Raw genomic sequence first — 287589 nt, 5'->3', positions numbered from 1 at the left:
GGGAGGTGTTTTGCTTTTTGGATTTTCAGTAAAATTCAGTCCCTGGGATTTGGAAATCATGGTTTATGTCTGAGTTTATGACAACTAATGCACTGATAGGCTTCCAGTAAAAATCAACACCAAGTCATGAGTCTTGTGCCACCACACAATAACAAGAATTATGTTGTCAGTGTAGAACATCTGCTGTTTGGACATAGCTAAGTCTGATCCCTGATTAAAAATGTTCAGAAATTGTTCCTTGTGTTGAACTGAAATCCTTATTTTGGCTATGTAAACCTGCTGTTTGACCACCTTCTTTTCTTTTGTATACCTCCATATCAAGCAGAGGCTAAATGTCAACCAAAGTAAGTGAATTCCCCCATCATGTCCAACATAGCATCCTTCCTGATATCTTGGTCTCCCATCATCCCTACCTAACATGCTGGATCAGTTTCTCTGAAGCTGGGAACAAGGGCAATGCAAACCAGTTGTGGAAGTGTTTATCCAATGAGCATTCTAGTTCTCTAGGAACCTCTCTGTATTCCATTCTTCACCTGGACAGATACTCTAACAGCCTATCTCCGTGGTGGCAAACCTATGGCACGGGTGCCACAGGTGGCACGCAGAGCCCTCTCTGTGGGCACGCGCGCCGTCGCCCCAGTCCTAGGCCTTCAGCTGGGTTTCATAAAACCTTTTTGCTTTAGGCCTCTGCCGCTGTGTGCAAAAAAAAAAAAGTTGAATCAATCAATTTCAACTTCTCGTGGGAAAAAAAGATCTCGCAAAGTTGGAATTGATTTATTGAACTTTTTAGTCCCACCCAGTCTGCCGTTACCACCGTAGCCACGCCCACCCAATTGACCACACCCACACAATGGGCCACACTCACTCAATGGGCCACACCCAGCCAGCACCCGACAATACATAAGTGGGTTTTGGGTTGCAGTTTGGGCACTCGGTCTCTAAAAGGTTCGCCATCGCTGGCCTATCTATTCCATCTCTTTAGGCACAGACAAGGGCAAAATGCAAATGGAAGAAAGCTGCTTTTTTCCTGACCCAGCTTCCTGGGCACATGGGCACTTTCATGCTTACCATGGCGCATTCAGTGGTGCTCACGTCCCTTCCAGATCAGCACAGCAGCTATAGATGTTGATGCTCCCACTGCTGTCTTCCTTCTAAGCAGCTTGGCAACAAGAAGCTAACTCCATACATGGTACCTCCAGGAAATGTCCTTGAGCATCATAGTGCAGGAGGAGGTCACAATCACCTCAGGCAACCTCCCCTGCTCTCCTGTCTTCCTGCCCATTGACATCAATGGACAGTCACCCAACCTTTGGAGATGGGTTTCGTAGGATCCTTCTGTACTGTATGCAGTGTAATTGTATCTTCTCCCTTTCTACTTGTTTTATGAAACCACCCAAGCACTGATACACCTAGACGAAAATGCAAAAGCAATTCCATCCTCTCTCCACATACCATGGATTCCCAATAAAAACATACTGAGAATCCCACGGTTAAAAAAAAGGCCATTTCTGGTGGGTTTGCTTATTTGAACAGAACATTAAGATTTTTCTCACTATCACTGAACATTGGTTTAATTTTCATCCACAGTGCATTCTAGGACAAAGACCCTGAGCTCTGGGATCCACCAGTGACTGTATCCAAGATGGGGTAGCTCTTGTTTGATAGGCACATCAATCAGAGAATCAGCCAAATAGGAAAATTAATGAGTTTGACCATTGCTTTGCTCAGGCAATTTGAATTAAGAAGTTACTGCGGAACATTCAGTCATAATTCCATCTGAACTAGCTTTATTATTCTCCGAGGTGAACTATTTGGTAAGGCATTCTCTGGTCTGTGACATAAAATGAGCTGGGATGTCATGTGGGAATGGGGACATCCCTGCTCACAACAAAATACATCTATATATATGCTGTACCACGATTTGTTTGATTTTAGCTCAGTGTGCTGTTAAATAAACCATGACTTATTATGATGAATAAACCCAGTTTTAGATCCCAAAGCAAATTAGAGCAGGATTTTGTTCTTGTTTATGTTAATAGTTGTTTCATCCTAGATGTTTAATCTGAAGAAGTGAGGGGAAAGCTTAGAACAGTGATGGCGAACCTTTTAGAGACCGAGTGCCCAAACTGCAACCCAAAACCCACATATGTATTGTCAGGTGCCAGGTGGGCGTGGCCCATTGGCTGGGTGTGGCCAATTGGGTAGGATGGCCCATTGGGTGGGTGTGGCTGTGGTGGTAATGGCAGACTGGCTGGGACTAAAAAGTTCAATCAATAAATTCCAACTTTGCAAGTTCTTTTTTTTTCGTGAGAAGTTGAAATTGAATGGTTGATTTAACTTGTTTTTTTGAATACAGACCACGTTGTTCAAATGTTATTGCCTGACTGTGTTGCTTTAAAGCAGAATGTATAAAAGAGTTATAGTGATGAAAACACCAAGCTAGCCACCAAGAAATTGGGTGTTGTAGTCCCACCTGAGGCACAAAGGCAGCTGGAGAACCTTGGGCCAGACACTCTCTCAGCCCTAGAAGAACAAAGTAATGGCAAACTACTTCTGAGAGATATTGCTCAATCAATTACTAAAGCTTGTAAAGCTTTAAGAATCACTGATCAGACAGCACTGAAGTAGTCTTCTTTTGAAGAACTTTGTCTGCTGTGACAGAATTCTAATGAAACAGAAGTCTCCATAGATGAGTTAAAGCACAATTGTAGGTGACCAGGTTGAGCCCGAGGGAGGGGACAAAAGCATCATCAGTCATGAGTCCCTTCGCACTCACAAGAGTTCTAAGTCCTGCCCACCTTGAATTCCTTTGACTCTTATCTACTGCCAATTTGCTTTGGCTGTTAGTAGTTCAGATTCTTGTAGAAAGCTTAAGCTCGCAATAAGTCTTTATACATTTGAGCTGTCTGGATCTTCTGATTTCCCTGGAGCTTGACAGCAATTTTCAAAATTGTGAGGTGTGCGGAGGAAGTGTGAAGAACCTTTTAGTTATAACTAGACAACCTGTGACCCATTTGGTCATTTCAGAGATATTTCCTTTCTAAACAGAGAAACAGAATGACCACAGGCAGGCAAAAAAGCAATGAAAGTGGGAGTAACTCCTGACTTCCTGCTGGCTTCCCCACTGACTTTCCTTATAGGAAGCTGGCAGGGAGCATTGGAAATGACATTCACATAACTGAGCATGGCTGCATGGTGGCGAGACAGTGCAGAAGCACTGAAATGGTCACAAGTCTGCCAAATTTCAATCCCACAGCAGTCTTGGGTCCTGGATTTTGGATGTGTTAGCCCATTTGAAATATGTTGATTCAAAAACTGTTGCTCTATGTTACACCATTTTGTCCAATTAAATTACAGACACAATTTTTGTAGTAGATAAATACATCTTCCCCAAAATCTCATTGTAGTGTTTTAATTGTTCATGTGTTCATTTTGATATTTGTTTTTTTTAAGGGAGGTGTGTATATTAAGAGTTGTGATGGCAAAAAAATTAGGACTAATTTCAAGCACACATAAACACAATTATTCATCGTTCTGTGTCAAGCTGTGTTAGCTAATCTCTTTTTAGTAGTGCATAACCTTTTGAATAAAATGTACACATAAGTATGAAAAATTATTTCCAAACATTTCAGCTAGCTAGAATATGTCTCTCTGGAATTCCACTGCCCACTGAAGACTTCAGACCTTTTCAATTTTGCAGGTTTTTCAGCTTTTATTTTTGTTCTGTTTTGTAAGTTCCACTTTAGCTAACATTGTTTGGTCAGCATTTCATCCTTGGAGTTCCGGATGGCCCCCGACCTCCGCACCTTCCGACGCGAATTAAAAACTTACCTGTTCCAGCAGTCCGGCCTGGCCTGATAGCTCTAATTGGGGTCCCAGTTTGTATTTTACTATTGTTTTTTTCACTATTGTTCATTCTGTATTGCCTACCTTATTCTGTACACCGCCCCGAGTCCCTCGGGAGAAGGGCGGTTTATAAAAACAAACAAATAAATAAATAAATAAATTTCTAAGGCTGTCCAACTGCCGCACTCATTCTGATTGGGCAGAATATTATTCAACATTCAAAACAGATAAAAACAGCTGAAGTGTAAAAGTATACATCAGCATTCTTTGTGAAGAGATGTTTTGTATCCAGAGTAAAATAAAAATGTAGGTTCCTAACGTATGGAAATACTTTTGCAATCAATACAGATACAATCCAGTTTGGTTTGGTGCAGGGGTAGGCAACCGCAGGAATTCTGGGAGTTGAAGTCCATGAGTCATAAAAGAGCCAAGGTTGCCTACCCCTGGTTTAGTGGTTAAGGCACTGGACTAAGAGCAGAGAATGTTGAGCTCTAATCCGGCCTTACACATGGAAGCCAGCTGGGTGACCTTCAGCCAGTCACACCCTTGCAGCCCTAGGAAGCAGAGAGACAAGGTCAAAGTCCTTCTGAAAATATTGCCTGGAAAACCCCTGGCATTTGTTCATGTAGCTGTCAAGAATCAAGACTGATTTGAAGGCAAAAACAAAACAAACAAAAAAACACCATTATAAGTGGGTATCTTGCCTTGGTAGCACTCCATTCTTCTTTGTCTAATTTTTCTTTGGCAGAGATGACAAAAGATGCCAAACAAATAAAACCAAAAAACTTGAAAATCTTAAAGAGACATTAAATGGGGATAACTGGTCTAAACATCATGTAATATCATTTGCAAATTTCTTCCACCCCTGAAAATAATTCATGTTTATCCAGCCAAACCCTTACAAAATAATGAGCAAAGTTGCTAAAAGCATTACAGCTCTTCCTTAAAGACCTGCACAGAAGATCACAAGAATCTGCTATCGCTCATTAGCAAGGACTTTTTTTAAAAAAATGCTAAAATTATATGCTACCCATCTCCCTGATAAGGCGATTCTGGGCTTCACTACCTAGTCAGGAAAAGCAGTGTCAAAACCGCCCCCCCACAAGAAGGCCTAGAGGCTCTGATGGGTAAAGGGATGAAAGGAAGGTTGGGATTAAGATGATTAATCATTTCATATCTTGCTTGCAGCACCTAAAAGTTAAAGAGAAAACCGCTTAACCTGATATGGCTTCTCTGCTTTCTCTGGAATCACTTCCTCTTCTTTGAGCAAAAACACTCGTGATTTTTAAATGGAGTCTGCACCAACCATTTGCTCTCCAGATATGACCTGTCCATCCCATCTGGAGGCAACCAGTGTGATGGAACATTGTGGACTGGATTGCCACGAAAGAGGGGTGTATTCCAGAGGAGTAAGAGGCAGCTCAATTCAGATAGTTTGTGTAAGAGAAAGAAAGCGAAGAAACCGCCTCCCTAATGCTAGAGTATATAGTAGACAGCTTTAGTCTGGCAAGATTCTGTCTACAGGTATGGAACAATAAAAAAATCTACTTGGAAGGATCACCATGTGTCTTTCTTGGTTTGCGGGCCTCACAGTCAAGTACAGAAAGTTGATTAATGGAGGAAGACGTTCTGTATGACAAATGTATACGAGGAGATGCAGGCACAGTCTGTCCCAGATAGAAAAATGTTTAATGTCTCCTTGGCAAAGCGAAGATTTAAAAAACACCTGAAATAGTCTGTCACACCTTTATCTCAATGTTTACTTGGAAGCAAATGTCACTCACTTAAACAGAACATGCTTCTAAACAGGAATGAGCACAACAGCACATTTCAATACAAGAGACACCACTTCACATGGACTCTTGTATTTCAACCAGCCACATGCACTTCAGAAGATATTCTTGGGTTTCTGAGGAAATTCCTGTAACTTTATGCTCAGCATTGTCCCCAAACCTGCAGTGCTGGCTTGGGAGCATTTCACTGTATCCAGAGATAACAACAAAGCTAGCTTAGTCTTCAACAGGAGGTCTTCTGCTTGAAGGAAATAAAGCCAAATGGGCTTGATGGAAAAGTTGGGTCAGCCTGTAGAGGAAGGGTAGAGAAGCAGGAGATGCTAGGAAGCAAAGAGAATAGAAAAACAAAAATAAAATTAATGCTATATGATAATTTCCATCTGGCTACAATACACCTCCAACCAAATTGGGATCCCTTTGTGATATTAATGTTTTGCAAAGCAGCCTTCAAGCTTGACTTGACTGCTGGCCAGTCACAGATAGGCATCGTTTCAGTTTTCAATCAATCAATTAATCAATGCTCACTCTGAGAGACATGGACTTTGTCGTCTCACCCTTTCCTACTATTTAGAAGAAACCTTCAGTCTTTTGAAACTGGCTGCATTTCTCTAGCAGAAAGCGGATAACTTGAGAACAACGTAAGAGATCAGAAAAAAGGAAAGATGCAACATTGCCTTCCAAAGCCTGTGATATAAGAAAAACATCAACAAAATAAGTAAGGGGGGGGGAAATGTAAGAAAACAAGGAGGAAACTTCAGCATCCGACATCAAATCATCCTAAGGAAGAGGTGACATATTTAACTAGAAATATAAAATGAATTATTTTAACTATGTGTGTCTACTTTTTTGTCTCTGACATTTATTATCTCTGTACAGAGATCTATAGGTATTGTTATGAAATTCTTAATCAGCAGGCACTTTCCAAAAAGCTAGTATTCTCATTAAAAGCTCTTTGGAAGATAGCAATGGATTTTTCACTGTAACCCATTTGCCAACTACTCTACTGTATTGGTAATTTGGGTCAGCTCAGTAATTGTGATAACAATCATGTTCAATTTGATTTATCTCTTGTGAGATAGATCTATCTCCGAAGAGCTATAACTGATACCCACATACCTAGAAAGACTGTTTCAGGAAGTAGTACTATAGGATTTTTCTTTTTATCAACTCATTTTTCTTTTACACACAGTGAGGTGCATGAGTTATATAGCATCTCTTATCTCATAAAGGATGCTAAGTATAGGTAGTCCTTGACTTATGGCCACAATTCAGCCCAAAATTTCTATTGCCTAGTACAGGGGCCGGCAACCTCGGCTTTTTTATGACTCGTGGACTTCAACTCCCATAGCTGGCTCAGGAATTCTGGGAGTTGAAGTCCACGAGTCATAAAAGAGCTGAGGTTGCCGGCCCCTGGCCTAGTAAAATGAACTTTTAAAGTGAATTTTGTCCCATTTTATGACCTTTCTTGCCACAGTTATTAAGTGAATCACTGCAGTTGTTAAGTTAGTAACGTGGCTGTTAAGTGAATCTGGCTTCCCCATTGAGTTTGCTCTTCAGAAATTGGCAAAAGGTGGTTGCATGACCCCAGGGCACTGTAACCATCATAAATATGAGTCAGTTGTCAAGCATCTGAATTTTAATCCAGTAACCATGGGATGCTGCTAGGATCAAAAAGTGATCATAAGTCACTTTTTCCAGTGACTTTGTAACTTTGGTAACCAATGGTCACTAAATGAACTGTTGTAAGTTTAGGACTATTTTTTATTTATTTTATTTTAATTCCATTTATATCCCGCCCTTCTCCGAAGACTCAGGGCGGCTTACAAGCTTAGCAGTAGCCTTCATTCTATGTATATGCCTGCTTATTAGGGCTTTCACACACACCCCCAAGCGGCATTATTACAAAGTCAGCTTAATTGCCCCCAACAATCTGGGTCCTCATTTTACCTACCTCGGAAGGATGGAAGGCTGAGTCAACCTTGAGCCTGGTGGGATGCGAACCTGCACTAATTGCAGGCAGCTGGTGTTACTTGAGGAGGCATTAGCCCACTGCTCCACCAAGGCTATACAGTCATCTGTACAGTCATCTGTCTAAAGACAGGTGGTGGGAGCAGTATCTTCCAAACAAGTACCCCAAGACCAGAAGGTAAAGCCATGATTTATTTTGTTTAAACTAGCTAGAGTCTACCTAATGACTCTAGACAACTTAGAACAGGGGTCCCCAACCCTGGGTCTGTGGACCAATACCAGGCCGGGGCATGCCAGCAACTGGGCTACACAAACAAGCAAAGCCCCATCCGCAAGATGCAGACAGCACACAAAACCACACACCTTCTGGTCCGCGGAAAAGCCTCTCCCCACGGAACCGATCCCTGGTGCCCAAAAGGTTGGGGAACTCTGGCTTAGAGTTTTAAAAAAGCAAGTAAAATACCATAAAAAAGAGAGGAATTCATAAGCAGCCTAGAGACAGATGTATATGCAAAGGAAGGAAGGAAGGAAGGAAGGAAGGAAGGAAGGAAGGAAGGAAGGAAGGAAGGAAGGAAGGAAGGAAGGAAGGAAGGAAGGAAGGAAGGAAGGAAGGAAGGAAGGAAGGAGAGAGAAAGAAAGAAAGAAAGAAAGAAAGAAAGAAAGAAAGAAAGAAGGAAGGAAGGAAGGAAGGAAGGAAGGAAGGAAGGAAGGAAGGAAGGAAGGAAGGAAGGAAGGAAGGAAGGAAGGAAGGAAGGAAGGAAGGAAGGAAGGAAGAAAGAAAGAAAGAAAGAAAGAAAGAAAGAAAGAAAGAAAGAAAGAAAGAAAGAAAGAAAGAAAGAAAGAAAGAAAGAAAGAAAGATCCAACTGGGGTTCCATCCTCAATCAACTCCAACATCTGGGAGATCAGATGGTTTTTTCAATAGTTTCCTGGGCATCATCAGAGTGGGAGCTTTCCAAATCAAAATTTCCTCTCCCAGACACCCTCTGGGTCCACACATCATGCCAAGCATTCTATGTCCCATATTATTCCCATTACCCATTTTCTCCACTTTCTGCCCCATGTTCCTAGTTGTCTTCAGATAAGAAACTATTTCTCCAGATGTTTCCCTCCCGCTCCCCACCCTGCCCCACCCCCATCCCCTACCTGGGTCAAGTCTCACTACAATGAGAAACAACAGGAAGGCCGCCAGAAGTGTCTTTTTGAAGGGGAGGGAACTGAACTGGCTTGCCAAAGACTCCAGCACTCTTCTCAGCTGGACCAAGATGTTCAGCATCCTTCGAGACGCTGCGCCTGCAGCACAAGGGAAAGAAACTTCACAAGGGAGAATGACCCGAACCAAGAACACCAAAAAGTGAGCTTTCTCATTTCATTTTTTTTAAAGATGTACGACTTTATATTTTTTGTAAATTTAATTCAGATATTTAAAAAATAATTAATTGTGATTTGGTGTCCCCAAAGCGCTTTTCAAAAGGCAACTGGACTTAAGAAAGTTTTTTTTTCCTTAAAAACATTTTGCTTCTCATCCAAGAAGCTTCTACGGTTTAATAGTTCTGAACAGCTCAGAACTGAAGAAGCTTCTTGGATGAGAAGCGAAATGTTTTCAAGAAACTAAGAAAGTCCAGTTGTCTTTTGAAAAGCAACTTGGGGACAACCAAGACCTGGATGATTGAGAATCTCCATAGACTGTTGTTTAGTGTGTTAATTATACAACCTACATTTGCTTTAATCAATTATTTCCAAAATAAATAAAAAATAAAATAAGATTGGATCTACATTTATCTTGCTGTTTTAAAACAACTGCACAATCCTGCTTTAACAGGCACACAAAGTTAATTTCTTCCAAGTGTCTCAAACATTTCTTGACGAGTTTGTCAGACACAAATAATCAGTTAATCAAATTAAGAAGCTGGTTTTCTTATTCTGAAATAAGGCGTAAGCTGTCTATTCCATTAATTAATCTGCTGTGATAGGACTTTATTGCTCCTTATTTATACTAACCCTGTAAAATATAAATTGCAGCAAATCTGTTTGGAGTTCGGATAACATGCGACACTTTAAAATGATCGGTCACTTTATGTCTCACTGTATTTTTCAAGATTATTAATAACTGTTAGATTACCTGTTCACCTAGCTTAGTACCAGCTCGTCTTAGTGACAGTGATACTCTATGATTCCACTCTTTTCCCTTTAACTAAAATTGTAAAGGATTCAGCATACAATTTTCCATGAGCCAACTATGTGCCTCTAAGCTAAGGTTCTCCCCTAAATGGAATCTAGACCTGTTTTTGCTTCTGACTGAAATTGTTGTAGTTTCCATCTGCCTCAAGGGGAATGTTGCAGGGAATGGAGTGGCATATAAATTAAATCTATTATGATTAGCACACCTAGATGTTGTGAAATACAAAGAGCCAATCTGTGTGATGCAAAGGGACAAAGAAAGCTGTGAATCTTTTCTCTCCTTGGACCTGTTCAACATGTCTATCAAGAGAACTCTGCTCGTGCAATCAATTATTCAGGTGTAGAAGTCTCCTGTCTTGAGCAAGGGGTCGGACTAGAAGACTGCTGGAGTCCCTTCCAGAAATATGATTCTGTGCTCTGTATAGGATTACCAGAACAGAGCAGCCAAATTTTAGCACTGAGTGGTGATGCTTTGACCAAGCTGGTACCATTGCTTTATCGGAAGTCCAATGTTCATTGCAGGCAGAGCTGCAAATGATTTCACAAGACACCCAGAGTTCCATCTACAAGAATCCTACCCAACTGCAGCTTCCATGACATCTCTGGGTGCTCCTCAGGAATTGGAGATGCTGCTTCTTTCTGTAGCCACTGATGCTTCTTCTCTTGAAGGGTTTTGTGCATGTCTTCCTGCTGCTCCTGGCTCAAAGCTTTGCAACCTTGGATCAGCCCCTCTGCCGCTGAAAAGTGTCCGAGTGGCAAGAGCACATGAGAGAGATAAAGCTGAGCCAACAGGCCATAACTTGACAAGTTCTGATTGGATGGGCAGTATAACCAGTCCCCACCAACCTCTAATATCACATGAGGTTCTTCCACTTTGCTATGGAGGAGGATGCTGAAAGAGAACATATGAATAACACTCTAAGTCATATTTAACACATTCATATTTCAGTTGGACCCGTCTTAAGACATTCAAAAGTGCCACATACAAAGTACCAGTAAGATGTAACATCCATGGGCCTAATGGATGCAACAGATAGCCGTAATTAGACCTCCTAGCTTTTTTAAAAAAATAATAATGGGAAAGTTAGCAAAGTGAAGGGTGTGCCTCCAGCCGAATCTATATTTCCAGCAATTCTTAGGGTTTTATGAGAATTCTCAGAAGATTGAAATTAATGAAAAGGCTTAGTTTGGCCATGCACCTATTAGAAAAAAAGACCTAGCGAGATGGTTGTATTCATCCAAAGAAGCAAGAGGAGAATAGGGTTCAGCAAAAAGAATTATTCTATATAGGTGTAGTATCTAATGGGAGATAACTTTGACAAAATTTTGGAAGACTCATTACCTAGGCAAAGAGGCCCAAAACATTCTTTAAAGTCTAGGGGAAACAAAATAATACGGTAGAAATGAAGAGTAATAGGTCTCTGTGACATATGCTTAATACTTCCATTAAAGAACTGAACCAGGTGCATTTTAGTATTATGTAGATTTTTTTTCTTTTTTCCAAAAGTCAATCAATTCACCACTGCCCAAAAGGCGCAGTGCCTCCAATGCCTCGCTATTCCTGCCACCTCCAGCATGCCAGGTGTTCCTTCACATGCTGCAATTTTTCATTTATCAGTGTGGCTTCTTCCCCTCTACAAGCTGCGCAAGCCTGCTTTTAGTTCATTATTATAATTATGATCTAGATCAGGTATGGGGAATGATGGCCCTTTTATGACTTGTGGACTTCAACACCCAGAATTCCTCAGCCAGTCACGCTGGCTCAGGAATTCTGGGAACTGAAGTCCACAAGTCATAAAGGGGCCATCATTCCCCACCTCTAGACAGACAGTTGGGATTATTATTGTTGTGTTACTTTCACCTGTTAAGCGATTTAAAAAAAAATTCTAAAAATTATTTTTGACTTATATATTGTGTGATGGCTTATTTTCTGAGTATCCAAAGCTCTTCTCAACATCCGAGATGTGATCATTGGGTCCCCCAAATCCTTCTTTTTCAATACATTTTTATTCAGAAGGTTAAAATACACACTCCAAAGAAGAAAACAAAATACAAAAACAAAGCAAAACTAAACAAGACCAAAAAAAGGAAAACAAACATGCATAAAAACATACACATAAATTGTTCCCCCTAGTTCAGGGGTCGGCAACCTCGGCTCTTTTATGACTCGTGGACTTCAACTCCCAGAATGCTATGCTGGCTCAGGAATTCTGGGAGTTGAAGTCCACGAGTCATAAAAGAGCCGAGGTTGCCGACCCCTGCCCTAGTTGAACACTGATCAATATATTTCAAGAATAATAAGTTTCCCCCTTCGTGAAACCCAGCTTACGAACTTCTACAACTCTGTTTACCCAACCCATTTGACCTGACATCTATCTACTTTATATTTTTAAAAAGGCATAGTTTACAAGTAAAACCAACAGTAGAGTTAAAGGATCCCACTCATCCTATGTAGCAACATAAAGATAGGAAAACTTTTCCTGCCATGAGCTGTGTTCTAGCCAAGATAATTTGGCACAATCTAACGAGTTAAGTTTTCTCTTTCTCCCCATCCCACAGGATGTTGGAGATCTGCTCTTAACTGAGATCTGAAGTTTCCCACCTCTTATTGCCAAAGCTCCATCTTATTGTCTTTTCTTCCTCAACCTGCCTGATTGGAGTGAGGGTGGTTGTTGTTAGCTGCGAAGTCGTGTCCGACCCATCGCGACCCCATGGACAACGTTCCTCCAGGCCTTCCTGTCCTCCACCATCTTCTGGAGTCCATTGAAGCTCACGCCTACTGCTTCAGTGATTCCATCCAGCCACCTCATTCTCTGTCGTCCCCTTCTTCTCTTGCCCTCAATCTTTCCCAGCATTTGGCTCTTCTCCAGTGAGTCCTTCCTTCTCATTAGGTGGCCAAAGTATCTGAGTTTTAGCTTCAGGATCTGGCCTTCTAAAGAGCAGTCAGGGTTGATCTCCTCTAGGACTGACCGGTTTGATCGCCTTGCAGTCCAAGGGATTCGCAGGAGTCTTCTCCAGCACCATGGTTCATAGGCCTCAATTCTTTGGCGCTCAGCCTTTCTTATGGTCCAACTTTCACTGCCATAGAGTGAGGGTACCCACTAATATAATAGACTTGAGTGCTCAAGAGAGAGGTTAGGTTTCAACAATTTGCCTGGATCATGGGCTGCAGTGGCTAGGCATGAGCAAATCCTATCTTTTCAGCTTCACCCACCTCACAGGCTCATTATGACCATGGAAATGAGCTAGCCTGGTATAAACTATCCTGAGCTGCTTCGAGAAAAGACAAAGATGACTAGAGATGGATGAGATGATAAAATAGACACACACTAATTATCTTAATGGGCCTAAGGATGGCAGAGAGTATTTAATTCAAACACTTATCACCATTTAAAGACTCATTTGACAAGGACGTTAAAGACTCATTTGACAAGGACGTTTTAAATTTTCAGCTGGACGTTTGCCGTCTTCTTCCTCTCCTGTCACCCAGATGTTGGATAAAAGACAATTTATCCAAACAGTCAAAATAACTGGTCACACAAACTATTTTTTCAAAGCCAGACACTTTTCTTTTGGTGAGAAACTATAGTTCATTAGTCCTGGGGGGGGGGGAATTCCAAGTTGATAGGGCCTAATCAATCAATAGCTCATTGGAAGAATACCTGCTTTACAGTAACTTCCATGTTTAACTGTTGACAGGAGACAATAAAATCCTCTGCCAGAAACTCTGGAAAACAACTGTTATTTGGATCAAAGAATAATGGATTAATATGATCCTGTCTAAGGGATCTTCCTGAATTTGTTAGTATAAACACTGCTATCATAATTGGATGGCTTCAGCCAAAGAAGGATCAAATATAAGATGTTTGATCTTTAATCTGTTGATCAGTTTTAGAAAACTATATATCACCTACTAGCTACTGAAATTCTTGCAAAAAGCATCTATTCTTTAAAAAATAATAATCAAAAGCCCCCCCACCTCCAGTGCATTTAGGAAAGAATGCAACTACAAGATAATTTAAGGCTGTACAATTTAACTTCACCTGCTAAAACAATTTTAGTACTTGCTTTCACTTTGGAGAGTTAACATCTAGTACCACAATGATTTGAGTTTTTTTAAAAAATGGAATTGCATCCCCACTGAAGAATAGAAATGTGTCAGTAGAGCACAAAAATATCTAGTTTAGACTGACACTGATTTAAGCAACATTCATCTAAAAACTTGACAGAATAGTTGCCTGGTATTAGAACATCAGGAGCAACATGCCTGGAAGTACCCATAATTCTAGAGCAGGGGTAGGCAACCTTGGTTCTTTTATGACTCATGGACTTCAACTCCCAGAATTCCTGAGCCAGCATAGCTGTCCATGAGTCCATGAGTCATAAAAGAGCCAAGGTTGCCTACCCCTGCTCTAGAGTAAGATTAAATTACAAATGTTCTTGATATTTAACTTATTTTAGGTGGGAGCTCTTTACACAATCTATTATTTCTCCTTGGGGTGGAGCAGTAGCCGGTTTGCCATTCAGACACAGGAAAAGGGAACTCACCAGAGCTCCAGAATTTTGGGGGGCAAACATTCAGGTTTGGAGTAATACTGAAGAATCCATGGGAGGATCTCTCTCCATCGATCCATCTCTGCCAATGCTTGGATGCCAACAATGCACAAGGAGCATTTCAGATCTTCAGAGCTGGATCTACAAGTCAAATAACATTGTGTATGTGTACATTAGTGTGCAACAAAAAAAGCAGAAAAACTGCAGTCCTATAAGCAATCCAATTGCAATCTCTGCTCCAATTCTAAGGATGGACCAGATTCACATCAGTTTGTGTACCTAAGTCCTAAGCATATTAGGGCTTATGGCATAAATCAATCATTAAGATCCATTTTCCAGTTTACAAATCTGCTAACAAAAAGCTTGACTTCTTTAGTGTGAGTGTGCTTGGTTTAGATTTGGTTATACAAGTAGTCCTTGACTTATGAACAGTTGCTTAGCAACCACTATTAAGAGTGACCTCCCAAAAGGGTACTTAGCACCTGGTTCTGAAATTCAAACAGCTTCATATCTTGCAATTATATGATTACTTGTCAGGGACTCAGCAGCCAGCCTGCATTTACAACTGTTTGCAACGATCCTGTAGTCACATGACTGTTTTGTGACTTTTTGCCAAAAACCAGCATATATTTCTGGTTTTGACAAAAATGCTCCATAACTAACTTCACTTTACGACTCCACATGACTGGCCCATTTTATGACTGTCATGACTTAGGACCATAATGGGCAGGCTCCATTACAGTCATAAGTCGAGGACTACCTGTATCATTGCTGTTTCACTGTTTTCCTTCAGTTACATTTTATACAGGTCAAAAGACTTGGAGACACACACACACACACCGCCCCAAAATTAAATAATGTGTCTACCATTCATTCTTTTAGTGTCCCCATATACCTCCCCTTCATTCCTTAGCTACTCATGCTAATAAATACCAGAGAAATAAAAATAAATAGCTATAAATCATTCCCTTTAAAGCAGTGATAAGAAAGTAGGTTTTGTGCAACTCCAATTTTGATCAGCCCAAATAACCACAGCTAACAAAACGGATGGGTAAAGTAGTCCAACCAACCACGTTTAAAGAACGCCTTCTCCAAGCCGGTTCTGAATTTTCTTCCAGTTGGCACCTACCCATCAGAATCGCCCTCCTGTTCCAAAAGGCTCTGGCAGCCTTTCTCACATCTGTCCACAGCTGCAGCAAAGTCCCTGTCCAAAACCAGGAATTCAGCCGCTTCTTCTAATAAGGAAGCTGCTTGGGGGGCCGCTGGAGAGAGAAGGCTGGGCTCGCTGCTTCTTAATAGGCCCCTTGCCCTAGCGATGGCAGACAACGTCACCGACGAATCCTTCCTCATTATGGCATGATCCTCAAACTCAGCTCTGGTGGAAGCCTGAGGAAAATTTAAGACAAAAGGGCGTGGATGAGTTTTGGAATTTGATCTGATGATTATTGGGTTCTCTCTAATACACTTCCACGCCTAACCACCACCACCCCTCCTCCAGTCCATGCAATTAGTTGCTAACAAAAAGAAGCAGAAGAGGATCGAGGGGTTTGCAACAGCTAGTACTGTATCCTACTAAGAGATTTCACCTTGCGTTCCTCAGTACCCAAGAGAAAAGTCCGAGTAGCGATAACGATCTGGGCAAAGCGAAAGACCAGCTCCAAGTGTAACTAAAAAAAAGGTTTGGAACAAGGATCTACGGAGCCAATAAACCATCCTAACCTTTTTTTTCCGTCTCTCTAATCCTTGCAAAAACAACCAAAACGCGCTTTCTTCACCACTGGCTGCAAAAGAGATCCCCCGCCCGTCTCTGTTTCCCTGGGACGCACGAAGTGCATTTGCTGCAACAAAGCCCAGATGCCTTTTGCTTTCACTGCAAAAATTATAGGACCCCGAAGGAGAAAAAGCTGGTTGAGGAATTCCGGACTACAACGACCAGAAGCCTCCTTTTACAGGAAGTAGTTTAAAACAGGAGGAGCAGGAGGCGGGGCGGGGCTTCTTACCGTAACGCCAAACCTTAGTTTGTGTTTGTTTTGCGCTCTCGTTGCGTTTTGCAAATACAACGGGACGGAGGATTCAGCAGCTCTGCCTTCTAAAGGTTTCTCAAATGACCTTCCTGGATTTTTAAGGGTTTTTCCTGCATGCTCCAATATTGATATATTTCAATTCCAGCCCCTCCCGCCCAAATTTCTAATTAGCAACTGTCTCAAAGTCAGTCTGGGCTAGGTTACCTTTTTTTTTTAAATGCGAGGTAAGCTGATTGGTATTCAGTGTGCTGCAGCTGCCAAACAAGCCAACAACAGTGCTAGGCTGCATTAACAGGGAAGAGAATAAAGATCACGTGAAGTATTAATACTACTTTACAATGCCTTGGTAAGGCCACACTTGGCATACTGCATCCAGTTTTGGTCACCACGATGTGAAAAACGATGTTGAGACTCTAGAAAGAGTACAGAGAAAAGCAACAAAGATGATTCGGGGACTGGAGGCTAAAACATAGGGAACGGTTGCTGGAATTGGGTATGTGTAGTTTAAGGAAGAGAAGAGTGAGGGGTGACATGATAGCAGTGTTCCACTATCTCAGGGGCTGCCACAAAGAAGAGAGAGTCAAGCTATTCTCCAAAACACCTGAAAGCAGGACAAGAAGCAACGGATGGAAACTAGTCATGGAGAGAAGCAACCTAGAACTAAGGAGAAACTTCCTGACAGTTAGAACAATTAGCCAGTGGAACAACCTGCCTCCAGAAGTGGTGAATCCTCCAACACTGGAAGTTTTTAAGAAGAGACTGGACAGCCATTTGTCTGTAATGGTATAGGGTTTCCTGCCTGAGCAGGGGGTTGGACTAGATGACCTCCAAGGTCCCTTCCAAATTGTTGTTGTTATTGTTGTTGTTATCTAATCAAGGAGAGAAGTAACCTAGAACTAAGGAGAAACTTCCTGACAGTTACAACAATTAATCAGTGGAACAACTGCCTCCTGGAAGTTGTGAATGCTCCAATACTGGAAATTTTAAAGAAGAGACTGGACAGCCATTTGTCTGTAATGGTATAGGGTTTCCTGCCTGAGCAGGGGGTTGGACTAGATGGCCTCCAAGGTCCCTTCCAACTTTATTATTATTTGGGTGGCTAATCTGACACCAGTACGTATGATTAATTTTGATGAGATACGTGCTTTTGAGCAGCTTTTATTCTTTTTCCTGGTTTTACATAGAAAACCTGGTTTGCATGAGATAGACTAAATGTCCTTGGTGCTCTCTGATCTTGCTTGCTTGTTGCTTGACTCCTTACTAGCACTAATGATGTCACCTTGTTAGGGTAATGAAATGTTTGCAGGAAAACAAGCTCAGAGAGCACAAAGAGCCCTCATTTCAACACTGAGCTACAAATATTCTCCTTCATAGGCTAAATGTGGTTACCTAATTTGGGGTCCTGTTTAGCATTGATCTGGGTTTCTCAACATTGGCAAGTTTAAGATGTGTGGACTTCAACTCCCAGAATTCCTCAGCCAGCATGATGGGGGTTTGGAAGTCCACCATCTTAAACTTGCTAAGGTTGAGAAAAACTGGTTTAAGAATCTTTGTACTAAACTACCTTTGAGAACAGGTGTCACCACCCACAGGGATTATTGGGGGGGGGGGAAATTACCACTGAGATTTTGGGGCCATGCTGAGTAGGCATTATGGAAGTCCAGTATATCTGAGGGCACCTGTTCTCTCTTTCCTTAAAGGCTGAAAAAATGCAATGGAATTTTTAGATGCCTAGCCATTCCACTACATGAAGTGAGCTGTATCTTGTGAAAATTTATGTCTTCCAATATGATTTGTTAGTCTGAAAAGATGCTTCCAGACTCCTGATTTTTGGCTATAGTAGGCTAATACTGCTGTTCTTACAATGAATAGATGTATTTCTTCTTTCGAGTCACAAGGTGTCACTCCAACCATGCACTGCGTTGAGTTTAAGACTAAATTTGAAAATAAGACTTGATAAAATAATGCGTGCTACACTCACTAATATTCCTGAATCATATGTGGTGGATTTCCATAACACACTAGCTTAAATCCTACATTGGGCACATTATGCCAAGACCCAGCTCCTGAAGAAGATACTAATGCAGGGAAAGGTAGGAAGAAAGAAAAGAGAAGGATGAAAATCAGCAAGATTAATGGATTCAGTTACTGTGATGACAACCTTTACATCTGAAAAAGGTGAAAGATAAAATCACCATGTAAAAAAGTCTGTGTAGTTGCTAGGAGTAAAAAAATGACTAGGTAGCACAGAATCAATCAAGTCTACATTGTTTGAGTGGACCTATAAATGCAGCATAGCCTGGTATAAGTACCAAAGGATAATGGTATTATTGTGAACACAATTCCACATTGTTAATTAACGTCAAGGAGAGGAAGGGCAAGACCATTTCCTTTCCTAAATGTCTGTATCTCAGTTTATTCAAAGATGCTGAGAATGACAGAGGTGATTTTGGAGAAACTGTAATTAAAACTTGATTTAAGTCCAGGATAGGAAGAAAACATTAGAAATAAACTCAAATTACTTCTCCCTTAACTCTATAGTAGAAGAGGGAAGGGGGAAATATATTGTGGGGCTTCAAGGTTTATGCCAGCCCTTCAAGCTGGGCCTGATCCGGGAAAAGATTCCACAAGGAATACTGAAACTCGGCTTTATTGATACAGGCTATCATAGCAGAATTTTGAAAGGTGGACAGCATTTTCCATCCTTCCTTACACGCAGGAGATTCAAGTTTCTTTCTAATCTTTTCTTCCTGTTTTGGACTTGTTACGTTTTGCTAACTGCTGTGGCCTAATTAGTCCAAGGTCATCTCTGTGGCTCTTGACAACAAGCCAGCTGTGTGCTTGTCAAGAAGATCCTGCAAAATACTATCAGGATTACACTTTGCTTGGAGAAGCAGAAATGATCAACATTTTCCTAATTGTTTACTAGGATCCAGCTAATCTGAAATGGGAGACCAACAAATCCTATTGTGTGGCTTATGTGAGGCAATTCCTTTTTTTACTGTACTTGGTTTTATTTCAAAATGCTAAAGACTGCATCTTTTTCCAAATAAGGAATTTAAGGGTTTATGATAAAATCAGAAATTTAGCTGACCTAAATCAGAAATGAATCTGACCTACAGGTGCATTCAGTATCAGCTTCACCCTGAATTTGAGCAAATAAAAAGAGACCAGAAGAGTCCTTAGCCGAGAACTACATTTTCCAGGATGTATTATGACAGATGCCTGACTTATACCAGCCTGTGCCTTGTTTGAATTCCCTAATATGGAAGAGGATTCAGTTTTGACAGTTGCTTAGTCTTCAACAATTCTTTTTCTATGTCTAACAAGGAGAAGGAAGAAAAGAATTCAAATAAGGGGTTGAGGTTAAGTAAGTTAACAGCCTGCATATATTCAAACTTGCATGTTTGTTTTTAGAACACAATCAAGATTTGGTTGACAGCAGTGCTTCCAAAATCTGGGTAAATTACCCCAAATGGGGTGAAAGTTGTTTTTACTTGGGTAATGACATATGAACATCCCAATCACAACAGAGACACTTACATTGACTGTGTTTTACCTATAAAGGGATTTTCTGGTAAGTGGTTTGGAGTGATAAAGTTTGGAAAGAATTGGTCTACACCAGGCACGTCAAACTGCCGGCCTGTGGGCTGGATGCATTAAGATGAAATCGTGCCCATCCCATTGCCGGCAATGGGGAAAAAGTCGTGATACATTATGCAACATCACGTGATGTCGTGAGTTTGACATGCCTGGTCTACAGGGCAGATAAAGGATTGCAAGACTTGTTTTTTTGGAGCTGGAAACCCTGAAATTAATCATATTCCTATTTCCAATTAAAACAGTAAGGAATAAGTAACTGTAAGTGTCCATATCTCAACTTCTGCTAACCAGCAAGGCCACAGTCAAGCATAAATTAATCCATAGTTTTTGAGATAATTAATTGTATCCTCTGGCATGAAAGCAAGCCCCATTTAATGATAGGGAACAATGCCTGACCTTATTTATTTGTTTGTTACTTTATGATCAAAGAATGCAAAGCCATTACCTCAGGTATAACCTGTGGCTTCATCAGCCCTAGACATGTTCATAGAAAATTATGTAATTACTGCATAATCCAAGTATAGATTCTTGTGAATGGCTGCACCAACAACAGCATCCATTTTGTGAGAGTGGACACGGTGTGCTCTCAAAATTCCAAATATGTCTTTAAGGGCATTTTGAGTATTGTTTCTTATCCAATCCAGCCAAAAGATAAAAGGCACCCTTGAAACACATCAATTGCAGAGAGAGAAAGCTACTACACGTGCTAGATTTTCCCATTGGGATCGATCATTGCCTGTGTAAAAGAAGAATTTTGTGTAACGGAGATTGGCATTCAATATTTTGAATGCAAGTTAATTTCACAAAAGGTGCTGACTCACCTTAACTGTAGTGCAATCAACCCAATTTTAAATTTTCTAAATTAGTGCTGTTGAAGAGATTAATGACATTTTCTGTCGTGGCAGATAAATGTTTTGCACTGATACAATAAATACTTTGGAGAATGCAGGTTTTCCCATTTCCTCTTTTGACCTATAGAGTGTAGTGTGGGACTGCACAAAATCAATCTCTTGATTTTCCAATCACCTAGGCTTGTAATTTAATATTAGAGGCTGAAATAGAAGCAGGTGAACATTATCATCAGCTCGACCACATGGTAAGCGACACCAGGCCAGCTGTTCCTTTTGGAAGGACAAAACACTTAGGGGACCCAAGGTCACGAAAGGAGTTTAGGAGACCCTGCTTAGAATAAAACAGGTTTAAAAATATGCTGCAATTTGATATTTTCTGCATAAGCACAACAATTATATTACTTTGAAAGAAAATCATTATCAGTTTTAAAACCTTACTCTGTACTCCCAAAGATGCTTTTTCCAAAAGGCAATTGGACTTTCTTGGTGTTTTTTTTTCCCCTTTTGCTTCTCATCCAAGAAGCTTCTTCACTTCTGCTTCTTGGATGAGAAGCAAAATATTTTTGGGAAAAACTCCCAAGAAAGTCCAGTTACCTTTTGGGGAAAAAACACCTTTGGGACAACCACAACCTGGATGATTTAAAATCTCCATAGACACTTACTGGTTACTGTACTGCATTGTACTTACCGTACCTCATTTTACCCACTTCTCCGGTAACCCCATAATTTTGAAGTTAAAAGGCAGAACTTTCTATGCATAATTTCCACCTTTACCTGTTCACTTGTTTCTAGCTGCTTTTACATTTTTCCTAGTTTTGGATGCCACCCATAATCTACTGGAACATTTTAATGTACATGTTTATCAAATTTAGATATCACCCATCTCACTCTCAGGGTGACTCATATGCTGATTTGAAGACTTGGACCATAAACTGAAAACTTATCTGAATCAGTTTCTCCCATCACCCAAAGCAGAATTTGCCAAAAACCCAGACAACACTTAAGGACAGGAAGAAGGGGGTGTTTCCATCACAGCCTAAACTGGCCCACAGGGCTGGGGTGATCCTGCCCCAAAAGTCACCTGACTGCACTACAGCCAGTGATGCTTAATGAAGTACCTCAGATTGCTCCATGGCAAAACCTGTATCATTTTAACCTTTATCTTTTAAGTCAGGAGTCTTCAAGCTTGGCCCTTTTATGACTTGTGGACTTCAACTCCCAGAATTCCTCAGCCAGCATGCCTGGCTGAAGAATTCTGGGAGTTGAAGTCCACAAGTCATAAAAGGGCCAAGTTTGAAGACCCGTTTTAAGTGGTTAAACATTAGCTTAAAGCAGGTCTTGGTTCATGTCTGAATTGTGAATGAAGACAATAACACAAGGACACAAGGAGGAAAGTATTTTCTGGGAACATTTGTGTTTCAGTTAGATCTAAATAAGAAATGTAGTAGAGAGGTACATATGATCAACCTGTTTTTCTTGAAGCCCATTCAAAATGTAATATTTAAAGTAAGAGTTGGGGAGGGAGATTAAGTACCCAGAGAATAATAGTGTTAATTGCATTACATTATATTCTATTTTAATCAAACATAAATTTTGTCTGAGCTCTGCTCATTTTTCAGGCCCAGGCCTACTGATTTTGGAATGGATCGCCACACTACACAAAGTTGGCAGGAACCCTAACTTTATTCTGGATTCAAACCTTCCTTATATATTCAGAGTTATAGGCCCATTTGCACTCTTATCTGTCTGACAGCACGTGTGAATTAGCCTTGTAATGTATTTTTTTATTATTCAGCCTGGAAGACCTTGAGGGAGATAACTCAGAGCAACTAGGAGAGGGTTAATGAAAGCTTGCTTTGTAAAAGCTTGCAGTTTTCTGCAGTTGCTAGGAGACGTTGCCCAAATCTCCAGGATGGATCGGCTAATTAAAGATCATCCTAGTGATGAAATGCTCCTGTCTTTGTATCCCATTGGCCAATGCAACTGTCATTCCAATTTCTACTTGAGTAATAGCTGAATTGATTTCAGGAACTGAATCTTAGGTTCAGATATATGTCTATGAAATTATATTTAAATTAAATATAGATAATATTGCACCCACCTGTTTGAAACTAGGAAAACCTCAAGCTTCTGTCTAGTGGAACAGATGGATTTTGAAATATGTGGCGACAGAAGGATACTAGAGTTCAATAGATGCAAAAAATAATCTTTTATATTTACTTAAGTAAAAGCTGTTGCAAACAAAAAAAAGAGGCTGCTAGATGATTTCTGAAGGTGATTTTTAATTTCAAAATCATTTGTTTATTTTGAAGCTACACATTAGATACAGTCTTTTTTAGGTTACCGTCGGCCTCTCTGGGATTAAATTAATAGAATTCAAGTAGAATTATTCTTGAATAGAAATACATAAGAATCTATTTTTCCTTAAAAATCTTCGGGAGTGGGGGTTGTATTGGCTAGATCACAGGTGTCAGACTCAATCGTCTCACGTGACGTATCGCGATGTTTTTTGCCTTTGCAGAGCTGAGGTGGGCGTGGCCTGTGCATGATGCTTCTGGCCTGCAGGCCACCAGTTTGACACCCCTGGGTTAGATCATGCTGGCTGGGGAATTCTGAGAGCTAAACTCCACACATCTTAAAATTGCCCTCTTTGTCAACTTTAAGATGTGTGGACTTCAGCTCTCAGAAACACTGAGATAGATCATTTTCATCTCAAGAACTCCTAGAGTAGAGTTGGACAAAGCAGGAATTTGATTTCTAATTGTCTCAGGGCAGTTGGTTAGCAGAAGGAAGTTGGGACAAAAATTTTTTAAAAAATGATCCTAACTTTCTTCCTCACCCACTCACCTGTAAATAATACCTGAATTCAGAGGCATAAGTTTCAACCTACCTATAGGCAACATTTGTATATTCTGTATGAGGATAACTTTCCTCAGATGGCACTTTTCAGATAAGTTGGACTAAAATAGTTTTTGGGTCCTTTTTTGCTTGCAAGAAAGATTTTACCGACCAGTGAGTTTTCCATACCAGTTGATTATGCCTGATATTTTGGTTCACCCTTTTTTATTGCCAAATGAATTGGGGTTAGGTCTAGGTTAAGGTTAGGATTATTGATCAGTGGTGGAGAATTACATCTGTAAATTTATACACCTACACCATAATCACATAATATTGCACCAATCCTTTTCATCTGTGGCAGGCACCAACTTTTCCAGTCTGAGAATTGAATCCTAGAGGTGAGCAAAAAAGGGAACAAACCCCTTAAAACGTTTAAAAAGCCATCTTTGCATGCTTAAGGACTAGAAACTTTTGAAAACTAAAAATGTAAAGGTGAGATTCTCCATTAAAAGTCTGAAATGCAGCCTGAACACTGCAGCTTGCTTGCTCTTTGTGACTTGGGTGAAATTGGAGAACGTTCAAGAGAAAAGTTGGCAGGTCATCTGGGGACCACCAACTCCTAGGAACATTGCTCTGAATGATCTAGAGGTGTTGATTCCTTTCTGGAACACTTCAAGGGCTCCTGCTCAATGGCTCTTCACTCTTGAAGACAGGAGACACTCAACATTCCTTTTTGTACATTGATTTGCTTTATCAACGAGCTCCAAATAGGTCCCCTTATAAGACAGCTGCATTGTGTTACAGCAGCCCTTTGCACATGTTGAAGTGTGGCTGCCATTAATAGCATTTGCGCAAGCTGTTCGCACAGATGCAGTCCATGCAGAGGCTCTGAACGACAATGAAAAGTCTGATGAATAATTAAAGCACACTGTTTATGCAAAGGTGTGGTGCTTGGACTACCACGGCCATCATCATGATACTGTACTTCGGCTGAAAAGTATGTAAGAGATCATGGCTTTGGCAATTGTGCATTTATAGAATTGTGAAGTTCAACCTTGGGCTACTCATATTTCTTCTGTTGGGAGTGTAGAATTAGTATTAGAATAAGTCTGGCAGTCCTGCAGGCCACTCCTGACTTTGGGCTTTCTCCATCTGGCAAACCATTCAGGAGTTTTATGGATGTAGAAGAGCAGAAAGAACTGGGGGCAGAGTTAAATGTGTCATCAGCTTAGAGTCGTTATGTTGCCATAAAGCAGGAGTGTCAAACTGCTGGCCCACAGGCCGGACACGTCATGAGGAAATCACGCCCACCCCATTGCCGGCAATGGGGAAAAAATTCTGATATGTCGTGTGACGTCATGTGACATCAAGAGTTTGACATGTCTGCCATAAAGAATCCAATTTCAACCCCTCCCCCTTGAATTCTGTTGACCCTTATCTAGGGCCAATTTAGTGCTGGCTGTTGGTTGACTAGAGTCCTGCGTATAGCCTTGAAAATAAATGTTCTGTGCTGCAACTTAATGAATGGTTCTCATCCTTTGCACCTGACAATTCCCCATTCACAATGGCAAGTCTTCTCTCCAAGAAATTATGGTTATGGCTCTTTTACTTCCCTTAAATGTGGGTTAGTGGCAGTAGGTCAGACATGAAGGCTTCATCACGTCTGACATTGCCATTTCAGTGCTTTTGATAGACTTCACTTAGGACTGTTTCATTCTGAGGTCATATAGTCACCATTTGCGACCGTCTCAGATGACTTCCAACAAGAAAAGTCAGTGGGAGAAATTGGATTCATTTAACAACCTCATGATTCACTTAACAACTGCAGTGATTTGCAGAACCATGCCAAAAAAGATTGTAAAATCAGACATGACTCACTTAATAACCACTTTGCTTAATAATGGAAATACTGGACACAGTTGTAGTTGTAAGTTGAGGACTACTTATATCATGCTCCTGGCTGAAGAAACATCCTTAGAAGGAGACGACCAATACAAGGTAACCAGGCAGCCAGAATCATGTAGCCTAGCCTCCCCACCCCCCTCCCAGTGGTGAGATAGAGTGGTGGGATGGCTGTAGCATTAGTAGATTACTTTGTGAACTTGTGATACTGTTCCAGAACTCATCCAGACAACCACAGGCTCAGTACTGGTTCCACATGAAGAGCCAGAAAGTGGTGGATGGAGGACTTCTTGAGAAAACCTGGTTTTAAAACCAGGGGAGGCTGAGAATTTCTTCCATTAAGGTCATCTGAGCTGGTCTTGGAAGCCTTCTGAATATAGCTTCAAATTATATTTCTGGTACTGATAGAGAAGAACATTGGTGCTCTCTGTGTCTGGCTATTTTGATGCAGACATTTCAGTTCCCAAACTAGAGTGTGGTGCACTGCAATGATGATGTTACCTAGTTTGGTTAATGAAATGTCTGCAAGAAAATAACCAAGGTCAGATAGCATCTAATTCCTGGTGCTATTATGCAGCCTTGCTTGGTTCCTTGCTATGAAATAAGAACTAGGAGTACTTCGTGACCTCATGAACGTTGCCTATTCCTTTTGATCCCAAACTTTATTTATAGCTTTGCCTTTACCAGCTGGATTTATAGCCCTGTACTTGATTCTAGCTTCAAGGAATCCAGGCTGCAAGGATTTTCCACAAGGTCAGAGGTTCTCAAGCTTTGTACTATTGTGATTTACTCTTAAGATGATCAATGAATTGATGCAACAACCCCCACACACACGCTCCTGAATAAAATGAATATTTTTAAGGTTGAACTACAAATATACCACTTACTTTTTATCATAAAACTTCAGTCTACAGGATATAGTTCAATATCTCAGTTTACATCTCAAAAACAATAAAATACAAGGGCACAATCTAATGCAGATTAAGATAGCCACAGAATAAAATCAAAGTGTTTTAAAAATCTAAGAAACACTATTTTGTTGTTGACTGTAGAATTTAAAAGCCTAAAAAATGAAGATTGTTTACTTGCATGAAAAAAAACACATAACTCACTATTTCACACATCATTATAAACTAGAAGCTTGCCCCAATATGCTGTTGGAGAAGCTTAATATAATATGTAACTTGGGCTTTAATCAGTACAAACAGAGAACAAAAGCAGACTTCATTTTAATGTTTGCTAATTGCTTTGTCCCATTGTTGTTTTCTGGGCAGACAAAGCCAGAATTCTACATTTATAAAATGGTCTGAGTTTATTTTTCTAAGTCTTGGACAACATGTGGGTCATCTCTGCTTAAAGATGAACTAAACCTTCTAATATTTAGAACTGTGTACAAATGAAGGTAGTATAATAACCCACATGAGTATCTGAGGGACAGGATTTCACAATAGGGGTTTCATGCCTGGAAAAGCTTTCTCTTGAACCCGTAGTGCTGGTGTGCATATTGATACAAGCTTTATTCTGACAATTGTCTCACAGAACAACTGTAGATGGACACAGTTTTCAAATCCAGCTTTGGGAAATACAACAAAATGGGCCTTGGTGGAGCAGTGGGCTAATACCTCCTTAAGTAACACCAGCTGCCTGCAATTAGTGCAGGTTCGAGTCCCACCAGGCTCAAGGTTGACTCAGCCTTCCACCCTTCCGAGGTAGGTAAAATGAGGACCCAGATTGTTGGGGGCAATTAAGCTGACTTTGTAATAATGCCGCTGGGGGGACCCGACAGCCCTAATAAGCAGGCATATACATAGAATGAAGGCTATTGCTAAGCACATTGATTTGTGCTTTAGATTGTAAGCCGCCCTGAGTCTTCGGAGAAGGGCGGGATATAAATGGGATTAAAAAAAAAGCACATTCAACAAATAATAGCAGGCAGAAAAGAAACTTCAGAATCAGGCAGAATGCCGTTTTCTTCTTTATTTTGTATTATAACAAGGCAAGGAAAAAACCTTGACAACAACACAGTAACAATAAGTAGAAACAGGAGTTGGGGGGGGCAGGAGTATGTGAGAAATTCTTTTCCAACTTCTTATTTTTCTATTCAAAATTCATTTTGCTTCCACTTCATAAGAAAATATGCATTTTTCCTTGCTGGAGCAGAGATAGGTAGCATCTTTTTGTACATTTGGTGGGGAAAGGGAGAAATGTAAACATCTACACCAATTGACAACACTGTAGTCCAGGGGTCTTCAAACTTGGCCCTTTTATGAATGAATGGATGGATGGATGAGCCTTTATTATCAAAGTACAACATGTGTACAGTGAGATTGGCTGAGCCTTCCTTCGTGCCCCCCCCGCCACAACTCCCGGTACTTATAACTTGTGGAGTTCAACTCCCAGAATTCCTCAGCCAGGCACACTAGCTGAGGAATTCTGGGAGTTGAAGTCCACAAGTCATAAAAAGGCCAAGTTTGAAGACCCCTGCTATAGTCTCTCCCATAGCTGTTTGTGCCCATGTGTCTGTCTTTCTTTAATTGGAGCCAGAGAATGCTAGCAGGTACAACATGTAATGCTTGGGTTTTGACTCATAGTGAGTCTGGTTGTGATAACAGGTACTGAAGAGCTGAATTGTTCTTTTTTTTCCTCTCTGAGTAAAATACAAAATAGCTTCAAAGAAGGCTTTCTCAGATTTTAGCAAACTCTAAGACTCCTGAAGCTGGGGCGTGATGTGTGTGTGTGTGTGTGTGTGTGTGTGTGTGTGTGTGTGGTGAGAGGAGACAATGCAACATTCTACAGGTAGTCCTTGACTTACAACCATTCATTTAGTGCCCGAAGATACAGTGGCACTGAAAAAAGTGACTTATGACCACTTTTCACTCTTATATGCAGAAACCCCTTGGTCACGTGATCAAAATTTGAGCCCTTGGTAACTGGCATGTATTTATGCCGGTTGCAGAGTTCCAGGATCATCACCATTTGTAACCTTGCCAGTGGGCTTCCCACAAGCAAAGCCAATGGGGAAAAGCTAGATTTGCTTAATGACCGCACAATTAAGAACTGCAGTGATTCGTTTAACAACTATGGCGAAAAAGGTCATAAACTGGGATGCAACTTACTTAGCAACTGTCTTGCATAGCAACGGAAATTTTGGACTCAACTGTGGTTATAAGTCCATGGACTACCTGCATAGAGGTGGCTATTGAATTTGCCCTCCAGGAATAAGACTTTTCAGAGGGACCCCATCAGTGCAGTTGGAGGTGCAAATAGTGCCAATATCTCTGAATTGCACAGCAATGTAACAAATATGATTGTTATTCTGCCTGCTTCCTCCTTACACCTCTCCTTAAGAATGAACAAGATCCTGTTGCTACCCTTTAGCAGAGAGGCATTATTGCAAAAAGAAAAGAAAAGAAAAGAAAAGAAAAGAAAAGAAAAGAAAAAGCATAGAAAACTTTAGGAATTCTTTTTCCCCCATAAATGCAGCCCAACTGGCTATGGGTCTCATCCAAACTGTCGTCGTTTTCTTTTTCTTTTCTTTTTTAGGTCGTTTGCCTGCTAGACTTAGCTGATACCCTTTGAATCTTCTGCCGTAATGACAAAATATTTGCACAGCTGTATGGCATGGGAAAGAGAAGGCAGCAAGGAAAGGAAAGCTTGTCTGATTTTATTTTAGAGCTGCAAATCATTAATTGTAAGCAGAGATGGCTTAATCTCTGCCTCCCTTCAGTCCAAAACATCTTTGCTTCAGCTGTTAAGCCATTCATTCATCCTCCCTGCACACCAGTCTTGTCACACACATCTTGATGTGATCAGAAAACCATTCATTCCATCATTGGGACTGTAGGAATGAGGTAACTCAGAAATAAAACTAGCTTTAGTAGAAAGGAAGACTTGAAAATAGTAGTGAGGAAGAGTCAGTATGAACTGACAGGATTTGAAGGAAACAGCACTCCCTCATCTGAGATGAGTTTTATTTCACACTGGCAGCTGTTCTATTCATTAACCAAAGATACATGAGAAAAAGCAAAGGAGAAAATGTTATCTTCACTAATATTGGGGTAGTAGAGCCTGCAAAGTGACTGCATTGCTACGAAATGAATGGTGCTCCCCATCAATGGTGTGAGGATTTTCTACAGTTTTTACTGTAATGATGTATGTTGTGGTTGTTTTGTATATTTTTTAAAAAATTTTATCTTTGCAAGCTGCCCAGAGGTCTAGAAATAAGATGGTACTTTAGGTAAGGTAGTCCTTGACTTACAACATAGGTGTCAAACTCACGATGTCACATAACGTGTTGTGACGTATCGCGACTTTTTTCCCATTGATGGCAATGGGGTGGGTGCGGTTTTGGCGTGACGCATCCAGCCCATGGGCCGGCAGTTTGACACCCCTGACGTACAACCACAATTGAGCCCAAAATTTATGTTGCTAAGTGAGACATTTGTCAAGTGAGCTTTGTCTCATTTTACAATTTCTCTTGCCACAGTTGTTAAGTGAATCATTGCAGATGTTAAGTCAGTAACCCAGTTAAATGAATCTGGATTCCCTTGTTGGAAGAAAAGTCTTCATCATATTTCCATCCAAGCCGGGGATAAACAACATGGCGACTGCTTTTGGAAGAGGGTTACAGTTTATTGCGGGGGGGGGGGGAAAGCCAGACAGGAAGATGGATCCAGAAAAAAAGGGCTGACCACATGTGGGTAGTGCGTTTTTATACCCCCTGGACTCTATTGTTTGGAGATATTTTCAGTTCCTGTTTGGGCTATTTCCTGTGTGCCCTTAGTCCAGGTGTGCCTTTCTAGGAATCTTGCTGGTTGTATGTCTTTGTCTTTCCTAAGCTCCTGGCTCCAACCTTCTTGATGGCTCACATTTGCATGTCTATAGAACTGGTTTTCTGCTTGTGGGGAAGGAGACCTGAGACCATTAAGAAACCTGGGCGTGCTTTCCTGGTTCTTCAATATTTTTTTAGGAAATATTTTTTCTACCCTTTTAATATTTCCTTCTCTGGGGAGCTGACTTCCCACACCCTATTGACTTTGCTTGTCAGAAGGTCACAAAAGGGGATTTACATGACCCCGGGACACGGCAACTATCATAAATATGAACCAGTTGCTAAGCATCTGAATTTTGATCAGATGATCATGGGGATGCTGCAACGGTCGTAAGTGTGAAAAATGGTCATAAGTCACTTTTTCAGTGGCATAACTTTGAACGGTCACTAAGTGAACTGATGTAAATTGAGGATTACCTATAGATAGATAGATAGATAGATAGATAGATAGATAGATAGATAGATAGATAGATAGATAGATAGATAGATAGATGATAGACAGACAGACAGACAGACCTTTATATGCATGAAAACACCATCTCTGTAGACCTTAGCCATTGATGGATTTACAGCAAAGACTGAGAAATTAAGCCAGTTGAAGAAATTGTACAGTGGCCATGTTATATAGCAGGAATGTCAAACTGCTGGCCCACGGACCAGATGCATCACACCGAAACTGCGCCCACCCCATTACCGGCAATAAGGAAAAAGTCCCAACACGTTGCACGACGTCACGTGACATCATGAGTTTGACATGCCTGTTATATAGTATATGATGGCAAAGAACAAATCAGAAGGAGGATAGCTACACCTTTTCTAACTAATAATGTTTTATTAAAAGGCATAAACTATTGTGCACTGTACAGCTAGTCCTCAAGTTATGACCGTAACTGATCCTGGTAATTGCAGCCATAAATCATGACCCAGTGCTAATTTACAACCTTTTCTTACAGCAGTTGTTAAGCTAACCACCCCACCCTTCCTTCCTTCCTTCCTTCCTTTCTTTCTTTCTTTCTTTCTTTCTTTCTTTCTTTCTTTCTTTCTTTCTTTCTTTCTTTCTTTCTTTCTTTCTTTCTTTCGTTCTTTCTTTCTTTCTTTCTTTCTTTCTTTCTTTCTTTTTTGTGCTATAGCCATTTTCTTGTCAGAATTTAGAATTCAGTGCAGGTTTCCTGCAACAATGTCACAAATCACAGTGATATGATTATTTGGCATTGCAAGCAGTTGTAAATGCAAGCTGCTTGTTGAGCATCCCAAAATGCAATCCTTTGCCTCCATGGCGGCAGGGAAGGGGGAAGGCAATGGCAAAATATCAAAATTGGGTCATAAGTAGCTTGGGGGGGGCGGTCTGTGGTATCTTTGAATGGTCTGTAAGCGAGGACTACCTGTAGCTCCCTTGATCACATGTATAGAGTGGCTAGCCCAGGGGCCTTCAAACTCGGCCCTTTTATGACTTGTGGACTTCAACTCCCAGAATTCCTCAGCCAGGCACTGCTGGGCTAGACAAATGTTGACAGCATACAGTTGAGAAGGATAGTGAACAGTTACAAACGGAGATCTAGCCATAAATGCAGAAGAAAAATAATATGCAATTGAGAAGGAGGGAATTCTTGGCTCTAAAATGGGTGTCATCTGCCTCATTCCTGTCAGCTTCTTAGGAATCCCGTTATCAAAACATGTTACCTGCTTTTGAGGGCAACCATAATCCCCAAAACTGGGCATAAAGTGCAATTTAAAACCATATCATTACAACTTTTAAAGCAGGGAAGCCAAAGACATAAAACAGTGTAGTTCAATCCAATCCTAGGTCAATTTCAGTGACCTAGGACGTTTCTCCTTTGGAACTAAGATTGATATTTCAAGGAAGGGGGGCGGGCGGGGAGAAAGTCTATGTTGATTTGTGATTGTTTCATTCACTTTTTAGGAGAATAAGCAGCTTTGGCAGGGACTTCCACCCTGAAAAGCCCCATCCAAGTATTATAAATAAAAGAAATAAACATGAATTACTTTCTCAGCATCAGCAGATAAGCATTTGAGGGACTTTGCCGCTCCATCAGATACGGCAACCTTTTGCACTGGGAGCTATGATGATGAGGTGGCTGATGAAAATGGTGCCTGCCATTAGCTGCTGTCACATTAATGTCCTCCTTGTGACAGATGGAGCACATGAGGCTTCTCGTCCCATTAACCGCTCCAGCAAGATGTGAAAGCCGCCAACTGCTGCCAAGGGAAATGGGCATGGCATCTTGCAGGCGGAAAGAATCCACAGGTGATCAACCCTGCAGAATGATTTCCAGAGCTTGGGGCAGGAACTTAGCAGAATAGGCTGTAGGCTTACTTTTTCAGAGGTTTTACCAGTGTATAAGGAGCAAAATGGAAAAGGCCAGCGTATAGCAGAATTTAATATGTGGCTAAAGGAGTGGTGTAAAGGAGAAGGCTTTGGTTATATTAGTCATGATGTCTGTAGCTGGTCCAATGAAAAAATGTATAAAAGAGATGGTCTGCATCCATCCAAGAAAGGGACTGAGTTACTTGGCAATAAAATCACAGCTTTTTTGGAGGAACATTTAAACTAAATAATGGGGATAGTGAGTTAATTGATACAGTACATCACTGTCCCCGGCAAGCTAAGAAAATAGGGGAAGCCAGGCACCACACAAGTTATGCAGCAAGTAAACACAGCGTCAGTCATAAAGGACTCAAATGTCTATACACTAATGCACAGAGTATGAACAGTAAGCAGGGTGAACTAGAAATTCAGGTAAATGAGGGCAGATATGATATTGTTGCCATTACGGAAACATGGTGGGACGAAACCTACAAATGGAACACACAGCTAGAGGGATTTAAACTATTTAAAAGAAACAGACTAAACAAAAGAGGAGGAGGAGTTGCTCTCTATATAAGAAATAACTTTATCTCTACAGAAATAGAGCACAACAATGACGAAAACTGTAAACTTAAAAGCATTTGGGTCAATATAAAAGGGGGAAAAAATGACATTGCCATAGGTGTATACTATAGGCCGCCCAACCAAGCAGAGGAAATAGATGAACTTTTTGCTAGTCAGCTAACTAAGGTATGTAAGAAGCACATCACAATAGTAATGGGGGACTTTAATTACCCTGATATCAACTGGGAGACAAAACTCTGCACCAAGTGGAAGATCAAACAGATTCCTGTCAAACCTAGCAGACAACTTTCTCTCCCAAAAAGTAGAGAAGGGAACTAGGGGATTAGCCATATTGGATTTAATTCTCACTAACAGAGATGAAATGATAGAAGGTGTCGAAGCCACAGGAACCTTGGGGGGAAGTGATCATGCAATATTGGAATTCAACATTCTGGAGGCACAAGCAATAGAAAACAGCCAAACTAGAGTCTTGGACTTTAAAAGAGCTAATTTCAATAAATTTAGAGAGACCATGGGAAGAATTTCATGGATGAGAATCCTAAAGGGGAAAACAACTCAAGAAGCTTGGGAAATTTTGAAAAGTGAGATAATAAAGGCCCAGTCTAGTACAATACCAACAAAAAAGAAAAATAACAGCTCTCAAAAGAAACCAGCATGGCTGCATAAAGAACTCTCTGATAAATTGAAAGATAAAAAGGACAAGTATAAGAATTGGAAAGAGGGGCACATAACTAAATCAGAATATCAGCAAATAGCCCATGCCTGCAAAGATGAAGTGAGGAAAGCTAAGGCTCAAAATGAACTAAGGCTTGCGACCAAAGTCAAAAATAACAAAAAAAGCTTCTTTCAACATATAAAAAACAAGAAAAAAGTTAAGGGAATGATTGGTCCATTAGTGGGGGAAAGTGGCAAGAAGGTGACAAGCAATAGGGAGAAAGCAGAACTATTTAATTTGTTTTTTGCATCTGTCTTTACACAAAGGGAAAAAACAGTCCAACCTACCCAAACCAGTGCCATAAAAAACAGAATAGAAACGCAAGTTAAGATAGGCAAGAAAATGGTAAGTGAGCACCTGTCCAGCCTAGATGAGTTCAAATCACCAGGACCAGATGGATTACACCCCAAGGTTCTCAAGGAACTGGCAGACGTGATCTCAGAACCACTGAACTATATTTTTCAAAGATCCTGGAGCACTGGGGAACTACCAGAGGACTGGAAGAGAGCTGATGTACTGTAGTTCCCATCTTCAAAAAAGGGAAAAAAATAGATCCAGGAAACTACAGACCTATCAGCCTGACCTCAATACCTGGGAAGATTCTGGAAAAGATAATCAAACAACAAATCAGTGAACACCTTGATGCAAACAAAGTCATCACTAAAAGTCAACATGGGTTTGTCAAAAACAGATCATGCCAGACAAATCTTATTACATTCTTTGACCAAGTGACAAAATTAGTGGACCAGAGGAACACTGTAGATATAATTTACTTGGACTTCAGTAAGGCATTTGATAAAGTAGATCACAACCTACTACTTGATAAGATAGAAAAATGTGGGTTAGATAGCATTACCACCAGGTGGATTCGTAGCTGGCTGACAGGCCGTACTCAGCGTGTGGTCCTCAATGGAACCGCATCTACATGGAAGGAAGTGTGTAGTGGGGTGCCCCAGGGCTCTGTTCTGGGCCCAGTGCTCTTCAATATCTTCATTAATGATTTGGATGAGGGGATAGATGGGGAACTCATCAAATTTGCAGACGACACCAAGCTGGCAGGAATAGCCAATACTCCAGAAGATAGGCTTAAGATACAGAAGGATCTGGACAGACTCGAACACTGGGCACTATCTAACAAAATGAAATTCAATGGTGAAAAAAGTAAGGTTCTACATTTAGGCAGGAAAAATCAAATGCATAGGTATAGTATAGGTGGTACCTTGCTCAATAGTAGTAACTGTGAGAGGGATCTCGGAGTCTTAGTAGACAATCATTTCAATATGAGCCAGCAGTGTGCTGCAGCTGCCAAAAAAGCCAACACAGTGCTAGGCTGCATTAACAGAGGGATAGAATCAAGATCAAGTGAAGTACTAATACCACTTTACAATGCTTTGGTAAGGCCACACCTGGAATACTGCATCCAGTTTTGGTCACCATGATGTAGAAAAGATGTCGAGACTCTAGAAAGGGTACAGAGAAGAGCAACAAAGATGATTAGGGGGCTGGAGGCTAAAACATATAGGGAACGGTTGCTGGAATTGGGTATGTGTAGTTTAATGAAGAGAAGGGTGAGGGGTGACATGATAGCAGTGTTCCAATATCTCAGGGGCTACCACAAAGAAGAGGGAGTCAAGCTATTCTCCAAAGCACCTGAAAGCAGGACAAGAAGCAACGGATGGAAACTAGTCAAGGAGAGAAGCAACCTTGAACTAAGGAGAAACTTCCTGACAGTTAGAACAATTAACCAGTGGAACAACCTGCCTCCAGAGGTGGTGAATGCTCCAACACTGGAGGTTTTTAAGAAGAGACTGGACAGCCATTTGCCTGAAATGGTATAGGGTTTCCTGCCTGAGCAGGGGGTTGGACTAGATGACCTCCAAGGTCCCTTCCAACTTTATATTATTATTATTATTATTATTATTATTATTATTATTATTATTATTATTATTATTATTATTATTATTATTATTATTATTATTATTATTAAAAACAGGTGAATTTTACAGGGCCAAACGGATCTGTAAAGGCCATTTCTACACTGAATTGTAAGTCCCAGATTTGTCTTGGAAAGTACACGGAGGAAATCAGGCTTGGTTTTTTTCAGTACAAGTATATAAAAGGTGCAAAGCCAGCCCCATTGCCAGAAAATTCAGAACTTTTTTCAGGACCCAACAAACAAGAGGCAAATGTGGCAAAGAATCCAGGCCATTATGGATGATAAGGTGGCTCCATCGAGATTGCAAGGATGACACAGACTTCCTAAACGAGCTGAATACATTTTTTGGAAGATTTGAGGCATCAAATAGCACTCCTGCTAGGAAAGCTGTGGCCCATCCTGACGAGCAAGTGCTTAGATTTGATGTCACCTCTGTCCAAAAACACTGCGGAAAGTTAACATTCGGAAAGCAGCAGGCCCAGATAATATCCCTGGACATGTTCTTAGGAAATGCGCAGATGAGCTGGCTTGTGTTCTCACATATATTTTCAATCTCTCATTGCAGCAGGCAGTGGTCTCATTGTGTTTTAAGATGGCCATCATTTTGCCAAAGTCAAAAAAGTCCACAATTACAGGCGTCAGTGATTACCCTCCGGTTGCACTGACATTCATCATTATGAAATGCTTTAAGAAGCTGATAAAGGACATAATTATATCTAGCCTCCCGCCAGCATTTGATCTGCTTCAGTCTGCTTATTGACCAAATTGCTCTACGGCTGATGTTATTTCTTCTGTTCTCCATCTGAGCTTGAAGCACTTAGAGGAAAGAAATACTCATGTGTGTTTGTTGTTTGTCGACTTCAGTTAGGCATTTAACACAATCATTCCCCAGCATCTAATAGACAAACTGGGCCTTTTAAGCTTAAACATTCCTTTGTACAACTGGATTCTTGATTTTCTTACTAACAGGCCCCAATATGTGCGAGCTGGAACAAATACCTCTAATACCATTTTCTTGAGCACAGGTTCTCCTCAGGGCTGCATCCTAAGTCTGCTGCTGTTCACCCTGTTGACCCATGACTGTTGTGCTAGGTTTGCCACCAACCATATTGTGAAGTTCGCAGATGATACAACAGTAGTGGGCCTTATTCATGATGACAATGAAGGTGCTTACCGCAAGGAGGTTGAGTGTTTGGTGAACTGGTGTAAGGAAAACAGCCTAGTTTTAAACACTGGAAAAACCAAAGAGATCATTGTCGATTTCACAAAAGGCAAGCACAGCCACACTCCTCTGTGCATTAGTGATTTACCTGTGGAGATGGTTACCAGCATCAAATTCCTGGGTGTGCAGTTAACAAGTAGTCTGGCTTGGTCACTCAACAGCGAGACACTGGTAAAGTGGGCACAGCAGCGCCTGCATTTTCTGCATCGCATGAGAAAAGCACATCTTCCTTCCTCTGTCCTGACCACTTTCTACAGGGGAACGATCAAAAGTATCCTGTCATACAGCATCACAGTCTGGTTTGGAGGCATCCCTGCTTCAGACAGGAAGGCAGTGCAGAGAGTGGTGAGGATGGCTGAAAAGATCATTGGTAATTCCCTCCCTCCCATAGCACAGAAGCTTACACGTCCTCTTCACAACCTGTTTTCTTTGTTACCTTCTGGGAGGAGGCTTCATGGTATCCGAAGCAGAACATCCAGAGTCAGTCACAGCTTTATTCCATACAGTATTAACCTTGTGAACTCTAAAGCTTCCTCCTTCCATTATATATTCAAGATGGACAGTATTTAATATTTATTTGTTATTTATATGTAGGGGTATAGGTCTATACATATGTTGTATATAGTATGTTTACTGAGAGCAAGCAACTGAATTTCATTTTTAACATGTGCCATTGTGCTCACAGTAAAAAATGACAATAAAGGTTATCTATCCTCGACTTACAACCATTTGTTTAGTGACCGTTTAAAGTCACAAAGGCCCTGAAAAAGTGAGTTATGACCATTTTTCACACTTATGACCATTGCAGCATCCTCACAGTTACATGATTAAAATAGGATGTGTGGCAACTGCTTCACATTTATGACATATTTACAACTGCAGTGATTGATGTAACAACTGTGGCAAGCAAAGTTGTAAAATAGGACAAACCTCACTTAACAAGTGTCTTGCTTAGCAACAGAAATTTTGGGTCAATTATGGTCGTAAGTCAAGGATGTATGGTGGTAAATGCTCTCTATCACCTATTTGTAACATTGATGTATAACTTTGGCTTACAACTGGTTAGTTAGTGACTATCAGACTAACAGTTAAAACAGACCCAGATTTGAAGTGTCAAAGCCCCCACACCTTGCAGTCACATGATCACATTTTTGGCACTTGTCAACTGGCCCACATTTACGGCCATTTGCCTCATCCTGCAGTCACATGATTGCAATTTACAATGTTTTGTGCTGGTATTTACTTCTGTTTTCAGCAAAAAAGGAAATGATTCCATCAAGCAAATCCTAAACATTATAGATTTTAATTGCTGTCATTTTGAATTAGACTTGGATGCTCTGTTGCCACCTAGCAGTTAAATTGCATATTGAATGACCAATTAATTTTAAAAAGTAAATTATTACCGAGACCCTACAACAGGATTGTTCAGGTTGAGGATACCAGGCAGATTGTCCGACAATAAAAATTCCAGGCAATCATGTGCGAATTATCTCTCAATCTGTCTTGAGAATAAAAAGTCTGTGGAAAGGCATGAAAGACTACAGATAGTCTTTGATTTATGACTGTTCATTTAATGACTGTTCACATGATCAAAATTCAGGCATTATATTTACAATGGTTGCAGCATTCTGGAGTCATATGATTGTCATTTACAACCTTCCCCAGAAGCTTCTGACAAACAAAGTCAATGGGAGAAAATAGGATTCACTTAACAAACATGAGGTTTGCTTAACAACCACAGCAAAAAAGCATATTGTGCAAAAAAAAATCGCACAAATCAATGACTGCATCACTTAGTAATGAAGATTCCTGGTCCCAATTGTAGTGGTAAGTTGTGGACTATTTATAATGAAACCAGACAGCATAAATTGCACTTAATTAATTAAAAGTTCTATTTAGGCAAATATTGGAGCTGTCCTTCTGGCTACTGAGATATATGAACTATATAAATGTATAGCAACTTGGAGCTGAAGAGATATTGATTCACTCCAGAAAACTTTGCTTTCTAATAACTCTCAAGTGTCCAAAATCATTCTCCATGCATTTTTCTTCTAATATAGTTGGCAAAGTAGCTCTGAACGTTTTCTGTTATTTCACCAAGAGGCTCCTCAAGGATTAGATTTGTTCAGAGGATTAATGAACATAAAACAACATTTTAAAATCCATATTCAGACAAGATTTCAGAAAACTGGTAAGCAGCTCTTAAGTTTTCCAGAAGTCTTAATCAAGCTGAGATTGTGATGGAAAGAAAAAAAGAAACTTGATGCTTTTAAAGGAAAGTTTATAAAATTTATATCTACTGCATGCAGCCTCATCAACTGCAGCAATAAATTCCATTAAATATTAATTCTCCTTAACAGAATTTCTTCTTGGCTACCAAACATTTATTTTAATGATAATTGCATCATTTATTTTGCCAAAAGCCAAGCAGTTTACTCATCCCAGTTTATCCTTACAATTAATCAGAAAGACCTGGTCTTGATAAGTAAAAATGCAGATCTGAAAACTGAGGATAGAGTTCACGCAACGCATTCATGTTCACTTGTAATGGATTATAGCTTTGTGATTTATATGAACTCTTCTATTGTTTATTCAATTAGTCATAGTTAAACAAATCATGGATTAGTATGATATCTGATTCTCTTTGAAACTAAGACTGCTTAGTAAAAATCAACTTAGATTAGGTGAGCACTTTTGAAACTGGTACTTAGTTATCTCCAAACTGACATCCTTAAATAATTTTCAATTTCTAAAATTCTCTGCTTGCAAAAACAGTTTTACTATCAGAGATTTTGCTACTAATAGTTAGTAAGCTCATTGCCTGATATATTGAATTGTAATAAGCTTCACCACATATTAATGTCTGATTATCACATTGCTGAACAAAGCCCAGTAAAAATAGTTGCCAACCTAAATGTCTATGGAGACTGTCAGTCATCTGGGTTATAGTTGTCCCAAAAACCAACTGGACTTTCCAAGAAGCTTTTTCAGTTCTGAGAAGCAAAACATTTTCAAAGGAAAAAACCCCCAAGAAAGTCCAGATGCCTTTTATAAAAAACCACCTATGAGACAGTTGGCAGCCTAAATTTAAAACATGTGTTTGTGTAAAACGTGAACACATTTATGGAATAAGCATTATTTGTCTGCATACAATTGCACTGGCCTGGTGAAAAACTGGCATCTCTCCTTGTCTTAATATCCCAAATCTGGATTAAAAAAAAAGACTTCTGGTAAGACCTACCAATCAGAAATCTATTGTACAAATTACTCAATCTTTCAGTCTTTAACATCTTCCTGGGATTAAATAGAAGGCACGTGATGAGAATAATGAGTAACCTCTTTTCAGATTAAAAGGTAAAGGTTCCCCCGCACATGCGTGCTAGTTGTTTCCAACTCTAGGGGCCGGTGCTCATCTCCGTTTCAAAGCCGAAGAGCCAGCGCTTGTCCGAGGACGTCTCCGTGGTCATGTGGCTGGCATGACTAGATGCCAAAGGCGCACGGAACGCTGTTACTTTCCCACTGTAGTGGTCCCTATTTTTCTACTTGCATTTTTACATACTTTCGAACTGCTAGGTTGGCAGAAGCTGGGATGAGTAACAGGCGCTCACTCTGTTACGCGGCACTAGGGATTCGACCCGCCAAACTGCCGACCTTCTGATCGACAAGCTCAGCATCCTAACCCAGTGAGCCACCGCGTCCCTATACTTTTCAGATTACTATACAGTAAAATAATTTTACTTTCTTAAACTGGCAGGAGCCTGTTAAAGAGGGAGGTAAAGCAAGGAAGAACTATTGGCAGGCTTCTTAATGAGGGGAGCACAATTCAGTGCTAAGCAGCTTATACAGCTAAGATGGAGTCAGCAATCCAATCCAGTCAAATTTATGAACCTGTAATTTTTGCCAATGGACAACGGATTCTTCATTAGCGTGGAAATGGCCTAATTTCAAACATACACAAGATATTAAGAGAGGTATGCATAGAACTGCATTATTGTAATCTACTGAGAAATCTCACTACTGTCTGACACATATACCCAAATAATTATGCATAAAATTATTCTCCTCTAATCTTTAGATTTTAGCCTTAGATACTTCCATTGTAAACATACAGATGGTTCATCATATATTTTTTTTAAAAAAATATCATAAGGAATTTTTGTGGACGTTCTAAAACTACACAAAATAGGGTAATGGCAGAAAAAAATGGTGTTCTGAAAATTGATACTTTTTTTAAAAAAAAAGGCATATATGAATGGAAATGTCTCTGGTAGCCTCTCCCCATAACATACGCTACACAAAATGTGTGTCCTGCCTTTGCATTTGCATCATTCTGCCATAGGGACCACATCTTGGTTGTCATGGCAACAGTGACAACCAGAAGCCTGCTGCATCATCACGCCATCTCCAGAAGACCCTAATAAGATGCTCACTGAAAGAGATGCGCATTGAAAATAGCAGATCGTTTTCACCTAAGTTTTCTGTTTCCTCCATTTCTCCAAACAGGGTTGAAGAAAGGAAATAGTATCTGTACGTTTTCCAAAACAAAACAATTTTTAAAAAAAACTCTGCAGAGCTGGAGGCGCCGGAGAACAAAAAAAGGAATTTATGATGCTGGAGATTTACCAAGTCAGAGGCTGTTAAAACTATGAGCATGCTAGTTAATGGCAAGGTTTTAACCATGGAAAAGAAGAAGAGGACAGCTTCATTTCTGTCCTGTAAGTATTAATCCTTCTTATATATATTCTAATAGATGTTATTTGCCTTGTTGGAACTGAAGTGTTGTTTTTAATGTAGGAAAGCAATGCAAATAAGTCTCTTTGTTAACTGGCTCAAGCAAGATATTCTAAGGGGTAGATTGAGGCATATTATCAGTGCTGTCAACTAACTGAATATGCCTTGGAGATTGTTACTTTAGAACTGGCTCTGATGTTTCTGTTGTTCTGGTGTAAATGTAAATGATGCTTTGAGGAACTTTGTTTTTCAAAAATGCCACTTTTGAAGGTTTGGTTTTGCTGTTGTTCACATTTTGGTGTTTAATGGGGGGAAAAACAAAAACAGAATGAGGAAATTGTCCAGGGATGTTCACTCATTCAAATAAGCATGTATTACCCTAAAAGGATCCCTTAAAAGAGCGATTTAAGCAAAAATACAGATTCCTAGAAGCTGGTTAATCTAAATTACAATAGAGGGATAAATAAGAGTGAAAATACTGGGAAGTACAGGGACAACAACAAATATGTAACATGGCAGATAAATACAAATCTTATCAATGCATTTCTTTACATGCTCGTTTTGATTTAAACCTTTTCATTTCTATTGGAATCAGACCCCTCATGTCTGCATTTTAGATAAGGGCTTCAAAATCGAAGATATGTATTACAAAATAATAGGGAGCAAACACAGCAGTGTTTGTATCCAGGTAAATGTGAATACAATTGTATTAAACATACTTTTACTACATGAGGGTATGAGGGTGAAATATTGCAGACCTCTGTTCAGGGAGAGATGATTCCAAAATCTGTATGAAAACAAAATTGTTCTGGTGCACATGTAATTGTTAGCTGGTACCAAACAGAACAAGTTCCTCAGCTATGGAAGCTCATGATTTGACTTTGAGCAAGTTGTTGTTTCTCACCCCACTTTATCTCACAGGGTTACAGTGGAGGAAAAGATTGCAGGAGAGATTGTTAGTTATATCTTGGATGACCCTTGTTACAGCTTCAACAACAGCTGAGAAACAAGAAACGGGTCCTGTTAGAATCCCTCTAAGTTAAGACTATCTACTTGTCAATGCCTCTCCAGTAGGGTGACAAAATACAGAATCCTTTACTGTACCTTGAATAGCTATATAGGAGAGGGAATTTCAGCAAGTGTAGATTGCATGCTTGCCCTTCTGTTGCATCCAGCAGGAGAAGTCAAAGGCAGGTTGTTAATTGGGAAGAATTAGTAGCTTCTTTTCCCAGCCAGAATTAGAAGGCCACATTGGCAATATAGCAAACATTCTTCTCTGAGGGTTGCAAGTTAGCTTGGGGAATGCAGAAGGGGTTGTGTTACCTTCTGCCCTTCTAATTCACAGTGTCCCCTGTCATCGCCTTCACCACCTTCTGTGGTGTTTCATTCAGCTAATGGTAGGCTGAGCCCTGACATTTGACTACTTTAGGCTCCAGTATCTCAGATAGATGTCCCCAGTGCTTTTTTTGTAGAAAAAAAGGTGCCGGAACTCACGCACATCATACAACCCGCCTTGCCTAGCTTACAAGGTTTACCTTTGTAGTTGAACAAAAAACCTTCAGTTTTTAGTATATCTAAAAGACTAGGATTTTGTTCAAGGTAAGTTAATGCTATTAATGTTACCGTGCACAAATCCATTAAAAAAACGTGCCGGAACCCCATTCCAGTGCATTCTGTGACAAAAAAAGCCCTGAATGTCCCTCATCACATACTTCCTGCTCCTTTTAAATTGAAGATGCTAGAGACTAGAACTTCTATATGAGAAAAAAAAAGTTCTCCATAAACTTTCTTTTTAGGACTGATCAATTGATCGATCGATCATATGATGCCACTGAAACTATAGATAGCTTTACTCCAGGAAGATCTGTCCCCCAAACTACCCCTTAAGGTCTTCCAAAGGTGCACCCATCACCACTGTAATCTAGTCTATCCTTGTTGCTGGTTGCACTCTTCTCATTCCTTCCACTTTTCCCTCTTTAAGGAAACTGTATTTTTACATTGTGTGTCCAAAATATAATTATATGATAATTATAATTATGATAATTTGAGCTTGATTGTTTGAGATCGTCCAGTGAGACTCTGGACGGATTTGTTGTAGTATCCATTGGGAAGGAGGGAAAGGTTAGCTATGTATACATTAACCAATGATATTGTTCATTTTTATACTTTAATAAAAGTTGAATGCTAATTAACTCCATCTAAATCCATAGAAGCCAGATTTTGGTTGTTGGCAGCCCTACTTTGTATTACCTATCTGTGTCTAGACAGTTGAAGAGTAGCCCCTGAGCTCCATTTTTGTTCCCTTCCTCAGATGCCTCTGAAAAATGTTAATAGGTCTCAAAACAAGATTAATACAGTTTTAAAAGTTCCAAAAACGAAAGCAACTCTGCCAAAGACAGGAGGTGGGGGTGTGTGGGGAGGAGAAAGTCTCAGCTCTGCTTACATATATGATCCTGCCTGCTTTTTTTCACCACAGTTCTACCCATTATGGTCTTCTCCACTCATAAAGTTAAAATATTCTCCATCTTAACGCAGCCCCAGTTTAATATAGCAGGAAAGAAGAAGAAGCACTTCTTGCTGAAACAGAATTTATAGTCTTCAATGAAGGGAATTGCAGATCCAGATTACTACCACTGAGAAGGCCCTGAATATTGCACATTACAGAGCCTCAAAAAAATTTAACTAAGCAGATTCACTTGGAATTAGGCACTCACTTGTTCAACATGCTGTGGAATCATGGAGCTTATATAACTTAACTTTTTGATCGGGGAATTTCATTATTTATTCAGTTTGGCTGACCCGCCTAAACCAATGTTACTTTCTCTGTTCATATTTAGTGCTTGTTCTTTCCTTTCGAACAAGCACTTGAGAATGATGCTCAATGAGGTGGCATTGGACGTGGTTATTATAAGGCTATTACGTTGTGGCTCTATCCTAACGAGAAGTTTAGATGGACTTGAGAGGACAGCAGAATCTCTCTCAACAGAGAGAGAGAACAGAGCTGATTTTGGATCCAGAAGGGGGGAAAAAAAGGCCCTGATTATCTTACCCTAATCAAGTAACAAACTATCTACAAGAAAAAACCAAGTTTAGAAAGCAAGGGATTGGCTGGCTCAGCTAGACAAAGGAAAAGGTATGCACACATCTCCTCACAGTGCTAATGGAAGTCACGAGATGAAATTCTCTAAGCCCCATGAGCCAAAGCCACCCCCTCAGTGTTCAAGCAGTATAAAGACGTGTCTGTGTATGTGCTGGCATGGCCACAAGCCTAGCATGAAAGAATAATAGACATCAGAAATGTACATGAATTATTTGTACATCTTGCCTATCCCCACAGAAACCACCCCGGGTTACACTCTGCTGTCTCCTCTGGAGAATACAGCCCCCAGTAAACAAACACACACAGAGAAGTGGAACTCTATTGAGATCATTCTGCAGCTCAACCACAGAGACCCTTGGAGGCTAGTTCTGGTTGAATTCTCCTCGCCTTCATTCATCAGCACTGTTTTGTATTAATCATATTTGTAGCCAGTTGTTTCTTTAGGGTGCTTAGTTGTCCTGTTTATCTTCAGAATCTCTATTTGATCCCTCAGACGAACTAATCTAAGGGATTTTCACAGCTGAGCAGAGCTCTGAAGCCACATTCTAAGTCCAAGACAGTTGAATGTGTCATACACTGACCTAATCACATGTCACGTTAAACTAAAACAGGGTTCATTTGGTTTCGGCTTAGGATATACTGTGAATCCATCCATTGTGTCTTGGAAAGCATCCTTCATCACTCAGCTTGTTCTGTGAATTCAGCCAATGTATAGTTTTTTCATTAAACCCAGGTTAAGAGAATCTTAGCTCATGTGAATTGAAAGGCAGATTCTGCAATATAAAATATAAATAAAAGGAGTGGGAACAGGAAAACAAACCATTCAACACAACCCATTCACTCATTAGTCATACAGAGAATGTTTGGATGAAGAGAGAGAACATCAGGATGGTTAAAAGATGGTGGAAGAAAAAGCTCATAGATCTCTCTAAAAAAGCATTCTAATGTACATAGATCTCTACAGAGAGACCATTCACAAGCAGCCACAAAATGGCACACTACATTCCTTGGCATTTGCAGTAGTTCTCCTCATTATTTCAGCTGTTAGGTCTGTAAAGGTAAAGCGGGCCTATCAGTTATCCTTGTCCTAGATCTCTATATCAGAGCCTTGAATCTGGCTCACTAGATAATTGACAGCCCAAGATCCATCAATTGTAATGGGCAAAATCCTCTGGGTCCAGGGAAGATTCTTTCAAGAGTGGGCAGGATGTAGCTTACTTTCAGTACAACACATAAAGGAGTATCCCTTCTCCCTAGTCAACCCCCCTCAGCTAGCATTAATAAGCCAAGATGGGTACAAGTTAAGGGAATTTAAGATAGTTCCTGGCCTGTCTTGGATGATGTCTGTTATATTATCTATTTACAGGTAATAACAAATATATTTTGCTCTCTAGTATTTCGGAAGGGTTGTTGATGTTCAGTCGCTAAGTTGTGTCTGACTCTTTGCAACCCCATGACCCGTAGCGTGCCAGGGTCCCCTGTCCTCCACTGCCTCCTGGAGTTTGCCCAAAACCACGTTCATTGCATCGATGACACTATCTAATTATCTCATCCTCTGCCATCCCCTTCTCCTTTTGCTTTCAATCTTTCCCAACATCAGGGTCTTTTCCAATGAGTCCTCTTTTCCAAAGAATTTGAACTTCAGCTTCAGTATCTTTGCTTCCAAAGAACAGTCAGGGTTTCCTTTAGGATTGACTGGTTTGATCTCCTTGCATCCCAGGGAACTTTCAAGGGACTTCTCTAGCACTGCAATTTGAAAACATCAGTTCTTCGGTGCTCAGCCTTCCTTATGATCTAACTCTCACAGCCATACCTTACTACTGGGATTTAGGAAGAGTAGAGCAGTGTAAATCTAATCAGATTTTTTTCCCCTCTAACAAGTCCATCTTTTGACAACCAGGAGCATTGGAACATCCCACGGTTAAAATGATTTTCCAGATAAAATATTCATATACTATATTTTAATTCATCACATGAGAATCACTGCCATACTTGTAGTGGAATATTGTATTACAATATTATTTTGTAAATGTGAAATAATAGTTCAATACAAAATAATCAGACATTAAAGCAGGAAAAGGTAGGACATGAAATATTTGAATTAGCACACAAGATTGGACTACAATGCATTACTTAGAGGCTAGCTAGGTTTGGAAAAGAGAGACTTCTGTAAAACAAAAGAAGACCATCACTTGGGGTAAGGGGGTGGTGGGATTCAAATATGGGAACAACCAGTTCTCTGTGTGGATGCCACTTCCGGAAGTCCATTCTGGTCTGGACAACAAAAAATTAGCTACTGGTTCTCCAGAACTGGTGTCAACTGGCTGAATCCCACTACTGGGGTAAGGCATCCCAAAAGAGACTTGAAACATTGCCAAATTCAGCAGACATTACATGCCAAAAAAGACACACCTTTCAGTATTCCTAAATGCTTCCCAGCTCTCTGTTTACAGCAGCGAGATACTCTGAAATGCAGTATAACAGTTGCCTCTAAAAACAAGATCACAGGTGTTGCCTACAATGCATTTAATGCATAGATGTATTTCATAACATCTGAGTTTATTTACAAATATTAACATACTTGGCATCAAGCCTCACAAGTAAATCTGGTCTTCTCAACGATTCCTAAGGAAAATATACTGGACTGAGACATATAAATGTGTATCAGCCCCCAGAGGTTAATATATCTTTAATAACTGCCCCTCAAGCTTTAATGCATCTGATTCTGCTTGTTGTTTACAAATAAGGAAAACCGGCCTGCTGAATTTGCCTGGTATGCAACTCTTAAAGGGACAGTCTCAGGCAGCGCTAAAGGGAATGATCTCATCATACATTGTTTGCCTCGAAAATGCTTCAATTCTGAGAGTCTTGAGGGCCCAGAACATATTGTAGATATATGTTTTGGACTAAAGCATAATGCAGCCAACTGTCATGGAAACAGCTTTGATCATTATTATATTACTGCACTCTGAGTTTCCCAGAAAGTAAAGCTATTAGTGTATATCCATCTAAACTATTGTGCAAATGCATGCAAACCAATGTGTGTGTTCATAGAAGCACTGATATGCTTCATTTTCATTGCTACCTATATTAACTACATATATATATATATATATATATATATATATATATATATATATATATATATATATATATATTAATTCCATTTATTTTGTCACCTAGACCAGGAGTAGGCAACCTTGGCTCTTTTATGACTCGTGGACGTTACCTCCCAGAATTCCTGAGCCAGCCATGCTGAGGGGAAAGGGAGAGGTTTCCATACTGAGCCATGCTGGCTCAGGAATTCTGGGAGTTGAAGTCCACGAGTCATCAAAGAGCCAAGGTTGCCTACCCCTGACCTAGACAATAAATTGAGTAAATCACAGATGTTTCTCTTTACTGACTGTGTTCCTTTGTTTTTCTCCCTAGTTAATATAATCATGAGAGCCAGCTGGGTGCAGTGGTTAAGGCATCAGGCTAGAAACTGGGGGACTGTGAGTTCTAGTCCCTGCTTAGGCATGCAGCCAACTGGGTGACTGGGCTAGTTACTTTTTCTCTGCCCTAGGAAGGAGGCAATGGCAAACCACTTTTGAAAAAAAATTGCCAAGAAAACTGCAGGGACTTGTCCAGGCGGTCTTAAATATTGGACATGAGTAAATGGAGGAAAAATATATACATAACCATGACTTTCTCAATCAATTTCTTCAGATTCACACAACACACTGAATCATAAACACACAACATGGGCAATGCCTCAAAATGTAGATGGTTAATTTCAGCATACTGTGTCAACAGAACCATAGCACTATTTTACAACTTGATGTCTTCTAAATGAACTTCACCTTCCATAATTCCCAACCAGTATTTGCAATATTCTCTGCAAAAAGTGGGAACTGAAGTTTTGACACATCTGGAAGATATTAGGTTGGAGGAGGTTAAGGCCAGAGACTATTAATTCCTCTCCTAAAAAGGATTAAAGTTTAGGTAAAGAACCAGGTGACTGTTTTTTTTAAAGTAGCTAATTGTATGGATCGTTTAAAAGAGCAGGGGAAAAAAGCTGTAACTTCCTTTTTAAGTAAAACAGAGCTAGAGATAGCTTAGGTGGCCAGGAGTGCCTTTCTATTATTATTATTATTAGTAGTAGTAGTAGTAGTAGTAATAGTAGTATTAATATTAGATTTTTAAAGCTTCTCCTATATATATACCGGTATGTAATATTTCTAAATTAAAAAAGAATTTGAAGCTCATTGAAAACTGAAAATTTAAGAATATTATTACCTCAGTGTATCTTTTCTCAGAAGATTTTTTAAACTACAATCATTTCCATTAAAAAGGTAACTGGGTTCTTTAAAACTCATAATAATGCTTGTTTAAATCTTGTTAAAATCTTCATTTTATTTTAATTTAATATCTTTGCTGAAGGGTTTCCTTTTATCACTTTTGCTACTGGTCAGCTGAAATACGGCTACTTTGTAGCTACGTCTATTGCAAAATCTCAACCAGTATGCTAATGTTGTATGAATCATTGCAGTCAGTTTGATTAAACCATGATCAGCTAACAACAGACAGGTCTAATTTTCTGCTCTATCAAAATATGCAGTAACTATGAACATTTTCAGATTAACAAGGAGTGGGAGGTGGATCAATGAATATAATAATAATAATAATAATAATAATAATAATAATAATAATAATAACAACAACAACAACAACAACAACAACAACCCCCAGTGTGGCACTACCTTGACATGGTTGTGGGGCTTGTGTACTCTGAGGAAGATGAGAGTTATGCGGTTCAACCCTACTGGACAGGTCTCATCAGAGGAGTCAGACAAAGAGTGTGTCTCCCATAAAAAATATGGTGAGACGTAAATTTCAGAATGCCATACCGGCTCAGATGTCGCCCGGGTTAACAAGGTCTGCACTAGATGTTGGAATTCCTGGATATCTGGTGAAAAATGGGTTACAGGACTCAGGACTGTTGGCTGAGCAACCAGGGCCAGCAGCTGCAGAACTACTGGAAGAAAAGGTGTTTACCCATTGCAAATACACAGTGATTGAAAACAAAGAAATAATGATCTGTTATTACAGATCAAGTCCAACAAGAAGAAGATATCTAAAACAAATGCACCAGTTCTGGAAAGAACATCCAGAATCAGAAATAACAGAACAGAGACTAGCAGATCAATGCCAATTTATAATACGAAATAAAGTATTCACAGAAACAGAATTGGACAAACTGCAAAGGTTTACCCAGGGCAAAGAAATCAAAGCCTTGCCAGAAGTAATTCAGAATGTAGAGGCAAGCCAGGGGGAGTTGGCAGTGAAGGAATCCAGCAGAGATTCTCATTTGGAAACCAGGCATCTCTTCCTCAGGAAGAACAAAGCCCTTTAGCTAAAGAAATAAAAGAATTGAAACAAAGAATAACTGAGCATCTAGAACAGCACAAAAACAACAGAATAAGGCTGCCTACATTGAAGCCTGTTCCAAAGGAACAGCTAGCACAAGCATTAAAAGATGCAAATACTGCAATATCAAGTATAAGCACCAATTCACGGCAAGAAACAAACCAACTAATGTACAACACAGCTGCAGTTATAACTGAATACCTGGGGTACAAAATCAACAAAGAGAAAAAAAACAGTGCACCACAAAAATGGAAGGTTAGACTAGAAAATAAGATCAGCAAATTAAGATCACATGCAAGCAAGCTAGAACAAATGAAAGAAAAAAAGCTGAGGAACAAGAAGACCAAAGAATACCTAATCAAGAAATACCACTTAGAAACATGGAAGATCAAGGAAGCACTAAAAATAATAAAGCAGCAAATAACAGCTATAGCCAGGAAAATCAGTAGATACAAAGCTTGAATTGCAAATTATAGGCAATTCAATTTCAATCCAATCAGAAACGTTTCTACCAATCCGTCAATGGAGAAACTGCAATGAATTAGTCAGTACCTGACAAGGAAGAAACAGTGCAGGTCTGGAAGCAGATATGGGATAACCCAAAGAAATACAATAAGGATGCGGCTTGGTTAAAAGAGGTGGATGCAAATAAAACAGAAGTTGAAATGAAAGAACTAGTAATAACAACAAAAATGGTAGAAAAAAGAGCAAGGAAGATCAAAAATTGGTCAGCATCAGGTGAAGATGAACTGCATGGGTTTTGGTTGAAAAATCTAACTGTTATATACCCACTCATTGCCAAGCAGTTCAACAATATACTACAAGGAGGAGAAATTGAAAAGCGGCTAACAACTGGGAAAACCTACCTAATAATGAAAAATCCAGCAAAAGAGGCAACAACAGGCAACAACAGGCCAATTACCTGCTTACCAACAACTTTCAAATTGCTAACTGGTGTGGTAGCTGATGCACTACAACAGCATCTAGTTGAAAACAATCTCTTTCCACCTGAGAAGAAAGGAAATCACCCCAATAGCAGAGGAACAAAAGATCAACTCCTAATAGACAAAATGATCTTGGAAAACTGCAAGAAAATGAAGACCAACCTGAATGTGGCATGGATTGACTACAAAAAGGCATTTGACTCTCTGCCACATGACTGGATAATCAAATGCCTAGAACAGACATGTCAAACACAAGGCCCGGGGCCCGGATCCGGCCCGCGAAGTGGTTTCATGCGGCCCGTGAAGCCATCCTGGAAACAGTGAGGGAACGGCCCCCACTGCCTTGGCCCTGGCCCAGAGACCCTCCTTCTGCCAGAGACCCTCAGATCTGTCCCACTCCTGCCCAGGCCCCCATAGGCACCCTTGATGCGAATGATGTAGAGCTGGCCACGCCCACCCAGCAGGCCATACGCACTCTAGCCACGCCCACCCAGTAGGCCACGCCCACCCTGGCCATACCCACCCGGCCCCTTGAGGGCAACCACAATGCTGATGCGGCCCTCAATGAAATTGAGTTTGACACCCCTGGCCTAGAAATAACAGGAGTCAGTAGAAACATCAGAAAATTTTGCAAAGATCGATGGCACAATGGAAGACACAGTTGCAGGTCAATGGTGAAAGACTGGGAGAGGTTAATATCAAGAGAGGAATATTTCAAGGAGATTCATTATCACCACTACTATTTGTTATTGCACTGTTTCCTTTGTCAACAATACTGAATAACTCAATACATGGCTATCAAACATCCAAAACATCTGTCAGCCTATCCCACCTCCTTTACATGGATGGTCTGAAGCTGTATGGAAAAACATAATCTGAAATAGAATCGCTGCTGAAGACTGTCCATATATATAGCCAAGATATTGCAATGGACTTTGGCTTGGATATATGTACCACACTTACTCTCAAACAAGGAAAAATAGTGAAAACTGAAGGAATAAAGATGCCCCATGAAAATAACATTAAGAGGCTGGATGAGGAAGATTACTACAAATACTTGGGTATCCTTCAAGCTGACAACATCAAGCACACTGAAGTCAAGAAAAAGATTAGAGGTGAATACATCAAGAGAGTGAAGAAGATCGTAAAGTCCAAACTCAGTGGAGGAAACACCATGAAGGCAATCAACACCTGGGCAATTCCAGTCATTAGATACACAGCTGGAATAGTGGACTGGACTCAAGCAGAACTAAAAGCAATGCATAGGAAGACCAGAAAAATAATGACAATGAATCATGCCTTTCATCCACTCAGTGACATTGACAGATTCTATCTATCAAGGCAAATAGGTGGATGTGGAATGCTGCAAGTACATCAGATGGTTGAAGAAGAAAAAATGGCTTTGGAAGAATATCTGAAGGACAATGATGAAGATGCACTGAAATTAGTATATCAGGAAGGCTTACAGACTACTGGAGAGACCAAACTGGCCTACAAGAAAGACCAAATGAAGAACAGAATAGAGGCATGGAAAAACAAAGCACTACAGGGCCAGTACATTAAAAAAATAGCTGGGAAAGCAGATAATAAGATCTGGCAATGGCTAAGAGCAGGAAAGTTGAAGAAAGAGACCGAGGGACTAATTCTGGCTGCACAAGACCAAGCCTTAAGGACAAATCCATACAAAGTCAAAATTGAGAAGACAGCAACAGACAGTAAGCGCCGCCTATGCAAAGAAGCTGAAGAAACAGTGGACCACCTGGCAATCTGCTGCAAGAAGATTGCACAGACTGACTACAAGCAGCGGCATGACAAAGTAGCAACAATGGTGCATTGGAAGATGTGCAAGAAATATCATTTGCCTGTAAGCAAGAACTGATGGGATCATAAAATAGAGAAAGTCACAGAAAATGATTAAGTTAAACTGTTCTGGGACTTCAGAATTCAAACAGACAAGCACCTGCAACATAACACCCCGGACTTAACAATTGTCGATAAGAAAGACAAAAAAGTCTGGATAGTGGACGTGGCAGTGCCTGGAGACAGTAGAATAGACAAGAAAGAACTGGAGAAGATAACAAAATACAAAGACCTACAAATAGAAATAGAAAGACTGTGGCAAAGGCAAGCAAGGGTAGTACCAATAGTAATAGGTGCCTTGGGTGCAATCCCAAAACAACTGGAGCACCACTTGAACACCATTGGCATTGACAAATTCACCATTAGTCAATTGCAAAAGGCGGCCTTACTAGGAGCTGCTTCCATCCTGTGACGATATCTATAATAGCATCAAACATCCATATCTGCCTATCCCAGGTCCTTTGTAAGGACTTGATAGGTAGACAAAAATCCCAAATCCAGTCTGAACATCTGGCTGACTGTGTGGTGAATAATAATAATAATAATAATAATAATAATAATAATAATAATAATAATAATAATAATAATAATAATAATAATAATAATAATAATAATAATAATAAAAAAGTTGGAAGGTACCTTGGAGGTCATCTAGTCCAACCCCCTGCTCAGGCAGGAAACCCTATACCATTTCAGACAAATGGCTGACTAGTTTCTTCTTAAGATCTTCCAGTGTTGGAGCATTCACTGTTTCTGGAGGCAGGTTGTTCCACTGGTTAATTGTTCTCATTGTCAGGAAGTTTCCCCTTAGTTCCATGTTGCTTCTCTCTTTGATTAGTTTCCATCCGTTGCTTCTTGTCCTGCCTTCAGGTGCTTTGGAGAATAGCTTGACTCCCTCTTCTTTGTGGCAGCTCCTGAGAAGACTGCTATCATGTCCCCCCTCGTCCTTCTCTTCATTAGACTAGACATTCCCAATTGCTCTTTGTAACATGGTTTAATTCAAGGTTAAGAGACACTGCTCTATACATAATATGAAGTTATCTTTCATTTGATTTTCCTTTTTAATTTGTTTTTATGTTAAAATGTCATTTTAGTCAATGGGATTTCTGTATTGTAGTCTGACATATGCATCCTACCAATGAATCATTCAATATCTTCCTGTTTTTGAATATGGCTTTATAGTATAATGACTCACTTCATAACCAAGAATATCATAGATATGTTCAGCTTGCTTTTCAGTACTAAAAAAATTTCTCAGAGGTTAAAAATATTTTACTTTGCTTTCCTGACTATAAAACTGGAATATTTGTTGTTACCTGCACACACACATACAATCTAAGTCTCTTAAAATAGATTTTTAATATATCCAGAAGAAACCTTGGCTATTATGATAGATTATGAAAATGAAAGCATACATAGGGTACTGTAAAGGGGAGCAGGCAAATGAGTACAGTATAACTAGGAGAAATATATACCTGTGCAATTTTTAAAAATGACCAGATTATAACAAATTTTCCAATCCTAAAATTACGTAAGCACACAAGTCATGCATCTTAAAGTTGTAAATATTTTAACAAGTTACTTAGAATAAATCCAAAGATTAAGCTGTGAAACCTAACAGAGTTGAATAAATATTGTTCTGAACAAAGAACTGAATCTGCTGAAAACAAGGGAGAGGTATTATGCAAATAAATCACATCTGGTTCTATTTATGTTTCAAAAATGAAAAAAAGATTAAAAAGTAAGTAGAGGTTTAGTTATTGTTTTCCTTAGCCTGCTTCTGCAAGGTGTGGGGGGGATGACTGACTCAAATACAGATTTGTAATATTTATATAGCAGAAGGAATTTCAGAAAGTGTGTCTATAGTATGTGTGTATGTGTAATTGTTATTCCCACAGCCCACAGATTTGCTCTTTGTAACATAGTTTAAGCCTCTATACCAAGATTTCTCAACCTTGGCAACTTTAAGATGTGTGGCCTTCATCTCCTAGAATTCCTAAATCAGCCATGTTGGCTGGGGAACTCTGGGAGCTGATGTCCACATATTTTAAAGTTGTCAAGGTTATGAAACACTGCTCTATACATAATATGAAGTTATCTTTCATATAATTTTCCTTTTTAATTTGTTTTTTTATGTTAAAATGTCATTTTAGTCAATAGGATTTCCTTATTGTAGTCTGACAAATGCATCCTACCAATGAATCATTCAATATCTTCCTGTTTTTGAATATGGCTTTATAGTATAATGACTCACTTCATAACAAAGAATATCATAGAAAGCTATTTTAAATGTTCAGCTTGCTTTTCAGTACTAAAAAAATTTCTCAGCGATTCTAATGAGTCTCATGGCAGCTCGACAAAACACATAAAGAACTTTTCCTAGATTGTTTAGTATTTTCTAATTCTGAGTATTATTGATGAATCTTGATGAGTTCTTAGCTTTAGTTGAAAGAAATTAAAACAGGTTACAGTATAGATTTTATCCTTTGGAATCAATACAATCTGGAAGAGAAGTATCAGTAATTGGGTAGGGGTTAGGATACAAATAACTGCCCAGAGTCACTGGGAGTCAGATGGTGTAGAAATTGAATAATAATCAAAATGGCAGCCTCAATTGCAGATTTGAAATGCTGCAGGTAAAATTGGGGCAGGGCTTCTATATCATGGCTGACGTATTGACTTTTTTTAACCTCTCCTTCTGTGGATACTTTTATTAAAGACTAGTCTAGCTCTCTGCGTTCAAAATGTCTGACACAGAGCAATGGGAGACAAGACCAATAAAAGTGAATACGGGCTAAAATTGGTTCTATATTAGAGGCATTGGAAGGCATCAGGGAAAAGTGGAAGGAAGAAGAATTTGGGATGCAATTTGGAAAGGAGGGTTTCCAAAAGAGGGCAAAAATGTTTTCTTGGACTTCAGGTGCAGATGAGATTTGTAAAATGGTAAGCAAAGAATTAAATGCCCTACTTTATAGACCTGGCAACTGGCCTTAGTGTCTTGGTAGATGTTGATGGATTATGGAAATTGTTTTCCATAAGGAGAGGCTACCCTATTCAGTCACAAATCTCACTGAATGACTTCTTAGCTAAGGACTCTGTTTCAGCCTAATTAATTATACGTGGTTGGAATGAGGATAAAATGAAGGGAAACTCTACTTGCTGAATTCCTAAAAGAAATGTTAAATTAATAATTACTAAAGAAATAAGCAGTCCAATATCTGCTGTGGGGAAAAGTTTCAGATCTTGCAGCTTGATATTAATCAGCAAGGTCATCAGATAATTGTTGGGCAATTTTGAAGTTAACACCAGCAAGAAACCATGAAAAAAGTAATCTGCAGGGCTATATATAGTGTAAATTTTAATCAAATTAAAACTAATTCTGGTATATCAGTATTCATGATACCAAAAATATATCTTTCTTTCACGACTTTGCTTGGATTGTTCCTATGGAAAAATTAATGTATATTTAAAAAACAAATCAAAACTTGTCAGAACATGGAAATATTAAGTACATTGGCAGAAGCTCAGTCTGAGATTAGGTTCAAATAATACATCAGAACATAATATCCTTTGTTTGGTGTTGACTGGTACTTTGTTTAAACCCACCCTTTTTTATTATTAAAATGTGCATTACGGCTTAGGGATGGCTCAGGAATTTTGGGAGTTGAAGTCCACAGGTCGTAAAGTTGCCATAGTTGCCTGCCCCTGGCTTAGCGTATTGATACCCAAGCTGTTGTGATTTACTCAGTAAAACACATTTTGCTGCACAATGGTTGTCTGAATACGTACTCAATCTTTGGCTTAAGATGCTGCATGAATTCAGAACAGGTTTTATCCCTGATATTGTCAAACCCACAGAAACATTTAAAAAAAAACTTTCAGTGTTCTCTTCTTGCTCCATAGAGAATTGCAATCTGATTAAATCTTATTTTAGCATTTTGATCCCTGTAGTTTATCAGTTAGAAAGTACCGCTTGTTTCTTAAGAGGCAGTGATATGTATCTTTCTCAATTAAAATAACGAAGGGCTCCTTCGGGAAAAGTAGTAGTATAAAAATAAACTAAATATTAATGCTAAAATAATGTGTATAGGTTGTAAAGATAGGGTTTATAACTGACAAGTGTTAACTTGCAATAAAATGTTGGAATTTTATTTTACTGTTCAGCCGCATTCCTTTCCATTCCAGCCCCCAGCACCACCACAGGTCAATCAAGTTTGTGGCCACTGATGATGATCTCTTCCAAGTTTGTTGTTGTTGGTGGGAATGTTCTAAAAATATTTTCTGCCTCTTCCTCCAGATCTGCTGATACCTCTGTCTTTTGGATGGGTGGTTTATTTTTGGCTACATGAACAAGGCATTGCCCATGTTGAGATCAGAAACACAAAGGGGATCATGAGAGTGGTATTCTTAGGCCAGAAATTGACAATTGAAGGTGTGGGAAGTCAGCCCCCCCAGAGAAGGGAAATATTAAAAGGGCAGAATATATATCCCTAAAGGATTTTAAAAGCAGAAACCAGCCCTGCCCCCAAGTCTCTCTGTTCCAAGCAAAAACCAAGTCTGGAGGAATGCAGATGTGATAATCTTGTCAGGAAACTGGGATTAGGAAGAAAGATCTCTAGAATCAACATCAGCCCCAGCCCCAGGGAAGGAGGATATAACCCTTGGGACATAATAGGATTAACCCACCACCATCAGAATACCAGAAAGGCACAGCCAGACTCAGGTCAGAATACGTGACACAGGAAATAGAAAGCCTCAAACAGGAATAGGAAACAACCTCAAGAGTCCCAGAAGGTATAAAAACTCACTCCCTACATGTGCTCAGTCCTTTTACTGCTAGAACCATCTTCCTGTCTGGCTCTCCTCTTCAATAAACTGTAACCTTCTTCCTAAAGCAGTCACCATGTTGTTCATCCCCAGCTTGAACTGAACTATGGTGAGCACTTTTCCTTCAACAAAGGGAACAAGGCTCTCTTTGGATGTACACTTAAAGCTGCCTAAACATAATGGCTGAATTGCTTTTAAGTGACCAAATGGTAAAATGATGTTTCCTTAGGGTCAGCTGGTAACTTCAGGGATGTGACGATGCAGTTTAATAGGCAGTATGGAAATGTCTTGTTTTCTCTTGGGATAATGTTTCCAACGTCCCTGCTGTAGGTGCCCTCACCAGCCTGGGTTCCCTCATTACACCCACTTAGTTTCCAAGCTCAGACAAACCCAAATGCATGAGAATACAATGCTAATTGCAATGTATTTTAATTTGATGTTAAATATAACAGGAACTTATATCATTTTTCTGTTTTGGCCCTGCTGGCTTTAGGAACCACAGCCTTGGTGGAGCAGTAGGCTAATGCCTCCTTAAGTAACACCAGCTGCCTGCAATTAGTGCAGGTTCCAGTCCCACCAGGCTCAAGGTTGACTCAGCCTTCCATCCTTCCGAGGTAGGTAAAATGAGGACCCAGATTGTTGGGGGCAATAAGCTGACTTTGTAATAATGCTGCTGCCCCCCCCCGAAAGCCCTAATAAGCAGGCATATACATAGAATGAAGGCTATTGCTAAGCACATTGATTTGTGCTTTAGATTGTAAGCCGCCCTGAGTCTTCGGAGAAGGGTGGGATATAAATGGGATTTTTTTAAAAAAAAAGACACAACGCCAAGTACAGGTAGTTCTTGACTTAAACAATATTTGTTTAGTGACTGAAGTTACAATGGCACTGAAAAAAGTGACTGGTGACCATTTTTCACACTTATGACTGCTACAGCATGCCCATGATCATGTGATTTACATTTAGCTGCTTGACAACTGACTCATATTTATGACAGTGTCCCGGGGTCATCTGATCACCTTTTGCAGCCTTCTAACAAGCAAAGTTAGTAGGCTGCAAATCCCTTCATGGATTACTGCCTTGTCGTGGCGAAGGGGCTTGCGTAATTCAATGAAGCTATGAGCTATGCCGTGCAGGGCCACCCAAGACGGAAAGGTCATAGCAGAGAGTTCTGACAAAACGTGATCCACTGGAGAAGGAAATGGCAAACCACTCCAGTATCTTTGCCATGAAAACCCTATGGACAGTACCAAAAGGCAAAACAATATGACGCTGAAAGATGAGCCCCTCAGGTCGGAAGGCGTCCAATATGCTACTGGGGAAGAGCAGAGGGCTAGTACTAGTAGCGCCAGAAAGAATGAAGCGACTGGGCCAAAGCCGAAAGGACGCTCAGCTGTGGATATGTCTGGTGGTGAAAGGAAAGTCCGATGCTGTAAAGATTTTTTCTCCATAGGAACCTGGAATGTAAGATCCATGAATCAAGGAAAGCTGGACGTGGTCAAACAAGAGATGACAAGACTAAACATCGACATCTTAGGTATCAGCGAACTAAAATGGACAGGAATGGGTGAATTTAATTCAGATGACCATCAGGTATACTACTGCGGACAAGAATCCCTCAGAAGAAATGGAGTAGCCTTCATAGTCAATAAAAAAGTAGGAAAAGCAATACTGGGATACAATCCTCAAAATGACAGAATGATCTCAGTTCGAATCCAAGGCAAACCATTCAATATCACAGTAGTCCAAGTCTATGCCCCAACCACCGGTGCTGAAGAGGATGAAATTGACCGGTTCTATGAAGCCCTACAGCACCTTATAGAACTAACACCCAAAAATGATGTCCTTATCGTCATGGGGGATTGGAATGCTAAAGTAGGAAGCCAAAAGATAACTGGAATAACAGGCAAGTTTGGCCTTGGAGTACAAAATGAAGCAGGGCACAGGCTGATAGAATTTTGTCAAGAGAATACGATGGTCATAGCAAACACTCTTTTCCAACAACCCAAGAGACGGCTTTACACATGGACATCACCAGACGGACAACACAGAAATCAGATTGACTATATGCTCTGCAGCCAAAGATGGAGAAGCTCTATACAGTCAGTAAAAACAAGACCAGGAGCTGACTGTGGCTCAGACCATGAGCTTCTTGTTGCAAAGTTTAGGCTTAAATTAAAGAAAGTAGGGAAAAGCGCTAGGCCAGTCAGGTATGAATTAAATCATATCCCTGCTCAATATACAGTAGAGGTGACAAATAGATTTAAGGAATTAGATCTGATAGACAGAGTGCCTGAAGAACTATGGACAGAGGTTCGCAACATTGTACAACAGGTAGCAACCAAAACCATCCCAAAGAAAAAGAAATGCAAGAAAGCAAAATGGCTGTCTGAGGAAGCTTTGCAAATAGCTGAGGAAAGGAGGGAAGCAAAAGGCAAGGGAGAAAAAGAAAGATATGCCCAATTAAATGCAGAATTCCAAAGAATAGCTAGAAGAGATAAGAATGCCTTCTTAAATGAACAGTGCAAAGAAATAGAAGAAAACAATAGAATAGGGAGGACCAGAGATCTTTTCAAGAAAATTGGAGAGATGAAAGGAATGTTTCATGCAAAAATGGGCATGATAAAGGACCAAAATGGCAGGGACCTAACAGAGGCAGAAGAGATTAAGAAGAGATGGCAAAATTACACAGAAGAACTATACAAGAATGAGCTTAACGTCCCTGACAATCGCAATGAGGTGGTCACTGACCTCGAGCCAGACATCCTAGAATGTGAAGTGAAGTGGGCCTTAGAAAAGCTGAGCAACAACAAAGCTAGTGGAGGTGACAGTATTCCAGCTGAGCTATTCAAAATCTTAAAAGACGATGCAGTAAAAGTGCTACACTCAATTTGCCAGCAAATTTGGAAAACTCAACAGTGGCCACAGGATTGGAAAAGATCAGTTTACATTCCAATTCCAAAGAAAGGCAGTGCCAAAGAATGTTCAAACTATCGCACCATAGCACTCATTTCACATGCTAGTAAAGTTATGCTTAAAATTCTACAAGCTAGACTCCAGCAGTATGTGGATCGAGAACTACCAGAAGTACAGGCAGGATTTCGAAGAGGCAGAGGAACTAGAGATCAAATTGCCAACATACGCTGGATCATGGAGAAAGCTAGGGAGTTCCAGAAAAACATCTACTTCTGCTTCATTGACTATGCTAAAGCCTTTGATTGTGTGGATCATAACAAACTGTGGCAAGTCCTTAAAGAGATGGGCATACCAGACCATCTTATTTGTCTCTTGAGAAACCTATATGCGGGCCAAGAAGCAACAGTGAGAACTGGACACGGAACCACTGATTGGTTCAAAATTGGGAAAGGAGTCCGGCAAGGCTGTATACTGTCGCCTTGCCTATTTAACTTATATGCAGAGCACATCATGAGAAAGGCAGGGCTAGATGAATCAAAAGTTGGAATTAAGATTGCCGGAAGAAACATCAACAACCTAAGATATGCAGATGATACCACTCTAATGGCAGAAAGTGAAGAGGAACTAAAGAGCCTCTTGTTGCGAGTGAAGAAGGAGAGTGCAAAACTTGGGTTGAAACTAAACATTAAGAAAACCAAGATCATGGCATCTGGCCCTCTCAATTCCTGGCAAATAGATGGGGAAGAAATGGAGGTAGTGACAGATTTTATTTTCCTGGGCTCCAAGATCACTGCAGATGGTGACTGTAGCCAAGAAATTAAAAGACGCTTGCTCCTTGGGAGGAAAGCCATGGCAAATCTAGACAGCACACTAAAAAGCAGAGACATCACCCTGTCAACAAAAGTGCGTATAGTCAAGACTATGGTCTTCCCAGTTGCAATGTATGGCAGTGAAAGCTGGACCATAAGAAAGGCTGAGCGCCAAAGAATTGAAGCCTTTGAACTCTGGTGCTGGAGAAGACTCCTGCGAGTCCCTTGGACTGCAAGGCGATCAAACCGGTCAGTCCTAGAGGAGATCAACCCTAACTGCTCTTTAGAAGGCCAGATCCTGAAGCTAAAACTCAAATACTTTGGCCACCTAATGAGAAGGAAGGACTCACTGGAGAAGAGCCTAATGCTGGGAAAGATTGAGGGCAATAGAAGAAGGGGACGACAGAGAATGAGGTGGCTGGATGGAGTCACTGAAGCAGTAGGCGTGAGCTTAAATGGACTCCAGGAGATGGTAGAGGGCAGGAAGGCCTGGAGGAACATTGTCCATAGGGTCGCGATGGGTCGGACACGACTTCGCAACTAACAACAACAACAAGCAAAGTCAATGGGGAAGTCAGGTTCACTTAACAAGTGTGGCAAAAGAAGTCGTAAAATGGGGCAAAACCCATTTAACAAATTTCCCACTTAGCAGCATAAATTTTGGGGTCAATTATGGCCGTAAGTCGAGGACTAGCTGTAGACTTTTAGACCCTCAAAAACTTAGTCACCTCTACCTGTTGTATGCCAACCGTTGTTAGCAATCTTCAGGACATGTGCCATGGTTTACACGGAATCTCTTAAAGTGGAGGATACTTGGGTCAGATTATAGACCTAGAAGCATTGTACGTAGCCTTGATGCTAAGTAATGCTAATATGAACATTTGAGTTGGAAGTCATAGAAGTTTATTCTTGTTTTGAAGGCCATTCTATTTTTCCTCCAGAAATGTTTCACAGCTTCACAGAAATTTTTATTGTTTTTGACTCTGCAGATTAATATACCCATTAGTTCTGAAACATATCACTACAGGAATGGGCATTAGTAAAATCATGAATCCCCAAAATGAATTGATTTCTCTTCCAATTCATTCTTAAAATTTAATATAATGGGTGTATCAGAATTTAGGAGACTTGCCTAGGCAAATGTAAACAAACTGTGACTTGGATGATGAAAATAGAGGGATTCCCAACAACTAAATGGATTACTATCTGCCATGAAAGAGCCCTTGTTAGTCTTAATACAATAATCCATTATGCTGGGTGTTTATAATTTGACAGCAGTTAAGTTTTTGTCTTTCTCCTTAGTTTTTGCTTGTTTTTTCCCCCTTCACTGAATAGACAAATGTAAGAGAGGCAGCGCTGTGGTGTTTATGGGCAAAAAAAGGCTGCACCAGGCAGGGAACCTGAGGATAATTGCGTTGTTTCATTAGAGAAAGAAAAATCTGCACTTGAGTAGCTGTTACTCAGACACACCACTGAGTAACCATTAAGCAGCATTTAAACAGACACGTGAATCAGTACAAGCAAAACCCCCAATACATTACACCCCTCTCCCCTAGAATGTACACACATTTACTAACTTAACCTTGAAGATATTTCGGTGATCTACGAGACCACTCAGAACGCCTGGGGGTTCCGGGAAGCTCCCAGTCTATCTGCTTGCCTGCCGGGCTGTGTAGACCAGGAAGGGAACTACCTTGTAAGGGGGTCTCTATTCCTTGTCCTGGTGTCGTTGAATCTTGTCGACTTCGTGGTCAGAGTTGATGTCTTCTCGTTGCTTGGCGTCCTCATGGTGGACAGCTTCTTCATGTGGTGTGCTTTTGGCAGGCCGCAACACCTTCACAGCCCCGCTGGCGGCTTCGTCCGCCACGACCTCTTTCAAAGCTTCTTGGAGTGAGAGAGTCTCCTTCGTGAAAAGGTTTTGTTGGAGCTCTCTACTCCTGAGTCCACAGACAAGACGATCTTGAAGTGTTTCTTCCAAGTCTGTGAATTGACAAAGATGCGACACTTGCCTCAATGCTGCGATGAACTCCGTGGCCGTCTCGCCGGGTTGTTGTTCTCGCTGTTCGAAGGCATGCCTCCATGGTACCACCGACAGCTTCAGTTGAAAATGGTCACCAAGCCGTTTCTTCAGGTCCACGTAAGTAATGGACTCCAGGGTGACCAAGTTCTCGGCAATGTCGAACGTTGCAGGCCTGCACACACAGAGGAGTGTTGTGGACTTCAGTCCATCTCTGGCGACTTGATTTGTCTGGAGGTAGTTCTCCACCCTCAAGATGTAGGATGAGTATCCGGGTGTGTGACATAGAATTCTTTGAGCTTTCCGACCTTCGGCATGGTGAGAAGTCTTCGCAGCTCATGTCTCGCGTTGCCTCGTGCTGCTGGCTTCTTCATAGGCCCTGGGACTGATCCTCAGGGCGGGGTGGTCTCCAGTGTGGCTTGCTAGGCAGACCAGGGGGGGGGGGAAAACACTGACCCTACCAGGCGCTGTGCTGGTCTCACCCCCTTAGTGACTTCAGGCTCTTACGAAGAAGCAGCATCCCACCTTCGTCGCCAGTGTTGTGTAGCCGGTTCTTTGCACGCAATAAGCGAGACGGAAAGTTCCAAACAGAAACATGCTTTATTGGAGTCAAGCAGAACAGAACTGAAACAGTGGCTGCTGCGCAGCTACTTATATGGTTGGCCACTAGGGGGTGGCCAATAGGTTTAAAGGAACTCGTTCCCATCCCAAATCTACCAATGATATTCCTGGAGACAAGAAGTCTGGCTTGATCCATAGCTGTTACACAGACACACCATTGAGTAACTGTTAAGCAGCATTTAAACAGACACGTGAATCAGTACAAGCAAAACCCTCAATACATTACATCTGGTTTAAAGTAAATCAATGAAAGAGTGAAGTTCTTTCTCAGTCCTGTTCTTATTCTTTAATCTAGTCTAGGCTCAGCATACATTCGGGATCAGAGTACCAAGTACTTGGGTAATTTATAATTTAGCCGGGTGGGTGAATCAGGCCATCCTGTTAAATCATCATATATATTTATTTATTTATTTATTTATTTATTTATTTATTTATTTATTTATTTAATTAATTAATTTGTATACCGCCCTTCTCCCGAAGGACTCAGGGCGATGAACAGGGCAATACATAATAAAAATAAGATACAAAAATTAAAAATTATTAAAAGTAATTAAACAACGATGCCCGTAATAAATTAGTACAGATTAAAAGTTAAGTTAATTTATAAAACCCAACCCCATCCCATCAGGTCAGGCTGGCTTGTTCAAAAAGGTGGGTTTTAAGATTGCGACGGAAGGAGCGGAGATCAGGCGCCATCCGGAGCTCGACCGGAAGATGGTTCCATAAATCCGGTGCGCCCACAGAGAACGCCCTCCCCCTGGGGGCCACCAGTCGGCATTCTTTGACCGGTGGCACCCTGAGGAGGCCCTCTCTGTGGGAGCGTACTGGGCGGAGGGAAGTTGACGCCGGCCGCAGGTGCTCTCCAAGGTATTCCGGACCCATGCCATGTAGGGCTTTGTAGGTCATTACTAACACCTTGAACCTCACCTGGAAGACAACTGGAAGCCAATGCAGCTCGAGGAGCAAAGGTGTGACATGGGAGTGTCGGGAAACTCCCAGCACAACTCTCGTGGCTGCATTCTGCACCAGTTGGAGCCTCCGGGTGGTCTTCAAGGATAGCCCCATGTAGAGAGCGTTGCAGTAGTCAAGACGAGAGGTCACGAGCGCATGAGTGACCGTACGCAAGGCATCCCGGTCTAGATAGGGCCGCAACTGGCGCACCAGGCGGACCTGGGCAAAGGCCCCCCTAGTCACAGCTACTATATGGTCTTCTAGGGAAAGCTGTGAGTCTAGGAGGACTCCCAAGTTGCGAGCCCTATCTACAGGAGGTAATAACTCACCCCCCATAGAGAGGGGTGGGATATCCTGAATGTCCCGAGATGCCAGTACGCACAGCCACTCAGTCTTGTCAGGGTTGAGTCGAAGCCTGTTCCTCCCCATCCAGACCCGGACCGCCTCCAGGCAACGGGACATCACGTCGAGGGCATCACTGGGGTGGTTTGGGGTCGAAATAAAAAGCTGGGTATCATCAGCATACTGATGATACCCAACTCCAAAGCCACGAATGATCTCACCCAGCGGTTTCATGTAGATGTTAAACAGGAGAGGCGAGAGGACCGACCCCTGAGGAACTCCACAAACGAGAGGCCTCAAGGTCGACCTCTGCCCCCCTGCCAACACCGACTGCGAGCGTCCCAGGAGATAGGAGGAGAACCACTGAAGGACCGTGCCTCCCACTCCCAATCCCCTGAGACGCTAGTTATTTGATGAAGGATACCATGTGAACATAGACAATTGTACACTTTTAAAATTGGGATTTATAAGTTCATATGTTGTACGAACCCAATCATTGCTAAAGACCTAATATGTTGAACAATGAACAATCACAGTGGCTGGATCCACAGAATACAATGAGCCAAAAACCTAATAAATCACATTATGACTTTATGTGAATCAGTTTTAGGCTTCTACTTGCTGTTGGAGCCATTGGAAATTTCTAGCATGGATACAAAACAATCTGAACTTCTCTGGCACATTGGCATAAAAGATGCTGGGATTGTTCTGAGAAACCAGAAAATAAAAACTATGCCTTGTAGTGATGGTTGAGCCCACCTTCCACTAATATAGAGTGTGAATGTATTCATAAAAAGCTATGAAAAATGATGCCGATAACCCTTTTGTAGGATTAAGCCAAAATTTGAGTTTAAGAGCAAGACTGATCTGAGTTTAATTGTGTAAATTTGAAGATGTATGGATTTGCATGGTGGCATGAAGAATTCTGGGAGTTGAAGTCTTCCCATCTTCAAACTACCATGATTGAGAAGCACTGCTCTGGAGAAAATTGCTTTGGTCTTTATTAGCATTTTATGGTGATAATAAATAGATGAGAAGGACAAAGAAATCCTAGTTCCATCACAGTAGCAGTACAAGGGACCCTGCATCAGTAAGGCTAATGTGTGTTTTCCTAGCTGTGAAAACATTATTTACTTGGTCCTTTTCTCCTCTTTTTCTCCTCCCTCTTCCAACACATAATTTCCATCTCTTTCTCCAGCATGTCTTTTACTGTAAATCTGACATTTCACAGCAAATGGTCAAGAATGTGGATGTTGACGCCCAAAATCCTGGGATTAATTACACAATTATGCAGCAGTCTGGTCACAAATCATTCAGAATGGAGCAATGGGAACTAAAGTAATTTACAACCATGACTGTATTGCAGAATTGATCTAGGTATCATAACTGTGATTAAATGCAACCCATTGGAATCTTCTGCTCTTTGTAATGGCCAGTATATATAGAAAAGCATGCTGTGATGGTATAGAGAATATGTGTATTACTTCAGCCAATTGCAACATCTGTTAATGCTGTGGGAACTCTTTCACAATCAGTGTAATTCACATATTAAGCTACTCTACAAGCCCCTATTGTAAGTAATATGATATATTTTCCCACTGGATTTGATGCTGCAATTGGAGAGACTAGCTATAAAATATGAGGAGAAAAAGAGGACACTGAAGTTTCATTCCAAAGCGTACATGTGTATGTGAGTGTGTTTGTGTGCGTGTGTGTCTGTGTTCAGCTATTCTTAACCTTTCTTTTTCAAGATGTTTGTTTTCAATAGAATAGAATAGAATAGAATAGAATAGAATAGAATAGAATAGAATAGAATAGAATAGAATAGAATAGAATAGAATAGAATAGAATAGAATAGAATAGAATATTCTTTATTGGCCAAGTGTGATTAGACACACAAAGAATTTGTCTCTGATGCATAAACAACAAAGTAATGATAATAACAAAGTATTAATAAATAATGATACCAATAAGAGAAGATAGTGCAACAGGTGAGAACGGTATATGGGTAAATAGACATAAGACAGACCTGTGGGTTTAGGTGTTCCAATAGACTGATGGCATGAGGAAAAAAACTGTCTAGTTGTTTTGGCATGCAATGTCCTGAAGGAGTTGAAACAGATTATGTCCAGGAATGTACATTTAAAAGGTTCCCCTGCACATGCGTGTTAGTCTACTACTTAATTACTGCATTGGGAGTGTGTACTGCAAAAATGAGAACTAGGACCCATTTCTGATGTTTCCCTGGAGTTTGTGGATAAGATGTAAAACATAACATTTAGTTGTGACCTTGGTAAATGAGCACATGTCTCTGAGTTTGGGTTTGTTTGGTTTTTTTTGACGGATGTTTACAGGATTACCCGTCTACGCATCACAGCAAAATAGTATGTAACGTGCATTTCAATTGAGGCACTTCGTCTGGGTTGCTTAACAACGCAAAACTACAATTCCCAGGTTTCTTTCGAGAAGCAACAGTCTCCGTTTTGTTTTTCCGGCAGTTAAGGCTTCCATAGAAACGGCTTTTTAAGGCATTAACGCTGCGATGTCCTGCGCTTCCTTGGAGAGTTACCTCCGTTACCCCCTCCCTCCCTCCCGTGTGGACGGAGAGGGCAGCGACAAACATTGATCTATTAATGGCGAGTGGGTTGGGTCTCTTTCAATTTCGGTTTACTTTGTCGCAGCTCAAGCAACTCTGTTGCGAAATCCTAACGATCACAATTCAAATATATTGTTAAGCGATTGTGCGTCAGGCGTTTAAGGGTACATAGAGCGTAATTCTCTGAAGTTTATGCTGGAACAGGGCTGCAAACCTACAGCTCTATTTACCTGATCCTAAGAAGCCCTTTTCTGGATTTCAAAGGCATAGGATCGCATTGGGGGAGGCTCAGCTAATCTCAATGTACACATGTTGTACTTTGACAATAAAGGTTTATTATTATTATTATTATTATTATTATTATTATTATTATTATTATTATTTTATTATTATTATTATTAATTATTATTATTATTATTATTATTGTGCGTTTAAGGCGCCACAACGAGAGTCTTAGTGGTTTATATTTTCGAATACAAATATTCAGGAGGTTTTGACATACCCTCGCCCTCGTTGCTAAACTTAGCGCAGGGTTTCTAACGCGCTGCTCCGACTGGACAGCTGGGTGTCCAACCTTGGCGCTTTGAGTCTTGTGGACTTCAACTCCCAGAATGCCCTGGGAGAATGGGGAATTCTGGGAGTTGAAGTCCACAGGTTTTCATGTTGCTAAGGTCGGCAACCCCTGTTGTACAGTGTTAAGGAAAGCCTTCGTAAACTCGAGCTGGCGGAAAAATACAGCGCAAAATCCTCAATGGCTCTCCTGAGCAAAGTCGCTGCCAGAACAATTTTCCCGAACCTAGAGGCGCCTCCTGGAATTTTCTTTTTTTTTTTTTTAAATGTTTCTTTTCGGGATGCTGCCGTTTTGCCCACAAGGGAGGTCACCGCTGGTCTCTCCTCACGTAGCCTGTGACGTGGCCAGCAGGGCGTATGTTGCTTTCTTCCGTGTCTCCGCGCGCGGTCCTTTTCTCCGGTTCTTGGGACGTTTCCAGACACCTGAACTACCCGTCCCCGCCGCGGTCGCGGCTCCTTTAAGGGTACAGCGCCTTGGCCCTGCTGCAGTCCTTTGAGCCATGCTTTGCGCGTCTCCATTGGCCGCTCCGCTTCGCATCCCTCCACCCCTAATCGAGCCTTAACCAACCGCTGCCCTTGCGTTTGTATCAAAATTCGGAGCGTACCAACGCGGCCCCCGAGAGAGGGGTAGCACTTGGAAGCAACCAATAAGCGGGCGCTTATCCCCGCGCCTTGGCTTGAGCGTGTTCCCGCTCCAGCCGGGGAAGAGCACCGCCTGGCCCTTTAAGGAGCAAAGAGCAGGCTTCTCCCTCCCGCGTGTCCAGCGGAGGATAACCGCGGCCAAGGTGTGTGCGATTGCTTGGCGGCGCGGGGCGGCTGCTCTGGAGATTGCACCGCTTCCCTCCATCGCCCGCCGGGCGAGAACAGCCTGGAGCGCTCCTAAAACGCCAAAGCGGAGCAAGGAACGCCGAATTCCCGGGGCGCCCGCGCGCTCTGCGGTGGGAAAGAAGCAGCCGCCGTCCTGCAAGCGGGCTTGCCCGGGATTCAACTTTCCCCGCGCCAGGTACCGGTCATGAGCGGGAGGGCAAGTACGGGGAGGCTGCGGTCTACCGGCCGGAGGGAGGGAAAGAAGGACGGGCGGGAGGGGCGGGACTGTGTCCCCGCTGGCTGGCTTCCAGCCCGGGCGATTAGAAGCCAGCTTTGGCTGGCGGTGAGCTGGCATCGACCACTCTGCCGTTACATTCGTGTAAGCCGTCTTTGCATGGCGTTGGGAAAGGTGATCGGGCGGCGGAGGCCGTCCTCCGCAGGGCAGTTTCGATGCCGCTGGCTCGAGCCTCGAAGGGGGGGTTCCTTTGCAAGCGAATAAATGGAGATTATGGAGAGGTTGATTTTCTGGGAACAGCGAAGCCTTCCTCGCTCCCCTCGTTCCTTCCCTAACGGGAGAGCAGCGCCCTCCCTCGGTGCTCCCGGAAGCCGAGCCTTCCCCTTCGGACCTGGGGGCGGCGGGGGGGGGGGAAGACGGAGACTGCCGGAGAGAAAGCGCCGGGAAATTAAAAACAAAAAACAAAAAAGGCTGCAGCGCCTGGGTTCATTTCCGATCCCTAAGGAGGGAGTGGGGTTTGCACAGGCGGTATTAATTATTCCATACGGCATTGCCCTTTTTTTGGATTATTCCGATCTTGGGTAATCCAGGTTTCGTTCAACTCGGCGGCTTCCCAATGGGTTTAAGCTCACAATGAATATGATAAGACAGGTAGCCTGCCGGGGGGGGGGGCGGAGACAGGACGAATTATAATCTTGCGTATTTCGTGCCGACGAGGGCGAAGAAAGCTGTAACCCTCGACGGATCGTTTTGAAGCTCCCCACCCCCTCCGTGCCCCTTGCTGCGTTCACGCTGGCGGAAGGAAGAGCCTTGAGGTGCAATGGGTAGTGTTTTAATTTCTACACTGCAGAAGCTTAGGTTGGCCTGGGGCCTCGACGTTACGTTTTTGATCTTGGACAGTCTAAATCAGGGGTCTTCAAACTTGGCCCTTTTATGACTTGTGGACTTCAACTCCCAGAATTCCTCAGCCAGCATGCCTGGCTGAGGAATTCTGGGAGTTGAAGTCCACAAGTCATAAAAGGGCCAAGTTTGAAGACCCCTGGTCTAAATCCACCCAGTGTGTAGGCTGCCAGAGAAAGCAATTTTGTCCTTACTGTATATGTCTTGTAGATAAGTGATGATTTGGAGAGCAACAGGGTCATTCCGTCTCAAAAACACTGAACTCTTGTCTGGGGTGGGGGGAATGTCGATTTTGCAATCTAGTATCATTCCTGGTTAGGCGAATATATTAGCCCCTTAGGATAAGAGTGGATGGAGTTCAAGTTTGCAAATTCTGTATCTTTTCCTCCAGGACTCTGAGCCCAACAGTAACAGCTGATTGCAAAATGTATGCATGTGAAGAGTCCAAATAGTTAGAAATTTGTCCTTGCACACATTATGGTTGTTGGTTGGAGCTGCCAAAAACCTGTGACAGTCTGCTGTATAACAGGCATCAACCAGTAAATCCAGAACCACCACCTGTGTCCCGTTGCTCACCATATGCCATTTCAGCCCATTTTGCTGGGTGAAAGCATGATCTGGTGCCAAGGGCTGTAAGGCAGAGCAATTATCTCCAAATTGAGCTTAGGCTGGATTTGTGAGCATGCTAAATCCTGTGTGGGGTTAGTTGTGGCTAAAGGAAAGCCAAAAGAAACAAATGGAAAACAGCCTACATTTTTTTAGTGGTGGAGTCTTAAGGGAAGATAATACAGTTTTACTTGTGAGTAGTCTTCCAGGGGCAGAGTCAAGTTTAGAACTTAAATAGATTTTGGAATTGCTCTAGAAAGCTCAGCAACCTTTTCCCAAATGATTTCAAATGCAGTCATTTGAACAGGATTCATTGATGGGTTCTCTTGCTTCAGTATAAAATGAGAGATGAATAATGAACTGGTAAACTGTTTCACCTCTCTTATCTAAAGTGGTCTTTTGGATTAGACATGACTCATTGCTTTTTCTTCCTCCTGGGATTATTTTATGTATTACGTTCCATTGTTTACTCCAGGCACTCCTTAGATTATTACTTAAAGCATCTTTCCCCAGGAGAAGTGTAAATCTTTCCATTCACATCGATCTGCAAATAAAAAAACCTGGTTTCTGCTATGCCTGTGTGTTACTTTGATATGCCTGGAGGAGATGTCCTTTGGGATGCAAAACTCTTCATCAGGTTTCATTGAGTCAGGTGTTGGTTGTACATTAACTGTGAAGTGAAGGAGGAGATCAGTTGCTACCATTTTTCTTTAGCAGGAAACTACCTCCAGTCATTCAGAAGAATGATTCCCAGTACTGACGTCAGTCTCTAAAATGCCTGTTGGATTTTCAAGTATCATCATGTTCAGAACTGATGATATATAGTGAGGAATTTTTGGGTGATGTTCAGAATGGGAGGGAAATATTTTTCAGTAGTACATATCTAAATGTTTCAGCTAAGATTTAAAGCAATAGTATGCGTATGGATTGTTGGACCTGATTTTCAATAGATATATCAGTGCCCAGTTGATTAAATAAATATTCTTCAGTTCAATAAGTATATCTCTTAGGAGTACAGGTAATGGATGCTAGGCAGGAGAAAAGGCCATCATCCATTTTCCCAGGTATATATAATCTCATCCTCACCCAGCTATGGCTGCAGAATTGTACAGGAAGTCCTTGCTTACTGACTGCTTTGTTTCATGACTATTTGAGGTTAAGAAACCTTTGCAACTAATCCTTGTAGCAATAGCACTTAAACTGCTTTACAGCACTCTGAGTGGTTTACAAATGTCAGCGTATTGTCTCCAACAATCTGGGTCCTCATTTTATCGACCTCAGAAAGATGGAAGACTGAGTCAACTTTGAGTCGGTTAGGACCAAACTCCCAGCAGTGGGCAGAGTTAGCCTGCAATACTGCATTCTAACCACTGTGCCACCAGGGCTCTTTACAACCATCACAGCATACCGTGGTCATGTGATCGCCATTCAGATGCTTTGCAGCTAGTATGCATTTACGACCAGTGCAGCATCCCACAGTCATGTGATTGCCATTCTTGTTCTTTACAACAAGCAGAATCAGTGGATAGCCAGCAGTAAAATTGCAACTGGCATTGATCTAATGCAGGCATGTCAAACTTGCGACATCATGTGACGTATTGTGACTTTTTCCCCATTGCCGGCAATGGGGTGGGCACGGTTTCGGCATGACGCATCAGGCCCGCAGGCCGGCAGTTTGACATGCCTGATCTAATGTTTCACGTAACAGCCAAGTGGGAAGAGACATTGTAAGCCTATTGCAGATGCATGATTTTTCACTTGGTGGCCCTAGAGCTTAGCAAGAGAATTGTGAACATCTTGTGCCAACTCTGGTTGCTAATTATGGATTACCTGTGAACCCAAACACCCAATTTGAAGGGATTTTTCATTTGCCTTCCTTTCAGGGACCTCCTCCAAATCTTGATGCTCCTGTGGAGCAGAATGGTGCTTTGGTTTCTCTCCCCCCCCCCCCCATTTTAAATCCCATTTTGCAAAAAGTGTTACCCCAGGGAGTGGAGAGGTATGCTTGAACAGACTTAGACTGTGTTCAGATATCCAGCTCTGAAATCACAGACCTTATGCAATCATTATTTCCAGTAGAAGCTATCTTCCAGGGTCATTGCAGGGATACAGTGAATAGTGGAAGAACTGTGGATGTGCCCTCAGGGTGAGATGTTTGCAGTTAAATGCATTTTTCATATTTTGACTCATACATACAGCACATAACTCGGATTTGTAAAATGTTTTGAATTTGAAAAGCCTCATTTTTGAGTGTGCGACAGTTCAAGCAGTTCTCTTTCACTACACTTACTTACCTTAATTCTTAGTGTTTTATGCCCCCTCCCTTATTATATAACACTTACGTGTTGATGGTGAATTCCCCTGGCTTATTTACTGCTGGCACGTCAACTTTAATATATCAGTTAGCACCAGTGTATGTAATAAGTGCTTCAATATGATGGTGCGTTCACTGAAAGCTTACATGTGCATGGTCTCTGTCTTAACTTTTTTTGGAGTAATAATGTAGACCATATGCTCTTATCTCTGCTTTATTAGAGATATATTTTTCCTTTCTGAATTGGAGGAAGGCCATCTACACTCTTAGCTATAGAAGGAAATAATGGAAAAGGAGGTTTATTTGTGAAATTACTTTTGCGTGCCATCCTTGATTCAATGCACATAAGGCATCTTTCTCTTCTTCCAGCAACCTTGTAAGACTCTTAAAATTTAATTTATGTCTCCACTGGCATTCAGTTTTGCAGAGGAGGAAGATATGGACTCAAAATCTCCACGTCCCATTTCAGCTGTTAGGATTTTGATCGAGAGTTGATATCCTAGATCTGTCTCTCTAGTCCGCTGGGAGGTCAATGCCACTCTATATCTGGGAATGGTTTTGTAATATTTATTTATTTATTTATTTATTTAGATTTATATACCGCCCTTTCCTGAAGGACTCAGGGCGGTTTACAGGGCATTTAAAAGAAAGTCAATACAAACGTTAAAACAAATTAAAAAAGATTAAATAGAACCCTGAGAAAATTAAAACCCAGTTAAAATTAAAATTAAAAAATTCTCAGCCTGGGCCAGAGAGCTCGAAGAGCCAGGTCTTCAGGTCCCAGCGGAATGAACGGAGGTTGGGGGCAGTCCGCAGGCAGCTGGTTCCACAGGGCAGGCGCACCCACTGAGAAGGCCCTATACCTGGGTGTTACCTGCCGGCAGTCTTTAACCGGCGGCACCCTGAGGAGACCCTCCCTGTGGGAGCGCACTGGACAAAGGGAACTTGATGCTGGTAGCAGGTGTTCCCTCAAATATCCCGGACCCTCGCCATTTAGGGCTTTATAGGTCATCACCAGCACCTTGAATCTCACCCGAAGGGCAACCGGAAGCCAATGCAGCTCACGGAGTAGAGGTGTTACATGGGAGTATCGGGAGACCCCCCATTACGACTCGCGCGGCTGCATTCTGCACCAGCTGAAGCCTCCGGGTGGTCCTCAAGGGCAGCCCCATGTAGAGAGCGTTGCAGTAGTCTAAACGGGAGGTCACGAGCGCATGAGTGACTGTGCGTAGGGCATCTCGGTCCAGGTAGGGTCGCAACAGGCGCACCAGGCGAACCTGGGCAAAAGCCCCCCTGGTCACGGCTCCTATATGGTCTTCAAAAGTGAGCTGCGAATCCAGCAGGACGCCCAAGTTGCGAGCCCTATCAACGGGGGGTAACACCTCACCCACCATCGTTAGAGATGGAATAGTCTGGTTGACCCGAGATGCCGGTATGCACAGCCACTCAGTCTTGGCAGGATTGAGACGAAGCCTGTTTCTCCCCATCCAGACCCGGACCGCTTCTAGGCAACGGGACATCACGGCGAGGGCATCGCTGGGTTGGGGGGTGGGGGTGTGCTTTTTCCCTGACAGACTACTTTTCCAAATACAATTCTTTATCCAACCTCCCCCCCCCCTTGCTATAAATCCAGAAGGAGTTTACTGTCTGTTGAAAGCTAGAGGTAAGATACAGCTCTACATTGCCAAATGCTATCCGTTGTAAAACAACAGCTGCTGGAGCCAGCAGACTAGTGTCTGTCTAATTTTCACACCATTTGAGATTTGCCTAGCTCAATGCTTGGAAGGTTGATATTAATAGAGTATAGGAGAAATAGTATCTCTGTGCTACACCTGTAGGGTGATTAGTGTTTATGCTTCTGCTTGTGGTTCCAAATTTATCTCAAGAACGTTGGAAACATAGTAGGTTAAACTCACTTTTATGCTCAGAAGAGGGCAGGTTTCTCTCCCTAACATTTTAAAAACTATTTAAAACCAATGTGAAACTTCATTATAGTGAGTTTCAAGCAGATTTAACAGCTCTACAGGTAGTTCTCAATTACGATCACAATTCAGCCCAAATTTTCACTTGCCAAGTAAGACAGTTGTTAACTGAGCTTTGCCTCTTTTTACAGCCTTTCTTGCCACAGTTGTTTAAGTTACATCATTGCAGTTAAGTGAGTAACACGGTTGTTAAAGTGAATCTGGCTTCCCCATTGACTTTGCTTGTCAGAAGGTTGCAAAAGGTGACCACATGACTCCAGGGCACTGCAGCCGTCATAAATATGTGAATATTGATCAGGTGGCCATGGTTTTTTTTGCTGCAATGGTCATGAGTGTGAAAAACGATCATAAGTCACTTTTTCCAGTGCCGTTGTAACTTCGAACAGTCACTGAACAAATGGATGTAAGTTGAGGACTACCTGTATTTGTTGATACTTATTTTGAGAGAGGATTTTAGGCTTTCCATTGGGAACTCGTTAAGTGTAGAATTATCGAAAAGTAAAGATATAAATATGTAATTTTATGTAATGCGTGCATATTCACTGTATTAAAGTGTATTAACTATCTTGGCCTAGTTTCTTAGAATTGTGGACATCCTGTCTTTGTTAATGTTAGGTATTAATTTATAAATAATCTTTGAACTACTGCATTCACTGTAAACTTCAGCAACACCAAATGACAACGCATGGATATTGGTTCGATTGCACAAATGCTGCTATTATGTATCTTCATCGAGATATCTTGTGGTATGTACCTTGTGGTACTCCTCTGATTGTGTCATTGTACAGGTATCACTATTTGTGTCTCCTTGAGCCCTGCAAACCTTTAAGATATGCGGTAAATTTAAGCAAGATGTCCCTCTTGTATAGCATAGCTCCTATTTTGCATAATGACTAAGTCTTATTTGATGTAATTAACAGCATTGTTTCCAAACCTGCCAGCTGTTCAACAGTTTTGGAAGCTAATTAAAAATTATCTAAAAGTGAGAATTTTATACACAACTATCTAGCATAGAAGGGACCCGGTGGCTCAGTGGGTTAGGACACTGAGCTTGTCGATCAGATGGTCGGCAGTTTGGCGGGTCGAATCCCGAGTGTCGTGTAGCAGAGTGGGCGCCTGTTACTCGTCCCAGCTTCTGCCAACCTAACAGTTCAAAAGCACGTAAAAATGCAAGTAGAAAAATAGGGACCACTACAGTGGGAAGGTAACAGCGTTCTGTGCGCCTTTGGTGTCTAGTCATGCCGGCCACATGACCACGGAGACGTCCTCGGCCAAGCGCTGGCTCAGCTTTGAAACGGAGATGAGCACCGGCCCCTAGAGTTGGAAACGACTAGCACGCATGTGCGGGGGGACCTTTACCTTTCTCTAGCACAGAAGGGACACGGTGGCTCAGTGGGTTAGGACACTGAGCTTGTCGATCAGATGGTTGGCAGTTTGGCAGGTCGAATCCCGAGTGCCGCGTAACAGAGTGAGCGCCTGTTACTTGTCCCAGCTTCTGCCAACCTAGCACTTTGAAAGCACGTAAAAATGCAAGTAGAAAAATAGGGACCACTACGGTGGAAAGGTAACAGTGTTCCATGCGCCTTTGGTGTCTAGTCATGCCGGCCACATGACCACGGAGACATCCTCGGCCAAGCGCTGGCTCGGCTTTGAAACGGAGATGAGCACCGGTCCCTAGAGTTGGAAATGACTAGCACACATGTGCGGGGGAACCTTTACCTTTACCTATCTAGCATAGACATGTCAAACTCGCATCGTAATGGAGCATTTCTGCCATTGCTCGGTGTGGTTTCCCGATGATACGTCCGGCCTGCGGGCCGGCAGTGTGACACCCCTGATCTAGCAGATTCACACTGAATGGAATACATGTTTTGATGAGGTGGAAAAGAAAAGTCTAAAAGTGAGGTGAAAGGTGAGGAAAAAGCAGGCATTCATGTTACCACACACAAAAAAAATCCTTTCCTCACCTTTTTCTACCCACACTTTTCCCTTGATCAAAAATTGGTCCTATTTTTTCCTCCCATTTATTTTTTAAAATCCTCACCATTTCCCTCTCCTTGCTTCTCTTAGATTAATTCTGCTTTCCCTCACTCTTTTTCTTCAGCCAAAGTTAGTCTGTGATTTTCCTGCTGAAAACTTTGAGCCACCCTCATGTATTAAACGACCATATTTATGCTGAGGATCATATTTATCTCCTGGGGAACCTGGTAGCTTCATAATGTTAGGTTTGAAGGAATAGTGAAAAGCTGCTGAAATCTTAAAAATCCACAGCTGTAGTGTTCCTTGCAGAATTACTGTTGAGGCCCATTATTTAATATATACAGATCTACCAATTATGTCTTAGGTAATAGGCTCCAATTAACTACTGTCTGAAATCATATTTATTGACAAGTCCTGGACATGTTAAGGCTTCTGAATCATTGCCTAATTTAGCAAAGCAAGTGAGAATCTCACATAGGTTTAATGTTAAGTACCAGCCATCACAATTCTCAAATTTAAAAAAATAACTGAAATAGTTGTTAGTTGTTAGTTAGAACTATTTCCACAAATAAATGGAGAATATTGGATTTTCAGTCCTGGTTCGTTAGTTGTATTGACCTTAAACCTGAAAATCCAGCATTGTCTTCTATTGCTTCCTCAATTTCTTAACCTATTTTTACACTCCTGTGAGGAATTGCAAAATATTAACACATATTCTTAAGAAATCTTACCCTGAAGCGTTCAGAAAATAAGGTCACTAATATTCATCTTACATAACAGACATTTCTTTTCAAGAGCTAAATTTGGAACAAAATAGAGTTCACGCTTGTCTTAAAGAGGTCATAATCAGTGGTATGTTCAGCAATAAACTTACATGTTCTGCACAGCTTGAATGTGGAAGAAGATTCTTGGCAGAATTAATTACATACAAGTATTGTACTTTAGTCCTGCAAATTCAAGAACTGTATTTGTATTTCTGCCATGGTTTTATAGAGAGGTAATCATTGACATAGATTTATTAGAGACATAGGATAGTAAGGAATAGATAGTTGTGAGGCGTATAAAAATCCCTGTCACTTGAACGCTGCACAGCCAACTTAAGTAAATGTCTACTAAACTTTGATTCCAACGGCCTTCTGTTCAAGATTTGCAACTTATTGTTCAAATTAAACAATTCATTATATAGTAAAATCTCAACAGACTTTGATGCAATGGATTTTGGCTGCAGTGGGCTAATTTTTCACTTAAACTGCTTCTAGAAAGAGGAGACAAATCTGTTGAATCTGAAGACTGTTCCTGTTGTTTTTTCAGCTCAGCTTTATCTACGTAGACTATTGCCACCCCTTCTACTGCCACTCACCACCCTAGAATAAATAGAATAATAGAGTTGGAAGGGAACCTGAAGGCCTTCTAGTGACTAGTCCAACCCCCTGCTCAAGCAGGAGACCCTGTATCATTTCAGACAAATGGTTGTCCTGTCTCTTCTTAAAAGCCTTCAGTGATGGAGCATCCACAACTTATGAAGGCAAGTAATTCCATTGGTTAATTTGCTTTCGCCGTTAGGGGACCAAGTACTTGACTTGAATAACAGTGACAGCTCAGAGTTCTGCTGACTAATAGAGCAGTGAGCAACAAGGCGTTGACTGTCAGTAGAACCAGGCACCAGCAGAACAAGACATAAAAATTGCAAGGATTAACATTGGTGCCAAAATTTGCCCCTGAGGTGGCAGTTTAACGGAAGACTAAAAGAGAACAAATACCGCTGTGTCCTCAGTTCAACTTAACATGGATGAGACTCTTGTCAACACATACTGTTCATCAGTGCTATGGTTTACAGCATTTTTTAATTAAATGATTAATTTGATGTGACACCCATGAAAGCTCAACTCTTAAGCATCAAAAACATCTTGAAAGTATTAATATTTTATCACAAACATGAAATAAAAACTTTTTCCAAGAATGGGACCTGGTAACTAAAGCCTAGATCCTATTGTTTTCAGGGGCAGGTTAATTCCTATTGCTGGACCATCCCTGAGAATGAGAAGTGAGTAATCTTGGGACTCTGCACATCCGGACCACAGCATTTCTCAGGTGTGTTGGGTATGGCACTGGCTGAATTTCATGGCAGTCAGGAATTTGAATCCTGCCCATCTAAGAACGATCAAGTGGAAGAAAGCTGGTGCACCCAGCCACACCTGAGAGAGAGAGAGATTGAAAGAACCTGGGAAAAGGTTATATCAGCCAAAAGTTATACATTGGTCCAAAGATCCATTGGGACAAAACCTTTTTAGGACCTTTTTGAATGCAAATAGAACAACCATATATCAGCCATAAACTGGGTTTCACAGACTGGGGATTGAAGGCTTGGGATCTTGCCACTGTCCCATGGATTTCTCAAGGGAGCAGAATCCTTAACAGGCTTTGTCTAGGTGACCAACCTGGACAGGTTGATAAGATGGTCCTTCATCTGACTTGGTGCCATGTTGTACAGGACTTTATAGGTCATGATCAGATCTTTGATTTTATCTTGAAGCCCCCCTGGCATGTAGTGCACCATATATAAGAACATGGATTTCCCCATGCACTTGACCACCACATTCTGTGCCAACTCTATTTTCCAAAATCATTTTCAAATATAGCCCTATGTATTATGTGTGGTAATAAACCACGGGTGATGATCAGGTGCCAGTCACCATTTTGAGAGCATCCTGGTCTAAACACAGCTATAACTTGCACATCAATTTAGTTATTTTATATGCTACTGAAGTAGATACACAGAAATGCAGAATACAATAAAGTCTCACCGGAATACATCTGATATGCATTACAATTTTATTTTAAACTAGCATTCTATATTAAAGAACTTAGAAATAATAAACTTCATAGTTTATTATAGCTTGCTATTGGCGCTGTTGGAAGGTAAATTTTGGGAAAACTCCCCCTTATTTAACCCTTTTCTGGAATGAACATAATAATAATAATAATAAATAATAATAATAATCATAATAATATAATAATAATAATAATAATAATAATAATAATAATAATAATAATAATAATAATAATAATAATAATAATAATAATAATAAAAAATACATATAGTATATTTTGGTGAATAAAGAGCCTAAAATAACCCTTACCATTCCTAAGCTTATAATTGTAGCCTACAGAGTTTGTGCTTTGCTAATAGCCAAATAGGTTAAGCACTCTCAGAGGTCTATTGATTACATGTATTTTATTGTGTTTTTGTGTTGTCTGGGTCAATGACCATAATAAAATTACTGGTTTACCCCCAAAACATCTGATATGTAGGCATTGCCACCTGATTTCAAGAATAATGCTGACATTTGGTGGCAAAATGGCTGAATTCTTGGTGTGATTTCAGCTTGCTTTTCAAGGCTTGGGGTCGATTCGGAAGATAAGTATGCAACTAGTTTGTGTTCCCATGCCAGCCATTAAAATCCCTCCCCAGAGTCAAAAAATTTCAGCCACATCTCTTTTGGTAATGGCACACCAACCTCCCAATGGCCAGTTGTGTTCTGAAAGTCAGGAAATTGAGTTTGAGTCCTGAACTCTGAATCTCTTGGTTTTTAGCCTGGTGCCTTAACCACTACACAAAACTGGCTCTTTGCTTTATTACTTGATTTTCTTAATTCTTGGGTGAGAATTTACAACACCATGCTGATATTAGCCATTTACAAGGCTAGTAATCTCAAGTCCCAAATATTTGCAGAGCATCAGATTGAAGAAGAATGTGAATCAAACCTCAGAGTTTGCTTAACTATGGCTTGTGGCTTTGTGTATTGAGCAAAGACAGTCAGTTGGAGTTTTATTAAGTAAGACATGTGTAAGGAAACCTTGGCTTAGCATGATGTATGAGCTAAGTCTATGCCCTTTGCACAGTCAGTATATCTGCTGTTTTTTACCACAATGGGATATAATAACCCACTATTTGTTATATATGTATTTGTTTAGTTAGTATTTTTGCTTGATGTTTCTGGATATGGTATGTTGCTGCTTATCAGAGACCACAGCTAGGTGAGGCTGAACACTCTTAATATTTTTAATGTTGGATCATTTTGAAGGGAAATTTGCATGGAATTTAAGTGGTTAAGGAGCTGATTGTTTCAGTCGGGCAAACAACCTCTTAATAAGTACTGTATTGTGTTCTAAACACTGTATTTTAACATTTGGAAATGTTATACCTTGTTGCTGAAAGCAAACTTTTAGGAGTGGTTTTTTTTAAAAATTTGCTTAAGCTTGTAGCCATTGTGGGGGGAAAAATAGTCTAAAAGGATATTGCATTTCATAATATGTATAGTGTGGAATTCAGCCAGTAATATTTCTTTCCTATTTTCCCCATGACTGCAGTGCATAACAATAAATTATGATTCAGAAAAAATATAATTGTTGTAGAATTAACTCATTGAAAGCTGCTTTTTAGGGCTAGTCACGACATTTGCAAATCATACTTTTCTTTTTTCTCTCTGTGTATGAGTTTCAATTTATGAGTAATTCATATATTATGTCTTTTTGTGGTTTGCCCAAGTAGATTCTCTCTTCTGCTTTTTAAGCAGCAAACCTTGTGCCAACTGAGAACATCCTGTTAAGATCATCCATCCGTAAGTCATGAATACAGCAAAAGCTCTCAAACATTGACCGCCCAGGAACTAAGTAACTACTTATAAAAGCAAGTGTTGGCATATCTTAATTATGAATACTTCAGTCATGATGAATTACATGTTCTGTTTATAATCTAATATTTGCCATAGTCTCTTGCCATTATATGTGCTTATATAATTTTTTCTCCATACATTTTTGTGTTTCGATTTGTCTACCTGAGGCATTGACTCGGGCTAAAGCAAATTATTGACATTCTTCATTAAACTTCCTTATTGATTAGAAAAGATAATATTTTCTGTGGTATTTTTAAAAATTATTTAAAATTTCAATTATTCTATGATATTTTTTAAAAATTCTTAATCTTAACATTAATATTTTAATGTTAATTTTGTTTGGTGTATACCAACCAGAGCCTTGGTAAGAATAGAAAATATAAATAAATTAAAAACATAAAATTATATAAAAACATAATGTTTTTCTCCAAAAAAGCTATGGGAAGTTTTTGCATTCTTTTTTTTAACTCCAGCACAGCCTTTAAACATTGGGTTGTGAAAGGCCCAGCAAAATGGTTCTTTTCACATATCAAATGCTCTGCAACTCAGCCTTCTAAATATTAAAACCTTAGATTTCACAGGGAAGTTAAAAACACATGGAAATGTATGTGCTTCATTTTAGATTGCAAAACTGTTGATTTGTTAAATCAGCGTGCCTGGCTGAGGAATTCTGGGAGTTGAAGTCCACAAGTCATAAAAGGGCCAAGTGTGAAGACCCTTGTGTTAAATACAGACGCTCTCCATTATGGGTGAGAGAAAATATATAATATATAAATATATAAAGGTTTCTAGAGGAGCAGCTTCCTTGAACTAGGGCCCACATCTGGTAAGTTAGTGTTTAACCAAGTTTTATTAAGTAAACCATAACTGACTGGATTCATACGACTGTATTTTACAAATACAGTAGTCCAAAAACCATGTTATGGCTTGCATGTTCTAGAACTTAGGCTTTTGTCTGTTGCAGCTTAAAAAAATGTTGTGGCATCTTAAATCTTAACCCAGAGAGGTTTTTGTTTTTAATTACATTCTGCATTGTATTGAGCAGATTGTGATTCATTAATGTTTGTCCTTCTTGTTAAAGTATTACAAGAGCTTTTTTTTTCAAAGAGTAAGAATGATTTTTTTATCAAAAAATCCCAACAATTAATATAAGTGAGATTTCTTAAAAAGAATAGAAATAAAAAGTATACCTCACAGAGAAAATAATTAGGACAAAAGCTATCCACTATTAAAGATATATTTTACCCCAAAGGTTTCAGCATCATTCACAAGTTAAGCCTTGGTCTCTCCCCTGTCTCCAGTATGATTGTAGCTGCTTTAGCATAGCTGCACAGTTTTGCTTTAAATACCTGAAATGCATTAAAAATGGTGGGCCAGGGAAAATAATAGTTAGTCCTCGACTTTCAATAGTTCATTTAGTGACCATTCAAAATTACAATGTCACTGGAAAAAATGACTTAGGTTAGGGCCAATTTTCACACAGCCATTGCAGCATCCCCATGATTATGCGATCAAAATTCAGACAGTTGGAAACTGACTCATATTTATGTCTTGTGATCCCCTTTTACCACCTTCTGACAACCAAAGTCAATAGGTAAACCGGATTCACTTAACAACCGTGTTACTAACTGCAGTGATTCACTGAACAGCTGTGGCAAGAAAAGTCGTAAAATGTGGCAAAATTCATTTAACAAATGTCTCGCTTTATAGCGACCTAAATTTTGGGCTCAATTGTAGCCGTAAGTTGAGGACTACCTGTAGCCCAAAGTCTCAGATACAGTTATTGCAAAGGGTAAATCTGCTAACCAGAAAGAGCAAAAGGGATGAAGGAAGACAAGTAGCAGATTTACCTCTACTAACGGCATTTACAGATTAAGATGTGGAGGACCTATTTCCTCATAAAATTACCCTAATGGAGTCTCCAGAAAACAAAAACAAAACAAAACACCCACCTTCATCTTTTTTCTGGGTTGAATAGATGCCACGCTATCCGAATAACCCTCCCACGCTAAACAGAAGCCTGGAATGGTATTGTTAATGGAGTTTACAGACAAAATAATAGCATTTCAAAGCAAATAGCAGTCTCGTTGCAAATGTAATCATATACAGTAGTACAGCGAACTAGCTATTTTGGTTAATCCTCATTAAACCCCTGCAGGAAATACCTTAAGAGAATTCAGTTTGGAAGTTTCGTATCGCCCACTTTGGAGGAAGCACAGAATGATCTTGTTGGTTATTCACCCATGGAAGGTTCCCACAAGCAATGAATGAGTAAATATTTACATTTATATGGAAGTATTGTTTTGCAAACAAGGTCAAAGCAGGCTCTTAAATAGAGCTGATAAACATTTTGATTTCCTAAGTATCATATTAAATCTATATAGATGTATTATTTTGCAAACAAGATCAAAACAGACTCTTACATACGTTGGAGCTGAGAAATATTTTGATTTCCTAAGTATCCGTGTGTCGAAAACTGTTTTTAATCTCTTAGAGCTATGTGTACCATTGAGATTTCAACCAGAACATCCTGTTTCTATCACTGAAAGATTTCGGGCAATTTTCCTAACATCGTAGACCAGGGGTGTCAAACTCAATTTCATTGAGGGCTGCATCAGCATTGTGGTTGCCCTCAAGGGGCCGGGTGGGTATGGCCAGGGTGGGCATGGCCTACTGGATGGGTGTGGCTAGAGTGGGTGTGGCCTACTGGGTGGGCATGGCCAGCTCTACATGGTTCGCATCAAGGGTGCCTATGGGGGCCTGGGCAGGAGTGGGACAGATCTGAGGGTCTCTGGCAGAAGGAGGGTCTCTGGGCCAGGGCCAAGGCAGTGGGGGCCGTTCCCTCACTGTTTCCAGGATGGCTTCGTGGGCCACATGAAACCACTTTGCGGGCCGGATCCGGCCCCTGGGCCTTGTGTTTGACATGTCTGTCGTAGACCAACCTGTTTAGATAACATGGTATCTAAACAGGTTGGTCTACGATTCCTTATATTCAGAGATAGAATGGTTGAGGAAGGGCAGGCCTACAAATAGATTGGGAGTGGGAGGCTTATTCACTTTGCTATTGCTGGATTCAATTTCACCATGTTCAGTTGTAGCTTGGCACATCTGGAGGGAGAATGGGTTATGCAAAGTTTGGATGCTGAAATCATAACTTTAAAAATATGCACATGATCCCGGAGCAGTATAATTTCAAATCCCTTGTGATTTCAGACAGCTATCTCTATCCTGACTTGGTAATGTTGAATTTGGACATGGATCTTTGTCTGCCAACTCTTGGTGTCAGAACGGTGACCTTTTTGTGTTTCTTTGCATCATTTTCAAGTTGTGGAACCTTTGCCAACTATGCCTTATGTTTATGGTGTTAAATCAAGTGTTTGGAGGGTTCTAAAAGTAATATCAAACAAGTACCAGTGGTTTGTAGCAAAAAATATGACTCAGTTGTTGATTATATCAGTTTTTCCTTTTTCCTTTATACTGTGTCATACTCAGTACGAAGCCCCCTTTTTATTGTTTAAAGAGAATGCTATCTACTTAATGTACTTTTCCACTTTTTCCATATTTTTTTAAATTAAGCTGTAACAACAATGACGAAATATGCTGTAAGAAACAAGCAAAGAGCATTCCTTTTCCTTTATTGCCTCTTTGCTGACTGACCAGCCTTAGGTCATATGATGGCATGTTGTTGCCAAGTCTAATGCAGTTTTGTGGGCTGTTGTCATAGAAGGATCTATGTTTTATATCAGCCTTTTTTTAAAAAAAAAATCAACAAACAGGCTGTTAATCATCATGATTTCATATTAGACAAGTGTTAGCAGATAAGGACACCAGAAGAAAAAAAAGATTGCAATTAAAATTCTGCAGATGTGTTTATTTCAATCTGAAAAATTGCACTGCAACCGCCTTTTTTAACTGTTGCCTTTATCAAATAAAGTATGCGGTTTTTGGAAGATAGCTTACTTTGGCTTGGTTTTTATCGATTCTCCAAAGTGTAATAAAACTGCACAGCAACTTTCTGTACTTATACCTTATTGTGCGGTTGGAGAAGCTGTAACGTGTTTTTATGTGTGTGTGTGTGCTTAGTTCTACTTTATCTCCTTTTCGTACTGTCAGGAAGCTTGGTAAGCAGAGCAGCAAAATCCAATTAATAGTATTCCTTGTTCTATATAGTGTTCTAAATAGTATTCTCTTTTTAGAAGCTTCATCATGGGGAATGCCTAGATGGAGACAGTAAAGACAGTTCCTGATTTTAGGCCAAAAATGCCATTCATTCAACATTTCCATTTAAGAGAGTGCATTTATTGTTTCAGAAGAGAGAATGAAATAAATACATATTTGTCAGGTTCCTGTGCTTTCAAGTCAAACTTCACTGCTGGTGACTGCCAAATCACTCCCTTTAGTTTTCTTGATAGCATTTTTGGAAATCTTTTGTCTTCTCCTTCTCCTCCCCCCTCCTTTTTTCTCCTTCTTTCTTCCTCCTCTTCCTCTTCTTCTTGTCCTTGTCCTCCTCCTCCTCCTCCTTGCTCTCCTCCTCCTTGATATAAAATATAGGGCTTTTTTAAAAATTTATTTATTTATTTATTTATTTTATTGGATTTGTATACCACCCTATTCCCGTAGGACTCAGGGCGGTTTACAGGGCAGTTAAAACCATGAATACAAAAAATTAAAAACAAATAAAACAAATTAAATTCAAGCCCCAAGAGTAAATCTAAAACCCAGTTAAATTAACAACCCCACAGTCTGGACCAAAGAGATCGAAGAGCCAAGTTTTCAGGTCCCGGCGAAATGAGCGAAGGTCGGGGGCAGTCCTAAGTTCTGTGGGTAGTTGGTTCCATAGGGCAGGCGCACCCACAGAGAACGCCCTTCCCCTGGGAATAACCCGCCGGCATTCATTAACCGGCGGTACCCTGAGAAGGCCCTCCCTGTGGGGGCGCACAGGACGATGGGAAGATGATGCCGGCAGCAGGTGTTCCCTTAGATAGTCCGGACCCAAGCCATTTAGGGCTTTATAGGTCATTACCAGCACCTTGAATCTCACCCGGAGGGCAACCGGAAGCCAATGCAGGTCACGGAGAAGAGGTGTTACACGGGAGTATCGGGAAGCTCCCATCAAAACTCGCGCAGCTGAATTCTGCACCAGTTGAAGCCTTCGGGTGGTCCTCAAGGGCAGCCCCATGTAGAGGGCATTGCAGTAGTCTAACCGGGAGGTCACGAGCGCATGAGTGACTGTACGTAGAGCATCTCGGTCCAGATAGGGACGCAACTGGCGCACCAGGCGAATCTGGGCAAAAGCCCCCCTGGTCACGGCTCCTATATGATCTTCCAAACTGAGCCGTGAATCCAGGAGGACTCCCAAATGCAAACTAAATCATTACAGAAACTAGTAACCCATTTTTTTCCCCTTGGGAATAATTTGCAAACATGCAGCAAATTATTTTATTCCATAATGATCTGTTTTTCTCACCCGAGATCAGGAGTAAGGATTGGTAGATAGCTAGTACAGAGAAAACTATTTGGTATTTTGATACCAAATTCTGTAACTTTCCCCCTAAATATTGATGGTCTGGGTCTTTGAACCTGGAAAGGCTAGCACAGGGGTAGGCAACCTGGGCTCTTTTATGACTCATGGACTTCAACTCCCAGAATTCCTGAGTCAGCTGAATTCTGGGAGTTGAAGTCCATGAGTCATAAAAGAGCCGAGGTTGCCTACCCCTGGGCTAGCATAAAAAAAGGTTGCCCCATTTTATTTTATTTATTTTTTGCCTTTTGAGCTGTCCTAAACTGCTTGTGTGTTGGATTTTCCCTGAACATTCAATGATGGTCTCTCATATATTTGCTTTTCCTTTGTTTTAAGTTTTGTTCCTGTTGTGAATCCTGTTGAACTACAATGAATAAACAATTTTGTTTCATCACAGTTAATTCTTGTAGTCTAATTTTCCTTCTCCCCCTCCATGGCCTTCCTAAATGAACTGTTGTAAGTCCAGGAACACCTGTACTCATATCCAGAGCACAGGTATTCCTTGACTTACAACAATTCCTTTAGTTACTATGTCACTGGAAAAAGTGGCTTAGGACCATTTTTCATGCTTAAGACAGTTGCAGCATCCTCACGGCCTTGTGATCAAAATTTGGGTGCCTGGCAACTGACTCATATTTATGACCATTTATATTTATGATCATATCCCAGGGTCACATGTGATCACCTTTTGCCATCTTCTGACAAAGTCAATGGGGGAAGCCACATTCACTTAACAACCATGTTACTGACTTAACAACTGCAGTGTTTCGTTTAACAACTGTGGCAAGAAAAGTCATACCATGGGGCAAAATTCAGTTAATAAATGTTTCACTTCGCACCAGAAATGTTGGGCTCAATTGTGGCCATAAGTTGGGGACGACCTATATGTACTGCATAGTATAACTTCTCCTGTATTAAAAATCTGTCTGGGAAGCTGCTGAGTTGTGCTTTTAAACACTGTAACTTAAAACTAAAAGAACTACTCCAGTTATATTTTACACAAAAATGCATCCTTTCAACACCTCACCAGCTGTTAACATTTACTAAGGAATCTGTTGAGGGTGTTTCAGGCAAATGTTGGAAACCAGAGAAGCCGAGCACGTGACTTCCCATGGAACAGTTGAGCTTTTTAATCAAAGGGATTAGCAAAGCCTCACAATCCCTAAGATTCAAAATGCTGGCAGACTTTGCAGATGTTACTTGAGTGTTTGTTTGAAAGGGCGCCTTTCCCAAACTGGTTGTCTCCAGATGTGTTGGATACAAGTCCTGGAATTGCCAACCATTTCACTTATTTCTCTGCCACTTGAGCAGCGTACCAGCGGTAGATCAACTTATGTGGAGGGCACCAGGTTAGAGAAGGTTGGTTATCTGGCTGTGTAGGTTGTTGGATCAAAATATACTATAAATAGATCTGCCGTATTTCTGTCAAAGCTCATTCCCTTTGCCAGGCAGCCCATAAAAAGGAAACAAAGATAAACATTGGCTATAGGATACTTGCTTTCCTTTTTTTATGTCCTTCTTTTCAGCTTTAGACAGTTGTGTGCATCCCAAACGGCTACCTGTATTGTGAAATGTTCAAACATAAAGCCGAACAGAGAGAGACAGAGTTGGTAGCAAAGTCCTTTTCTACTCTTAGACTAATATTTTTTTGGAGATGGTGTATAAATTTGCTTTAGGAATATAGTGTCTGATGCAAATAACCAGATCCACACACAAAAGTTCACAATTATTGATTTATTGGTCAAGCTTATGCACATCAATCTTCTCAGATTAGTGGTTTGTACCTGGGTAAAACTAGATAAGGGTCAGTTTGTTCAAGGGAGGTTGGTCTTTGTCCCCTTGTGGCTATGTAGAGACTCTAAACTGATGCCTCATTTGACTCCTCCCCCTCACTCTGCCATTCTGTCTTCTGCATACAGGTAGTCCTTGACTCATGACTACAGTTGGGATCAGAACTTCCATTGCTAAGCGAGGTGGTTGTTAAAGAAGTTGTTTCTGATTTTACAACCTTTTTGCCATGGTCATTAAGTGAATCTGGCTTCCCCCTTTGACTTAGTTTCTTGGAAACTATATGGGAAGATTGCCATTGGCGATTATGTGAAGCCTAGATACTATGACCATTGTAAATACAGGCCAAATGTCAAGGACTCGCATCACAGTGACTTGATTGTGAGAACAGTACAACAGTTGTAAGTGCAAGGATCAGTTACAGGTTACTTTCTTCAGCATTGTCCTAATGCTAAACAGTCATTAAATGAATGGTTGCAAATTGAGGACTACCTTTATAGGCAATGATGTTAAGATTGTGCTTTTGTTGCCTTTGATAAAGATGTTTAGAAAAGTTTTGTTTGTGGTGGTATCTGATAATACCCTGCTGCTTTGTCCAACCCTAACATTCTTTTGTTTAGCCTTAACAATACTAAGACTTACTGGTACTTACAAGGCTCTGTATCATTTAGAAAAAATTAAAAATTTAATTAATTAAGATGACAAGAGCAACATCTTACAGGCATTCTTAGAAAATAATAACCACAAAGATCTGTATGGAAGTAAGCAGGCCAACATAATCCTCTTAAAATGGGCTTAGAAAATCCTGGCTTGTTAGATCACAAAATTAACTTGGAATTAAATGGATTACAAATCATGGTTAATTGAAAATGAAAAGAAAATCTATTTTTTCTGCATGTTCATTCAGAAGAAGATAAAAGACTAAAAGTTCCCATATAGAATATACATATATAAATCGGGCTAATTCCTATCTGGCCTTTGAAAATGGAAGCTGCACTGTGCAAAGTTTCAGGAGATTCTGTCATCCAGGTCATGGTTGTCCCAAAGGTGCTTTTTCAGGAGGCAACTAGACTTCCTTGTTTTTCTTTGAAGATGTTTCGCTTCTCATCCAAGAAGCTTCTTTAGCTCTGACTGGATGGTGGGGAATGGAAGGATTTATACAGGTAATCCCCAAGTTACGCACGTTCACTTAACACTCGTTCAAATTTACATGATGAGCGCCCTGTGGTGCTTACGAGTAAGTCCCGAAATTACGAATATTGCAGCAGCACCCACAGCAGTCGTTCGCCCTTAGGAGCGACTGCAGTAGCTCTGCAACATTCACCCTTGTTATTCCCTCCCTCCCCACCCCTGCCTTGGGTCTTCCTAGGCACCAGGCCTTCAATATTCACCCTGTGAAGATCGGGATCCTTTGCAGAAGCATTCCTCGGCCTCAGATCTGGACGGCAGTGGCCTGGAAAAGGTGTCCAAAGCCCTGATCGGGCTGCGGGAGGGTGGGGGTGGGGGGAGGAAGCATTAAATGAGGACTACCTGTATTTTTAAAATAGGCTTGATTTTATTGCGTCCTCTATTTCAGAAGTCTCTAATAGGTGAGCATATTTGAAGTTTTCAGAGTGGACATTATCTTTTTTGATGTGACGGTGAGTAAAAAACATATTTCGGAAGATCCAGAGATGTGAACTAAAGAAAAATAAGTCGATCAAGAATCTTAATTAAGGGCACAATTGAAATATATTATATATTGTTAGTTGTTGTATGAGAAGAAATATAGGTAATAAAAAGGATTTCCAGGGGTGTGGGTACACTGTAGTATTTGTACTTTTTTATATACTGTTTTTTATTTAGATTTATATGTGTTATGTTTGTACTGTTCGTATTTGAATAAAATGCAATTTAGAAAGCCAATATTTTTTTTAAAAAAGAATCTGAATTAAAAAAAAATAAACCTGTTGGTAGTTGCTCTAACCTTGTACCTCATTTTACTTTCCATCCTGTTAAAAAAGAATCTTAGCAACATAGAGCCTTTTAAGGCTTATTGGGAAGTTTTGGAAATATATTGGCTGCTATAGGCACTGCCTTGACAACCTAGAACTAGGAATGAAATACTGCATTCTTTAGATATTTTTAACCTATGCACAGATTCAGAAAGGCTGCAGCGGTCCGTCTGCAGTGGTTGCCAGGGTCAAGTGCCCGTTTTGCTAGTGTATTTTCCAGTTGGACAAAGCATGATTTCAGCCAACCTTATCCGGAGAGCCAGATGTGGCATTTTCATGTTAGTCCTGAAAGCAAGAACAGCTTCTTTTTCTACGTTCGGTATTCTTACCTATCTTATCTGTCAGTTCTGCACTGCTTGTAATAAAGATAGTACTGATGGTCTGAGGGACTCAAGCCTTTCCCCCTTAATGCTTCTAGAGAAATCAGATAAATTATTTCCCTTTCTTAGACGTGCCTCTGGTGACTGAGCATAAGCTAGAGTCCCGAAAGAACCCTTTCATTTGGATGTTAAAATTAAATTTAAAATTGGCCAACTCAGTCATATCTTCGACGGAAATAGATTTAGCAGATCTGTCAGCAGTGATTTGGGTAAGCTTCCCTTTTTTCAAATAAACCACTCGAAAGCAACCACACATTGTGCTGCTAACTGGAGATTACAATGTCCGGAACGACAAGAATTGTCTGTTTCTCTTCTTGTTACTGGAAGGCCAATATTTTCTACGTGGCCTTAGGGATTGAGATCTGCATTGAAGGCTGGCTGAAAGTGCCCTGTTGGGTGGATTGCTCACATTCGATTGTCCTTAAGTGTTCTGAATGCCTTAGCTCTCTTTGGTCTACTGCGGTGCTCTTCCCCTCCTTAATTTTAGGAAGAAAATACTCAGAAGTAGGGACACAGGTAATCCTCGACTTATGACCACATTTGAGCCCAAAATTTAGATTGTGAAGTGAGACATTTTGTTAAGTGAGTTTTGCCCCATTTTATGACTAGTCTTGCCACAGTTGTTCCTTCAACCCATGAGGTATCCCTTCTAGATCGGGGGTCCCCAACCCCCAGTCCGTGGACCGGTCCCGGTCCGTGGCATGCCAGCAACCGGGCCGCACAAACAAGCAAAGTTCCATCCATGGGATGAAGGCAGCACACCACACACCCTCCAGTCCATGGAAAAACCCCTCTCCACGGAACCGGTCCCTGGTGCCCAAAAGGTTGGGGACATCTGTACATTATATACCATTATATTAATGTACGTCATATACCATTATTTGCAGCTTTATTGATACAGCACATCTCAGTGAGAGAATGTCTATTTTCCCCAAGGCAGACAACTAACTAAATACAGGTAGTCCTCAATTTAGAACCACAGCTGAATCCAAAATTTCTGTTGCTAAGCAAAATATTTGTTAAATAAATTTTGCCCCATTTTACGTCCTTTCTAGCCACAGTTGTTCAGTGAATCCCTATAGTTGTTAAAATAGTAACCCTGTTGTTAAGTGAATCTGGCTTCCCCATTGACTTTGCTGTCAGAAGGTCACAAAAGTTGATCACATGACCCTGGGACACTGCAACCGTCATAAATATGAACCCGTTGCCCTGCATCTGAATTTTGATCACATGGTCATGGGGATGCTGCAATAGTTGTAACTGTGAAAAATGGTCATAAGTCACTTTTTTCAGTGCTGTTGTAACTTTGAATGGTCACTAAATGAACTGTTGTAAGTCAAGGACTATCTGTAAAGAGGATACAGTTGGATACTGTCTTGATCTGCTGCGGTCTGGAGATGTTTTCAGCTGAATTGTCCTAGCCAGGCAAGATGGGAGTTATGATATAACATCTTTAAAGGAGACCAGAATTGCACACAGCAGTGCAATGATGTATAAAATCACACACAATTTGGAAAAGCATGTAAAATATTTTTCTTTTAATTGCAGCAAACATGCGTGATGACAGATTAAACAAGCGGTGGCCAGGATTTTTTCCAAGATGCTAGTATTCATTAAGCCAATTGGAAACAGTGACCAAAATGCTATTTTATTCAATGCAGACATTATTGGATGCTTGCTGGGGGAAAAAAAGTATGACATCACATTTGACTGAAAACAATTTCCTTCATGATGGGGAGATTAATAAAAAAAAACCCAACTGAAATGCAAAGTCAAGGGGATTGCCTTATTGAGAAAGCCATAAAATTAAATGTTATCTTGAGTGACAAAGGAAGCATGCCTTCTCTATTGTTGTCCATGCCCTTTGGGGGCAGCATCTCCCAGAGATCTGAATAGGGCCCAGGGGCTCCATTTTAACTTTGCTCCCAGGCTGGGCGTTAGTGTATTTCGGAGGCCCCTGTCCTGTTTTTTATTGTTATTTTTAATTCAAGCTATCACATAACTCTTTTATTTTTTTAACTGTTTTAACTTTGCATTTGGATTTTGTAAGCTGCCCATAGCCTACTGATGGCCATAATAAACTTAGTAAAATAAATTTAAGAAAATAATAATTTTTCAAAGCCAAATTGTAGTAGTTTAGCTAGGAACTTTAGCTCGTACCCTGAGGAGTGCCATCCAATTATGCTGAGGATTGCCAGCATGGTACCAAAGCTGATCAGAGAAACTGGTAACAGAAAGATGGTTTCCTTCAAGACAATGAAAGTCTTGTGCATCTAAAGAGGAGGAAAAGAAGGGAAGAACAGTATTGCAAATATTGTCTTGCACAGACAAATCCTTAGTCTCATTCATTGGGACAGTTCTTGTGTCCCTTGCTTGCTCATTTTTGAGGTGTTGGTAGCAACTACCTACCAACTTTGAGTGCTTCGGGAAATTTGTTGTCTCTTTCTGGTAAATAATGATAAAACTTTATCATTATTAACATTGCTTTGACCATCTCCTTCTTTTAAGTGTCCCTACTTCGTGCTCTTATTAGAGTTGTTTTTAATTACTCTCTGTGAGAGATCCTTAAGTTTGAATAAATCACCTTTCCCCTAGGATTGCAAAGCTGTTTGAATGAGCACCAAAGATGATAAAGGGTCTGGAGGCTAAACCATAGGATGAATGGTTGAGGGAACTAGGCATGTCTAATCTAATGGACTAGGGGGTGATATGACAGCAGTCTTCCAGTACTTGAGCGGCTGTCACAGAGAAAAAAGAAGCAACTTATTCTCCAAAGCACCTGAGAACAGCACAAGAAGTAACAGATTGGAAGCCTATCAAATAGAGATCCAACACAGAATGAAGGAGAAATTTCCTGACAGTGAGAACAATTAATCAGGGGAACAAATTGACTTCAGAAGTTGTTGGTGCTCCATCGCTGCAGTTTTCAAGAAGACTGGACAGCCATTTGTCTAGAATGGTATGGATCTCCTCCTTAAGCAAGGGTTTGGCTAGAAGACCTCCCTTCCAACCCTATTATTCTGTGCTCTATTACTGTAGCTATCACCTGGAAAATGAATTGCCTCTGTTCAAAGAGCTAGGATTATTTATACATTCCATAGTTTGCATCTGATTCATCTTATCAGTTTTTTTTATAGCTACTTTGCATACTTCATGAGGGGCACATTTTCGCCTTCTATATGTACTGTAGCCTTCAATATACTTTTTATAATTGAATGACTTAATTGGCCTATCTGGATTCTGTATGTGCTTCTGAATAGAAAACCCTATTCTGCCAATAACCCTATTCTGCCATCTGGTATCATCTTTTCAATATTTTGATTTGGTGATAAGGCTGTAGCTCAGTAATTAGATTACAAGTTCTTTTTCAGTATTTGTATCTTCTGATCTGTTCAAACAACAATGAAGGTTTTTTATAATGTATAATATTAGGTAAGGTAAAGGTTCCCCCGCACATGCGTGCTAGTCGTTTCCAACTCTAGGGGCCGGTGCTCATCTCCGTTTCAAAGCCGAAGAGCCAGCGCTTGTCTGAGGACGTCTCCGTGGTCATGTGGCCGGCATGACTAGACGCCAAAGGCGCACGGAACGCTGTTACCTTCCCACCGTAGTGGTCCCTATTTTTCTACTTGCATTTTTTACGTGCTTTCGAACTGCTAGGTTGGCAGAAGCTGGGACGAGTAACAGGCGCTCACTCTGCTACGCGGCACTCGGGATTTGACCCGCCAAACTGCCGACCTTCTGATCGACAAGCTCAGCGTCCTAACCCACTGAGCCACCGCGTCCCTTCATAATATTATCAATGTATAATATAAGCGTTTAATCAGTATAACTTCAGTCAGTTGTTTGAATGCTGCAGATATCAACTGTTCCCCAGAAACATTGGTATATAATTTCTGAACTTCTCAATAAGAGTGGTGAAAAGTTTTTGACTTTTCATTGCCTGGTTTTATATCTGTCCGGGCTAAATAAAATTCTCTGTGCTGTTTTAAGTTATCTTTTGTTAAATCAGACTTTGAAGTGTGGATATTGTCAGTTCTTCATGGATATAGAACCAGTATCCTAAAAGGTTGTAAGAAGTCATGGATATCATGTTTTTGTTTTCTTTTAGGGAACTCTGTGGAATTGGTAGGAGACATGACAAAACAAATTCCTCTTTTGAGGTTTCTGCATGGACTCTGTGATTTAAAAAAAAATCTGACCTTCTGGTTTACTTAAAAGTCTCTTGCTGTGTGATTGCAATTTCCTTTTATGGAATTGTTAAATGTCGTGCCAAAGGATATTTGCAAAAGCTTTGCAACCAGAATTGCAGGTTTATAACCTTTATCTTACTTATCTAAATTAACAGTTGCATATTTCCTCCCATCATAAATATTTTATAACATGCTCTCTTCTCTAATTTATTTATTTTGCTTAGGTACAGAGGACTTAGGTAGAGAGGTAGGTTTGGAGGTAACTTACTCTCAGCCCAGTTATCTTAAGTCATTCATTCATTCATTCATTCATTCATTCATTCATTCATTCATTCATTCAATAAATAAATAAATAAATAAATAAATAGGAAAGCTCTAGATTAGAAAATGCTTCTCTGCTTTTGGTTTAAACCTAATCAATCAAAGCAGCTTATATCTTGAGATTTTTCAAAGTAGGAGAGTGAAGAGTTTGGTTTGGGATGGAGCTGAGTTCAAAAACTTCTGGAATGTGTTTTCTTGGAAGGCGTGAAAGGATGGCAAACCAATGCTTAATTCAGTTGCCCCCCCCCGCTCCTCCCCAAAAAAGCTTCCATGCCTCCCAATAGGGTCATCTGGGACATATATGAATGGGGGTGCATATGTATACTTAAAAATGTCTATTTGGGGATGTTGGTATTTGGGAGACCAGGTAAAAATCTGCCTGCCCAATATGTGCTAGAAGAAGATCCCTAACCACCAGGAGATTTAATAAGGAGACAGCCCATAAGCCAACTCCCTCTACTTTGGGAGAACTTAGCCTGGTTAAAAAAAAGAAGTTGACTCCCCACCTCACATTTCAAAATATGGTGACATCTTTACTTTCTCATAGAGCTTTCAAAGCTTGAGGGTTCATGTGCATTTATGGGAATGTTTTTCTCCTGGGTGATAGACGGTGTGTGGAATATGGGCTGACAGTACTTTGAAATTCAATTAGTTGAGGGGAGGGGTATTATGTGCATTTACAGAATATATTGTTAAATGTTGTTGTCTAGGCCAGTGAGGGCGAACCTTTTAGAGACCGAGTGCCCAAACTGCAACCCAAAACCCACTTATGTATCATTGGGTGATGGGTGGGCGTGGCCCATTGGGTGGGCATGGATGTGGTGGTAACGGCAGACTGGGTGGGACTAAAAAGTTCAATCAATCAATTCCAACTTTGCGAGATCCTTTTTTTGCCCGTGAGAATTTCAAATTGATTGATTGATTGGAACTTTTTTTTTTGCACACGGCGCTGGAGGCCTAAAGCGAAATGGTTTTATAAAACCCAGCTGAAGGCCTAGGACTGGGGCGACGGTGCGCGTGCCCACAGAGAGGGCTCTGCGTGCCACCTGTGGCATGCGTGCCATAGGTTCACCACCACAGGTCTAGGCTTTGTGGGCTGCGTAGAGTCATTAGATTGAAGCAGCATAGAAGTCCCATTAAATAAATAAATAAACACTAGTATTGCAAAAAAAAATCCTTCTAAGACTGATCTAATGCAGCATTCTTCATTATCTTGTCACTTGAAATTATGCAAGTGCACATCTAGCACAAGAGGAGAATTTGGATTAGCTCCATAAACAGGCAGTTGGCCTCAATAAATAATAAATAGTCCCATCCCTGCATGTGTGTGCTGATTTCCCTGTCCTGCCTCTAAGAATTTGCAAAAAAAAAAAGGGGGGGGGCTGCTTTTTTAGCCAGCTTGGTCATGAGGCAGTCTTTACAGCTGAAGCAGTGGTACGAACTTACTTCTTGATAATCCAGCTGCAGACTTCAGAAAAAGGCAAAATAGCATGGTTATCTAGCTGTTGATGCTGGAAAACTGACAACCCAGCCACCTGCTGCTTTGCATCACAGCCGCCTTTACACTCTGTTGTTTTTTTTTATTGGCAACTCACGCTACTTGGAGGAGACACAAAGCTTGTTTCTGTATTGGAAAGATAGCTCTAGTTGGATAGCTTTTGAAGGGCCCTGGGTTCTTTTCTCTGATGTTGTTATGGGGCTGATTTAAAATACAGAAGAAGGACACACTGCTGTTCTTCTAAAGATAGTTCTGGGGAACATGTCCCTACAAGTTGCCTTCAATTCCCGTGGGAAGGGCAGTGTTGATCTTGGTCACTCCCCATTAAGAGCTGGATATTTACATTCAGTTATTTAAAAGGGCATCTGCTTTTATTTGGCTAATTAGCTAGCAGTGTTTCAATGGACTTTGTTTTATACCCTTCTTCCCCTCTCACATTTAGAAGGAGAAATGACTTTTCCCTTTTGGGTTGCTGAGCAAACAAAGAAATGATAATGATGCTCCAGTTTATCTGAGAGTATGTCCTTAGAACCTGGATGCTTGCTTGTTTGCAGATTACGGGAGGATGCTGGAAGCTGGTAAGGACAAGAGTCTTCTTTCATCTTCTAGGTTCACCTATGTTATATCATTGCCAAATACGCTCAGTTTAAATTAAGTAATAATTTATCTCAAATAACGCAGAGGAATAAACATTATAGCATCAGAGGCTCGGATGAGTAGGGACTAGCTAGGACTTCTTCCAGTCTTTTGTAAGTGTGCTTTTAGTGCTTCAGGAGCATAGAGTTGCTTACATATTTTATGACCTAGGATCCATTAACTGCAGAGAGTCTTATTCTCGTACTGCATGGACCTGCCCATGGCTGAATGTAATGCAGGCACCTAATCAGAGTGTGCCTTCAGTCTTTTTGGAAAAAAGAGGTGCTGGCTAATGTATATTTGGGAAACACTGAATTTAGCTGAGTGTTGACATCTCTCCTTGTTCTTCTCCTGTGAATATTACTGTGCTTTCTGTGTCACTTGCTAGTGACAGTAGATTAATTTTTAATCTTTAGGGAAAATCAAAAGCAACATCCTCCGCAAGCTCAATTTTATTCCTGGTGCTGCATTCAATATTGACTATACTTCCCAACAGATTGTGCTAGGTGAATAGAATAGAATAGAATAGAATAGAATAGAATAGAATAGAATAGAATAGAATAGAATAGAATAGAATAGAATAGAATAGAATCTCAGATAAGTAACTGTCTAGCCTTTTTATAAAAATCTCCAGTGATGGAGCGCCCACGATTTCTGGGGGCAAGCTATTCCACTGCTTAATTGTCCTAACTGTCAGGAAGTTTCTCCTTAATTCCAGGTTGCTTCTCTCTTTGATCAGTTTCCAACCATTGTTTCTTGTCCTGCCCTCTGGTGCTTTGATGAATAATGTGACCCCCTCAAATACTGGAATACTGCTATCATGTTTCCCCTATTTCTTTTTTTCTTTAGACTAGCCAAACCCAAGTCCTGCAGCCATTCTTCGTATGTTTTAGTCTCCAGGCCTTTGATACTTGCTTTTCTCTGTATCTTTTCCCAAACTCTCAACATCTTTTTTGTGATATGGTGGCCAAAATTGACTGCAGTATTCCAGGTTTTACTAGGGTTTTATAAAGTGGTACTAATACCTTGTGTGATCTTGATTCTATTCCTCTGTTTATAATACAACCCAGGATTGTATTAGCTTTTTTTGCTGCTGCTGCACACTGCTGGCTCATAGTTAAGCGATCGACCACTAGGACCCCAAGGTCCCTCTCACAGTTTGTTTGTTTGTTTGTTTGTCTGTTTGTTTATTCATTCATTCATTCATTCATTCATTCATTCATTCATTCATTCGGTTTATATACCGCCCTACTCCCGAAGGACTCAGGGCGGTTTACAAGGCAAAATTTAAAAACAATACAATATAAAATTAAAATTAAATTAAATTAACTCTAGCCCCAAAAAATTAAAATCACAATTTAAAAACATTAAAACCCCTCAGTCCAGACCAGATAGCTCAAAGAGCCAGGTTTTTAGGTCCCGGCGAAATGAACGAAGTTACTGTTTTTAAGCCAGGTCTTGCCCAATCTGTACTTGTACCTTTGATTTTTCCTTCCTAAATGTAAAACTCCACATTGAAACTCATTTTTTGTACCTTTGATTTTTCCATCCTAAATGTAAAACTCCACATTGAAACTCATTTTGTTGGATAGGGCCCATTGTTCAAGTTTGTCAAGATCCTGAGTTTGTCTTCTGGGGTGTTGGCTACTCCTGTCAGTTTGTTGTCATATGCAAATTCAATTCCCTCATCTAAGTCATTGATGAAGATATTGAAGAGTACTGGGTCTAAGGTGGAACCTTGTGGGACCTCACTGCTTACTTCTCTCTAGGTGGATGTAGTGCCGTTGAGGACTACTCGTTGAGTACGGTTTGCCAGCCAGCTACAGATCCATCTGGTGGTGATCTTGTCTATTCCACTTTTTTCTAGCTTACCAAGGAGTAGGTTGTGATCTACTTTATCATCTTTTCTAGGATCTTCCCAGGTATTGATATTAAACTGATTGGTCTGTAGTTTCCTGGGTCCGTTTTTTTCCCTTTCTTGAAGATGGGGACCACATCAGCCCTTTTCCAATCCACAAGTATTTGCCCAGTGCTCCAGGATTTTTGAAAGATTTGGTGCAATGGTTATGAGATAACATCTACCAGCTCCTTCAGAAGTCTGGGATGTAATCTGTTGGGCCCTGGTGATTTATATTCGTCAAGGTCAAATATACCATTTCTCTTACCATTTTCTTGCTTATTTTAATTTTTGTTTCTAATTTGTCTTTTGCAGTGGGTTTTTTTGTATGTTGGGCTATGGTTTCTTTTTGTGTGAAGACTGATGTAAAATATGAGTTAAGCAGCTCTACTTTTTCCCTGTTGCCTGCTATTTCCTTGCCATCTTCTCCGTTTTGTGGACCTGCAGTTTCCTTGACATTTTTCTTGTTGTTATGTTGGAAGAACCTTTTTCTCTTATCCATGATTTCTGTTACAAGTCTTCGTTGGTTCTGAGCCTTTGCTTTCCTGACTTCATCTTTATATGTTCTGGCTGTCTGTTGATAATCGGCCTTAGTTATGTGCCCTCTTTCCATTTTTTTGTATTTGTCCTTTTTATCTTTCAATCTGTCAGAGAGATCTTTTGTGCAGCCATGCTGGTTTCTTCTTGAATTTCTTGTTTTTCTTTTTTAGTGGTATTGTGCTGGTCTGGGCTTTTATGATCGCATTTTTCAGAGTTTCCCACGCTTCTTGGGTTGTTTTCCACTTTAGGATTTTCATCCATGGGATCTTTCCTAGGTTCTCTCTGAGTTTGTTAAAGTCAGCTCTTTTGAAGTTCAAGACACTGGTTGGATTGCTGTCTGTTGCTAGTGTTTGCGTTATATTAAATTCCAGTATGACGTGATCTCTTTCGCCCAAGGTTCTGGCAACCTCAAGTCTCTCCATCAATTCTTCTCTATTAGTTAGAATTAAGTCCTGTATGGCTTTATGTCTAGTTCCCTCCTCCACCTTTAAGATGACAAAGTTGTTGGCTAGCTTGGTTAGGAATCTGTTTGATCTCCCACTCGCTGCAGAGTTTGTCTTCCAGTTGATATCTGGATAGTTGAAGTCTCCCATTACTATTGTGGTATGCTTCCCTCATACATTTGTTAACTGGTTGGCAAGGAGTTCATCTATTTCTTTTGATTGGTTGGGTGGTCTGTAATATACACCTATGGCAATGTCACTTTTTTCTCTCTTATATTGACCCATATGCATTCTGGAGAGATTTTATCTTTGATCATGTGCGTTGCTGTAGATATGTAGTGTTCTCTTACATATAGCGCAACTCCCCCTCCTCTTTTTGTAGACCTGTTTCTTTTGAGCAATTTGTATCCATCCATCAGTCCATTCCATTCATGGGTTTCGTCCCACCAGGTTTCTGTAATACCAACTATGTCATACCTTCCCTCGTGTACTATTGCTTCTAGTTCGCCCTTTTTGTTCCGCAAGCTTTGAGCATTTGTATATAAGCATTGAAAGCTTTTATGCCTGTCCGTGGGCATGTTTCCTGCATCTCCTGATTGTTGAGTTTTTCTTTTTTCTCATCTCTGCTCACCTGATTGTTTGACAGCAGGCCTTGGATGAGGTTGGCTTTTTGGAAGTAGTCTTATTCATTTAAGAGCAGAAAGTAGCTGCCACCTAAATTTGCAGGTAGAGCAGCTTCAGAACCCAACTGTTCACATGGCAAAGTGTTCTGTGTTGCCAGGGAATAGCTTACTACAACCCTGCCAGTACATCTCCGGTGTGTAGTGAGCTTCTCTAGTTCCTCTAAGAAGCCATCTATCCTCAGGATAATAAAAAAAAATTATAGAAACAAATTTGAAAGGGATTCAGATGAATGTGGCCTTTTTTTATATTCAACATTGACTTGATGGTTTGGGTTGGGTTCTGATAGTCTGTAACTTCCCTGACTCTGCATGGCATTTCCTCTTTCTAGAGTTATTTGGGTCATATCCTGCAATTGCTCCCAGTGTGTTTGACAGTTGCATCCTCTTCCCTGATTCCAAAGAAATAAAGCTTCCGAGTCGGATCGAAACAAAAGGCTTTGTTAAGCAGGGATTGTACTCTTTGAGGATATAACCACTGCAAAGTGATGACTTTCATTCTGGAATCCAGGCTGGAGTATAACCTCTTCAAACCAGGTCTCCTTAATCACAGGAGGGGTTTTTAGAAATGTACTGCAGATTTGCCCAACTTGGTAAACTCCAAATGGGTTGGACTTCAACTCCCAAACTCCATAGCCACCGTGGCCAGCTACTTATATTGTATGCTGGCACAGACTCAGGCTATGAAACTTTCCAACGCACAGATATGTTTACTGCCTCATGTTGCCAACATATTCTTCTAGTCATTTGTGGCCCTTTCCCTCCTGTCCAAAATCCCATGTGTTGGCTTCTGTTGATGGGATGTAGAAAAAGGGGTATCCACACACATGTAGGTCAAGGGTTCATACTATCTCACATATTTTACTCTATACTCCATATTTTTCCATAAGGTTACCAAATCAGTAAACCCAGCAACCATCAGGCTATTTCACTTATTTGTACTTTTCTGACATTCCGCATTGATGCATAGATTAGTTGCAGCTCTTCAGATTCTTTACATTTCAGAGCTCTGGGTATACAAAACTGTATATAAATAACTTCGCCACATTAATTCATTGCAGCCTTGTATGCTTTTGTAATTCATAGGATAGTCGTGAGCGTACGTATTTTAAGACTTTACATTCTTGGTTCCCACCACAGCCTGTAGCAAGCTACTCCATAGTTGAAATGTGCATGGCTTGAAGGGAAATATTTCCTTTCTGTCTGTTTTCTTTTCCATATGGAGGGTCTGCAGCCCCTGAGAGCTGAGGCTGCGTTGGTGAAGAACTTGCATACTTGCTTGAAAGAAAATATATTTCCATTAAAAATGACTCTCAGTTCATAGGGACCAATGGAACAATAAAAATGAAACCCAAAGGCTGATTATGGCTCTGGAAGATGCAATAGTCTTTTATCACTCTGCTTATTTTATCTTTCTTTCTGGCAATGTTTTTTTTTTGTTGATGCCAAGTGGCATATTCAGCCTTCATGTTAAGACTGCTCCAGTTATCCACACACATTATCTTTTCACACAGACCACCTTCTTTATCTCAGTCACGTAAGAACAAAGCTCTAGCTTCTTCTCTGTCTCGGTTGTGTGCAAGCAAGATTAGTATGAATTTAGTTTTTACATCTGGCAAGGTACTGCAGGTTGGGCTTTTTTTAGTGCTGCTTGTAATCATCCGATAAAATAGGGTAGAGCAAAAATAGTAAGTTCAGCAAGGGATGTTTTGAGCTTCATGGCCGTGTAGATGCATTCACCTGTTTCTCATTCCACGTCACTGTCCTTTATCCTATTCCTGCTTGCCACAGTATTATGTATCAGGAAACAGCTGAAGCCTCAGAGGGGATCATTTTCTGAAACCCACAGATCTTGAGCCATTGTCCCCTGTCTAATTGATTGCTGCATTCAGTTTTTCTAGGAAACTTGGGCTGAGGCGTTGCATGGTGGTTGCCTGGCTTGTTATAGCCATCTCCAGTAATTATTTTTCCCACACAGCTTCCAATCTCTGAGTCTAGCGTAGTTTGCAACTGCTATTCTGTTTTTACAGCACGGTTTTTACAGTTAAATGCTGTACATGATCATAGCTAAATAAATACAGGTAGTCCTTGACTTATTACCATTTATTATTATTATTATTATTATTATTATTATTATTATTATTATTATTATTATTAGTAGTAGTAGTAGTAGTAGTAGTAGTAGTAGTAGTAATAGTAGTAATAGTAATAATAATAAAGTTGGAAGGGACCGTGGAGGTCATCTAGTCTAACCCCCTTCTCAGGCAGGAAACCCTTTATCAGGGGTCTTCAAACTTGGCGCTTTTATGACTTTTGGACTTCAACTCCCAGAATTCCTCAGCCAGGCACCCTGGCCAAGTTTGAAGACCCCTGCCATGTACCATTTCGAACAAATGGCTGTCTAGTCTCTTCTTAAAAACTTCCAGTGTTGGAGCATTCACAACTTCTGGAGGCAGGTTGTTCCACTGGTTAATTGTTCTAACTGTCAGGAAGTTTCTCCTTAGTTCTAGGTTGCTTCTCTCCTTGACTAGTTTCCATCCGTTGCTTCTTGTCCTGCCTTCAGGTTCTTTGGAAAATAGCTTGACTCCCTCTTCTTTTTGGCAGCCCCTGAGACCAGAATTTCCATTGCTAAGCAAGACAGTTGTTAAATGAGTTACCCTTAATTTTGCAACATTTTTGCCATGGTTGTTAAGTAAATCACGGCAGTTGCTGGGTGAACCGCGTGGTCATTAAGCACATCTGATTCCCCCCATTGACTTTGCTTGTTGGGAGCCAGCTGGGAAGGTCTCAAGTGGTGATCACGTGACCCCAGGATGCCGCAAGCATTATGAATACGTGCTAGTTGCCAAGGGTCCTAATTTCGATCACATGGCTGTGGGGATGCTGTGAGGGTTGTAAGCGTGAGGAACAGTTGTCAGTTGCTTTTTTCAATGCTGTTGTAACTTCAAGGGTTCACTAAATGAATGGTTGTAAGCCAAGGACTACCTGTATATAGAAATAGCAACACTGGTAGTAGTACAGGAAGAGGAAGAGACCAAAAAGAAGAAGGTCAGGAAAAATACAATGTAAAATTACTTGTTTTACTCAAGAATGTGAAGTGCTATCTTTCAAACAAGGAAAAAAACGTGATAGTCTTTAGTCTATCACAGCTGGAAAAGGGAAATGGTATAGGATGAAATGAAAGAGCTGCAATTTGGGTAGTCTGTGTTGGAGATGTCATTTTTTTTCTTCCAGCTTGCAAACCTACCAGGGCGAATAACACAATTTAGCAAGACAAGTGGATTTTTACATAAATGCCTGGCCCTTGACCCAACTATAGAGATTGCTACTCAGGTCAATTAAAAATAATGCAGAAGAACTACCCGAGCCTTAGTGAGGGTACAAGAAGAGTGATGTGTGAAGTGTTTTTTCTGCTTTATCTTCAGGCCATTAAGGTTCTTATTTTGCCTCAAAATGGATAAAGATTTAAGTAGTTTTCACCTGCAAAACTGGAAACATTTCTATACTTGTGTTGACACTAATTTACCTATGTACTATTGAAGTATATCCTAACACTATGAAAGCAGAGCAATAATTCCTAAATTTTGTGTCTTGAAATAATTGCTGGTCTTCTCAGAGAAATGCAACCTATAAAATAAAATAATAAAACCACAGTGCTACCAATAGCTTTCTAGTCTTTGAATAATTATATATTGCACTTCACGTATGGTGGGCAATTTTGAGTAATCATCCTGATCTCATATCAAGAATCAAATGTTCTTCAAGGCTGAAAGGTCTGTCATTATTCTTCATTCTTGGTACTGTATCATTGAGAGAAACAGTCAAGTTATCCCTCTGGCATGGTTGAACTTGATAATCTTCCTGGCTGCACTAGGCATGACTGTATAAAACAGAGGTATCCAATTTTGGCAACGTTAAGACTTGCGGACTTCAACTCCCAGAATTCCCCACCCAGCTCTGCTGATCTAAAGCAGTGGCCCCCAATCTTTTGGGCACCAGGGACCAGTTCCGTGGAGAGAGTTTTTTTCTGTGGACCGGAGGGGACGTGGTTTCGTGTGCTGCCTGCATCCCATGGATGGGACTTTGCTTGTTTGCATGGACCAGTTTCTGGCTTGCCATGGCCTGGTGCTGGTCCACAGACCGGGGGTTGGGGACGCTTGATCTAAAGTATCTGATTTCTTCCTACCATTAACCCTTCTCTTTCTCATACACTACAGATCCACCATAGGCAAGTATTTCCTCAACTTTTCAAGGCTATGAAATGTTTAAAATGTTTAAAAAGCTAAAAACACTACAAATATTAGAAAAGAAAATAAGAAAATATAGTAAAAAAGTAAAATAGAACATAGAAATAGAAAAGAAAGAAAAGAACAGAAAAGATGATAAAGAAACAGCTTCCAAACTTTTTGACATTGTAAGATTATAAATGCATTTATATTTTACTCTCAATAATTTCATAACTACCCTTTCTAATCTTCAAACTCAGGAATCGTAAGTTCATTTTTCTTCTTGTTCAGCAAAAAATTCATAAAGGTTTCCAGTCACTGATAAATGTGGTTATTGATTTTTTCCCCTTAACCAAACAAATTAATTTTGCCCTATCTGCTAGTTTCTCATGTCCGTCAACCAGTTCTCTGTTGCAAATATTTCAGAGTTTTTCTATTTTTTCACACATAGTAGTTGCATAGCAGTAATTATATGTAGTCTTCCATGGCTCTTTTTAATTGACTGTCAATTAACACAGGGGTCCCCAACCCTCGGTCCATGGACCAGCACGGATTAGCGGCCTGCCAGCAACTGGTCTGTGCAAACCAGCAAAGCCCCATCTGCAGAATGCAGGCAGCACGCAAAACCATGCTCCCCCTGGTCCGCAAAAAACCCTCTCTCCATGGAACCGGTCCCTGGTGCCCCAAAGGTTGGGGACCTCTGCATTAACCCCAGCAAGAAAAATTATTTTTCGGCTGAAAGCTGAATTTAAACATCCTTTGTATCATTACATATATTTGAGCCCAGAAATTTCTGGCTCCTTTAAAAGTCCACAGCCATGATAAAATGACCCTTCATGTTTTCCATATTTCCAACATCGATTTGAAGTAACTTTATAGTTTTAAGACAATCTGTCTTCAGGGAGAAAGTACTTACTTTGCAAGTGGAATTCAGTGGATCCAAAGCCCAGACTGATTAGGGTTCTGTCTTTTGGCATTTTACAAAATGTTCATGTCCTCTTGCTAATTTATATTATAAATTCCACATATATCCTTGTTGGCCATGCTACTCGCAGCTGATAATTTCAATTCTTGGACACAAAATAGGATATAAATCAAACAAATAAATGAATAATTGCGCTTATTGTAGGATAAGTTGAAGAATTTCAAGTATGCAGGATGAACATCAGATGTTATAGGAGCCCTATGTTATCCAATAAACTTTCAGGGCATGTATGATTTGGCCTAAAAACATCTCCCAGCTCTTTTTTCATCGTTTGTCTCATGTCAAAAGCAATGTGAAACAATTAAATATATTGGTTTCCAAGGATTTTTTTTTTCTATCTGAAAGTCTATACAAATTTCAAGATGAAAAACTTGGAAATCTAATCAGCATTTTTTGTTCTGTCAAAATTAATAATAGAGCCACTTTGCAGAAAATGAATGTTTTATTTTGAAGAGATTTTAAATTTGAACAATTAGTGACATGCGTTATTATATATTTTTTTAAATAACATGATTAATTTTGCACCTTAGTCTTACTAGTTAACCTTTTATATCTCATACCACATAATAATTGCAAGAAACAATGGTGTCAAGCTGTCTTCCTCCTACATATGTTGCAAAATAAAAGTATTCTTTTCCTCTCTCTTTCTTCTGTCCTTCATGAAAGTTGTCCAGGAGCAATATTGTGTAGGGTTAATTCAGGGTTAAGCTGTGCTGGCTCAGGAATTCTGGGAGTTGAAGTCCATGAGTCATAAAAGACCCAAGGTTGCCTATCCCTGGGTTAATGCATTGGCCTTGAACCAGAAATTGCAGATTCAAGTTCCCACATAGGCAAATATCTCATTAACTGACTTTGAGCTAATCATGTCACTCTCAGCATAACTTATCTCATGAGATGATTGTTGTGAGAATGTAAAATAAAGGGAGACCCTCAAAGTGCTCTGTCTTGAAATCCTAGAGAAAAAAAGATGGGATATTAAAGTAACAAATATCTTCTCAGGGCCTGATGTTGGTAATGGACTGGATGAAATTAACAGAATAACAGAGTTGGAAGGGACCTTGGAGGTCTTCTAGTTCAACCCCCTGCTCAGTCATGAAGTCCTATACTATTTTAGACAAATAATTGTCTAATCTCTTCTTTAAAATTTCCAGTGTTGGAGCATTCACAACTTCTGGAGGCATAAAAACTTCCAGTGTTGGGGCATTCACAACTTCTGGAGGCAAGCCGTTCCACTGATTATTTGTTCTAACTGTCAGGAAATTTCTCCTTAGTTCTAGGTTGCTTCTCTCCTTGATTAGTTTCCATCCGTTGCTTCTTGTCTTGCCTTCAGGTGTTTTGGAGAATAGCTTGATTCCCTCTTCTTTGTGGCAGCCCCTGAGATATTGGAACACTGCTATCATGTCACTCCTAAGTCCTTCTTTTCATTAAACTAGACATACCCAATTCTAGCAGCAAATTAAAACAACTTATATCCATGCATGACAGAGATGATCATTAGTTGTAAACTCAATCAAGAAATAACAGAATTGATCTTCGGTGGGTGGTGGTGCAGTTCTCATGATTCATTTTCACAGCTGGGTCTACTCTCAAATTTAACTCTGAGCTTGGATACTCTGATTTTAGAGAAATACTTAAATATATCTGCCTGCTGATATTAGACATGTTGACATGTTCCTAATCTGCTACAGTGCATTCTAGGATGTGGTGGACATGCTGTAAGATTTTTCAGAGAGTTAAACCCATTCAGAATTCTGCATTGAATGGAACTATTCATTGAGATCTGTAGGATGGACTGGTTGTAGGGGGTATGTAATTTGCCTGGTGCAATAATTTCATTGAGAACAATTCAAAGGACATGCCTCCAGAAGTTGTGAGTGCTCCAACATTGGAGGTTTTAAAGAAGAGATTGGACATCCATTTGTCTAAATGACATAGGGTTTCCTGCTTGAGCAGGGGGTTGGGCTAGAAGACCTCCAAGGTCCCTTCCAACTCTGTTGAAGTGCTGGCAATGTCCTACAAACCTTGGACAATTTGGAACAGTGTTATTGGGAAAGCCATGCTTTCTGCTGTGACTCTGCCTGGTGTTTCAGATCTCTGGAAGGTACCTTTGGATTCATTGAGATGAAGAGAGGGCAAGAGATAAAGATCTTGAAAGACAGAACTAGTTTCCAAAAGGGTGAATAATTTTACAAACTTTGATAGATGAATATTTAAACAGATGTCTTACTCTGGACAAAACATTGAAATAATCTATATAATGTCCCTTCCACGCACATCTAGTTCTATTCTGTGCCAAAAGAGGGTTGTTGAACTACAATTCATGTGGGACTCACTAGTTCCCACCCCCCAGTCTAAATCTGAAGGTGTAAAGCTGTTCTTTCAGTTAAACCCTTCTAGTATTACCTGTTCATCAGTATAGATCAGTGTTTCTCAACCTTGGCAGCTTGAAGATGCGTGGACTTCAACTCCCAGAATTCCTCAGTCAGCCATGCTGGCTGGGGAACTCTTTAAGAGTTGAAACCCGTGCATCTTCAAGCTGTCAAACTGCTGAAGAGCATCGAAAGTGTTGCTCAAAGATAGCTGAAAGCCACAGCCACACTGGCGGAAAGGCACAGAACTAAAATAGATCTTTATTCCCACTGTGTAAACAGGTCCAGCTTCTATATTTATCTCTGATTGCCCTGCGCTAGCAAAACTCGCCTTGGGGTGAAAAGAAATCTGGGCTCTTGCCTGGAGAATGTGGAAGCACAGGATTTGGATTTGCACTGGGTTAAAATTTCTCTCTCCAAAACCATGGTTCAAGGGATCAATACAGAACCTAAGTAACAAGAGCCAGCGGAAAGCAAGACCAACATTAGCCGAGAGCTAGTGACCCGTTTTTCCTTTTATCTCTGCCAAGAATTTTCAGAGACGATTTGGCTGCCCAGGAATAGAATGAATTTTGCCAAAGCAGAAGCTTTCAGGCCTCTCTCTTGCTTTGGTCATTGTGTTCGTACACTTGGCCCAGAATGTTCCCCTTGTACCAATATGTAAAAATAGGTAGGATGAGGAGAGTCAGTTCTCCATTGTGCCCCCAAACTTACTTTTTTCTTTGTGGTTCATCAAGCATAATTTTAATTTAGGTTGAGTGTTTGCTTTTCGCTGCTGTCTGTTCTGGCCTTCTCCTTTAGCTTTTTCTGGATATATTTTGAAGCAAGTTAAGCGCAATGGTTCAGCATGCTCCCAGCTGCTCATTCTATGGACTGAGAAATATAGTTCATTATATATAAATCATTATATATTTGTTACGTATGACACATCACGACTGCTGGCTGCTGTTCCAACAAAGCATTCACATATAAGCCAAACTTAAGCTTGGATGCTACATAGAAAGTAACACACTGTTCTGTGCCTTCTTTGCGCATTTTTGTTTAATCTTTGCTTTATATAAACTCGGTGACCGTTTATAATTTATAATCCTCATTATCAGTTAATAGTGGAGATAAATGAGGAGGGAAAATAGGAATTTAATAGAGAGATTCTCTCGAGCGTTTGCTCAAGAGAAAATAATCTGCTGTTATCTAACCTTGTTTACTCCATATCTTAGTATCTGTTGAGCGTAAGTCGATTCAGATATGAAATCAGATCCAATGTTGAGGACATCTCATTGTAATTTGGCATCCTGACTAGCCCGCACACCTCTTTTCATAAGGTAGATCTCTAAGTCATATTTTTTGCTAATCAATAACGTTAATACTTGGCTTTCAATCAAATGGCTTTGTAGGAGGAAAGATCTGTTGGTTTATGATAGCAAAAGAGAAGGAGTTGAATAGCATCCTTTTAACTGACAAATGTTATTAAAAGGTGTGTTTATGAAGCTTTCCAAATGAAATTCCACATCAGTTTAGTTCAGGGGTAGGCAACCTCGGCTCTTTTATGACTCATGGGCTTCAACTCCCAGAATTCCTGCGCCAGCATAGCTGGCTCAGGAATTCTGGAAGTTGACGTCCATGAGTCATAAAAGAGCCGAGGTTGCCTACCCCTAGTCTAGTTCATCAAAACTGGTGCGTTTTAATGAGTTAGTTGAAAAAGGTGCTACCAGACTGCTCCTGACTTCAAACCTGTAGCTTACAACCCACTTTTGAATTTTCAAACCAACCTGTCCAGGTCTTATTTGGAAATCTTCACTCTAAAAAGTTGCATTACGTACATAATAATGCAACATTCAAGTTAAAACATTTTTTCTTATGTCCTTTCCATTTGTGTGACTTCAAAGTGAGACTTTGTAATTTCACATTGTAATTTGAGTTTTTAGTTGTTGCCTTTCATTACAACCACTGGGTGTTAGTTTATATAAGACTCCTAACATAATGTATGCAGGACTGCAGGCAGCCTGCTATGGAATTTTATATTAGCCTAGTAACGTTTTAAGTAAATATAGAAAACAATAGTCTGGCTTGATGAGCTGTAACCCAGCCACTGCCCTGCTGCCTGAACAGCCTTCCCAATCTAGCTCTGTCCGTAGATGTTGAGGCACAGTTCCCGTAATCAGAAGCCGTCATGCAATAGAACATATCCGAAAGGCATCAGATGAGGAAGCGGCTTTTTCTTTCTTCACCCAGCAGATGAAAATTCTAGGGCTGATTTATCTCATTGGCCTCTTTGGAAAAAAAAATATTCTTAAATTCTTTCAGTATTAGATTCATGTACAAGTATACTAATTGAGCTTAGTTTAATTTGGAAAGGATAGTTCCTCTAGTATCATATCTGAATATATTCAAAGAAGGCATTTCTGTATCTCAGTTGCGGCTCCCGTCTCTTTTTTCAGTATGATTCCAAAGAACGGGCACTTGCTGTTATCCATACATACCCCAAATTCATCCAGCCATTGTCTTCAACATGGTTGTCTTTGTGTTCATGACATTCCAGAAAGGCTTGGCTTCCAGGAGCGATTTTAAGAATTAACTTCTGTTGATAGACATTACCTGACTATCTTGGCCCCTTCACCACAATTTGCTTGGGGAAAAAACGCATGGCCCAACGAGAGTATTGGGATACATAATGCCATGCTTAAAAGCAGAACTCATAAGTTCATGTGCTGTCAAGGAGAGAAATCTAGTGATTGCAACCTATTTCAAGGGATACCTAACATTCAATATCAAGAAGCTCTAATAAGAGAATTTTCTGTGCTGTGTTGTTGTTAGCTGCAAAGTCGTGTCCGACCCATCACGACCCTATGGACAACGTTCCTCCAGGCCTTCCTGTCCTCTACCATCTTCTGGAGTCCATTTAAGCTCACGCCTACTGCTTCAGTGACTCCATCCAGCCACCTCATTCCCTGTCGTCCCCTTCTTCTCTTGCCCTCAATCTTTCCCAGCATTAGGCTCTTCTCCAGTGAGTCCTTCCTTCTCATTAGGTGGCCAAAGTATTTGAGTTTTAGCTTCAGGATCTGGCCTTCTAAAGAGCAGTCAGGGTTGATCTCCTCTAGGACTGACTGGTTTGATCTGGTGCTGTAGAGGCAGATTTTTCCAGATTGCAATACAATGGTACCTCAGTACTCATCATTAATTAGTTCTGGGAGGCACAATGAGTACTAAAAATGATGAGTATCAAACAGATTTTTCCCATAAGAAATAATTTAGTGAGCCACAAGTCGACCCTAATAAGTTCTAGCTTGTTTGTCCCAAACAATGGGATAAAATGTTCACGTCAAAATGCATTGAGTACCAAATTCGATGAGTTTCAAAGCAGTTGAGTACCAAGCTACCTCTGTATGTATGTAGGTAGGTATTTGTTTGTTTATATTTCATACTTCCTGACTTCCCTTCTCTCTTGGAGAGGGGTTCTGGGAAATGTAGAATTTAATCAAACATTAAAATCAGAATAATTTAGGATTAAACATTTTAAAATTATAAAACAACTTTATAAAAAAAATCCAAAGATGAACTATTTGTGGTGATGATGATGATGATGGAGACTTGGAGGAAAAGGAATTATGCACTGTTAAGAATGTGGAAAGTAGAGCATTTTGGACTCTAGAGAACTCCACATAAGCTGTTGGAGCACTTACATTAAGCTTGCTGGCCAACATTTCATACCCCACTCCCCAGCAAACATACAGTATAATCACTGAGCTATCTTTAGTCCCTCAGTGGCTTAACTTCACCTCGGTAGAGACAGGGCAGCACAGATGGCCTACGTTTTACTGTGTAAAAAAACATCTATGCCAACAAAGAATATATCTTTATTCCGTCTACCAGGTCCAACAGATTTCCCCTCCTCCAAGCAAAGCATTGTTCAGTTGACTTCCCCTGCTTTTTAAATTTCCTTTGGATGACCTGCTGAAAAAGTTGAAGATATATGAAACTGACATAAGTTAAACCTTAACCTTTGTTCCTTTACTTAAAGTTTTTATTTTCTTTCCTTTACAGTTACATTGTGCCTTTCCTTTCAAAGGGTTGCATGTGCTTTTTGGTTACCCTTGCAATGTATTGTGTGTAGCAATAAAAACTTGTTGTGTTTTAGTAACTGGCTGCAACAGTATTCATAGGAGCACTGGAGGTAACAAAACTTACTCAAGCAGTTAAAAAAACACCACAAGTCCTGGACAAAATATAGTTTTAAGATCTCTACTTGGCAAAATTTTCTCATTGATGACTTGTGGTTTAGTTTTAAGACGTGCCCATCATTCTCATCATTCAAAGTATATCTTTGGGACTAGTTTACATTAAATGAGCACGTGAATCCTTGTGTTGAAAATTAAATGCGGTGAACAAGCCTTTCGTTTGCTTGCTTGTTACTTTAAAAGGAAAGTTTCAGCTTAATAGAATTTATTGCTGGACTTGCACAATAAGATGTTTGATTTATTCTTACAGCAGCCTGACAGGATTTTGCAGCCATTTTTTTGGAGATGATCTGTTTGAATACTGAATTAGAAATCTGTGGGACAAAAATATAGATTAAAACTCCATAGCTATCTGAGCATATTTTAACTGGGTAATATTTCAATGTCACAGACAATTTAAATGTAAAGCTGAAGTTTTATTGAGGCTTAATTGTGACTGAAATTATTTACAAACCTGTTTTGGATGAATACACAATTTCTAGAATATTGCTTAAGGCTGCTGCTAACTTAACAAAATAATGTACAGTTTACATGTCATAATTTAGATAGATGATGGATGGACGGATAGGTAGGTAGGTAGGTATAGAAAGATAGAGTTTGGAATTATCTATCAGGAAAAAACTTAGGATTAGATATCTACAGATTCCATTGTGAAATTTGCCCTAATTAATCTTGTTATTGATCAGCTGGTAATTAGGCTTTGCTCATCCATGATCATATTATCAATGAGAAGATCAATCTAGCATGTACTATTGAGTCCTGGTTGGCCATGGAGGGTGGAATTCTCAGGATTGGGTCTACCTAAATTGTAATCCCAGGTGAGTATGTTATATTCATCCAGGAATTTTGAATCACACCTTTCTCCCAAGCTAAGCCAGTGCTTGCCCTCTCATTGTTGAATTCCTCTATACCAGGGGTAGGCAACCTTGGCTCTTTTATGACTCGTGGACTTCAACTCCCAGAATTCCTGAGGCAGCATAGCTGGCTCAGGAGTTCTGGGAGTTGAAGTCCACGAGTCATAAAAGAGCCAAGGTTGTCTATCCCTGCTCTATACCAATTCCCCACCATAGGGTGGAAGGACCTATAGATTGATCCTTTCCAAGCTCTTAATGAATTATACTGGGTTTCAGAGAGTATTTAGGGAGGCTTTCAAGGATCTTGTGCACAGATTGACTGAGGTCTATTATGGAAGTCAGTCAACTCTTATAAAAACAGAACAGTTTGAGACCTCTGGATCTGGAGCTTTTCTTTCTGTATTTCTAATGTGCATCCCCAGACAGAGCTGGTGGCTAATCTGCTTGTCTTCTTAGAGTCAGACTTATAGCCCCTACTTTGAATAACAGGTAGCAGCTGTGTTCTTGTAGAAATCCATCTTGGAATCTTTCTGTAGCAATGAGCCTTGCAGTCATTCATGCCTTGGTCATCTTTTTGCCTGATGTTATACAGATGATTCTATTTGGGACTGGCTTTGAATTCCACGTGAAAGCTGTACCTGATCCTGAATCCAGTGACACAATTATGGGTGCACAGTGGCAGGGCCCATTACCACCTCTATGAGTTACATTGGTTCTTAGAAATGCAATTTAAGAAACTGATTATCACTTTTATGGCCCATTGTGGCATTGGACCAGATTATTTGGAAGACAGCATGTTCCCAATCAGGTCTGCCTGCTCAGTAACAATTAACAAGTTCAAAATCCTGTCTTTTAAACAGTTTCTTCTTATGGGACCTAGTCATTGTGTCTTCTCTGTTGCTGGGCATACTCTATGGAATAAGATTTCTTGAGATATGGATAGCCCTCCTGCCTACTGTAGAGCCTTAAAGTCTTGGCTTTTCTCCCAGGCCTTGGATCAGAAAGATTTGTGATTTGGTCCAATAAGACTGACTTTTGGATTCTATTGATAGAATTTTCATGTATAGTTTCTCATATTTCCTATGAGAGTATATTCTTGTTTTGTTTTTAATTATATTAAACACCCTGGATAAGGAGTTCCACAAGAAAGTTTCACAAAGTCAGAGAAGATGGAGATTCAGTTGGCCATTAAATTGCAATAATAGGGATATCCAAAGTGAGTTTTAAAAAGTTGAAATGGGTAGAAAGTAAAATGCAGAAAAACATAGTTCTTCAATGAATGGCAGTAGCCCTAAAGATGAGAAATGTCTACCCTAGCATGACTTTGTTCTAAGGAAACAAATCAGATGGGCTTCACACAGCTGGTTTGAAAGCTAAACCAAATGTTCTGCTTTTCCACTCCATTAGTCAATGGTGAGATAGCCTTCTGCGATAAAAAGGAGCAGTCCAGAATTTATTCTCTGCATGTGGAAGAGTTCAGCCTGTTCTTTTCTTAAGACCATTAGTCTTCTGTTTTTCACCATTCCTATAATAATCTGAGAAGCCAAATGAAGAATGATGCATTTTTTTGCATGGTGGCCAAACCCATCTTCAATTTCCTTTTCAATTGTTTTGCTAGTCCATAATGGAACCCTACAGAAGTGAAGTAGTAATGCTTTGGTACTTATTATGAATTGGAGGTAGGAGTTAAAGAGGGGGTAAAGTTTGACAGGAAGTACAATCCCAGTTTCCTACCACTCCCTGCTCCAGGCTGACACATTGCCTCTTGCATATCTCTCCTCTCCTATCTGTGAAAACTATGAAGTCACAATCACTCTAGTTGTTCTTGTCAGTCTGTTGGCCAAAGGTCATTAAGGAGGGGGTATTCCAGCTGCTTTTTTGGAGATAAAACTTGTGGTCTTCTTACCATGGCCAAATGTGTGCCCTTTTTTTGATAGTTGGCAATACTTTTCAGTGAAGCCCTCTTACTAGAGTTGAACCCAAGTATTCATATAAGTTTCTCTATCCACATAAATTCATATTGTATATGAAGAAAAAATGAACCTGTTTAATTTTTAATGAACCTTGGACTGCTGCAAACTATCTGGAACAAACTTTTTATATAGTTACTGTGTTTATTGCCACAATTTTTTTCTCATAAAATTCATATTGTGATGGCTCCATCCATTTGGAGTGGAAAAACAGTAGTGAACTATTACCGAATTTCTGGAATACCTTCTGGTGAAGTGGAAATATTTACAACTCTTGTCACACTCACTTTAAAAATTATCTCGGACTTGTCATTCCTAATTTTAACTCCAAAGAATGTATTTTAAAACACTGAGGATAAAGCGTAAGTTGGCTGTTACTGTGCATGGATATACTCTCCAAATTAATAAACAGTTATTGCTGATGTGTTTTTAGTCAGCTTGGTCAGTTCATTGCTTACATTTTGTGTTGAATATATTCTACAGGGTAAAAAGAAGGCAGATCTTGGAGGTGGTTGATAGCAATTTCCTGAGTGACTGGCTTAGTATTTATTTTGACATTCCTCCTGGTTGAGTATTTTTGACCTTATGGGCACTTCCTTATTGGAGAAGGCTAAGAGTCTGGAGTAGAGAGGGGGGAAAACAATAGTGTTTCCTTTCCACCAGAAAGCTCAAAATTATCTCCAGGATCCTCTAAAAAGGGGAATTAGGCACAAGCTTGCATTCTGCCTTCCTCCTTTTGTTTCCCTGATTTGGCAGTTACTGAATTGGACAAACTTGAAAAATGAATAATGAATGTTGACTCTTGGTGACTGCCAGCAGAGCTACTTTGAGCAGGAACAACTACCATAATACAGTATGTGATCTCAGTTGTGCCTTATTCCACCTCGAACAAGACATGATTTGATCTTTGTATTCAGGTTTGTTAGAAGCCTAAGGATCAGTGGTATTAATAGAACATGTGTGCTTCTTTTCAAAACTTACATTAACTTGTAAGGAAACAGTTCACACACACACACACACACACACACACACAGAGAGACACACGGTATAAACGTAAATGTCTAGATTTTCTAGGCAAAGAACAATTTTGAATTCAGTTTTTTTCTCAGAAAATAAGATTGGGGTGGTGAGGTACTGCAGTTCAGATCCCAATTTTAAAAAAGATATTAATTAAAAAATCAAGAAGGGGGGGGGAATTCTCTACCTGTACTGTGCAGCTGACAATAAATGAAGGAGGGAGGTCTGTGTGTGAGCTTATTTGCCTGTCACTTAGCAGATGTTTTTCTATCTGGCTTCCAGTCCACCAATAGGTATTTCTGTTGCCTCCAAAGACCAGAAAAATGGTCCATCTCTCATTCAGTGAATCACACTATTGATTTTCACAGAACCTGTGACTTTTATGTTGCTTTGGGTTAGGACGCTGAGCTTGTCGATCAGAAGGTCGGCAGTTTGGCGGGTCGAATCCTGAGCGCCGCGTAACAGAGTGAGCGCCTGTTACTCGTCCCAGCTTCTGCCAACCTAGCAGTTCGAAAGCATGTAAAAATGCAAGTAGAAAAACAGGGACCACTACGGTGGGAAGGTAACAGCGTTCCGTGCGCCTTTGGTGTCTAGTCATGCCGGCCACATGACCACGGAGATGTCCTCGGACAAGCGCTGGCTCTTTGGCTTTGAAACGGAGATGAGCACCGGCCCCTAGAGTCGGAAACGAGTAGCACGCATGTGCGGGGGAACCTTTACCTTTTACCTTTTTTAAATATACTATTAGCAGGTTTCCTTTGTAGCTTTAATTTCCTTTTAAACAATTATCTTAAAATTAGCTCCTGTTAGATGATAGCTGTAGCTGAACTTGGCTGCTTTGAAAAGGCTAAGGAGAATTAGACGTAGTTGGTTAATATTTAGAAAGAAGACTTCCGAAGGATAGCAGTACTGCCGACAAGAATATAAAGTTAAAGAAAACCCCCAACCCTGACACTTCCATAAAGCTGCCAAGAAAACAATAGAGAAGTATCTAAGATGGTTTTGAGTCACACTGAACATTTCAGTCTTTGCCTTTTAGAGATTGCTTGTTTATGAGCTATCCGGCAGAGGGGGTGACCCTTCCAAAATACATCTAAAGTCTGACAAAATGCCAGTTTGTTTTTCTCCCTCTGCTCCTTGTTTCATTTCTTAAGCTTAAGAAAATACTTGATTCATAGCATAAATATTTTCTTTGTTTCCTCCAATACTGTAACTTGATAAAGGTAAAGGTAAAGGTTCCCCCGCACATGCGTGCTAGTCGTTTCCGACTCTAGGGGCCGGTGCTCATCTCCGTTTCAAAGCCGAAGAGCCAGCGCTTGTCCGAGGACGTCTCCGTGGTCATGTGGCCAGCATGACTAGACGCCAAAGGCGCACGGAACGCTGTTACCTTCCCACCGTAGTGGTCCCTATTTTTCTACTTGCATTTTTACGTGCTTTCGAACTGCTAGGTTGGCAGAAGCTGGGACGAGTAACAGGTGCTCACTCTGTTACGCGGCACTCGGGATTCGACCCGCCAAACTGCCGACCTTCCGATCGACAAGCTCAGCGTCCTAACCCACTGAGCCACCGCGTCCCATATTGTAACTTGATAGGGCCTATCATTTAAAAACATCTTAATTGTTCTTAGTTGCCCTGTAAGAGAAAACTTCACAAGCTCCTTCACTTAAAGCTGAAGGCAGAACAGGAACTTGCAACTGATCTTCTACAGTTGAGAATCAGATCTGAGCATTAAGGAAGTATATACCTATTTTTAACAACTTAGATTTTTGGCTACGTTCACAGAATCTTTCTTTAATGTCTTGCCCTCTATTGCCCATCTTTCTTCTGGCTGTTATAGTTGGGTTTATTTATTTTGAATTGGGTCAAACATCGAGGCTCCTTGGTAGAAGCTGCCACCAACTTCTTCCATGTGGTGGCACTTTTATGCGATGATTCTCCATACATTTGCCTCTTATTTTATGCTGACAATGGCGAGAGATTGGTAGTGTTTGGAATGCAGAATGAGCTTTTAGTAATATCTTGGTGATGTAATTCTCAGTTCTTCCCTTGTCAACCAGAGGCCTATCCTATCTATATCTTTTAAAAATAAGAAATAATAACGTGACTTACTTGCTAGAAATCAGGTGTTTTAACAGCACAGACAAACATGGCCATTATTTTATGAAGCATTGATATTATAGTATGGAAGATTTTTTTGTTGGAACGGAACATTTTATTCTTGAGTGTTTCAGATGGCTCTTGGTAATCTTTGACATGGTTTTCTCTGAAAAGGGCTGCAGCAACCTTAGTGACTGTAGATTTGCAGGCACACATTCTCAGGTTTACTCACAAATCTCCAGGTATGTATGTTTGGCTGAGATTCTGCCGTTTGCTTGTCCGTCTGTCCATCCCTCCATCCATCCATCGCAAATGCTATTACTAGAGTCTTCTGCAAATAAGATAGCTTCTTTTTAGCCATTTTTAGCCAGATCTGCCTCTTTGATTTGGGTTCAAAATATAGGGTCATTTACCAAGAACCTAAAGACATAAGAGGTCTCTTTTTCCAAGGACTGCTTTTACTTTGTTGCTCTTCCAAAGGTGCTTCATACAATCACGTCAGAGACTTTAATTATTTGGATCTATTATAGCAGGGGTGTCAAACTCGCAACGCCACGCAACGTGTTGCGACGTATCGCAACTTTTTTCCCATTGCCGGCATTGCGGTTTCAGCATGACGCATCCGGCCTATGGGCCGGTAGTTTGACAGCCCTGTATTATAGTCTCAAGTGAAAGGGCATAACCAGACTTTCAAATCCTGGAGAAAGACTTGAAAATAGTCTACTTTTCATCTGGGGATGTAAATGTTAAGAACTTGAACTCAGACAAGGACAACATGATCGAAGCCTTTATTTAACCATTGAGAACATTGACAAGAGAGACAAAACTTTATTTCAATCATTGACCAATAAACTTACAATCAATAACATGAGCAATACAAAACTATATCCTCTAACAACAACTATTACCAGCCATTTATCTGAGATCAACGGGTGACTTTGAACCACTTACTGTTTCCCAGTAGAACCAATTTTAGAGGACCGTTCAGAAAATGAGAAACAACCCAAGAAATAAGACACAATACCCATGCACCGTAATAAACAAATCAATTGCCTCTTCTTCTTTTTTTGAACTGCTTGGATCTTTTGGACTACCAGTACTTTAGAAATATTGTAGATTATCTCTATATTACATTGTACTTAGCAATACACATTTTTTTGCCCTTTGATATATAATCAGCATTTAGGAAGTTATGCCATCCTATAATTCCTGTTTTAAGTTTTTTGAATTACGTTAAAACACTGAAGTTTTGTTTTTTTTAATTGCCATGTGATTGGTAGCTCTGATTTTTTTCACCAGGAACTGCTCTGTGAACTTTCAATATCTGTCAGTCCTCAAAAAGTTCTTTTAGCTGTTAAGGTTTGTAACCATCCTTTCAGCTTAATCATTTGTAAGCTTGCTTGAATCCTATATATAGTGCACAGACACACTTCTGCTGTAGGCTCACTGAACTGCTTAGGTTACTCGTGGATATAGTTGACCAAAAAATACATACCTCAAAGGATTTTTATTACAGTGTGTACAATAAAAGGTAATAATACACTTTGTCAGCTGAAAATGATAAATGGGCACTACTAAATGAGGTGTTTACCTTAAAACCATCCACAGCCATGTCCTGATTGGACTTCTTAGAAAGTAAGAGAATGTGTGCTTTTTGCTAAAAAGAATAATCTCAGTGCAGTTTCCAACAACTCAAGAGTTAAGAATCATTCAGCAAATTTTGTGAGAAGAACTTAAGAACTGATATTGGAGTGGACACCTCTGGGATGACTAGACAACAGTTGATGTGGCAGAGAGCAATGACCTTTGTCAGTGCCCGTGTGTATTTAGGAAGGGGGGAATGCTTTTGCCCATGCAAGTAGTGGATCTCAGTGAGCAGAGATCTGAAAGATTTGCCACAAAACAAAGACAACCTTCAACCCATGAGGTATCCCTTCTAGATCACATGTACATTATATACTATTATATTAATGTACATCATATACCATTATTTGCAGCTTCATTGATACAGATCTCAGTATCTATTTTCCCCAAGGCAGACAAGTAACTAAATGCAGGTAGTCCTCAATTTACGAACACAATTGAGCCCAAAATTTCTGTTGCTAAGTGAAACATTAAATGAATTTTGTCCCATTTTACGTCCTTTCTTGCCACAGTTGTTCAGTGAATCCCTGCAGTTGTTAAGGTAGTAACAAGGTTGTTAAGTGAATCTGGCTTCCCCATTGACTTTGCTTGCCAGAAGGTAGCAACAAAAGGTGATCACATGATTCCAGGACACTGCAACTGTCATAAATGTGAGTCAGTTGCCAAGCCTCTGAATTTTGATCACATGGATGATGCTGCAACAGTTGTATGTGTGAAAAATGGTCATAAGTCACTATTTTCAGTACCGTTGCAACTTTAAAAGGTCATTAAACAAACTGTTGTAAGTTGAGGACTATCTGTAAGAGTACTCAAATGGAGTATTTCTCATTCACAGAAATATGAACCCTGCACTATATATTGCTTGAGCTTGCTTTTGAAGAATATGGTCTGCGATCTTTGTAAGCCCTGTGGCCTAAGATTTTTGCAATTTCAATTTAGGATTGAAATTGAAGTTTGTCTACAAAACATGTTCTGTCATTGTCTATTGTATGCTTTAATGTGGATGTTGCCCCAGTTTGGATAGTCTAAATCAGTGATGGCAAACCTTTTAGAGACCAAGTGCCCAAACTGCAACCCAAAACCCACATGTAATAGTCAGGTGTCGGGTGGGTGTGGCCAGTTGGGTGAGCATGGCCAATTGGGTGGGCATGACTGCGGTAACGGCATACTGGGTGGGACTAAAACATTCAATCAATCAATTCCAACTTTGCGAGATTTTTTTTCTTGCGAGAAGTTGAAATTGATTGATTGAACCTTTTTTGTGTGTGTGCACATGGCAGTGGAGGCCTAAAGCAAAAGTTTTATAAAACCCAGCTGAAGGCCTAGGACTGGGGCAACGGTGCGCGTGCCCACAGAGAGGGCTCTGCGTGCCACCTGTGGCATGCGTGCCATAGGTTCGCCACCACGGGTCTAAATGGTTACTTCCAATTCTGTACATCCATAGGCCTTCCTCTGCCTGAGCTGGGTTAACTGTGTTGTCAACATTTGTTTGATTCTCTTTGGGGTAGGTTCTGAAGAAAAACCAGATGTCAGTCACTTCCCTTTCAACTTTTTCTGAGATTTATAACAACTGCTCTATCTGTACATCACCCCTGCTTTGCAATATGTGAACTTCAGGAAGACGACTTTAAAATACCAATATTTTGTTGTAGGTTTTGCAGTTGATTCTCTTTCCTCGATACACAGAAAATGCATCAGATGTTATAATGTGGAATGTTGCAGCTCTGAATCTGTGCACTGCTGTTCTTTTTAGAGTTCAGTTTAAGTACTTATTATGTGTAGCCTGTACTTACATCCATGGGTGCCTAGGCAAGCAGAGTGAATAAAAAATGAAACAGTCTGTAGTGGAATCTAGCTTACATTTTAAAAACAAGTCGGTACTCACTCTTTTTTAAAAAAACAAGTCGGCAGCCTTAGATAACCTGAATCGAGTGTTGATTGTAGTACAAGCTAATTCCCTGCTAAATTATAGACAAAATGGAGGTAATACTACTTTATTTTCCTTAAAAGTAAAATTTGGTACTTCTGCAAGGGTTGTGAAGGGACTTTACACCATTTCACTTCCAGCAAGCCTTCTACAAACCCTGGAATGTGGAGGAGTCCTAGCCTGGATCTGCTTGGTGGTTCCAACCACAGATGATGTATCCTTGGAGATGCCTGCAGGCTGGATGAGCAACACTGCTAATCTTGTTACCACCTATTGATAAAACTGATTTCTTAGTAGGATTTTATTAGCTCCTGTTTCTAAAGTTTTAGTTCCTTTCCTAGCTTAGACAGAGCTGGTGTCTTGAGGCAAGTCCCTGTGAATGAACGTTACTTCCAGCCTCAAGTAGGAGTCAGGTGTCCAAGCTGGGAAGAGAACATGTTGCCCAGTTGCTATTTTTAAGTGCTTGAACAGTGCACGAACACTAGTGGCCATCTTCTGAAGCAGAAACTCTGGTCGTAATCAGCTGTTACTTTTGCCAAATCTAGGTCAGGGATTCTATAGAGTGCTGTTTGCACAAGAAATTGCAGCAAGCAATTTCCAAAGAGAAACTGCATGGCCCTTGCCAATCCTACAAGAGTGCTTCATGGGAAAATAATTTGTTTTGTTAACCCGGCTAACAAAGCCTGATAATCTGCCTTTGCAGACAGGGGAGGATTGATACAACACCAACCTAACAAAACAAGATTTGTTTTCTGGAATTCTTGGTCTCTTCCACCACTGAGGAGATGTGGTAAATAAAGTGTGGTTGACTTGAGAGTGTGGAGTATTGAATGTAAAAGCCTAGCAAATTTGTTCCTAATTGCTTTGCTTGATCTTCTGGTTTCCATGATGGCAGTGCTTTTTCTTCAAAAAACAAATAAATAAATAAATTATGGGAACAGAGACTAATGGAAATTTAGATAATTGATTTGGTGTGGATTTAATAATCCAAAACTGGAATAAACAAAGTAGAGCAATGCTATCACTCTGTCTTCGGGATACATTCTGAAGATCATGTAATTCAAGTTGCTTTATGGGTTTAACCTGTAAGTCTGTAAGGAATGAGGAGATGCCAATTAACCTAATCATCATAACATACTTGAATTGTGTGCTGAATATGCAGCTGGAGAAAATTAGTTAATTACATCTCATTTTCTTGAGGTTTCACCTTTCTAATTTAAACAGGTGGCCTTAGGGAAGCCAATAGTTCCCAGATGAATCTTAGTCTTCATGCGATATGTTTTGTTTTGGGTTAATATTGTATGTAAATCTAATCATGTAAGCCACAGTTTACAATTGCTGTCATCCTGACAAGTTGTGATTTATTCAGTAAACTATAGTTAATAAGCCGTGCTTTATTGTAATGTTCAAATCAAGTCAATATTTCTCACTCATTTCTCTTGTACTAATTCCAGTGGAAGTTGTTATAAAGAATACAGAGATGCCTTAAATGCTTTTAAAGTTGCCTAAAATGGTAATGTTATCCCTCACTATGATGGGGCTCGGGATCTTTTAATGGAGTCAGGCTCTTAGCACAATAAAATGCAAGTATTTTGATTCCTGGTATGTTAGTGCATTTATCTGGTAGAGTAAGAACTGGGAAAGAGAGAGATAATTAGAGATTGTAACGTGGCTGTTGCAGGGAATAGGATGGGCTAGTGCAGAGGTAGGCAACCTCGGCTCTTTTATGACTCATGGACTTCAACTCCCAGAATTCCTGAGCCAGCTGGCTCAGGAATTCTGGGAGTTGAAGTCCACGAGTCATAAAAGAGCCGAGGTTGCCTACCCCTGGGCTAGTGGTTGGTCCCCTATCCCTTCAGGTTGAGTTTAACCAAGGAAACATAGGGGATAGAAACAGTGAACCATTTAGACTAAAGTTCTTGCTTTTTAATGTCAGGTCAGTTGCTCATAAAACATCCAGAATTCAATGCTGGATAAAAGCATTGATTTGCCAAGTATTAAAGAGAGCTGGCAAGGGAAAAGAAAATCAGTCTCTTTAAGCTCTAGCAAAAGTTGGAAAACATAAATTTGTTTATGTTATTTAAAATATTTATACGGCTGCCCATCTTTCAGACAACTCCCAATAAAATCATTTTAAAAACTATAAAATACACTCAAAATATTAAAACATTAAGAAAAGTAAAAACAGAAATCTGGTGCCAGTCCAGGTCAGCATATCATTGTCTAATCTCCCAACGCTTGAGGGCAAAGCCAGGTCTGATTGTCACAGAAAAGACACACTTCTTAGTTTGCATTAGATGAAAATATTTCAGGAACCAGGAGTGTGGCCAGTCCTGTCTGACTTGGTTGAATGGGTAGATGTTCTTAGGGAAAGATGATCCCACAAGTAGCCAGGCCCTGTGCCATATAGGACATTAAAGGTGATGACCAACACCTTGAATTGCACCTGGAAAGAAACTGAAAGCCAGAGCAGCTCATGCAACAGAGCTGCACTCCATTACTGTGTGTGCTGTTGTATTCTGGACCAGTTAAAGTTTCCAGGTGGTCCAAGGGCAATCCCACGGAGAGCATGTTGCAATAATCCAATTGGGAAGTGATCAAGGCATGGGTGACTAAATATAGTGTGTGCTGCACTCAGTAACTCTCCATATTTCCATGGTATTTTTCTTGCCCATCTAACAGGGTTGGACCTTGGAGATTCTTTTTTGCAATGGTTCTGGTCCTTCAGTTGGGATGTGCCCAGAAAGTGGTGCTGAGAGGTTAATGAAACTTATAGATTGCTGACCTATTCTGTGAGGTTCTTCTGTCTTGTCTTATCTACTGTTTAACTTGCAGAAGTTTGGAGCTTGGGATATTATTAATGTGCTGATGAGCCCAAATCTACTGCTCTCTACCTTGAAACTTCACAGAAGCAATCTGTATTCTTGATCATTGCCTAAATGTGAAAATGAACTGGTTGAGAAAGGACAAGCTTGAAACTAAAGCAAGACAACGGTGCTGTTAGCAAGAGAAAAGCTGACGGGAATGAAGGTTGTTCTGGATGTGGGTCTGCACTTCCCCCAAAGAAGTAGCTTTGCAATGTGAGAATATTCTTGGCTGTCACACTTTGCTGGCTGAAGTTCACGGTGGAGAGTGTATTTTTTTTTACATCTAGTGCAACTCTTCTGGACTGGTAGGACTAGGTAACATTTGGCATGTTTTAGTTACAAACTGACTTGGCTATTATATACTCTGGTTAGACTGCTGACTAGTGCAAGATGCAGAGATCATATGATGTCTTTACTGAAAGATCGGCGCTACTTGCTGAGCACAACTGAAGATGTTGGGTGTTGAACTATAAAGTCCTAAATGGCTTAGGGACTGATGATCTTCCAGACCACTTCTCATCTTATCAGCTGTCTGGTTACTGAGACCAGCAGAAGAAGCTCCCCAGTACCAGATGCTCATCTACGGTATACACAAGAAATGGTCGTCTTTATGGCTCTCAAGCTATTGAGATGTTTTCCTAAAGCGCTTTCTTTGGCTTTCCCTGCCGCACCAGTTAGGAAGGTAGTGAAAACGCATCTCTTTCTCAAAGCTTTTAGTTGTCAGTTGTTTTAGTCATTGGTTTTAATTGTATTACTTTACTTCTGTTTTGTATGTTGTATTGTTTTTTTTTTAATTGTTTGTAAGTTGCACTGGAATAAAAAAGAAAAATGGGGTATGAATTGAGTAAAGGTAAAGGTTCCCCCGCACATGTGTGCTAGTCGTTTCTGACTCTAGGGGCCGGTGTTCATCTCCGTTTCAAAGCCGAAGAGCCAGCATTTGTCCGAGGACATCTCCGTGGTCATGTGGCCGGCATGACTAGACGCCAAAGGCACACGGAACGCTGTTACCTTCCCACCGTAGTGGTCCCTATTTTTCTACTTGCATTTTTACGTGCTTTCGAACTGCTAGGTGAGCAGAAGCTGGGACGAGTAACAGGCGCTCACTCTTACGCGGCACTCGGGATTTGACCCGCCAAACTGCCGACCTTCTGATTGACAAGCTCAGTGTTCTAACCCACTGAGCCACCGCCCACCGTGTCCCTCATGAATTGAGTAATACATATCAATTGTCCAGTTCATTGCCTTAACTGGAACTTGGTTGTCTCTCTGATCTCTGTTTGCGAAATTAATACTTACCGTACTACTTTTACCTGTACACAGGTGTGACTGCCCTCTCCTGGATGGGATTGGGCAAATTAAAGAATTGGTTGCCTTTTATCTCAGTAGAAGGCATCCATCACCTGGCAGACCATGTCTGGTCTTGAAAGATAAGCAGGGCCGGGCCTATTTAATATTTAGAATATTCTGGGGACTACCTGGCTAGAGACTAGACTAGGAAGTTGAAACATAGCCCAGGGGAAAAAAATTAGAACTGTTGCCAAGAAAACTGCATAGTTGTGACATACATTCACTAGGAGCCAAGCTCAGCTTGAACCTAGCTTTACTGCTATTTTTTGTTAAGCTCAGACATGGCATACTGATTAAGAGCCAGAATAGAAAATAATCACTTTTGCAAAGCAAGGATAAAAGCATGGTGGAACAGTAGAGAAGACTGTAAATTCAGGGCGGAATTGATTTAAATGGAAATAAATTAAAAAAAACCACTCAGGGGGAAAATACTCTTTAATTAATTAGGCCACTCAATTCTGCAATGACTCTGAGCAATATATAGTAAAAGCGATTGTGCCTCGCAGTTTAAAAGAAAAACACCATCAAATGCTATTTAAAAAACAGGCAAAAACACAGAATCCACAAGTCTGGGGAAACAGCCAGTTTTAGAGCTCTTTTATAGAGGACCAACGTAGGGGCCAGTTGCATGGGGAAGGGGATGGTTTCCAGTATTCAAATCACTAATCAGGAAAATTATGAGTGGTGTTGTTGTTTACTCACTAAATCGTGTCTGACTCTTCGCAACTCCATGGACCATACCATGCCAGCCCCCCTCCCCCCCGTTCTCTACTGTCTCCCAAAGTTTGCCCAAATTCATGTTCATTTTGTCAATGACACTATCTAACCATCTCATCCTCTGCTGTCCTTTGCCTTTTGCCTTCAATCTTTCTTAACATCTGGGTCTTTTCCAAGGAGTCCTCTCTTCTCGTTTTATGGCCAAAGCATTTGAGCTTCAGCTTCAGTATTTGGCCTTCCAAAGACGAGTCAGGGTTGATTTCCTTTAGGAAGAGTGTGTGCAATCAACATTTTCTCTTAAAAATGCATTTGCATCTCTTTTCTGTGCAAAAATATCATGGCAAAATGCATATTTAAAGGCCAGATACCAAGAAAGAATCTTGGCTTAATAGAATGTGAGACAGGAGTGGATAGTGTGCAAAATGAAAAGGCTGAAATAGCTTCCCTTAATATAGGTGCCTTTGGCTGTTTGCACTTTGATCTTTAGCCATCATAAAGGTAATTGAGTTAATTAGGATAAATCAGAATACTTTATTGGCCAGGTTGATTAGGCACACAAGGAATTTGTCTCTGATGCAAAAGCAACAGAATAATGATAGTCATAATAATAATACCAATAACAGAGGGGAGTAAGAAGGGTAAATAAGAAGGATAAATAATATTACAGCCATACTACATGGGTCAAAAGACATTGATATTAGACAGCCCTGTGAGGATTAGGGGTTCAGCTGAGTGATGGCCTGTGGCTCCATCACCTCAGTGCTTGCCATAATGAAACAATGAAATTCTGCAAATGGAAATAAGCATGTTAGTAAGGAAATTATCCAGAGGCATCTCCCTAGGATGCCGACATTGTTTTGCGAAGGAAATTTGCGGGCTGGACAGGAACCTTCTCCTGGTTGTGGATCTTGGGTCATCCTGAAGAGCTGCTGACCAGAGCTCCAACAGAAGCAACTGAATGCCTTAACCACAACAAAACATCTAACATATGATCCTCCTCTCACCTTTCACTGAGATCATTTGTAAATAACATTCAAGTCAGTAATGCTTCCTATACTCATGCTTAAAATTGGCAGTCGGATTCTCCAGAAGCGACTAGAAGTTAGTACTGAAAAGATATAAATTGTGAACTGGGGGGTTTACTGATCCAGACCCATTTCAGCGGTGAAGTTTTTAAAGGCAGCCCAAGTCTTATTTCTTGGTGCGCTTAGAAGAAAATATTTTTTCCCTGTATTTATTTTTAGCTCCCTAACTGATTTCCATGTGCTCTTATAAGGCAACATCTAGCAGCAAGAGATGCCCTAACCCTTGGTAGCTTTTCCCCCCCCCCCCATTTTTCTTGGAAGGATCAGCATAGTGTTTGTGCACATAATGTGGTTATGATTACTTAGAATGTGACTCATTCATGCAGCTCAAAATGAGCCTCCAGGCACAAAGTCCACAACAGAGTTGGCAAAGATCACCTGTTCTCTTCTGTTGTATAAAAATTGGAAGGAAACTCAACACATAGTTCAGCTTTTGATGTTCTTCCTACATAAATGGAAAGATGGCTAGGTGACCACACCTACATATTCAGCCTGTTTTTACTGGATATTCATTATAGGAACTTTCTACATTTTTCCATCCATGATTGGAAAGCTGCCATGTGCCATTGTGGGTACATTGAAAGAAGTAATAGCTGTGCTTTCATATAAGAATAAACTGAATTCTGGCTTGCTCAATTGCAGTATAAACATTCAGGATTCTGATTCATATCATTGCTCAGTATGCTTTCTCCTTTTTCCAAGTCATCCATGCTCATTGGTGCCCAAATAAGCCACCTGTAAACACTAGTTTGTTAGCTTAGAAATTCCTACCAAACTATATGTCCGAAGTTCTTTACCTACTCATCTGAAAATTGGAGCAAGAGGAAGAGAAACAAGCTGTGCCCTTACTATATGTTTTTTCTTCCTGAGCTTAGTGAACACTTGCCAGTAAATGGTTGAAGAATGAGACAACTTTTCAACCCATTTCTGAAGTGTTCTTTTTTTTAAGCAACATTGGTTACACAATTCAAACTTAGAGTTTTGATAGAGGAAAAACCCTCTGCCTCCTGGATCTAACAACTGATTTCCCATAATTTCCAACAGCTGAGAATTTGAAGACTTGAAAGCCACTTCCAGAGGGCACCAGATCAGAGAAGGTTGGCATTCAGTAATGAAATATGTTTCACAAAGAACACTGAATTTATGCCAGCCCTGTGTCTTGTTGAAGCAACATTGTGAAATGTTCTAAGGATGAACACTGTATGTGTTAGGTGTTGTGCTGTCCTTCCAAGTATAGGAAGCATTTGTTGTTCATTATGATATGCAGGGCTTTTTCAGTTGTGATACTAATGTCTTGAGATTCCCTCCTGAAGCAGCTTAATTGCTGGTTGCTTTAATTTGCTTTTAATGCTGTTAGAATATATTTTTCTTTTAAGACAGCTCTCTGTCTCTCTCTGTGTGTCTCTCTCTGTGTGTCTCTCTCTGTGTGTCTCTCTCTGTCTCTCTCTGTCTCTCTCTCTCTCTCTCTCTGTCTCTCTCTCTCTCTCTCTCTCTCTCTCTGTGTGTGTGTGTGTGTGTGTGTGTGTGTGTATGTAAAAAATATTTTTGGATTGCTAACAGAATTTTTTGGAATTAGCAATCCAAAAAAAAAATATTACACAAATATGAGCTGTCACTGCTGTGACTACTGCCTGTGGATGGCCTTGGGTTAGGCTGAAACAGGAAATAAGATTTGTCCCGTTTTTGGGGCCTAGCAAGGTATTTTATTTATATTTATTTATTTATTTATTTATTTTAATTCCATTTATATCCCGCCCTTCTCTGAAGACTCAGGGCGGCTTACAAGCTTAGCAGTAGCCTTCATTCTATGTATATATTTTCTTTTAAGACAGCTATGACTCCATAAACGGTTAAGTCTCATTTTATCTTGATAGCAATCCTCCATGAAAAAAATGACAGATTAAATTAAATTAAATTGTATGATTTGATAGATCCAGAATCATGTTCTTGGGGTGATTTGAGCAAAACTTCACCCAGAAATCAGATCTGTATAGGAAAGGAAAAGTCAGCATTAAAGTTGTTAAGGTTAAGAAACACTGTTCTACAGTATCGTTAGTAGGATTCCTAGTGATAATATTTTATAAATCTTGGCCATTTTAATTAGTTTTACCTGAACAGTTGGGTTAGCTTGCATGTAATTTCTACCAGTAGAATATTTGTAGCTTAGGGTTGAATTGTGAAGCCCTGGGTGGACTGACTGTGAATTTGATTGTTTTCTTGCAGACATTTCATTACCCAGCAAGGTAACATCTTCAATGCTAGAAGAGAGTGGAGTTTGCTCTCTGTTCATATAGAGTGGCTTGCCTTGTCAGTGTTGTTGGTATTTCCTTGATCAGGCTCTTGTTTACTATTTGATTGTACTGTGTCTGCATGTTGATTGCTGGTGAGAAGGAGTTCTGGTCTTTTTGTTTCCTTTTATAATGGACAAATATATCAATAAATCAGAGGAACACCCATGGGATCACCACGGCCAGGATTCAAAGCAGGGACTGTAATGCAGTGTTTAGAAAGTATAATACTCCCATGCATACAACCACAAGTATGGATCTGGTATGGATTCAGTATCAACACCATCAACAGAAAAACTAGGATTAACACTAAGATTAATCCCAGACCAACGATCAAGCGGCAGAAAATGCGCAGTCAAGAAACGACCAAATCAGACAAACAAACAATAAAAGACAGCATAATCAAGGAACTACCAAGAAGAAAACAACACTCCCACACTGACAGGTCAAGCTACTGTATATAAACAGGGAGCAAACCCCAATCCCTGCTAGCACCGAATGTGTTGCCTAGTTGGGTGATGAAATGTCTGCAAGAAAACAACCAAGCTCAGAGAGCATCAAGGTCTCCATATAAATTTCTTTTTGCCGGTATTCCCGCTTCTGTTTGTTGTAGAGCTCAACTCAGATATGTCTTTCTGTACATCCTCCTCAGCAACGTAACATCTGGGCAGGCCTAACGCATGGTTTCTATAGCTCAGCTTTCAAGGCATGGATGTCCTCATCGTTTTGAGCCTCTTGAATTGGCTTTTTGTTTGTTTATATAAATGTTAAAACAAATACATTTCTTCTGCCAGACTGCAAAATTCTGCCTGATAATTATGGATGGTTTACAGTACGTTCCTCTTTTCTTTCCCCCTCTAGTGATTATAGGCAGCACATCTGCCATACTTATAATTCACAAAGCTATCATGGAGGAGTGGAAAGAATTAGGCTGCTTTTCTTGGTCTGCCTGGTGGCCTTGCCCTTTGCAACTGGAAATCTTCTGATGTCAGCACACACCAAAGGATTGAAAAGGTGTTTCAGCAGCTATCTGAAATAAAAGGAAAGATGCACATGAGTGGCGTAGATGTTTTTATCTTGTTGAAGGGTGGATGGACAGTGGCCTTTCTTTGATCTCTGCTACTCTATTATGAATGATCTCACTAAATTGCTATGGGCCTCTGACCCAATCTCTTCGCTTGGAGTCAGAAACTGTCAAGCCAGCTTGTAAGACTATATTGATCCTTTTTAGCCTGGTTGTCTGCATTATGAAGCACCAATTCTCCTTCTGCTGACTGTGGAGTGCTAAGTGTTGAGTAGATTCATGCGGAGAAAAATTAGTATACCGCATTTCCCTTTAAGTTTGTTAAGTAAAGCTGCAAAACACAGCTGTTTTTCTCGGGAAAAACAACAACACCTGGTTGGGACTTTTTGCTATCTTTTAGGGACTTTTTGCTATCTGTCCTCGTATTATTTAGTCTTTTGTTGTTAGTTCTTTTTGTTCTGGAACCCAAGAGGCACATGGAGTCGTGAGTCAAGGACAAGCACTTGCCAGCAGTTGTACAGAGGAAAAGGGATCTTCCTGCGTCTTTCCTCCTGGATTAAAAAACCATCTGTTCCCTTTCTTTCCTTTCTTCCTCCTCTCCAATGCATGGACCAAGGAATATATAGAGGCTCTGAGTCAGGGTTAGGACAAAGTATTCAAGATGTTGCAGGCTCATAGCAACATCCAGCCCAGACATGCATAAGCAGCACCTTGGAAATTTGGCAGGCATGTCTCCCTCCCATCTTACTTCCTGCCCTTGGGATTCAAAGGGGGTGAGGAGGGGGTGCCTCCTCTTGGGAGTAGGATGGAAATTATGGAAGATAGGTCGTATATTACAGTTAGTTTTCCCACTAACAGAATTTCCGATCTTTTCTGGAACTCTTGACTGCCCCATCTTGGCATCATGCAAAGCTTTGAGTATTACACCAGGAAAAAAAGGTAAAAGATTTCTTTCCCCTGTCCAGTCGTGTCTGACTTTAGGGAGTGGTGCTCATCTCCGTTTTTTAGCCAAGAGAGCCAGTCTTGTCTGTAAAAATGATCAGATTTCTTTTGGCAGAGTTTTTTTTTCCCCTAGAGCAGATCAGAGTTCATTTCCACAGATGTCTGAAGGGTTAGCCTCACTTGGTCAGTGGATCACACGTGAAGAATGGGCTGAATACACGGAGGGAGATCCTATTGAGGACTTGGCATATGGTACATTTTGGTTCTTGGAGATGAGAGAATTGCAGGATTTTCTGTTTTAGACTCCTTTGAAATTCTTTACATACACCTTATCAGTGCTTTTTTTGTTAAAAAAAAAGTGCCGGAACTCACACGTCATACAACCCACCTTGCCTACCCTACAAGGTTTACCTTTGTAGTTGAAAAAAAAAACCAAAACCCTTCAATTTTTAGTGTATCTAAAAGACTAGGATTTTGTTCAAGGCAACTCTGGAAAATCCGTTGAAAAAAAGTGCCGGAACTCTGTTCTGGTGCGTTCTATGACAGCGATGGCAAACCTTTTAGAGACCAAGTGCCCAAATTGCAACCCAAAACCCACTTATGTATCGTCGGGTGCTGGGTGGGTATGGCCCATTAGATAGGTGTGGCCAATTGGGTGGGCGTGGCCTATTGCATGGGCGTGGCTGCGGTTCTAATGACAGACTGGGTAGGACTAAAAAGTTCAATCAATCAATTCCAACTTTGCACACGGCGGCGTGTTCCTAAAGCGAAAAGGTTTTATTAAACCCAGCTGAAAACCTAGGACTGGGGCGACGGCGCGCCGCACGTGCCCACAGTGAGGGCTCTGCGTGCCACCTGTGGCACACGTGCCATAGGTTCGCCACCACAGTTCTGTGACATCCAGGTTAGGCAAAGTGTCTTTTTCTCCTTTCAAAGCAAGATGCAGCAGAGGATATGATGTGCTAAATATAGCTTTAAATTTGGTCTATAGATTTCTCTTAGTACTTAATTGCTGAGTGTTCTTTGGTGTATGGTCCCTATTAATATATAAAGTGTTTTATCCGTAGTAGATGAGCATAAATGTAACTTGGCACGCTAAAGAGGTTTGGAAATACATGCAGATAGGGTTTCTGAGAAGACACATTCTTTAGTAGGGATCAGAAGATTTAGAATACTTGCCCAGAGTTCTTTATTATTGTTGTTTTTGTTATTGCCCAGAATCTTTTGAAACAGGGCAAACACATTTAAATGATAATAATAATAATTATTGGTCTCTGTTTATATATTTTTTTTAAAAATGGGTTTTTACCTTAGATTATCAACAATTGTCAGAAGAGAGGAAACAGATAGCTGCTGTTTATTTTTTGCTCACTTGTTAGTGGCTTTATAGTGATGACTATTTGTGCTATACACAGCATTGAAAAACAAGCTTTGCAGACCATGGCCATGCAACTGAGCAGTTTTATTCGCAGCATTAGCACAGCTGCATCGTTACACAGTTTGTATCACTGCTTCAAAAGTTGTCTCTGGTTGCCTTTTCTTACATATACATGCACAACTACTTCACCTGCCTGGGAGTCCCAGTGGAAAGGTTATTTGCACCTGGACACAAATGTGGAGACATCTGCTAAACCAGCATATGAAACTTTAAAAGGATGCAGACGCTTTAATGTTTCCAAAAGAGGAGCCTTTTGAAAGAGCTCTTTGGAATGTTTTGCACAGCTTTAAGCATTTGTTTTTGTATACATTAGGTGTACAAAGTATACTTTGCATGGGAAAAAAAGTGTCCCTCTGATAAAGGGACATAGTGCTGCCTTTGTGTCAATGCTGAACCAGGATTTTCAAGCCGTAGTCAACCCTATCAATCTTAGTGATTTGACTTACAAATATTGAAGTGTTAAAACCTGAAGCAAGGATGGACAATTGTTTGGTAGCTGCAGGCCACATATTTCAGAGAAGTCTCAGACCCATAGTGGGTGGAGTCATTATGCAGATGGATAGCTTAAAAGATTTTTTATTTTTATCTTCCAGAGATTGGGAGAATAGTTAGAGCTTTCTAAAGTTTGGCTGAGACTGTTTTAAGACCTATATTATAGTTTTCACATGTTTCCTGACTCAGAGTGCTAGAAAACCACATTTTCAGCGCTTGTCAGAGATGGCTCTATAGTCCTCAAGTTAGAGTCATCCAAAAAGTTATGGCGATACCCAAGCAGTTGAAGCCTTGCCCTTTTTATATGTGAGTATATGACACATATACCAAAGGGATTAGATTTTGTGCTGTTGCAGACATCTTTGACCCCTCCCACACCCCAGGCTCAAGCAGCCCTCTTGTTACAGATTTCCCACCTTTGCTGCAAAAGCCAGTTTGCACTTCGCGCTAAATGAAAGCCAGGATGCACAATGGTATTCATGAAACATCTAAGGCTTACTTCTTCATAAGGTTCCTCAATACCTTGATGCCTTTAAAGAGGGAGACAATGGAAAGGTAGTGCTTGGGGAGTTTATTCAACACAGCTGCACTTCTATGTCTGGACAATAGACAATAGCTAATCTGTCATGTAATTAGTCTAGGATTTGTTTCAGGAAGTGGGTGGGATATGCAGCGTGGCTAACTCATTTTTAAACTATATTAAATGGGTAGAATTGGATTGCTGGCTCTGTAATGTATATAATCTTTGGTTTTTCAACTGGCACATATTGCGAGTCAAAAGGGAGTTTGGTCCAGAACAAATAACAAGCCCATCATTTGTGGAGGTTGCTCTGCCTGGGAGGCTCAATGCATCCTTTGCTATTTTAATATATTCCTTAAATATGGTATTAAAAAACCAAATGCCTCATGATGTTAGTGGCTATATGTAGGTATATATTCTAATAGTTGTGTAACTGTAATTAAGCATTATGTCTGAAGATATACTGACTCCAAATGGCCATAACCCATGTAACACCGTAATTTGAAGTTGATTTGTAAATCATAATTGCACTGACCAAAATTAAGCAGCATATTTGACCTAAACCACACTTATGGAAACATCTTCTTTGCTTATACATTCCTAAAAAGATTTTGCTGGTAGTTTATTATATGAATGCTGCTGGATATAATTTATAATGTCTAGTTTAATGAAAAGAAGGACTAGGAGTGACATGAAGCAGTGTTCCAAAATCTAAGGGGTGCCATCAAGAAGAGGGAGTCGACCTATTCTCCAAAGCACCTGAAGGCAGGACAAGAAGCAACGGATGGAAACTAATTCAGGAGAGAAGCAACCTAGAACTAAGGAGAAATTTCCTGACAGTTAGAACAAATAATCATTGGAATGGCTTGCCTCCAAAAGTATTGGACAACTATTTGTCTGAAATGGTATAGGGTTTCCTGCTTCAGCGGGGGGTGGGGTGGTGGATGAAAAGACCCCCAAAGTCCCTTCCAACTCTGTTACTCTGTATTCTGTAATCCAGGGGTCTTCAAACCTGGCCCTTTTATGACTTGTGGACTTCAGCTCCCAGAATTCCTCAGCCAGGTACACTAGCTGAGGAATTCTGGGAGTTGAAGTCCACAAGTCATAAAAGGGCCAAGTTTGAAGACCCCTGCTGTAATCCCTGTCACCCTCCTCTTGTGATGTATAATCAGAGTTGGCTACATGCAAATCCTATTGATTTCACAGCATTTCTTTGTTCCTTTTTCTTCTTTGTCCTGCCTCAGGTTGTGAAAACAGCTCTTCTTGGAGGGCCATAAAACAGCTGTTCTCAGACATTTTGGTTTTAAGATCCTATACCAGGGGTAGGCAACCTCGGCTCTTTTATGACTCATGGACTGGGAGTTAAAGTCCGTGAGTCATAAAAGAGCCGAGGTTGCCTACCCCTGCCCTATACATTCTGAGGGATCCTTGGTGCTCTCTGAACTTGGTTCTTTCTTGCAGAATTTCATTACCCAAATTAGGTAACATCATCATGACTAGCACTGATGATGTTATCAAGTTTGGATAATGAACCATTTGTAGGAAAACAACTGAGTTCAGAGAGCTCCAAGGACCCCTCATTTCAACCTTGAGCTACAAATATTATCCTTGATTGATACATTTATATTCTTAAAATTAACTGAGGGTCCTGAAGACTTGGGTTTTATGTGACTTATATCTTTCAATATTTATTGTATTAGAAATTAAAACGGAGAAACGTTAAATCTATTTATTTCCTTGACTTTGTGACTTCCTGAAAGGGTATCAGGGAGCAGCAGAATGACTACTATAGAGTCTACATAGAAGTAGTTGTTTTAGCTCCGCTTATTTTCCTCACAGAACCTCATTTGCTCAGAGACTGAAACTGATAGACCAAAATCAGATGTGTAGTAAGAAGCAGGGGAAGAGGTACACTATATACCGTATATACTTGAGTATAAGCCGACTCGAGTATAAGCCGAGACCCCTAATTTTACCCCAAAAAACTGGAAAAAGTTATTGACTCGAGTATAAGCCGAGGCTGGGAAATGCAGCAGCTCACGGTAAATTTCAAAAATAAAAATACAGGTAGATAACAATAAAATTGCTTTAATTGAGGCATGTGGAAAAGAGGGTCAACAAAAACAATATATTATCAGTATATTCAACAAAAACAATATATTATCAGTATATTCAACAAAAACAATATATAACATTAAAGTATTAACAATAACTTTAAATGTACAAAAACCTTAACTCAATAAGCAACCAAGCTAAAACACAAGCATCAAAATCCTTCAAAACTGGATTCCTCCTCCTCATCTGTATCTGCAAACAGAGCTTCAGCTGTAGCTGGTGTGAGGTTATCATCATATACATTGTCACAGAGTTCGCTGTCATCACTATCACAGCTGTCGTCCTCATACAAAGCAGTGTCTTCACTGCCATCCATAGCATTACTTATGCCACATTTCTTGAAGGCGTGCTTCACCATGTCCTCTGGAATCTCTTCCCATGCATCACGAACCCACTTTGCTATCATTTCTATGTCAGGCTTCATCATATTTCCACCTTTTGTTAGTCGGGCTTGACCAGATGACATCCATTCGCACCACATCTTTCGCACACGGTCTTTGAAAGGTTTATTTAAACACACATCTAAGGGCTGTAATACAGATGTAAGCCCACCTGGAATAACGGCTAAAGTAACTTGAGAAGACTTTGCCAATGTTTTTATGTCATCAGATGTGTGGGCTCTGAACATATCCCAAACTAGCAATGATGGTTTTTTCTTTAAGGCTGCTCCTGGTCGTCCGTTCCAAACTTCTTCCAGCCACTTTTTTGTTCCATCTTCATCCATCCAGCCTTTAACATGTGGGTGCACTGTAATTCGTGGTGGGAATTTGACCTTTTTAGGCAAGGTCTTTCTTTTAAAAATAATGACAGGCCGCAGCTTAGTTCCATTAGCCAAACATGACAGAACAACTGTAAAATGGTTTTTCTCATTACCTGTGGTTCTGAGTAAAACAGTTTTGTCTCCCAAACTTGCCACGGTTCTGTTGCTTGGAAGATCAAAGGTCATCCATATTCCCAATATCTCCCAGGTCATAGTTATGGATCTTTCTTTGTTTTATGATGAATGAATGGAATGACATCACTTTTTCATCAAGGTCTTTTGGCAACTTCTGTGAAATCTTTGTTCTTTGCCGCAAACATAGGCCATACCTATTCATGAAGCCAGTACACCATCCTGCTGACGCAACAAAATTTTCAATGCCTGGTACTTTTAATTTGTCATCTTTAGCCATTTGAAGGGCACGTAAGCGAATTCCCATGCGTGTTACGCAGTAACCATTTTGACGACACTCCATAACCCATTTATGCAATTCAGTCTCTAGAGCCCCATATGGAGTTGTTAAACCACGTCGAGCTTTTTTTGCCTTTGGAATCTTTTCCAACTCAGCTTTCATTTTCCGCCACTCCCTCACTTGTTTTTCATCAACACCAAATTCCCTACTTGCAATACTGTTATTGCTTTTTTCTGCTCTTGACACAACCTTTAGTTTGAAAGCAGCTTCGTATGACCTGCGTCTTTGTTTTGGTGCAGGATTAGAAGTACTGGGATCCATTTCTAACAGGAATGGGGAGGTCTGCTAGGGAGGCGGCAGTCAAGCGTTGTTTCCCTCCTCGTGGGTGTGTGGGGGGGCAGTCAAGCGTTGTTTCCCTCGTGCGCGTGTGTGTGTGGGGGGGGGCAGTCAAGCGTTGTTTCCCTCCTCGTGCGCGCGTGTGTGTGTGTGTGGGGCAGTCAAGCGTTGTTTCCCTCCTCAGTCAAGCTTGTTTCCCTCCTCGTGCGTGTGTGTGTGTGTGTGTGTGTGTGTGTGTGTGTGTGAGACCTGCGGGAACGGCTGGTAGAGGTGGCGGCAGTCCGGCGTTTCCCCCCCTCATGCATGCGTGCGTGTGTCAGACCCGCGGGAATGGCTGGTAAGGAAGCGGCGTTCCCCCCCCCCTCCTGTGTGTCGGGCCCACGGGGCTTGACACACAGAGAAACGCAAATGCCGGACTGCCGCCACCTTTACTAGCCATTCCTGCGGGTCTGACACACACACACACACACACACACACGCACGAGGGGGAGAAACAACGCTGGACTGCCGCCACCTCTGCCAGCCCTGCAAGCCTCTGCCGCCCCGGCGTTGGTGGTCGAGCTCTTCGGAGCCGGCAGAGAATCTCCCGCATGAGGAGGTCGCGGCTTTCTCTCTTGCTTCGGACTGCAAGGATTTAAACTCCAGGAACAAATCCCGATGGAAGTTTTTTTTTTAAAAAATACTCCTCCGGGTCAGACAGGGGACCCAGGCTGAGGTCTAGGGGTAGTGGGGGGGGCTCGCGGACATAGATGGGCTCAAGTGGAAGCCAAGCAGCCCTCCCGAATCTGGGCTTCTGGACGGAGCAGCCGGTGGTGCGTTTCAAAAAGCAGAAAAGTTGGATTTTGAACATTTCAGCAGCGCATCTGCACCCGCTGCTTTTAGAAAGTACGAGGACCGGCAACTCCACTTCTCGGCTGATGCAGCGGGAGGCCGTGGGTCAAGCAGGCTACGCTTCCCCGGGCGCTGCAACGGCACCCGTTTTCCCCCGCGAGTTTTCACTACCTGGCCCCTGCAGAATCGCGGCGGCGCCCCCGGAGAAGCCTACCCCGAGGCTGCGGCCGATTTTTCCTTCTCCAGGCCTCTGCCGCCCAGAGCGTTGTTTCTCCCCCTCGTGCGTGCATGTGTGTGTGTGTGTGTGTGTGTCAGACAGAAACGGGCGGCAGAGGCCTGGAGAAGGAAAAATTGGCCGCAGCCTCGGGGTAGGCTTCTCCAGGGGCGCCGCCGCGATTCTGCAGGGGCCAGGTAGTGAAAACTCGCCGGGGAAAACGGGTGCTGTTGCAGCGCCCGGGGAAGCGTAGCCTGCTTGACCCACGGCCGGCGGGGGAGACCGGTGCAGGGACACGCCGGGGAGCCTCCGCCGTGCGGAGGTGCCGCCACTGCCTTTCGCTCTTCCACGACTGCGGAGGCTTCCCGGCAGCGACGTCGAGAGCCGCAAAGCAGGAGCGCCCGCCGGACGGGTCGCGGCTGGAGGGCCGACCTTTTTCCTTCCGTGTGCGGAGCGAAGCGCTTCGACTGCGTCGTGGAAGCGCCACCCGAGAGTCTTTCGGGTGGCGGATCCAGCCCCGCCGCAGGCGCTGAGTTTGAAGAGAGGCTGGGCCTCCCGCTGCATCAGCCGAGAAGTGGAGTTGCCGGTCCTCGTACTTTCTAAAAGCAGCGGGTGCAGATGCGCTGCTGAAATGTTCAAAATCCAACTTTTCTGCTTTTTGAAACGCACCACCGGCTGCTCCGTCCAGAAGCCCAGATTCGGGAGGGCTGCTTGGCTTCCACTTGAGCCCATCTATGTCTGCGAGCCCCCCCCCACTACCCCTAGACCTCAGCCTGGGTCCCCTGTCCGACCCGGAGGAGTATTTTTTTTTTAAAAAACCTCCATTGGGATTTGTTCCTGGAGTTTAAATCCTTGCAGTCCGAAGCAAGAGAGAAAGCCGCGACCTCCTCCTGCGGGAGATTCTCTGCCGGCTCCGAAGAGCTCGACCACCAACGCCGGGGCGGCAGAGGCTTGCAGGGCTGGCAGAGGTGGCGGCAGTCCAGCGTTGTTTCTCCCCCTCGTGCGTGTGTGTGTGTGTGTGTGTGTGTGTTTCAGACCCGCAGGAATGGCTAGTAAAGGTGGCGGCAGTCCGGCATTTGCGTTTCTCTGTGTGTCAAGCCCCGTGGGCTCGACACACAGGAAGGGGGGGAATGCCGGAATGCCGCTTCCCTACCAGCCATTCCCGTGGGTCTGACACACACACGCACGCACGAGGGGGAGAAACAACGCTGGACTGCCGCCAGCTCTGCAAGGCTCTGCCGCTCCCTTCTCTCAGCAGCCTGTTCCGAACGAAGGGACAGTTCTTTTTTTTTGTTCACTGGAGTATAAGCCGAAGTGGATTTTTTCAGCCCGAAAAGTGGGCTGAAAAATTCGGCTTATACTCAAGTACATACGGTATGTTTTGGAAGTACACTTTTTGTTGATAGTTGTGCGGCTTTCCATGATTGCTTTCATTTTGGAGGAAGAGGTAGGCAGGCTTAACTCTTCTACAGAGAGAAAACTCCTAGATACAGTAATGCATTGTGGATTTACTAATGATGGACGAATGATGTAGAGATCAATAGAGCTCACGAAGCATTTTTTTAAAAGTCTTCCTTAAAAACAGAATTCATAACATGTATTTTGCTAAAAACATGAAATATCTGCTTGATGAAATTAAGGATGTGATAGAAGGCAGCACATGTGGTTTTATTATTCAGAATGGACCTTTCTGTGCCCTTCCCTCTGTTTAGCAGATATAAATTGAGTGGGTTTTTTATGCCAATAACAAGATGTGAATGTAGATATAAATTCATCTTTGCCTATCTAGTAATCTTTTTTCTTTTCCTTTGTCTAGATTAATTATGTTTATGGAGTAAAAGAAGCAATTATTGATGAGCAAAATACTGGACCAGAAGACAGGTAGACTGGAACGTATCAGCTGTCCGGGGGTCCCCTGGCTGAACTGGAAGCATGGAGGAGGGGATTAATGGAAAGATGAACCAGGCCCACGTCCTCTTTGACCGATTTGTCCAGGCTTCCACTTGCAAAGGAACTCTAAAAGCCTTTCAAGAGCTCTGTGATTATTTGGAGCTGAAGCCCAGGGATTATCGTACTTTCTACCACAAGCTCAAATCCAAGCTCAGTTATTGGAAAGCAAAAGCTCTTTGGGCCAAGTTGGATAAGAGGGGCTGCCACAAAGACTATAGGAAGGGGAAAGTGTGCACCAACACAAAGGTGAGCATGGAAAAATGGCTTACGTTTCTTTGACTCCTACTTACAAGAATGGCTTCTGTACGCTATATGTAGTTAATTATGTGTGGATGAACATAAAGCAACAAACTTTATTTTCCCAAAGCATCCGTCCATGTTTTGCTAAATTGAGCTGAACTATGTTCTTTGTAATGTTCAGATTCCCTCCTTAAAAAGGAAAGACCCTGATGGCTTATGCTTGCTTGTTTGTGCTGTTTGCTCATCTGGGTTTGTGTTCAGTTAACAGCCTGATACATGACTGCCTTCATTGGCAGTTACTCATGGTTTTGCTTGAGTAATGTACATGAATAGATGAAATAACTATTACAAATGCTGGTTTGTTCCCATTGCATCTATTATGCCACTTAAAATGATGGTTGGCTCCCCCAAAGCCAGTGTTTGCTTAGAGCAGCATTCCTCAGCTCAAGCAACTTTAAAATGGTTGGTCTTCAACTCCCAGAATTTCTCAGCTAGCATACCAATTGGGGAAGTCTGGGTGTTGAGGTCCAACCATCTTTTAAGTTGCTAAGATTGAGAAGAACTGGTTTAGAGCAGTGAACAAGTCAGTCCCCCATTTAATGTCCTGCAAATTGCTTTTTTCTTTTTAAGTTCATCACCAATTCCTCTCTTACTTCATTCCAGTCAAACAGGGAAAAATCTGTTTACGTTTTCAGAAGAAGAAAAAACATTCGGGAGAAGATATTAGGCCACTTAGCAATACATTAGACAAGAAAGTGTTTATTTTATTTTTTAAAAAAATTCTATTTGGATTTTGATCTTAAGAAGGCTCTCTTGAATAAACAAGTCACCAGTTTTATATAAAATGGTATAAAGTGACGTTAGTCTCTGAAAGCGTCGGTTAAACTTCAATGCCTGACTTTCTTGATCTAGACTCCCACTTCTGTCAGCAAATTAGCAACTTTTCTGGGTTCTGTCAAACAAAGTCATATTTAAGCAATGATTCACTTGAGCATGTGGCCTGCCTTGTACCAGCCATGAGGAGAGAAATGGTCAGCAGCTGTGTCTGCTTCTATTCCTTATGTGCAGTTACGACAGGTTCCTAAGCTGTGTACAGTTCACTGTGTGCTTTGGGGACCATCTGCGCATCGTTTGTCAATATCCAACTTTTAGCCTTATGGTTTCTATTCTGGCTGCCTGGTAGCTTAATGAGGCATATCCAAATATGTCTCCCTAAATGAAATGAATCAAGGGTCATGATCCCCCAAGTGGAAGACAGATGTTTTCTTCCCCCCCCCAAAAAAAATAGAAAGAGAAATGAAGCAGTTCTCTTACATTCTAATGATAAGAAGAGCTGTTTGAAAACAAAGGAACAGGCAGGAGATAAAAGGGACTGTAAACACGACTGCTATGAAGCACCGTGCCTTTGAAGATTAGGCTGAAAATTAACTGGAGGGGGTATTTTCCTGTGGTTTCCAGATTTTTTTCCTATATTGTTTCTCTCCCGTGGCATTTTTTTAATAGAATCATAAAGTTGAAAGAGACCATAGAGGTCTTCTAATCCAGAGGTCTTCAAACTCGGCCCTTTTATGACTCATGGACTTCAACTCCCAGAATTCCTCAGCCAGTGTGCCTGGCTGAGGAATTCTGGGAGTTGAAGTCCATGAGTCATAAAAGGGCTGAGTTTGAAGACCCCTGTTCTAATCCAACCTCCATTGCATTCAGTTACTTTCTTCCTCTGGTCCTGGGGCACTACACCCTTTTGACTTACTTCTCCCCTTTTTTAAACTGTTTTGCCTAAATTAGGGGGTCTTTTATGGACTTCATCTCCCAAAATTCCTCAGCCAGCTGCCTGGGGAATTCTGGGCGTTGAAGTCCACAAGTCTTAAAGTTGCCAATTTTGGAGACCCCTGTGCTAAATGATGGAGGGAAGGGTGTTTGTGTCTGTGTCGTATGTTTCTGAAAATATTTTGGGTATGCAAGAAGGAATGGTGTGTGAAGATGGAGATCAGTTTATTTTGTAAAGGTGGTGTCTTGATTTATAGACCATTAATTGCAATTGTACATTTTTCTTCTTCTTTTATGTCCCAGGTGGTCCTTGTTTGTTTGTTTAAAGAACATGAGTTCTCTAGGTATATTTGCACACATTTGAGGGGTGGATGGGAAAATCCCCAGGTCTGGTCTCAGATTAAAACCAGTAACCCAAGTTGATGCCAAGATGTAAAAACTAGGCAAAACACAGGAATTTTCTGCTTGCTTTTAATTCATTCTGATTTCTTTGTCTAATCTCCCTTCTATGGGATCATCTCAAATTTAGGACCATCCTTTTTTGAGTAAATGCAGTATTTCCTTCGTAACGCTGAGCCATGGTTGGTCCCACCGCATTTGCTTATATGTCCCAAAGGTACTTTTTCAAGAGGCAACTGAACTTTTTTGTTTTTCTTTGTAGACGTTTCACTTTCTCACTCAAGAAACTTCGTCAGTTCTCTTGCATGAGAAGTGAAATGTCTTGAAAGAAAAACAAAGTCCAGTTGCCTCTTGAAAAAAGCACCTTTGGGACAACTGTGACCTGGATGTTTGAGAATCAATCTCCATATAGACATTTGCTTATATGGATATTTGCTGTGATAATGTCAGATGTCTTTGTTGTTTTGGATAAATATCTCCCATCAATTTTGTTTCATTCTAGTAATACCAAAAGAGAATAAGACAGGGAGGGTTTGAGGTTCAAATCTGTAATGTGGTCTGCATATGCAGCAGAAACAGGGTTCTAATATGTGTGTGTGTGTGTGTGTGTGTGTGTGTGTGTGTGTGTAGTTGTTATAAGTAGTCCTCGACTTAAGATCACAGTTGAACCCCAAATTTCTGTTGCTAAGCAAGACTTCTGTTAAATGAATTTTGCCCCATTTTGCGACCTTTCTTGCCATAGTTTGTTAAGTGAATCACTGAAGTTGTCAAGTTAGTAACATAATTGTTAACTGAATCTGGCTTCCCTATTGATTTTTCTTGCCGGAAGGTCACAAAAGGTGATCCTGGGACACGGCAACCGTCATAAAAATGAGTCGGTTGCCTGGCGTCTGAATTTGGATTGTGTGAACTTGGGGCTGCTGCAACGGTTGTAAATGTGAAAAGGAAATATAAGTTACTTTTTTCAGTGCCGTTGTAACTTCAAATGGTCACTAAATGGTTGTAAGTCAAGGACTATCTGTACTTCTGGCTGTAGATGTGGGTTGCCCTTAATACTTGATTAAAGATGGACAGTATTTAATATTTATTTTTTATGTATATGTAGGGGTGTGGGGCTATACATATGTTGTATAATATATAGTATGTTTAGGTGTGTGTCATGTATGTGTTTCACTTTGAGAGCGGGCAACTAAATTTCATTTTTGATGTGTGCCGTTGTGCTCACAGTAAAAAAAAAATGACAGTAAAGGTTATCTTCTTATCTCATCTTAAAACTCCTCTGCAAATAAAAACTAGTGCAACTAAGATGGGACTTGGAACCTTTCTCCATAATTTGTCCCCCCCCTGCAAATTTTCAGGGACTGATCTGGATAAAGGGGAGTCATTCCAGAGCTATGTGACCTCTGAAGTTATATGTTTTGCTCCATCAAGTTGCACAGCTGTATGCCCGTTTGACCTCTTGGAGGGCGTAATTGGAGCTTCTGGACAGCTGCAGGTGGCTAACCAGATGTTCTCCCTGGAAAGAGCAGAGCTAAAATGTTTTAACTTAGTTAGAAGGGGAGGGGGAAGGGATTCCTTTGAGAAGCAAGCTAATTTGGTAGTCTTGCTGAATTTTGAGATGGTACCCACAGGTGGGTACTTCATTTAGCCCACAAGCTACCAGTTTCCTGCTGTTTTAATTCGGCCATCCATGGCCTGGTTTGGTTTTAATTGTGGTGTGTTGGAACTTGCTTGAAATTTTGTAGAGGGTCTCACTTGAAGCTGCAGGATTATTGTAAAGGAAAATATAAGTACAACTCAGGCAATAATCTTCCTGAACATCTGCAACTTGTAAGAATTTTTAGGCTTCTGCCACTGAGCTTTACTTCTCCCAAAATGCTCTGATGTCTGAAGTGGAAGTCTACTAACTGCTTATTTGGAATCCCATCTGTTTCTGTGCCAAATGGCTTACATGTTGTAAAGGTAAAGGTTCCCCCCCAAATGCGTGCAAGTTGTTTCCAACTCTAGGGGCCAGTGCTCATCTCCGTTTCAAAGCCGAAGAGCCAGCACTTGTCCGAGGACATCTCCGTGGTCATGTGGCCGGCATGACTACACGCCAAAGGCACATGGAACGCTGTTACCTTCCCACCGTAGTGGTCCCTATTTTTCTACTTGCATTTTTACGTGCTTTTGAACTGCTAGGTTCGGGATTCGACCTGCCAAACTGCCGACCTTCTGATCGACAAGCTCAGCATCCTCAGGATTCGACCCGCCAAACTGGCAACCTTCTGATCGACAGGCTCAGCGTCCTAACCCACTGAGCCACCGTGTCCCTACATGTTGTAGAACTGCATTATTTTTGCAAAGCAGCATATGCATGCAGGTAGCATTAACTTTTCTAAGTTAACAAAACTATGTTGTAGTGGAACTTGTGGTCTGAAATCCTGCAGTTTCTTGATGCAGGTAAGTGGAGCTTTGAAAAGGACTAGCTTTGTTGTTATTGTAAGTGTTCAGACTGAAGCTATGACACTGTTTTGCAGCAGTAACTCTGGGAAGCTTATTTAGGATATTTAGGATACAAATAGTCTTCACTGTCTGCTTCAATGGGATGCAGTGGCTCAGTGAGTTAGGACGCTGAGCTTGTCGATCAGATGGTCGGCAGTTTGGCGGGTCGAATCCCGAGTGCCGCGTAGCAGAGTGAGCGCCTGCTACTCGTCCCAGCTTCTGCCAACCTAGCAGTTCGAAAGCACGTAAAAATGCAAGTAGAAAAATAGGGACCACTACGGTGGGAAGGGAACAGCGTTCCGTGCGCCTTTGGTGTCTAGTCATGCCGGCCACATGACCACGGAAACGTCCTCGGACAAGCGCTGGCTCTTCAGCTTTTAAACGGAGATGAGCACCGGCCCCTAGAGTTGGAAACGACTAGCACGCATGTGCGGGGGAACCTTTACCTTTATCTGCTTCAATACCTCCCTAGTTTTTTGATTCATAGAAAGTCTGTTCATGTGTGCATAATAATGCCTGTTCTTTCCTTCTCTCCTAGTGTCTCATTATTGGGGCTGGACCCTGTGGCCTTCGGACAGCCATTGATCTCTCCTTTTTAGGAGCAAAGGTGGTGGTGATAGAAAAGCGTGATGCCTTCTCCCGCAACAATGTTCTGCATCTGTGGCCATTCACCATTCATGATTTGAGAGGCCTTGGCGCCAAAAAGTTCTATGGCAAATTTTGTGCAGGAGCCATCGACCATATCAGTAAGGACCACTTGCAGGTGGAAGGAGTGGATAGTATATATGATGTCACCATAGTAAAGGTTGAGGACAAATGGATTGTGTCAGGTTTCATGGACGAGGTAGACAAGAAAGAGGTGCTAGTGTGAAAGTCTAAGCATAAGGCATAGTTGAGGAGAAAGCATGAGTAATTTAAAATTTGGAAGTTTATTTTTTATACATATACCACCAGCTTTAATAAAATCTTTAAAAAATCAGAAGTATGCTTTTATTCCAGGAGTGATGCTGAGATCCACAAGGGAGGTTTCAGGCCTCCTATCCCAAAACTCAATTGGGTTCTCATTCTCTAGCCCCCTGCTTTGCATTGGGATAGCAGCTGTGTGTTTCCTGTTGCTACCTACTATTATTCAGAAAGCTTATCACCTGGCATCTATACTATAAGTCCAGTGGGAGAGAGTGGAGCAGGATCTTGTACCCTATGTTGCCTTTCTGGTGCTTAAAAGATAACAATACAAAAGATGAAATAATTTCTACCTGGTTATATGTCATAGAGATGTGGTGATTAGAAGATTCCCCTTTACCTCAGTCGATCTCACAGAAAACAAAGAAAATCAAGCTCTTATAAAGTAAAATGAAAAATTGGGGTTTTTTTTCTTGAAAGTATTAAAATGATAACATTCAGTATCGGAGAAAATAGATTCAGAAAACCCCAGTTCATGGTAATGCGGCACCTTACAAATTCATTAAGAAATAATATTCCAGAAGATAATGCAGTATTCTGAACAGACCAGCAGGTGGTGGTGTCTGTCACAAATATTGTAGATCATAAGTTTCTTTTTGAAAAAAGTTATATCTTCATCAACATAGCCTGCAGCATAAATGAGAGTTGAAATTAAACACCCATGTCCAGGATGTTTACAGATATAAAGAAAATGAGGATTAGAACAGCACAGAAAACAGAAGTCAAAAAACCTAGCACAAATTCTATGTTTTACCCGTATACCAGAAATATCAGGTTTCCTGAAGGATCTTGGCTTCAATTTCTTGGACTTCTTGGAGATCCCAAGTGTTCATCGAAATCTGCTGGGAACAATAGAAATTAGTATTCAAACCTTTTTATAGCCAGCATTTGGAAGTTATGGGTACTCTGACTCCATATTAGTCCATGTATGTGTCAAAGAGCCATCCCTCACTTTTAGGGATGTGGATTCTGATTTCACATGCAGATTACATTCACAACAAACCCTGGTTAATAACAGATCCAGTGTGATGCTTTTAGACTGAAATGTAGCTGTCATCTGTATATGACAAATTTAATAAAATTTAATCAACTCTCCATGGAATAATCTCTTATTTTGGGAGCTGTTACTACCTGAAAGAGAACCCTAAAGGTGCCATAGTCAGCTTAGTTGTTCAAGAAGGAAATCCACATAATAATTTTCTCCTGACCATCTTGAGTAAATGGAGCAGAACTTGGAATAGTGTTTTTTTTTTTGTCCGATTTATGGCCAGTTGCATTTGGAACTTGCTTTGGAAAGTTCTTCTGTAGACAGCATTTTCAGGTGCTTTTAATCTTATTGTTGACTAGATTACATTTTAAGTGACAAATTCTCCAAGCAATCTTTCAGATGTTGGAGTGTTGCATCAATTGTGAAGAATGTCTCATCTTTATTATTTATGCTTCTATTTCTCAGGTATTCGTCAGCTTCAGCTGATACTCTTGAAGGTCTCCTTAATCCTCGGTGTTGAGATCCATGTCAATGTGGAATTTCAAGGTCTTTTCTGTCCTCCAGAGGACCAGGAGAATGAGAGTAAGTAGGGTTGGCATTTATAGCAGACTCTGGGTGGAAGTCTTGCTCTTTATACAATATCTAAGGAATTACTCTTATATAATGCAGCGTGATGGCTCAGCGGTTCAGACACTGGGCTTTTCAGCTGGAAAGCAGACAGCCCAGGTTTGAGACTGGAGCATCGCACAACGGGGTGACCTCCCGTCCTCATCCTAGCTCCTGCCAATCTAGCAGTTTGAAAGCATGCAAATGCATGTAAATTAGTAGATACCCCTTCAGTGGGAAGGAAACATTGCTCCGTAACATCCCACTGGCCACATGGTCGCGGAAATGTCTTTAGACAGTGCTGGCTCAAAGGCCCTTGAAGCAGAGATGAGCGCTGCCCCCTGTAGTCAGCAATGGCTAGCAGAGTAAGATCCATGGGGATTTCTTTACCTCTACTCTTGTATAATCAGGCCATCTTGGGGAGTGGCTGTATGTGACCATTCGAGTTTACAAATATAATGAGATGGATAACTTCCCACGCTGATGCTGAAAGGCCTAGTTAAATATTGCTTGATTGTTCAAGCCATTTACATGTCTGTATCCATTTTTGTACATGCTTTGTTAATATATAATTTATCCACAGGGATAGGTTGGCGTGCACAGGTCTATCCCAAAACACATCCTGTGTCAGAATATGAGTTTGATGTGATAATTGGAGGGGATGGAAGGCGAAATACTTTGGAAGGTAACTGTGGCTGATGTTTATGTTTATGCTGATGTGTAGGGCATGCCTGCAACCCAACTATTGCCAGGTTAGCCATGGTGGCTGAGAATGATAGGAAAAGAAGTCTACCACAGAGGCAAGACTTTTGTAGCCTCTGCTTATTACTGCATTATGCTGTTTTTCTTGTGGCCCTTTATTTATCCAGGGAGACATTTCAGTGAGAATAGATTATAGTAGATACATAGATTGTATGTTGAAGCATGTTATTTGCATACAAGAGATTCCTTATTAAGTTATTTTCCAGTTTTATGTCCTAGATAATGGAACTGGGAAAAGAATTTTCAGCTAAGATCTTCCAGAATTATTATAAGGCAGAGTTGAGAAAGGCCAGACAAAGTGATGATTTAACTAAGTGTGGAATTGTTTGGATTGTATTTTTTCTGTAATGTTTCATTTGTTTATCGTGTTTCCAAAAAAAATAATAATAATTCCATAGCTCTTTACACATTACTTTGTATATGGACATGATAGTGTAGTTTCATTTGGAGGGGAGAAAATTTAATCCATGGTAGATTACTATAGATGTAGAACTAGAGTCTTTTTTTTCCCCTCAGGCAGTTGATTTGAAATTTGAGGCCTGTTTTGTCATGGTGTATTTGTTCTGTAGGGTTTCGGCGAAAAGAATTCCGTGGGAAGCTGGCAATTGCTATCACGGCAAACTTTATCAACCGGAATACCACAGCTGAAGCCAAGGTTGAAGAGATCAGCGGTGTGGCTTTCATTTTCAACCAGAAGTTTTTCCAGGATCTTCGAGAAGCAACTGGTTTGTAGAAATGATTGATAGCTGGAAATAAGCAATGTTATCTCATTATGTCTTTGTTCCAGAGATGCTCCTAGCCTATGAATGGTGTGAGTTTTACAGTTTGCATGTAACTAATGAACTAAAAGAAGGGGCTTGTTTTGCAGTTTCTACAGAATGTTTTCTTTGTGTATTCATGGCAACCAGAACTTCTGCAACTAGAACAGATAGTCTTCATTTATTTTTTATTTATTTATTTTAATCCCATTTATATCCCGCCCTTCTCCAAAGACTCAGGGCGGCTTACAATCTAAGCACAAATCAAATGTGCTTAGCAATAGCCTTCATTTTATGTATATGCCTGCTTATTAGGGGTTCCCCCCCCAAGCGGCATTATTACAAAGTCAGCTTATTGCCCCCAACAATCTGGGTCCTCATTTTACCTACCTCGGAATGATGGAAGGCTGAGTCAACCTTGAGGCTGGTGGGATGCGAACCTGCACTAATTGCAGGCAGCTGGTGTTACTTAAGGAGGCATTAGCCCACTGCTCCACCAATAACCACAATTGAGCCTGGAATTTTGGTTGTATGTCGTCGCAGTCATTAAATGGATTATGTGATCTGATTTAATTTTATGACCATTTTTACTATGGTCAGAGAGTGAGACCCTGTAGTTGTTTCTTGAACAGGCATTACTTTGCCAGAAACCAGCATCAAATGTCACAAATTATGGTTGTGTTATTACAAGGCACTACAATTGGTCGTAAATGCAAGCCCGAAGTGTAACTTCGAATGTTTGTTAAGAACTACCCATATGTGGTTTCTTAAAGCTTCTGAAATCATTAGAACTTTGCCAGTGCTGTGATAGGCCTTATTTGAAATACACAGGAAACATTTTTTTTAAAAAACCATTAAAGGAACCATATTTTTCCCCTGGCTCATGCAGTTGCTTTGGGAGCTGTTGTCATTTGTCTCTGTACACAAAGTCATTTTCCCAGCAAGCAAAACAGTTTACTGGGCTCAACGTCCAAAGCAATTGGACATGCCCGGAAGAAGATGATTCTGCTTTGACCATTTAAAAGAAAGTGCTTCCTAATTTGTGCTTTCAGAAGCCGTTCTTTTGAAAGACAGCCAAGAATCAGTATTAAATGAATCATCCAATATTGGAGTGGAAGGAATTTTATAGAGAACCTGACCTTGTGAGTTATGTTCTAAGTGATCTTTTGAAGCTGAGTGGAAAAACGTGCTAAATTGATCTGCACAACTACTATTGGTGGCAATGTTTAGCTCATTTTGCTGATTTGGGCTCAAGCATTTATGGTCCTATTCTTTGACCCTTGATCTTTCTTGTTTCCATTTTAGGCATTGATCTAGAGAACATTGTCTACTACAAAGATGATACCCACTATTTTGTCATGACTGCCAAAAAACAAAGCTTGCTGGACAAAGGGGTCATATTACATGTAAGTGTTCTCATTGCAACCTCAGTTATATCTTGATGAGGAGGCCATTGACCTGCTTAAAAAGGTTAGGGGATCATAATATTAGTTTTCATTGCCCTATAATCCTTCAGAACAGATTGTAATGGACAATTATCCATCTTTCTGTTTTGCTGAAGGAAATTTACCTTGCAGCAACCACTGTGGACAGCCCAATGTCGCAGGAAGGGTTATTTGGACAATATCTTTTTGTTTTAAGACAGCCGATGTGAAATCAATTGTCCTTGGTAATTATTTCCTTCTAATTTATTCAAAATAATAGAATTTTAATACTATTGTATTAAATGTCATTTGCCAGCTTGTTCAAAGTATGGAGGGTTTTTCTCCTGCATAAGCTTCAAACAATGAATTGCACCCATTTTTTCTTTCTCTGGAGAGACATACAGATTTGTGGTGTGTCACAAAAAGATCACAACAGGGAACAATTGAGAAGCAGATAAAGGAAGATGCGTCTACTTCCACTCATGTTCCCCAGCAATTGATGCATTTCATATTTTTGTATGAATATGAACTGCTGTGTAAGTCAAACTGACTGTTCTGGCCCATAATGAAAAATGTGAATGCTGAAGGCAGTCCATTGCAAAGAAACACCAGATCCACCTCAAATGTCAGTATATTGTGCTGCAAATAATTGGATCTATCCAGTCAGATTTTGCATGATCTCCTTTGTAATTTCTGCTCCTATAAGGAACATTGGGCAGACTTGGCAAAAGTACAGGTAGCCCTCGACATACGACCACAATTGAGCCCAAAAATTCCATTGCTAAGCAACAGTTGTTAAGTGGGTAGTATCCCATTTTACAACCTTTTTTGCCACAGTTGTTAAGCGAATCACTGCTGTTGTTAAATGAATCATGCAGTTGTGAAGACAATCTGGCTTCTTGGAGACCAGCTGGGAAGGTTACAAATAATGATCACATGACTCCAGGACAGTGCAACTGTCACAAATACATGCCAGTTGCCAAGCATCTGAATTTTGATCACCTGACAATAGGGATGTTGCAACAGTCATAAGTGTGAAAAACCAGTCATAAGTCACTTTTTTTTGGGTGCCGTTGTAACTTCCAATGATCACTAAATGAATGGTTATCAGTCAACTATCTGTAATTTAGTACGTAGCTCCTGTACTGTATCTTCAGTGCATAGCTCATAGTTCATTTTTATTTTGCCTGGCAGGATTATGCAGATACAGAACTGTTACTGTCACGAGAAAATGTGGACCAGGAGGCTCTGCTCAGCTATGCCAGAGAAGCTGCTGACTTCTCAACTAATCAGCAGCTGCCATCGCTGGACTTTGCCATCAACCACTATGGACAGCCCGACGTTGCGATGTTTGACTTCACGTGCATGTATGCCTCAGAGAACGCAGCCATGGTTCGAGAATTGAATGGCCACCAGTTGCTTGTGGCATTGGTTGGGGACAGTTTGTTGGAGGTTTGTTCTCCAAATGTCTTACTTGAACTGTTTCTTTTTTTTCTTGTTCTATTTTCTTTTTTATTTTCTTTTTAATATTTATTCTCACTTTACTACTAAAATGGTAAACAGGTACCATTTCAAAGTACCATCATAAGCTTTTTTCCTGAGGAGAAATGTGTAGATCGTTTCCTGAAGCAAAGTTGAGTTTTATTCAAGTTTTCCAGTCTAGGATTTTAAAAATTGCAGAAAATAATGAAAATAATGTTTTTAAGGAAAATAAGTGAATGCGGAGATAGATTCCAGCAGCCTAGCTACCCACTTATGAACTGAATTATCATTTTAACTGTTTTTCTGTATGTCTAACTTAGTCATTCTGCTTCTCTAAAATCTTTTTTGCCCAAGAAATACAGATAGTCCTTGACTTAGGACCACAAATTGGGTCCGAATTTCAGTTGTGAGTTGGTGTGGTTGTAAGTCATGTCATGACATGATCAAACCTAATTTTATGTCAATTGTTATAATTGTTAAATGAATCATGTGGCTGTTAAGTGAATCCAGGTCCCCCAATGAACACACTAAGCTGTTTTTTTTTTGTGCCACGGGGGTGATACAACAGTTATAAGTCCAGGTACAAGTTTTGAAGTAATTTTTACATGGCCATTGTAACTTTAAACCACCATTAATGAATGGTCATAAGTTGAGAACTACTTGTACGTTATATGTTTTAGCAAATACTATTAAGTTATTCAACATAATGAAATTTCATTTTGTCCTGAAAAATTAAATGAGTAGCACATGTGCATATCTGAGGTAATTTCGTTGTTATATATTGAGGGCATATTTACGCTTTTCGGAGTCACAGATATCTCTGAAGATGACTGGAAATGCAATATGAACAGTTCAGTTGAGATTAGAATTATTGTTGTTTTAAGAGTAAATGACTTTTGTTGTAACTTTGATTTCAGCATAAAAAGGAGTGACATGAATTTCTGACATTTTAAACACAAGGCCCATTAGGGCACAAGGCCCCATTAGAAGTAGTCCTCTACTTGATATTCCATTGGTATGAAAAACATGGTTATATAGAGTCTTTAATTTGGCATTAAACGAGGTTGTTCATGATGTAAATATTGGACTTCAGGAAATTATTCCAGGACTTTGAGTGATCTCTAGCAGTCCCATCTGATCTTGTCCTGCAGATCCCTTGGGGTTTTAAAGTAATTTTGCAGTGTACATGCAAAGGAATATGTTTTTCCTTCTCTTATTCCTCCCAATTCCTTTTTATGATTGCTTCCAGCCATTTTGGCCAATGGGAACTGGAATAGCCAGAGGCTTTCTTGCTGCCATGGACTCTGCCTGGATGGTACGAAGCTGGTCCCAAGGAACAGGTCCTTTGGAAGTCCTTGCAGAAAGGTAACAAAATGCCTATTTCTCTGTCTGCATGTTTGTACATTCATGTGTATGCTGTCATAAGCAGGAAATGTATCTAAAAGTTATCTACTGTATATCTAAGAGTATGCAACTTCAGGCTCATCAAATATGCAGTGAATGTGCATTTATTAGCATCTTCCTAAATGTCAATTCTGTGCCCTCTTATTTGTCCCTGTGCTAGTCAATATGTTATCCAGAGATACGTGTTATTTTCTGTGTTCAGCTACAATAGTTTAGCAAGGAATAACACACTTTTCTCTTTGTGCATGGGGTAAAAGATGGCTTAAACTTAACTATCTGAACATAATCAGGTGGACACAGGGAAAGTTGCCTAATTATGCTTCTAATTGGCAACATTCTTAAACCCAAAAACTCAGGTTAAAAAACACGATTGCTATGTTCACATAACACACTAAGCCCAAAACGAACAATATAAAGTTTAATGACATAGTTGCTTCAACTTGCAAAACAATGTTTAGGTTACCACAACATATGAACGAGAAATTATTCAACCCCTTTAGCTTAGTTTGTGTGTGGTGTGAGCATAGCCTCACAGTTTTATCTTATACAGTATATATATACCTGCAGAAAAGTAAGTCTTTCTGTGTGGTGATTTTTAAAAGTGCCATTTTTAAAATGGCAGTTTTAGTGAATTGTTTAACTCAGTGGGATATGTAAAAAGGACACGGAAGATTTGTCTAGACAGACTGATCAAGAACATTATATGACACCATAATCAAGGTTGTAGTTCATATGAGTCAGGAAGGATTGAAATAACTGAAACCTACATTTAAGTGGCTTTGTTAAAATGCCTTTCAGAATTACAGGAAGTGATCATTTGAATATGAGCTATTATACAGTACACTTAACCTATCTTAAAAAGTTTGAGGTAAACAGCAGTGTAATTAAAAATGATTCTTTTCCAATATGCATTTTTCTTTCATTAAACAATAGCATTATTAACTTCACTTTTTGTACATTGGAAGAGATGGTAAAATATGGAAAAATGATGGCAGTACAAAAACCTGGAACAAATTAAATGGATGTCTTTTTGCTAAATATTAATTATTTCCTGCTCCCCTTAAGTTTCATTTCATAAAAGAATTAACAACATAATGCTCATTAATATTGCCTCTTTTTCTCTTGTTTAACTCCCTTAAATATTCCAGCCTAGCCTCACTCACCTTTTTGAGTTTTGGCTCCACTCAACAGACCCAAAGCGCTGTCCTGGTTTGAAGACTGCATGAAATGTGCAGTTTGTCAGACACCACTTTACTTATCTTTGCATGGCAAAAAAAAAAAAATCCATTGGTATATACTTCACTGGCAGTCAGTAACCATAATCAAAATGACTTCTTCTCTATTATACTCACCTCTGAAGAGGAGTTCCAGTTAAACACAGAAGTCTCTTGCAATATGGAAGATTCAGAAAGGGCCCTGTTTCATTAATTTGAAAATATAAATGCTAGCTTTAAGCTGTTTGAGTATGGATCAGGCAATTATCCTAGATGCGGAAAAGTATTTGACAGAAATAGAGGTAGTCCATGATTTATGACCGCAATTGAGCCCCAAATTTCTGTTGCTAAGCAAGACAGTTGCTAAGTGCATTTTGCCCCATTTTGTGACCATTTTTTCCACAGTTGTTAAAGGAATCGCTACAGTTGTTAAGTTAGTAATACTGTTGTTTAGTGAATCTGGCTTCCCCATTGATTTTGCTTGTCAGAAAGTCGCAAAGGGTGGTCACATGACCCTGGGACATTGCAACCGTCATAAATACGAACGAGTTGCCAAGTATCTGAATTCTGATCATGTGAACGTGGGCAGTGCTGCAACGGTCATAAGTGTGAAAAACGGTCATAAGTCACTTCTTACAGTGCCGTTTTTAACTTCAAATGGGCACTAAATTAATGGTTGTAAGTCAAGGACTACCTGTAGTTGGGACACAACAGTAGATGCCATCCTCCCAGTAGAACATAGTCATTTTGCTCTTAGAGGTAAAGTCATGTCGGTCAATGTCTTTTATATCACTAAACCTGGTATCATTGTCTTATTTTTCTTAGAGAGAGCATCTATAGGTTGCTGCCTCAAACTACACCGGAAAATGTCAGCAAGAACTTCAGCCAATACAGCATTGATCCTGTCACTCGATACCCCAACATCAATGTCAATTTCCTAAGGCCAAGCCAGGTAATTGGCTCTGTCCTGTGATGTTCCAGGATATATGATGGATACCTTATGCAACCAGTTGAAGAAACAGCATTAAAGTAATATAAATACAGCACTGAAGTGCTACAGTATAACACAGTGAACCTTTTAGAGACCAAGTGCCCAAACTCCAACCCAAAACCCACTTATGTATCATCGGGTGCCGGGTGGGCGTGGCCCACTGGGTGGGCGTGGCTGCGGTGATAACGACAGACTGGGTCGGACTAAAAAGTTCAATCAATCAATTCCAACTTTGCGAGATCTTTTTTTTCCTGCAAGAAGTTGAAATTTATTCCAAAAAATGTATGAACAAGTGGTAGCCACTGGCTACCCTAATCCCGATTTGGAGGAGGAACATCATTGGTCCTATTAAACAATTAGATGGGAGATCTCAGTGAATCCTGGGGTGTCCTATAGAGGTAAATGTGGAAACAGTTTGGGGTAGTTTTGAGTCATTAATACACAATGTTCAAATGCATTAAAATATAAGTATAGCTGTCATTCCAAGCAAGAATAATTACCCATTAATCTTCCTGGCTTCCTATTAGAAGTGAGTTTTCTGCAAATACTTAATACAGTTTGCCCACTCTTTGGCCAATGAACAATTACGGTAATTGCTTGGCTGTTATCTTGACATTTGATGTGATACGTGCACTCTTTTTGGATTGCTGTAGGTACGTCATTTGTATGATACAGGAGATTTGAAGGATATTCATCTGGAGATAGAAAATTTGGTGAATTCTAGGACACCAAAGTTATCACGGAATGGTAAGTTGTTCCATGTATTCATTTGTTACTGTCTTTTTTTCTTCCTTTCCTGGAAATTTGAAATTGAATTCCATGCCAGCTACCATTTTCAAATAGTGCATTAAGAGAATATTGGTTGGATACTTACTTAAGCTGTGTTGTAGCCATTAGTGATCTCTTTGACCCTCAGGCTCTTATAAATATACTTGGTATTCACTTATGTACACTTGTATTCTTATGGATAGGAACGAGAATAAAAACATTTTCCTTAGTGCTCTGTGTGCATTAAAAGCAGAGAGACAGAGGGTTTTGCCATGCTACTAAAAACCTGGAAATTGGTATTTTGTGAGTGATGTAACTCTGAGTTTATAAACAATCTTTTCTAATGTGAGGCCCTATTAATTGTTGTGTTACAGCCTTCAGAATTCTTGGCCAACATGCACTTTAGTTATACAATATTGGCATGAAATTCTTTTGTCTCTAGTCCAATATATACGAAGAGCACCAGTTAGAATAAAATTGATTTATAATGGGGATGGAAAGCCCATAGCCCTGGGGCTTCATGTTGCCTTGAGTTCCATTTTCAATGCCCAAGCTATCCCTCCTAGGTATGATTGTTGAAGACTGATGTCACAGTTCTTAGGCCATTTTGAGTTAGGAAACAGAAATAGTTTTTAAAAAAGAAAGACAACGGTCAAATTCCGCCCCAAACTCTAGTTTTATCCATGTGCATGCACCTCAGCTATTTTTTGTTTCTTAGTTCCCTGCTCAAATATTACAACTGGCCCTTGTCCACCAAAATGATTGAGAATACTAGTACTTGCATAGTCACATCAAAAACTGAAATACTGCATCACAATGTTTTATTTCAGAGTCTGTGGCCCGTTCTAGCAAACTTCTGGGCTGGTGTCAGAGGCAGACAGATGGATATGCTGGCGTGAACATAACCGATCTTACAATGTCATGGAAAAGTGGCCTAGCACTGTGTGCTATTATTCATCGATTTCGTCCAGACTTGATGTAAGCAGTAGGATTTGCTTGTGAATGGCTTTTTGAAGAAATTCAGTTAGGCAATTGAGAGGGTGTTTATATTTTCCTAAGCAATAGCAGATAAGAGTTTTTGTTATCATTTAGAAAATGTATTTTTCTCTTCCAGAGATTTTGATTCTCTGGATGAATACAATGTTGAGAAGAATAATCAGCTAGCCTTTGATGTTGCTGAGAAAGAGCTTGGAATATCCCCCATCATGACGGGCAGAGATATGGCATCAGTTAGTGAACCAGACAAATTGTCCATGGTCATGTACCTCACCCAATTTTATGAGATGTTCAAGGACTCTCTTCCTTCCAATGGTAAGATACATATTATGAATCTACTACAATCTTTGAAAGTTGCAATATAGAATTGACTGCTCTTGTTCTATTCTAGAAGAAAATTTATTTTCTTTTGATGCTGAAAGAGAAGGTTTTCTCTGCCTAACTTTTTCCCCATATTAAGATAGTGAATACAATATAGCAAGCTGGAATCCCAACTGTTCTCATAAGACATTATTTTGTGAAGTGTTCTGGACCGAATTATTTCTGAGGTGATGACACAAAAGGTTGATCTGTCTGCTACTGTCATAATCATAGTATCTTCCCATTAAGATTAGCTCTTTACCTTTGTGATATTTTTTCACTGCTGATGAATTACGCAAAAATGTTCAAAGTGGTTCTGCTTCTGTTTAATATTAAAGGCAAAAATGTGACCTTAATAGAAGAAGTAGGAACTTCTAGAGCAGGCATATCAAACATGCGACGTTACGTGACATCGTGCAACGTATCACGACTTTTTCCCCATTGTCAGCAATGGGGTGGGTGCGGTTTCAGTATGATGCATCCAGCCCCGTGGGCCGGCAGTTTGACATGCCTGTTCAAGAGGGAGAAAGTTGAAGACTTTCTATTAGAGCAAGTCTGTGAATAACAGGTTGTAGTGAAAAACATGTACCTTATATCACCTAACCAAATGGATTGTAGTAATGCTATCTGAAAATGTAGTTGCGTTGCCAAAGCTAAAGTAATTTTGCAGTAGGGATATGAAAATAAGTTGATCACAGAAAAATAATATCTTGTGTTTTAACTTTGGAGATAAAGAATATATAAATATGTTTTAAAAATAATACCTTCCTTGTTAAGCATCTCCACCCTCATGCTCTCCTCTCTACTTGAGGGAGGCAAATATTGTCTTATTATGGATCTTAAATGATCAGAATAAAAATCAATTCCTAGAATGGAAAAAAGATTAAATGGAGGATTAGGTTTTATGGTTTGCCATCAAACATAGGCAGTGGAAGTAGCTATACTTGTGTCACAAAGAGCCAACATCAAAGTCCCAACTTTGGGAGATTTCCGACTTTGTGATGCCTCCATTGATTTTTTTACTTATTTTTATAGATAATCTGGAACTGAATGCAGAAGAAAAAGCTGCTTTAATTACTAACACCAAATCACCAATTTCCTTCCTAAGCAAGTTGGGACAGACCATTTCACGGAAACGGACACCAAAGGTAATAACAATGCTTTTGAAATAAAGGTACGTAAATCTCCATAATGTTGTGATTTAATAGCCCACTTGAAGGAACATCTGTTAAATCCAAATTTATATTATTTGCATTGTGTAATTATGCAAATGAAACAATTGGTCATAATTTTCTCAGTGTTGGAAATAATTTCAGAAATAATAGATTTTGCTCAAAGTTTGAGGGTGAAGTCCAAACTAAAATATCCAGTGTATCCAAAGTCAACTGAATGGAAGTTAGAGAATCAAGTTTGTATTGTATTGAATTCCTAGGGCTGTGTTTTGATGTGAAGCTGGGTGCATGATTTCTGAGCATCATATGGTTATTGGGTAGCTTGGAAGAGAAGCTCTGAGTGACTGGTGCTAACAATGCTTATCTACTAGAATGATGACTATGATGGTCATTCACTGGCTTTTTTTAGAGTCTGCAATCTGTAAAAATTCATTTTATCTATTTCGCTCTGGAAGATTGTCATTATTTACTTGGTTACTTTGCTAGTGTACAGTAGGTGGAATGAGTGTAAAAGGTATGCTTCATGTAGATAATCAGTAATATCTTGAAAATCAAGAAAAAGTAGCCTTGCAAATGGGTGCTAAAAGTTTGTATGCAAAAGAGTCGGTTCCTGGTGGCCCTTGTTTGAACTGAAGTAGAAGTTTCGAATGGAAACACCTGTAGTCTCTGAATTACAAACAGATCTATAACAGATACATATAGATATGTGTAATAGGCATGGATATCTTTCAGAGATAATGCAGTTCCCAAGATGTGTATGGCATCAACTCTGAAAGGTTGTTGCATGGATGACTGCAGGTACTCCTCGACTTATGAACAGGCACTTAGTAATTGTTCAAAGTTACAATGGACTCCCCCTAACTATTTATGACTTGTTTTCAAAGTTAACACATACACACACATATATACAAACACACACACACACACACACACACACACACACACACACACACACACACCATATGATTGAATTTGGGGCAACCAGCTCACCTTTATAACTGTTTGCAGCATCCAATGGTCACATGACTACTATGTCCAGCTTTGAACTTGACAGGCACACACACACACACACACCCTCCCCCCTAAAATGTAGTTGTAATGTTTTTGCCAGCTTCCAGTATTTATTTCCGTTTTCCAGCAAAAACTGCCCTGTGGGGAAAATTGATTCACTTAATGATCGCAACATCTGCTTTACAACCATGGTTGTTTGCTTGGTGAACACCACCCAAAAAATTGCCAAAAAATAAAGTTTGGTCATCTGATGCCTCGACTTACGACTGCGGTGAGATATGACCATAATTCCAGACTCTGTTAAGTTGTAAGTTGAGGACTACCTGTGATCAAATCAGGGCACATTGTCTCAGTTTTCCCAATTGAGGTTGCAGTGGATCATTGAGTAGGCTGAACTAAAAAGTTGCAGACACACTGGCTCACTTCAGAAAGAGGTCCTCAGATTGTCCTCAGATGGGAAAAACAGGAATAATAACATTATCAAAATATAAAATCTGATATAGAGACAATGGGAGCTCAGAATTCTCTGTCTTCTGCTTAGGATAAAAAGGAGAAAGATCTGGATGGTTCAGGAAAGAGGAGGAAAACCAGCCAGTCAGAAGATGTAAGTAATACTGTTTTCATTTTTCAAATTCCTGTTCATTTTAGAATCCTAGCTAATTTAAATTAGAGGAGTCAAGGATCATATATTTACAGAGTGCATTGAACTGTGCATTTTTAAATTAGCAATTTCTACTTCAAATGGAATAAATGCAAAGGCCGAAATAAATGGAATGCAACAGTTCAAATAGCCAAAAAAACTAAATGAACAGCTAAAATATTCCAGGTTTGATTTTGCCAAACCACAGTCAACTTAGAACTATTAGCACTCATTCTGAGAGTGGGGTTGTCCCTTTGTCCCCTTTGGGACTATCTTCTCCAGGTTAAATTTGCTCATCATACCTTGGCTGTGAGAAGATGCAATGGGTACCTTCCCCTTTGAGAGATCAGAGGTGTAGGAACCCCCCCAAAACAGCATTCTCAGTGGTGGGCTACTCATTGTGGGACACTTTATTCTCTGGGTTTAGGCTTGCCTCCATCATTTTATACATTAGGAAGCAGCTGAAAATATTTTGAGTTCGGAAGACACAGCACCAGTTTTTTTTAAAAAGATATTTAATATTTGGATTTTATGGATATCTTGCTCTTGTAAACTACCTAGAGTTGCTTGAGTAAGAAATGTACATATCACTGTAAATAAAGGAGTAAGAACTTAATTTTAAGAGGTTGAGATCTGACCAGAGCTCAGAAGAATCTTGCATTCGTTAGCACAATTTTGGGATTTCTAGCAGCAAGAAACCTGAAGCCCTCATTACTAAGCTTCTTACTCAGAGTCACTGGGGTTTCTAATCCTTAAGAAGTCATTGAGTGGCTGCCATGTAGTTTAAAAGATGCTTAATCACCAGCTTTAATTTCTACAAATATTAGATGGGGAGGAAAATGTGTTTCTGGACTTTCATTTCCAACAGTTGATGTGATTAATCATGGACACAACTGAATATTTTATCAGATTTCTACACCACCAATCTCACCTAAGTGACCCTGGGCAGTGTACAGTAACAATTAGAATATTTCTAGAATAGTCCTGTTTTCCAGCGGAGCAGTCGGAAGATTTGGAATGCCGAACCCTTCAGCTGAAATTTCTTTTTGTTGGGGACCCTAAGGGGTCAGAATCCACCCTGAAGGGGTGGAATGAAGGAAGGAAATCCCAGGGACTTAGGAGAGACAGCGGTCTCCCCAAACGGTCCAGGAGAAGCCTCTCAAACCAACAGAAGAAAAGGCTGGCTAACTCCATCTCCAGTCATAGCCGAAAACAACGGAAGTCATAAGGTTTTAAACTAAGCAGATTTTAAAAAGCATGCTTGAATCTGGGTAAGAATATTGATTTTCTCTATCCTACCTATTTTCCTGAAGAAGAAAGTCCCAAAAATAAGAGATCTCCGGAAAAAAAAGGAGGGGGATTCTACTCCCTCCTTTTGGTTACTGGAAGCAGCAAAACTTACCCTTTAGAGAGAAAAAAAAAGACTAGAAAGACCTGAAAAATGAGCAAACGCTGACACCTACTGGTGGGTGAAGATTTTTTTTCTCTGACCTTCAAAGTTCTTAAAAAATGCAGCTGTGTAAACAAAGTGAGAGTAACAAATCTGAAGCAATGAATACTTTACAAAAGGAAACATATGATAAGCGGCAACAATTTCAAAGCACAATGATTTTAAACCACAAAGAAATACAGAACAACCTTGAGAGTATGAATCAACTTATCTCCAACTTAATTTCACTCCAAGAAATTTCCCAGGAAAATACAGTAGAGATGACTGGACATAATTCTGAGGATAGAGACTTAAAGATGGTACTGTATAAAATAAAAAAAATCATGATTTAATTCAAATGGAAAATATTTCAACACGTCCAAGCAACTTTGAAGATAAGGAAAAGAATGAGAAAAAATACTTTACAGAGAAACAGATGATGCAGTGAAACATACTGATTAACAAAGGCAATGGCCAGAGAAAAAAGATTAAAATGGAAATCAAGAAAATAGATGATGGGACTTATCAGAGAGAATACTTTAAAAAGAAACATTTGTTTGAATATGGCTAAAAATGGAAAAACTTTGGAATATATTACTCTTAGAGAGATGATTTTTTTTGTTAACTAATACAATAAGAAACATTTGTTTGAATATGACTAAAGAAATGGAAAAATTTTGGAATATATTACTCTTAGAGGGATGATTTTTTTTAATTAATACAATATGGGTTTTTTTCTTTTTCTTTTCTGTAAAAAAAGTTGAAATGATTTAAACAAAGCAAACATTTTAGTTATTTAAATGTGATGATAAGAAAAGCATAAAAAACGTGTCTTGAATGAGAGTTAAAGGATTAGATGATTAGATCTACTGAATGGAATACTTAAAGTTTAAATAGATTAAATACATTCTCAGCTATGGTCAAAAATAAGAAATTGAGGGAATAAATGTATATTAAATTAGGAGGGATACATACTTTAAGTCGTATGTTAGTTTTTGTATCTCAGTGCTTTTGTCTTTTTGTCTTTTGTCTTTTTTCTTCTTTTTCCCCTCTTTTTTGTCTCTCTCTTCTTTTCTCTTTCTACTTTTTTACTTATTGATTAAGAAATATAAAAGTATGAGAGGGCTTATATGGAAAAAATAGAATTAAATCCACCAATGTAAATGTAGTTAATTGTTGAGAAAATTGTCACTAGTAAGAATATTTAGAATTTGGGGGGAGAAATAAGCTGAAATTAGCACAGTAACAGGATTTACGATAAGGCAACTAAAATGACAAATAGGATTATTGGAAAAACTATATACTTAATTGATGTTTATCAAAATAATGAGAATTGTTTTAATCTAATGTTTTGCAAAGAAGGATACTTTGGGAAAAGGGGAAATCAACTGAAATTAACATATGAAATATAAATTAAAGAAATCAATTGTTAAAGATTGTCTTATAAATGTTACCCAGACAACATACTGCTTACAAATTACTGAATGATTTATGTTATGTTAAAATATCAATAAAATATATACAATATATAAAATATGGGGCCTAGCAAGGTAATCTAAATAGTTAACAAGCATTTAACACATATCTCCCTTGCTTCTCAGCTAACAGAGATAGAGCTTGTGGCCTAGAGGTTAAAACAACTGCCTAATGTGCAATCAGCCCAGGTTCGAATCTCAGAAGGGTATGGATGACTGATGAAAACAAATAAGTTTGAAATGCATATCAGTCTCCCTTTAATTCTTTGTTAGCAATCTAAAATTTACCAAAAAAAGAATATTTCTAGAATAAAGTAAGTAAAATAAAGTAAAAATAAACTCAACCCTACCTGTGCAGTTGAAAGATTGAGGGCAAGAGAAGAAGGGGACAACAGAGAATGAGGTGGCTGGATGGAGTCACTGAAGCAGTAGGTGTGAGCTTAAATGGACTCCAGAAGATAGTAGAGGACAGGAAGGCCTGGAGGAATGTTGTCCATGGGGTTGCGATGGGTCGGACACAACTTCGCAACTAACAACAACAATAACCTGTACAGTTGGATATTAAGAAGAACCATTCTGCCTTTGCTTTGACATTCTCTTTTGTACCTTTAGGGGTTTAGCTTGTACAAAGGATTGGTCATTTATGTGATTCTCCTTGTGCTAAAGCTCAGAGACTGCTTTCCTCCCTTTCTAGGGTTTAGTAAACCATCTTGTGTAAAGGGAATTTTAAAATACATGATATATCCCGATGGAAGATTACACATTAACATTTGTAATCGTGAACCAATATGATTTGTTTTTCTTTGCATTCTTTAGTTGAACATGGGGATTTCGCATTTTTAATTTGTTTTTGTAAATGGCCATAGATCATAGAAGAGAGAAAAATAGAAAAATTTATTATAATAAAAATAATGTATACCCAGAAACAAAAGTCAGTGTAATAAGTATGTGGAACTTGGTAAAGAGTAATGTATTATGAATGATATCAAAGTTGTTCTGGGTTAGACGTCGTGGCGTAATGGGCGCAGGAAAACGAGGCTCCATTTTCCATGTCCAATTTTGCTCTGCTGGGGACCCTAAAAAGGGTCTAAAGTTGCCCTGAAGAAGGGGACCCTCATCAATTGCGAAGGGGCCGCGGCCCTTCCATTTGATTCAAGGAAGCCCTTTAAACCAGCAGAAGAAAGACTAGCTGCATTTATGTGGCCAGCTAGAAGCCACCGACAACCCAAGATAAGCACTAACTAGCAACCTCTGAACAACATGGATGGAACTGGGTGAGAACGATCCTCTTTATAGTTTTAAAGCCTCTTCCTGAAAAAAAGAATTCCCAAAGCAAAGAATCCCCCAGATGATAGAGAGAAGGGGAATTTTCGCCCCATTCTCTCAGGAAAAGAGAAGCGGCGAACAACTTACTTTGGAGGTACATTAGAGAAGACTACAAGATTAATTTGGATTTAATATAGAGACATAGCTTTGACAAATTTGGGGACTAAAAGTATTTTTAAGACTTTCTTTTTGAAAAGATATTTGGAAAGTTGTTGAAATAGGTTTGGACTTAAAAGCTGGAAGATGGATGTTAATGACATCTAGTGGTGAACCTTGGCATTGCAATTTTTTTAATGCTTAAAATTTGGCATGAAGCCCAGACATAGATAAGGCTCTTCCTTGTTCCTGGAAACTTTCACTTTTGCAGACTGCAGCTGGAAAAAGAGGAGGGGGGAATCCTTGGGCTGTTTTATCTGTTTGAAGGAGAAAATAAAACATTCTAAGTTGGCCGACCTGGATTACAAATATTGACTGACTTTTAATTTCAAGAATTATCAAGAAATATTAAGAAACAATGGGAAAGTTGCTTCTGGACTATTTCTCTTTGGAAGAAACATGTATAATCAAGAAGAAAATGTAAATGGACTTCAAAAAGAAATTCTTTCCATCTTGAAATCAATTCAAGAAACAATTGTTTTAAATTATGAGGAGACTAAAATAATTTAAATAACATAAATGAGCAACAATCCATCTTAAACTTACAAGCAAAAAACATTCAGAAAATGACCATAAAGAATGAACTAGCAACTCAGAAACCAGAAGAAAAAATAGAGGAAACTGACATAAAGATAGAGGATTCGAAAGAAGAAACGATCAGAAAGGCACAGATAAATAAAAATTTGGAAATAACACCGGAAATGGGAAAGACATTTTACTTTTCAAGACTTCAGAACATATTTGAGGACAAGGAAGAAGAATTGTTAGAATGGATGACAGAGCTGTTAGGAGAAATGCTGAAAACAGGGGAACAAGAAACTAAAAGAGAAACTGAAGGAGAAAGAAAATGGAGGCTGTTTAACGAATATAAATGGATTAAACGTTTTTACAAAAACACTTTAATTAAATTGTCTTTTTTATTCCAAATAATATATACAAAAACAGAGGAAGAAATACTTGGTGAGCTAAATGCACTGATTTGCAAAGTTATTTGGCAAAGGAAGAAAGCTAGAGTAAGACTGAAGAAAATAGAGGTCCTGACTAATTAGATGAGGTATTATACTATCTAGTGGATGTTTGAATATGATTAAAAGAATAGACAATTGTTAGAAATAAAAGAACCATTATAAATTAGAAGGATGTGATTTGTAACTAGGATAACATAATTTTTATATGATGGGAAATAGGAAAATACTAAGAGGGTTGGTATAAGGGAAGCTTTTAGTTAAAAGGTAAAGGTTCCCCCGCACATGCATGCTAGTCCTTTCCAACTCTAGGGGCCGGTGCTCATCTCCGTTTCAAAGCCGAAGAGCCAGCGACACTCGGGATTCGACCCGCCAAACTGCCGACCTTCTGATCGACAAGCTCAGCGTCCTAACCCACTGAGCCACCGCGTCCCCTAACTTTTAGTTACCTATATGTAATTAATTATGAGAAAAATGATAATTGATAGTTATTTTGAATATTGATGGGAAATTAAAATTGAAAAAAGAGAAAAAAATGATATGGATTGAATAAGGGAACTCTGCAAATACATTTGAGATATGTTTTGGCTAGAGAAGATATTATAAACTAATATTATTGACACTCTGTATACATTAGAAACATGTGACAAAGATGGTTTATATTTAATTGTATAGGTAGCAGCAAGAATTATAGTTGCATAGTGTGGAAAAATGGTGATTATTGGAAGAATAGAGGACCAGGGAAATACTGGATGGTGTAGTATTGGATATTTTGAGTGAAAGTTAATATATACCACTGAATGATAAAGGAACCCAGACAATGAATTCTTTATTAAGTACTTATGATTGTAAAACTTGAAATTAATAAAATAGTTACAAAAAAAGTTCTACACACAAATTATCAAGAGGATCTGGAAAAAGGCACTCAAAGTTACAGAGGAGAGAGATTAAAAGAAAAGAATCTGGACTATTGCTTGTAGAACAAACACACACTAATCACCACAATTTGGAATTTTGAAACCTGCTTAGATGTTTCAGTGCTGTAATCTTACAGCAGCTGATCTATAATCACTGATTGTAACAATTGGGAAAGCTTGATAATAAATGATTTAATGAGCCAAATGTAATATAATGGGTTTATCTAGCCACACATGTGCCACAGATCCAGTCTTGTCAGAGAAAGCTGTTGCTCCTCAGGCTTTATCAAATAGCTGATCCTTCTAGTATGTGTGCATTAGATCTAAAATATTTTCTATGCACAGCATATTCTCTGACAATGAGGAATTATGCCTACTCTATACTCTGGTTTCTCTTCAGATCATATAAATCTTTTTTCTATACCGATTCTTTTTTTAATTTGATGGTAAAATGCAGCTACTTTGAACTTGGAGAAAAGTAGGCATGGTGAGCAAAACAAAATGGCAAGAACGAGGCTATGTTTCAGAATTCATAATGATGCTCAGAACTGGAATTGGGTGGAGGAATTTTCAAGGGCACCCAAAAGGAATCTCTTAATCCATACTTGCCGCTGATTTATAGGAGGACACTTCCAGAAGCTGTCGTGAAGACAGGCCCACCCTTGTAAGTGCTCTCACCGAGAGAAGAATTGATGCTGCTATTGGGAACCAGAATAAAGTGAAGTCCATGGCAACCCAGCTGCTAGCCAAATTTGAGGAGAATGCCCCTGCACAGTCCACAGGCCTCCGGAGACAGGTGAGAAGGGAGATCATATTGGATGCATTTGGGGCTTTAGTCAATGCTTTGATAAAGGATGGATCTTCTTGCCTTGGGGCATCTGAATTTGATTTGAGGGCTTGCAGTCTCCCTCTGTAGCCAAACAAGTTATAAAAGCTATTCTTGCATCCTAGGAGTAAAGAAGCTCTTTTTAATCCTGGTGGAGTTTTATGCCAATCTGTCAAAGAGAGCAGTATTGGAACACAGAGATATGCTGGCAAGTTGCCATTTCTTTGCTCAGTGTCTAGAAACAATTTGGGATTGGAGGCCTGATCAAGTTCCCAGGTCATGAAAGCTACTGCTTGAGAGCCCCCACTTTCTGCTCATCCTGGAGTTAAATGTAGCCTTCAGGGAACTCCTTTGTAAAATAACCTCTGATGAATTGCCATCTGTTCAACATACAGAAGACAGTTTTCAGTAGCTGTGGCAATGAATCATTAATATACAGCCAGCTTCTCTGCATGAGAAAGTGGTTCAAATAACTGGCTTTACCCAGGAATCTTTAGAGGGTTTATTTAACTTGACTGAGCACTGCAGGAGACATATCTTTTTCCAGTGAGCATTATATCCAATTTGCAATGTGCTGCAACCGGAATGCCAGAATTTCAAACGATACCCCGGTAAAGATACTGTTGGCATGAAGAATGGATTAAAACATCTGTACTGTGATTATTTTAGGGGGTTTTTTGTCTGATAGTTCACTTCCAATTTAAACCCTATTCAAATAACTTGTCTAAATAATAGGAGACAGATGGCCTCCTCGTGGCTAAGTTTCTGTCTTCCTTCCCCCTTTTTCCCCTTCCATTTTTAAATATTTCTCTTTTTTTTTTTTTGTTTGCCAACTAATTTTTCCTTACTCCATTTTTCCCCCCTCCTTGGTGTCTGTCTTCCAATCACCCTGTTCAATATCTACCCTGTCCCTTTGTGGGTTTCTTTGTGAGTTCCGTTTTTGCCTTTTGTGGAAATGCCCACCATCCTGGGCATGTCATGACCTGCATGCAACGTTCTGCCCAGCCTTATCAAGACCGTGCTCTCAGCCATCCCATCTATCGACAGCGAGAGCAGGGCCGCCATGCCCCAATACCTCAGTGGAAACAGGTAAAACAAACCCCAATGAATGACTGTCACACTGCCAACCCCATTGGCTACTGCTTTTCCATCCCACACTACCACTCCTGTTCCTTTATGCAGGCCCTGCTTTGTGATCATGATCTCAGAGCCTACTAAAGAGTTATGGCTTCTATATGGTTCCTAGTTTTTAGTCATCAGTAAAATTGATAGCATAGAAAAGAGAGCAAAGATCCTTTCTAACGCATCTTATTAATAAAACCTTGAGCAGTCATGACATCAGTACTGTGAAAGTATCTAATACATGTAATTTCATGTATATGGAAGCATTGGTTTCCCATCAGTTTATATAATCATGATTGGAAGATATTTACATTTGAGTCTTGAAAGCACTTAATATTATTGCATTCTAGTATCTATGAGGAAGATCTAATCCTCAGTACTGACAGACATAATATGAGAATAAGCCCGGACAGAAATACTTCACACATTTTGAAATATACCAATTGTGTATCCCTATTGTACTAATGTAAAGGAACTGGCAGTGGTCCAAAGATGCACAGTATATTTCTGTTATAGATGATAAGAAAAGATTATTTCATTTGGCATTATGGATTTTTGCTGTACTTAAACAGTAGTTGCTGGTCCTTTTCAGCTTTAATAATTTTTAAAGAGATTTCATTATAGTGTAAATGTAAAAAAAAGTTATTTAATTTGGTTGGGAGAAATCATTTAGAAATTAATAATATTCTGTCTTCAGAGTCCTATTTTAGTATTGTTTTAAGTATTCAATATATAGATTCTTAAAGGAAATCAGCAATCTCTCATCAGAACGTGAGCAAACCCCCCCAAATTAATGTGAGGATTATTAATATATCAATATTGTTTTTACATACACTAGGCATATATATTCTTTTAAAGAAAAAGTATAGTAGTACTAGTGCTTCTAATATTTTCTCGGTTTACATCTGCTTAAAACACAAATGAAAATGAAGATGAGTTGATTTGCTCTCAATAAATTCTTGCTGGTGAATATCTCTTGTTGGCTTAATTATTTATACAGCCATTGTCCATCGTTATTATCAATCTATGGATAGCCTCCTTCAACCTGTTACCATCAACAGGACATCAGATTATGAAATGCTCCTGTAATTCTTTACCAACATACTTTAATTTGGGTATCAGCCACTCGGTCAAAACAAATATGCTTCCTACTTAGTTTATGGTGAAAATTGTTCGCAACATTCTGAAAGCAAAATGGAGTGGAAAATAGCAGACAGAATGTAACCACGCCAGATGGATATGCTTCATTTCCAGCTTAGCTCATGTGCTAAGTGCAGAGCCAAGAAACATGGAATTAATCTGCAAGAAAAGAATATTTTGAAAATCATTCTGCCACATGGCTCTCTTTTTGGTGTGTAATTTAAAATACCAAGTTTGTACAGTAGAATCCTTGCTATGTTATACAGCTTAACTTCTTACTTCTGAGGAATTTTTGCACAGGACTCAGGGATGATCCACACAACTCTCAGACTGGAAGATTTTTCACTTTTCTTTGTAGCAGATTGTTTAATTTCTTAGCCTAGATTCAGGTGAGTCCCTGAGAAAAAGCAATTGTCTGAATACAGTTATGCCATTGGAATGATTCTGGCTGCCAAAGTGAAATTGCTTTGAGATCTTAATCTTCACAATTGTCTTATGTGAAGACAATGCTGCTAAAAGTATGTTGCTATCTTGATCAATGAAAAGCACATCAAGGGTGAACCACTGGAACAAGATGAATTATCATAAGAGATTTCAGCATTTGAAGAACTTTTGGTGGGCAGCTAATGGAGAAGACACTAAAAGAATATACAAAACAAATATCCCACAGGCTATCCAAAATCAGTAGTTAAAGGAAATGTATCTTTCCAACAATGATTGCAAGATATTATCACTTTGTTTCTTATATTTTTTCTTCTGATTGTATCAGGTGGTAATTGTTCCTGAACAAAACTGTCTTCTTTCTCTTCTATATGCACCATAAACACCTTTTTTCCTCAAAGAGGCAATGTTTAATGGACATTTCCATTTTTATTACTACTAACACAGAATCTTGTAATTACAAAGAAAATTTTTAGTTAGGGCATTTTCTTGATGAGCTCATTCTGGTCAATATCATGTTTTCTTCTTGAAAATAAAAGGTATATGGTTTTGAAAGTGAAAGGTACAAGGTTTTCCAAAGCACCGTTTAGGATGCTTATACATTACAGTGTGAACTTTTGATGATGCTCATTGAATAAGTCAACTATCTCTTTGCTCAGCAGCTTGTCCATGTAGGAGCATGGTATCTTTTCAAAAGAAAGACCAGCAAATTTCAGTGGATTAACTCTTTGATGTTTAAGTTAACTCTTTCAACTGATGGACCAGAAACGATTTATCCCACATAAGCTTTGGTCAGATCTAAGAGTGTCTGAGACATTAGTCCTTTCTCTTTTGATTGTATTCCAAACACACACAAAAAAAAGATGTGACCAAAAGAATCTTATTTCTCTTATTCACTTGATGCTTTTCTTTGAAGAAATTTAATTAAGTAGATTCAACATCTTTCTACCAATTCTAATCATCCTCACATTTTTTTATTAGCATTGAGTATACACAGTCAGTTATAGTCTCTTTTATTTTTATAAAAACGAGCATTATTAAAAAGATTAAATCTACTCTTCTACTGTATTGGGAAAATTCTCGCAATATTTTGAAGGAATAAACATGACTGCTCTATGGTTGAAGGCAATGTCATCTTATATTTAACAGCTTTACTCTTCATTTGCATACTAATAGCACAAGTATGTGTGACAGAGAGGGTGGAGGGGGAAATAAAGTTTTGAAACTGGAAATTGTAGATTGGAATTCCGATGGCAGGTCATTGTGTCAAGATAGTCAAATGTGTTTATTACTTGATATGGAAAAGAATTATATTGGTAACAGCATCAGATCTTTTAAACTGAAATGGTAAGAGATGCTCCTTATAGAAGAACATCAACAGTGAATTCTGTCATGGCCAATCTCCTTTTACCTTCAACGCGTTGATCCACAGAGTATCCTTCATTGTTGTATTTTTCTGAACCAAGAACTGAGTGCCACCCCCAAGTGGAAAATAGTTTATCCTACCTTTTTAGAAGTTTGATGGAATGGTCCATACTTTAGGTGGATTTTTTCGGACATGGTAGATTGGAACCCAGGAGCAAAAGTAGGAAAATACAAAACTGAAATAATAAATTGCAACTGTGAATTCGGTTGCACAAATTGTAGTGGTATTTATGAAGAATAAGGTTATTAATCATTACTGATGATGAAGACTTCATATTGTGCTTAAAGTATCAGAGGTTGAATGTCATTGCACTCTGTCAACTGCTGGGGAGTAATAATGTGTATGGACTGACACACTGACATATGTTTGTATTTTTTCAAAAGATGAAAAAGATGGGCACCTAGTAGTGTGGTCTGCAAAGTGTCTCTTACATTCCTATGGAACACTCTGACTCCATCTCTAAATACATAGTCATTGTAGTATCAGGAAATTTGGAAGATTGGCAATGCCATGCTGGCTCAGGAATTCTGGGAGTTGAAGTCCACGAGTCATAAAAGAGCCGAGGTTGCCTACCCCTGGCTTAGGGGAACTAGAAAGAGATCCACGTGGAGTCTTATGTTAGTCATCATCATATGAGTCAGCATTAGGCAAACAGTAAAGTTGATATACCCAGTATGTTGTACGACTTGTATATTCTGGTATGTTTTGCAACTGATATTATTGGATTGGGAAAATAATATAAAAATAGGAAACAGCAGTATATTTGCATACAGCAACAATAGATTGAGATTTTTCATGCAAATTGCTCAACACTGCATAATAAAGGGTAGGCAGTTTGTTTTGCTTCACTCTATTTTGATGATTTTGAAACTGCACACAGGATTCCATATCTGGGCATTTTTGAACATTTCAGACAAATGAACGTCATGAACGTTTGTGAAAGTTTTCAAGTGATGTGAAAACCCTAACCCTTTAAGAGTTTGCCCTGCAGAGGTTCTAGCTCCTAAGCTAAGAAAGAAAAACAAGGTCCATTTCCTTCAAATCACTTGTTCACGTTTTTGATTCCTTCCCCATATATTCACCTGCAATTCCCATTATCCCCAGCAACATCGCATTGGCTAAAGGCTGCAATCCAAATTTCGGGGGACCCCAAAAGTTTAAAGAGCACTGCTCCAGATGATGCATTTTTCAGCCACAGCTCAGGCAAAATGCAGGGGAAGGTGCTCAAATGTATTCCTTGGCTACGCAACCTGAGATGAGCCTTCTGCATTTAAGTGAAAGTGTTTTGCTCCTGGGCTGGTTTTCTCTGCAGGAAAAAAAAAATGTTGAGTTTTCTATGCAGGGTGTTAAAAAAAAATAAAGCCGGTGATATTGTTTCTTGTTCTATCGTTTTCCCCTCTCGTCGTTTTAAAACAAAGATGAGGAAAAAGGAGCGATGTCGGACCTGTCCCAAAAAAGTGATCACGCTCTCTTCTTCCTCCATTTCTACTTCCTCTCCATCGTGCCCCAGTCAGCAGGTGATTTCATTCTGCATGCTCTGTCCTCCTTCCTTTTTTCTCTTCCTCTTTGCTTCCTCAAATGACAGGATGACATGCCCTTCTTGGGTTGAGTTTCTCCTTAAAAGCCTGCAGATCTCTTGATCTGATTCTCCATTTTCTCCCAAGAGAAAACTTAATGGTACACATTGGATTTCAGTTTAGTATCTTCAGATTAAATGGAATCTACTTGTAGTCCATTGTGTGTTATATACATAAGTTGCTGAACCCAATAAAATCCTGAGCTTAGATAAAGGCTGATGCTGAGATTGCCTATGATGATGATGATGATGATGATGATGATGATGATGATGATGATTATTATTATTATTATTATTAATATTATAATAATAATAATAATAATAATAATAATAATAATAATAATAATAGGCAATCTCAACATAATAATAAGAGGAGTGGCAATAAATGCTAGCAGTTTAAATTCAAAGTAGATTGATTCTAGTTTTAGTTTAAGGTCTTTGTGATTGCCTGTTGTTTGGCTTTTTGTTTTGTTTACTGCGATTAAAGTACTCTGTTTTTTGCCGTCAAACATTAGAGGCATTGTTTCTGTTGAAGTGTTCTTCCTGATAGAAAATTTGTAGGCATTTTCCTCTTTTTAAAATGTTATTCCTATTTTATGCATATGTATTATTAATATGAGGAAAGAACATGAGGTATTTGTGCATATTAATGCAGTATATATATTTATTTATGAAACAAATTTATGTAGCCTCACACACAGTGGCTTGAATAATACATTGTTCTTTTGATAATATCAAAATCTACTTGTTTGACTCTTGGTACAGTTGGATATCTGTGATGTTCAAGATGTTTTTTTCTTTCCCTGTCATCATCACCACTGGTGAAATGCAATTTTTTCCAAATCTTGCTCATTTTATTTTCTAAAGAGAGAAAGCAAGATGCAAAAACATGTAGATCAAGTTTTTGTGTTGTAAAGTGACCTCTGTATTACTCAGTTCTTGAGAAGCCTTTTGTTAATGAAGGTTCTTTTAAAAAAATCCTGCTCTTCAGTGGAGCACAGACACATTATCTTCTTTACTTGTGAGATTGGAAAACTCAATTATGTTTGACATTTAAGAAAAGAGTTTCCACTTCTGCTGATCTAGCCCACTGCCATTTTTCCCTTACTTCTTTTAGTGCTTTATTTTATCTTCTCCCACTCATAAAGCACTAATAAACAATTGAATCCTTTAAAATGTCTACATCTTGCACATTATCTATCTTTGGGGGGACCTACGCTTTTTCTGGTTATTCTTTCCGGGCATTGTTCCTTGGTGTTTTGCCAAATGTCAGGGCAGTGATTGAGTGCCCAGGCAATTGGTTCTTTTGGATCTAGAAACAATAAGCAGCCCATAAAAATAAAGGTAGATTAAGCTGTATTATTAGCTCAAGCAAACAGATTGAAAAGCTAGCCGCAAGGAGCTCCTTAATAATACCCCAAGGGTGGCCAGTTTCCATAGTTCCCAGTGGTATGTTCCATGCAGAAGCTCCCAACAAACAACAGTCTCAAGGTTTTTATGAAAATTTGGCATCATGACTTCATGGCACTGTTTGGTCGTAACACTATAAGACCTGACCTTGACTGGGTGGCACATGACTCTGAGATGGGAAATTGAACGTCAGATTTTCCTAGGAAGAAAAGCTTGGCAGCTATGTGTAAATTCCTCCCTTCTCCTTTATTTTAGTAAACAAGTAAGAAAAACCAAACAGGTTAGCTCAGACTTCTAGATTTTTCTTAATGTGAAGGAGAAATCAAAACATGTCACTAAACTTGGAATAACAATGGTCATCTGCATTGGCACTACACTTGGAAAATAATGTGTTTCTGTAAGTATAGTTATGCAACAGCATGACAAATTAAGAGACTAAATCAGCCGTAGCTTGAGAAGCAGACTAATTTTTGTATTCTCATTTGTAAAAATAAAATTGATCTTCTAACCATTGTCCTCATGGTTAGAAAAACAGACACAAATCAAAATGTGTGCTTGATTCAATCGAGGGGGCTGGGGAACTGCTATAGCTAATTTGTCATTCCATTTTGTAAAGCTATGCTGTTAAGACCACATCTAGCATTCAAGAAATAGGCTGAAAATTCAAAAACAGATTTCAGGGGGGAAAAACCCTAAATTTATTTTGTTAAAATATAATATCTTTCACACTGAACAGTATATACTTCCATTTATATTCTCACTGGCTCTTTTGAGGGTCTTTGAATTGTATCCAAAGGCGTCTTCGGAAGAGTTAAGGAAGCCAGGCTGATAAAACAATTTTGCAGTACCTTTGCAAACTATGCCTGTTTGTTATATATTGTATAAGACTGCAATAGTCCTTGTTTAGTGACCACAATTGGAATCAGCAATTGGGTCATTAAGGAAAGCAGTTGCTAGGGGAAACTGTGACTGCTTATGATCTTCCTTCAGCTTCCCTTTGCTTTACAGACCAGCGAAGGCCATACATGTGAGGCTTAAAGTTATTTTTTCATCACTGTTCTAACTGTGAATGATAACAGTTGCTAAATGGGACTATTTTTATGTATGCACATCTCCCATTGTTAGAGCTTGTGGTGAGATGCCAAAATGCTGCTTTCATCCTGACAAAAGGGCAAGATCCTATATAGAAGCAGCTGTCCATTCCCAAGCCTTTGGGGAAATACATGCTTCAAAAGTCTGAGAGTGTTACTTCGGCCACAGATTGTGTACCCCTGTTGTAAATCGTAGCTCTTTAAAAATATGTGTAAAAGGGTTATGATTTGAACATGGCAGCTCTGGATTTGTTAGATCAGAAGATATTATCTTTCTATATTGGCACTTCAAAAAACAATGCCATTTAAGCAATATATAAATATAGACTTGATAGAAAGATTATAGCTATAGTAATTTCTTTGTAAGAGGTGGTAGTTTCTGGTGTCCCTTGGAATTTCAGTTTGATAAAACAATTATGTCCTATGAAATCATTGTCAACTCTTAGAAACCAGATAGATTTTTCTCCATGATGGCTAAATGATAGATGGGTGAATTATAATATAGGCATCTAGATTTCTTAAGGCAGGATAGCTTATGGTCACTATAGAGGGAAATAAGAGCATAGCTGGTCCAAAAGCCTATTTATTTGTCTTGTTAAAAGAGAGTTGGATCTTTTCAAAACAATAAACGCATTTTTAAAAACTGCAGCATAATAAATTTATCTGGTTTTAACTAGCCGAATCATTATGTCTTAACTCCCCGAGTTATTTCTAAAACAAGGAAGATTTTAAGGCACTAACTTGGTCATTTCTCGGAAACTGTCTCTTTTTCTTGCACACCCCTTTTATTACTGTGTGAATATGCAGTGTTATACCACCAGTTACTAACACGGTTTGCCTAGAATGTTATTTTTTATCGTGCCTCATAAAATTGGATAAGTATATTCTCCCTATCCCGGCATGACCTATGCCGAAATCAAAATATTTCCTGGACTTGTAATATTTTTCGCTTCTGGGGTGATCCTAATTAAACTGTGCTGTTTTTTGTGTGTCTGGGGGGGGGGTTTGTTAAGGTAACTCTTTTGCCTGCAGAGCACCAGAGATCCTCAGACAGATCCACCTGGAGAACAGAGCCCCAGGCATCAATGGGTAAACTGGCATGACCAAAGCAAGCATGAGTTGTAGAAGACACTTTGTCAGCTGGCAGGGGAGGATGGTTGTATGTTTACCTGTGTGCTGATGATGCTAATAACCTCAGCGCAGCGCTGCTGAAGATCTTTCCAAAATTAATATTTCTCTGGGTGTATGGTGTTTACCAAAGTGCTTGCTTGAAAAGGCTCTTACCCACCTTTAAGAATATGCAGTATGTTTTTTTAGTTTGGCGCATAGCTCACTGCAGATTTGGAACCAGTTTTGGGGTAGGAAATGCTGTGGTAAAGCAGAAGGAGGTTTTTCCAGCATGAAAGGTGCCTTTGGTATGATTCCCCTTCAGTGCTATGAGTCTTACTACATAGCTGCTGAAATATAGATAAGGGATAACCTTTATGGTCATTTTTTACTGTGAGCACACTGGCACACATTTTAAAAAAATGGGGAGCAAAGTTGGAGTAAGAAAAAAAATAGAGCACATTCTTTCTCTTTCGCCTAACCCTTATATTGCAACCATCTTTTTGCCCTTGATCTCTAACTCTCACAGTGCTATATGGATTCAATCCCCCAAAGATCCTTCAGAGCACACAGGAGCCCAATTCCTCTCTCTCCAGTATTTCAAAGGAGCCCTACCTTTCCCCAGCCTTAATTTCTCATGCTGCATCGCTTAGAATGATTGTGGCGTTTGGATAGACGTGAAAGCATGTTTTATTTCACGCTGCTGTGAGATGCACAGTTCAGAATTCAGCGTATACTTTCAACCCACTGGAAATCAGTAGGTCTTCAACAGCAGTCGTGCTCATATTGGGCCGCTCTAAATGGCTTTTATAACAAGTTTTGGTCCCACCTAAGGAGGGAAATAACTTCTATTCCAGAAGAGTTTTAGAGCTCGCTCAAACGTCATATTGTTGAGCTGTCTGGCATGGACACTTCTCAGTTCGGCTTCTCTGCTTCCAACTCTCTCTCTCTCTCTCTTTTCCTGTGCATATTATTTCCTCTGGTCATTTTCTTCCTTCGTTGTTGTTCTGCAGAGGACTCATCAGTTCTTTTCAGATGACCATATGGCAGAGCAAACCCTCACCATTGAAGAGAGGGCAAGCCAGCTGGCTGCTCTTCTGGAGCAGAGGCCAACAACCAGGCACCAGGTGATGGATTTCCTGCTTGTCTGGTGGTTTGATCACTTGCTGTTCTCTTAGAAAGGGAATGAAAAGTTTGCCGCAGCTCTAGTGTGGCAGGCATCAGATGCCACGCATTGATGGCTGATCACTACATACTCACATTATAGCAGAATTCAATCTATTATTCTGAGCTTGCAAAAAAAATATGATCCCCCTTTTTCTAACAAATATTCCCACTTAAAGAATCAGTATTTCAATAAATGCTTCTGGCACTAATGAATGGAATGTGGATTCTGTGGGAAGGAAGTGACTAAATTAAAAAGGATTTTTGACCAAGAGCATGTTTTTATATCTCCAAAGAATTGGGATTGCATTTTTCAGAGACTGAAGCAAATTCAAGCAGTATTAGTAGAACATTGCTTGGCCAGTCTGGAGCAGAATAATGTCTGCAAGTATTTATTAGGTTTGGGGGACCATGTTTTGTAAAATTAGCTTAACGTAGCTAAACCTAAGACATCAGAAAGTAAATTAACCCATAACTGGATTTAAATCCAATTTAAAAACAGATCTTAGGGGGAAAAAGAACACACCACATTCCTGCATTGCTCTACTTCATTGCTCTGATTCTCAGTACTAGGAATTCAGTCATATATTATCCTTTGAAAATTAGAATGTATTCTGAAACAATCCTCAACACACCCTCTGAATGTGTTGAGACTGCAGATCCTAAAATTCAAATGTCTGGGAACTCTGGCATTTGCTGTCTAAACACAATGCAGAGGTTGTCAGATTCAGGAAAACTAGAATATACTTTCTAGTCTTGTGTAAGCTGCGGCTGTGTCAAATTCTGTCCATTCAGCTATCAATTTTGGCTCATAGAGTCAATCCCCAAATTACTCCTGATGATATTTTTTTTAAAAAACAACTTCTCTTTTGACACATTCCAGTCAGCAGTTTTGCCATACAGCTATAAACTCTTGCCATAGTTTTTAAAATAATCTCTTCCAAAACCCCAATCTTTTGTTTATGTTTGTGTTTCATATCCGGAATATTTCTGTTTACTATTACCAAAGGATATCCTACTATATAAACTTATTAGGAAGATTCCCCTGATTTTCTTCAGAGCAGACTGATGACTACTGTGTAGTTTTAACGATTTCCAAGGCCCCCCAGGCCTCATCAATTTGGATAGATCCTCATTTTCTGAATTTGAACAAAACATGTCAGGAAAGCCCTCAGGGTGACCCTAGCACTTAGGCTCTCTTGTTTCCCGCTGAAAACGTCTGATACATTGAAACTGGGATGGATTTCATTTTCCCATGACTTTAAACATGTCATTGCCTGACTTTCTCGCCTTTATTTTGTAGCCAGAGACAGAGCGAGCTCGTCGATCAGTTGTCGAGCAGTGGGAGCTCTCCCGTAACCTCCGCTCTTCCGGCCGCCCCTCTTCTCCCTCATCTGATTCCCTCAGACAGGTAGCATGGTGTGGGGCTTCTCGCTACACCTGGCTGCATACACGAGCCTGCTCCATCTCCTGCTGTTGAACAGACCTCAGGCATCTCCAAGGTCTTTGTCAGGGGTTTTCAAACCTGGCCCTTTTATCATGCTAGCTGAGGAATTCTGGGAGTTGAAGTCCACAAGTCATAAAAGGGCCGAGTTTGAAGACCCCTGGTCTTTGCTTTGGGGAAGCTGAGTGCTTGTGAATGAGAAAGCTTAGCCTGCTTTATACCCAGGGTATCCCAAGGCATCTAGAAGTTGGGACTAATGTGCATCTTGACTGTCTTCACATCGCTGGTTATAGTTTAGAGTATGCTTGAAAGTCATTCACAAAACACAAGGACACACACCGTGGAGGTCCTCAAGAGTCTCTTCCTTCTAATACTGTTATTTGACATGTATCGGTCTGCTTGAGGCACCCCTGGAGCTCAATTACCAAACTATGGTTTGGTCAACGAGTACTGTATATTTCTTTCTCACCTTGCTCCACTGTTATCTCAGGATCATGTCCTCCTTTTGTTCTCACTTTTGCAGCAGTTGTCATTATGATGACTGAAGTTGCATGGCAACTTACAACACAGCGTATTGCATTTTGGAAATTAAAAAATGGAGACCAGTAAACCGTGATGAAATGAAATGCTTATTGCTCGCCTTGTTGAAACTAAAGCTTGTGAATATTCCTGAACTAAGAAACATTTTATTTATGATCAGAAAATGTTGCTTCTTTCTACAGATAAACATACATTTATGATTGAAACTGAGTATTCCACATCTAAGCTTGTTTTCTTGTGCGTTGGTTCACTTTTATCTGGATAGCAGAAGGAGATATGGTTTTGAGTGGGTATATCCAACATGATAGCTAAATTTATAAGTATCCAGAAACACTTTCTGCTTAGAAGACTGAGAATATAAATTTCCTGTTGCAAGCAAAAAAGGAAATTCTTCCAACCAGATTTGGGGTAGGAAATCAAGACTTAAGAGGCCTCTGTAGTCATTTCCTCTGACTGAGGCAGAACCTATTTAAACTAATTGCTAAAAAACTTTGGGTAACCCCACAGGTCACACACTTTCTCCAGCTCTTCCAAATGAAAAGGAAGAAGCATTTACAAGTCACAATCTACTCTCTGTGATATAAGACTTGCTGACAAGCAGAGAGACACTGGTTTCTGGCAGTTATCCAATATAATTGGCCAATTATACTGTCAGTACATGAATAAGACAGAAGGTCATGATTTATGGAAATAAACAGGAATTTTCAAAGGCCCTTAATTTCCAGACTTCAAGATAATATACAATTTTAGAAGACTTGCTTGCTTCATTCATACAGAAACAGGAAGTAGCAACATTATCTTCAAAACAATTATTACTTCATGGATGTTGATTGCAAGGTGGGATGATTATCTGTAGATTAGCCAGACTTGTATATGCTCCTGAAATACTGGGCAGGGTGAAAAGCAAAGCAAATTGTGAAGAACTTCAAATTAGATGAATAGGCAATATAATAAATAAACTCCAAAATTTATAGGAGATTTACGGTATGTTAAGGCAAGAATCCCAACTTTATGTATAGCATACATAAATGAAGTCCAAACTCTGTGATTTCTCCAGCAAAAAAAAGGTTGGGTGTTGTATTCTTAAGTAAAACTTTGCAGTCACAATAAAAGGCAACTTAAGAATTACAGATTATTAAGTAATCAGCCAGGATTTGTAATAATTTTATGTAAATCTGTGGACTCTCCTTCTCTGAACAATGTGTACAGTTTTGATATCCCAACTCAAAGTGAGCATTGTAGAGCTTTCCATGCAAAGTTGAGACTAGCTTGTGGGTTTTAGTTAAAGAACATCATACTGTAAGCTATTTTCTGTGAACACAGGATAGGCTTACATAGGTTTGCCCATTATGGGGATTTTTCTTTGTCCTAGTGCTAGGATTATTTCACAGATGATTGGCAGTAGAGTTGGGGATAGATTAAACAATTTCTTCACAGTCATCACTGCCAACTTCGAATTTCGTGAGCTTCAGTGGTTCTTAAAAAAGAGACCAAATGAATCCAAAGAAACTGAAAAATATTTGTAGAAACCTCGGTCCCCCTAGTTTATTTATCACGGTGAGATGGGCAGCGTACAAATTTAATAAAATAAATAAAATAATTATTAGATTTATTTCCCTTTCTTGTACAACTCTAGGCAGTGTACCTAATGTTTCTGTCTCCCATTTCCCCAACACTAACCCTGCGTGATGGATTGGGCTGAGAGAGAGGGACAGCCCTAAAACTGCTCAGTTGTCTTTCATGTCCACGGAAGGACTAGAATTCACGATCCCCCCAGTTTCTACTCCAGCACTTTAACTACTGCAATAGACTAGCTCTTACTGACCAATGGGCATCAATTTAGGGGTTGGAGCGGGGCAAAACAGTTGGCAGGCCTTTTAATCTTCTAGCTACATGTGTCTAGGTCAGGGGTCAGCAACCTGAAACAGTGAAAGAGCCACTCGGAATCGGTTCTCTCACAAAAGGAAAAACTGGGAGCTGCAAAAAATTTGTGCGCATGCGTGTACATGCGTGCATGCGCAGAACAGGGTTTGACTGAAGAGTGGAGCCAAGGCGAGATATGCACCTACCCTGCATATTTGAATTGATTGGTTGAACTTTTTTAGTCCCACATTTTTTTTTGGACTGCACACGGCAGAGGACTGGGAGCCGCAGGAGACAGCTGAAAGAGCCACATGTGGCTCCGGAGCCGCGGGTTGCAAACCTGTGGTCTAGGTTGATGTTGCTCTCATCTTCAGGAATGGCATTGTAGTCACACCAGCTTTTACAGACCTCTCCAGTTTTGGTAGTTGGGCAAGATGGAAGTGTACTTCTGCATATCCGCCCAACGTTAGGGTTGGAGAAGGGTAAGCTATCATAACTTTTCTATTGCCTTCAGGTGCCTGGCACTCAAGAAGGCAAAAGGGAAAGCTTGCAGGTCCTAGCCTGTGTTCTTCTGTGCAAAGGAAATTAATGTATAGTAGTTGGAACGTTCTTTGTTTTTGAAACAACTGAACTGCTGGATGGCTCTACTTTGTTTCTGAGTGTTTTTTCAAACTTGTTTTTCTTGAAGAGACGTCATCCAACATCAGTCTGTTTTTCGTTTCCCAGGGAGGTGTTGGCAGAATATATTTTGTGTGACTTGTCAGACAAAAGCTTTCCTCTTCCAATATAGTTCTGAACGGTAATTCTGCCTGTTTTTTTTTTCTGTAGTGCAGTTTGATTTATAGTTTGCTTTTAGAACCCTCTTCTTCTTGGGCTATAAGCTCATATCAGCAATTTTCATATTAAGCGTCTCTTTCTTGCTCTCATTTTGTTTTTCTTCCAAAGTATCCTTTATTCAGAATATACAGTTCCTAAGCTTATGTTTTTGGATGTCATAAATCCATATAATATCCAAATACTTGGATATTGCTGCGAATAACATTCTTTCTGTATACTGTATATGCCTGAAATAGCAACATGACTTTTTTTTAAAACACATGTATCTTTCAGATGGGAAGATTAGTTTAGATTTAGCAAAGAGGTGGTAATGGAAGGAAGTTTTTAACTGTCCAATATTCCATGGGTGGTTTTTTTTAAATTTGGATTGTCTCACTTTGAGCACGTACAGTACAGGTCTCTTGCTGAATTGGGAGTTTACTCTTATTCTCTTGCCTTGTGCGTCAGCAGGGCCAAATTACTGCTAGAATCTCTAGACCTGTCTTAAGAGCCATGCCTGGTTTGCAGTGTAGAGATAAATACAGCGTATTGGAGAAATAGGGTGCTGGAGAAACTTTGGTCTTTGAACTTCTTCCCATTTGCTGAGGTGTTTTCTGACAAATGAGTTAGTGTCTCCTGAGAATCCATGTGGAATTGGTTATGGACTGTGAGTGGTTACATTTTGTGTTGCTTATACCACTGGTTGCTGCTGTCTGTCACCTGTTTTGCTGGTATCACACCCACTTGCGTGGTCCACTGCCTTGGCATGGTTTGTTTCGTTTCTGCACCCTTTTTTATCATTTTTTTTCCTTTCGTTGGTTTCAACACAATTTATATTGTTTCTCTTTCCGTCCATTGCCTTCCCTCTCCCCAATTATTTTCACCTGGTAGAAGTATATAAAGATGTATACAGGAGGCGTGAGCTCATTGGCTGAGCAGATAGCCAATCAGCTTCAAAGGAAAGACCAGCCTAAAACCCTTCTAGACAAAAAGGAACTGGTAAGAGAAGAGAATGACTTGCAGAAAGCAATGTGTGTTTGTGAGTGTTATATTTTAAATTAGCTTCTCTTTCTTCATCTCATAATAAAATATTCCCCCCTCCCTTGGTGCTTTATCTGAGGTAGTCAGACATCTGTAGAGATTCTCAATCATCCAAGTCATGGTTGTCCCAAACCTGCTTTTCAAAAAAGCAACTGGACTTCCTTGTTTCCCCCCCCCCATTCTTTTGAAGATAGCAAAGTCCACATTCTGGACAGAGAGGACCATTAGTTTGAAAGAAGGATCAAAGAGGCCATCTGTGTTAAAATTGAATTACCCTCTCTCAATGGATCAGCCTTCAGAGTGCTAATGACCAGATGATTGCAAAAATATAAATCCTTTCATTCCCCACCATTCAGTCAGAACTGAAGACGCTTCTTGGATGAGAAGCGAAACGTCTTCAAGGAAAAAAAAACCCCAAGAAAGACTTAAGTTCAAAGCAAAACCAAGAAAGCCTTTTGAAAAGCATCTTCGGGACAGGTAGTCAGACATACCTGTTTCTGTTCCTCATTCTTATAAAGACTCCTATGAATAAAAGATGAGTTCTTTAGGATTATATATGCGGACGCCACTTGATATCATATAGACAGGTTGAAACTCTTGCCTTGATAAAATGAGGAGGTTTGTTACCCTTGTAATTTCTATACCACAAGTATCTATTTCATAATAACCTTACAAAAGAAATAATGATTTCCTCATTTAGAGATGGGAGGTGAAGGTCAACGAGACGGTATGAATTATTTATATAGCCTCTAATCCATTCACATGCCATGGGCTTGTATACTTCAGGTAGTTAAGTGCTACATCTTCTGGATTACCTGTAGCACTTGACAACCTTTTCTCACTGTCTCAGGAATCTTTGATTTATTTGTAAGTTGCCCTGTTTCGGGCATTCTCTGGAGCATCCTCTGTAGAAAATTTCAAGACAACCCAAGAGAAAATGAAGGGCATCAATGGATTGAAAACAAGCTTATAATGCTTTCCTTGCTTCTGTCGCTTTAGGGTTCATTAAAAAAAGAATTCCCCCCCAATGTTGGAGGCAGTGATGTCTGTTACTTCTGCCACAAGCGGGTCTACGTGATGGAGAGGCTCAGCGCTGAAGGCAAATTCTTCCACCGCAGCTGCTTTAAATGTGAATACTGCGCCACCACACTGCGCTTGTCATCCTATGCCTATGATTTGGTGGACGGTAAGTGAAATTGTTTTTGAAGTTGAATTTGCCTTTGTCTTCTGGGGCTGCAACGTCTACAGAAATACACCTCAGGATATGTCCTTAGAGGACAGTAAGGAGGCCATTGCATGTTGCTTAGGTCATTTTAGGATAATCTAAAAAGACTTGAGGTGCAAAAACAGAACTGTTGGTAAATGGCAATATCTGAAACTTGGCTGAATTAGAATTATTTTAATTAATTTGATTGATTGATTGATTGATTGATTGATATCCTGCTTCTTCAGGAGCTCAAGGTAATTTCCTTTCAATTCTCTCCCCCCACCCCTTAAAAACAGCCTTATAAAGCGGTTAAAAAAGTGTCAGACTCAAAAGTTTTCCAATGAGTCTCAAGGACTAATAGAAAAATTAGCATGGAGGTCCTTGATATTAGTCCACAACCTTAACTGCAGGGGTCACAAGCAGCCTAGAGGAACTCCCTGACTGACAGTCAGTCCATGACTTTTAACTACAGAAGTCACAACCTTAATTTATGATCTTAACAACAGGGTTAACAAGGAACCTATATGAGATCATAATTTCAAAAAAAAATCTGATTAGATTTGCAAAGACAAGTCAGAATACCATTAAAAATCATTCTGGGGTTTATAAACCACTTTGCTTAGGTCAGTGAATTGGGTGGGGGTGTTTCAGTTAAAGTGGAAGTAAATTTTAGCAGCATTTTTGCTTTACCTGCAGAAGCTACAGGGAATGGATAGATTCTTTGACAACGGTGATATATAGATTAAAATTTAGCTATTAAAGTAGTAGATTTGTTTCTTTCCCAGCCCTAATCCCAATGAAATTATTAGTTTTATGCATGGAGGGAGGAATTCACAAGTTCAATTATTATTTTAGTGGGTTGAATTACTGCAAAATGTAGGAAGCATTATCTTAGCATATTAGGATACAATTTAGCTATTTTGAATGTACATCTTTTAATGTTCCTGTAGATTGTAAATTGAAATAAAAACCAGAAAATGCTTTTGTAGACAATAGATGCTGAACTACCGTGCTTCTCTGAAAGTAACACCCAGTCTTACTTTCTTTTGGGCTCTGAAATAAGCACTAGGACTTACTTTCGGGTAGGTCTTTGCCGCTACCAGCAGGCCGTGAGCGTGCAGGGGTAGGGCGGGGCCTGTGCATGGCGTGGAGACACAACACGGTGGCAAGAGCGTGGTGGTGGACGAAGTACCAGGGTGGGCGGGGTGCGTGCCTTTTCTGTGTCAGGCCAGCCCGGGGCAGCTGTGCTGGGTGGTGGCGGGAAGGGTGCCAAGGTGGGGGAGGCCAGGCTTACAGTCCTCTGGCCAGAGAGGGGGGCCTTTGCCCCGGGGATCTGGGGAGGCCACCTTCCTGGTCTGGCCCAGCCAGACTGAACGGTGAGCAGGGAGGCGGCAGCCCAGGACCAAAGCAGCAGGTGGAGTGCTAGACCCTCGGAGGGGAGGGTGCTGAAGCAAGCAGTCGTCCTGCTGTCAGTGCCCATGCTGGCTGCCCCTTCCCCATGGAGCTGGAGAGCTTGCCACACCACCACCCAGATACCCTTGCTTCCCCCAGGAATTGCATGTCTTTGCTTACCTGACTTCACGATCCTCCGCTGCTGCATGCAGGGAAACAAAAGAAGTTTGGTGTGCGTGGGGGGGGGGGAAGGTCAATCAATCAATCAATCAATTCCTGCGAGTCCCTTGGACTGCAAGGCAATCAAACCGGTCAGTCCTAGAGGAGATCAATCCTGACTGCTCTTTAGAAGGCCAGATCCTGAAGCTAAAACTCAAATACTTTGGCCACCTAATGAGAAGGAAGGACTCACTGGAGAAGAGCCTAATGCTGGGAAAGATTGAGGGCAATAGAAGAAAAGGACGACAGAGAATGAGGTGGCTGGATGGAGTCACTGAAGCAGTAGGCGTGAGCTTAAATGGACTCCAGAAGATGGTAGAGGACAGGAAGCCTGGAGGAACGTTGTCCATGGGGTCGCGATGGGTCGGAGACGACTTCACAACTAACAACAACAAGATTTACTAGCCTTTTGCAAAAACACCAAGTGAGACTACTCAGTTGCATTTGCAACGAACCACAGTTACTCCTGTCTCTTATAGAAAGGTGGCTTTTAGCTTTAGAGACACAACAGGTAATTTAAATCTCAGCTGCAGATTTTCAGTGAGGCTAATTCCTCCAATAGAGAAGGGATAGAATATATATGGTTCAACTCCTAATTGATGTTATTGTTGTGGAAAATGTTGCTTAATATTTAGCAAGGCTGGTTATATTTTATTTTTACAGTTGATAATACTATTTCAGTGCTGAGACTATAGATCTTTGCAGCCACATATTGATTAGATTTCGCTTTAGAAATCCCATACGTTGCTAACAAAGATATTCAGCGAGGAGAGGAATGGCCAGTTTCTCAACTTTTAAGATCTTTGTCTAAGGTTGTAACTTTTCATCAGTGTCCTCAGAGACTCTTCAGAAGGTTTCGTGGGTCATCAGAGGTTCTTGTACCTCTGACTTCAGTAGCAGATCTGTTAGCTGTTAGAATATTTAAGACAAATATTTAAAAATTTATAGTTGGAAAGCACCTGCCTTGGCATGACACATTCCAACCATTTTGCCCATTCTTAATCCTCCAAAGTTTCCCAGAGTTCTTTGTAAGCAGTAGCCTGTTTGGAGTTAATGCCCAGCCCTTCTGTTTTTGCATTCATTTTTCTAGCAGTTTTTCTGCCAGATTTTCATGTGATACAGCCTTTGTCCCTTAACAGTAGTGCTTTGTTTGGGATAACAGGCAAGTTTCCCTGGGATGCTCGGCTGGCTAACTGGGTGTTGGTTAATAGATGTCAGGGAAACGTAGAAAAATTGATTGTTTTTGAAGCTGGAATAAGTTAAATTCAGACTTGGGGGATATAATTTCATAACTGACATGACAAAGTAGAGACGACACAATCAAATTCCTGCACTGCAAGTGTTAAACAACTGTGGCGTTCGCCTATTATCTTATTGTCCTCCTTGATCTGTCTATAGGAAAATTCTACTGCAAACCTCACTACTGTTATAGGCTCTCAGGTTATGCCCAGAGGAAGAGACCAGCTGTGGGTCCATTGTCAGGGAAGGTAAGATGTAGTTTTATTTTATTTTAATAAGAGTTGCTTCTTGGTATTAAAAAATGACTTTGAGTTGCTTGCAAGGGGAGGGTCTCACTTATTTTTAAACCTTGCAGAACTGAAGAGACCAGACAAGAATGTGTTGGTAGATGTAAAATTATATTTCTCTGTAGTCAAAATTGAAAATATCATATAGAACCATAAAAATACTCTCCTTTGCATTATTTCCGTCTGTTCAAGTATTTCACAAAAGAGGACTTTTTTTTCAATCAGTTGATTCAAAATCTGCAGTGCTGGCTGTTAATGGGTATGTCCAAATGTTTTGGGCTATCTCTTTCATAAAGGTGAGGCAAAATGGGCCACGGAAAGGATTTATGGAAACTGCAAGCCAAAATATGTGGAAGACCCCAATCCAGAATTTGAGATCAATATGAGATGAAGGAATAAATTAAAACAGTAACATGTTCTTTTTATCTCTGTAGTTGACTTTATATTCTTTCTTTGCATTTAAAACTTTAGATAACATAACATCAAATGGCCAAATCCACATCTTTATAAATCCATGTTTTAGTTTGTTTACATATGTAGTACACACAATATATATAACACACACACACTGTATATTGTGTGGTGTGTGTGTGTGTGTGTGTATCCACCTCTGATTCAAGGGCCGCCCATCTTTTTAGCCTTCTGGAAGGTGACAAAGACTTGGCTGTTTTCCCCAAAATTGGGCTAGAATGGGGTTCATAATAGTGTGATTGGCCTGGCACCTGGTGAAAAGGGCTTGTTATGTTTTTATCTTGTTTTTGTTAGCTGCTATGAGCTGCCTAGGATCACTATGTGAGATAGGCAGTCATGTGCATTATTTAAATAAATAAGGAAATAAGTGATGGTGTTTACCTGTTATCCAGGGAGCATCAGTAATGAAGGGAAGCATGTATTGTATTTAGGGGGTCCAACTTCCAGCTCACGACTGGTTTCACCGCTGACATTTTGCCAGTAGACTTTGCTAACCCATTCACCGTCTGATTCACAAGCTGTTGAGGATTGGCTTTGCCAAGGGATAAGTGAGGGAGGGAGGAGACGGATCAAATGGACTTGTATGTGTTTGTAGGGTGGTGCAGCCTCTAAAAAATAGGTTGCTGTCAAGCTCTTGAGTCCCTCCCCCACCACTGGTATCTTTGGATCAAGCAGCAGCTTACAGTATGATCAGTTTAGTCCTCTGGATATGCTGAAAATCAGTTTATCAGTTCTGAAAAGCTGTCTTTGTTTTGAAGGAATTAAAAGCATTGTAACGAATCAGATTATGATTAAGTAAGATCTCAGCAGTTCACTGTTGCAAACATGCTTAGCTTTTTAAGCAAAACAGGGTCGCTTCTTGTTCATTTGCATTTGCCTCTTCCTTTACCTACATTTAAAGTTGTCTATTTCCTTACCTTTCTTTTCTCCAGGACAACAAAGGGACTGCACAGGACAGCATGGCAGCTGACGGTGCAGGGCGTGCCAATTCCATCTCAGCCTCATCAGAGAAGACTCCAGGTAGCTCTGCTTCCTTGTTTGGCAAGATGATGCGATACTCGCTCTGCATCTTTGACAGAGTTAGGGAGGCAAGCCAGCTGCTGCAGGGCACGGTTTCCTCCATTGGGTACCACGTAGCCCAAAATCCTTTGGACTCCTTTTTCATGTGCCAGCTGGTAGCTTTTGGAGTCCCCTTTCTCTATGTCCAGTCGGAGATCCTTGTGCAGATACTGGGAGAGTTTTTATCAGCACTAGGGTATTAATAACAGCATTGTAACCTTGATTTGTTTGGGGAGAAGCTTGGGGACCAATATGTATATGTGTGTGGGGGGGGGAGAAGAAGCAACGTATCATGCAGTTTTAGAGACAAATCTCTCAAAAACGATCTTTAAGAATATTGTTTTGAATCTGGTTCAGGTAAACACAGACAACCAGTTCAGCATTTCCTTGTGGTGGGTCCAGTTTTTCAAAAGAATTGATCTGTGAAATGGTAACCGATGAATTATTTATGATGTTAGTGTTGCTTGAAATGGCTTGGAATATGGCTTCATTAATTAAATTTCTGTGTTTACCCAAACTCTGACTACTGTATCCCCTGACTCTCACTAATGTGGTATCTGAATAGCAAAACATCAAAACCTCACTGGTAATCCTCCATGATTTCTCTGACAGCTAAGGGGACCCTGTAGCCTTTAACTCTAGTGGATTCTGTGGTTGACAAGCTTTGATGTCCTCTGACTAAATATGGGGGGATTTTCCTCATGGGGTTTCAGGAATGGGCTGTCAAGTCAAAGTGCTATTGAGAGGATTCTACTTGACCTTGAAATTGATCAAGGAAGCATTTTGTACCAAAAACATTCAGGTGGCTAGGCTGTTCTTTTGGACCATTGGTAACCAAACTGGAAGGAAACCAACCTGAAGGAAAATCAGAATGGATTTAGTTCTAGGGGCCTATTTAGTTTTTCACCAATATTTGGAAATGAAGCCAGGATGGTTTGGCCTTTGAATGAATATTTAAAAGACATTAAGACTTTTTTAAATGCATGAAAAATTGTAATTGCATGACTTGAGCCTGAGGCTTTCCGTTAATGTAATTGCTTAGTGGCTGTCACTGAGTGAATCCCTTAAAAAGAATTTAAATCTAGTCGTTCAGGCAAATATTGAAAGGGCAGGTTTAATTTAAATTTGTTATTTGATAGGACAATAGGTAATTTGCAAGTGGAGCAGATTGCATATGAACCAGATTTCTAATAATGCTAGGGAGCCTCTGATTTATTTTTCCTAGTTTAATTTGAGTTAATGCCTGGTGTGGATTCTTCAGAAGCTACTTACCTATTAATTCCTGTTCCCTGCTGGTCAGGAAAGAAGATTGGCATCTCATGATTGTCTGCTAGGTAGAGTGGTTTTTCAGTAGTGAGTGACAAGTATAGGAAATTAATATATGTGCTACACTAAGCAACTAGATAGTGCTTTATATATTTATAGTGTGACTTCAGGGGTCAAATAGCTATTTTGTTAACATGTGTGCTTTTACATGTTTGAATTATAGAGGTAATACTATAAGCATCCTACTGAATTGATTATAGCAATAATTAAAGCATGGATTAATCCTGTGGTTTGTGGTATAAATGCTTTATGACTTGATAGTTAAAAGTTATTTCAAATCATTGCATACCAGCAACGACTCAGAGCTGAAGAAATGTTGAATTTTATCTAGGTCAGACTTGACATCTTTGGATTTTTCAGACCTAGCTTGCTTCCAAAAACAGGTTCTTGCAAAGTCTTGTGCAGATTCTGAATTGCTACCAAGAATAAAGAGAGTAGATTCGTTTAACTGCCAAAGAGAGAAACTGAAATTTTAAAGCAAATTGGCATTTTGAAGTGTGCAAATTATTCCTGATTTGCCAAGAAAAAGTGTCAGAGGGATTACTGATGCATTAGAAATGCTGGACAAACCTCATACCAATCTATGTTTGTGATCAGTTGTCCGTTCCAAGCTCTTGGCCCAGGGCATGAGAGTGGTGTGCTGCTTTTGCTGTTTGCATGTTTCAAGCAAATTAGCATTCAATGTTTGCTTGGTTACTATGGAATTTTAAATCTCTACTCTCCCTTATCTGTTAGCTAACTTGGATAGCAGAGAAGAGAATTTTACTGTATTCAGGCTTGTAGTTTAATAGATAAAATAGGTACGTTCTGTAAGTTGTTAATAGTTTTCCTAGCACACTTTACAGATTGTGTGATTGTCATTAGAATATAATTCTAGATCAAAGATCTCATTCACCGAACTTAAAGAAATACATTTAGTACAGCTATTAAAGCAGGCCACATTTCCTCTTCATGGCTGCTTCTGATTTGCAAAGGCCCCTGAAATCGTTTTCCGTGATCTGCTTTTGATGTTCCTGCTATCTGGAGACATGTTTTGGAAATTGACTGTCAAAGGTTGCAGTCCTCTCTGCTGGTCCAAGAATAATGAAAGTCATAACTGGTGCTTTTTGCACTTGAACTCCGACATACTTATTGCAGTTCTTGTATTAAACCTGTCTTTGTACTATTTTTTTTCCTGGGACTCTTGTGCCAAATAATCACTTTACTTTAACCTCTATGATACAGTTGCTGCTGTTGTCAATTAAAACTGTGTTGGGGGAAGATGAGAGTCCTTGCTTTTCAGTGGTTATCTCCTGTAACAGTTGCTTGTCTTTTGTATTTTTTTTAATTGTTTTACACTGAGTGTTAATTTTTTTAATATGCATCTTTAAATACACAAATGTTATTCATTCTGTTTGTAAAGTGTTCTAAATTATGTCGATTGTCCCAAGTCTAGTTCAAACTTTCCACACTGGTGTCTTCTATCTTCGAGAACAGAGTTCTCAAAAATTGGCAACCTTAAGACTTATGGACTTCAATTCCCAGAATTCCCCAGCCAGCAATTATTCATTTTATTTATTTATTTAGATTTATATACCGCCCTTTCCCGAAGGACTCAGGGCGGTTGAAGGACTTGAAGTCCCCAAGTCTTAAAGTTTCCAAGTTTGGAGATCAGTGTTGTAAAACTGCCAGTCAGTATGGATGAATCATGATCCAGCACATCTGGAGAACATCAGATTGAGGGAAGCATATTTCAGGGGCATGGAACAGTCTCATGGATGTAACGAAACTATGGCAATTTTCTTTTCATGAAAAACCTGAATTGTTACATGCACAATCCAGGATATCTCCCATGATAAAAAAAACCACCACAAGCACATTTACATTATTGTTTTAAACAAATATTCTTGCTTCTGAGACGGAGATTCAGGAGTTCATTCCCTTTGGATTAAGAAGTTAAGATACTGTTCAGGTAATTAATTTTTCTCAGACTGGTGTTCCCAAGGTTAATTAAACCACCACCTCTCGTGTTTCCAAGTACTTCAGTTATTAGTTATTCTGGCTGATGATGATGGAAGGTATAATTCAGTAGTCTGGAAAGCACTAGTAGAGAAGGCTACCCAGCCCACTGGCCAAGATACTTGGGCCACTAGGAAATTAATGTTTACATTCATGGATTAAGATCTGAATATATATTTAATCACATAATGAGTGCAATGTTCTAAGTAGAGATTTCATAAAGCTCCATACAGACTGCATATTGGGGTGGGGGTGGGGTCTCTGCTTCTTGATATTCTTGAATGAGATTTGATTGAATTCCTAATGGTGGTTGGAATAGATTGCTTGAATGGTTGAAAGGATTCTAGTTTTAGCTGTCTATTGTAGAACAAAACTCCACATAATTTTCCAAAATTATCAGAGATGGTTCCTAAACTCACATGGTTTAAACTAATCAAACTTAGTTTCTACAAATTGATTAATCCAGTGCATACACATAGAATTGAGGGTTTCTGTTGAGAGGCAGTTAAGAGTTGTTGATAATTAACTGGCATATATGTTTAATAAATTATTAGATTCACAGTCTGACTGGTGGAAATTAATAATTCAAGTCCTAACCAAGGAGCTAAGAATTACTAAGAGAGCATCTAAGGATAAAGGCAAGCCTAAGCAGGATGGGGTTTGTTTTTTTTTTGCAAAATTGGGATGTTCAGATCTGATAAATTCAATATTTCCACATACCAAGAAAATCCTTTCGGTATCCCTCTTGAGAGCACCAATCAATTATTATCATTAATTTAGCTCACTGCTAAAATTTGATAATGGTATTTTATAGCAACATAGCTGTAATAAGGAATCAATGACACATGTTCCATGCACTATATGCAAAAATAGAGTAAATGATCTTTAAAAATTGTATCCCTTTCTTAAAGCCAAGAGGTCTTGATTTAAAACTAATTTTTTGTTGTTTTTCTTTACTACTCTACATGATTTTTGTGTGCAGATCATTCAGTATACCAAACTTGGGTTTGGTTAATTTAAGCTTTTCACCAAGGAGTAAATGACTGTTTTTGTTACTTAAATCAATTGCCAACTTTAAGCAGAAGATAAAGCTACATATAGTACAATATTGCATTGTCATACAGTACAAATAGACTTCTGTATGTCCTGTGTTGCTGACTTGAAGTTAACCATGCCTAAAACTCAACTTGAAACATTACTTGTCCAGCATCAATTTTTGTATTAGTGATACCAGTTTTTCATTAATGTAGCACCTATTTCACCCAATTGACCATTAAATTAGTAAATATTTGGAATATGCAAAGCACTTTTGCATATCTCAGAAACCCTTTAATCCTTCCTAAAATGTTTCCCTTATATAGCAAATTACTTTGGAAACCCTATATGTCATCAAAATTTATACTGTGAACTCCAAACATACAAGACTTAAGGCAAGGTGTTTTTTATTATTTTCCTCGACAACTGAATAAAATAGCGACAGTCAAACTATTATGTTAGATTAAGTGACATGTCAAAGATAGAAATAAGCCAATCACATCCAAGAGATTTTGGATCATTTGGTATATCAAAGCAGCCATTCAGGGTTTGCTAGTTTGCATCTTATCTGTGTTTGTTTGCAATGAGACCCTAAGTTAGACTTCCATAAACTGTATTTCCTCCAGATGTGTAAGCCTCAGTGCCCAGAATTATCAGCAATAGACATGTTGTCTGGACAGCTTGGAAGTCCTCATATTTAGAGAGCACACAGTATGGAGAAGACTGCCACTGTACAAATAGTACCCTAGAACAATGCCTATTTTACGTAGGCTACACACCTTTAACATAGATGATGCTGTTATATAAAAGTATCATCATGTGATAGTCATTCTATCAAATATATTGCTTAGATACATTAAAGTTTCTGGAATAACATCTTATGGATTTATTTCTAGATGGTTTAGACCACTGTTTCCTAATTTCTGCAACTTTTAAGATGGGTGGACTTCAGCTCCCAGAATTTCCCCAGCCATCACATGCTAGCCAGAGGGATTCTGGGAGCTGAAGTCCACTCATCTTAAAGTTGCAGAGGTTAAGAAACACTGGCTTAGACACAGCTGTTGCAATGTATGAAACTGCCATTAGACTAATGTTTATAAACAGCCTTGCTCTTCAGGAGGGATAATTATTACACTGTATATGGGGGAACTATAGGTAGGGTCTCTCTCTTTTAAAACAGAGTCTTTCAGAACTTGACTTAGAATTGTCTTGTTCTGGGTTCCCATCACATCAATGTTCTTACTCAGTTTTTAAAGCACAACAAAATCACCCTACCATACAATACATAAAGGTAAAATAATGAATACGGAATGCCAAAGAAACTATAGCAAAAGGACAGGGATAAAAATGGGGTCTTCTGCATTTTTACAATGTAAGAAACACTTCTGGAAGTGCTACAAAGCCATAGGATACTGGAACTCCAGCATAAATTGCAGTGGAGAACATTTTTTGCTGGGGAAATGAGTTTTTCCCCCTCTCCCTTTCATCTCTTTTTCAACCTTACAATGACTTGCTTTATTTGTATGTAAATGCATTTCTTGAAAGATATGGGTTATTCTGGACATTCTCATAAACACTATGCAATACTGCTTGTGTATTGATGTTAAAATACTTTGAATCTTGGAAAAGAACAATAGTTTATCTCTTTTTGACTCCGAGGTACTTTTATTTAAACCACTCATTTTTTGAAATGAAACTTTACCAACGTCAGCCTACTTGAGATTTAGATGGGGGGGGGGGCTCAGGGAGGAAAGGGGAATGTACTCCAAAAAGCTTGATATTTAAAACTGCAGATGTTGCACCTTACTTTTAGCTTTTGCTTTTTGCACATATTGTGGGGGTGATGGTGCATATGCATGTTTACATTATGTAATTTTGGATCTCTTCCTACTGTGAAACCAAATTATGTTTTTGTGCATTTAAAAAAAGGAAATAAATTCCAAGCAATATTCAATATTTTCTGAGTGTTTATTTGCTATTCTATTGTTTATCTTGTGTGACTTCAGCTTGGAATGGTTGGAAATGAAAACCAGTTAGGAGGTTCTGCAGCTGGCCCACAACAATGAAATTAAGGTCACCCTGGCGCTAAAATAAATACTCATTATAGCAAATCTGAGAGAACTAAGGTTTGCTTGACACAATTCCAATGCTTGTATTTCCAATTTCTGATTCTAGACAGAGGTGGGGAACGATGGCCCTTTTATGACTTGTGACTGGCTCAGGAATTCTGGGAGTTGAAGTCCATAAGTCTTAAAATGGCCATTGTTCCCCACCCCGGTTCTACAGTATGCATAGAATCCCAATAGGGTACCTTAAAGTAATGGAACATATACATCTGTGCGTAAAGCAGAAAGCTGTGCATGAACTGTGACTTCATGTCTTTCATCTTACTTCTGCTTATTAACTTTTGCTTTACTTTTTATTGGTTTTTAATTCTAGGTTCATTGCCCAGTCATAGCTGCAAACTGGGCACTTACATAAATGGAGTGACTGATTAAATAAATAACTCTGCACATGTCTTGTCTCTGATTCTTAGTAGGCAAACTAAATTGTAGAACAGTATATGAAATACCAATAAAGGGGAATATTTGTAGCTCAGGATTGAAATGAGGGGTCCTTGGTGCTCTCTGAGCTTGGTTGTTTTCTTGCAGACATTTCATTATCTACGCTAGGTAACTTCATCAGTACTGATGACGTTACCTAATTTGGATAATGAAATGTTTGCAAGAAAGCAGCCAAGCTCAGAGAGCATCAAGGATCCATCAGTAAACCAAATAATCAAGAAATCAAGCAAGAGAACAAAAATGAAGAAACCCATGCTGTTTACTCCCCAGTGGGTTGAGGTGGTATTTTTATATTAAGAATACTGTACATAACTTAAATACCCACAGATTCTGTTGGTTGACTACTGAATAAATGAAACTAAAATTTTAACCTCCAGTATTTTGCCTATTAGGGACACGGTGGCTCAGTGGGTTAGGACGCTGAGCTTGTCAATCAGAAGGTCGGCAGTTTGGCGGGTCGAATCCCGAGTGCCGCGTAACAGAGTGAGCGCCTGTTACTCGTCCCAGCTTCTGCCAACCTAGCAGTTCGAAAGCACATAAAAATGCAAGTAGAAAAATAGGGACCACTACGGTGGGAAGGTAACAGCGTTCCGTGCGCCTTTGGCATCTAGTCATGCCAGCCACATGACCATGGAGACGTCCTTGGACAAGCGCTGGCTCTTCGGCTTTGAAACGGAGATGAGCACCGGCCCCTAGAGTCGGAAACGACTAGCACACATGTGAGGGGGAACCTTTACCTTTATTTTGCCTATTAGGCTATAATCACTGAAGTTGTTTCCCACTTTGTTGTAGAATACTGATGTTATGTTCCTCATAGTGGCAGCACTTTCTGCCACTAAGAAAATGTGGGTGAATTACCGTATGTCAAGAATGAGGAATGAAGTGTCTGAACTCTGGAAGACATTGTTATATACCTAAATATTTTGGGTCACTTAACTCATGATGCAGTAAGAAAATGTCATAGCTCCTAAACGCCTAGTTTTCCCTCTGAGTTCCAGACAATTAAATAAAAGCACTGTAAAGAAATCTGTCCCTTTTCTGAGAAATATTTCTCATTGTTTAAAGTGAGAGCGATAGACGCATTTGAGAAGTCTTCTCCTAAATCCTCTTTGGTCTCCAGTAGGGCTGAGTCATAACACACATGGGGTGAAGGTAAATTACAGTAGTGCATATAAAATCACAGTTAGGATAAATGGCATTCTGGGAGCAAATGCTACAAAATGCAGCGGGAAATCTTCTTTCTCTGCTACATTTAACAGTTTGAGGAACATTTTATATATTTATATATAAGTAATTCTACTTGGAAGATAACATTCCTGGCACCTGACGTGATTTGTACTCTATTTGTAGTTGCAGTTTTATTAAAAGAGTTCTGAATTCTTTCTTGTAAACCAAATGTGCAGACAGAAATGTTCTAAGCTTGTTCATCTGTCGTATTTTTTTTTCCATATGAAGAATGAGTGGGCTGTTTAATCCTGAAGATTATAAATTCCACTTCAAGAGAAAAAACAGTATTAGTCTCTTTGAAAAACCAATCAGGCAAGTTCTTCAAGAATTATACTCTGGGGAAGGAAGGGACTACTATAAATCAATTTATAACGACCCTTGTTTTGGATGCTGAAAAGAACAGTAGCAATTACAAGAGCTTTGGGGGCATTAACCAGCCTCATGGCTGTGTGTTCCTCTGGGAGTCCCAAGCTAGATGGCAAGGCCAGGTCTTTCAAAAGGCCTGGAGACTGGGGGTCCACCTCACCTCAGGGGGGGGGAGAATATTCCAAAGTCAGGGGCAACAGCAGACAATGCTCTCTTCCTGGGGCCCGCTATTCGAAATTTTTTAACTGATAGGCTCTGCCACATACCTTCCCTGTCTGACTGGGTGGACATGCTGATGTGATGGGACAAAGATGGTTCCATAGGTAATCTGATCCCATGTCATTAGGGCTTTAAATGTCATAAATTAATACCTACAATTAAACCTAGAAGCAGGCCGGCACCCAATTTACTGTTCTTCAGGGACCCAAGTTAGCTTGTGTGGCTGCATTTTGTACCAGTTGAAGCTTCCAGATGCTTTTCAACGGTAGTTCCATGAAGAGGGCCAGTTACTTGTTGGTAGACAAAGTCACCAATACAGCTATATGCGACTCTTTAGCAGAACTGAAAAGCACATATGGCTGTAAGCACTGAGTGACTTCCCCACAACACAGATACTCATGCTTTTCATTTCTTCTGTTAATCTTTTCAAGACAATGTCTTCAATAAGAAAAGAACTCGACTAGCACAGCCTGCTAGAACTAAATGTGAGGTGCTAAAAAACGTTTAACTGATTTGAAACAATGGAAGGTTTTGAGATCTGCAATCATATTTTTTTTTCAATATCTCTTTCCTCCTACTTCTTCTGAGATATGGTGCCTCCTAGTTCAATTGTATCTGAATTGATGCAGTGTGAATATTTTAACTCATTTCAAAATAATACTGCTTGCATAACAGATCAGCATTTTCAGACTTATGAGATCTTCTAATTCTTTTACTGTATCGCTGCAAGTTTTTGCAGTCTTGTTCTTATCATAAATAAATAGAATTTTTAAAACTCTTCTTTTGTATCCTTTCCTCTCTGAGTCTTTTGAAAAAAATCTAGTTGTGAGAGCCACACTTCAAGGACTGTGAAAGAACAGTCTAAACCAGTTTTTCTCCGACTTGGGGACTCTTAAGATGTTTCACGTCTTACATCAAAGCCCTCTGTGAAATAGTATAGATTCTTTCTAGATGGCAGAGACCACAGTTTCTCAAGCTCTGTTTCTTTAAGATGTAGGGACTTCAGCTCCCAGAATTCCCCAGACAGCGTGCATGAACTGTGGTCCAAACATCTCAAACACCCAAGGTTGAGAAATACTGCTCTAAATATATAACATCCCCAGACAGCGTGCATGAACTGTGGTCCAAACATCTCAAACACCCAAGGTTGAGAAATACTGCTCTAAATATATAACATAAATGAGGTACTGATCTTCAACAATTATGATGCATCGCTGCTGCTGCTCCATTTGGGTTTGCTTCTTCGTTTGCTTTTTAAAACATTTCCTTGGCTTCTTCTTGTGCTGAAGTCATATAATGTTTGAAAACCCAACATGACATTTTTATTCCTTCTTTAGTGAACTTTGAAAAAAATCTTGAAACTTGTGCAGGGCACACCATGTGAATTGATTGTAAAATTACCAGTCAGGTTAGTAATTTTTAAATCTATCATGTTCCAGGAGGAGTTGAGGTTGCAGACACAACAAACATCAAATATTTATTTAACATTGCCAACCAAATAAAATAAACAGCAATAAAACTGTAAGAGTAGTTTTAGTTTGCAAATTCTAACATTGATAAGTTATCAGATACTCAAGCTAAGAACAACCAAAAGGAAAAACTTGGAAAAGAGACTATATAAGGCATGGAGGGTAGGTTAAAAAGCCTGCATTGATCCACCTCTTTAATTAATCCATCTGCTTTGATAAAAAGTACAGATGATAGCTCTGTAGCTTGTTAATATTTTTCCTACCCAGCCTTACTTGAGATGCTGGGAATTTAAACCGATATCTGTATAAAGTATCTGCTCTACAGACTATCTGTAGGCCCTTCTCAGATGGCAATTTGGTTCATATGATGTCTTGATGATTTATGCTTTAAAATAATCAGCATTTTTAAATAGCCCCCCCCCCCAATAACAAATAGTGAGGTTGACTCAGTATTGCAACAAAAAGACAACTAAAGTGTACCAAAATATTAGCTTAGTAAAATCCGGTATATCAACATACAGGAGAGCCAAGATAGCACTTAATTTTGTTGGGAGTTACACAATGACAATAAAAATTATTCTATTCTATTCTATTCTGTTCTGTTCTGTTCTGTTCTGTTCTGTTCTGTTCTATTCTTTAATGTCTTGGTTAAAGGCACCGTGTTAGCAACCAGGAGACTGTAAGTCTAAGCACATTGGTTTGTGATTAAATTGTACACCGCCCTGAGTCTTCGGAGAAGGGTGGGATATAAATGGGATTATATAAATTCTAGTCCAGCTGAGTGACTTTGAGCTAGTTCTTCTCTCTTAGCCATAAGAAGAAGAAAGCAATGGCAAACCACTTCTGAAAAGATTTCCAGAACTCGTCCAGGCGGTTGCAAGGAGTCGAAGGCACACATAAACACAGAGACAGACACATACACACATACACACACTTATATACATAAACTCCACCAAATCCAATAACCTGTTTCAAAATGAAACATATTTGAATAACAAATGAGATAACAATTATAAATGTGTTTCTTGAATATGACAAGTTCTGGAGCTTCCTGGAGCTTGTTGGAACAAACCCTAAGGCATTATGTGACTTAACTATCCAAGATATCTTAACATTGCCAAAAGCTCTACAAGAAACTGAAAGTCATTTGGCCAAGCTAGAACGCCTCCAATACTATTGTCATTTTACTGGGGGGGGGGGGGGGGGAACCAGCCGAGCCACCCAAAGTAATTTTTCTGTTAATGATGAAGTTACAAAAATAATTGACTTTGAATGGAGGAAGTTTATGGTTTTGTATTGGGGAAAAAATCAGAAAATGAAATGAATGAATTTCTATATAAAATGATTATACCTCTATTGCTTTACTGCGTTAACATCAACAAGGCAATTCCTTTATTAGGAAACACTCAGAAAAATTACATATATTACAGTGTTTGTACTTATCCAACTCTGGCTGATTTTGAAAAAGCTAGGCATGACTGTAGTTGGTTACTGAGGCTGTAAGCTAGACTGGAAAGTTGAAATAGAAGAAGGTAATGACAAACTGTTTTCATATTTAATCAAGAATTAATAATAATAATTTGAAGTTAAGAAAGTTTCCAGGAATATTTCCTTAATGGTTACATCCAAGATGTCTAACCTTGCCAACTTTAAGACCTGAGGACTTCAACCAGAAGGAGAACTAAGGAGAAACTTCCTGACAGAACAATTAACCAGTGGAAAAACCTGCCTCCAGAAGCTGTGAATGCTCCAACACTGGAGGTTTTTAAGAAGAGACTGGCCAGCCATTTGTCTGAAATGGTATAGGGTTTCCTGCCTGAGCAGGGGGTTGGACTAGATGACCTCCAAGGTCCCTTCCAACTACTTCTTCTTCTTCTTCTTCTTCTTCTTCTTCTTCTTCTTCTTCTTCTTCTTCTTCTTCTTCTTCTTCTTCTTCTTCTTCTTCTTCTTTTCTTCTTCTTCTTCTTCTACTTCTTCTTCTTCTTCTTCTTCTTATTATTATTATTATTATTATTATTATTATTATTATTATTATTATTATTATCATCTCTTAGAATTCCCCAGCCAGTCATAGTGGCTGGGGGATTCTGGGAGTTGAAGTCCTCAGGTCTTATAGTTCCCAAAGTTTGGGTACCCCTGGACTATATGAACAGAGATGTGTTTGGACCCCAAACCCAGCAGTTGAGCTAAAGAAAACCACTTTCTGCTCATACTCTTAAGACTAAAAATCCCTATGACTAAAGAACTTCAGCAGCTGGTACCTTTCAGAGAATTGCCAGCACAACCTTCGCTTCCATTATTGATTGCATCGTGGAATGGCCCTTCTTTTTGGCCATTAGTGCCTTCCCAGTCCCCCTGCCTTCCCAAGATATGTTCCAGTTGGAGAGTAGTTTAATATGATAAACACCTTAGCTAGCCTACTCTATCCATAGTACAATCCCTCATGGATTATTGGTGTTTGAATTTAAAGAAGTGTTCTTCTAAGGCAGGGGTGTCAAACTCAATTTCATTGAGGGCCGCATCAGCATTGCGGTTGCCCTCAGGGGACCGGGTGGGTGTGGCCAGGGTGGGCGTGGCCTACTGGGTGGGCGTGGCTAGAGTGCATATGGCCTACTGGGTGGGCATGGCCAGCTCTACATGGTTCGCATCAAGGGTGCCTATGGGGGCCCGGGCAGGAGTGGGACAGATCTGGGGGTCTCTGGCAGAAGGAGGGTCTCTGGGCCAGGGCCAAGGCAGTGGGGACCTGCCTTGTTTCCAGGATGGCTTTGTGGGCTGCATGAAACCACTTCACGGGCCGGATCTGGCCCCCGGGCCTTGTGTTTGACATGTCTGTTCTAAGGTAAACCAGTCTCTCAGATCAATTAGAGGAAAAAATCCTTACGGCTCCACAAGCGTACACATGCCAGTCGACACTGAAATCCCTACCAGTTTCCAAATCAACCTAATCCAGACTTCCCCTTCTTCTTGCTCTTTTCCCCAACTTGATTATTTGTGAATCTTCAATGTGACTCAAGATCTCTGTTATATGGCAGAATAGTGTCTTCACTTCTAGGGACTCCAGGATGCCATTTTGCATCCTCAGTCTTATTTCATACTTTTCAGAGGCTGATAATGGACAAAAGGAACTCATCTGTATCTTCATGTTTTCATTTCCATATTTCAAAATTATTATGAAATGAACAAGATGATATCCAGTGGCTATACTCCCGGCAATACATATTCAAAGACCCTACAGTATGGAATGTTATCTGCCCAGGTTTAGCGTCTTGGTCTAGAATTCTTAAACTCATAAATTGGAACGATCTCCCAGCTCACTTCAAGAATTCAAATTAAAAACCTCTGTTTAAATACTTCCAATGAAGGAGATATACCAATCCGTTCCATTATTGTCAACCTTGTGAGCTAATCCAAAACATGCCTAGATGAACTATTACTACTCTATTGTCAAGTTACATTAACAGAATTTTGCAAGTCTGAAAGTACCTTCCTTCTCCGTCACCTATACAGCCCAAGAAATTCGGGAGGGTCCCTCATGCCCACATTCCTTCTGACCTAAGCTGTCTCTTATTTGACCCTTCTTCTGGATGCAGCTCTTTCCTCTGTCTCCCAAGGTCAGCCCCACATCTCACTGCAATTGTTGAACTACAGTACTCTTACATCAGGAAGTTTCTTCTAACATTTCACTGGAATCCATCTTCCTGTAACTTTTTCCAGCGATAGAAAATAAGCTTTGCCTTCTTTTAGGTATTTGGACAAAGCTGTCATCCCTCTCTCGATTTTTCTTCTTCTCAAGACTAGCACTGTTAATTCCTTCAATCTTTTCATAGGTCTTAGTTTCTAGTTCTGTTGCTCCTTTTTGAACCCGCTCTCGATTCATTGATTTCTTAGGTTGATTTGTACTCTGTACTAAACAGAGTCCAAGATGAGGTCCCATGAAGACCCAAATGAAGTGAATTCATGACTTCCTGTGATTTACAAACTTCCTTCTGTTGATAACAGCCTAAAGTGGCATGCCACACTGCTTCACAGTGCGATCTCGTATTCGATTTGTAATTGAATACAGTTCCAAGATTCCCATATGCTCCCCATCCCTCCACAAAGGCACATTCATACTATAGCTAGTAATGCTGAACCACGTAACATCTATTCTGTACTTTTACATTGGCTACTATAGGTAGGAGTCTTACTGACTCACAAAACGCATGCCATGATGGAATTGGAAAGCAGAATAGGAGAGATCTTTGGGCACATTGAAGACCTAAGAATTAATTAGGCAATTAGATAATTTTGAAAGTGAGTAATGTAACAGCGTTGAACTTTCTTGGAAACTTATAGTCACTGTTTCCAGTATTCCACCAGGTTTATCAAGTGAATGCAGAATTTAAAGTAATAGATTGCAAATACTTGCCTGCTGTACAGATGGAGTAAGATAAGAAAAATCTATGCAAAATATTCATGCTGCTCCTCAGTTCCTCTCACAAACATGTGGTATTCTTGTACACTAACATTCCTTTACTTGTAGATTGCCATTTTTTCCCTTAGTTGGGCTTTGACTACGTGACTTTTGAAATAAAGTTTTGTTGATATGCATGGAATTTAGAAATGTTTTATGGATGCCTTTGCCAAATATACTTATCTATATAACTTCAGTTATATACATGAGCATTAATTTTGCTGAAGGGTGCTCAAAATTACAATTCTTGACATATCTCAGGCTTTTAATTATTCTAACTAATAACAGTAGACATGTACTACGGATTCAAGTGCCTGTTATTGATAACTTTGTCAGTGGCCCAGGTTCAAGGAATTATATTTGACACTGGTTAGAGATAATGATAAAAGGAAGATAATATAGCTGGAATTTGTGATTTAAAATATACAAAACTGCATGAGACAGTGAAATCATGGGCACTCCATGCTGAATAGAAATCTTGGGAATATTTAAGACTTAATGGCTTATATTTATTATAATACAAGCATGATACAGATTATCAGGAACCAGTTGCCTGATAAACTGCATATTTTGAGTTGATGAGCAATAGATTGATAAATAGACATATGGTACAAATACTGCAGAGGAAGAATATTCTGTACATTGGCTGTCTGCTTTGGTTTGTAGTAGGCTTTGGGTATTAACAACTGGGAATTAAAAAGACTGAGCAAAATGCTATTCTAATTCTGACCAGTGCAATTGTCTAGTAAAAACAGAGTAATCTAGTCCCTTCCTCTTCCCCTTTCCCTTCCCTTCCCACCCAACATCTAACACTATCCAGTAGCAGTTTGAGCAAAGACTGATATTAGAGAACCAGTGATTATTTTTCATGGTCTCTCTGTATCACACTAATGGGTTTGCATTCATGCAGGGGTTCATTCTGAAACTTTTTTTAATTGGTCTGAAAGGTGACAGCTCTCTTCCTTCAACTATCAATGGAAGAGTAATCTGCCAAAACTGTTTCAGTTCCTCTTTGTCCTGGCCATTTTGGCGACCTTGTGAGGACCATTCTCTATATTGTGACTTCAGCATACATGTTTCCTCTTTCTTTAAAAAAAATGCACTTGTAGTTCACAGTTTTTCAATACCTTCCAGCCTTAGCCCTTCCAGATCTATACCTTTGAAACTGTTTTTCTAAACTGTGAATTACCCAACTCACGGACAGCCAAAGCTCTTTTTTCATCCTTGAGAAGACCAAAGGGGTCAAATTTGGTGGAGCCTTGGTGGAGCAGTGGGCTAATGCCTCCTTAAGTAACACCAGCTGCCTGCAATTAGTGCAGGTTCGAGTCCCACCAGGCTCAAGGTTGACTCAGCCTTCCATCCTTCCGAGGTAGGTAAAATGAGGACCCAGATTGTTGGGGGCAATTAAGCTGACTTTGTAATAATGCCGCTTGGGGGATGTATGAAAGCCCTAATAAGCAGGCATATACATAGAATGAAGGCTACTGCTAAGCTTGTAAGCCGCCCTGAGTCTTCGGAGAAGGGCGGGATATAAATGGAATTAAAATAAAATAAAAATAAATAAAAATAAATTTTGACCTTAGTGTTAGAATTTTGTACCCAGACATACAAACAAGGGAGGGGCCTTTTCCTTTCCATACCTCCTTTTGGGAGCAGGCCCTTAAGAGTACTATCTACTTTGGGTGGGTGGGTAGGAGTTACAAGGCTCCAGACCTTTCCATTTTGATTTCCTACCAACTTCAAATATAAAGGTAAAGGTAAAGGTTCCCCCGCACATGCATGCTAGTCGTTTCCAACTCTAGGGGCCAGTGCTCATCTCCGTTTCAAAGCCGAAGAGCCAGCGCTTGTCCAAGGACGTCTCCATGGTCATGTGGCTGGCATGACTAGACGCCAAAGGCGCACGGAACGCTGTTACCTTCCCACCGTAGTGGTCCCTATTTTTCTACTTGCATTTTTACATGCTTTCGAACTGCTAGGTCGGCAGAAGCTGGGACAAGTAACAGGCGCTCTCTCTGTTACGCGGCACTTGGGATTCAACCCGCCAAACTGCTGACCTTCTGATTGACAAGCTCAGCATCCTAACCCACTGAGCCACCACGTCCCTTCTTACTTCAAATATAGGGATGTCCCCCCCAAAAAATTAAATCCAAGCCAATTTCTCTTTCAGGTCCTTCCAAACTTGCCTGAGACCGAATTCCTGCTGATTTTAAGAAAGATTGCCAATACTGAAATCATATTATGGGGTCATGAGTCTTTGCCTAATTTCCTGGTGGATATTCTCTAAATCTTGTATTTTTCCTTCAAAATATTGTTAAAAACTGAAGGAAACTTTCCATTTTGTGCTGCTATAAAGCAAAATGGAGTAGATTTTTGCCTTTCTACTTACTAGGAACAGACTGGTTCTTTGTCAGCAAAGATGCCTTTTCATTTTCTGTTAAGTGTTAAATACAGACCCCATTAAGCTTTTGGAATTTATTTTTGCAGCAATTTCAGTTTTTCATTCTACTATATAAATACTACTAATATTTCATCATTTTTCTTTTCTTCTGTAGTTAAACAATTTAGATTTAGCTTCCATAGCTTGCTTCCTCCTTTTACCACAGTGGGCCCCTTCTTGGAGTCTTTCCATGGTCCTTGCTCAATTATCGTCCAAAATATTTGAGGATCTTCTGCGCCTTATATCTTCTCACTATGAAAACTGTCTTTCTGCCTGCCATACAAGTAAACAGTTGTCAGCTCTTCATAACTTTGCATAAACACAAGATTATCGTCGGTGATAGGAGAATCCTTTCTTTAAATTTTCTCTACTTCTCAAATGTCATAGGTTTTAGTGGCCTGATGTTTGTTTGTTTGTTTTCATAATCCTAGTACCCCCATCTTACACTGTCTTTGTGTCTGACATATTTTGGGACTGCTTTCAGCTAGGAATAAGACTAGGAGTAAACCTTCCATGCAATGACCTCTCTGTCTAAGCATGACATTTTTTGTACTCGATCACTGAGTTGAATTAGCTCACTTTTTGCATTTAATGGTTTAGCTCAGGGGTCGGCAACCTGAAACAGTGAAAGAGCCACTCGGAACCAGTTCCCTCACAAAAGGAAAAACTGGGAGCCGCAAAAAATGGATTCGCATGTGCGCGCATGCGTAAAACAAGAAGCTTGACAGAACAGTGGAACATAAGGCGAGACATGCAGCCTCCCTGCCTCCTCCACTCTCATTCACTCGCCTTTGCTTGGAAAAGCTTCTCTCTCACTCTCATTCACTCATGTTTTGTTTGCAAAAGCTTCTCTCTCGCTCTCTCATTCCCTCACTTTTGCTCTAAAAAGCCTCTTTCACGCTCTCATTCGCTCACACTTTGCTCAGAAATGTTTCTCTCTCGCTCTCATTCACTCACCAACTCAAAAGGCCAGCCGCGGCGCCTCCATTGACTTTCAATTAAAACCACTCCCGCTACTGCTGCTACTGCTAACTTTTTCACTTGCTGCTTGGTTCCGATGAAACCGGAGAATCCCCGGATGCCACTGCTGGGGGTGGAGGAGGCTGCCCAGGTTCAGCCGTAGCGGAAGCCAACGACAGTAACGGTGGAGGCGGCAGCAAGACAGACACTGGAGGTCTGCCTCATCTCCATCAGCCTCTGCCTCCCCCGCAGAAACAAATCCCCGTGCCGGCCCCCATGGCAGCAGTGAGCCCCAAGGAGCGGGCAATCACTCCGCCGGTGGCAGCTGCTGTTGGGGCAGCCTAGTGCACTCGCCGAGACGCTGGAACGTCTTTGGCGGCAGGAGTAGCAACGCCTGCCTGTCGGGTGGAAAAAACAGGTTGGTAGTGGTGGCAGCGGCGGCTGCTCTTGAGGCAGCTTAGTGCCGTTGCCGAGATATGGAAGTGCTCCAGACCCGTGCTCCGCGGCTTTGACGGCAGGAGTAGCAACGCCTGCCTGCCATTATCCCTTTCTTCCAACACCACCTTCCCCCCGGTCGTTTCTCCCGAGTCACCAACCTTCACAGCTCCCTGCCGCTAGCAAGAACCATCATTTTGAGTTTTTTACTCTTCTTTTTCCAGGCTAAGGGAGTGCCAGCCCTGCTGATGTAGGAGAAGCGAAGCAGGGGCCCTGCTGGCTCTCCAGAATAGAGGGGCCGCTTCCTAATAAATGCGGCTGATCAGTCTTAGTTTCTTCTGCAAGGAATGGTTGGGGAAGGGGTGCATTTGCTTCACCCTTTCCTCCCCCAAAAGGTTCCCTGTTTGGAAGGAGGAACGTGAAAGGGGTGGCTTTTGGTTTCTTTCCTTCTAACGGACAGAGTGGTGCCCATGGGTATTAGGGAGGGTGCAGATTGGGAAGGGGGATTGCGTCTTTCCTCATCCAGCAAAACTGGTAAGAGAAAGCTTGTGGGCTGACCAACTAAGCTGCTAAATCCCCTCTTTGTAGCGGACCCTCCTCACTGGGAAGAAACCTTGGCAATGAACAGTTTTGGAAGCGCACGCGCATGTACACACACACACACACACACACACACACAGAACTCTCCCTCCCCGGCACGCCCCATCTGACCGACCCACTCACCTTTCCAGCAGTCCTCCTGTCTCTTCCTCCGCTGCCGCCATGTGCAGTCCCAGGAAGAAAAGAGGTTTGTGGACAGTCCCACAAACAGCTTGTGGGAAGTCCCACAAACAAAAGAACTTCAACCAATCAATTCAAGCTTCGCAAGTTTTTTTTCCATGAGAAGTTTGAATTGATTGGTTGAACTTTTTTAGTCCCGCTTTTTTTTTTTTTGGACTGCACATGGCAGAGGACTGGGACAGATGATGGTCATGGTCATTTCTTCAGTGCAACTGCAGCTTCTGGAGCATCATCCAGAGGAATACCCTCGTCCACCTCTGTGAAATATCATTAGCTTGATGTTGACTCAATGGATGCTTCTTTCTACTGGCTGTCCTTTGTTCATTTTTAGAACGACATAATTTATGTCCTCAAATAAGCTCTTTATTCTTCAATTAACTGCAACTGAAATTGTTTGCTTGGTCACTTGACTCTTCTTACAACTATCCTGCCTTACTCTCCCTGGTAGTTCTTTCCACACAGGAGGCGCTGAGGTAGCTGGAGAATCATGGCTGTAAATGTGGCCCAGTTTCTCAGTACCCAAAGTTTAGTCATAGGATGGGGGTGGGGGGTGGGGGCTGACTGTTGGAACTTCAAATCTGCTCCCTTGTGATCATCTAATATTTGCAGCCCAGATCTGGAAGCACTAAAGCTGATACAATCTTCTGGCATTCCATTCTGAGCCATTGCTGTTACTGCTTCTTCCTGAGAATGGCTAGTGTCATGGTGGCGAGCCTATGGCACACGTGCCACAGGTGGCACGCAGAGCCCTCTCTGTGGGCACGCGCACCATTGCCCCAGTCCTAGGCCTTCAGCTGGGTTTTATAAAACTTTTGCTTTAGGCCTCCACTGCCATGTGCACACACACACAAAAAGGTTCAATCAATCAATCAATCAATCAATTTCAACTTCTCGCGAGAAAAAAAAGATCTCGCAAAGTTGGAATTGATTGATTGAACTTTTTAGTCCCACCCAGTCTGCCATTACCACCACAGCCATGCCCACACAATTGGCCATGCCCACCCAATTGGCCACACCCACCCGGCACCTGACTATTACATAAGTGGGTTTTGGGTTGCAGTTTGCGCACTCGGTCTCTAAAAGGTTTGCCGTCACTGGGCTAGTGTGTGCAACCCCATTAGCAAAACCCCTAGCAGCAGAACTTCCTCAGAAGTAGCCACTAGCTTTTTAAACCAACAATTCATGGACTGGAATGTTCTACTTAAATTACAGCAGATATGTATCAACTTGGTTCTTACAGTCCCCAGCTAGCATGAGAAGATATCTGAAGGACACCGAGTTGAAAAGACAGTTGTTTTGGGGTATTGAAGTAGTAACACAGCATGCTATTTTTATGTGGACAAAAGGAGAAAAAGATCACCTTTTTTGTGTGCTTTCTTAGAATGTAAGAAAAAAAAATACTTATAAATTTTCCACAGAACATATTCCCTCCCCTCTTGCAACTTGCTTTCAAAGACTGCTTTAACAGGAGTCTCCTGTAGTCAGATCCCGGTTGGAAATCAACAGTTTAGCATCTTGGTGGGACTATTACAAAGGCAATAATATATAAATCTAATAAAATAAAATATTCCAGGTTTGCCCCTGCATGATTGGGATCCGGGATCATAATATCTTCTGGTTGTTTGTTTCTTAATTCTTCTCCAGCTCCCAACGTAAATGGCGTAGAGGAACCCAGTCTTGCTAAGAGACTGCGTGGCACTCCGGAACGGATTGAACTGGAGAACTATCGGCTCTCGGTACAACGGGAAGAAGACTTGGAAGAAGTGCCAGAGGAGACACTGGCAGAGCACAACCTCAGCAGCGTGCTAGACAAAGGAACCGAAGAGGATGTACCCAGCAGGTTATTTGATTTGGGCATCTTTAAAAGCTTCTGTAGTTAGTTTTCTACGGTCTATGATAAAATACACTTTTTTCAAATTAACTAGCAAAATACCTGTTAATATATTGTGGCACCACAGACTGAAAAGGAGGATGGGTTTTGAGTTCCATTGTAGGGTCACTACAGTATTATACTCTGGTTTCTCTACAAATCTTATAAAGCTTTTGTCTTCTAGTTGGCGATCTCAACCATCTTTAGCACAGGACACATTTTGCCCTGAATAATGTTGACTGCTGTGGGTTTGTTTTTTGTTTTTTACTCTTTATCCTATAAAACTCAGTAAAACCAAACAAGATTTGCATGCTTCTTCAGATTTAAGATTTGGGGCTACTTACGTGAAATGAAAGATCTGAATTGTCCAAATAATAGATCAACCAAAATGCTACATTCTGGGTGCAGCCTCTAAATTCAAAAATGGCAGCAGCCAAATTATAAAGCTTGCAATTTTCCACCTTTTTTTTACAGCAAAGGTTTGTAAGCCTTCTTCTGCAAACATAAAAAATGCCCCCAGATATTACCACTATACTTTAAAACAGGGGTATCCAACCTTGGCAACTTGTGGACTTCAATTTCCAGAATTCCCCAGCCAGCTATGCTTCCTGGATATCCTTGCTCTAAAAGTACAAAAGCCACACCACCGTTGCAGTGGATATCCTTGTTTCTAGTGCATGGTGCCATCAGAAATCTGTTGATTACTTGGAGATTCACTCACTCAAGTCATAGAACCATAAGGCTGAAAGGAACCTTAGACGACTTCTAGTCCAACCCCTGCCCAAGGCAGGAATCCTTATACAATCCTGGACAAATGACTATCCAATCATTTCTTGAAAACCTTTAAAGGCAAATATTAATATTGCAGAGCAGGGCTTTTCAACCCTTTCACCGATTGTACCACTTTTAGGAAATGGCAGTATTCGAGTACCACCTAGCAAGGTGTCAAAAACTTGATGACCAAAAGAAAAAACTGTTGAAATTTGCAATTGCACTGAAATGACTTATGACCGTTTTTCACACTTATGACCATTGCAGCATGTCCAAGGTCATGCGAATTATATTTGGATGCTTGGCAACTGATTCATATTTATGATGGTCACAGTATCCCAGGGTCATGTGATCCACTTTTGCAACCTTTTGACAAGCAAAGTCAATGGCAGGGCTGCTAGTAGCCAAGTGCTAAGGTGGGGCTTCCCTCCCTCGTTCCCTGCCTCCTTCTTTCTCATTCCTATCTCCTTCTGAAGGAAAAAATTTGAACCCACCCCCACCCCCACCCCCTATTTTCCCTCTTCCATATATTCATCAAACAAGGAAAAGCCTCCAGAGACAGAAAAGACAAGCTGATCAGGGAACTAGCTTAAAAATGTGCATTCCCCTTTAAGAATTAGCTACTGGCTAGAAAGGAAAGTTACTGAAGCCGGCACTTAAGGAAGACAAAAATATAGTAAGTACTGGCTGCCTGCTAAGGCAGCCTCCCCAAATGGCTCCATTCATAAGTAAAGGAATGCTACAGGCAAAATCCATTCAGGAGAAAAATACTTCAAAATCCCTTGCAGCAAAACTTACAGCTAACAATAGCAGAGCAATAAAATCTAACATGAGACATCAGCCATCCGCCAAATAGAAATTGCCAAACACTCCTTAAGAACACAAAGCCTACGTTACACAAATCCCAGAACTTCAAAGTCACAAAAGCACTTAAGAATCCTTCCACTCTCTTTCTCCCTCCCTCCATGCCTCACCTCCAGCCAGTGCTGCCTTTCTTCATTGCTGCCTTTCTTCATTCCTCCTGGAGGATGACCCCCCTCCCCTCTGCGTTTCTTGCCTGTTTGTTGCTGGCAGCACGGATGGCTGCCACAGAAGTTGTAGATTGGCTCATGGCCAACCTGCTTGATCTCCTCTCCTCTCCCCCCACCCTTTTCCTCCTTTCCCTTCGGTGCAGCTACAGCTGACTCCACCTCCTCCCAAGGCTGCTTTTTTTCTCTCTCTCCCTCTACCGCCCAAACTGCCTCCTTTTATAGCCTCTCCTGTCTCCGCTCCCTTCCTCCTCCTTTCTCTTCCGGGTGAGCCAGAAGGCCTGGGGCCTTTGCCTCGCTGCAGCCACTCTGCAGCTCTGGAAGACTCTCTCACAGTAAGTCCTGCTCTGCGCTGGCTCGTTCCCTCCCCCACTACACTTGGCTGGGCAGGACCACATAACACCTGCCACCTGCTACTGTACCACAGGTGGTACGCGTACCACTGGTTAAAAAGTCCTGTTGTAGAGAAACAATCTAAGAACTTCATTTAATTCATAGGTTCCAGCCTAGAGTTCTTACTTTGAGTTATACTCTGTTTTCAAGTGACAGAAAATAAAGCTAACATTCCATCACAAGGGTTTCTAATCTGACCAAGTAATATACTAAAATAAATAATATTTTTATAGTGCAGGGGGTGGGAGGGAGGGAAATATATTCTTAGAAGTTAAAAAAAATGCAGATTTCTTTCATACTCTAGATGAAATTCCCAGATGATTTACATTTGCTAAGTTTACCCATAATTTTACTTAGCAACATTATTTTTTTAAAGAATCTGTTTTGCACACATACTATTTGGGGAAGATAGATATAGAAGATAGAATGAATGATTCTCTAAGATTGGTGATTTTTTCCCCCCAATGGGGGCCATTATTTAAAATGTATTAATAAAGCATAGTTGAAGAAATGAGACACAGACATTTAAGTGAAAAAAAATGCAATTCTCAAGCTCTCTTTCCACTCATACAGTAGATTACAATGATTTCCATAGGTAAAAAACGGTAGGTACAACTTTTTTTCTGTGAAAGTAGCAAATGAAACTATCATAGAACATCTGAAGGAAGTTTAAACTGTTGGCACATTTAAAGTCAGGAATAAGTAATATTCCTTCTGATATTTTGGACAATTGCTCTCATAGTCTCTGCCCATTGGTCATGCTGGCTGCTATTGATGGGTATTGAAGTACATGCTCTTCAGATAGGGGTATGGTATGTATCCTTATTCTTAGTAAATCAATTTCCCTAAATAAAGTTCTCCATTCAGTTTTGTCTTTATGCCACAGAATACCCAAGAACCTAAATTTCAGGTTGTTTATGAAGACGGAAGCTCATTCATTCCCAGGGTCTTCTTCTTCATTAAAATAAGTGGGAGGGGGGGAATAATTGGAACAGGAAATTTCCATAGACTACTGGGATGTATGATCTCAGATATAGTTGTTCATCTTTTGAAAATTCAGAACCATGGAAATACCATAATTTAGCACTAACTGCATGTTTGTGTGATCATCTATTTTATCCCAGGAATCTTTAGTTGAAATGAATGAATATAGTGTATAAATATATGAAATCCGTAGCTGACATGCCAAAAAGCTATTGCCAGCCGGATGTATAGGTAATCCTAATTTATGACCACAGTTGGTGTCAGAAATTTCCATTGCTAAGCAAGGGAGTTGTTAAGTGACTTATGTTCGATATTATGTTGTCTACAGTTGATAAACAAATCACTGCAGCTGAATCACGTGACTGTTAAGCGAATCCAGCTCTCCCCCCCAATTGACTTTGTTGTCAGAAACTGTTTGAGAAGGTTACAAAGGGCAATCATAGGACCTCAGAACTCCACAACTGTTGTAAATGTATGCCAGTTGCCAAGTGTCCAAATGTTGACCATGTCACTGTGGGGATGCTGTGATGGTCGTAAATGTGAAGACCATAAGTCACTTTTTTTCAGTGCCATTTTAACTTGGAATGGTTGCTAAACAAATAGTTGCAAGTCGAGGACTACCTGTACAATATTAGGCTAAATCAGAGGTCCCCAACCTTTTGGGCACCAGAGACCAGTTATGTGGAGAGAGGTTTTTCCATGTACCGGAGGGTGTGTGGTTTTGTGTGCTGCCTGCATCCTGCGAATGGGTCTTTGCTTGTTTGTGCGGCCCGGTTGCTGGCATGCCGCGGCCCAGTATCGGTCCACAGACTGGCGCTAAATGGTTAGATATTCTGAACCGGTAGAAGATCGTTTTCTTTGGCTATATTTATTGAAAAATATTACTAGCTGAAAACCTCTCAAGATGTCTCTTGTGTACTTTCTCAACAGTAGCTCAGAATCTGAAATAGAGGAGGAAGAAGAGGAGGAAGAGGACGAGGAGGCAGCAGAGCAGCCCCAGCAACCCACCTCCGACCTGGGTGGTGTGCCTTGGAAAGAGGCTGTGCGAATACATGCCATGTTGAAAGGAAAGAGTGAGGAGGAGCTGAAGACTGAGAAAAACCATGATAATGAAGAAGAGGACGAGGCAGAAGAGGAGGAGGAGGAGCTGGAGGAGGAAGAGGAGCAAGAGGAGGAGGAGGAAGAAGTCTCTAGTGAAGGTTAGTATTTTTTTTCCATCTAGATTCAAATTTGTGTGCTGATGAATACATATGTGTATGTATTCCTCTTTTTTTCTGGAAAACTTACATATTAATACCTAGCAGTGAATCTGGCTCAGTTTGATATATAAAAAATTCTGGGAGATTAGAGAAGACATCTTTTGAGGAAATAATAGGATCCAAATTGATGGCTGTTTTTTTCTGATTGTATTTTGTCTAATCCATCTTCCATTGCCCTTATTTAATTTTAAGATCTTAAAACACAATACTCGGCTGTCGTATTTGCGTTTACCAAAAGTAAAAGCAATGAATAAATAAGTTGCACTCAAGATGAAGAGAGAATCACAATGTTAGGAGGCAGGAAACCAACTTCCAAAGCAGACATTTCAGAAAACAGCTATATCACTGTTGTAGAATGTATTCATTATCTACGAAGTTCAGTGTTCAGCTTCTGTCATTTGCAGGGGAGGCTGAGAAAAACCTCTGTCTGAAATTTGTGAAGCTGTTACTATAAGCTGCAAACAGTTTGGAAACAGTTGCAGCATCCTAGGATTGTGTGGTCACCATTTGCAAGCCAGCTTCCAACAAACAGTCGGGGGGGGGGACTTAGATTCATTTAATGACCATGTGATTCATATAACAACTGCAGTGATTGTCTTTACAAATGTGACCAAACAGGTCGTAAAATCAAGTGCAACTCACTTAACAAACCACCTTGCTTAGTAATGGAAATCCTGGCTCCAAATGTGGTCCTCAGTCAAGGACTACCTGTAAGTAGCAAAGACTGTGAAGAAGGAGAGTCATCTTATCTTTTCTCCAGCTTCTCTCCATGAACATCTCCTTTAGTTTTCTAAAAACTAAACATTATATTTAGCAGAGAAATGAGGTGGGATATTGAACGGGAGAGCCTAACTCTGTACATGACAAACAGCCATTTCTCATTCATTCTGAGCCTGCAGTTTGGGATACAGGCTACATTCGCAGCTGTGTAAAACAGGGCTTTTCAACCTTTTCACCCATTGTACCACTTTTAGGATATCTGAGTACCACCAGTCACCTAGCAGGGTGTCAAAAACCTGATGACAAAAAAAAACAGGAAAAAAGTGATGAAGTACAGGTAGTCCTCGACTTAAAACAGTTCGCTTAGTGACTGTTCGAAGTTACAATGGCACTGAAAAAAGTGCCCCCCAAGCCACAGCCGAGCAAGATACCTGCCTGCCCGCCCAGAGGCGCTCTTCCTCCTGTCCGAAGTTTTCATTGTTGTGAGCATTTCTGTTGAGGATTGGCAGCGGGGGTGGGGTGGGGTGTTTGGTTTTTATTCTTCCCCCCCCCCCGTCTGCTGGGTGGTTGCAGCAGGTTTTGGTCGCTTCATATTTATTTTTATTTTATTTTTTATTTTAATCCCATTTATATCCCGCCCTTCTCCGAAGACTCAGGGCGGCTTACAATTTAAGCACAAACCAATGTGCTTAGCAATAGCCTTCATTCTATGTATATGCCTGCTTATTAGGGCTTTCAGGGCCCCCCCCAAGCGGCATTATTACAAAGTCAGCTTATTGCCCCCAACAATCTGGGTCCTCATTTTACCTACCTCAGAAGGATGGAAGGCTGACCCTGGGACACTGTGACCATCATAAATATGAATCAGTTGCCAAGGATCTGAATGTAAATCACAAGACCCTGGAGATGCTGCAACATTCCAGCTGATCGGCGCTTCTTTTGGGCTCAGAAGCACCAGGATCAGCGCCAAGCTCCAGCTGGAGCCTGGCGCTGATCCTAGCACTTCCACTGAGCCCTGACAGCTCCGAAGAAGCACTGATCCTGGCGCTTCCGCTGAGCCCTGACAGCCCTGCAGCTCCAGCCATCTCTCCCTCAGCCTTGTGCGGTGCTGCCACCGGTTCAGCTCATTCCCCTCCCCCGCTACTACTTTTCTAGGATGGTCACGTACCACCTGCCAGGTGCCAATATACCACAGGTGGTACCCGTACCACTGGTTGAAAAGCCCTGGTGTAAAAAAAAAAACAGTCTAAAAAGCTGTGAGTCAACTGTTGTCAAAAACTGTAAGTCACTATGATGATGATAACTTTATTATCACTTTGAATGTACACCAATCGGCATACATCAAAATGAAATTTCGTTGCATACAGCTCTCAAAGGGTCACCACCTCCGATATATACTCCTTGTTCGGGGCCCGCTCAAATTTCACATTGTCCATTTTAGTCTCTAGGGAGTGAACGATGGCACACAGGACAGATGGAAATGGGGCTCCATGTGGATTAGCCCTCAAGTTTCCTGTAGCAGCTAGTAGAAAACCATAAACATGTAGAATATTTAGGCTGGAAGGCGAGTAGAATCATAACTGACAAAACCTCTAACTTTGTTACTTTTGAAACTGATCTTTTTTAAACAATTGGTTCCAATTTTAAAATAAGTCTGGTCTGCCAGAGCATTTGATCACTCTCTCAAGTTCTGCATGGATCCACTCCTTTAATAATGGAACATATAAGGAATTTTAGCCAATAAGAGCCTTGGTTGAGAGAGCCATCTCTTGAGTAAAGTAAAATTAGTTAAATAGGTGCGGGGAAATTGCTTGTAAATCCACACAATTTTTGGAATATATATATGAATTTTCCAATTTTGTAATCTGTGTGCACTATGCACTGTGGGATGGACTTGTATCCATTACACGTGTATCCATACATATTTTGCATGTTCAGATTCCTATGTGAGATTGAACATGTGTAAGACTATTTAGAAAGGTGAAGCCTCTGTGGGTTTCCTCAGCATAGGCTTGTGTTCCTTCTCACTCTCTGTCCTTTTCTTTCACTCTGACAATGCTATTTGTTGGTGTCTTCCTCCCCCTGCTGTAGAGGGAGAGTATTATCCTTGGGAGCGAGAACTTCAGCAAGGCCTCTGGCTTCAACGTCTGTCAAATGAAGAGGACACGGGTACTTTTAAAGGTACCCTCGCACCGTCACTGCATCCCTTGAGGAAAAAGGGGGAACTCCTTTATTACAAAGAGCAGGTCTCATGTGGTACAACCTATTTAGAAACTGCTGTATTCAACATATTACATTTTAAATAAAAACACATGTATATTCGTCTTTCCCTCTAGATCAGTGTTACTCAGCTTAGCAACTTTACGTTATGGGGATTTTAACTCCCAGAATTTCCCAGCTAATTCCCCAGCCACCCATGCTAACTTGGGCATTCTGGGAGTTGAAATCTCTATATCTGAAAATTGCTAAAGATAGAAGAAGTGCTTTAGGACAGTGAGATGGTACCTCTTGTGGCTTACCTTCATTTTTCATCACAATAGCTCTGTGAGATAAGGAATAGAAGTGAACTATTCAGTTCAATCCCTGATCACCATGGTCAAATGGGGCCTGGTTCTCTTTAGTCCTTATTGAACACTTTAAAATTATATTATTAGGAGCAAATATTATTTATTTATTTATTTATTTATTTATTTATTTATTTATTTATTTATTTATTTATTTATTTATTTATTTAGTTATTTATTTATTTGGATTTATATACCGCCCCTCTCCGAAGGGACTCGGGGCGGTGTACAGGGCGATTAAAACACTATAAATAACACATAATGTATAAAAATTAAAATAGAATTAAATTAAATAGCCCTAAACAATAAACACATTCTAAAAATTTAAAAATTTTTAAAATTTAAAAATCTAAAATCCCAGTCCCTCAGTCCAGGCAGGCAAGTTCAAATAGCCAAGTCTTCTATATTGGCTTTTTTCTGCCTCTTTCATTAGATAAATAGAGTAACAGCTAGATTAAAGCTCAGGCATTTCTAGATTAAATTCATTAAATTCCATGGCCAAATATGTGTCTGTTGCTGCACATTTATATACTGTCCTTTTGTGCTGCTTATCTGGGAATGAGTCAAACCCTAAGCATTCAAAGACTAGCAGCATTGTGATCTTGTTTTTTCACTGTGCAAGATTTTTTTTTATTATTTATGTCATGGCTTGACATTTTTGTTACAGTGATAACGTCATCAAAAATAATCCACACTATTTCTCTTTTTAACTAACCAGAAAAAAAGTATTTTTTTCCAGTTTTTGAAGACTTGGTTTGAAAAGCCCTCCATTTTGGCTTAATATTATATAATACTTTCACATGTTATTGTGACATTTATTATAATTTGATAAAAACCCATTGCTTCTAGTACCTGAAATTCAGCTGCAAAAACGGTTGTATATAATTAGGGAACAGGATACAATAGCAGTCACTATGGCTATACATTGTAATAAATTTTGAAGAATTATATCTTTCTAGAGAACAAGCAGAACAGGACTGTGTGCTGTTTTGCTCATACACAAACCTTGCCAACATTTGTGGATAACAGTCAGAGACTACTGTATCTATGTTTTGTTTATTGGGACATTTGAACAAGGGCTTCTATCTTTTATAGAATAAGCCAGATCCACATTTTATTCTTGCTTTCAAGGTCCCATTTTCAGAGAAAACAGGGGTCTTCAAACTTGGCCCTTTTATGGATTGTGGACTTCAACTCCCAGAATTCCTCAGCCAGGCACGCTGGCTGAGGAATTCTGGAAGTTGAAGTCCACAAGTCATAAAAGGGCCAAGTTTGAAGACTCCTGAGAGAAAACAAGAAAAAAAGTGCCAGATGAACCATCAGAATTCATCAGTGATCAGAGCAGTAGACAATCCGCAAACCCTTTTTCTTTATTCTGTACTACAGATTTTCAGAAATTCAACATAATAATCCCCTGTGTTAAAGTTCACCACTAGGTCAGAAGCTTCAGGGGAGACAAATCATCTCTATGGGCTCATAGAAAATTAGAAATAGTGAGTTTTGTTGGATACTATCAGAATAACCAGCTTTAGTTTCTGGTGGTTGATGAGGCCTGCTCTTTCAGAGCCTTGCTAAGGTTCTGTGTATGAATTCCCAGACATTTTTTTAATCTTGCAAATTAAACCCATCCTGTTAACTCCCCAGCAGTGTGTTCTAACACTAACAATACTTACCCAAGGATTTGTGTTGGAAAAGGACAGTTGGCGGCATGAGTTGCCATAATTCAACAAGAGAACTTGAGTGCATGATGTTCTTCAAAATTCCACAGGATAGTTTCATAGTTACATCATACTTCTTGGAAGTAAAATGGGATTGAGTGGGAAGTAAAGAAAAAGAACAAAATGTATTTAACATTCTGCCTCTATTCTTGGTTTCTTTTTGGCTGTTCTATGATTTAAGTTGCACGTATTGGGCAGTTATTGTTTGAAATGCTGCTCATTAAAAAAGAAGAGGAAAACTGTGACAAAACCATACTGGTGAACGTGGTAGCTTTATTAGCAGTTTAAAAAGAGTGACAAAATATACATGATGGAATTAGATGCTTTTCTAGTAGTCTTAATGTTGGTGAATCTTCAAGTATTGCATTTTGAAGGATTGTTGCATTTTGCAGAGAATGGAATATACAAATGGCAATGTGGAAGGAGACACCTGCATGCCCAGTGATGATCTTATCTATTTTCTCTTTCACTCTACTTCAAATAACCATTTTTTCTCTCTCCCTGTCTTTCCTATCCAATGATTTGTACTCCTTTTCCTCCCTGTTTTCCTTTGCCAATGCCTTCTACATGATCCACCACTGGCCTTTTGTCTGCTAGCTGGAAACCTGAGGCTCCAGCAGATAGTAAATCCAATTGATCCCCTGGAAATCTTGGCTGATGTGCACTGGACACACATCCGTCAGAAGGAGGAGGAGGAGGAGGAGGAAAAAGTGGGTCCCACTTCTAAGTCCTCCACCTCAAGAGGTAAACATGTCCCCTGCATTAAGGGCATTTGATTCCCATTAAATGCAGAAAGACCAATTCTGAGACCATGTTGCTTTTAGAGCTTTCATGTTTGCCATCATTTGTAATGGAATGGAACATGTCTTGCGTTTATGGTATGAACATTTATTTGTAATGGAACAAGGATCTGCTGGTGTGCATGAGGACTACAGTAGGAGGTATCCATTTTAAGCTTTAAGTACCCATGACTTCTTAAGACAGGCAGAATTAGCTAGATTAGTCTAGCCCAGGGGTCTGCAACCTTGACAACTTTAAGACTTGTGGACTTCAGCTCCCAGAATTCCTCAGCCAGCATAGCCATGGTCTAGCCCCAGGGTAGGCAACCTCGGCTCTTTTATGACTCATGGACTTCAACTCCCAGAATTCCTGAGTCAGCTATGCTGACTCAGGAATTCTGGGAGTTGAAGTCCATGAGTCATAAAAGAGCCGAGCTTGCCTACCCCTGGGACTCTAGCCTAATGCAAGAGAGAAATCAAGTCTATACAGTTCTTTAGGCTGGCTTCTTAATGGAGAATAGCCTTCCTCAGCCTGGTGGATCCTAGATGTTTTCCATCTCCCAAGAATTTCAATCCAGTAAGGATCAAATTGATGATTTGGTAGTTTCAGAACAGAAGAGTGAAAAAGGGAAAGACTTGTAAAAACCAAATAGTTAAGAGAATTTGAGAGGACTGTGGGCATTGCATCTAAAGGGGTGGCAGAAAGTTAAGAATAGTTGAAATAAAACACTTCTAGTAATAAAATGGCACAAGATCTCTTCAGCATGATGACAACCGAATATCTGAAACATGGATTGTTCACTAAATGGACAGAGAACAGGATGGTGAAGAATGAAATTATTTTTTGAACATTGATCTTTAAGTGAGACGCTAAAGATGCTCTGTGTAAAAGACAAATTTGGCTTCAATTACTTTCTTCATGGAGATTATTTAGAAGCTGAAAAGAAATGTAAAGGACAGTTTTCTCCATTCTACACTTTCAGAGTGTGTTGGATTCCAATTCCCATCCTCCGTAGCCATTTGAAAATGATGGCACTTGCTTTTCTAGTAACTGGAAAGTGCTGCTAGGGAAAATCATTAGAGCAGAGGTCCCCAACTCCAGGTCCGTAGACCAGTACCGGGCCGGGACATGCCAGCAACCGGTCTGGACAAACAAGCAAAGCCCCATCCGCAACATGCAGGCAGCACATAAAACCACGCACCCTCCAGTCCACGGAAAAACCTCTCTCCATGGAACCGGAGAGAGGTTGGGGACCTCTGCATTAGAGGACATCTCAAATATCGGATTATTAATCCGATTCTGAACAATTTGCAACGTGTAGAGTTATCAGAGTCCAGATAAAAATATTTCTCCTGTAAACTACAAAAAGTAGGGCAAGCAACTTCTTTCTCTGATCTTCTTGAGTGCTCCATACAAAGTAAATCTCACACAGTATTGGGATAAGAAGCTCTTACTTATATTTAGCCTAGCAAATGCTTGATCTTTCCATGCTCTAGAGCTTCTGTCGGATAGGTAATCCTAGGTTTGTGTTCCAGACATTTTTTACATTAAATCTGCAGCTTGTTACTTTTCTGAAACAAAGGTAAGTCAAGGCAAGATAAGATAAGACAAGACAAGATAAGATGATAACCTTTATTATCATTTTTTTTTACTATGATCACACTGGCCCACATTAAAAATGAAACTCTGTTGCCTGCTCTCAAAAGAAAGTATATATCTACCCATACATAACACCCATAAACACATGCTATATACATGCACACACACGCATGCACACACACATATAGTAAATTTTACTGACAAAGAGTTAAAGGAAGACTAGTAGAGCTATTTCAAGCTATTTAGCTCTCATCAGCTGGCCATACCCTTCTGATATTCGAATCTGGGCTGCTTGCATATTAGGCAGCTGTATTAACCTCTAGGCCACAGGTTTAACTCTTTGTCAGTAAAATTTACTATATACACACACTTCGTTTTAACTACATCTGCCTGCAAAACGCTCCTAGATTGGGGCTGAAAGGCAGATTACTCTGTCCCATATTTGGGTAGACCGGGTGCTCTGTCAGACACTTAATATATACATATAAATATTAATCACAGTCCATTTTGAATACGTAGTGGAAAGAGAAATACACAGTGGAGAGAGTTCACAAGGTTGAAGCTATATGGAACAAAACTGTAGCTGAATCTGGATATTCTGCTTCAGATACCACAAAGCCGCCTCCCAGTAACAAGGAAAACAGGTTGTGAAGAGGATGAGTAGTGTTCCCAGACAATCTTGCGGACCCTGCTCAAGCAACGCTTACATACTATGTCCTGGATGGTAGGGAGGGAACAGCCAATGATCTTTTCTGCCACCCTCACCACTCTCTGCATCACCTTCCTGTCTGATGCAATGATGCTTTCAAACCAGAAAGTAATGCAATATGACAGGATGCTCTTGGTCGTCCCTCTATAGAAAGTGGTAAGGACAGGGGAAGGCTTTTCTCATGCGACGCAGAAAATGCAGGCCCTGCTATCCGCCTTCACCAGTGTCTCAGATTCCTGTTTTCTAGGAATGGGCAAGGTGCCCTTTATCCTTCACTGTTGGCTATCCTGGCTGGGCTGCTAAAACTTGTATTTGAGCAGCATCTGGAGGTCACTCATACCTCATTCTAGCTCAAGACAGTACTTCTTATGATCAATTGTATTCCTAATGCTGAAATATTAATACTTTGCAAGGAGGGGGAAAAAGTTCTCTGTCTCAAAGCCACTGAAATTGCAAGTCCTTTTGGTCCAATTACGTATTGACTAGCTTTTTTCCAAATCCTTTAGAAAGTTTCCTTTCTTATACTTCCCTTGAAATGAGAGGGGTGTGTGTGTGGATGTGTGTGTAAAAGAGTAAGAGAGAGAGACAGCAGACACACAGACCAAGAGAGACTGACTAAGAATAACTATTAGCAGAAAAGGTATTATGAACTTTACAAGAGAAAGATTGCTTGTTTGTTTAGTCCTAGACTTCTGCACTTGTCATATACCATGAAATGTTACTCCAAATATCTATGCTGCAGCCTACCAAAAATGATTTTAAATATCAATTTAAAACAGTCCTTCCAAATAAGGAAAATTGGATAGAAATAAACCCTCATCTGACTGCACTTTTCACGGAATGTAAAAGAATCTTCCCATTTTAAAGGTAAATTATTTGGATGAAAAGGTAGCCTTTCCTTTGAGGAAATACAAGTAATTGATGTTTCCAAGTTATCGTTGCATAATTATTCCAGCTCAGGATCTGTATGCTATTTGAAAGCATCACTTGGATAGTTAAATCTTTCACCAAACCCTGTCCCTCAGTCTATTTTCAGCCACACATATAATCAATACCTCGAGTACTATTGGAAATCTCAATCACTTTCTTTTCAACAACAATCTGTAGTTCTTAAATTATAAGCAGTTTTAAAATTTGACAATTTAAAATTTGGCACCTCTGAAATTGAAAACGAACAGCCCAAACACAAGAGAGCTTACATTTTGATTGTATACTTTTCTCTGAAGAAAAAAAAAGAAGGCATATTTTGAAGTTCAGTAATTCTCACAATTTGAAAAGCTTAATATGTTAATTATACTTTCCTTGTGCTATATTCTATTGATTTTTCATAATTGCCTTATTCCCTTGGATTTTCTCCGATGATCTGGTGTATAGTTTGGGGTTTCACTGTTTATTTAGCATCATGGGAACTTTCCTCTGCTTCCTTTCCTTGATTTCCCTAATTTGCTATACCCCAGTACGGTCCTTTTTCTTTTTGTTGGGATGAACTCTTTTAAATTCTCAACCAGGGGAGCCAGACCTAGGTAACACTGGTGCCAGGTAGAACTTTGATTCAACCTTTTTAAGGTTCCAGGTTAAATAGTATAAAAGAACTCAATCTTGTCTCTTAGCTAAGAGATATACAAGAGAAGGCTAAACATGCAGTTTTGTAACTCATATTAAGCAATGGGCTTTAAATTGCCCTTTTTACATTGTTTGTTATATAGCCTTTATCAAAGCTGGATGTATTTGGCAGGAGATCCTGGGAGATGAGGACTACTAAGAGTTGGGATCTCCATGGCAGAGTAATCATCAGAAGAACAATACATCCACTTAAAGGAAGGTAGTGAATATAATAGGGGTGGAGGGAGTCCATTGATCAGAGCATTTCTGTTTAAAATATTTTTTTATTTTACTGGAGATCTTTTTTTTTTAATCCCATTTATATCCCGCCCTTCTCCGAAGACTCAGGGCGGCTTACAATCTAAGAAGCACAAATCAATGTGCTTAGCAATAGCCTTCATTCTATGTATATGCCTGCTTATTAGGGCTTTCGGGCCCCCCAAGCGGCATTTTTACAAAGTCAGCTTATTGCCCCCAGCAATCTGGGTCCTCATTTTACCTACCTCGGAAGGATGGAAGGCTGAGTCAACCTTGAGCCTGGTGGGACTCGAACCTGTACTAATTGCAGGCAGCTGGTGTTACTTAAGGAGGCATTAGCCCACTGCTCCACCAAGGCTCTTTGATTTCTGCAAGAAAGGTCAGACCTCAGGCAAATGTCAATCTCAGTTTGTAACAATTTTTCCACACAGTTTTCTACAGGTAGGTAGCAGAAGCCATGGCAGAAGATACCAAGATCAAGGAATTCATGTTTCAGCCTTCCCCTTCTTATAATCCCATTTAGGGTCCTTTTGAGTTTGCTTTTCCATGGTGTGTTTTTGTTTTGTTTTTCTGCTTCTAAACATTTTCTTTTGTGATTCCATTTCAAAATACATGTTTAGTGTGCTGTGGAATTTATTATAATTTTATTTTATTTTAATTCAGCATCTGACCTTCCCTCCATCCGCCACGAGGCAGTACAGGCATGGCTGGATGCAGTCCCAGGAGGTAGTTTTGGTGATGTTCTGTTTATAGCTCACAAGTAACCCTGCCCACCATCGCTAGCAATGCCACTTCTCCATGTTTCCAGTGCCCCGTTTGCTGGCCTTTTTTAACCCAGGAACTATCAATGTCTTCATTGCTACTGCATGGCAGAGTTGGGGAAGCAGGGAAAGGGTGCTTGCATGTCCCAAAGAGATGAGCCATTCTTGCATGAATTAGACCACCATCTTAATTCCTTCAGCTTCCCTTCTTGCAGAGAATACTGAAAATACAGATGTAGTTGAGAAGAGAAGTAGATTTTCTAGATATGCCATAGACCAGTAGGACCTATTTAAATTTAACACTACCTGAAAGGTGAAACCAAGCCAAAAGCTCTACATAGGTAATGCTCTTAGATATAGTCCAGATGATTAAGCACCCGTCTGACAGTTTGCTAAAAACAAAATTTTCATTGTTGCCAGTAGAAGATTGCACCCCAAGATAAATTACTTCCTTTACTCAACTCTCATAGTCTTGATTTTAAGCAAAGCCGTTGGTGGCAATTGTTTTCTAAAATTACATTTAAGTTAAATGCTGTTTCAGGTGATCTGAAGTGTGGCTAATCAGTTCAACCAGTAATTTTCAAGTGGTTCCATCTTTAAAATTCATAATGGGAAGATGCGTGATCTGTCCCACATCACATAAACTTATTGTAGTACTTCATTTTCTTCAGGACATCTACCTAATGTGGGAAAAACTCTTCTCACTTGCTTTATTCTGTAGCCATTATCTTCAGTACTTTAGCCAGTTTTGAAACTTTTTTTTATTAAAAAGTAGAAATAATACACAAAATGTGTCTACAGTTCTGAAAAGAGGTATAGTTTGAAGGATCACTGAGCTGAAAGAATGCTGATCTAGATAGACCTTAAGTTGACAAAAACGTCAATGAGGTCAAGTGTATTAAAGTCAGAATTGAGATATGTTTGTGTTCCTGGAATTCCATCATCTAGATAGATGTCATAAACTGACTTTACTGTAGGACGAGGCATGGTCATGTCTAGTCCAGGGGTAGGCAACCTTGGCTTTTTTATGACTCGTGGACTTCAACTCCCAGAATTCCTGAGCCAGCATGGCTCAGCTTGGAAACCTCTCCCTTTCCCCTCAGCATGGCTGGCTTGGGAATTCTGGGAGTTGAAGTCCACAAGTCATAAAAGAGCCAAGGTTGCCTACCCCTGGTCTAGACCATATGAAATAGGTAAATTGTATAGGTTGCTTCTAAACAGCCGTATCCTTTGATCTTATTGTTAAGGGTAAGTCATTCTAAAAGAATTGGTTATACGTAATTATAGGTAGTACAACAGAGATTACTTGAGACTTGACAATTTGGATTTTGCATGGATGGAGCTAGTGCATTTCTAAAACTTTTTTTTTTTTTGCTTTGTGAGCAGAGTTTGCATATTGCCTTATTCTTAGCCAGTTTTGACTGCTGACCAACTTGGCCAAAATATTGCTTCCAGTAGTTTGGGATATAGTAGTGCATCGCTCTTAAGTTTCTATGCGACAGCTTCCCCCCACCCTGCACTTCATGTTTCACTGCTTAATATGTGCAAAGATGTATTTGCAAAATAACTATGAATAGAACACATTTCCCCAAGAATAGGTATGCACCTATATATGCTAATTTGTGCCCCCATTAACATATCACTGAAATTTTATTTTATTCATGGGAATATGCATGATTGCTTAGGAGAGACTAGTCTTTCCTATATTGGAGGATGGTCCAAAATATTACATCAATTAATTATATAGCACCAGTTATGTTTGATTCTAAAATGCTATATTTGACCTCCACATACAGTGCTACCTTGGTACTCAGCTACTTTGAAACTCATTGAATTTGGTACCCAACGCATTTTGACAAAAAATGTATCCTGGTGCTCGTTGTTTGTTTGGTACTCAATGCACAAGCTAGAACTTGTCACTGTCGGTTGCCTTGTGACTCACTCCAGTATTCCTTATGGGAAAAGTTTTTGGTACTCTTCGTGCCTCCTGGAACCAACTAATGATGAGTACTGAGATACCACTGTACTCGTAGTTTGGATGGTTGCTTAGAACAGCTATAGCTATTATGTATATGCCATAAATATATTCCCAACTATGTTTAAACTTCAGTAGGACTACATGGTCCAAATGTATAATATTACAAACATTTAAATGTAAATATTCTAAAAGGTCAGCCTCACATTTCAGGGCATCATTCATTTCATATGTTGACCAAACATATTCTACTTGTTTTAAAAAGATGCATTTGGCTAATGACCTGAAGTTTCTGCTTTTATCCAACATGCATGAACTGAGCTTTTATGATTAGAAAAATTATGTGCTGATTGTCTCAGCTCAGATGCATCAGTGTCACATACATCAATGTTCTTCAGCGTTCAAATGAAAAAAAAGGCAAATCTCTATTCCAGGATAGTCTTGTCCCATCACACACATATCAATTTCAATCCAAAGTGGTACAGTCCTAGCAGAAGGCTCCATCACATGTTTGTTGTATTTGGATTACGGGAGTGTGTCAAACAGAAGTCTATTTTTTCTTCCATCCCATTGTCTCTTTTCAAAATTTCTACCAACAATTTATTGTAGCCCTGTGTGAAGAGAACGGTGATGAAGATGAAGTGGGTACCGAGCCTGCAGAAGCTATTGAAGATGGGGACACAGGGGCAGAGTTGGATGACGGTAGGAGTCTGAGAATACCTTCATATAGTATGCTATTGGTTGTTATAATGGAATGTGTGGATGACCTTGGGGGACAAGGGAAAAAGAGCCTTCCTAGAAAACAATCAGATAAGAGAGGGAGGAACCCCCCTGTGGCTTAACGGTCAGAGAAAGAAATTTAGGAAAGACTGCCCTAATTGATTAGATGGTTAAAAGTAGTGATGGGAAGTTTGTACCTTCAGACTTAAGCCAGATTCTATTAATATACCCTTACAATAAAGTAGAATGAGCCCACCTAGTCTTGTTCCCTGCCTGATTTACCTGTAAGGGCCAGCAGTTAATACTGCAGAAATACAAAGTCATGTTGCAAACGATTGTGTGCAGATTTGACCACCCCAAACAAAAGAGCTCAGCTGATATAGTAATTTAAGTAGTGACTTAATGGCGTGAGAGTTGGAGGTGGCAGAGAAGGATTTCAAGATAATTATACATGGCATCTTTTAATCATATGTGGAGAAGCCACATGAAATAAAAATGTGGTAAAGGGCTCCAGGAACACAGAAGTAAAGCCTATTTTTACTCTAAAATTGTGATTTAGAACTAACAAACTAGGTAATTTAGCATTCACATAATTTACTCTGAGTAACAATTTGGAAAAGGAAGGAAGGAAGGAAGGAAGGAAGGAAAGAGAGAGAAAGAAAGAAAGAAAGAAAGAAAGAAAGAAAGAAAGAAAGAAAGAAAGAAAGAAAGAAAGAAAGAAAGAAAGAAAGAAAGAAAGAAAGAAAGAAAGAAGGAAAGAAAGAAGGAAAGAAAGAAGGAAAGAAAGTAGAGAAAGATGGGGGCCACAACCCTACATAGTTTCACCATTCCATTCCCTTGTTATGAAGTTATTATAAATGTCTGTAACATTTTAACCTTAATTCTTTTTTGTTTTGCAATTCCTGGTTTAGATGACATCCCTTCTGATGCAGAGGCAGAGTGTCGCCTCCATCAAGAAGAAAAAGGAGGAGGAGGAGGAGAAGAAGAAGAACTGGAAGCCTCTGAGCTCAGGGAAGCAGAAACAGTTACCCCTTTCATTATGACGGAAGGTACTAAACATTTTAGCACTACAGAGCACACTGGATTGGCTAAGAACCTGTAAGCCAAATTATGCAGTTTTTCCTGTTTTTTTTTTAAATTTAGAACAAATCAGACAACGATTCCCATTAACTGTGTTTTCAAATAAATCTATTATCCCTTGTGAACTCAGGAAATTCTTGTAATAAATACCGCAAAGGTTTCATCATGGAAGGTGTCATTTCAGAACTATTTCTGCCTCACAGTATTGCTTCCAGAAATCATGGGCGCTCCATCACTGGAGATTTTTAAGAAGAGGCTAGACAGTCACTTGTCTGAGACAGTATGGGTTCTCCTGCTTGAACAAAGAGCTGGACTAGAAGACCTCCAAGGTCTCTTCCAGCTCTATTCTATTGTATTCTCTTGCATTTTTAGCCTGACTGTCGTAGCAAAAATGGGAGCAAGGAGTCTGTCTGTCTGTCTGTCTGTCTCTGTCTGTCTGTCTGTCTGTCTCTCTCTCTCTCTCTTATCTATCTATCTATCTATCTATCTATCTATCTATCTATCTATCTATCTATCTATCTATCTATCTATCTATCTCAGCGTTTCCCAACCTTAGGAACTTGAAGATGCGTGGACTTCAACTCCCAGAATTCCCCAGCCAGCATAGCTGGCTGGGGAATTCTGGGAGTTGAAGTCCACGCATCTTCAAGTTCCTAAGGTTGGGAAACGCTGATCTATCTATCTATCTATCTATCTATCTATCTATCTATCTATCTATCTATCTATCTATCTATCTACCAAGTTTATATAGCTACCCATATCACAAAAAGTGACTGGGTGGCATCCAATAATCCAGTAAAAAACGATAAATAAATAAATAAGACAAACATTAGTTAAAACCATTAGATAATAATAATTAAAAAAAAAAAAAATTATAGAAGCAGAACTAAAACTGGAAAAGAGAACAGAAGGATGTCTGTAATAAGATAGCCATCTCTTGATTTCACCGTTCCCCCGAGATCCCCAGTCCTGTTGGCATGATCAGATTTTGTGGGAACTTTGGAAGCTCAGGAATGATGAGGACAACCTTATCTTGTATCTAGAAGCTTATGAACTGCATGTAGTAATCAAATGCTTAGCCTTTGAAGTAGCTGGTTCTGCTTGGGTATTCAGGCCTCACAAAGGGGAGTAAAGTAGAATATAGAACTGGGTCATTAATTTCTGCCATTGTGCTTCAGAAGAGCATCTAATTAGCCAATGCGGGACACAAGATACTGGATTCATCAAGCAAATATTGGATCCTTTATGATTAAAGGATTGTTTGGCCAATGTGGGACACAAGATACTGGATTCAACAAGCAAATGTTGGATCCTTTATGATTAAACATATTGTTTTCAAACTAAATAGCAATTCACACTGCTGTCCCAAAAGAGCTTTTTCAAAAGGCAACTGGACTTTGTTTTTCTTTGAAGACGTTTTGCTTTTTGGAAGAGGAGTAGAATGTCTTCAAGGAAAAACAAAGTCCAGTTGCCTTTTGAAAAAAGCACCTTTGGGACAACCATGACTTGGATGACTGAGAATCTCCATAGAAATTCACACTGCTATTACTACCAGAGCAGTGTACCATTTTTTCAAAGAGTCCAGCATGTAATGTCTTCTTCCTTGGCAATGATCTCTGAAATATAGAGGGACTTCCTTCTGAGAATATGCATAACAATCATAATAATATGTATAAGAACAGATTGTGCCAAGTATAATGACAAGGAGTGTTGAAGGGAGAGAGAGTCAAATTTGGCTCAGGTAGCAAATTGACTATCTAGAAAGGAGCGTGAAAGGAGGCAGTTAACTCCATGTACTTTATTTGGTTTTAAGATGCTCATAGCTTTGTTTTTTGGTTCTTCAGATACTTGTAATCCTTGTCTTCCAGTCCAGTCACCGCGTGAAATGACTGGTCCTGTTTCTCCAATTTGTAACCATAAGGAAGAAGAAAAAGAGGTAACAAATTGTCTTCATCCATAAACCTAAAGCATGATTTTTAATTGTACAGGTCATAGTAGTCTTATTTATATACAATTAATATATGATTATTAAGTTCACATATTACGTTTAGTCTAAGATAAACCGTATTATAGGTGAAGAAGAAAAGGTGGCAACCACAGTGACTTTCTTTCACACAAATAATACTGGGGTTCAGTCAAATCAAGGTTTGTTAAAAGAGTTCTTTAATTTTCCAGGCTGAATGGGAAGCTGATATTTCTCACTGTAGAGATATAATCTGCCTACCAGGAATGGGACATTTCAAGACTTAAAGAGAACATTGCAATGTCTGCTCCTTGGAAGCCAATGCTGGAAGGCCCACTTAGCTTAGGGCATTTTTATAATTTTTGCCCAGTTAAGGAAAAAGAGCATAAGACAATAGGGCATTCGGTAGACAGTGGCTGACATTGCTTCCAGCCGAGTGGCCATAATTTCAAATTCAGTTTCAAAATGGCAAAAGTTTATATGTCCACATAATAGAATGTCTTTTACACCAGAAACTAATAGTAGTGTGTAAAATCTTCCAAATGTAAATAATGTGCCTCAGTTGGTTTCAGTACTACTTCTATTCTTACAGACTTGCATTCTCATTTCTGTATTTTGATTGTCTGAACAGGTGTGGAATTCTTTGGAACAATACATTTTATATTGTAACCACATATGCTATTGTGCTCCTTGAAAATTTGTCGAGAGTCCCTCAGTAAGATGGCCAGTAACGGAATAGCTGAAAAATAGCTTGACCAACTGCTATTTATCTTCTGAGTGATGTACACTAATCAGGGAAATTTTGAATAATAGTGTTGACTTCAAGTATAGCAAGAAGTAGTCTTGGTGCAACCCGGAATATCTCCCCAGAATCCAGTAGTAATATAATGGTGTTCTGCGACAAAACTGTAGGCACTGTCCTGTAGATGTATTGATGAGGAAATATTATCAGAAAGTAGGAATAGGAAGGCATTATTCTAGAACAGGGGTCTCCAAATGTGGCAACTTTATAACTTATGGACTTCAACTCCCAGAATTCCTTAGCCAGCCAGGAATTCTTAGAATTAAAGCCCACAAGTCTTAAATTTGCCACGTTTGAAGTTCCCTGTTCTAGAACTTAGTGAAAGATGCTTTAGGCCACTAACTATGCTCTGATTTTATCATGTTTATAGGAATCTCTTATACCAGTATCATACAGAGAAAAGTCTTCGGATATCCATTTTTTCTCTGAGCCTTTCCTCCCGGAAAAAGAAAAAGAAGGCAAGATCCTTGAGGATCAAAAAGCGCAAAGTCCACCAGCATCAATTTCACCAATACGGTCACAGCCAGTTGCACTGCCTGAAGCCATCACACCAATATCACCTGTAAAATCACCGTCAACAGTACCCATAGAATCAGTTTCTCCACCTCTTGCCCCCTTGCCTATTTGTTCACAGCCTTTACCCACCACTGAAGCCTCCATTACACCTCCAGCAGAGCCACCAGTGTGCTTTCAGCCAATCCCAGCTTTTACTTCTACTCCTTTGGCCAAACTTGCTCTCAAAAGTAAAGATGAGCAGATGGAAAAACTTGGAAGTCCCACCACCACAGAAGAGACTTTGAAAAGGAATAACCTGGTGGAGGAATTCTGGATGAAGAGTGCTGAAATTCGAAGGAGTTTAGGTCTCACCCCTGTCAACAGAAGCAGGGGTTCAGACCCAAACTTTACTTACTCACCCCTTGAATCTGTTCCTCTTAAATTATATAATTCTGATGTGGGGTCAGAAGACAAGGTAAAGCCACCAAAGGCAATCATACCAAAGTTGGATAAGGAACAATTTTCTTTGCTGACACCAACCTCCCAATCAGAGAAAGAGCTGAAAAACTCAAGGGATGTGAAAAGAGATCTCTCCAGCAGTTCTGGACTGGGACTTCAGGGTAGTTCATCCAACATGAGGACGCTGGCCAGCCAAAGTTTTAACACATCAGATTCCACCATGCTCACTCCTCCATCTAGCCCTCCTCCGCCACCACCTCAAAACGAAGAACCAGCAACCCTGCGAAGAAAACGGCACCAGGCAATGTGGCAGAATGAAGCAGAGCCTGTACAAACCCCTCAGATGATACCAGCAAATGAAAGGATCCGACCCACCAGAAGTTCATCACAACCACCCAGAGAGGAGGTGAGGAAGTCATTTGTTGAGAGTGTGGATGAGATACCATTTGCTGATGATGTAGAGGACACTTACGATGACAGAACAGAGGATACAAGCCTTAATGAAAAATACTACACTCCGCCTAGCAAGCCAAGGCCTGAGAAGCCTCTTCAACTGCATTTGGTTAAGGAAAATGATAGGCCGTCATCAACTGAAGGAGGGAAGAGAGGCCTTCCTCAGGTCTCTGCAGAAGCTAAGGAGTTAGCTGAGGAAAGAATGAGGGCCAGGGAGAAGTCTATCAAAAGCCAGGCCTTACGGGACGCCATGGCTAAGCAGCTCAGCAGGATGAAAGATCTGGAGATGACCAGCGGTGCTGTTGCCGCAAAATCACGCAAAGCATCTACAGTACCCGCAAAGACCAAAGAACTTACTTTAGACACCCCAAAGCATCTGACTGGCAAAACCAGTGAAGGCCCTACTCTGAAGCACGAAGCTAGCAGTGAGAGGTTCTTTCCACCATTAACGGACATGAGTGGTCACGATGGGTCTATCACATCATCAGAAGGTTCCGGTGGGAAGAATAAAAAAAGGACTTCTCTCTTCTCTCCCCGGAAGAACAAAAAGGAGAAAAAATCAAAGAATGAAAATAAGCAATCTGACAAATCCAGCAGCGCAGCTGAGGAATCCACAAAGCCCAAATCCCTTTGGAAGTCTGTTTTCTCCGGTTACAAGAAAGACAAGAAGAAAAAGGCAGATGACAAATCTTGCCCTAGCACACCTTCCAGTGGGACCACAGTGGATTCTGGGAAGCATAAAGCATCTCCATTGATTAGAGCAGCAGGTATAATATCAGTGCTTATATTCAATAATGATTTCAACCATACCTGGAAACTCTTCCAGATATGTGTACACATCGTAAGATTTGTTCCAGCAGGTCAGTTTACTGAAACCCTTTCAATGGTAACTGAAAAGGAAGACTTAAGTGTGAGAGGACAGAATGAGAACATGCGGTCTTTTTTTAAAGGCATTAGGTATCTTTAGCTTTTCTGCCAGATATTGGAGAGATACTTTCTGCCAGATGTTAGCTAGATTAGACTGAAGGATAGTGATTCACCTAGTGCAGGGGTAGGCAACCTCGGCTCTTTTATGACTCATGGACTTCAACTCCCAGAATTCCTGAGCCAGCATAGCTCAGGAATTCTGGGAGTTGAAGTCCATGAGTCATAAAAGAGCCGAGGTTGCCTACCCCTGACCTAGTGTCACCAGTGAACTGAGGGAAAGTTGAAGATTGTCTGCCTAATCCTTGTCTCGTCCTCTTGTCTTCTCGTATCTATGCATTTATTTATTTATGACATTTATAGGTATCCCCATCTGTAAGACACCCAACTCTGGTCCAGAAAAAAGCAACCATCGTTTAAAAAAAACAAACAAAAAAACATCACAGAAGGGATCCACCACTCATTCTAACCCAAGACCTGGAGAATGAGTCAGTTTAGGGCCTGATTGAGGGGGGAATGAATATGAATCGGGGGGGGGGAGGGGAATGGTGTTGAGAAACCCAACTTCCTGGAACCCATTAGGCAGCATTGTTTAATCACTAGCATCTAGAATGTGCTGACTTTCTCAGACTGTGTGGGATGAGCAGAAGTTACAGGGGATAGGCAGTAGCTCAGATTTTTTAGAAATAGTTGACTGCAGATCATTTATCTCCAGCTTCATCTACACTGCCCGGGGAGATTCTGGGAGTTATAGCAAGGCAAAAAAAGTTTGGTTGTTGTGTTGGGGAAAGAGGGTATCCTTGCTTCTAGAGCAGCCTCCATTGACTGGGACCTGAGATATGGTTAGTAAAGGCTGAGTTGAATCACCGTTGCAGGAAGGGATGATATGGTCCCTTTTCAACAATCATTATGTGTCTGATCATTTAGTTCATTATCAGTTTTACTCCTTAAGTTTTGCCATTTGACACATTTCCTTATTGTCTCAGATTTGCAACTGCGCCAACACTTAAGCTTCTCGGAGGATTCTGATCTCTCCAATGAAGATGTCTTAGAACGTTCCTCACAGAGATCTAAACGAGAGGTAGGCTGATAACCGTCATGATCATTTGAAGCCAAGATGAGTCACAAAAACTTCACAAAGATTGATATGGGGTCATTTGAATATTTCCCTGTGATTTTGGATCTCTGGATCCAATAAGAATGAGAAAAATTAATTAGACCAAGCTTCATATGTTATATATAAAAGGTTCATTTCTGTTCAAAAGATTCATAAGTCTGTTTGAAACTATGTTGAGGAAGCAGTCCTCAGATTACAGCCACAATTGGAACTAGAATGTTTATTACTAAGCAAGGCAGTTGTTAAGTGAGTCACACCCAATTTTACAATCTTTATTGGCACAATTGTTAAGCAAATCACAGAAATTGCTAAGCAAATCATGAGATCATTAAGTGAACACAACTTCCCCCACTTATTTCACTTGTTAGAAGCCAGCTCGGAAAGTCACAAATGGTGATCACATGACCCCCGAGAAGCTGCAACTGTAATAAATATATGCCAGTTGCCAATTGGCCAAATTCTGATCATGTGACTGTGGAGATGCTGCAATGTTTGTAACTGCCAGAACTAGTTGTCAGTTACTGTTTTCAGTGCTGTTGTAAATTCAAACAGTCACTAAACAAATGGTTGTAAGTCCAGGACTACATGTAATCTCAGCATCTTGTGTGGTCCTGAATTCTACGTGAGTTTAGGCAGCTAGCTACTCCAAAAGTTATTTTAATAGGAGTGGAAAAGATGTTTAGTTACATTGCCAAAGGGGCAATATGTACAAAGAATATTTTTTTCTAAATTATGCAATAACCATAGGAATTGGCCAGTTTTTTTTAAAATAATCATATATACACTTTCATTTTTTAAACAAACTTTGACAATGGCAAACTATATCTATATTGTTGCTCAGTAAAACTTAGCGGAAATATTCCTATAATCACTAATAGTCAACTTTGAATTGAGAAAGCAGTAACCACCCATTTTGGTAATTGTGCAAGATTATTATCCTACAAAGTTCTTGGTGAAAATAGCAGATTGGTTTTATTTGCAAGCTGAACTATTTGCATGTAGTTCTTTTTGCTACTCAAGCCTTCTTGTGACTGAGTTTGCTACCAGACTTGCTTTTATCCAGGATAGCTTAAGGCAATTCTGGTGGGGTGGAGAATAGTGAAGATAAAGCCGTTGATTCAAAGTAAGTTCAACTTTTTTCATGTTCAGTGCCTGAATTTTTCTCCTGGATTAACTTCTCTGTAACCATACTTTTTGAATTGCTCTTTTTATTTGATTTTTTTAAAAAAATCTACCACTTTTATGTTTCCCTTCTAGCTTTCCATGGCAGGTTTTACATTACATGTGGGAATTAAAAAAAAAAGGATGTACTTGTGATACTGGAAAGAGATAAAGATTGTAGCTTCCTATGAGTTCCAATGTAATCATTCATCTTTAAATCTAAACCTTGCTAGTTGAGGCAGGTTGGGCCTAAGTGTAACTGAGAGAACAAGTTCCCCCTTTGAAAAACAAAGTGAATATTTTGTTTTGGCTTGCTATTTTGCATAACATAGAGATATTCCAGATGTTGTAATCCCTAAAGAGCAATGAAGCTAGGAATTACAGTATTAAGATTTAAATTGAAAGTGGGAGTTAGGAAATCTTACTTTGTTAGGAATAAGAGTTAAATTTTCCATAGATTAGCTAATCCACTCTAAGTGTTTTAATAAGAGTACATTTAGGGGCATTTCCTAGAGTAGTTAAAGGATCAGGCTGAAAATAACAACAGATGGTTTAACTCCTACTTTAAATGTAATTGTTGAACAGCTTTTGCTGTACCCCTCTCCTTAGGTAGCATTTTTTCATAATAGTGGCAAGGTGGCATGGGATATTTTGACTTTAACTACTGTATGTGAAATAAATAGATGAGCGGATAATGCAGTTTTACATGATTGTTCTTGAGTCATGGGGTGTGGGATTTGGAAGGAAACTCGAAAGTCGCTCACTGAAGATTGGAAAGGAAGAACAAGAAGGTTACATAAATCTTACACAGAGCTTTGGTCTAAGGCAGATTGAGTGTGTTTATATCTTAGTGCAGGGGTGGGCAACTATGGCCCCTTTTCGATCTGTGGTTTTCAACTCCCAGAATTCCTGTGTCAGCCATGGGTAAAGGGGCCATAATTGCCCGCCCTTGTCTTAGTGGGAGACCCTAACTGCAGAAATAATTGTTTTTCTAAGTGAAGAAGTCACAGGATTAACAGGAAGATATTCTGTAGTGTCAAATGACTACAGAGATATTGCTAGAAAGGAAACATACTAGATATGATCATAGAACAGTATAGAACAGTACAGAAATTAAAACCCAGTTCTTAAGAATGCTACATGAGAATACAGAGAATGATATCTCTAAACAAGGTACAGAACAGTACAAACAGTACAACACAGCTGGAAGGGACCTTGGAGGTCTTCTAGTCCAGCCCCCCCCCCCACACACACACACACTCAAGCAGGAGAACCTATACTATCTCAGTGACTGTCCAGTCTCTTCTTTAAAAACTCCAGTGATGGACTGCCCACGATTTCTGAAGGCAAGCTGTTCCACTGGTGAATTCTAAATTGTATTGTTAATTGTAAATTAGTGCAGGCTAACTTTTTATTGCAGCTCTCAAGTTTTCTAGAGAACATTGTTATGCCAGGAAAACAAAGCAGTCAGTATGATTTTCCAGGCAGAAAATGTTACTCATGCATGGCTTCTAGACCAGGGGTAGGCAACCTCGGCTCTTTTATGACTCATGGACTTCAACTCCCAGAATTCCTGAGTCAGCTATGCTGACTCAGGAATTCTGGGAGTTGATGTCTATGAGTCATAAAAGAGCCGAGGTTGCCTACCCCTGTTCTAGACCAAGGCTCAGCTGTTTGTTTTGTGGTGACTAAAATAACATTAGTGACTAGCATTTGAGGAGAGATAGGATCTGATGTATAATGTTGAAAGCATCTGCTAAATAAATATATCACTTTCTGTGGCATGTATTCCTGAATCAGTTTTCCTCAGACTGTATGTGCTGCTGTCGTAAAACATTTAAGCCATGTAGGTGCAGATAAGTTGCCTTTTTTTCTAAATGCAGGAATTTTATCTAAAACTTACCCAACCTTTCTCACTTCCCTGTTCACGTGTTTGTGTTTGTTTCAGAAAAAGTGAATGTGCAGCTAAAAGTATTGAAAGGCACGCATTCAGAATAAGACATCCTTTTGTGTTTTGTGCTGTCCTGTCAGTGTTTTAGTGTACTTACCCAAATAAAGTGTTAAATCCGAAAATTAATATCCCAAGCCCTTAAAATCTAATACTGACTGGGGCTTAGGGAAGAGATTGCTCTGAGGTTTGGGACCCCAAGATTATTTTATTATTTTACTTTATTTTTTGTAAAGCTATATGCTTCCATTGCATATTTCTAGATTCTGAAGTATTTGTATTCTGTAGTTTCATGTAACATTGCAAGCAGCTTTTTTTTTGTTTATTATTGTCTTTCTGTATTGAGTGTTGCAATGTTGAACTGATCTTGCTCCATTTTATGTATTTCTTTTATTTTTGCCTTTGCTATTCCTTCCCCTCCCTCCCCGTTTTTTAAAGTTGATTTACATACCACACGCCTTGGCATTCAAGAGATCCTATGCATCAAAGGTAGAGTTTCCATTCTCATTGACTGGCCATTGTTGCATGCATTCCTGTTATTAACCTGCCAGCTCCATAGCCTATATCTCTTTTGCTTTTCCCTGCCTTCATTTATACTAATACAACCAAAGATTGTGCATGTATGCAGCAGTTAACAAATCAACACAACAGATCATCTTCAAGTCCCAAACCATCAAGTCCATTTGAAATGTATCTAATATCTTCACTGAAGATCCAGCTGGAAAATCTGTTGATCTTAATCACAGTTTTTTGAGGCACTCTACAAAGTGCTTACCTTGGTGGGTTAGATATTTGCACTGTACCTAAAAGAGAGTTTGATAGAAATACTACTACATATTATAGATTCTACCTCCATTTTATTCTCACAACAACTCTTCAGAGGTAGGTTAAACAGAGAAAAAAAGAATGGGTTCAGAGTCAACCAGGGATTTGTCTTTGGAACTTCATGATCTTAATCTTGCAGCCCAATCACTGTGTCATGTTGAGTCTTGATTGATGAGCTTCCACTGTATCCTTGTGTGGGTAAGAAAGACTTTTAAGAAGCATAGATCTTGGCCTATAAGAAGCAATTATGGTTGTAGGTTTGAGTCGTGAAGGGAAAAAATGAAATAATGAATAATGAAAAAATGAAATGTTTACCTTATGCAAATTACATGAGCTATACATTCTCTGCAAGGTATTACTTTAACTATTGGAACTGATTATCAGACTAATGTAGTAGAAGAAGGCTTAAAGCAGCTTTTATCAAGCTCCAAATGTATTGTAATTGGAGCTCCCCAAATTCTGATCTTCTCTGATCCTAATTGGAGAAGAGTAACTTAAAGGGACACTGAAGAGATTTCTTGTATGACATCTTCTTAGCTCTAATGAACTCTGGTGGTGACTTTAATGGTATGCCTTCTCTTCCTTCATCTTACCTGTTGAGGGATTCAGCTACAATGATCTGTCTCAACTGATTTTTTAAAACGAGGTGAAAATGTGGGAAACATGAAAACAGTCTTTAGCTGCTTATATAAATGAAGTTCTGCTCTCTTAATATAAAAGGAGATGCAACAGATGGTTATAAAGCATATTACATGGATATATTTTTATTAGACACATAGGAATTTTTAACTCCAAAAGGAATTATACAAGTCACATTAATCACTTTAGATGACATGGATTAGTACATATTTTAAAAAATTAAATGAATCATAGCATTATAGAACAATTTGTATCAAAAATATATAGCTAAAGTGTAATGCAGCTACTGCTAATGTATCTTTTAAGACTATCATTAATGTGATCCCGTTATATTTTCATTGACATGAAATTTTCCCTGAAATATTGACCTGATAGGCCAATTTTTTGTAATAAAGGAGAATATTTACAGCTTAGGGTTGAACTGAGGGGTCCTTGGTGCTCCCTGATGTTACCTAGTTTGGGTAGTGAAAGATCAGAGACCACCAAGGACCCCATTTTCTAGCTTACCCTTCTCCCAAGTACTTTGGTTGAAGATACGTTGGAAGTTGATTTGTTTTAAATATATATTAGGGAGAATTCAGTCCTTTTCCTGTGGTATAGTTTCCAAGTGAATCACAAAATACATAATGGCTGCTGCTGATTACATCTCCTCTCCCTATGATGATTGTGCAAGTTGGGTCATTTGAAGGGTTTTTGAAATGTGAATTGCGTTGCAGACTAAAGTCTTAGCAACAGCATCAAAAAGGCCCTTGGTCATGTACCATACTTTGCTCAGATATATTTAGCTCAGTTGTCCCCAAGGTGCTTTTTTCACGAGGCATTTGGACTTTCTTGTTTTTCTTTGAAGATGTTTTGCTTCTCATCCAAAAAACTTCTTCAGTTCTGGAGGAGAAGCAAAGAAAAACAAGAAAGTCCGGTGAAAAATGCACCTCTGGGACAACCATGAGCTGGATGACTAAGAATCTCCATGGACATTTAGCTCAGTTCTTTACATGTTTGCTCAACAGATCTATAAGAAATAATACATAGGATTTTATATACGGTAAGAACATGAATGAAATCAAGAGCATCTCCCAGGTATGTGACAAACCATAAGGACCATTAAGAAGATAGTCATAACTTGAAGCTGTAAAAATCACTGCTTTGCATCTGGTTCAAGCCTCTTCCTTCCCCTCTTAGAACCCCACCAAAGCTTATCTGCTGCACCATTAGCACACACGCACACACACACACACCTGGAAGGACAACTTGCTTGCTGAACTGAAAGCACAGCAAGTGGCACAGTGCGCTAGAAAAGTAGGACGCTTCAATCCCAGAAACTAGGGACAACTTTCAACAAGGGATTAAACTACGTTTTATTTCTTGTTACTGCAGAAAGCCTACACGGAGGAGGAACTCAATGCCAAGCTGACCAGACGAGTACAAAAAGCTGCTCGTCGTCAAGCCAAGCAAGAAGAGCTGAAGAGGTTACACAGGGCCCAGGTACAGCTGTGCTTTTCTGGAAAATGCTTTTCATAAATTTGTAAGAAAGGAAACATGCTTATCTCTCCGCATGGTGGATCAGAAAATATACTTCAGATTTATGAAGCCCTAAAAGAAGATTGCAGTCATTCAGGTACAACTTGAAATTTTGTCTCCCTCTGCTTGCTTTAATGTTGGGCAGTGTAGTATATTGGGGGTGCTACTGTAAAAGTCTACAACAGGAGTCTTCAAACTTGGCCCTTTTATGACTTGTGGACTTCAACTCCCAGAATTCCTCAGCCAGGCATGCTGACTGAGGAATTCTGGGAGTTGGAAGTCCACAAGTTATAAAAGGGCCAGGTTTGGAGACCCCTGGTCTACAGGATCTGAGGCCCAAGAAGAAAAAGAATAAATTATTGCCCTGTTAATCAGTCATAATATATAGAAAAGGTTTTGTTGCCAGCTGTGAGTATTGTTCTGTGGCGGCATCTCTATGTGTCGTTGTGGTAAAAGCTAGGGAGGGAGAGGTGTCACTAACAGTCACTAGAGTGATGGATATGCACTTGACTGTGTTGTAATGTTCCTACAGAATCAACTGGTAGGGTGTAGAAATGGGACTGCTAATGGGTATGTCTTTCTTTGCAATACTAGAAGGGGAAAATCTCATATATGCAAAGTGCATAGTCATTAGGATCGTTGTTCTCCTTCCATAGATTATCCAAAGACAACTAGAGCAGGTTGAAGAGAAGCAAAGACAGCTGGAAGAGAGGGGAGTTGCAGTGGAAAAAGCCCTCAGGGGTGAAGCAGGTACATTCTGGCATTTCTTATTGTGTCTGTCCTTTTTAGAAAGCCTTCTCAAATTTTCCTGCAAAAATATGTAATGACGGTTATGCTGTCTCTAGAAAACAGGTTGCCTTCTAAGTTGCAAATTCATCAATCCTTTCAATATGTGAATAAAAATTCACTAGTTCTGTTATCTGCAAAGTTGTGTTCACGTCAAGATAACACCATAGAAGGGGATTTCAGCCCAAACCTCTGTTTTTCAGCTTTTGGCCAATTCTTAATGTTTTCCAGAAAGTTGTGATGTACTTGCACTTCGTTTTGGAACTAAAACTTGCCATAGTAAGACTCGGCTGTTTTCAGCAAGTGAAAGGGAGACAATGAAATCTGTCATGGTTTTAATTCATCATGCTGTGAGTTAAAATTAGTGACCTTGCAAGGGACCATCACAGAACAGCCCAAACCAATGGCACATACTCTTTACTTATTTTTCATCAACCCAGTCTTCTCACCAAGATATATGGAACATACATTCATACAATGCACGAAATGATGTTCTGCATCTTCTCGTCATAGAATGACTTTGCACCCTTGGTAACTCGTTTTAGTGAGCGGTTCCTGGAGTTTACACAGATAGAGAAAGGTGGGGGGGAAGTAAAAGTTCACAACAAACACCTGACGTTTCCCTTTTTGAAATGTCAGTTGTAATATTCCCTCATCTGGTAGTTCCTCAGAAGTATTGGGCTTAAGTCATGCCAGCATTCTAGATTTTATGTCAAGCTATCTGGGAGTTGCAGCTTGAACAGATCTGGAAGGCCCCAGATTAAGAAAACGAAAGCTTCTTGAGCAATATTAGTCATCACATCATCTGTAGCAGATGTCATTAAAGCGTGATGATATTGTGTCATGCAGTAAGTTTCCCTGGACTTTGAGATGGGGGTAAATTCTAAGTGAGGATATTTTTGGTAGAAGAGAAAACATAAATGATGCTTCCCCTTTTCTTAGAATAAGGCAAAACTGATCTTCTCCAGTGAGGAAACTGTTGCTTCGGAAGAAGAAAATCAGTGTAGTAAAAGTTTCTTCTAAAAACTTAGAAAACCATTTTTCCCAGTTGAATTTTCTTACAAGAATACAATAGAGTTAGTCTTTGTCTGTCAAAATAGACTTGTTACTATCCTAGGTAGTCCCTTGGCAGTCCCCAGGTTAAGAACTTCTGATTTAAGGACAAGCCCTAAATACTGAGGCCAAAGAAGCTACCAATCCCAGCGGTCCTTTTGCAATCTGCACAATTATTTTATGTTATTTGGTATCCAGAAACCCCTCAGTTCACCCATTTCTTAAAAGATGGGTACTGTTGTGATTCAGGGTCAGCCTGTGGGTTCGGCAGTTGGGTCGGATGACTCGGATGACTCAGATGAGGGGGAGGAGGGGGGTGTTGAAGAAGAACTTGCTGATGATGGCTTGGAGGCTCCGCAGAGCCCTCAGCCAGGCCCCTCTTACTTGGTGGAGACCCAGCTGCGTGAGCTCGACAGTGTGGATGAAGATGACCCACAGCTGGCCCTGTTCAAGGACGCCCGACGCAGGAGGCAGTCAAGTAGGAGCAAGCAGAGAAAGGCTGTGGGACTTCTCGGAAGGAGGCAAAGAGAGGCCACGCCCTGAACTCTTATAAAGGGAGTGTTTGGGGGAGGGCTGGTTTGCTGAAAGCAACCGCTCCGATAGAGGATCAAAGCTCCGGTATCTTGTTTCATGTTTTGTTTGTTTGTGTAATAAATTTGGCAGACGTTTTCCAGCCTCTGCCGTTTGTACAGGGGTTGCCTTTCTGCAAGGCCGGTAGCAGGCTGGTACAGAACAGTTTGCTTTCAGCCTCCCACCCCTTACTAATATTATGGAGCAGCTACGTGCTGAAAATGCCCAGCTCACCCAGCAACTCACTTTGCTGGCAGCTCAGGTGGCTCAACTGCAAGCACAGGTTCATGCTGCACCCCCACCCAGGAGAAAATGCCAAGTTGCAATGCCGGATAAATTTACAGGTACTCCAGAACTGTTTCCTGCTTTCCTGGGACAATGCCAGCTCTTTATCAGCGTGAGAGCAGCTGATTTCCCCACTGACCGGGATAAGGTGGGGTTTGTGTTAAGCCTTCTTTCGGGTGATGCAGCTCGTTGGGGCACGCCTCTGCTGGTTCAACCTAGCCCATTGTTGGACAACTTTGTGGGGTTTTGTGACCATATGCGTCAGATGTATGAGGACCCTATTAAGACGCAGACTGCCACTCGGCGTCTGAAAGCTCTGAGGCAGGGTCAACGCCCCCTACAGGGCTATATCAGCGATTTCCGGCTGCTTAGCCAGGATTCCGCCTGGAATGAGGCTGCGCTCGTGGATGCCTTCCAGGATGGATTGTCGGAGGAGATGTTGGATGAGCTGGCCCGTGTGGATATTCCCTCAGACCTGAATGGGCTGATCCATCTCTGCCTGCGGATCGATGCTCGGTTGCAGCAGCGAAGGAGTCGCCGTGCCACCCCACAGACCCCTGCCGCCCCTGTTGTGCGTGAGCCCCCAGTTCAAAGGGAGGAGCCAATGGAGCTGGGTGCCGCCAGGTCTCGTCTATCGGTGACTGAAATGAACAGACGACGGTCGGGGGGGTTGTGTTTTTACTGTGGGGATCCTGGACATTTGGCTGCTTTTTGCCCAAAGAAGCGACAGCGGGCATCAGTGACCGAGCCTGCCCCGAGAAAGTCCCCTACTTTTCTGTCGGGAAACGCCCCGAGCCCGATCTAGACGGTGTGATAGATCGGGCGTCCCACAACAACACCGAGCGACGTCCTTCCGATGCTGCCTGTGGACCTCCACGGCATTTGATTTTGGAGGCACGTCTGATCCTTCCTGGCAAGCCAGAGGGGATTCCAGTCCATGCCTTAATTGACTCTGGGGCCACCACAAACTTTATGGACTCAGCATTTGTGGCCAAATGGGCTGTTCCCCAGTGCCCGGTGGATCCGCCCATGTTAGTGGAGACTATCGATGGTCGAGTGCTCCTGTCTGGGCCTATTACGGCCGCCACGCAACCATTATGTATGGCCATCAGTTCCCATGTGGAGGCCATCCAGTTCTATATCACTTCAGATCTGCACTTCCCCGTGGTCTTGGGACTGGCGTGGCTCCGGGCGCATGACCCACAGATCTATTGGTCACAGAACTTGGTCACCTTCCCAAGCTTGCAGTGCGTGGACCACTCTCGCCATATCTGTGCCGGCCAGGTGGAGGGTTCCCCAGGGGTTTCCTTGCCTCCCGAACTGTCCGACTTTGCTGATGTGTTCAGCGAGACAGAGGCGGATCAATTACCCCCGCACAGGCCCTATGACTGCCCCATTGATTTAGTCCCTGATGCGCCTCTCCCAGTGGGGCGTTTGTACTCCATGTCGGAGCCCGAGTTGGCTGCATTGCGGGACTTTCTGGAGAAGAATTTGGCTCGCGGTTTCATCCGGCCCTCGTCCTCGCCAGTGTCTGCACCCGTGCTCTTCGTCAAAAAGAAGTCGGGCGAATTACGGCTTTGCTGCGATTACCGGAAACTCAACGCCATCACGGTGCGCAACCGTTACCCGCTGCCCCTCATCCCCGAACTCTTGGACCGACTCCGGGAGGCTAAGATCTTCACGAAACTGGACCTGCGTGGAGCTTACAACCTCGTCAGGGTTCGGCCGGGTGATGAGTGGAAGACGGCGTTTGGTACTCGCTATGGACATTTTGAGTACACGGTGATGCCGTTTGGCCTGACCAACGCCCCCGCTGTGTTTCAGCACTTCATGAATGACATTTTCCGGGATTTGTTGGACCAGTTTGTCGTGATCTACTTGGACGACATCCTGATCTACTCCCCGTCACGTGAGGTGCACCATCAGCATCTCCGTCAGGTCCTGCAGCGACTCCGAGAACATCGGCTGTTTGCCAAGTTGGAAAAGTGCCAGTTCTACCGGGTGACCATCGATTTCCTGGGTCACCGCATTTCTCCTGAGGGCATCGCCATGGAGCCGAGTAAGGTTGAGTCTTTGCAGAGTTGGCAACCCCCGCGTCGCGTGAAGGATGTTCAGCGACTTCTTGGATTTGCCAACTATTACCGAACTTTCATCCCTGGGTTTGCTGCCTTGACAGCCCCCCTCACCCGGCTCCTGCAGAAGAAGACTCGGTTCCAGTGGAACGCACCAGAACAACAGGCTTTCCAGTCTTTGAAGGAAGCCTTCATGAAGGAGCCCATCTTGAAGCATCCTGACCCGCAACGGCCGTTTGTCGTGGAGGCGGACGCCTCCGACATTGCCATTGGGGCAGTGTTACTCCAGGCAACGACGCCCAGCGGTACCCTTTTCCCTTGCGCGTATCATTCACGAAAACTGAACCCTTCGGAGCGCAATTATACAATCTGGGAGAAGGAGCTGCTGGCCATCAAAGCGGCGTTCGAGGCCTGGAGGCATCATCTGGAGGGAGCGCGGCATCAAATCGAGGTCCGGACGGACCATAAGAATCTGGAAAGCCTGCAGACCGCTCGGAATTTGAACCAACGCCAGATCCGGTGGTCTCTTTTCTTTGCGAGGTTTGACTTCCGGGTTCGGTACATACCAAGCGGGCACAATCAAAGAGCGGATGCTCTGTCCAGGAAGCCCGAATATACCCAAGTGGAATACAAGCTTCTGCCCAGGACAGTGATCCCCGTCGAGTCTTTTGCTGCGGTACGGGAGCCGGTTGATATACGGGCTCGGATCCGGGAGGCACAGCAGCAGGAGGAGTGGGTGGCTCAGCGGAAGGAGGAGGTGGGGCCAGATTCTCCTTGGACGGTCACGGATGGACTCTTGTATTATCGTGACTGGCTCTATGTTCCGGGAGGGCCACTCAGGGGACTCATCCTCAGCCAGTGTCACGATAACCCGGCAGCGGGGCATTTTGGCCTGTTCAAGACCCTGAACCTGGTCTCCCGTACCTTCTGGTGGCCCCGAGTCCGACACGACGTCCAGTCCTATGTCACCTCCTGCATCCCATGCAGGCAGGCCAAGTCAGCGACAGGGGCCCCGCCTGGATTACTGCAGCCCTTGCCAACACCCAAAAGACCCTGGGGGGCTGTGTCCATGGACTTTCTGACGGATTTACCCCCATCCTCTGGTTTCACGACAGTGTATGTGGTGGTGGACATGCTGACCAAGATGGCGCACTTCATCCCCTGTCGCGGCTTACCGTCAGCCCGCGCCACTAGTCGTATGTTCATTCAGCAGGTGTATCGGCTGCACGGCCTCCCTGATAGAGTCGTCTCCGATAGGGGGGCCCAGTTTACAGCCCGCTTCTGGCAGGAGTTGATGCATGCGTTGGATATCAAGATTTGCCTCTCGTCCGCGCATCATCCTCAAACTGACGGGGGAACCGAGAAGGTCATCGGTATCCTGGAACAATATCTGCGCTGCTACGTCAATCTGCAGCAGAACAATTGGGTGGACTATCTGGCCATAGCTGAGTTTGCATTTAACAATTCGCAGCACACCTCCACACAGATGACACCGTTCTTGGCCAATGTGGGTTATCACCCCCGGTTTTTCCCCCTTTCTCCCGTGGACTCACCGGAGCCGGCAGCGAACGACTTCATGGCAGAGTTACAGGCGATCCATCGATTGGTGCGACGTCAGTTGGAGAAGGCCAAGGCCGATTACAAAAGGTTTGCTGATCGGTCAAGACGGGATACGCCTCCACTATCGGTGGGGGATCGGGTCTGGTTGTCCACCAGGAACCTACCGTCAACACGGCCGGTGAGAAAGTTAGATCACCGATATTTAGGACCGTTCCCAGTCGAGGCTGTCATCAATCCGGTCGCCTATCGCTTAACTCTGCCACGTTCCCTGCGCGTGCACCCAGTCTTTCATCGGTCTCTGTTGGTCCCCGAGCAACCGGCTTGTCCACTCCGCCGAGCGGAACCTCCCCCATCAGGACCTCGTGATGGAGGCAGCACCCCCGAGTACGAGGTCGCCAGCATCAGGGATTCCCGTTGGCTGAAAGGTCGTTTCCAGTACCTGATCGAGTGGAAAGGTTACGGACCAGAGGACTTCACCTGGGAAGACGCGACCGCCGTTCATGCCCCTGCGTTGGTGACTGCTTTTCATGAACAATTCCCATCCCGACCGCATCTGGATCGGCAGCCCCGGGGGAAGGGCCCTGCGGTGCGGGATAGTGTTGTGATTCAGGGTCAGCCTGTGGGTTCGGCAGTTGGGTCGGATGACTCGGATGACTCAGATGAGGGGGAGGAGGGGGGTGTTGAAGAAGAACTTGCTGATGATGGCTTGGAGGCTCCGCAGAGCCCTCAGCCAGGCCCCTCTTACTTGGTGGAGACCCAGCTGCGTGAGCTCGACAGTGTGGATGAAGATGACCCACAGCTGGCCCTGTTCAAGGACGCCCGACGCAGGAGGCAGTCAAGTAGGAGCAAGCAGAGAAAGGCTGTGGGACTTCTCGGAAGGAGGCAAAGAGAGGCCACGCCCTGAACTCTTATAAAGGGAGTGTTTGGGGGAGGGCTGGTTTGCTGAAAGCAACCGCTCCGATAGAGGATCAAAGCTCCGGTATCTTGTTTCATGTTTTGTTTGTTTGTGTAATAAATTTGGCAGACGTTTTCCAGCCTCTGCCGTTTGTACAGGGGTTGCCTTTCTGCAAGGCCGGTAGCAGGCTGGTACAGAACAGGAACAACAGTGGAAGAGTGGTTCTGACATTCTTCTATTTAAAGCTTATTTATCCATTTACATTTGATTGTAGATAACTGTCATATAAGCAGTTGGCTTACAGCGTCGCTAAGAATCTAACAGTTACTTTAAAACATACGAGACATAGACAGTTTGTACAAGCTTGTATTGAGATTAAATGAGCGCATGAGAAAGGATAAATGTTTTCTTAAAAAGGCAGATCATTCTCATAGGTCATTAGGAAAGATATGGGCTTAAAGCCTTTGTACACACAATGGGTGTAGCAATCCCTGCATTATGTTGGGAAGTGAACTCCACAGACCTGAGATTGGAGTGGAGAAAGATAGGCCCAAGGCTTGGCCACCATTGGAGATGAACTCTCCAGTTTGATAGACAGCAGGAGTGTTTTAGGAGAAGGTTTTCTCTTCCCTTGTATTGACCCAAAGGTGCTTTTTTTAAAGGAATCCCTACCTGTTAATTAGAACTGAAGAAGCTTGTTGGATGAAAAGCAAAATGTCTTAATGAAAAATCAAAAATATCCAGTTGTCTTTTTTAAAAAAAGCATCTTTGGACAGCCTTGACCTGGATGACTGAGAACCTCCTTTGAGCTCTTGCATTGTATTGTAATTTCTTTACTAGTTCTAGAGACATTACCAACCCTGCTTTTCTAAAGAAGGTAGATATATATCTTCTTCCTAAGGGAGGAAGATACATTTATAAACATTCCATTAGTCTGTAGATAATACATGCCTTTGTTAGTCCACTTTCCTGGGTCAACAACAGGGTGTAATCCATTAATCCATATTTGCAGTGCTTTTTTATAAAAGAAAAAGGTGCCGGAACTCACACATGTCATACAACCCTAACCCTTGCCTACCCTACAAGGCTCCATCCAAAAAAGGTGCCGGAACTCTGTTCTGAGCGTTCTATGACAAAAAAAAACCCTGCATATTTGTCCTTTCATATGTAGGTTTCCCTCAACGCAGGTGAACTTTTTTTTTACTTTTTTCTTTTATTTTTGGTTGGGTTGTCTATGACATCCTGGTAAATAGAGTCATAAGAGACTGAGAAATCTTGTAAACAAGAGATCATTACCTCCCACATATTACATGCAATGGTGGTGAATAAGTAGGCAGATCATCACAGTTTCACTATATATATAAAATGTGATGGTGGGTGAGGAAAATATCCAGAGACCTGCCTTCCCCAAGGTTTCACTTTTGGGCCAGCCCACCATTATTGGTAATTGTCTTTTCAACTCAGGGTTAAGAATTTAAAATAGTTTGATACTATTATTAAAAAAACATTTTTGCTGAGAAATTTAGACTTGGAGCAAACTCTTCTGCTATCAAGAGCAACATAAGATTTCCAGATGTTCATGTCACTGAAATCTCAGTCGTGACTTATCCTCAACTATTTCCCACCTATATCTTCCCATCTTTTTTTTTAATATAGTTTGTCAGTTTGATGCATTAAGCAGTAATCCTAAGTGAGTCTTCCTGGTCTCTAAGGACATTTAGACAGTGGCCAAAATACTATTGTATGTGAAGCTAAGAGGCCATGGATTAAAAAGCAAGACTTCTGTGTGGTATCCCCCAAATCTTTCAAAATTCTGTCTCCACAGATACACCTACTCCAATCGCTTTTGGCATTTAAGAAGTTACTAACATTACATTCATTTGAAGTAGGCCTTTAGTGCCTATATTATACTAGTGGGTCACCCTGGACTTTTATTGTACTTGATTATAGTGTATTATTGATATTGTTTTGTTGTTTTTGTATACTGCACAGAATGCAGGGGTATAAAATTTTTGAAATAAATTACAGGTAATCCCCAAGTTACGAGTGTTCACTTAATGCTCGTTCAAAGTTACGCGATAAGTGCCCCCTAGTGCTTATGAGCAAGTCCCGAAATTACGAATATTGCAGTGCCACAGCAGTTGTTTTCCCTTACGAGCAACTGCAGTGGCTCTGCAACATTCAGCCTGGTTATACCCTCCCTCCCCCGCCCCGGGTCTCCCTAGGCACCAGGCCTTCAATACTTACCCTGTGAAGATCAGGATCTTTCACTTTCTTGGTTGCTCCAGGCCTTCGGTGCATTCGCAGAGAATGGAGGCCAAAAGTAATGGAAGATCATGCGAGATCAGTGGGGCGAGATTTCACGCTACTGATCTCGCGTGATCTCATGGTACTTTAGGCCTCTGTTCGCTGCAACAGAGAATGGAACCGAAGCTGGGGGACGCTTCCACGGCCCTCTGGTGGTCCGATCCGGGCACTGGAACCCTTCTCCACGCCGCTGCCGTCTGGAAACAGGCCGTTGGAAGGCTGCGGAAGCATCCCACGGCCTCAGATCTGGGCGGCAGCAGCCTGGAGAAGGCCTCCAGTGCCCGGATCGGACCACCAGAGGGCTGTGGAAGCCTCCCCCGGCCTCAGAAGCGGGCGGCAGCAGAAACCGCAGCAGAGAGGAGACGGATCTTTTCCAGGTGAGTCTAGCGCGGCAGGAAAGGAGGGGGAAGCATGAGGTATCTTAGTGATTCAGGAAGGCCTTGGGGCCTATTCCATCACTAGGTCCTCCCTGGCCTTCCCCACCCTGAGATACCTCATGTTCACTTAATGAGCCGTGTGCATTTTAACAAGCAAGGGAGTGATCTCGTTCGAGGTACAAGATTCACTCCCATGAGTTTTGGAGTTATGAGTGAAATGGGCAGGCTCCATTACACTCGTAGCTCGAGGACTATCTGTACTGAAGAGCTACATTCTGCTTTAATAACTAATTGTCAATGTGGCCAGAGATGATACTCTTCTGACACTGCATGATGGGAAGAGAAACTTTATAAAACAGCCATCCATGATTGGCTGATGATGTATGTTAAAAATAAGATCCTTGTGAAGTGGGTTGTTTCACTCTGGAGGTACACCTAGACCAGGGGTAGGCAACCTTGGCTCTTTTATGACTCGTGGACTTCAACTCCTAGAATTCCTGAGCCAGCCATGGGAGTTGAAGTCCACGAGTCATAAAAGAGCCAAGGTGGCCTACCCCTGACCTAGACCCTCTAGTTATATTTCTGTTTGGTATACATTTCATAAAGAGGCAAAATGGTTTGGTGGCTAAGATGTTGGACCACAGAGTCCCAGACATAGAAACTCATGGGTGATTTTGAACCAGTCCCATCGCTCAGTCCAGCTTATCTCACAGAGTTGTTATTGTGAAGATGTAAAGAAAGGAAAACCTCTCTTCTGCCTAAAGCACAAATTTGCACTCTCTATTTTTCTGGAGATTATGGAGTTCTCTGCATCAGGCAAAAATTCTGTTATGTATCAAGAGAAGTATAGTTTGTACAGTTTAGAAGTAGCCTGAGATATTTTGGCACTGGAAGGGGAGAAAAAAAATCAGTCTTCTACTTTTTCCCAATGACAAACCAACAATAATCAAGTAATAGGTATTTTAATGCTTTTTAATGGTGCTCACAAACTTTGGCAGTTGCCACCAACTTCTGTCTGCGTGCTGTCTAAGAAAGCCACCAAAGGAAAGTTTGGTATCTTGGGTGTGTTATTGGCAATTTCTTACTAGAAATTGAATTTTAAATAATTCATATTCTATGTCTTTTTCTTCTTTTACAATCCATAGAGGGGGATGCTTTTAATAAATAAAACATATTCACATAATTACTTTGCAAATATTTTTAAAACCAACATTTTGGATCTAAAGGATGTTCTATTGGAAGAATTTTCCATTTGATTTTCATAGAACATAATTTTGGGGAGCAATATTCCTTTTCTACAGAAGAGACATGGCAGCTCCTTAATGTCGCTGAATTTTGAGATTTTGTGTTACTCAGTTCAAACAGTATTGGCCCACACTTTTTAGTTCTGTGAACCTATCAAGAGACCTACATTAATTATTATTTTATTTATACAAAGTGATTTTTTGTTGAGGAAAGTTGTTACAAGTTATTTAACAACTCAGAGCTTCTTAGGATCTCATAAGCAAACCCCTGGATTCTATTGAGTCCTATTGGTGAACACTCCTCTGAAAAATGAGTAAAAAATTAAAAATAGTTGCAAGAGGAAAACCTAGCACTTCTTTAGCTCCCTAGATAAAAGTGGGCAACATGGCTGAGCAACTGAAGGATGAAGGATGAAGTGAGCAAGTCATCCTGGAGGGGTCCTTGGTGCTCTCTGAGCTTGGTTGTTTTCTTGCAGACATTTCGTTACCCAAACTAGGTAATATCATCACTGCTAGACTGATGACAAAACAAGCAAGTTCCGAGAATATCAAGGACCCCTCATTTCAAACCTGAGCTACAGATATTTCCCTTCAAAGTCATCCTTGCAACCCTCAACAGTGTCCAGTCCAGTAGCATCCATGGGAGCAGACTGTATCAACAAGTCAAGATAGTGGCCACAGCAGCACCATCAAAGCACTTCCCCTTTGTACATAAGTGTAGTGTCAACACATGTACACAAGGATGGAATTTTGGCCATACTTCTATGCCTACCGTCTTGACATTCTTGATCTCTCCCCTATGGACATGGTTTCCCCTTCCTACTTTATTGAACGGAGAATACATATAACATACATTGACTTTTTTCCCTACTGGAAAATGTTTGCGGAACCTTCCTTAACGCCCCTCAATGCCCTAATAAGAAACAGGGAAGTGCACATGCTGAAATAAACTTTACAAAACTTACGGTAGCTTGTTCCTTTTCTTTGCTTGGAAGTCCATCCCTGCCTGTCTCGCCTGCCTGTTTTTTTAGGGAATGTTACTCCCTTTCCTTGCCTTTTTAGTATATATCATATATATGTATGTGCATATGATGAGTATAAAGATGCATGATTTATTGTTGTTTCTGTCTCTCTTTCTCTCTCTGTCTTTCTCTGTGCCTTCTCATGTTTGCAATTTCTCTAATAGAATGCTTGTGATATCTTGGCAGGGAGCGGGGAGGGCAGACGGCAGGGCGGGACTTGAACCAATAACTCTCTCTCTTCACCAATTCCTTGTTGTAGACTATTGGGGAGAGTCTTATTACAGTGACCTCATCGACTTGCATCTGGGTGGTATGTATGGCAGACCCTCTCTTTTGGCACTAACCTTGCTGACACCCTCTCCTGCTCCAGTTCCCCTGCACTGACCTCTCGCCACCCAAACTCACAAGCAATGAGATGGAACCACCCAATGGATTGGCGAGGGCACAACCCCTTTTCCAGCTCAAAGGAAAGACTTCATTCACTAGAATGCAGCCCTTTCATTCGTAAGCTTTTGCTTTAGAGCTCAGGGTTGGCTGGAAAGCACCCAACCGAGAAAGCAAATTATACCTGCCAGGTGTACTGACTGACCTTTTGTAGCATGCGGAATTTGTCTTGTCTGGAGATAAAGTACATGGTTTCTTCTTTTTATTATTGTTTTCTAGTCTTCCAAATTACTGTATAAGCCACCTAAAGTTGTTTTAGAGTCAAGCAGCCTTTAAATCTAATAAATAAATAAATGAGCAAACGATCCAGCTTGTTGCAGTAAAAAAGGGAGGGATGGAAATTGATAAAGAGAAAGCTCCTTGTGATCCTGTAGATTAGAGGGGTGTTCCTCAAACTTAAACCACTTTAAGATTTTTGGATTTCAAGTTCCAGGATTCCCTGGTCAGCAGTTGCTATGCTTTCACTTCCTCCTTCAGAACCTTGGCCATCATTGCCAAAAATAATGGCAATAATGTAAGATGTAGTCGAGCATTAAATGATGGACACAGATTGCTCACTCTTGCATCACATATAGTAACACCATATAGAAGAGACCTCAAAATTGCAGAAAATATGTGAAAATGCACAGATTGCTTTGTATATTAAAACAGTTTTTCAGATGGGCCTGGTTCAACTTCTGTCAAAATGAAATCAGACTTAGCTTTCACATCAACTCAAGCTGTCCTTCCCTGAAGAAGAATCTCACTGCTCAAATGACCTGTCAGGAAATTTGTCCTTTATTCATAATAGAAACATCTTTTCTTTTTGTCCTAGGATTAATCCTATATTGCTATAGTGCAGGGGTCTCCAAACTTGGCCCTTTTATGACTTGTGGACTTCAACTTCCAGAATTCCTCAGCCAGCCTGCCTGGCTGAAGAATTCTGGGAGAATGAAGTCCACAAGTCATAAAAGGGCCAGGTTTGGAGACCCCTGCTATAGTGGACTGTTACTTCTAGGATTTGTGATTTTCTGTTTTCATCCAGCACTGTGAGATGCATTGGGGACATTGACTAATTTAATTTTGGGAAGTTTATTTAGTAACAAAATAATTATAAATTCTGTTCTTCTAGCAGTTTGATAGCATGACAGCTTATTTAGGAAGTTCAGATCTCTAATGCAATAATATTGCATTGTCTCTTTCCTTATGCAGCAGACACTACATTGAAAGGGGGACATTATAATTTGCTATTCTGCACATTTTAAACTTAAGAAGTACAAGATGGATGAGCAGAAAGTCAGGAATCAGTGATGACCACTAGGGTTAACAGTAGGAATGCATTTTAAGATGCTGCTGCTGTATCAAAAATGGGACTCCTGTTGTCATGGGCCATCACTTCTATTTACAAATCTTTTAATTCAGACTTGAAATGATAAATCCATGCTATTATTCAAGGGTTTTGTTTTTAAGAGGCCAAAGGGGACAACTCTGTCCTGTTGCCAGAGTTGTCAAGAATAAACCACAAAGTTCAAACCTGCCAAGAATTCCCATAAAGTAAGAAGAAAGTGAGAAAGTAATTTGGATAGCCAGAAAATGTCTTGCATCATTATATAAGGAAATTATATAAGGAAATTTCAATCAATCAGAATAGAGCTAGAAGGGACCTTGGAGGTCTTCTAGTCCAACCTCCTGCTCAAGCAGGAGACGCTATACCATTTCAGACAGGTGGTTGTCCAGTCTTTTCTTTAAAAACCTCCAGTGATGAAGCACCTACAACTTCTGAAGGCAAGCTGTTTCACTGGTTAATTGTCTTCGCTGTTAGGAAGTTTCTCCTTAATTTCATTATCATATTGTGCTAGGGCTTCAAAATACAGCTTTTAAGCATTAATTTTAATACCAAGATATCCCTGAATAATACAGAACATTTTAAGCCATAGATGGGCACGTGTAATTCTTGAGTTCCAGAAGACTCTACTAATAGCAGATTGCTTATTTTTCTAGAACAGTATTTCTCAACCTTAGGCACTTTACGATATGTGCATATTGGCTGGTGGATTCTGGGAACTGAAGTCCACACATTGTAACGTTGAGAAATAGCATTCTAGATCAGGGGTCCCCCACCCCCCACCCCCGTCCATGGACCAGTACCAGGCCATGGCATGCCTTCAACTGGTCCACATAAACAAGCAAAGTCCCATCCGTGGGATGCAGGCAGCACAGAAAACCACGGACTCTCCGGAAAAACCTCTCTCCACAGAACCGGTGCCTGGTGCCCAAAAGGTTGGGAACCTCTGTTTTAGATGATTATATTATTCTTGAGCTGATGACTTTAGGAATGCAGTTCATATTTTTGTTTTTGCATTGAGCTACTTTGAATTCCACTAAGTGTCACGAAGACACATCCAACTCCAGTTTCAATATTCTTTCTCTAAAAGTCTCAACAATCCTTTTTCCAAGGCTGTTAACTTTTTCTTAGCCACCCTTGAAGCCTCACTTCAGGGGAAAAGTGTAATCATTTATGCTTCATTTACTCTATAAAAAAAATTAAAAATGTATTTCGGGATTCAATGGTTGCAAAAAACCCCATACATGTTTCACTCATAGATTGCTTGAACCTTCACATATGTGGCACCACATGGCACAAACACTACAATTTATAGAGACACAATGCTAGTCCAAAGTATTTTGTTTTATAGGATACAGGACAGAATCATGTCATGTATTTATTTATGTTCAGTTTATATGACTGCCTGCTTGCTAAACAATTCTGGGTGACTAACAACATTAAAAGCAGCCAAGAGATGCAAATAATAAAAATCCAGCAAACAGTTTTTAAAAAACACACAGTATAAACACCTTCAGTGCCAAAGTAAAAATTCATCTCACTTATCTTAACACATAATGATCACTGACACAACATCTTGCTCCGAGGGAAGAGCCAAGTTTTCAGAGTCTTTCTAGAAAGCCTTGTGTCTATAGATGGAGCTGTAAAAGGGTTCATGCTAAATTACACCTAGCTCTCCTTCCTGGCTGTTGTTCTTCCCACTCTACTACTATTTCTGCTTCCTCTTCCTAATTCCTCCTGGAAAACAGTCTTCCTTTCACTTTTGCTAACTGATGGCTTTAAAAAATAGTCCTTGAAATAATTTAAAGGAACACTGTCATTTTTCATATAACAGTTACATTGAATTAAAAAAAATAGTCAAATTTGTTTTCCATAACCTGTGTCCTTTGGCTATCTGTATATCCCATTGGGACTATATGCAACACTACTACTTATTACTTCCTGCCTCCTTTTGAAATTATTTGTATGTGTTTCTTTCATTGAAATTTATGCTAATAGAATGTCCCAATTTCCAAATTTCTCTTAAAGCATGGCATATTTGCTTTTCAGTTATTTGCGAGGTTTCAAAATCTAAACAACTCAAAGTAAAAAATGGGTATTCCTTTAATTAAATGGCAGTATCCCTTTATATCAGCTGTCTCAGACTTGGCAACTTTAAGATGTTTGAACTGCTGGCTGGGATATTCTGGGAGTTGAAGCGCACACCTCTTAAATTTGCCAAATTTGAGAAACGTTGCTTTAAATGCAATGCTGTGTTAAGTGCAGAAAAGGAAAGTTGTGGCTTTCTAGTTGTAGCTCATGTTGTGTGACTGATGTTGATGCAATTACTTTGTCATGGGGCTGCCAGAATGCTCGCAAATAGATTTGGAACTGAAACAGGAATTTCCAATTAAAATAGCCAATTAAAATATCTTCAATAAACTTAACAGCCTTAATTAATGTCTAATGAAGGAAGCCTTCAGTTACTATTGTGAAAATCTTAAGGGATTAGTATTTCCTTCCACAAGAAACCCTCAGAATGTGACTTCCTCCGAACAACTTGGTCAGAAGTGAGGAATTCTGGGAGCTGTGCTGCAGAATGCTATGTTGGGAAAAGCTTTTTACATCTTAAGGGAGGGCATGTGAAGGCTCTAAGATAATTTATCACCAGTTTTAGCTTATTCATGATAAATCTCACGAGAGGGCCTTGCTAACTCCACATTGAGTTTGATTGAAGTTGAATTTCCGAAATTAATTAGAAAAGAAAGTACGTGAAGCAAGGGTCCTTAAAGATGCAACAGTGGTCACAAGAGCTATTCCCTCATCTGAACCTGCCAGAGACTGCTGTCTTGCAACCTCCTCATGAACAGTGCTATCTGGAGCACTTGTGGGTGACCTCATGTCCGTTCCTTATCCAGAGAGGAATTACAAAGAACCTGTCTACTCGCCGAATCATCTTCATTCTGCCAAGGTCGTCAGCTTCACTTTTAGTGGAGTCGCCTTCAGTTTGCCATTTCTGCCCCAGAGGTCCAATGTTTCAGTGTTATTTTTGTTTCAGATAATACCTGTTTTGACAATTGTTTCATCACTTAAGCAGTGGCAAAGGGATATATCTAGGTTTTTGTGGCAAAGGAGGGGGGGAATCACAATTTAAACGTAAGGTGTTACAAGATCCAAAGGAAAAGGGAAAATTAGGTTTACCTGATTTGAAATTGTATTTTGTGGCTTGCTGTTTGGTTTGGATAAAAGACTTGAGTGCTGCTGGGAAATAAAAGGCTCTTAATGTTAGAAAGACATGTCCTGAAATTTGGGAGGTGTGGATATTTGTGATATGATAAAGTCAAGATTGATGTGAATTTTTTTTTAAAAAAAACCTTCATGTTAGACATGCCTTATTGAGAATATGAAACAGATATAAATCCCAGCTGTGTCCAAAAATCTATTGTGGCTGTCAGCATTAGAAGATGATAGAATTTGCTGAGATTGCCAGCAAGTTAATTTGTTTCACTAGAGAAAAAATAGTATTTATTGCCAATTCGAAACCCGTTAAATACTTTTTGTGTACAGCAGAAAAATGAACCTACGATTTATGGCTTTGATAATTAGGATAAATCATAGAAAGAAGAAAGACATAATGCAGCTTTGGAGAAAGAGGTAAATTTATCGTTATACCTGCGGTAAAGATCAGAAGCCACTTCCTTATGTCTTTTTTTTTCTTCCTATTTTTCTTTTTATTTCTGTCTTGCACTTTTAACTTTATCTTTGATTTCTTTCTTTTTATTTTTCTTGTATTCCTTACTCTACTCAAAAGAGGTATCTTTTGGCTTAATTTGACTACTTACCTATTACCTTGTTGTTACAAATCAAGATGCTGCCCTGATAAATGTTAGGTTTCTGAATGCAGTAGAACAGGAGCATCAAACTGCTGGCCCATGGGCCGGATGCGTCAGGCCAAAACCATGCCCATCCCAGCTCCGGCAATGGGGGAAAAGTCATGATACGTCGCGACACATCACATGACGTTGCGAGTTTGACACCCCTGCAGTTGAAGATGCTTGCTGCGAAGACCTGTACTGGCTCAAGCCCTGGATATAGTAGAGATTGCCTTTTTCTGCTTGCCCTGCTCAAACAATTCCGAAGCACTTGCTAAGGGTCCCCAACTACTAAGAGACCCAGTGGAGAAGGCCCAGCAGCGGGCGGTCTCTTAACAGCACCCATTGAAAGAAGGGTGTCCTCCATCATGGACTTCCAGAAGATCGTTGGGGATTAATTTTAACCAGCAGTGCTGCACCAAGTGAATTTTAATATTAGTCTCCAATTTGGGGAAATAGATTTTGAATGGATTTTGTGCTGTGTTTTGTTTTCCAAGCTCTGTCCGTTCATTAGACTCCATTGGGTTTCAAGGGGTGGTCAAATCTCATTTTAAAAAAGCAAACAAACATGAGAGAACCAATTCTTGAGTTCTGTGTTAAGCGTTGAGCTTTGCAAGCCTGTGAGATGTACAAGATGTAGGTCTGCATTGGCTGATCAGCAAAACACTGGAGATGAATGTTATGTAATTCTGTTTAATGCTTTGCTTCAACATTCCCTGCCCTGCACTATTTGAGATGTCTTCTACTAAAAGATCTGTTATAATTGGACCATGTGGGAGATGATGGAGTTGCAGCCTGACATATCTGAGAGTAGGGGAGTTTACCTTATTGTGTAGTATTTGATAGAAGGGATCTTTTTAGGATCGGGGGAGACGTCGCTGATGGATTGGATAGGGAGTTGTCTGGGACTCTGGTGACCTCAACAAGGCTTTTTCTGAAAAAATTAGTTATTTGACAAATCAAAGGATAGTCACGCTACAAGGTTTTATAGTTTTAGTTAAAATTAATACTTGGCAGATCATGTAGATCTTTGATATGTGTCGTATAACCTGTGGTATATCAGTTGGCAACCTAGATGTTGCATTTTATATATACTTTTTGAGAATTAAGTTACATAGGAAACACTTTGCAGTAGTCTAAGTACGATGTCCTGGTGCACAGGTGACTGTTGCTAGTTCAGAAATAGTCACGGTTGGTGCAGTGAGTGTTATTGTGCAAACATTTTTTTTGTTATTGTTGTTATCTGTCAATTTAGAGGCTGTGGAGGCTCAAAAGAACATTCCCATGCTGCTTTGTTGATGCAAACCTAATCAGTTAGAGCTGTAAAATTCCAATAGCTTGAAATAGATACCCAATCCAGGATCTTGAGAGAGAGATCCAAATTAAAACTTATTCTTCCAAGTATATTTTGTTATTTAAATAATAGATTGTTCCTGTCAACGTGTGTCTCCATGTTTGATTTCCTCAAACAACAACAACAAAAACCACTTTGGGGACATTTGAGCTAGTTATTTTATAATGATATATCTCGTGATATACTGTAGATATCAGCAGTAGAATTTCTTCAAATATGATTAAGTTCAGAAAATATCTATTTTGTAAAATATTTATGTAGCTATAGTACTGTACCCTCCTTCCCTCTGATTAAACTTTTCCATACTCAATATAAATGTTTCTTCTGTCCATGAAAATTGGTTTATTCCACCCTGTTTGCAGACTGGTGTTTCTTTCTTTAATTTTGATCCGTCCTGTGTGTTTCTGTTCTAGTTCTGTGATGGTCCCTTCTAAAAGACCTTCCCTTCCCAAACTGTGTAGTTCTTCAAAATGGAAGACATGACTCTTACTCTTCCATTTTGAGTACATGTAACTCTGGCTTCTACTGAATGCTTTGAAAGGAATGTGATAGGTCTTCCTCATTTCATAGTGGTTTCACCACAGTTCATCTGCTGCAATCCTTAAATTACAAATCTTTCTACAAGAATCCTTTGTCTCTTTACATATAAACTCATGTAGTTGCTCCTATTGGTCCTCCCACATGCATTATTGTTCTGGGCCTGCCATATCTAGTAAACCACTGATATAGAGTATATCTTGAATTCTTCATGATGTTGAGTGGGCCTTTCTAGTCAACATAGCTATATTGGAAATGATTGGAGTTGTTGTCTAAACAACAGCTGGGATCTACAATTGATTCAGAATATCGAACAGTGAGAAATATTCCTCCTCCTGTCTGTTCAGAGGGAGGAACTCTGTGCCTCGCTCGGAAGTATAGGAATGTTTGTTTATTGGTCCTGGTTCCATGCAAATATTTTCTTTACAAATATATTACACATCAATGGAATATATTCCATAGTTTTCTGCATTCTCTTTCTGTTTGAAGTCCTAAAGTCTAAAATAATATCTGATGGAGTTCTGCTTGGGGCCTTAACTTACTTATGTTTCACATGAAATTAAAAAGGGGGAAGTATCTGTGCTTAGTAATAAACATGGTTCAATTTATAATAATAAGGAACTTAGAAAGATTCAAGTGTATATGTTCTAAGAACAAAATTGGCTGAAGTTAATGCAGACCCAGTCTAAGCATATTATTTGGTAACAAGATGTACCCAAAGATTCTTTTCTGTGATTATAGATATCTCTGGCAGAAGGAGAGGTTTTTGGCTCTAACCCCAATATATTTAACATAAGTGATACATAATCCTGGTCATTTTGCTTTAGAAAATGTTGGGTAGTTGGTCCTTCTTTACGTCCCTTTGTTTTCTAAATTTTTAAACATTTTCTATCTTTGGCCCATTTTTGTGGGGGAGCCAACGCAAAGCCAACTGTAAAAGTGGCCTTTCGTACATAAAGATTTTCTAAACCTGCTTTCTTAGAAACTTAATATTGCTCACCATCCTCTTAGTATTACCTTCTCTTAATATCCGTAGAATGTAATATTGCGTGAAAAATCTACATGCACAGAACGTGTCAAATCTTGGCAATTTTTCTTCATCCTGGTAATGTTTGTGGCTCTTGGTGTTTTCCTTTCCAATGCCCCAGTCTGTTCTCCTCCCTCAGTGTTGACAAGGGATGTTTCATTTATAGACTGTTCTCCTTGTTTCTGCTTCCCCATTTCTTGAATTATTTTTTTCTTTCCTATTTTCTTCTTGTTGCTTCCTTCCTTTCTCACTCTTGTGCTTTTTTTTGTCCTTTTGCTTGTCTGTTTATTTTCACCCTGTTTCTCCTCCTTTTTCTCTCCACTTCCGATATCCTCTTCCCGTCCCTTCTTCCTCTCCCATTTTTGGTCCTATTGAAGTTGAGCCCAATGCCGGGACACCACGCCGTAGACCTCTCTCCTTCTGCCCTTGCTGTGCCCATGAAGGTAACGTAACTTCTTGCATTCCCTCCATCCACGTTCCAAACTGCAGTTGAATTTGTATAGGGACACTGGTCAACATGTGACAGTTTAAGTATTTCACAAAACTTCTCCTTTCTTTCTTTCTTACTCAGTGATACCTTCACTATCAAATGTATTGCAAAATGTCCCTGATAATATTGTAAAATTAAAATATTCCTTTTTTTAGATGTGAACTGTGAGGGTAACTATAATACTACAGGCTACTGAAGCTCTTTCTCTGGGGTAATAATAGTGCAACAAAGCAAAGTTCCTGTTTGGCATGCTAGCTATCCCAAAGAGGTTTTTGGAAAATATAGGAGAAACCAAAATCCTTATAAAATTAATGGGAAAAAGAAATACTGTAGTTTGGTTGGTTTGGTGTTTTGCAACTGATTTTCCTTGATTTTCCTCAAATTTGAATGGTCAACCCCCTGACTTATGTGATCCAGTTTGATTTCCTGAAGTCCATGCTAAGCATTTTCTCAACTTTTATCTCATATGGACCCAATATCCATTGTAGAGTTTCCATTTCCCAAGGCATGGGGCTAAGGGGTGGAATGTGACTGTTGTGTGTAACTTACGCTAACCACTCTATCTGCTTTTCATGGTGGGCTTTCATCCACTGAACATGCTTCTTCCCCACCTCCACCTTCTCCTTCTGCTCATTGGCTTGTACAAAATAAGTCAAATGAAAGTCAAATATAGCTCAGCAATAACGCGCATTTGGCTATTTTGTTTAGGAATTTTTCTTTGATGTATCCTCTCAGTGGAAAGAGCAGGGAGGATCTCCAACGCTATTCATGGCTCCATCATTCTGGCCATTTGCATGTATAAGCTTCTCTTCCTCTCTCTCCTTTCATCATGGCTATAAGGGCACTTGTGCAGAGATGCTCAGAAAAGCATGCTTGGAGTGAGCAATGGACAGATATTGCCACTTACAACCCGAAAACCGTAATGCATTGGATGAAAGGTTCATATGGTTTCTGTTCCCCTAATTCCATAGATGTTTTAGTGGTTTGAAGGAGAAAAAAGCACAGGATGTCAGTCCACTGGAAGTAAGGATACTGCCAAGAACCAGTGGATCATACCTTCAGTTCAAGGAGTCATGCATCAATGAGGTTCAAGTAACAGTGAGATTCCTGAAACAGTGTCCAGTTTCAGGGACTATTGGGTTTTCTCAACAGATGCTAGAAATATGGTTTGTTATATAAACCAGCTGCTGCATAATGTGACTAATGATATAATCAAACAGTGAAAAACTGTTCTATTCAAATGGAATTAGAAAACTGCACATAGAATCCAAATTTATTATGACTTCAGCAATTTTACACTGTATTGATGAAATTCTGGGGAAACACTCTTCGGTTAGGAATGGGGATCTACCTTGTTAGTTGATTTATTTCATTTCCAGTATTTCTTCTTGGCCTTTAAATGTAATTGTACACTGTTGAAGGCCCTGCATTTTTAAATATACAAAACACCTTTTAATATAGTTGTGGATGATATTTTCATTTTACTGTCTGTGAATTTTGGAAATGGCAGTTCCAAAACAATTGGCTTGTGTCAGTTCAGGACACATTCACCTTAAGAGAAAAAGCTTATTATTTGGATATATGAGAGTTTGGGAAACATTTGTTGATGGTCTCTTCATTTGCCAGTTTACTAAACTGTTTCTAGGTCAATTTAGCTAACAGAGGCAAGTCCTTCATAATCAGCATCACCTAAGAAGCACATTGTTTGTATTTGAATTGGTATTGTCTGTAATGAACTGCCACTGTATATTATACATTGGTTGTGGATGCAATTAATTTGCAGAAACATAATGTCCCATTTAAGCTGCCCTCAGAGATTGCTGTTGGATCTGCTACTAGAAAATACATTTAGAAATTATTGTGATAGAAATCAGGAAGCGATTGCTTTTAGTCGTTAATATAATGTCAACAAAGATGTCCTAAATTAGCTGTGACACAAATAAGTGTGCTGAATTTGTACAGTGATCTGTCTGTTAAATCACTCTGTAGCTATGTGTCAAGTTCATCTCTTATGTTATGAGAACGGGTGAGGGATTCACACGCGTTTGAGTATCTAGATCATCTAATATCCATTATTTAAAGCTAGGCTGCTTGAAGGTCTGAAATTACACAATTAAGAAATATAAGACAGTACCGAACGGAGCATTGCCATTTTGACTATTTATTCTGGGGGTGGGAAGCCTACCGTCTAGGGAAGAAGCTAGATGAATGCATAGATCCAAGGGAGGGTTGGATTTTTTGTTTGTTTTTTAACTTTATGTGTGTTAGAGGCAAACTAACAAACAGATGGGAGCGCTCTGGCAGCATCTCGCTCAGCTTTCTTTGCACATTTTGCCCCCCTCCATTTTTGTCCCTGCCTGACTGTTGAGTTTGTGAAAACGGCAGAGCATGTGTCTGAAAGCTGACTCAAACATTTCTCTTGGCAGGCATGGGAAAGAAAGATGACCCTAAGCTGATGCAAGAGTGGTTCAAGCTGGTACAGGAAAAGAATGCCCTGGTGCGGTATGAATCGGAACTCATGATATTGTGAGTAAGCATTCTATATTTTGCACCCCAGCATAGAAAAGTAACAAATATGTGGTAGCACCAATATGGCCGTGGTGCTGACGTACTGCTTTCTGATATATATTTTTTTAATTCCATTTATATCCCGCCCTTCTCCGAAGACTCAGGGCGGCTTACAAGCTTAGCAGTAGCCTTCATTCTATGTATATGCCTGCTTATTAGGGCTTTCACACACACCCCAAGCGGCATTATTACAAAGTCAGCTTAATTTCCCCCAACAATCTGGGTCTTCATTTTACCTACCTTGGAAGGATGGAAGGCTGAGTCAACCTTGAGCCTGGTGGGATGTGAACCTGCACTAATTGCAGGCAGCTGATGTTACTTAAGGAGGCATTAGCCCACTGCTCCACCAAGGCTCTTGTGATAAGAAAAAGTGGAAAATTGCTTTAAAGATGAATGAAAAGACTTGAATGAATGAAACGTGGAAACAGTGGCGTAGCGTGGGTTGTCAGCACCCGGGGCAATTTGCGCCCCCTAACCCGGTGACGTCATGGCACCGCCGAAAAGACGCGCCCCGCAGCGGCGTAGACTTTCCAAGAAGAGTCGCACGCATGCGGGATGCTTCCGGGTCCCTCTCGAGGACGGCTGGGCGGGGCTCCGACCTGCAAGAGCTGCTGCATTCAAGCTCGCACGTGAGCCCCGCTAAATAAAGCCACGCATGCGCACGAAGCTAGGCCAGCCGGCCGGCGGGTCCGTCTTCGCTCGGCCAAGCCTGCCGGGGCGCCTGCAGGGCGCTTGCGGTTGGCCTGAGCCTGGGCGGAGAGTTGGGCGCTTCTATTTATTTTATTCAGTTTATGTGGCCGCCCATCTCACCTGCCGGACTCGTTTCGCTTTGCAAGAAAGAGCAGCTCGAGAGCGGAGCCAAGCCGACTCTGTGCAGCCCTTGGGGCTCCCTGAGCAGCTCAGTGCGAGCGCGCCCCCCCCAGATGTTGCGCCCGGTGCGGCCCGCCCCCCCTGCACCCCCCACGCTACGCCACTGCGTGGAAAGATGAATGTAATGAATGAAAGGTGAATGAAAAAAGTCAGAATAGATAGTACTGTGTTAGATGACTCCATGATAGACAGCTTCCAATTTTGTCAAGGGGTCCAGCAGTTCTAGACTGTGATTCCTGCAATACACCCATACAAAATTCCGATTGTTCAAAACTGCTGATCATTAACTGGAATAACTTTACAACCGATTGATATGACAGTATGGATTGTTTGTGTTGTAGAGAAATCGTGATTTGGAATGCCCTTGGCAGATTCCATCATAGATTTCTTTTTTCTTTGCTGTGTTTATTTTCTCTTTCTAGACTATGGTTCACATGTAATACATAAAACTAGAATTCTGCACCTAGAATTTTCACTGGGTGCACTATTCTCAGTGTCCTTTTCTTCTTCTACCAATGTACATTGGAAAAAGTACAAAAGTTCTGATGTTGAAATGTCTCACCTGTGTGTTCGCCTCATCACCTTAGATTAGAGAATAGCTTCGCTCAGATCCTCCTTTGAAATCTATAGAAGGGAATTGAACCTTTGATTTAATTAAAGATTATTGAGTTCATGTATTTGTGAAGTTCCTCTGATCCTGGAAATAGTGCTATGCCACAAAAATAGCACAGGTGTTAAAACTGAAGGTTGTCACTATTGTTTGAAAGCTTGCTTGACTGTTAATCCTTAAAAAAGAGAGAAAATATTGGAATTCATGAGCATCCTCAAGTTAATGTTCATAGGTGAAATGACCCATAATTAACTGTTCTCTGCTTTTCTCTTCAGTGCACGTGAGTTGGAACTAGAGGACAGGCAGAGCCGGCTACAGCAAGAGCTTCGAGAGAGGATGGCAGTGGAAGGTAAGCCTGGTGGGGATTTTCTTCTTCTCAGTAGGAACGAGAAGTCCCAAATCTTTAGGACCTCTTGTCTTGACAGGTATTCCTATTCTCCCTCTATCCAGATCAGCTAAAGACAGATGAAGAACTCTCAGAGGAGAAGAAGATCTTGAATGAAATGTTAGAGGTGGTGGAGCAGAGAGATTCTCTTGTGGCCCTCCTTGAAGAGCAGCGCCTTCGAGAGAAGGAGGAAGACAAAGATCTAGAAGCTGTTATGCTGTCCAAAGGCTTCAACTTGAACTGGTCCTGAGTATATCACCATGCCTGGTTGCTGGTCTGCATTGTCCATTTGGCCTATGCCAAGTTAGATGGAGCTGCCTGGTTAGAGGAGAGAACGTGGAGCAGAAACTGCTTCAGGAATCTTGCAGCAGCCAAGTGCTAGAGTCAGGAGCTTCTTGCTAAGTGGGTCGCTTGCAAGGAGTCCTGTGTGAGGCTACAGAGCCAAGAACGAAGTCGTGATCTGAGATTGCGTGCCTTCCTTGAGGACCGGTGCAAGAGGTCAATAAGTCTTTTTGTGTGTGTGTGTGTGTGATCTCTGAGAGAGACTAAAAATGAAAATATTTTGTGTGATGTTTTTTTTAAAAAAAGAACTTTAACCAATTTAGGTGGGCCATAACCCGTTCTTTTCATATTTACCCAACCTATGGTATTAATGGATTTGTTCGCTTAAATAACAAAGGAAGGGGGTGTCTAATATCTTCTGAAAGATCACCTTGTAGCAGCCTTTGGAAGAGCAAACCACTCACAAAGCACACTGTGTAGATGCTCTTCTCACCAAAGAAATCCAAAGCTGCCACTGTGGTCTAGGTATGGAGGAACATTCACATCTGGATGTTGATGGGAAACCTGGAACACTAAGAACTTGAAACATGATTTCTTGTGATTTCTACAAAGACAGGGACAGAGGCAGACTTCCCCCCCCCCCCCCCCTTCTCTGCAATCTCCACAAGTTGCCATCGTTCCAAGCAGATCCAGCATGTAAACATTTTCCTCTTGGCCATGAAGTGCTCCGGACTGAAAGAAGCTGTTTCCTGTTTTCTATTGATTTTGGGCTGCTCTGTTGTGAACTCGGTGACCACTTAGACACTGGAAAGTGCTAATTATCAAAAGATGGGTTCATTCTGAAACATTTTGAGGGATCACATGGCCGATAGTTCCACAACTTCAAACTTCCCGAGAGTGAGCTGTTCAGTAGGTTTTTGTTTCTTGGTATTTGAGGGAATATTTTTTCCTTTTTTTTTTTTTTTTGCACGTCAGACATGAAGCAGAAGACCTATCCTGGCCCTGTAGTCACTTTAGATCCTGTAATGTTCATTAACTTATTTTTTAATACTTGAAAGAAAAATTGGTTTTGTACCTTTTTAAGAAGTCAACAGATGAGTGTATGGTAAATCTGTGTGCCAGCCCTACCTTTCCATCTTGGTGTGTTTAATGCTTTCCCCTCTTCCCTGTACCTATTTATTAGAGTCATTATTAATGATATTACTGTTACACAGTACACTTGATCTAAAAGAAAGATGCTTTTCAATTCCAGGCTATTGATTCTGATTTGGGTTTCTTCATGTTTAAGGGAAGGACCTGGGAAATATGTGGGGAGAATTCCCACATAGTATTTTCTTGTACCCTCAAGGAGAAGTTTAGAAGGAAAGAGCAATGATCATTGGCAGGGCTTTTTTTCTCATAGAACACTCAGAACGGAGTTCCGGCACCTTTTTTGGATGGAACCTTGTAGGGTAGGCAAGGTGGGTTGTATGACATGTGTGAGTTCCGGCAACTTTTTCTTTTACAAAAAAAGCACTGATCATTGGTTTTATTTCCTATACTTCAAAAAGTCCTTTTCTCTTCCCTGAATATTGGTAAATATACAATATTATTTAGTGTTGTAAGAGTTTTGTAACCAGCGTTGGTGCTTCTCTTCATGTAATCAGCCAATCAATGACAGTGGGCATCATAAAGTCCACCTCCAAGGGAAGGATTAGCACCAATTTCTGTGGTTCTATCCCGTGTCCCCTGTTTCTGGTTTGTCCAGGAAAGGAAGAGGTGATTCTGTCCCGCTGCAAAAGCAAAAGGGACATGAAATAGACTCATGTTTAACACCAGCTCTGAGATTCCATAAGCACATATCTTTCGCCATATGTTTCTCAAAGGTGCTGGCCTGCAGCTTGCAGAATTTTTCCATTACCAGTGCACTGTGTTAGGGGGAGAATACACCAGTCTCTGAATTTAAGCCCTTTATGGCATCTTAATTTACTAGACTGAACAAATAATGGAGTTCCAATGCTGTATTTATGTCAAGAAGGGAAGCTGCCAGCAAATTCTGCTTCTTCAGCATTGCAACAGTACGAGAAGATATTCCTGCCGTGATAGCTGTAAAAGCTTTCCAACATTTTTTAGCCAGATGTTGGCTAATTGGAGCAAGGATTTCCTTTCTGGTGTTGGCAGCACATACCTTGGAAAGGGACTGTACCTCTTCTTATCTTGAAAGAAGCCTTAATTTCTACTTTTTAAAAAAAAAATATGGCTGCTGCCTTTTACCTTTAATCAATAGAGTGTTTCTTTCCATGAAATGCTACGATGTTAGATTGTATGTGTTCAAAAGCAGCATTCTGTTTTAGGCAGTGCCTAGAAAGATTTTTTCCAGAAACCTGCGCAGGTATTGTTTTCTAAATATGTATGGTATATATATATATATATATATATGTTTTAGGCTGACAAGCAACTGTGGCCACCTTAAATACCTATTCCAGGAAGAAAAGACAAAAAGAAAATCCGCTTCCAGGTCTTGATATGATATGACTGAGAATGGAAATCATTTCCCCATTTTTGCTGCCCTTAGCTGCTGTATCTTGGCACCTATTCAGATGAAAGAGGCACTGGACAGTTCAGTGTTTCTCAACCTTGGCATGTTTAAGAGGTGCTGACTTCAACTTCCAGAAATCCACAGATGGCGTGAGAAACACTGGTGGCTTATAAGAATCATGACTGTCATTCTGGGTGCACTTACAAAGAATTAGAACCTACTTCATTCATTAAAGCAGTAGAAATCAGGCTCTTTTTTTGGAAAATCTTTTTTTTTATCATGACAAAAGAAGAATCACCGTCAGTCTTATTAATTATGCTTCTTCCTCTTTGATTGTGGGGATCATGACAAAAGAAGCGACTCTATCCTAGGTTTGAGGATGGAATAGCTTCATCTCTTCAGCCTCAGCTCTAACGTTGTTCTGGAGATTCAAGACCTTTCTGTCATTCAAGATCTCCATGGCTAAGACACCACTTGCCCAGGGAATCTTAATCAGTTTGGCACTCATAGCATTTCCTATGTATGGTATATATATGTTTTAGGCTGACAAGCAACTGTGGCCACCTTAAATATCTATTCCAGGATGTCCAAGCTTGGCAACTTTAATACTTGTGGACTTCAATTCCCAGAATTCCTCAGCCAGTCAATTCTGGGAGTTGATGTCCATAAGTCTTAAAGTTGCCAAGGTTGGACATCTCTGATCTTCTCCACCTAGGTGATTGGAAGGAGGACAGACATTGTTTCTGTAATAGCTTTGTAAAAGAGGAATCTGCGGTGCAGTTGACCATATGATCTCCTTTAAAAAGGCACAGATATCCTATCCTCCTTTGCATCTGGCTACCTACCACAGCTCAAAGAGCAACAGTTTTCTGCAAGAATCCAACCACCACCGCATTACAGCAGCAGATGACAGGCAAAATCCTACCTCTGAAGTTCTATCTCACCTAATAAATTAGACACAAATACAAATTGTTTACACATGTACAAAAATAAAATCCTATTTAATATTAAACTCCTTTCTTTACCCATTGGGATAAATTGTTAATGACCATGGCAGCTGTTAAGAGTTTAATGTTCATTTTTTCCCCATCAACAGATAAAGAGTACAAAGGGAGATTTGATACATTATATTAGTATTTTTGGAATTTGGCTTTTAATTTCATCAGTAGGAAGATTCCAGACAAACCTTTGTTTTTCAGCTTCATTATTTTCTAACTAAAATTTGACATTGATGAAAGAAAGAAAAAAGGAATTTCACAAGCAAAACTCTTCTAGTTGTTTTTTTTAGGACCTTGAAGTAATATTGTGAACTGAAGAATTCATCCTGTGCAATGCAAGCTAATAGTTATTATCCTTTCCTGTTACAAATCCCCGTGGAGGAGGAAAAGGCAGATTTGAAGCAAGTTTGTGTGATGATAGATGTACACAGAGAAAGCTGCCCTTATGCTGTACAGTATTTTGGTGATTACAGCTGCTCTACAAACATAGCTCTTTGTAGTCCAGGCAAATTCAGGTAAGGAGCCGAGGTAGCATGTCTCTTTTATTACATTCCAGCCAAATCAAAGCCCTCTTCAGGAATGGGGAAGAATGCCTTTCAACATCTCAATCACAAATGTCCAATTCCAAAGCATCGTTCATGTTGCCGTGATATCTAAGAATGGATATCAAAGCGAAATATGAGAACATCCAAGGACAAAAAGTTGGATTTAGACCCTTTCACAAAAACAGGTACTTCTTTAATATTATGAGTACTTAGTAAGTCCCTTCAGCATTTCATTTCCATTCCAGCTCTTCCAAATGGTCATGCTCCCTGAAGCAGACATCTTTATTCCTCCACAAATTGATAATTGCTTCTTTTATCTCCACCAACCATTTAGTGCAACAATAAAACCATGAAACAGAAGATGATTATTTCCATAAGGCAAAATTATGAATGTTTACATTCTCTTTATGTCCCAACTGCAAAATGAGGAAATTAGGCTATTTTGGAAGTAATTCACATGGTGAATGCATCTTTTCAATGGGTTGAATTTTGATGAAATGTTTTCTGAGCATTGATAACCATATTTAAGAAATGGTATTTATCTGCAGGAAAACCTACAGAAAAAGTACATATGTTATAAACTCAAAAGAACAAAAGGCAGAATGCTGCTGGAAGAAGGGAATGTCTTTAGAAGAGCTCAAATCACACTTGGAAAAACTGATGCTTATTATTACACATGCTATATGCTGAACATAATGGGAGATTGGAAAGGCAGAAATACGTAGCACAGAGAGGTTTCACACCAAGTAAGATTACAGAGCAAATACGGTACATATTCTCCTGGGTTAAAGATTTTTTTCATGGGCCAGATGGAGGGCAGGTGCCTATTCCTGGTACCCAGGAAGAAGAAAATAAAATCAGCTTCCAGGTCTTGATATGATATGACTGAGGATGGAAATCATTTCCCCATTTTTGCTGCCCTTAGCTGCTGTATCTTGGCACCTATTCAGATGAAAGAGGCACTGGACAGTTCAGTGTTTCTCAGCCTTGGCAAGTTTAAGAGGTGCTGACTTCAACTCCCAGAAATCCACGGATGGCGTGAGAAACACTGGTGGCTTATAAGAATCATGACTGTCATTCTGGGTGCACTTACAAAGAATTAGAACCTACTGCATTCATTAAAGCAGTAGAAACCAGGCTTTATTATTATTATTTTGGAAAATCTCTTTTTTTATCATGAAAAAAGAAGAATCACCGTCAGTCTTATTAATTATGCTTCTTCCTCTTTGTGGGGATCATGACAAAAGAAGCGTCTCTATCCTAGGTTTGAGGATGGAATAGCTTCATCTCTTCAGCCTCAGCTCTAACCTTGTTCTGTATATTCAAGACCTTTCTGTCATTCAAGATCTCCATGGTTAAGACACCACTTGCCCTGGGAACCTTAATCAGTCTGACACTCATAGCATTTCCTGTAATATTTTGCACTCACCGAGATTATCATTTGACTGAATTATCAGGGAGTTTTGTTCGCTTTAAATGTGGCATCTAGCCTTCTTTAAGACACGTAGCAAGCATACATGTTGTGCCCTCTGGCTTTTTAACCTTTTTATAGTACATATCATTCAGGAGCCTTTTAGAGTACCCGCAGTTATGTTTAGAGTTGCATGATCTCCGGCTGCATATAGCAAAAAAAGTTGTCACTCTCTTTGTATGGATTTAAGACAATGTAATCAACAGTATGTTTACATTTGACTTCTCTTCAGAGGGAACTATGTATTCATTTTCCATCCTCTTCTGGAAAGAAAAAAATACTGTGAGTTTGGGAGTGTTTGCAATAAAAAGAAAAGAAAACCCCTAGAAACAGCCTTTTATTAAGAGGCAACCCAAAAAATATATTGTACCATAAGTGAACAGAGTATTTCCTAATACAGGTAGTCCTCAACTTACGACCACAACTGATCCCAAAATTTCTGTTGCTACTTAAGTGAATTTTGCCCCATTTTAGGACTTTTCTTGCCACAGTTGTTAAATGAATCACTGCAATTATTAAGTTAGCAATACAGTTAAGTGAATGTGGCTTCCCCGTTGACTTTGCTTGTAAGAAGATTGTAAAAGGTGATCACATGACCCCTGGGGCAAGGCCACTATTATCAGTATGAGTCAGTTGCCAAGCACCTGAATTTTGTTAATGTGACCATGGGGATGCTGCAACGGTGGTAAGCATTAAAAATGGTCATAAGACACTTTTTTCAGTGCCCTTGTCACTAAATGAACTGTTATAAGTTGAAGACTACCTGTGATGCCTGCATTTATGATAGTTAATGGATGTTGACAGGCAAGTGTATACACAGAGAGAGAGAGATGTATGGGAAAACCTAGTCCCATTATAAGAATTTTGGAGCAGATGAGAACTATCATTATCAGACTGTTTTATTGTTGGTGTATGTGAAGTGTGACAGGAAATTACATACTGTGTTTCATATCCAAACCATACACAGTTCTTTACTTTCCAATATGACCACATTTCATTCTGTACCCCTTAAGCATCCTTGTTTTCTTAGGGATCAGATTTTAACATCTTAGGTCACCAATAGAATTTTTTTTAAAAAAAATAAAGTCCTTTTTTTCTTATTTTGTTATGTGTATAATTTGCCTCATAACCTATTGGGGAGTTACTTCTACTTAATTTGGCTAAAATCCCAAAGGATGGCTTTTATTATTTCCATACCAATCATTTACCAAATAGCAACATATTATGTGTATCATATATCACTATTTGGCCCTTACAGCTGGCAAAAGAAGTCAGAATTTATTATGGCACAGTGGTTAAGTGCAGTATTGCAGGCAAACTCTGCCCACAGTCAGGAGTTTGATCCTAACCAGCTCAAGGTTGACTCAGCCTTCCATCCTTCTGAGGTCAGTAAGATGAGGATCTAGATTATTGGTGGGGGGTAGCTAACATTGTAAACCACTCAGAGAGCGCTATAAAGGCACTGTGGGATGGTATATAAGTCTAAATGCTATTGCTCTTGTGTAGAAATTGGTCTGTCCTTAAGACTGTTAGCAAAAGTAGATCTATGATCTGGTCAATTTCTTAGCCACCCTTGGCTTTCTTGAAACACAGACATTTCTTCAGGTTCCAGAATTCACCGGCCAGGGATTGGTAAGAATCTGATGGGTTAGCTTTCTGCTATTTTTTTTTAATGACAGAAAATGCCCACTATGACACCTATTTTCTGACATGTTCAAAATTCTAAATATTACCCAACAGGTCAAAAATTTGAATTAGTCTCTGAGAAAATGAAGTCACCCATGATTGTAACACTTTGGCTTTTTAATCTCATAAATTAGGAAGATCATTTAAGGCCAAGTTGGTGCTTGCTCTCCAAATAGGTTGATATTATAATTCCCAGAATTTAAAATGGCTGGAAGTTCTCAGGGTACAGTTCTGAATTACCTGAACGGCATCAGTTTGAAGGAATTCCACTTTTGATGCAGCTTTTTTATGTTACAGCCAAATAGCTTTGTACTGGAATATTTGTATAGGAAATAATCTGGACTGTTTTGTGCTAGAGTGAGCTCTTGAACAAATAGTTGACCCTCTTCAGTAGACTGCTGATTCAGCAGAAGTGATCAGAGGATTTCCCATGGGACTCACACATTATGCCCTGCAGGAAATTGACAGTACCTAAATAGAAATCTCAACTTTGTAGAAGAATACTATTTAAAGTGTATTTAACAACAAACCATGTACTTCTTCATTGATGAAAGACATTTCTAAAATAAATTGCTGTGTACTTTCCTTTGCATGAATGCGGATAGCATTTTAAAATGTAGAAGTCATAGAATAACAAGAGTTGGAAGGGACCTTGAAGGACTTCTAGTACAAACCCCTACTTGAGCAGAAAGGCCCTATACCATTCTAGAGAAATGACTGCCAATCTCTTCTTAAAAACCTCCAGTGATGGAGCGCCCACAATTTCTGGTGGCGAGCCATACCACTAATTGTTCTCGTCAGAAAATTCAGCAAAATTCAACAAAAGACAACTTCCCGAATTCACAATTAGTTTATTTTGCTTTTGAAGCAGTAACATGCTGCTCATACTTCCACTTCAGCCAGGAGGTGATGCTGGTGCTTCAGAAAGGAAATTTGGACATTTTAAACAGTGCCTCTATGCAAACATAAGGCGGAAGGTTGCAATAAAGTTAGGGAAATGAAACTGGAGCAAATACAGAATGTTTGCAATGAGAGGCAGGACAGTAACTTGTGTGCTAAGAATCTAGGTGTCCAGGGTTTGTAATTAGCCAGGGGCAAAAAATAAATGGAAAATGGACATAAACAAGGGAAATTTGGTAAAGAGATCATGACATGAGATAAAGAGTTTCTCAATGGACAGCAGGGAGTCTGCAATAAAAAATTAAGTAAATCTTCTGAAGGGAAGGAATGGTTCCCATAGAACTGAGAGGAAGAAACAAAAGTTGGAATTTGGAAATAATATAAAAAGATGTGGAGATGAGCGGTGCAAATGATGCAGACCCCAGAACTTTGCTGCAGACTGATTTAACCCAAGGAAAGAGCATGCCTGGAAGAGATGCCTAAGGAGAAGAACAGGAAATGGTCAGTTTAGCAAAGCCACACAAGGAAATAAACAGAAATCAGAGATGGAAGGGATACAAGGAGATTACTTAGTTGAGAGGTAAAAGGAGAACACACAATTGTTTCCTCCCTGGTGTCTGTCTGGGTTTAGCTTCAGTAGTTATGAAAGGGTCAGATGCAGTGATGGGATTCATCCAGTTCGCGCCAGTTCGGCAGAACCGGTAGCTAATTTTTTGTTGCCCAGGCCCAGAATGGACTTCTGGAAGCAGCATCCACACAGAGAACCAGTTGTTCACATATTTGAATCCCACCAGTGGTCAGATGGAATGAGGAGAATACCGAGTGACAACTGGGAAAAGGGAAAGCAGAATCTGACTGGAAAAAAACAGTGGGTGGCCAACAACTTGGATTAGGGTGAGGGCCAGTAAAGAGATGTAAACAGAATCCAGTAGAGACAAGAGGAGGGTAGAAACTGCTCCAATAGACTTCACAAAGCAACTAAGGTGGTTGAACTGAGTAAATAAGTTTGGTGCTTAAAATGCCCTGGGGGCTGCCTATCTCATCTCTCTCTCTCTCTCTCTCTCTCTCTCTCTCTCTCTCTCTCTCTCTCTCTCTCTTCTCTGTGTGTGTGTGTGTGTGTGTGTGTGTGTGTGAGAGAGAGAGAGAGAGAGAGACAGAGAGAAAGACAGAGAGACAAAGAGACAAAGAAAGAGTGAGACAGAGAGAGAGAGAGAAAGACAGAGAGACAAAGAGACAAAGAAAGAGAGAGAGACAGAGAGACAAAGAGAGAGAGTGAGACAGACTAAGAGACAAAGAGAGAGGAGACAAAGAGAGAGACAGACAGACAGACAGAGAGACAAAGAGAGAGGAGAGAGGGAGAGAGAGAGAGAGAGAGAGAGAGAGAGAGAGAGAGAGAGAGAGAGAGAGAGAGAGAGAGAGAGAGAGAGAGAGAGAGAGAGAGAGAGAGAGAGAGAGAGAGAGAGAGAGAGAGAGAGAGAGAGAGAGAGAGAGAGAGAGAGAGAGAGAGAGAGAGGTCTCCAAGCACATCCCAATGTTGTATAGAAACTTGATGTAGATCTATATGGTTTTCATTCCATGCAAAGCTATCCTCAGCAGACACTTCTGAAAACTGGAAAGTAAAGTGTTACACTCTGTTGTCTGGTCATAACTAGAAGTGTCTTGGATCTTAGTGGATCTATGATTGCCCCTTATTATGATTCCTGTGAGGTAGAGAATTAGTGGCTTGGGATAGAAATTAGATAAGAAACTATAAGGGACATAGACTTTGGGGAGTTTTCCACGGTACAGTTTCTTGTATTGAGGTCTAGGCACTGTGTACAAAATTGGATTATCTAAAGAACTACACAAAAAATGTTGCTAATTCTAGAAAACTGAACATTGGATTAGATTGGGATTACATATTCATTGCAAGAAGAACACAAATTGAATTAACTATGTTATGGAAGAGCTCAATTTTTCCAGTAAAGATTTGGCCAATGGTTGACAGTGGGACAGATCACAAAATACTCACATGCAAATTCTAAGTGAAGCTATAGCAGAACAATGGCAATCAGTTTCCTTGATATGAGCATGCTCACCATTTTCAAGGAGGACATCAAGAGCTGCTTTAAAGTCATAAATCTCATTGGTAGCAAACCAGAGGAACAATAGAATTTTTTTAAAAAAAATGTTCTTCAGGATGACAGTGACAAGAGATTATAAAAGATCAAAAGACAGAAAAAAAAACAAACTGGATGTCAGAACAAATAGTTCAAATTGCCAAGGAAAGAAGCCAAAGAAAGGCAAAGACCGCAGAAAGGAAGTTAACCATTTCAAAGAGCTGATGGAAGAGATAAGCAGTCTGCAACCATATCTGTAAAGATGTCAAAGGTGGAAACAGACATGGAAAGATCTCCAAACTTAAGACATTCCAATCTTAAATTGGCATATTAAAGATTGCAATGTACAGATAGAAACTGATTCAAAGACCAAAGAAAGATGAAAATAGTATCCTGAAATTCTGTACAACAGAGAGGTCAACGTTCAAAGGACCTTGAAGGATATTCCCTATTTACAAAACCTCTAGTACTGGAAGATTCAGTTTAAATCAGCACTCTATTACAAAGTCTACAAAGTTAGAAGGCTGCAGGAGCTAACAGAGCATTTACAGAAATATGGCATGGCGAGCAACAGAGGAAGATTCAGCAAAGGTTTTAAATCGAACTATGCCAGCAAGTTGTACTTTGAAATATAACAAGAATATTGATACTTTTGAATTTTGGCGTTGAGAAAGACACTCAAAATATCACGGTTAGTCCAGAAAAACAAAAACAAATGGATCATAGGACAGATCATTCTAGAGTTCTCATTCAAGGTGCAAATTACGAGGCTGAAATTATCATAGTCTGAACACCTTTGGCAAAACCAGCTCTCTGGAGAAATTCATAATGGAGAGAAAGGTGAAGGAAAAAGAAGATTGCTAGCAACAATGGGGATGGTCTGTATTATTTATTTATTTATTTATTTATTTATTTATTTATTTATTTATTTATTTAAATTTATATACCGCCCTTTCCCGAAGGACTCAGGGCGGTTTACAGGGTATTTAAAAGAAAATCAATACAAAAGTTAAAAACAAATTAAAAAGATTAAATGAGACCCTGAGAAAAATAAAAAACCCAGTTAAAATTAAAAATTAAAAAATTCTCAGCCTGGGCCAGAGAGCTTGAAGAGCCAGGTCTTCAGGTCCCGGCGGAATGAACGGAGGTCGGGGGCAGTCCTAAGCTCCGCGGGCAGCTGGTTCCAAAGGGCAGGCGCGCCCACTGAGAAGGCCCTATCCCTGGGTGTTACCCGCCGGCAATCTTTAACCGGCGGCACCCTGAGAAGACCCTCCCTGTGGGAGCGCACTGGACGAAGGGAGCTTGATGCTGGCAGCAGGTGTTCCCTCAAATATCCCGGACCCTCGCCATTTAGGGCTTTATAGGTCATCACCAGCACCTTGAATCTCACCCGAAGGGCAACCGGAAGCCAATGCAGCTCGCGGAGTAGAGGTGTTACATGGGAGTATCGGGAAGCCCCCATCACGACTCGCGCGGCCGCATTCTGCACCAGCTGAAGCCTCCGGGTCGTCCTCAAGGGCAGCCCCATGTAGAGAGCGTTGCAGTAGTCTAAACGGGAGGTCACGAGCGCATGAGTGACTGTGCGTAGGGCATTATGGCAGTGATGGGTCCACTATTGGAAGACCTGAAGGACCAGGTTGGAGACAGATTTCCTGGAGAAAGACTATATATGTGTGGTTTCTAAAATTCAACACTGACTTGATGGCACATATTCAACTGATCAATAGTACATGAACTCAAAAAAAAATCTGAAACTTGAAAACACTGTGTTATTTTGTCAGGTGTAGATCTACCCTCATGAATGATTTGTTTTGCAGTTATTAGATGATTTGGTAGCTCCAACTGAAATAAGAGAATGATCAACCTGTAACATGTTTAGTGTATGAAAGACAACACAGATATTTAGAAAGGCGTGAACACAAATTTCCACTCAGTTGTGGATCTTACCTTGAGAACTTCACTATGTCGACATCACAAAATTGGTTGTGAATCTAAGATGGAGGGTGGGATGAAAATGTTATTCATCCTTTCATAACTGGAATAGATTTCATAAAGTTTTTGGTTCTGAAAACTTTGCTGAAAAATAATTATTTTACATAAATAGAAATTTATATTCATGATGTTAAAGAGCAGATTCCAGAGGTCTATTCTTTTTCAATGTTTAAATCTTTTTAGGTTCTAAAACTGAGATGATGGACCAATTTCTTTTCTATCTAGTCTAGATTTAATACTATCTTAAAAGTTTTTAATCAAATGTATGCTAATGCCATGTAGCTCTCTTTTTACCCTATTTTTTGCCCTTTTAAATTTTAGTTTATTTTAATCACTGTTTTGGCTATTTCTTATTGTACTATATCACTGCTACATTACTTTTATGCTTGCTTTGTGTTACTATATTTCACCAAAGATCCGGGAAACATGAAAATAGGTTTTGATTTCACTTTCAGTTGCTAGAAAAAGGAAGATGTACTTTACTGCCAGGAAAGTTTCTGTATATGGACACACGGCAAGTATTTAAGCCTCTTTCCTTGTTGAATGATTCAGGGTGACCAGTGGGTATCAAGAATACTATCTGTGCTGCTGTGCTATCCAAATAGTCAACAGTTTGCTCAGTTAATTAATACTGTTTACACCTGGAGTAGCACAGTGGCACAGAAAGGAGATAGTGTATGCTGGCTTTCAGTCAATCAACATTCTTCCCCCTCCCCGTAATAAGCCAACCAGGAACAAGACTTGGGACAGTATTTTGCCAACACAGCAAAATAACAGCAAAGGTCAAGTTACACCAAAATAGCTCTCCTGAAGTCTCATGTTGCAATTTTGCACTCTGGTTGCAACACACCTTTTTTTAAAAAAAGTTGATTTTAAAAAGGATTTAATTTCAGAGAGTACACATAATAGGAAGAAAATGAAACTGCATCTCCAGAGATTTTATTTTTATTTTTAAAGTTCATGTTTGATTTGAAGAGAGTTTCAGTTGGGAACATTGGATCGGAAACACAGTCAAGCTAGGTCAAAAGATTTAAAAACCCACAGGACCATAACATAAGGGAAAGAGGGTGTTTCCCCACTCTCCAGGATTTATCTGGTGATAGTGTGGGAAGATTTCCCTCTCCAAAGATGAATCTATTTTGTTTTCTTTCCTTTTTTTTCTTGTTTATTTTTCTGTCCCAGCCTTTACTCACTGAAGAATCCATTTGGCTTCTTCTCCATCTCTGATTTGAGAACAACACTGATTAAAGTTGCCACCCCTCTTAACTTCAACCTTCTGGTGGGGCAGCCTGGGAAAATCCCAATGCAACAATCAGTTGCAACAATCAGTTGCAACGTAGCCACTGCACAGCCGCAAAGAGCTGGGCTGACTCATCAAGGAAAGCACCACCTGGCATTCTCTTTTGCATAATCTTTTCACCATCGCGGTCCCTAGCGAAGGATAAATTGGTGTCACAAATACCTGGGGGAAAGGGAAATTCCGTCTTCCCCAGAAAACAATGCCACAGTACAGCTGCAAAAAGAAAAAAAATCTGCCCCCAAAACACAACTAACCTTGTGGCCTCTTTGAGAATAACATTTTGGTGGGGGTTACGCTTTCATGGATGAGGATTCACTGCATGTTTTATTTGTCTATGATTTTGTTTAAAGTGTTTACATAAGGAAGAAATAAACAAAAAACAAATGTATAAAAGTAGAAAAGCAAAAAAGTGCTAGAAATAAAGAGAAAAAAGTTAAAGAATCAGCTTTTCTTCCCCTTTATAACTACATTATATAGTTCCCTTCTTCTCACATTCAACCCCCTTCTCACATTTTAGATTTTCATCCCACTTTTTTTTCATATACAACGCAAGGTGGTGAATGTATTTCATACTCCTTCTTCCTCCTATTTTTCCCACATCAACCCTGTAAGGTAAGCTGGACTGGGAGAAAGAGTGATTGACCTAAAGTCACCCAGCTGGAAACTCAGAAATAGACAGTTCTTTTTTTTATCCACTTTCAGCAAAAAGTTCATAAAAGGTGTCCATGATCCATTAAATCTGATCCACTCAAATTGTATGCTGTTATAAACATGTTAGCTATGGCAAATCTAGACAGCATACTAAAAAGCAGAGACATCACCCTGCCAACAAAAGTGCATACAGTCAAGGCCATGGTTTTCCCAGTTGCAATGTATGGCTGTGAAAGTTGGATCATAAGAAAGGCTGAGCGCCAAAGAATGGAGGCCTTTGAACTCTGGTGCTGGAGAAGACTCCTGCGAGTCCCTTGGACTGCAAGGCAATCAAACTGGTCAGTCCTAGAGGAGATCAACCCGGACTGCTCTTTAGAAGGCCAGATACTGAAGTTGAAACTCAAATACTTTGGCCACCTAATGAGAAGGAAGGACTCCCTGGAGAAGAGTCTAATGCTGGGAAAGATTGAGGGCAAGAGAAGAAAGGGACGACAAAGAATGAGGTGGCTGGATGGAGTCACTGAAGCAGGAGCCGTGAGGTTAAATGGACTCCAGAAGATGGCAGAGGACAGGAAGGCCTGGAGGAACGTTGTCCATGGGGTCGCGATGGGTCGGACACGACTTCGCAACTAAAAACAACAACAAACATGTTAGCACTGAGATTCTTTGCTCTTTATTTCCACAGGAAAAAGCACTGGTTAAAACCTTTGAATTCAAAGCCACTGTTCTATCTATAAGGAGCATAGGTAGTCCAGCCATAATTGAGCCTGACAATTATGGTCATAACTTGTGACAGTAGTAAAACAGGTCACATGTGACCTGACCCAATTTTACGACCTTTTTTTGCAGCAACCATTAAGCAAACCCATTGTATGCTATGGGCTGGGGTTTGGGGTGTTGTTTTTTTTTTGCCAGAAACCAGAAGTAAATGCCGGTTTCCAGAAAAACCACCATAAATTGCAGTAACACGACTGTGGGTCGTTTCAAATGGCCGTATATGTGGTAAATGACCATGCGGTGGGGCGACACTGCAACTTCAAAATTGGGGTTGTAAGTTTTGGGGGCTCCACTGTAACTTTGGTTATTAAGCAACCAGTTGTAAGGACTACCTGTATTTATTTAGTTCATTTTTATTACTTATTTACTTATTTATTTATTTGTACCCCGCCTTTATTATTCTTACAAATTACTAAAGATGACAAACATACCCAATGCATCTTCCTTCTCTAGTTTCTCTACAACAACAATCCTATGAGGTGTGTGGGACTGAGAGAGAACAACTGAGTCAACTTCATCCAGCTGGCTTTCATGGCTAAGATGGGATTTGAAGTCACAATTTCCTGCTTTTTAGCTTAGTACCTTAACCACTAGACCATGGGTCTTCAAACTCGGCCCTTTTATGACTCATGGACTTCAACTCCCAGAATTTCTCAGCCAGGCATGCTGGCTGAGGAATTCTGGGAGTTGAAGTCCATGAGTCATAAAAGGGCCGAGTTTGAAGACCCCTGCCTAGACCAAACTGCTCTCACTCTTTCTACCTTAAACATAAGATTCAATATGCAGCTCCTGGGTTTATTCCAGGTGCACAGGACAGACATTTTACTTGTGGACCAAAAATTCTCAATTCAAACTTTCTGGATCAATGTTTCTAAAAGAGCAAATTGGTTACTGTCACATAGCACCTTTCTCTCAGAGGACTTCATCTTTAACTTGTTTCTCCTTATCTTGTCTCTTACAACCTCTGGATACTAATCGAGGAAAGCCTTCTACACTATCTCTGTCCTTGTCTGTTGATATATTATTACAGTATGTATCATCAGCATATCAATGATGCCTCAAACTGATTATTCCCCCCAATGATTTCTTACAGATATTGAATAACATGGGCAAAAGGATCAAGCCCTCTGCAGCCTTCCACCTTGGGACAATTGTGCGCTGAAGTGTTTTTCCCCATGGTGGACCCCTGTATTTAGGTAAAATGATATATCTGACTCTCAACCTTTGCAAGTAGTCTAGAATGATACTATGTTGGTGATGGGGTCAATAGGATAAGGAGGAACATATTTCCCCCATTCAAATTCTAATAAAGTTTAACTGACAGGGCTTAATGGCTGTTTCTATGCCATTTTCACGCCTGAATTCTGACTAAAAAGGGCTGTAGGTGTAATCTACTACATTTAGGATTTCCTGTAATTCATTATCACCACCTTCTCAACAATCTTCTCTAGAAAAGGGAAGCTTGGAGATGATGTGACAAATGTACAACATGGCTGGTTAAAGAGATGGCCACTTCAAAAGAGGAAGAAGCATTGTCACCTCTTTCAAATATAGTGGCAATGCAGCCTTCTTCAAAACAAAAAAAAACACCTCTCGCTGTCCAAGAAGACCAGGGAAGATGCTTCATACTACAGAATATCCTATCCATGTCATTGGATCTGGAGGTATTGCACCTGAACCCAATCGTTGTGACTTAATATCAGATATGAACCAATATTGTGGCTGGTTTGGGACATGTAAGGCTAACAGATTTAAAATATGGATGATCATGTTTTTATGTTTGTGTGCAGTTTTCTTAGTCTCTTGGCAAGATTTCAGAAGTGGTTTGTCATTGCCTGCTTTGTAGGCTAAGAGAGAGTAGTCTAGCCCAGGGGTCTTCAA

The 287589-nt window shown here is 40.4% G+C and overlaps 2 protein-coding genes across 4 annotated transcripts; one reads left to right on the top strand and one right to left on the bottom strand.

The window, feature by feature from the left end:
• Nucleotides 1–5507: 5507 nt before the first annotated feature.
• Nucleotides 5508–16451, bottom strand: PEX26 (peroxisomal biogenesis factor 26). Of its 3 annotated transcripts, none has more exons than XM_081331271.1 (6): nt 16341–16451; nt 15470–15726; nt 14335–14481; nt 10365–10678; nt 8752–8898; nt 5508–5959 (listed from the first exon to the last, which is right to left on the bottom strand). In XM_081331271.1, the coding sequence occupies exons 2-6, from the start codon at nt 15688–15690 to the stop codon at nt 5856–5858; spliced, it is 933 nt and encodes a 310-aa protein (XP_081187397.1). In that variant the 5' UTR covers nt 15691–15726; nt 16341–16451; the 3' UTR covers nt 5508–5855. The 3 variants fall into 3 exon arrangements, with proteins under 3 accessions (XP_081187397.1, XP_081187396.1, XP_081187395.1); XM_081331270.1 differs by lacking the exon at nt 16341–16451 and adding an exon at nt 16060–16222; XM_081331269.1 differs by lacking the exon at nt 16341–16451 and adding an exon at nt 15927–16005.
• A 53189-nt stretch (nt 16452–69640) lies between these two features.
• Nucleotides 69641–273186, top strand: MICAL3 (microtubule associated monooxygenase, calponin and LIM domain containing 3). The gene is made up of 43 exons (XM_081331790.1): nt 69641–69869; nt 142783–143162; nt 148345–148552; nt 150223–150339; nt 150947–151048; nt 151695–151850; nt 153189–153289; nt 154502–154759; nt 156039–156154; nt 158233–158359; nt 159052–159145; nt 159997–160144; nt 160281–160477; nt 161558–161670; nt 163247–163309; nt 170236–170409; nt 171445–171528; nt 175987–176085; nt 179678–179734; nt 180766–180879; nt 182220–182327; nt 186471–186578; nt 187620–187806; nt 190837–190925; nt 192368–192455; nt 213408–213603; nt 217740–218008; nt 220880–220969; nt 223668–223814; nt 228682–228744; nt 231364–231456; nt 232386–232523; nt 234399–234490; nt 235690–237493; nt 238637–238731; nt 242315–242365; nt 244715–244822; nt 245515–245608; nt 257289–257339; nt 265944–266009; nt 268483–268582; nt 270380–270453; nt 270555–273186. Exons 2-43 carry the CDS (start codon nt 142899–142901, stop codon nt 270737–270739), a joined length of 6888 nt encoding a protein of 2295 aa, XP_081187916.1. The 5' UTR covers nt 69641–69869; nt 142783–142898; the 3' UTR covers nt 270740–273186.
• Nucleotides 273187–287589: the final 14403 nt, after the last annotated feature.

The sequence above is a fragment of the Vipera berus genome, assembly GCF_964194415.1.
Source record: "Vipera berus genome assembly, chromosome: 6".
In the NCBI taxonomy this organism is placed as follows: Eukaryota; Metazoa; Chordata; class Lepidosauria; order Squamata; family Viperidae; genus Vipera; species Vipera berus.
This window is presented reverse-complemented; position numbering and strand designations above follow the sequence as displayed.

Excerpts from the sequence above, each read along its gene's own strand:
- PEX26 (XM_081331271.1), bottom strand. The coding sequence starts at position 15,690 with ATGAGGAAGGATTCGTCGGTGACGTTGTCTGCCATCGCTAGGGCAAGG. Across the intron at positions 14,482-15,469 it reads CAGGAGGGCGATTCTGATGG|ATCCAGCTCTGAAGATCTGA; the intron begins GTAGGTGCCAAC and ends TTTGACTTGTAG. Across the intron at positions 5,960-8,751 it reads TGTAGTGAGACTTGACCCAG|CATCTCCTGCTTCTCTACCC; the intron begins GTAGGGGATGGG and ends TTTGCTTCCTAG.
- MICAL3 (XM_081331790.1), top strand. The coding sequence starts at position 142,899 with ATGGAGGAGGGGATTAATGGAAAGATGAACCAGGCCCACGTCCTCTTT. Across the intron at positions 171,529-175,986 it reads CAATACCTCAGTGGAAACAG|ATGAGGAAAAAGGAGCGATG; the intron begins GTAAAACAAACC and ends TTTAAAACAAAG. Across the intron at positions 220,970-223,667 it reads GGACACGGGTACTTTTAAAG|CTGGAAACCTGAGGCTCCAG; the intron begins GTACCCTCGCAC and ends TTTGTCTGCTAG.